The 222,844-nt window shown below is 36.5% G+C and overlaps 1 protein-coding gene across 21 annotated transcripts; it reads left to right on the top strand.

Annotated features, from left to right (window-relative positions):
- The first annotated feature begins 17,731 nt into the window (after positions 1-17,731).
- On the top strand, positions 17,732-218,303 carry MYCBP2 (MYC binding protein 2). 21 transcript variants are annotated; one of them, XM_056329571.1, is made up of 85 exons: positions 17,732-18,202; positions 46,005-46,080; positions 55,006-55,221; positions 58,906-59,059; positions 60,449-60,645; positions 60,875-61,117; positions 61,398-61,469; positions 64,260-64,356; positions 68,706-68,779; positions 69,952-70,090; positions 70,909-70,985; positions 72,553-72,757; positions 75,922-76,086; positions 76,809-76,967; positions 77,722-77,926; positions 78,642-78,787; positions 80,825-80,926; positions 88,736-88,843; positions 97,185-97,304; positions 97,772-97,853; positions 104,026-104,143; positions 106,162-106,366; positions 106,720-106,873; positions 109,313-109,485; positions 110,603-110,728; positions 110,835-110,962; positions 112,692-112,783; positions 113,817-113,951; positions 114,045-114,128; positions 115,329-115,425; positions 117,251-117,443; positions 118,062-118,336; positions 119,273-119,494; positions 121,162-121,353; positions 122,521-122,727; positions 123,498-123,629; positions 124,603-124,781; positions 127,680-127,822; positions 128,634-128,734; positions 130,154-130,372; positions 131,860-132,085; positions 132,287-132,405; positions 135,392-135,479; positions 139,128-139,177; positions 140,501-140,673; positions 141,013-141,157; positions 143,055-143,267; positions 145,972-146,027; positions 146,456-146,571; positions 148,725-148,822; positions 152,984-153,100; positions 153,881-154,021; positions 160,098-160,172; positions 162,307-162,531; positions 163,454-163,586; positions 166,400-166,525; positions 169,808-169,969; positions 179,769-181,412; positions 182,751-182,920; positions 183,766-184,010; positions 184,708-184,875; positions 186,546-186,703; positions 187,137-187,336; positions 188,557-188,706; positions 191,075-191,235; positions 191,855-192,011; positions 192,634-192,858; positions 193,466-193,531; positions 195,814-196,053; positions 196,186-196,275; positions 197,073-197,153; positions 198,406-198,672; positions 200,734-201,017; positions 201,322-201,418; positions 204,411-204,530; positions 206,305-206,406; positions 208,058-208,186; positions 210,652-210,784; positions 211,056-211,159; positions 212,251-212,439; positions 212,885-212,992; positions 213,980-214,189; positions 216,135-216,242; positions 216,446-216,611; positions 217,498-218,303. In XM_056329571.1, exons 1-85 carry the CDS (start codon positions 17,913-17,915, stop codon positions 217,611-217,613), a joined length of 14,253 nt encoding a protein of 4,750 aa, XP_056185546.1. In that variant the 5' UTR covers positions 17,732-17,912; the 3' UTR covers positions 217,614-218,303. The 21 variants fall into 21 exon arrangements, with proteins under 21 accessions (XP_056185546.1, XP_056185531.1, XP_056185525.1 ...); XM_056329556.1 differs by having other exon boundaries at positions 196,186-196,284; XM_056329550.1 differs by having other exon boundaries at positions 148,725-148,867; positions 169,784-169,969; positions 196,186-196,284.
- The last annotated feature ends 4,541 nt before the right edge of the window (positions 218,304-222,844 follow it).

Here is a 222,844-nt window from a genome sequence, read left to right as displayed (position 1 = left end):
TGAGCCCAGCTGAGTTCTCTAAGAGGCTGTTGGTGCTTACTTTCAAGTAAAAGCTTTCTCAGGCCCTCTGTGCTGCTCTGTAAGCTTTCAGTCTGCTAAATACATTTTGCTGCAAAAGGATAAGATGCTAAGATAATGGAAACCATAAAAGAAGCCATTATATATATATATATAATGTATTTGGCCTGGTCACTAACAGAAGAGCATTTAACACTGCTGTTAAAAACATTTAAATATATCTATTTAAACAATAACTTGGCCCATACTGTTAACCTATATAAAGGACCAGGAAGACAAGGGCAAAAGACACTAACCACCTCGAATCTGCACTGCTTGTTGCTTGCCCCTTGATGAACAGATATGTCTTGGATGGAGCTTGATGAACAGATATTTCTTGGATGGAGCTTGATGAACAGATATGTCTTGGATGGAGCTAATCCAACACAGAGACAGTGACCGAGCTAACATTTAAGCAGCGTGCTGAAGATCACTCTGTGGCCCTCTTTTATTTCACCACAGAGGTACAAGAACACAGATAAGTTAGTTCTTACGTTTTCTCAAATTTTTCAAAATCTTATAAAAGTTTCAAAAAATATTTGGTTAAGAGTTAAAGTTAGAAATTTCTTAGATTTTACTTTAACCTTTGTCCTTTTTTATTTTGAAACCAGCAGTCCTACCTGGAATAAACTCAGAGCATTGTGGTTCCCAGTCAAAGGATGACCTTGTAACTGTATACAGCTACACCAAAGACAGTATCAGTTCAAATGTTCCCACAATGACAAGCTGACGTACTAGAGATGTGAGCTTCAACCTTTCCTACTTTTGGCAGCTTAGCCATTTTTCAGTACCATAGAGAAAAATTTAAGCTCACTGACAAATAATCATCCTGCTTTTCTTAATTACCTGCTTTTTTATTCTTAAGAAGGAATTTACAGTCCCTAGAAGTCCAAGGTTAAAACCCATTATGGTAGGCAAACATCTCTACATCATCCTTCAGTCCTTTCCCGTGCACAATTTTCACTTGCCTTTCTGATGTAAATGAGAGTTCTGCTTGATGTGGTTTTTGGATTCAGTTGACCTCCTGTTTCCTATTTTTTTTTTTTTAATTGGAGAAGGTGCTTGCTCACAGCTTGTTTCCAGAGAGTGGCTGAATTCGTCTCTTCTTTCCAAGGCAAATACTTCCCTAAAGTCTGGAACAGGAAAGCCTACTGACAGATGCGTGTAAAAGCATTCTCCTCTCACAAACATAGCAAATCAAAATTATACAGGAACATATATTCACCTAGGTTCACTCCACCTTCAAAATATTCTGTTTTGCTTTTGATTTACTCTCAAGGTAACACAAAATTACAATTACATTTATCCTGAAAAGCAACTGAACAATGAGTCAGTGAACTAGACTGAACTGCCCCATGACATTTATTCCATGTTTTTCTCTAGTTTTAAATCTAATACAGTCTTCAGCACAACAATCTCTTCCCAGCCTTCTTTTAAGAGCAAAACCTGAGATTTTTCTATGGCTAAGGAATGTTACTTTCACAGGAAAAAAAAGTAATAGGCATAATAGAGCATGAAATTTACCTGACTGTTCTTTTAGGGAACAAAGTTGTCGAGAAATATTAAAAGTATGACCTGTTCTAAAAGAGAGAGAGAGAGAGAGAGAGGTTGCTTATTTGTCTTTCTAGGAGGTAATACCAGGGAATCCAGTCAAAAGGAAGATACACTCAGCAGCAGTGAGTTAATGAATCCCACAGGGAAACAGGAGACAGACAAACTCCAAAGAACCTACCATCCTGAGAAATTTGTCCTAAGTAAGTTTATCTCCCAAAGGATAAGGGAAACTTTTTTTAGAGACTTCCTCTTAACCTGTACACATAGGACATTTTTGTTGTCCTTTTTGATCACACACAGACTTTTTTATATATATACATTTATTACAAAGTATTAAGTTGTAAAAGTCCTTGCAAAGTTATTTGATTTCTGGATTTTAGACAATATCAGAAGTACAGAGTCAACATTTGACTCCTCACTACAGAAAGAAGACCCACCTACCAGTCTTCAACTCATAACCTGCACATACCCTCTAAATTAAATATCCAAGTTTAGGATCGGCTCCTGAATAGAGCTGAGGCCAAGCTAGAACCACAGACTGGACGCAAAAGATGCTTGCTTTCATAGACATTGACATAACCATCCTATTGATTCCTATTGACTTCTTATGAAGAAATAGCTATTTGCTCCCAGATAGCTTTCAGCTATCTGGTGTTAATTCTGCCTTCCAAGTGGGGCACACAGAATAAGGGCATTGCACAGTAGTTTTAGTGGTTTCCTATAGTGTCTCTGCTCTTAATGTTACATGTGGAGCCCAAACCATTCCTTGCCCTCCTGTTTGAAAAGCCCACAGTCTGACAGCTGTCTCTAATTGTATGTGCAATTGTATGTCCAAAACTTGGTATGCTTCCAGAAGCAGTCCTAATACCACCTATTGATCTGGTCATTAATGTCCTAATTGCATGTGGTCATTTCAGGAAAGGGAGAGGTGATTTTGGGTGAGAATTTACATCTTCTTCAGTAAAAAATATTTTATCAGTTTTGTTCCCATTTAATGCCTAAGCACTCCAGCAAATATTCTCCCATGGGAACAGCCTTTGACTCACAAAAAGTCCAGGTGCCCTTCTCCATTAGCCATCTGGGTTAACATGCTCTGTTCCCTATCTCTGAAGTGACTATCCGTAAGACAAACTCATCTGGAAAGCTATATACAGCTGTGGACAGAACAGCGTTTCAAAGGTTTCTAAGGCTTTGTTGCAGACTGCCTTCTGTATTACTTTCCTGTAGCCATCAAGGTCATTCAAAGAAGCAAGGATGTAAGTATAATAATTTCTCTTAAGAGGTTAGTTACGTACTTTTCAAGTCTTTCAGGATGTCCCTTAAGATATGAGTAGAATTAAAAAAGTCCAGTGGGATGGTTTGAACTTTACCCCTGAGCCGAGCTCCATGGGGTTTATCTGGGTTAGAGAGCAATGCAGATGGTGGCCAAGCCAGCAACAGTTGGCTTGCAGCAGTTGCAAGGTGCATGACGTGCCACTGAGCGCCCTGACTCAGCAGGCAAAGTAGTCGTGGGACATGCATCTACACGACCAAACTCAACCTAGGGTTTTGTGGGGATGTAGAGTGAGAAGTCAATGATTCCCTTTCTTTGCATTCCTGGACAACTGTTGCACAATTTGAGCTGTGGTGAAATTATCAGATTGACCTTTTCAGCCCGCTAAGTGGAATGAAGACCTTGAGTAAACTGCTGTCAGACTACTAAATCCCACCACTGAGCAATGCTGAGATGGCTGGTTTCAGACAGCCCCAGGCAGAGACTCAGAAACTCTGTGTTAAATTTGCATGGGACTAGACAGAGATTCCTTCCAGAGGACTGTCATGAGATCAATAGTATAAAAATAGTTTAACCTTTCAATTTTTACCTGAACAAAATCCATTAAAACAATCTGCTCTGGGACTTCATAGGCAAGTTGTGTTTTTCTCTCAGCTACAGAGCAACCTGCACAGTATACAGGCTCATAGATCCCCTTACAATATTAAGGCCTCTTAACTCACAGTCTGCTATCACCTTTGGGATGACGGTTGCAGGGAGAATCACCTGAAGCGTAGTTATTCCGATGCCAGCCACTCAGCCAGACTTCAGCTTCCCTGGTCTGCTGGCTCCAGAAAACATTTCAAGAGACGTTTCTGCTTATGACAGAAATCTGCTGTGGCAGCCCGCTGATTTGAGATCCATCCTGAACGTTTATTCATTGCAATGGTCAACATGAGTCTGATTCAGCTGCCTAAACAAAGGCACCAAAGGTACCTCCTTGCCTCCAGCTGCCACAGAAGAAAGGTGCAGGTCTCTCATGGGATGTGTGTCGTACCTGCCCGTCCTCTGTATAGGATACCAAAGGCATCCTGAATTCTCTAGTGCATCTCAAATGAGACTTATCAGTTATGTTTGGCCAACAGCTCTGTGTTTCTGCCATGAGACCATAGCTAATTTCACTTCTAGCAAATGCTGTCAGTTCTTTCAGCACTTTTGCAACAGAAGAGCTGGTCTCCCGTCAGATCTTGAGCCCATAGCATTTCAGGCTATCAGCTATTAAAATATCTAAATTAATATTAAAGATGAAACCATGACAAAATCCTGGAGAATATGTTACAAAAAGGATACAGGAGAATATATGGAGCCAAACACATCCATTGTTTTATGATTTTGCTGTGTCCTTTCATGTTTCTTTACAGAGGGGGCACAGTTAGATGAACTCATACCCTCCCCTCCAAATGGAGCATTGGGCACAAAAGGTAGTGCTGGGGAGAATCTGGTCTTTACACCTCTTTGTGGGACTACAGAGTCCAGATCACAAGACTTTTCAGTGCTGTAGATGAGTCCAGTTTATACAAGGTGTGAGAAGCTGTATCCAGTTGCAACAGTTATTGTTTCAGCAAGAATTCCCCATATGTATATCCTGTTTTGGAAAAGAAAATCATCATGCGGATTTCCTTATCAACTCAAACTCTGATTGGAAAGACAGGAAAAAGACTTCTTTCATGGGAAATAGTCCAGCAAGATGATTTTTGTTGTGATATGAATTGAAAGACCTCTCTTATCAGACTAAGATTTTATCTTCCTACCACTGAAACCTCAGAAACCTTATCATACTTTTAGAAGTTTGTGTATTCTGAATGACACCAGAAAAGGTCTGTGGATTGACCCTATCTAATACCAGACTTGTAATTTAGGTCATCATAGCCTTCATTTAAAGGCATGGGAGAAGAAACAGAAAATTCATGCATGTCCTCATGTACTCTCCATAGCACCTTCAGCTGGCAAACTAGCCCACCTATTATCTGAGTCATCCACTGACTTGAGAGTCAAAGGCAATTACATTCCCAATACTGGATCTTCAGTTATTTGCCTAAAATTAGTTTAGAAAATTCTGGACTCTAAAATGTTTCAACATGCTGGCTGGCTAAACTACTGTTGACTCTTACAGAATGAACTGCAATCTGCAGACCAGAAAGCAGAGCTGGAAAAAAACGAAATATGTCTATTTCTTCTGTATAAGTAAAGGAAATAGTCAGATGAAGCACTGTGTCAAGTTCAGCAGTCCTAAAAGAGTTTTCCTTTCTTGTAATCAAAATCAATCTTAAAAGGAGTACCTTAATTAGAATCTCAAAATATTTTTTTTTAACTAAATTGCTTTGGGTATTGCCCAAAGCAGTTGAGCTAATCTGGTTTGCAATTATATCTCTTTGGTTAATTTTATCAGACTGACTGGCTGATCTCTCTTTGATTTGTTAATACTTTTTAACATTTTAGTAATCCGTTTCTCTCTCTGTTCTTAATAATTGTTTCTTGTTGAGTATCCTTGTTTCTTATTATCTCTTGATCAGTTATGTTGCAAGGCATGTTTTCATGGTTTCTAAAAAAATGCCTGCATGTCAATGTTTGTGATCACTAGTTGTATGGTTGAAACACAAATACGTCACTTTGTGTTCCCTAAGATTTCATAAACAAGCAAGAGGGGGAAAGGGAGGGTGATGAAGGCTTGCTTTCCATCTGACATGAAGCTAGAATGCAGCTGGAGTTTGTAGCTGGACCCAGACTTTGGGACATACCCTCACATTCCACAGCTTATGTTGCCTTATATGCTATTTAGTATAGCAGAAAGGAAGTCCAATAAGAAAACAGTTTAAATTTGTTGTTCTTGTGAGGCTTTCTGTAACCTGCCTTTCCAAAGTGTAGCAATGGCTGATCCATCTTTTTCCAGAACTAATGTTTAAATCTCTAAAATTTTGGCTGTCAGTTCAAATTTTGCCTAGATAGGACTCAGTCAGCACTTGTTTCTTTTGCTGCATTCATCCTAGACTACTCACTTCAAGATTATTAAAGGAAGTTGCAAGTTTAATCTGGTAGAAATCAAGAGCAAGTTTAAATTTATTTAAATGCTAGAATCAAAGATCCAGCCTGGTTGGTTGTTTACCTCTAAAATGACCTGGCAAAAGTACAGCTTCATGTTAATAACCAGTTTATGGGGAAACATATTTCTTCAAATAAATAGGTTACTATTCTCTTCATACCTTTTAGACTTTGTAAATTACCCAACATATTAGTTTCAAAAGTATACTAAAACATTAGATTATCTACTGTTAGCTACACTCATTTAACCTGAATTTATATTAGCGTCTATTACCAAACCACCATAGCTAAGTTACTAATATAACTTTGAAATTATGCTTTCAGAAACAAATTACTAAGCATCCAAGACACTCCAAATTCATATAGTTTTCCTTTCCTTGCTAGACTTTAACTAAGTTTTTAAAATAGTAACTAGAGTCCTTCTGCTAGTAAGTTAACATCTATTTATGAGCATGTCCATAATTCAGTTCATTTTATCCAAATAAAGCAAACTTCTTAAACCTAAATTTTCCCTCACTGCATTTCTGCAAAGCAAAATAACCTTAGTAGCTTCATCAGAATTTTTATAGAGCTGTTGCTAAGTAAAAAAATTCTGAAGGTCTTGAATTTTTAACAGCTATTCCCAGGCTGTTCTTTAATATTAGGGGAAAGTCTGCTCCATGAGATGGATCACCCTGTCTTCACATATATCTAAAAATTGCATGGGGCTATATGGCCTACAGCCTAAGCATAAACATGTTAACTAATGTTCAGAAAAGAATAAGTAAGTCCCAGTTTTCTATTTTTCTCAGAACATAGCAGAAGTAAAATTCTAGAAATTCATGAAGTCAAAAAGTATATACAAAAGTATAAATTTTAGAAGCAAAGGAAATCTGTGGCATAACTTCCTAAAACTGGGACAAGTTATGGGATCAGCTGACCCAGCAACTTAAAACAGCAGCCAAAAGTAGTTCCTACATATATGTGTATATATATATATATATATATATATATATAAATCCTGGTGTAAGTGCAATGGAAAATTAGTAAGATAAGCTGCAACTAGGAGCTTTCTATTAAGGTCTGAGGACTACACTAGGATATAGCTTCAGCTAAAGGTGAACTGGTGAAAATAACAGAGGCTGGTTAGCAAGATTCTTTAACTTTGAAATACAACTTTTTCTATTGTGGAGGTCAAGGAATGAGGTTGGTAAGAGTTGCTGGAAGACCTTCAGTGAAAATGACTGTGTGAGAGTTTAAGGGCTAAGGAGAATGAGTATATTTGATTTTACTTGCTCTTTGTTCACCCATAATAGAAGTAAATGGCCTTCTAACAGCAGAAATCAAAAGCATGGCTCCATCACCCCACTGTAGACAGACTTAACACCATAAGCTATGTCTACTTTCATATTTCACTACTTTGCATTGCATCAGGATGAGTAAAGAAACTGGAAAAACATCGTAACTGCCTGATTAAAAGATGTCTAAAGCTTTTATATACTATTTATCCATTTCAAGCTCTAATTAAAATATGGTGGGCATCTCTGGAGGGCAATTCATTCCACCATAAGAACAGATGCTCAAGACAGGTGTGATGAATTACTCTTTGGAGATACTTGTCTCTTTTCATTTCCTATGGAAAGAGCTTGTCTAGTGTAGGCAACACAGCCAATACATACATTGGTGGTTGAAATGAGTGAGTCCTGCCTGAAGGATATTGATTATTAGCTGCTAGTGATAGACTGAGATATGGTATGTATTTGGTTAAACTTCAAGCCAGATTAGTCTGAGATGCCTAACCTTTAGATGACTAATATTAGATAAAATAAGCTTTCCCTTTTTACAAAAAGGGGTTGTAAGTAATCTTCTAGCTTACTCCAAGCGTGAATGTTGTGAGCAGGAACTACTTGAAAATTTCGTCAAAATGTAGCTGACTAAATTTACATTATACTTCATTACTTTAAAATCATTATTCCCGTAACTGTTTTGAATAGAGGGAGGTGCTAAGAGACTTGTCAGGTCATCCCAAATTCAACAGTTACACATGGCACTTCGAGATTATTTCTGAGCGCTAGGTTGCAAACAGTTCTAGTCTCACACCACCTGTAAGTGGCTCTGAAAGAAAGAAGTGGAGATAGTCCATCTGTATATGACTACTTATTTTGTATGGGGCTTCAAATACCTGTGTCTGTATGGCTTTACACAGACAAAAGGACATAGCATTCACAAAGCTGATGATTCATTTCTGGTAAAACTTCACTGAGTGTCGTTCTTGTATTTCTGTTCTTTGGGGGTTTTTTTAGTTAGTAATGGTGCTATAGCATTTTTTAAAAAGGAGAGCATCCAAAATTCAAAATTAAACTAATCGGCTAATAATCCATCTGCTCTATAGCTGCTCAGTAGTCAATAAATCATAAATTAAGAAGTTAGTTTAAAAAATATATAGAAATAGTATTTTTTCTGCTTGATGAACTGAATACTTTCTTTTTTTGTTTGTTTCCAAAACAAAGCCTATCTGTTGAATTGCAGTAGTTGTACAGGGCTGCAAGCTATCACATATATACACATATATACACTTACACATATATATATATATATAACACATATATACTTTTGTGGCTGTGTTTCTCATTAAAAAAAAGTGTAACAGATGTAATTATTAGGTTTTTAATATTGGTATTAGAAAGCATATTCTTTTAAGGAAAACAACTACTAAGTAACTTGATTGTAAAAATGAAAACAGGTAGCTTTCTGGGGGTGTTTTTGTTGTGTGGGGGTTTTTTTTGTACAGAACTAGTTTTTGAGTTACTATGTAGTATACGAATGGAATTGCAATCTGGTCAATGGTAGAAGCATTCCTTGTGGTAGAAGTAAATTCTATTAAAGGATAAAACATATACGGATACATCTTAAGAAGTACTTGTTAATCAGCTAGTTAATAACTTAGAGAAATAATATTTATTTAATGCGACCTACTTTTATATAAGAGCATAGCTAATCTACTTGATCTTTGGTTGCAGTCCTTTCTGTTACCTAAGGAGTGACATTAAAAAAATTGCAGAGTAATTATTGTTTTCATTGTGTTTGTACTTCTGATACTAGCACAAATTTAGCATTCTAGTTCTTTTCTTTTAAAAGCTCTCTAAGTACCAAGACAGTTGGGGGGGGGGGGGGTGGGGGGGGGGGGCGGAAATAATAAAAATCTTTGAATCTTGAGCCAGGGCTTTTAGAGTTCTTATTGGGATTTGTCTCTACGGTCAGTTAGTTTTAAAATGTTTAGTCCTGTAGTTCTTCCTAACATCTGTCATAAGTTCTGGAATGAAAAGCGTCTGGCTGCTTCAAGGTAATGTAAGTACTTCAAGAAAATAACTTTATGTAGGTGGGTCTGTGGCATTTGAGTCTTAAGTAAGAAATGTTGATGGATGCAGACATTTTTTTGAGTGTATGTATGTGTGTACCATTGTGCTTTGGTGTGAGCTTACTTTTCTTGTTTGTCATAGCTCCTTTTACTGTACTGTCATTTATTCCTTGTGATTTTTATCCATTTGCAGGAATTCTAGTTTTTACCTTCCTGAGCCACCCCTCTCTTGCAAAGGTTCTTGTTTATTCTGTCTTTGGGTGCTCCTCCCTCTAAAACAGAAGCTATTTTAAAAGAAATAGCAAAATCGAGGGCTGTTTAGTAGGTTGTAACTGGTGTTTGGGCACTTTCTCAAGAAGTCATATTTAGTTCAAAGACATCCAAATCAGTATGAATCTTTCCAAAGATTGATCATATTACCTCTCTCCTTTCATAATTATTCTTTATCTTAAACCTCTTAATGACACTTGAAAAACACATGAATATATACATTAGAACTGAGCATGTGTTCCATTCATACTCAGAGTAACATTTCAGTCACTTGCTATAGCTTTTCTTGAGCAAGTCACTTAAATTTTGCTATAGCTACGACTCTGGTCCAAAGAGGGTTTTATTATGTTCTAATAAGACAAATTGGTTTTTTAGGATATTGCCTAGATTTCTTCAATGTGGTTTTTGGTTCCCCCAAACAAAGCAGCTCTGTTCAAATGCAGAATGTTGCTTAGGTCTGCTTCTTCTCACACTATATGCTCTACTTCTTGCAAAGGTGTTTCTGTTTCTGTTTTTGACTCTTGGTGTATGAATTTCATTTAATCCCTGCATGTATCTTTGTACTTTGCTAGCTCAGTTTGCTGTGACATCATTTTATTTTCTTGTCAGAGCTTATAATCTAAGATACAGATGTGCTTGGGTAACTGAAGTCCACACTTTCCCTAAGTCTGATGGAGAAACCTGACAATTTTCTTCTGTTTATTAATTTCTGATTCATATTACAACCTGTTCCCAAATTAGAGATTTCACGGTCTTCCAAAAGCATATCTCTGACTGAACTCTCATTTATTTAGTAAACGCTCTAAAAAAATCTCCGTTAGGCTAATCATATGAATCTCGTAACTTTCAAAAGCAGCTTTCTTGAAAACATGACACTGTTCAAACAGGTTACCCTGTTCTTCTTCATGAGCAATTGAAGTTGAATGCTTCAGATCATACAATTTGACATTAAAAAAAAAAAATAATCCAACTGTTCTTTTGATCCTTGGGATTTGGGCTTTTTTTTGTTTGGGTTGGATGTTTTTAGTGTTTGTTTCTTTTTGTTTTATTAGTGTGTATGCAGGTGAATGGAACTAGATTATTGTTTGAATCTCTCCTGTTGTAATACCTTCAAGAATTCTAGCTAGAGAGGGCTCCTAAACTGCTGTCTTCTCATCCCTCCCCACTCTTTAAATATTTTTTCTCCAGCATTGCAGTATATATCCTTCATATCCTTGTGTTTCTTCCTTTTCTTATATCACCATAGAGAACTTTTTTTGAAGGAATTGATGAGAGAGATGTTTGGCAGGTTTTTGTGAGTGGGAAAGGGGAGGTAGTTTCTTTACTCATCTGTTGTTCTAAAGTCCTGTGGGGGTTGGATGGAGACAAACACATCTTCGTCTGTTAAGTTTACCTCTGCAAATATTTTCACTAGTCACACTAAAACAGGCTGATATACGGTATGCCTGGAATTAGCTCAGTGGATGTTCCTTCATTAGGGATCCACTATCCTAGTGATTATAGTCTTCTTCCAAATATGAAATACTGAAGGACTCTGATTCAAGTCCTCAATTTTAATAAAGAGTTTATATTTCTTATATTTCTTCAAATAAGTGAATAAAGAGGCTGTGGAGGTTTGATTTTGGTTGTGGGTTTTTTTTTTTACAAATTATTTTTTTAATCTGCTGCCCTCTTGTATCTCAGGTATGGCTATACATTTAAATAGTCCGTGAGAAACAGGAAAAAAAATGAGCAAGATATCAGAGGAAAAACCATACAAACATGAAGATAACTTTTCATTTAAGGTGACCAGAACAACTTACTGGGAAGTGTAAGATGTTGTATGGGATGCAGATGATTTGTTCTCAAGGTCATCCACAGGGAGCATGAGCATTAAACTAACCTGGTGAAGCTGTACCAGTCAGTTCTTTGTATGCTGCTACAATGATTGGATAACAGAACATTCTTTCTGAGTTGAGAACATACTTCCTGGCCACCTCCCCCCATGCCACCCCCAGAGGTGAGAGGTCTTCGAAAATCACCCCCACCTAATGGGAGTGGACTTTACTCTTGCACAGCTTCTGAACTACAGAGCCACATAGCTCCGCTTTGACCTGTGTCGTGCATGCACATGATGGAGGGAAGTGAAAGATCCTATATTTCACTCAGTACTTGGTCCCTTGATCGGGCCTAACAAGTCACACAGGTCAATTTGGTTATATTACCTAGGACTTACTTCCCAATGGAGAGGAGTTTTTCCTCAGTGGGCCTAAGCTGGTAGTAAAGAGAGAGAAGACACTTCAGCAGTGTGGGCTTTAAAGTTTATGTGTTATTAAATGTGACAGAAGTCTTAGTGGGGAGGATCTGTGCCCTGGTTTTTTTTTTATAAAAAGGTTAGCAAAGAAGATGAATAACGAATGCTGGAACTATGTTCCATATCAAAGACAAAGAAATAGAAGGAAATTGACTCAATGAAACAAAGATGACAGAAAGTAGCATGTTGTCATGCACTCAGACTACTAGCTTTGAAATGCACCTCTTGCAGACAGAAGGTGACTTTGCAGAGGCTTTCCTGATGTCCTCTGAGACATCATGTGCCACACTGGCTAGGAAAATACCCACATTTCTCCCCCCCCCCCCCCCCCCCCCCCCCCAGTTTTCCAACTAAAGGAAGTGATCCAGTGATCCTAATAATCTGTCCACAGCAAATGCTACATGTTATAAACAGTTCATGGATCATGGATCCTGCATCTGCAGATATCAAATTATGCTGAACTGTAAGATATGAGACTACAGAGTATCCAAAAGTGATGCCTCTATGTAAAACATGCTGAAGTTTTAAGAAAAAGCACATAAAAGGAAAGAAGGTAAAACATACAACAGCAATAGGACTTGGATTAATCTGCGGCAGATGCTGATCTGAGGGAAATTCTTCCAAAACAAGCCTTCCAAACTGTTGTAGGCACAGCTTTAGTGCTTCTACAGGTGATCAAAGCCACTGCTAGCACAAGAATTTCGGGGAGAAAAGAAAAGAATTAAATGGACTCCTAATTCTGAGTTAGGGGATTGGGAATGGAACGGAGAGCAAGGATTGAGGAAGCCAGTTGGGTAAGATCCATTCGCTGCCTTACCAGGCCAGTCACAAGCCTCTGGAACAAAGACTTAGTTCCCAATGTACTATAAGCACATTATTAAACTGTATGAGAAACTGCAGTACCTTATAGCAGAACTGGCAAAATCCATGCCTTCAGGTGTAGAGTCTAGCATGGAAGCAGACGGAGAATGTCCCACAAATAATGGCCAAGTAGGTTTTGTCCAAATGCTTTGAAAGATATCAAAATCTAAGCAGAATCTAAATAAATTGTGGGTTGCATGCTTGCCTCTTGGTTTAACTGTTTACAATACGCTCCTATAAATATGAGGAACAGTGCCTGTTCTCAGAACCAGTTGAAATGGGAAGTTTCTTCTGGCTGCCCTACTGATACATATTAGTAAGAAAATCATCAGTCAAGTGACTAATGTAGTAGTCCTTCATAACTATAAGTCTACAGGGGGAAAAAAAATAAAATCCCACAGGGAATAATGTGGCTAGTGTATCAACAGGTGTATGCATAGACCTTGGAGTTCAGTAAAATTCATTGTGATAATTCATGTGTAGAAAGTCTCTTTGTGTTTGAACTTATAGCTGAAAAAGTTCACTGAGCTATTAATTTAACTGAATCCCAGGACTCTGCATTTTAAAACCAGCCCGAAGCCTGAAAGAGCTTTATTTAATTTACAGCTGTTCAAGAAAATTGTTTTAAGTAACTTCCAGTTATTAAAAATGGGGTGGGTTTTGTTTGTTCATTTGTTTTCCTTTAGAGTGTCTCTATAAATAAGATAGGGAAAACTTGACTTGAAAAAAACACAACAAAGTGAATACATTTGGAGAGTTAAATTTTTTAATTTTATAAAAATATTTATTATTTAAATACATCAGCTTTGTTTTCCTTCATTTCTGCTGTATATAGAAATGAAATGTGAATAAATGTAAGTTGGTGCCATTATCTGACCTGGAAAGCAATTGGATAAGGAGGAACAAGCATCTCCATTACAGGAATGGAGAAGAAGCTCTTGTCTCTAATATGGAGGTGGTATAGTACCTGCCCTGTGCTTTTTATCATTAACGAATTCCTTACATTAGAAAAGCACAGGACAAGAATTATGTCGTAAAGCTTTGTGGTCTGTCATGTCTTATGTCTCCCCCCTCAACAGTAACGAAGTCTCAAAATAAATGCTGACAACTCAAAGATAGATGTACATTACAGAGTGAGAATGAGAAACCAGACTTTAGCTTTGTTCATAGAATCATAGAATGGTTTTGGTTAGAAGGGACCTTAAAGATCACCTAGTTCCAACTCCCTGCCATGGGCAGGGACATCTTCCACTACACCTGGTTGCACAAAGCCCCATCCAGCCTGGACTGTTGAAACTATGTTCCAAAATAGTTATCTACGTGATGAAAAACTGTCCCTTTAACTAATCATATCAACAGCCTCACAACATACCTTGACAGTGACAGAAGCTTAGTGACCAAGAGATTACACACATGCCCCCCCCCCCCCCCCCTTATTACTGGTTTAAGTCCTATTTGTGGAGAAAATTCGATGGTAAGAGCTTCAAGTGAACAAAGAACTCTAAATCACCTGGTTAGTAAATTTGTAAATTTCAAGTTCTATTGCAGAAGTACTGAATTCTGTGGTTTACAACTAACTGGCTGCAATTTGATATGTGAACTGTCTAGTTCACGTATTTTTGAAGTTATCTTATTCCAGACTCCCTGCCTGCTTGTGAAGAAATTACTGTATTGGGTTGTATCATATTTTTAAAGTTTTTTAAAAAAAGGCCTGGAAATATAATTGAAAGTAAAATCGTTAGTTTATGAAACCATGGAACTTTTTCCTTTATGTTCCATCATGCAGGGTATGGGAGCTTTCCAATTACCTGGTGGGAATTCTTGTTCTACTGTGTTGAAACTCACGTTTGTATAATCCTGGTCCATGTGAGCAGTGATAGCAGGACAGACTGTCAGATTCTGATTCTGGATGACTTCTGAACCATTTGTCCTGCTGACACTCATTTATAAAGGTGCCAAGCAAATGAATGCAACTGCTGAAAACCCCACCTTAACGGAAAAGGGAGAGGCTGACTGACAAAGTGCTTCGTTCTGTAACAGCAAGCAGATGTTAGCAAACGGGAAAAAGAGTTCAGTATTATCAGATGTAAGACACACTCTGGTTGCAAAGCACTTAATAGTAGCTTTCAGTTGACTGAATTTGTTTTAATGGTATAAAAAAATCATCTTTCAAATATACTGCTAGATCCAAAACTCCAGCTACATAAAGCAAAGGGCTAATCTGGTGCAGAGTCCCCAAAACTATAACTACCACTTTTAAAAAAACAAACAAACAACCCCCCCCCCCCAAAAAAAAAAAAAACCAAACCCAAAAAACACCACAGAAGACAAAAAAATTTGAACCTGTAATAATTTTATGCTAACTACAGGAGTATAGTCAATACCGGATCTAGCATAAGGCTGCTCTGGACAAATGTGTACTCCTGAATGTTCTTACATAGCACAGTACTGGTATTTATTGCTCAGAATCAGTCTCAGAGAAAGAATATGAAATATGAGTATCACAATCGTATTTTTAAAAGGATGAAAAAGAAAAGGTGACTTCCTCTGAGGACCAAACCACAAGCTAAAATATGGCTGTGAATGAGGACTGAACATCCAGCTCCCACCCAGCTGGTGCCATTAACAGCCTCACAAGTTGGACACTACTTCATATTTTGAGTGAAGAGAACTTGGAGGTAGACTATCTGAAGGTCCAGAATTATTTTTGCTGTGCAAATCCTAGTTACGTTGTCAAACACTGTTGCTCGTCACAGGCTAAAGTGTATGGAAGGTGGACTCTGTACTGTGTACACTTTGCAAGATTCTGCCCAAAAGCAAAAAGATTTCAGAAGAAGAGGGATGTGGAGTAGCAGCTGCAGCTTGCAAAGAATAATGCTTACCACACTGTGTTGGGTACAACACAAGCCCAGACAAATTCCAGAGTTTGGAGCAATATGCAAGAATTGCAATAAATTGCATCACTTTCATAAAAGTTTGCCAGCACTTAGCATTTATTGCACATACATTAAGATGGTTAAACAGCATTAGTGAAGAAGAAAAATTTTGAAATGTGACAGTGTTACACCATTTGTCAGGCTGTGTGTGTTTGGTGAAGGAAAAATTACTGTTTGCATATAGAGTAGCAGTTTACAGCCTAACACAAAAATGAGCTAAAAGGTGGGGGGAGTTATTGTTTTTCTTTTTATTTGTTTGGTTTGGTGGGGTTTTTTTTCTGGTTCTTTCCTGTAGGAATGATTTTAGGTAATCCCTAAAAAAGGAGCTACAAAGACATATTACTCTGATTCTCAGAGGGAATATGATTTGGTGGTGGTTAGCACCACAAGACATGGTCCTAGTTTTTTTGTGGCTCCTTTTATCAGTGATGGATTATCCCCCCCCCCCCCCCCTTAAGAATTATAGTTGAAAGCTTTTTATGTAGTTACTATTTTAAATACTTCTTGGATGGTCTCTGGTGTCTCTGACTTCATTCAGGGTGTAGCTTTTTCTTCAGTGATGGCAGTAATCCAGCTGTCATTGTGCAACCTGGACAGCTACCTTTGAGAAAACCTGTATGAATTTACTGGGTTTGACATCCCCAGTTCTCTGTAAAAAAACAAAAGTACTTGAAATTTGGCTTGAATGCTTAAGCATTGGTGGGCAACACACAAGCTTAAGAAAGATGGTTCTCTTATATTTGCTGTTATGCAGAATTGTTTGCAAAAATAATGTATCTGTATTCACAGTCAGTGGAATCCCAAGCTTTCTTTAGGCCCTCTTTTGGAGGGGAGAAGAAAAAAAAAAAAAATATGACAGCATGCACCTTCTTTGGATGACGGTTTTCGGCAGACTGCAACCCAGGCCACATTTGGTATGCTTGTTTGGGTTTGTTGGGGTTTTATGTTTGTGTTTTTGTTTGTTCGGTTGTTTGTTGGTTTGTTTTTTTTAGTAACAAGTACTCTGGCCTGTACACCTGCAGCTCCCAGCTGGGAAAAGTATTAGAAAATGTGGCAAAACCGCAGGGCCGCAATTCCACTGATAAAAGGTAACAATGTAACAGATGTGAAGAAAGTCAATTGGTTGAAAGGCAGTAATGTAACAACGTAACAAGATGAACTGTACTAGCACCTGCTGCCGCCTCCCCTGCCCTCTGCGAGCCGGTAAGGCATCCCGCAGCAAACCAGGCCAGCCTCAGGAAATCCCGGCCCAGCTTGGCAGCTGGAGTTAGTGACCTCTGCCTTAAGCAAGCGAGAGGCTATCGCTCCTGGAAGGATCCTGCCCAGCCAGCATTACACAGCGCAGGCACAGGGCATGCGGGCTCAGCCGCCGCGGTGGGTCGCAGCAGACCCCTGGCGCCCCCGCCGCAGGCCGGAGCGCGGGTGCGGGGCCTGACGCGACGCGGCGGGGCGGCCGCGGCTTCTCCTGGCCGAAACCGGCGGCTCCGGCGCCTCGTCCGAGCGGGGCGGGACGCCGGCACGCGCTGAGGCAGGCGGGCGCGCGCTCCCGGCAGGGCGCAGAGCGCGCCCCGAGCGAAACCTCGCGGGGCCGGCGGAGCTCGACCCCGGGCGGCCAGGACCGCGGAGCCCCTCGCTGGCATCGGCGGGCCCCGGGGCGGCCGCCGGCCCCTCGCCCGGCGCGGCAGGTGCGGGCGGCCGCTCGGCCCCGGATTTCCCGGGGGCCGCGCGGGGGGCGGGGCCGGGCGGCGCATGCGCCCGCCGGCCGGGCTGGCCGCCGGAGGGAGCTGGGGCGGCTGTGCGGAGAGAGGGCGGCGGCGCCGCCGAGGAGAAACTCCAGCGGGGAAGCGGCAGCCGCCGGCCTCCGCCCCCCCCTCTCCCCCACCCCCCGTAGCGGGAAGGGGGAAGCGAGCGGCCGCCCCCCTCTCTCCCCCCCACCCCCCGTCCCGGAGGCACACGGTCCTGCCCGGAGCTCGGCGTGCCCGCCGGAGGGAGGGAGCGGCGGCCGTCGCTGCGGCCGGGGCGGAAGGCGAGAGGGCCGGTAGCCGCGGCCCCAGAGCCGCCGCTTGAGAGGAGGAGAGCGGTGTTCCCGCACCTCCGGCCCCGGTCCGGGTGGATGAGCGGCCTCCAGGGCGGCGGCGGCGGCTTTTGCGGCCTCTCCATGGCTGGGCCCCGGCGGTGAAGGCAGCGGGAGCCGCCTGTGTCCGCGTCGCGCCGGGAGGCAGCGCAGCCACCAGGGGGCGGGCGGGGAGGGGGATGAGCGCCGCAGCCGCCGCCGCCTCTGCGGGAGCCGCCGTCGCTGCCTGTACCGGGGCCGAGGGCGGCTTCTTCTTCTTTTCCAGCGGCTCCGGTCCGGCGGGGCCCATGGGGCCCGAAGAGGGCTCAGGCGGCGGGCTGGGAGCCCTGCCCGGCGCCCTGGCGGCGCAGCCGCTGGGCTGCCGGAGCCGCTACCAGCTGCTGCTCTCCGGGAAGGCCCTAGCCGACAGATACCGGAAGATTTACACGGCGGCGCTGAGCGACCGGGAGCTGGGAAGCCACCCGGGCAGGTAACGCGCGCCGAGCTCTCTCCCAGGAGAGACGGGCAGCCGCCGGCTGGGAGCGGCCCTTCCCCCGGCCCCCTGCGTGCACCCTCCTCCTGGCAGCCGTATGCCGCCCCTCTCCCGGCCGCCGCCCTCCCGGCCCCCTTGTCAGGCAGCGCGGTTGCCCCGCTGCCTCTGCCATGTGGCCGCCGCCGGGCCTCCGGGGACCGAGAGGGCGGCGATGTAACCCGGCGGCTGCCCAGGTGCCACCCCCGCCCCGCCGCCCGGGCCCTGCCGCTAGCTTGGCCGGCGCTACCGTGCAGATGGCGCTGCCACCACGCTTTCCCCGGGCCCGGGGGGAGTTACCTGTGCACGCTCCCCTCCCCCAGCGCGGAGGCCGGGGGCTCCGTCACGCCCTTGTGGCGGACCGTATCGGTGTGAAGCCCCGCTCCGCGCGTCCTTCCGCGGCCGCCTGGGGGGATGGAGCGTTTCCTCACGGTGTCCATGTTGAGACCTCGGGTAGAGCTCGCTCTGGCCGGGGCCTGTCGTGCCACTGAACCGGGCCGGAGCCCGCGGTCTGTAGCGAGACACGCCGCTGCCTGCTGCGCAAGGCACCCGCGGACCTCGCTGGCGAGGTCGCCCGAGCGAGGGGCCCCGGGGCTTTGCCGCGTGCGGAGCAGCCGTTGGCTGCCATGCCTTATTTTTCCTCTCTCGGTAACCTGCCGCCTTGCAGGCGGCCTCGTGTCGGGAGGGAGGCTGCGTCCCCTAAGCAGCGATTCCCAGGGGGAGGCGGGGGTGTGTGCGAGGGGTGTGCCGCCCCCACCCGGCTCCTGAGCCCCCCACGGCGGACGGTGCCCCTCGGGGGCTTCCTTTCCCGCCGGCCGGCCCTCGGGCTCCGGTCCCGGGGCCGCAGCAGGGTGCCTGTTGCTCCTGCCGCTTTTCGCCCGGGACGCGTCGCCGCCCTCCCCTCAACCTGGCCGTGTGACAGGCGGGGCGGGGGCGCCGCGCGGTGCCGGCGGGGGAGGGAGGGGCGGCGGGCGGCGCGCGTGGCCGCCGCGGCCGTTACCCGCACCCCCCGCCCCGGGCCGGGCCGCCCCTCCCGCCGGCGGGGCCGAACGCCGGGGCCGGGGCCCGGAGCCCCGGCCTGGTGGCCGCTCTGCGTGAGGGGGGCGAGGGGCGGGTCCCCCCGCGGTGCCCGGGCGCTCCCCATTGTTTCCCACCGGAGGCCGCAGGGGATGCGGATGGCACGAAACCGGCACGTTCCTGTGTTCTCGGCCTCCGCTGGCCTTCAGCTGGGGTGTGGGTGGCCGGCTCGCGAGGAGAGCTTTGGGGCACCCTGGGTTTAAGTTTGTGAGCGGTTGTGAAGCGCTGGGTGGGTGGCCTCTTCGGTCTGGGCGGGGATTGTCAGTCGGACTGCAGCGGCAGGGCTGAATTCCGCCCGCCCCCCGCCCCAAAGGCTGTGCCCAGGACTGCAATTAACAGGAGAAGCTAAAAGAATAACATAACTTTCCCAATTTGTTCCCGCAAACGCGGGAAGCGTGGCCTGTTAACATTGGCGTTTGGTATCTTTGCAAATACCGAGCGATTTCAGTGTATGATAGGGAAATGGCAGTTCTTTCTTTCCCTGTGTAGAACTGTGTTTTCTTACCCCATATAGTCCTTGGTTCAGTGCTCGTGCCTTTTTCCTTCAAAGCTTCTCTTTCTACTTTTGAGCTTTCTATTACTTAATCCTGGGACTGCAAGTGCAAAGTGTAAGGAAACCACTAAATGTAAGGAAATCAGCCCCGCGATTGCCCCATGGTGTTCAGCTATTTGTCTGAACTTTGCCTTAATGTGTCTGTAGTTTTGAATTCGTTGTGTCCTCTGTGTTTTTTGGTTTCAGGATAATTCAATTGGTATCTCTTGTACTTAAAATTGTAGAAAATATTAGCTCTAGGTGGGTGTAAATGTTAATGTTTCTTTTAGTTGATGTTCTTACAATAATTACTTTTAAGATACCATAGGTTGCATTCTTTGGGGTTCTGTTTCTTATTAGCAGATTCTTATGAGAATGCCAGTTAAAAAGAACAGTGACATTTGCAGTTAGTGTATGTCTTCATTCTGGAAGGCTAGATTTAATCATATATCTTGGCTATGTTATGTCATCTTCGAGCAAATCAAAGAAGCCAGACTCCTTGTACAGAGGAAAGGAGTTATCTTAAGCTGTTAGCAAGTAAATGACAGCTAGTTAATGCTGGTGAATACAGCCAATGTGTGCTGTAGGACTTAGCAGTGAAGGAATATTTAATAATCAGATAGTTGTCTGTTACTTCTTGGTACTTACCCCCAGCATCTTACGTATCAGACTGATGGCAGCCAAGGTAAAGCTCATGATCTCCACTGTTTCTTTGTATTGGTGTCACGCTGTTGCAATCTAAGGTTTGAGAATTTCAGTTACCTGGTAGTCTTAAGTAGAAATGGTCAGAAATGCTTTTTTACAAGAAGGATGAAAATTCCAAACATTTTCTAAAGAGATGCTTTGAAGTGATTTCTGATTGCATCTGGTTGCTGCTTTTTTTTTAGTGCTGGTTTAGTGCCAGCTAAAATAATTGGAGGTTAAGGTAATATAGTTTATAACAAGGGTCTTAACTTGATTTTTATATGTATGGAAAATCTGAAGCCTCTCAATCCATCAGTGAGTGTTTGTCGCTAGAAAAATGTCTTCAAGTAGCTTAAACACCTAAACAAATTGGCTTATGAGCATTAATAAAATTCTTCCTGTGCTCCAAGAAGACTAATTTGAAGAATTATTTGCAGTATGTCGACACAGAATTTTTGCTTCAAGTCTGCAAAATTGTCCTCTGCACTGCACATGGTGTGACCAGTGACTGCCTCAGTGAATGCTTTTATTCAAAACCTGACTGTAATGTTTATGAAGAATTAAAAAGCAGCATGAAAATGCTTGTGCATAGACAAGGAAACTAAACTTGTGAAGACTATCTGAAAGTCACAAGTAAGATTAAGATCACATTTGCAAGGTGTTTGTGCTGGCTGTTATCTGAAAGTGATGAATATCATGTGTTGTGTAGGATGCAGTAATTGGCTTTGAAACAGAACTAGCAGCGCTTTGCATTTGCTCATGTGATACTGGCTGCGGTGTCATGAACGCTTCGTTCTCCAAAAGAGGCGGTTCGGTCAAGTGTGCTTGTTCCCCCTGCCACGTTGACATATTTATTTATATAGCCTCTTGCAGTAACAGATTAGAGACTTGCTCTGGGTTAAAATTAACTTGGCAAAAATGATTTGTTGTAATCCAGACTAATTCCCTGATCTGGCTCACCTTGTGATTGTGCTTGTGACAGCGTGAGGTGAAGGGTTGTGCAAAGATCTGTGTACAGAGGTAGCGAAGCACTGCTGTTTTGGTCGCTAACACCAGCCTGATATTTTTATGAAAGCTATCTAATCCTGGAATTTAACATACAACCATCTTTGCTCAGATAACTATTAAGACTCTGTTACAGTACTACTAGCAGTGGGAAATTTACTCATCAAGTCGAGATTGGTTTGGAAGATGAATCTACTCTGAGTGTGCCTAGTTTGTAGTCTCTGCTTTGTGGCTGAAATATATGAAAATTACTAGTAATGGCATAATGGCTGGTGTAGCCATGAAAGTCTGTAAAACACCAATAGGAAGCGTGAGCTTCTTCAAGAGGGCAAATACAAACTTCATGTTGCAGTGTTGTCTCATAGGCTGGGTTCTGAGTGGACGAAACTGGAAGTCTGCTCTCTGTTACTGTAGTCATGTAAGTTGTTAACAGGTTTCAATCCTGAAGCTTTGTGTTTGCAAAGTGAGGTATTTCTGATTTTCAGATTTTTGTTGTCTTCAAATATACATTTTTTTCTATTGTATAACTTAATCCTGACAAACATCCCTATCCAGCTGAACTGCTGCTGTTAGCTCTTGTGCATCTCCGGGTTTTCCCTGAACTGTCAGTCCCTTTAGTCTTCTTTTACCTATGTAGGTACTTAATACCAGAAGCATCAGTTAGGCTCAGTGTGTTCTGTGAAACTTTTTGTCAAATATGGATAGGTATACAAATCTGTAATGGCGCTAGTGTGACCTGTTTTTGTAATGCAAGTGTTCTCTACATAATTTCTACTAACTTGAGATTTTAAAATAAAAATGACAATGTACTCTAAAATGACAGTAATTTCATACTCAAAGATTTTTTTTCTCGTCTGTTACAGCTTATCAACTGATTTTTACTAAAAAGATAATTTTCTTTTTGTCTGTAGGACAACAATTAGTAACTCTAAGAGTAGTATCATGCAGATCCAAGAATCATTTCTGAATATGTTCTTCTTTGGTTCCATTTGCACTTTAAATTACTTGCGAGGACTGTATCTGGATTTCTGTGGTAACATTAGGTATCAGAATTGCAGCAGTATTTATTGAATAATATTTAATATTGAAAATTTTGTATGTTCCTTACTAAAGGAAGATATCCTACTGAGCTTGTCAGGTGTTTAATTTGTTTGCTGCATAAAGCTTAGTAGAAACATTCTTTTAACTATTTTAAAAGCATTAACCATTTGAAAATACAAATGCTTTTGGGGAGTTACTTTTTTTGTTCGTTACTTTATTGCTCAAGTTGTTTCTTTTAACTTAGATCCTTCAGAGTAGAAAAGCTTCTATTTGTATTGTGGGGACAAAAATACCAAACAAATACAGTGTTGTGAAGTGGCTTGATTGAGATCAAGGAAAATGTCAGTGATGACTGGAATGTAAGATTTCTGTTATTAACCAGAAATCAGATGGCTGGTTTTCCAGCTGTTTTGGATGAAGAAGAGGCAGCCAACTTTCTTTCATTTTACAGTGATTCTTTCTACTGGATGATAAATTTTTGGAGGTAGGCTAGCTCATCCACACTCATAGTTGTAAATTATATATCCTTTGGAGAAAATTGATCATTATGTTAGTCTTTAGACTTTTTGAAGTTGACACAAAGTCTTCCCTTATGCCCCTTCTTATGCTCAGTAATGCAATGCTTATTTGGCCCTGGGAATTTTTAAGTATGTATTTTTTCAAAATGTATTGGGGAAGCACTACTGAAACACTTTTGCAATGCCAAGTTATTTATAAAGTATTTATAGAAAACGTGTAGTAAAATTAGATATGTGAAATGTGTTAATTTTGATTGCTGCACATCAGAAAGCCTGAATTTCTGAAGTTCTAAAGCTTTCACAAAAGCTGTAGGCTGTTCTTTGGGACTTGATGCTTTTTAAAAATGAAATCATAATTGTAGAAAGTTTGGAAGTATTCCTTTGATTGAAAAAATAAAGGTTATGTACGGAAAGACTAACAAAATGATAGCAGTGTTTCTTGTGAGGTATTATGCATTACATATTACATTTTCCTGTTTATTCTTGGGGAAAAGTTTGCTCCGTAGGTCCCTTCCAACTGAAATATTCTGTTCTATTTTCCGCTCCTCTGTTTTTCAATTCTTAAATTTTGTAAATGTCATTAAAAAAAAAAAAAGTTTAAGTTCTTACATAAACTTAGTTTTATTTCATTGGAAAACTGATGTGCTGAGTCTTACATTAAGCTAATGTGCGCTAGCAAAGCTGGTAAGAGTTGCTGTCTGATGTAGGTTTTTTAGCTGCAATACAGTAATGTTTTAGTACTATATTGTGCTATTGGTTAATGGGGATTAACTAACAACTAAACCTGTGTATTTTTACTTACCTTCTTCACCTTATGTTCTGATAAGGAAAATGGTTTTTACATAGTAGTTCTTTTAAAAATCTGTAGTAGTTTAGTCTGACATGAATGTTAGTGTAGAAAACATAATAGAAGCTGGAAAGAAACTAACAATATTATGTTGAGAGACTTAAGATGATTGTTTTATTTGTGTGTATATATATAAATAATATATCATAATTGATATAAACAATTTGAAAATGTAAAAAAACCCAACCCTGTAATCCATAAGAATATTTAGGTTTTGTGAAATATTAGAAAAACATTTCCTTTTCACAAAAATAGAGGCTGAAGCAGCCTTAGAACTCTAGTGATGCTAAAAGTGACCTTTGTCTTTTGCATTTGTGTGTGTCCTGCTCCTTCATTTAGACGGAAAGGCTGTAGTTTGAAAAGGAGTTAGTGAATGTGATAGTATTGTGTTGTGTGTGTGTGGGTTCTCCTATGAATTGTTTTGGATTACATAATAATACTATGTGGAACCTTTTGCTCTTCAGTTAAAAGTTCAGTTATTGGCCAAACCAGAATTGAATAGAAGTTACAAAAAACTGTTAAGCTACTTTATTTTTTTTTAGCTATGAGAGTGTGCTTGTGTGACTGTGTGCCAAGTATCAGCAGCTTATGGTGTTTGTACTGTTAAATAGTGACATTCTGAATGTTCAGCTGTGGAGAAGATTGACGTATTCTCAGCATAATCAATTCGTTACTAAATTGTTTGTATGGGGTACCTAACTATCTAGCTGTAATACTTTGGTCATTATTGGTTAAGCCTGTTTTAGTGTTCGTATGGTAATTGTCTCAGGAAGTGTCTTTTTGCTGAGGTAAATAATAATGACAGCAGGTTATTGCCTCTTTCTCAATTCCTATTTTGGCATTCTTGTAGATACTTCTGAAGCATAGGCAAGAGTTTACATCATTTTCCTTTATTGTTAGGTTAGTCCTTGATGGTTGGTGGTCACTTGATAGCGTTGCCACCTTTAAGGATCTTGGCTGCTTATCCATGATCCAAAATACTGTATTTAATGTGCTGTAAACTTTTAAAATAATCTGTCCTTTCTGAATGTCAGCTTGGGGATTAACGAAGAGAGTATTTGTGGGAATGTGATTATAGGTGTTGGTATCTATACAGCGGCAAAGTTCTTAGCAGCAGCAATATGTCTGGCTCAAGTATTAAGTGTTATACTTTTAGGAATTAAATCCATGTGTGGTCATTGCATTAATTTTGTGTGGGGTTTTTTTCTGCGGATAATGAAATCTCTTCCACTTTAAACCAGCAAACATTGTCTGAATAGTCTGCTGAAGTTCACAAGAATTTGAAATTTTAATATGCAAACATAAGTGAGTAAGTCCTAAGTGGAACAGGAGAGGAATCAGCATATTAGATTTGCAATGATCGTGGTTTATTCTGCTTAATATTTTAACCAGTGACTGATTATTTTTTTCTCTAATTTATTTCAAAGTGGCTACAGCTAGCAATTAGAGAAATAATCAAAAAGTTATTTTTGCTAAATTGGAATTGGACTTTCATTTTTTAAAGATGCATTCTGTTGGAAATTTTCAGGTAAAATATGATTTACTGTGCTCCATAATCTTCAGAATTCCTAATCTGTATGTCCCTGGGATTCTTACACTTACTGATATGAAGCCATCTGTGTGTAACTTCTATATTTTTCTTTCCTTTTATGTTGTTGGTTTGTGGTGGGGGTTTTGGGTGTTCTTTTTTTTTTTGTTTTTAAACTGACAGGAAATGCCAGTTAAAGTTTCAGTTACACTGTCTGCTCTGGCATGTCTCTTAGGTGGCAAATATGAGCAGTTAAAGTTAGGCTGGAGCTGGAGCAATTTAAGAAGTTACCATTCCTCGCTGCTAGCTGTGTTAAATGTAGTAAATGTGCTTCCTGCATACTTAAAAAAATTGTGTTGAATTTGTGTTTCTGCTATGTTAACCATCAGTTATGGGGGGGTCATTTTGTTTTCCTCACATATTAGGATTTTCCTCCTGGTCAAAATATTTTAATGTTTCCTTAGTAAATTCTCCTGACATATGAGTATGTATGTTTCACCAAACCTGTAATTTAAAGACTATGTCTTTAAGGAAAATACATGTGATATATCAGTAATATTGTCTTTGGTACTGACATCCTTTTGTGCAAACTGTCTTCCACATCCTTAGTTTACTTTGAAAACTTGCTCCATTGCAGCACCTCTTAAATACATGGTTGCATTTTTGTCTTTTTCTTCCTTACCTTGCTTGCTACAAACATTGTTTCAGGTTGAGGTGCTGGTTGGAATAACAGTCTTATAATTAACTAAAGTTTTTGTATTGTATGTATACTCTTTCACAGCTAATCTTTCCTAGTGGGCTTTCACAGCCAGTTCTACCATTATGCATCTCCAAAGGTTGAATACTAGAAACTGGCACATGAGAATGGGCTCCTTGTGCCATAAGTGGCAGTATTAAGGTATATGGTTTCTGTACATCTAGATTTAATGTTTCATATGTTACAGAGTGTATTAATATGCTTTTTTCTCAGTAGCAAGTATTTCATAGTAGATAGCATGTTATTGCTCCCTGCTTCTCTTCAGACTGATGAAGGTGTTGATGGATTTAGTTTTTATTCTTAAACTGAATGATAGTTCTTTCTTTTCATCTAGTATGTCTGTGACTATGTTAGCCTGAGAATACTGTGAGGATTTTTCTTTTGTAACTCATTTAATAAACCTAAATCTATACCGTTTTTACACCTTAAAAAAGAAATAAACATTTTACTTCCTTGTCCCCTCATAAAACTGAAGCCCAATGGTTAGGTTAGTGCCATTCCTTTATTTTATTTTCTTCCTTTAACTTTCCTTGGTTTGTGTTCCTAAGTATCATTGTCCAAGGTAATGGTTTTTGAACTGAGGTTTTTAAACTCTTAGAAAATATTGATTCTGTGAAAGGGTGTTGTGGTTTAACCCCAGTAGGCAGCTAAGAACTGCACAGCTTCTCAGTCACACCCCCTGCAGTGGGATGGGGGATATAGTTGGAGGGATAAAAGTCCAAAAACTTGTGGGCTGAAGTAAAGACAGTTTAACAGGTAAAGCAAAAGCTGTGTGCACAAGCAAAGCAAAATAAGGAATTAATTCACTACTTTCTATCAGCAGGCAGGTGTTCAGCCATCTCCAGGAAAGCAGGGCTCCATCACATGTAATAGTTACTTGGGAAGACAAGCCCCTTAACTGTGAATGTTCCCCCCTTCCTCTTTTCAGGAAGGAAAGTTCCCCCCTGGCTCTTATTGTTGAGCATGACATTATATGGTAGAGAATATCCCTTCGGTCAGTTGGGGTCAGCTGTCCTGGCTGTGTCCCCTCCCAGCTTCTTGTGCACCCCCAGCCTGCCTGCTGGTGAGGCATCGTGAGAACAGAAGAGGCTTTGATGCTGTGCAAGTACTGTTCAGCTAAAGCATAGGTGTGTTACCAGCACTGTTTCCATCAAAAATCTGAAACATACAAGCACTATACAAGCTACTCTGAAGAAAAATAACTACCCTAGCCAAAGCCAAGAAAGGAGAATGTAAAATAAGGTAAAAAAAGTTCAAGTCTGTTGTTTGTGGTTTAAATTCTTAGGTGCCGTAGTATTTGATTATTTTGGTCATGATCTCTGTCAGTTTGGAAAAATGTCTAGGTAAAAGTTTTAACCTTAAAGGGGTCAAACCCTGAATTCTTCATTTTACTTCTCCACTGTTCTCATTGTTGCAGTTGATAACATCACTCATCTCTTCTATTGCTGAGCCTTTAAGCCAACGACTGTCTTTATCTGCAGCCAGTTATTTACATTACATCGAGTTGAGCTTGTTCTTAAATAAATGCCTTATTCTCTTGTTTTTATTATTTCAGCCTCTTCTTATTTTGATTGCTTCATCTTGACTTATGTGTATTGTTACTTATGGCTCACCTCTTATCTGGTTTTGCCTTTCCTTTCTTTCTAACATACATGCTCATTCGTCTTCATTATGCTTGTATGTTTTCAGAGCAGTCATATCTCTATTCCATTTGTCTGCAAACAAATCAATTCTCTATTCCATTTTATTTCTAGAATACAGTTATACAGGGTAGACCGTTGACAGCTGTGAACTGGTGAGTTTTCAGTTGCTTGCATTAGGTGGTTGTGCCTTCTGTTATTCATTGAAGACAATGTAAAATTTATTTGGTTTACTTGTAATAGTAATCACTCTAAGGATGTTGTACTGTCATTACCCAGTGGTAATGTGCTGCTTCTTAGTAAGTACAGTTCTTCCTAAACTTCATGGCACATCTTCCGTAAATTAAAATTATGCTGGTATGATTCTGTGTAAGATAGTTTTGTATGCACTTTGGTTTTGGTGGCTGCATTTAGATGAGAAGGTGGCCAAAGGTGCAGATATTGTCATCTTTTCTATGGTTGAATGACTTTTTTATATATTAAAAAAATAAGTGTCCTAAAAGTATTTATTAAGGGTAAGAGATATAGAAATACTTTCCTCTGCACTGAAAAACTTGAGATATTTTCCCTGTATGTTTTCTTACAGATCTAATTTCATAGATGACATTGCAGCATATAAAGAAAAATCAGATAATTACAGAAAAGAAACTACAACTGTCAATTGTTGTACTGAGAGACCATTCTCTTTGTGTGGATAACACTTTGCGGGGGTGCTTTCTTGTGGTTCTCTTTGTTTCTATGAGATTGATGCTTTTTCAGATTATAAAAGGTTATAGATAAAAAAGGGATCTAGATACTGTTTTGTATTTCTGCACCTTTGTAATGGTTAAATGAGAATCAGATACATTTTACTTGTGTGGCTGGTTTTTTATTTCATTTATAGAACCTGCAGTGTTTATGTTTCAGACTGTATTGGAGAAAGAAAAGATACTCCAGCAGCTGGGATAACCCCTTTCATTTTTAAGCCTCCATAATTTCGGTTTTTCAAAAAAAGCTAGTTGTTTAAAAAAGTTAATGTGATGGTAAAATAGTTCTGGGTTGTGAAATTAAAGTCATGATTAAAAAATGTGCAATTTCAGCTCACAAACAGTAGCACATTAAAGTCCCAACTGAACAATCGGATAGTAAAATGACCTTTTTCTTCTGGATCAGAGTGTGCAGGGAGGAGTTCCAGGCAATAGCTAATATGGCTGTTAGTCTTCCCCATCTTCCAGATGTTTATGTACCTCTGTGTTCCTCCTCGGGCAGTGTTCTTTCAAATCCGTCAGTCTCCTTTTGTTCTGAGTTTTTTTAACTTTTTCAGATGCCTTAGAAGCCAGATATAGCCAGTCCTACTAGTCTACCTCTTCCTCTAAGCCTGTCTTAATTGGATTGCAGTTGATGTTCCTTACCTTGATTTATGGATTTCGTTGGCAAGGATTTTAATAATTTTTCCATTTGTAGATGTACTGCTTAAGCCCTGACTTTACTTTTATATTGGCATGGATGAAAATTCATGTCAGGATGCTTGAGTAATTATTCAAAGAAGATAGCATATAAGCTGGTAATGGTTTGGAGTGCATGCATATGGCTGTTAGAATGACAGTTGAGCTATTGCCCACTTTTAGTAAAAATTTGAGTTCCTCAAGTGTTAGATCTTAGGCTTAATAAATGATTATATCAATAATTTTAAATATTTGAGGTCATCCAAGGATAATATTCTCATTGTTGACAATCAAAAAATACTGAGTTTATATTATTTGGGGGGAAAATTGATTGTGCTCTCTGGCATTGTTTTGAGATCTGCCTGTCAAGCTGAGCAGTTTTGCTCTTCAGTGATTCTCACTGCTGTGTTCCTTAAAAAATCTGTAGCCCTTGATGAAAAGTAATAGTACTCCCAGTAGTTTTCAGTAACAGTAGGTAATCTACAGATACCTTCAGGGAAGGAAGGGCAGTGGATGTTCTTTACCTCAACTTGAGTAAAGCTTTTCATACTGTCTCCCATAGCATCCCCAGGCTGACAAAGTACAGGTTAGATATGTGGACAGTGAAGTAGATTGAGAACTGGTTGAATAACTGGACCTAGAGGTTTCCAACCAGTGAAACAAAGTTCAGCTGGAGACAAGTCATCAGTAGCGTACCTTAGGAGCTGACACTAGGGCCAATACTGTTTAGCAACTTCATTAATGACCTAGAGGCTGGGACAGAGTGCACTCCCAGCAAGTTCATCGATGGTACAAAACTGGGAGGAGTTGCTCATATATCACATGGTTGTGTTTCCATTCAGAGGACTCTGGACAGGCTGGAGAATTGGGCTGAGAGGAATCTCATGAATGCAACAAGGGGAAATGAAGAATCCTGCATCAGGGGAGGAGTAACCTTGGGGGGGCTGGCTGAGCAGCTGTAAGACAGCTCTGCAGAGAAGTAGCTTGGCATACTGGTGGACAACAATCTGACCATGTGCCATAATACACCGCCATGACAAAGGCGGCAGGCGGCTTCCTGAGCTGGGTTAGGAAGAGTGTTGTCAGCTGGCTGAAGGAGGTGCTCTCCGCTCAGCACTGCTAAGGCTGCATCTGGAGTGTCCAGTTCTAGACTTTCCAGTACAGGAGAGAGGCACGTACTGGAGAGAGTCCAGTGCAGGGCCACAAAGGTGATTAAGGGTCTGGAGCATTTCTCTTACAAGGGAAGCTGAGCGAACTGGGACTGTGCAGCTTTGAGAAGAGGAGGCTCAGGGGGATCCTACCAGTGTATGGAGGGTATGAAGAAGAGGGAGCCAGACTTTTCTCAGTAGTGCCCACTGCCAGGACAAAAGGTAATGAGCAAAAATTAAAAAAAATGAAATTTCAGTGCATTTCAAGAATGCACTGGCACAAGTTGTCCAGAGAATTATAGTATCTTCTTGGAGATACTAAAAATCCAACTGTACATGGTACTGGGCAACCTACTCTGACCCTGTTTGAGCAGGAGGTTTCATAGAATCAGTCACAGAATGGTTGAGGTTGGAAGGGACCTCTGGAGTTCGTCTTGTCCACCGCACCCTGCTAAAGCAGGGCTACCTGGAGCCAGTTGTCCAGGACCACATCCAGACGGTTTTGAATATTGCCAAGGATAGAGACTCCACAACCTTGCTGGGCAACCTGTGCCAGTGCTCAGTCACCCTCACAGTAAAAACAGTGTTACCTCAAGAGGTCCTTTCTGACCTGAATGAGTCTGTGATTCTGTAATTCTTAGGAATAGACCACAAGGAGAAAGGATTGAGGTTTACCTGTGTGGGAACAAACACAGAGTGCTGAAAAATCAGTTCTTACAGCAAAGCTGTGTTGCAAGACGTGGTCCTCATGTTGCTGGAAACAGAATCATGGAATCATTTAGGTTTGAAAACACCTTTAAGATCATTGAGCCCAACTGTAAACCAAACACTGCCAAGTCTTTCACTAAACCATCTCTGCAAAGTGCCACATCTACATACCTTTTAAGCTTTTAAGTACCTCCAGGGATGGTGACTCCACCACTTCCCTGGGCAACTTGTTCCAATGCTTGATAATCCTTTCAGTGAAGAATTTTTTCCTAATATCCAACCTAAACCTCCCCATGTGCAACTTGAGGCCATTTCCTCTCATCCTATCACTTGTTACTTGGGATAAGAGACCAACACCTACCTCGCTACAACCTCGCTTCAGGTAGTTGTAGAGAGTGATAAGGTCCTCTGAGACTCCTTTTTTCCCAGGTTAAACAACCCCAGTTCTCTGTTTCCTCATAAGACTTGTGCTCTAGACCATTCTTTGGACATGGTCCAGTGCTTCAATGTCTGTCTTGTAATGAGGGGCCCAAAGGTTCAGCCTCAGCAGTGCTGAGTCCAGGGGGACAATCACTTCCCCAGTCCTGCTGGCCACACAGTTTCTGATACAAGCCAGGATGCTGTTGGCCTTCTTGGCCACCTGGGCACACTGCTGGCTCATGTTCAGCTGGCTGTCCACCAACACCCCCAGGTCCTTTTCTGCCGGGCAGCTTTCCAGCCACTCTTCCCCAAGCCTGTAGCATTGTGGGGGGGGTGTTGTGACCCAAGTGCAGGACCTGGCACTTCTCCCTGTAGAACCTCATACAACTGGCCCATTGATCCAGCCTGTCCCAGTCCCTCTGCAGAGCTTTCCTACCTTCAAGCGGATCATCACTCCTCCCCAGCTTGAAGTCATGTGCATACTTCCTCAGGTTGCACTCAATCCCCTTATCCATATCATTGATAAAGATGTTGAACAGAACTGGTCCCAATACAGAGCCCTGGAGAACACCACTTGTGACTGGCCACCAACTCCATTCACTTTGGGTTCAACCGTTCAGCCAGCTTTTAACCCAGCATAGAATACACCTGTCGAAGCCATGAGCAGCCAGTTTCTCCAGGAGAATGCTGTGTGAAACTGTGTCAAAGGCTTTACTAATGTCCAGGTAGACAATATCCACAGCCTCTCCCTTACCCTCTAAGCATGTCAGCTTGTCATTGAAGGAGATCTGGTTAATCAAGAAGGACCTGCCTTTCATAAAGCCATGCTGGCTGGGCCTGATCACCTGGCTGTCCTGTATGTGCTGCATGATGGCACTCAGGGTGATCTGCTCCATAACCTTCCCTGGCACTCAGGTCAGACTGGCAGGCCTCTAGTTCCCCAGACCCTCCATCAGGCCCTTCTTGTAGATGGGTGGCACATTTGCTAATCTCCAGTCTGGGTCCTCCCTGGTTAGCCAGGGCTGCTGATAAATGGTGGAGAGTGGCTCAGTGAGCTCTTCTGCCAGCTCCCTCAGTACCCTCGGGTGGATCCCATCTGGCCCCATAGACTTGTGTGTGTCTTAAGTGGAGCAGCAGGTGACTAACCATTTCCTCCTGGACTGTGGGGGCTTCATTCTGCTCCCTGCCCTTGTCTTCCAGCTCAGAGAGCTAGGTACGTGGACAACAACTGGTCTTACTATTGAAGATTCAGGCAGTACATACCTTAGCCTTTTCCTCATTCTTTGTCACTATGTTTCTTCCCACATCCAATAAAGGATGGAGATTCTCCTTAGCCCTCCTTTTGTTGTTAATATATTTATAGAAACGCGTTGGACCTCCATTCTGTGGGCCGATAGAAATGAAAGGAATATGAGAGGAACTGAAAAGGTAGCCAAAATTGCAGTTTTAGATAAGTTAATGCTACGTATTTGTCCTAACATTCTTGTTAGAAGAGCTGCATGGTAACAGCATTCAAATGTAATTAATTTATTACTTACTGTATTTGTAAGCTGTTTTAAGTCTTTTGGCCTTATGGATGAAGATTAGTCTTGCTGAGGTAATGGGTGGGTGTCTAGTGACAGTTAGTGTTCAGTGTTTGGGGTATTACTCAAAAAATCCTACTTTCTTCTTCTGCAACCTGTCTTCCACTTGTTTGGTTGGTTGGTTTTTGTTTTGCTAGCAAATATAATATTCAAACTTCTAATGTATCACAACAGGGAAAATACGTATTGTGAGCTAACTGCTATGCAACCGACTACTTTGGCTCTGATTTTGGCAGAAGCAGTTAACTTATTTTTCCTACCCTGACTGCAACAGTGTAAAGAGGAAGGGAAGGTCAAATGACAGCTTTACAGAGGTATTTTTCGTGAAGTATTTCATAGAGCAGTTGTTCCCTTGTCAGAGATATTCAAAAGCCCAGGGATACTAACTAGTGTTAGCAAAGGCATTTTTTCTGAAGAGTTCTGTAGATTTTGTTGCCCAGTTACAGTGAAAGGATTTAGATGAGTGTATTTATTTCTTCAGAAATGTACATTTTGGGATTTATTTTTTTTTTCTGTTTGTGCTTTGTAAGGTGCAATTTTGGGTCAGTTTATGATGAGAGTATATGGCATAATATATATTCTATATGTGCATGTGTATTTCATAAAGCTTGCTAATAATTGTGTTACACTGGGGGAGTTTATGTGTATTTGTATGGTATGGTATGCACTAGGTTTTGGTTTGTATATGTGTATTTTATTCCCTGTCAGCTATATTATGGCAAGATTATTTTGGAATCTTGATGGGTATTATTGTAGGTGGTACAAAAAAATGAAGCATTAAAAAGTTTTTTGAACGGTTGTTTGTAAGCAATTTTGTTTATTGAGACAAGGTCAGATTGGGGGTTTTGAGTGGTATTTATTTTCCTTCTTAAGTCTTGCAGTCTACTGACACTGTGGTTGAAGACACGTTAGATATTTCAGTAGCAGAAGGAATGATTACCTGTGGCTACTTAGTCAAAGGGAGGTATCTGCAAAGGAAAAAAGTAGAGCAAGGAAAGCCTTACGAAAGTTGAGTTGTAGGGTACTTTATGGCAACATCTAAACGTGATGGAACATTTGCTGGGTCCAGTTGACTTGAACTACTTTCTTACTAATTGGCATATTTGTGTTAATGGGAGTTAGATGGACTAAACCTCAAGTGAGCTGAGGACAGAATTAGGAGTTAAGTGGTATAGACTGGACCTAGTACTTGAGCCATTTCCTGAGCATCTCTCATTTTACAGTACAGATGCAATCTTAAAGCACCTACTCTTCAGTGACAGTCAGCGTGCCAACTTTGTAGAAGATAGACAACGTTTTGGTTATGCAAGTTGTTTACTTAAGAGTTGCTTTATGGGGTGTGTTGTAAGGTATTTTCTAATTGTAGATATTTAGGATTCTTGGCAGCTGAAATAACAGTAGTGCAGAGATCACACTGAGGTTGGAGAAATCAGAGGATTTCTTTTGGAAGGTCATGTAATGTGTAGCTAAATATGAGAGGTTTTGTTCATGGGGACTCTTTAAGAGAAGTAGTTGCTTGCAAGAAACAGTGTTCCTCCAGTTCATAAAAGTAAGGCTGCTGAACATTGTAGTTTTTGTAAATCCAGAGAGGTACCAAAACAGGGAGTGTGTAAGACAAGCAGCAACTTTGATGCATTTTACAATATTCAGTGTTTGCATTTTGTCACTGATACCTCTTCATCTCCTTGCCAACATCCAGACTCCACAATATTTTTGTTGCTATTAAGTTCTCTGGTCATAAAACAACTTCTTTAGCTATCGATCAGGCCATTAAAGCTTTGCCCATTTCCTTTGTTTCATTTCTTGTCATTGTTAACTTCCTCATGTGAGTCACTGCTTGTTTGTCCCAAACTTTTGTTGAACTTCATCTTTCTTTCTTTTGTTTTTCCTTTGGCTTTATGTTTTCCAGATGCTTTTCAGTTAACAGCAAGTCTGGATGCCCTGTAAAACAAGACTAAAAAAAGCAGCCTACAATTTTTAGATCACATCTTCTGATCAGCCTTGATAACCATTTTTTCTTTAATATTCCCTTTCCTGTATTTTCAAGCCCTTATAGTTGGACTTCTGTAGCAATGAAAGAGTTTGTAGTTAAGTTTTTTGCTGACAAGTGCACTGGTAATTATCAGCTGTGGTTCTCCTTTATTGTATTTGATATTAAGATGCCTTGAAGCTAGATTATAAATTAACAGCTGTTTTGGTGCGCTTTGGAGGATGGAGTAAATGGTGTGGGAGATAGGGAAGCCCAGCAGAGGCTGTGACTGTTTTATTGTCTCTCCGTAATGGCTCTGCCCTTCATCTCTGTGATCATGGGTCAGATAGATTACCGGCTTACAGAAGATAAGGAAAAAACCTCAAAATGCACATTGTTGTGGTTTACGAGAAAAGTACCTCCTGGTTTTCTGCATTGCTGAAAAGTCTGATGCAGATCTGAGAGAAAAAGTAGCTCTGCCTTATAGTAAGTTAAAACAGTTGCAATCAGTGATGAAGGCAAGAACAGAGAAAGAACAGGCTAGAAAGTAGTTAGGCATTTTCACAATTATGATGAAATTCCCCCTTTAGAGTGGTTGGAAAAACTGGCTGAGGCAATTTCAGAGCTATTAGGAACTATCTTGGAGAATTCATAGAAGATATGTAAGCTTCTAGAAGACTAATATAAAGCAAACTGATAAACAGTGACTGACTAAAACAGGTAAAGGACTCAGGGTAGTCTAGTATGGTTTCTGTTGACTACATTTCTGAAAATACTGGGAAATTACATGTTCTATAAATGAGGATGGTAAATTAGACACAAAATGGATTTATGATGAGCTCTAGGAAGTGTAATACTCGGCTATTAACAGTTGTCTAAAACTAATTTTTCAAAGATTATGGGAAATAATTAGCATTTCACCAAAAGAAATCTTAGTTTTAAGTGCTAAGTTTGTTCTAAAATCAGATGATGATTGAGTTTGGACCCAGTGCCGCTTAGTCTGTACTTCAACCCAGAGCTTGCTCCGAACTGAACTAAACCTTAGAATATCTTGTTATAGCAGGTCAGCTAGGAGTATGCCAGGGCTCTGCTTCTAACCTTGGGTCTGCGCCAAGAAGCATGGGATGATCTTCAAGTAGATGCAAGTGAGAAAAGCTGATGTTGCCCCTCTTGTCTCATTGGCTGGACTGTATCCTTCTGCAGGTGGCACTTTTGGGTGTGTTGCCTTTCACCTGTCAATTTGGCTACCCGTGCTCTAGCTGGAACTACTGTAAGGTGGATTTAAAACTACACAGAAGACCACCCTTGAGAGACTAGCTGTCCTGCTCAAGGGGGGTGCATGCGAAAAGGTGTAGTAGCTCTTGTTCTACACCTGGATCTGTCCTAGGTCCTGAACACTTCAGTCTCATCATTGACAGTTTCAACGTTAGGGTTGAGATTGTAGATTAAAAAATTCAGTGGATGCAAAACGGGGAATGATTACAGGTATACTGAAGATAATAACCTCAGCAAATACTTAGCTTCAGAAAACCTCAATCAGTAAGCACAAATGTAAAACCAACAGCGAATAAACAGTAAGGTAGAAGCTTCTAGTGACAGGTTCTACACATTGTATAGAATTATAAAGTGAATATGATTCAGGAGTGTCATGCTGTTGGAGTTTTTTCAGATTTTTTTTTCAAAATGTGTGAGATTATTTTGTGTAGGAAACCTGAAGTAATTCTTGACCTTTTCTTTGCACTTTAGGATTGTGGGGCTTATTCTCCCTCCACCCCACCCCCCAGCCTGCTCTCTTGTTTTGTTTTCTCAACAAGAAGGGCTAGTACAGAGTATGACAGAATACTGAAATTAGGTGTTAGCGATCTAAATGATTTGTGGTTTAGGCTAAAGGAACTGAGACTGCTTAATTGACAAGATTTATTTCTCCTTATACTCAAAATAAATTCAAAGTAACTGTGGAAAAAGAGGAAAATAAAGTGATTTTTCTACAATAAAAACATAAAAAAGTAGCATTTAATTGCTGTAAGGGTGATTTAGAAAAGACCTCACAAAGAGCTTTCTAGTAGGATTACTTACGACATGGTGGAAGTATGATCATTGGCAGTGTTTAGTATCTCCACAGAGAAAACATGTGTTAGGAATTAATTGAAATTTTACTATCCCCTGGACCAGGGAATAGAAAGACTGACCTTTCAGAGTTCTTTCCAGACACTGTTTTTAACAATTATAGAGTACCTTTCACTTGTCTGTATTTTAGATTGCCTGGGGGCATGCACAAGTTTTCTGTACCACTGAAGTTTGGGAAAGTCTTGTTAAAAATCCTGTACACAGTGTCCACATTAATTCATCTGCACAGGAAACTCTTGATTGTTGCATGTAAGCGTATTCTTTGTCATGCACTTCTCTAGTATACCCTTGGGCATCAGTTATATCCAAGAAAGTGTGGATTGATTCAAGTGGCTGGCCTGTCTTAATACAGGCATATATTTTAAGTGTGGTAGAGTGGTTTTCATCCCTTGTTCTCTTCATAGCTTTGCATAGTATTCTAGGTTTGATTATGCTGACTAATTCCCATAGAAGTCTGCTCTTATGCCTGAATTTGTTGTATGTTTGCTTATCCAGATGGTGAACAGCTGAAAAGCTCAGTATGTCTCTACTTGGAAGCGTAATCAGAAACATGGCTTGACACCAGGAAAAATGCTAAACTCCGAATAAGAAAAAAATGTACTCTTTCTCCAATGTACAACCACATTTATTGTGCAGTCAAATTTTCCTTTACTATGTAAACAAACAGTGAGGATCACAGGGTAGTTGAGATTATAAGGGATCTCTGGGGACTGTCTAGTCCAACCTTCCCGCTCAGAGCAGGATCATTCAGAGCAGGTTGCTCTGCATTTTGTCCAGTTGAATTTTGGATATATTCAAGGATGGAGAATCTATAGCCTCCCAGGGGCAATCAGTTCCAGTGTTTGGCCACTCTTACAGTTCTTATTTTTAAATGGAACTTCCTGTATTTCACTTTTTCCCCCCTTGTCTCTCAGCCTGTCACTGGATGTTGTTCAGAAGAGTCTGGCTCCACCATCTTTACTGTCTCCCATCAGGTGTATATCCACATTGAGAAAATTCCACCCTTGCTGGCCCAGATTTTCTCTTTTCCCAGTTAAACAATCTCTGCTTCCTCGGTTTCTCCTCATATGACAGACACTGTGTGGTCCCCTAAGCATTGTAGTGGTACTTCTCAGGAGTTGCTCCAGTAAGCGAGTCTCTCTTGTATTGGGGAGCCCCAAACTGGTCATGGTACTCCAGATGTGGTCTTGCCAGTACTGTGTAGAGCATAAAAGCCAATGTTGTCAACCTGCTGGCAACACTTTTCCAATCCCAGCCCAGGAGGCTGTGTGCAGCCTTTGCTTCAGGGGCATGTTACTGACTGATGTTCAGTATGTCCACCATGAGCACCCGTAGGTCTTTCTCTGTAAAGCTACTTTCCAGCCAGTTGGCTGACAGTGTCTACAGCTGAAAAGCTCAGTATGTCTCTACTTGGAAGCGTAATCAGAAACATGGCTTGACACCAGGAAAAATGCTAAACTCCGAATAAGAAAAAAATGTACTCTTTCTCCAATGTACAACCACATTTATTGTGCAGTCAGTTTTCCTGGGGTTGTTCCTCTCCAGATGTAGGACTTCGCATTTCCCCATGTTAAACTTGAGATAACTGGTGGCCCTCTTTTTCAGTCTGTTGAGGTCCCTTTGAATGGCAGCACAACCCTCTGGTTTATCGACGACTCCTCCGGGTGCCTCTGCAAACTGGTTTGAAGATGCACTCTGTCCCATCATTTGCAACCCTTTGACCGTAGCAACTTGGCCTGTTTTCAGTCCATGTTTTTCTAGCTTGTATTTCATTGGTTTGTGTATGGGGATGTTGTGACTGACAGTGTCAAAAGCCTTACTAAATTTGAAATAAATAATCCATTGCTCTCCAGTTACCCAGTAAGGCAGCTTTCTCATTGTAGGAGGCTACCAGGTTGGTCAAGCATGATTTCCTCTTTATAAATCCAAGCTGGCTATTTGCTGTCACAATCTTATTCTTTGTATGTTTGGATCCCTAGGTCTTCCCTCTTGCTCTTCGTGATAGGAGTACACATTTATTTTCTTCCAGTTCTCAGGACTGTGACTTTTCAAAGACGGAAGGTGACCTTGCATGTCATTGGCCACGTTCCTCAGCACTTGTGGGTGCATTCTGTCAGGTCCTGTTGACTTACTTAAATGTTTGCTAACCTGAATTTGAAGGTAAGACATCATTACTTGGACTTTTCCTCTGGTCTCAGGGACATGGCATATCTGAGGACTAGTTTTACTAGTAAACATGTAGATGACCAGTGTCCTTTGTGACTAGGCTCTTACTCATTCAGCATTGTGCTCACATTTTTCCCTAGTCTTCATTTTGCTACTGATACACCCATAGAAGCCAACCTTGTCTTTCACATCCCTTGCCAGATTGAACTCAAGTTGGCTTTGGCTTTTAGAACCCCATCCCTGGACACTCAGACAGTGTCTTTATGTTTCCCCTGGGTGATGTGACCCTGCTGCCACCACTTGTGTACTTCCTTTTTATGCCTGAGTGTTGTCAGGAGCTCCTTGTTCGTCCATGCAGGTCTCCTGTCTCCTATGTTTGAATTCCTGCATGTGTGAACAAACCATTCTTGAGCTTGGAAGTTATTCTTGAAAATCATCTAGCTCTTCTGCACCTTTTTCTCTCCAGGGGACTGTATGCCATCAGGTTCTTCAAAGTAGGTTGCTGAGCAGGCCAAAGTCTGTTCTGAAGTCTAGGGTTGTGATCCTGCTTTTGCCTTGCTCCCTTCTTTCAGGTCCTGAACTTCACCTGCATTGTCACTGCATCCGTGACTGCCCCTAGCCTTCATTCACCTGACTTGTTCTTCCTTGTTTCAAGTGTCAAGTCCAGCAAAGTGTCTGCCTTCCTTGACTCCTCAATCACCTGTGTCATGAAGTTATCATTCATGTGCTATGCAAACCTTCTGTATTGTTATGCCCTGCCGTGTTCCTTTCTAGCAGATATGGGGATAGTTAACTTCCCCTATAAGGACCAGGGCCTGTTAATGTGAGGTTTCTTACAGGCCTTATATACTTCTTTTTGACCAGACTGTGTGTAGCAGACACCCAAAACAATATCTGTCTGCTTTCTAATCCTAGTCATCTCAACTGGTTCACCATCAACTCTTTCATATTCTGTTTGAATCACAAAAAGGACAAGGACAATCCAGTTGGTGTTCTGCAACAACTATAATAAAGTTCTTCTAAAGTTTGGATGTGGGAAGGTAAAGGAAAACCATCAAACTGAATAGTAGAAAGTGAAAAGTACTGTGTTTGCTACTTTCTTTGAAGTGTATTTTGTACCTCCAGAGACTAAGCAGAGAGTAATGAAGTCATTGCATTTTCTGGGCAGTCATTCTGTGTTGATACTTTTTTTTACTCAAAATATTCTTTTATTCCCCACCTCTCTTCTGTAAGTTTGCAGTACTTCAGTTCTCTAGTGGTGACTTAGGAGTAGTGGTGCTTCTGTGTGCAATTAGGTGATAATAAAGAAAAGTCTTTGAAAAATTGTGTCTATCAGATGTTATAATGTGCTTATTAAAAAAGAAAATCACAAAGGTATATAGACTTTTGCAAGTCAGTCTTCTGACAGTTTGTTGGGCAGAACTTAAGGTGGGTGAGATAGGGCTCTGACATCTAACTGCTTTGGACCAGTTAGTCTTCCTGTAGTCCCACTGCTTTTATGGCAAACATGATACTTCATGGTGTAGTGACAACCACTGGATAACCTGATTTGTAATCTTTAGATCCTTTATGGCAGTAATAAATCTATACAAACAAAGCTGCCAAATGGCACTAGTTATTATGTGATTTCTGCACATAGAGATGAGTATTGCTGATCTTGCGCTGTTACTCAGTATGGGGCAGCTGAGGAAAAGTGGAGGAAACATCAGTTCGTTACTTTTCAACCAATGTCCACATGTCAGTACTTGTATTTCACTGACTTTGCGTGGAGTGCATTGGTAGGTTCAGAGCATTTTAAGGAACTCAGTGCTGTAATGAAAGACCCTGAGACATGATGGTGACTACATGAGTGATAATAGCTTGCAGATGTGGCCTACTTGATAGTTTCAGCTTGGGATTTCACTTCAGGCTATTCAGAAGCAAACACTTGCTGCTTCTTGTCCAACCAAATCGACCACCAGCAGCAATAATTCACCAAGAGCATGGAACAAAAGAATTCTTTGATATCACAAATCTGTTTCCATTTCAGTGTTGCTGAGTGTTTGCTGCCTCTTAAGAATATTTCCACTAGCCCTTGAATGCTTAAGCTAACTGTGCAGAGTAAGCAGCTATGGAAACAAAACAATACAGTCTATTTGTCTGGACACAGCATGACTTTGATAGACCTCTCCTGTCAACAGTATACTTCTTACCAAAGATGCTTAGCCATCAAATCAGAGCAAGCAAGTTTAGACAAATACAGTGAGTCAAAGTCAGTTAGAAGTGTAAAAATTTTTAGCATGTGTTAGCATGTGGCTTACTGAATTCACTCATTTTTCAAAAGTGTACTCAAAGATTTAATTAACAGGAGAACGACTGGGTTTTAATGTTGTTCTAGCTACCGCGACCTTTGGTAGCACATCTCAGATAGAAGCAAAGGTTTTAGGTCAGGCAGCAGTTGAATAACACTTTTGTTGTTCCTATTCTGCCTCAACAGCAGAGACAGAATAATAATTTTTTTTTCTACTTGTCAGTGACACCTTTAGTGTAACATACAGCCTAGGAGAGCTTATGCAGGTGTGACAGTATTAACATAAGGTTAACATAATGTTAACCCATATTGAGTAATTCAGTAACAACTTGCGGGGGGGGGGCAGCGCTAAACACATAAAGCTTCCTTCTCAAATTTCAACTTATGATTTGCAATTCAGGACTATTGAGACTTTGAGGTAAGATGCTCTGTTTGCATTTCCTCAGCTCTTTTGAACAGAGTAAGAGCAATGGTGTTGAGACAACTGAAGAGCACCCTCCTAATATTGCAGCAGATATTGCAAGTTCTAGCTAATGCTGCTTCTGGTTGGAAAACAAATAAACTAAGCATGCTTTTACTTCCTTATACAGTAGGTGCCATGAAGCCCAATAGAAGTTGCAAACATGTCATGTAACAGCTATGTTACCTACTTTAAACTGTCCACCAATCACTTGTTGCCCACCCTCACCTTTTTTTTTCTTTTCCCTTTGGTTTGAGATGGTTGTTCCATATTCCATGGTTTAACATTTTAGGTCTTTGCTTTTATTCTCAACAGATTTTTCTGTGAAGGCTATAATAGCACCATTCACTCTTTCTTTGGGTCCATTTGCCACAAGTATTTTCTTGTCAATGTATCTTCATGTTCTGCACTCATTTGACTTGCACTTCCTTTGTGGTCTAATTCAAAATTGCTAACTTAGTCTCAGATGTTACAACGGTTTGAAGTAGTCTGCAGAAAACCTGCCTAAGATTGGCTGATAATCAGTGTTTGGTTTGTGTGAACTGAATGGTATCAACAGCTGAGTTAAATGTTAAAGGCTAAAGACCACCTGCCACTGGAAGCAGATTGTCAGCATAGAGTTTCAGCGCTTTCACAAATAACAGTTTACAGCGTTTTACAATTGTTAACCAAAACCATAATTAATAATTTAGCTAAAGAATCCAACCGAGCCATATCAGGTCTTGTTAATCTTCAGGTAGTGGAAGAGTCAGGCTTATAATTAACACATGTGGTTTTCAACAGGAAATTACTCATAATCTGCTTAACATTTTTTTTCATGAATATACTTGCCTATATTTTATCCTTTCTACCTGAATATTAGAACCTCTTGGCATAATGGTATATAACAGTAGAACTGTGGACAATCATATATATCTTTATATGTTATATACAGATACTTTATAAACACATTAGTATTACACAAAATAATGATAGGTTGCTTAGAACTGTTTATAAAATTAGTGTTGATGAAAATTTTCTTTAATTTTTTTGATTAATCACTTACTAGTTCCAAAGTTTCATTTGGATATGGGGAAAAATATGCTTTCTAACAAACCCACGGGGATTTCAGTATCCTTGATGTTTTGTTTTAAGAAAAAATAGGGAAATAAGTGTGGGTTCTCAACATGGCATTTCTATACCAAGTTGTTTCCATGTAAAAAACTGTTCAAGCCTGAAAGCTGGTGAAGATAATGACTGCTACAGTGGAGCGACTAGGAAAGTTTATACTTGTAGCATCTTTAATGGCTGATGAATGAATGAGGGAGATCATAGCACCACCACTTGGAATCTGAAAGAGGAAGTAAGCCCATTGCTGATCTTTCCTGCTTGCTAATTGAAGAAGACATTGTCTAGGTATCATTGACAAATGAAGTTAGTGTGCAAAACAGTGGGGGTTTTTTCACTTTGGAAATGAGCCCAATCTTAGCAAGGGGGGGAAAAAAAGGCTTGATTTTGGGGGTTTCTAGTTATATATGTACACACAGAGAAATACATACAAAAATACAGGGGCTGGTCCTTTGATATATTTACAAGACGAAAAAGTATGTCTAATATTTGCACACTGTAACAAATTTGGAGAGTTTGCAAGAATTTTGGCAGGCAGAATTAAATTTGAAGTGTCTTGGCAAGTTGAGTTAATGTCCTTTTTTCAAAAGGAAAACCAAAAAGCAATGCTTATTGAGTCTCTGGAAAGCGCAAATTGTCGTGTGTTTAAAAGATGTAATTAATAGGGCAACTAGATGAAAAAGTATTGGAAACCCAGTTTGGAGGTTTGCAGGAAAATGTTTTCAAGTCAGTCTGGGTTACGTAGGTCTGCTATGTCATATTGCTGTGAAGCTGGCAGATAATGCCTGGAATACATACTTTGGAGGAATATGAGGCAGTACTTCTTCCTCTTCTCAATAGCAAATGTTAAGTAGTGTTTTCAGTTTTGGTCAGGGTGGTTTACTTGTGGTGTGGACTGAGAGAGCCCTGAAGCCACCCAAAATAAATCAGGACTTTTACGCTTAAAGTTAGGGTGAAAGTTTCGTAATAGGTTATTTGGTTCAGAGAGGAAGATTGAGTGGCTATAGAATGGAAAGGACTGCACTGTTCATGTTTGACAGCAGAATAAGAATTAACTTAAGTAAATTCTAATAAGGGAAAAAAACCTTATCTAATGTGAGAATAACTAAACAGTGAAACTGACTATAGAGTTTGATTATATAAATTTGGATGTTAAAGGTTGTATGAAATTTCTTCTCCCTGCTTCTTAAGTAGGTTGTATACTGTCATATATTGAAACTTTACTGTTGAAGGAACCTTAGGAGGTCATTTAGGTTCTCTTTATAAGCTTTAGTTCACTAGGTGGGTGAGTGGGGGTGTTTCCCCTCACTGAATCACTTCTTTTAATTCCAGGGTAATGGTGGTCATTCCTTATAAGAAAAGTGGTGAGCTGATTTGTTTCTGCAGGTAGTGTCTTGATAAGGAACATACCTTCTTCTTTGTTAACAGGTGAAGATGGAAAAGGTGATGAAATTACTAGCAGACAGCTTTCTTGGGATACTCTGTGGGGGCTCTTTGTTTGAGCTTGTTTTCTGACTGGTGGCCAGTCAGACTTTAGTTTGCAGCTTTTGACTGTTGGTCCATGAGACTTCTATACTCGTGCAGTCTGAATGCTGTACGTGACAGAATTGTAAGCAATACGTTTGTAGTCCCTCAGAATTTTTATTTAGAACAAAATTTTTTGAAAAAAATGCTGAGATTCTCCTGATTCTCAATCTCTTTCCAGTTTGTTACCTGAAAGTGTAACTTCTTACTGCCTGTGATTTTCAGATTCCATAGTTTTATTTTTCCAACTAGTCTGAACTATAAACTGTTTGAGTAATGTTTAAGTGGCACAGAGGAATGTTAGTTGCAGTTGCTTTAAGTCCTGTATAGGATGAGCTGTATGCTGCACAGATAACATCTGCCTTTTTTTTTTTTTTTTTTGCCAGAGGGTTTGTAATTGAACAGACCAGAGAAATGTAGAGTATGTTAAAAAGCATGCGTCTGGAACAAAGTAACCTCACTGATCTGATGATAACAAAATAGTTGTCTGCATATGTATGGACTCTCTTTTTTTTTTTTTTTTTTTTTCCCCCTCAACTGGGTAGTAATATGGAGGAGAAAAAGATTGTGATAGGAATGAGGTGTAGGCAGAAGAGGGTTAGAATACTGTGTGTTAGCCAGAGCTGTAAAGTAAAGGGATGGAAATGAAAAGTCTGTAAGATGAGGGTGGGAAAAGTCCACACAAAAGTTGAAAAAGCTGTTTGAGAAGTTGCAGTTTCTTCAACCAACTGAATTTTCTGCCAAATGATAAATTTTTTAAGCTTCCTTTTTTACTCGGAAGGCTTGAATTCTTATCTGGTAAAGACTTCAGAAAACATACATGTTCTTTACTAACTGAATATATTATTGAGAATTGTCAATAATTACTGCTTCTAACATTGGTGTAGCACTAATGGACTTGTAATAGAAACGGTAGAGTAAAACAGTATAAAATATAGGAATTTTTTTTTCTGTCCTAGCATATATTCTGCTTAAATCGCTGAAAGTAAAGAAACTTAATTCAGTGGAGCATTAAGAAAGCATAATTTTAAGTGCTTTATATTCTCTTCTATACTCGGAAATTCTGCCTCTGTTCGTTCCCTTTGCTTAGGAGAAAAAAATAAATAAAGAGGAGTTCTGACTTTTTTTATCCTCTGCTGGTGCTGCTGTTTACCATTGGGTGTGGAAGGGAGTTTGATTCTTTTGTTCTCATTTCTGCTCTTTTTCAGAAGTAAGAAACTTTTTAGCAAGAAAAAATTGAAAAGGAAACAGAAGACTAAATTGAAAGTAAAAACACGCAACAAGGTAAGTCTGTAACTGACAAATTTCTAACTAAAAAATGCAAGTAATTTCAACTGAGAAAAAAAATATATATATAAAAGTGTAACCAGCAATTTAATTCTTTAGAAAAATAAAAATAGGCCAGTATTGTTTCTTTGTTTACTGTGTTTTATATGACTATGATAATGATGTTAATCTTATTCAACTGTTTGCTACTAATGTTCAGCATGAAATACTATGAGCAGCATTTTTGATTCTCCAGTTCCTAAACTGTAAATGTAGCTAAACATAGTGGTCTTATAGTTAAATTTAGAGATGCATGTCTAGCCAACAGTTAGAGACTGCTCCTGCGAGGAGTTCTGTATACATTTCCTAAAGGAGAAAGGACGTGTTCAATATCTAAGGAATCCAAAGTTACCTCTGAAAATTCCTCCATAATGGAATAGATGATACTTACCTGTTTCTATTAATATTTTTGCCCCATGTAACCCCTGCCTCCATCACTTTAAATGCATAGGAGCAGTACAGTGAACTTCTTAAAAATGTTTACAAGTTTACTTGTTGCAGAGAAGAAATCTAGGCAGAAGCAACAGTATTTTAAAATACTGCTCTGCTGCATTCTGTATTGGAGATGTATTAATTTTATGTTCAAGCTAGAGCGTTGGAGGGATTTTCGTGAAGGCTCATTGCAGGCATGGAGGCTTCTTCCTGGGTTCTCACTGTAGTCAGTAAAGAAAAAGCAGATGATTCTGGACTGGTTCTGAAGGACAGAGCCACAGAAATATCCAGTGAAAACACTTTCTAGTCAGTTGAATGCTCTTACAATACAAATACACTGTAGATCAAATTTGCTGTCTTATCCCTGTTTGCCAAACCTTGTGTAGTTACTCTATCTCAAGACAGATGACTTTGGGAGGGTGAAGCAGGCCCTGTATCTCTTCATTTGGTATTGCCTTTTTTTGGATGCTTACCAGATTGTTCTGCTTATCTCAAGTAGTGCAGCTCCAGTCTTTGGTATAGAACGGGCTTATCTTCACTTCTGTTTTCAGTACTGTACAGTGAAATGTTTCTGGTCCAAACTGTTTTTTTCAGCCCTTCCTTCAGTTGCTATGATAACAGAAGTTTTAGCCCTGTTCCCTTCGTGATTTTTTTCAGATGCACTGTCAACACACAAAACCAGGTTAGAAATTTGAAGAAATTTTGCAAAAATCTAGTTAGTCTTTGTGTGTTCTGTCTGGTGACGGAAATTTGTGTTTTAAAGTAAGATAACTCTTCACCTTTGATCACTGAAAGGGAACCTTGTCTTTCTGAGTAGTGGTGCCCTAGCTGAACATTTGAGTAGGAAGCTGAATGCAGAACCACTGTTCTCCACAAGCTTGACAGTTAAATGTGCTTCTTGGATTTAGCGACACTGGATAACTGGATTGGCAGGATCCCTTCTGAATGGCCAAAGACATGAACATATTAAGGGCTGGTTCTTGTCAGTAGTTATAGATTTGGCACTGATTGATCATCTCTACACCTCATGCCTATGGAGGGTTGTTTCCAAGATTTTTCTTTGATTTGAAACAGCTTCTACTTTAAGCATTAAATAAGATGTATCTGCCTTTGAAAGGTATAATGGTTTTTTGCATGCCTTTTACTGATGCCTCTATTCTAGGAAGTCTTTGAGGCAGGCCAGGGTTGACCAGTAGAGCATTGATGTTTGTTCTGATTCACTGAGGTACAGAAAGGCACTCCAGCTTATTCTTGCATGACAGCAATAACTTCTGTATTTCCTGAAAAATGTAGATGAAAAGGGAGAGGTAAAATCAGATCCATAGCTTTACAAACTTCATTTACTGGCAAAGTGGGGTGGATTTGTTTTTTGGTTTTGGTTGTTTCCTTGGGGTTTTTTTTGATGGTTTGGGTGGGGGTTTTTTGCCCTATATGTTTTTCAATGCATTCCCATGCTTTGCAGTGCAGGATAAGCACAATGATAATTTTTGCACTGGAATGTCTGAAAACAGATTTGTGTATTGTCAGGAAAATGTGAGTTTTCATTTGAAGCCTTGTAATAGGGCAGATTGAAAAGCCCATCTCTACTGGACATTTTGAGCAGACTTGTGTGCATCTGTTAATTTCTTAAGAGCCAGGGTCTTTTAGTCTGAACAATGGGAGCTTTCTCTTGATATGCTTGGTAGAGGCACAGAGGGCCTTAAATTAAGAATAAGCTGAAGGAACCCAAAAATTTGTTCTTTATATCATGTGCTTACTAAAAATAATTGAGTAATTGAAGAGGAGGGCACACTAAAAAAAAAAAAGCCTTTGAGCAACTGGAGGAAAATAATTTCCACCATTTATGTATTAAGTGTTATAACATTTTAAGTATAAAACATTATTTTATATTTAATGCAGCCCAGTAGTTTGAGCCTTATTCTGTCTCTAAGCTGGGGTCATGTTATGATCATTTTGAGCTCCTGTTAACTTTTGGTTTTGTGGTTTAGTATCTTTATTTTAAACAGTGGTATAAAATTTTAACATGTGGATACAGTGTGTTTTGGCTTTAGAAATTCAGGGCTGAATATGTTGACTTTTAAATAGACAACAAATATGCCATTACTAGCCATCGGTGTAGCACCTTGGATTCTTGCTGCTGCCTCCTTTTTCTTTTCTTTTTTCTTTTTGGCAACAATTATCACTAGAAAATTGTAGGCTGTGTAACTTATGTTAACCCTATGAATACTGCTGCTTACTTCCCCCACCCCTCCCCCCCGCCTCCTTTCACCCCTTGGAGTTTTCCCACATAACTGTTAACTCAAAACTGCTGTTTAGAACAACTAGCTGAGAGACTGGATGGAAAGCTGTTCTCATAATGTTATTTGAAGAATACTGAAGAATTGGAGTCTGCCATAGACAAAGAACGTAATTCCAGTGATTGGCATCCACCTGCTTAAATTATGCAACTATGTCTTGTTTAGCTTTATACAAATAGAAGGAGTAAAAAAAATAGGAGGAGGAAAGGATAGTTCACGTAGCAGACAAATTTATTGTAAGCCAATGATTAGATGTATAACGTGGATCAACTGGGAGAAATATTTGTCTCAATAAAACCACATGGAGCTTCTTAAATAATTTAGCAGTGTTTTTAATGGCTTTTGTATTATTTGGTGTTTCAACCTCAAGAGGGCATCCCTTTCTAAGAGATGTTTTAACTGTTCAGAGAATTCGGTGAGGCTCTATGGGTCTGTGTTATGCACAGGTTAGATCAGATGGTTATTATAGCCTTACCTATTTTTAACAACAGATTAACTTTCCTCTCCTAGATTATAGTCTATTTCCATCACATCTGTGAATAAACGATTACTGCAGTCATCTGGTTCAAGAGGAAGGAAATAAATTGGTCAGAAAATAAGCTATGTATGGATTTCATCTTTTGAGAAAACAGTTTCCTTAGGTGTGAGACAAGCGTAAAGGAGACCAGAGGGTTTTGTTTTTCCCACTTCTTTCCTTGAGCGTACTGGAACATTACATAGGCTAACTGAGGAGAGCATTTGTGAGTCTGGTTGATTTGATTTATTTTATGAAACAAACCTGTGCCATTTAACCTTTCCTACATAATGCGTCCTTCCATTTACCAGGGTCTACATGTTTACAAGGACAAGTCACACATCAGAGTACAGGCATCTATGCTTCATTCTCTCTCATAAGATAGCTTCGTATCTTTTAGAAAGCAAGTAACACCCAAGAAATAAAACTTTACCTTCATATATTAAAACTGTGTTCATGATTCTTCATTTACATTGGCATTGCAGTTTCTCAGGCTTGCATTTAGACTTCAGTATTCAGTGGTTCTGGACTGAATTGTTCTTTCTTCAGTGTCTTCTAGAACTTCAAGAGAAAGACATTTCTAATTTTATCTTGAATGCTTGGAGAACATAATCAGCTTCTATTTTGTCTACCTAAAATACAGAAAACTTTTGTGAGGGTTTTAATTAGGTTTATCACCTTTACAGATTCTCTATCTTTTCTTCTGGAAAAGATGCCATAGTCCTACTGACCATTGAAATGACCTTTCATCACTGTTACCTCACCTTGTATGGTTTCTGTTGAGAATCTCCTTTTTGAAGTTTAATATTGCACATTTTTTAAGAATGACATCATATTTAAAAATTGGTTTTCCTTTCCACCAAAATTTAATTTTAGATGTTCTGTCTAGCACAAATTTTTCCAACTCTCAAGATAGCACATACCCAGTATTCATCACACCTAACTTTTACGATGTATGTTTCATCATGTATCTTGTTTTATGAAGGTGCATTTTCTATTTATGAGGATACCAAGTGAAACAACAAAGGTAAAGATTTCAGAATGTCCCACTTTCTTACAGTTCCTATGAAAACCACTGAATCAAAAAGGGTCATTCTTTTTTCCAGTCCTGAAGCTCCATTCTTTTTGAAAGTGATAGTGATTTCATATTCTGAGGAACCAAATGCTTTGGGAGAAATGTGAGGCCTATCACCTTGTCTTCTACTCAGACATCCTAGAAGCTGGGTTCTAGTCATTCTTATATTTAGGGAATGCTTTGGATTGCAATATTCCAGTAACCATTAAGAAAAGGACATTTAGAGGTGCAGAAAAAGCAATTGTTGCTCTTCACCTTATCCACAGCGTCGCAAAAAGTTTCATGCATCTGTGGATATGAATACACTTAACACCAAGAAAACAAGCTATAGGGTGGGTTTTTTCTTGAAATAATGTATCCCATAGCTCAAGAGCAGTCTGATTGGATTATTAATAATCCTAGGTCTGTGCAAAATTGGTAAATTGCTTCACTGAGTTGTTAGAAGTTGGTTAACATTTTCATTTAATGTTCCAGTGTTTTCCTTAACAGCGTACAAGTATTTTGTGTCAACATGAAACGCAGCATCATTAATGTAACTTAAATTAGACTTCATTGGTTTGATATAAGAATTACAAAGTGGGGTTTTGTAGGCATAGTTAGTGGTTAGATTTTCACAGTGATCTGTTCTACCTCAAAATCTATGAGCCAGTAGCAAGATTGTACAGATACTAGCACAAATCTCATACTGCTGGGGAGGTTTGTATGGCTGTGTAGAAGTGACCCAATGCGATGGCTGTCATTAGAAGCAGAAAATGAAACTTCCAGTGCATGATGGGATGAACTTACATCCCAGTTTCCTAACTTGATTGGTGCATCTGATGACCTCAGTGAAGTTAAGAATCTGTTATAATCTGGAAAGGAAAAATCTTACCTTAGATGGAAAAAACTTCTGATGTCTGTTTTGAATACTTTCCACTACCACTGTTGACAAAAAGAAAAGGGGTGTGGGAAGCTGCTCACTGAAAGAGACAGAACATTCTCCTGTTTGGTTGTGGGTTTTGTTTGTTTTATCAGATCCATCTCTGCCTTCTGTAAAAGAAATCTAAAATAAAGTTTATACAAACTACTCATATACCTCCACTTCTGAACAGATGTTTGTTTGAAGACCTGGAAACTATAAATATTATAGTTAAACTCCCACAGAGACTTGAGCAAATAAATCATGAAAAGTCAGTGGCTTCCACCTTGTAGTGAAGTTTGTGGGGGGAAGAGAGAGAAAGAACGACATGATAATTGGATATTCCCTTCCTACTCTCCAACCAGAAACAATGTGCCCTGTCATTCAGCACCTTTCTTCTGCCTTGAGGCATGTTAAGCATTTTTGTGCTTATACATGTAATGTTAATTCAGTTAAATTTTTTTCCCCTCGAGTGAAAGACAGTAAGCAGTGAAAGTTGTAATTATCCTTGAGTTTTAACCTGGTTTTGTGACAATTTACTACTGTTCAAAGGAGGATTTATTTAGTACAGTCATAAGACCAGTGTTTTTAAACTGACAAAACCAGGTAGTGAATTTAAAAAATATTCTTAAGGGACATTGTTAGCTTTTCTACTATATTTGTCAAGTGTATAACAGGATAGAGTATAAGATAGTTTCAAAATTTTACAGTTCTCAGAGATAAGGTGTTGTGAAGGGAAGGCAGAGGTATGAACTAAGAAATGTAAACAGTGGGTTAACATCACAGCTAGGAATTAAACTCTAGTTCTAAGTCATGTATTCTAGTGCTACACTGTTCAGATAGAGCAGGGTTTTCTGGAGAATGTGCTGTATTGAAGTCTGGATAGCAGATTATTGTATACACATATAGTTTGCACTGTTGTATAAGATTGAGACACTAAATAGAAATATAGACTATTTAAAATGCTTACTGTTTAAAAGTTAAAGCATTAGCTAAGGGACTTTTTAGTAGTTGTAGAGTATTGAGAATAAGGAAGGGGTTTATTTCTGAAAACTAGTCAACTTACTATTAATAAGCAAGAAAACATACATTGAAATTTATCTAGCACTGTAATGTCTAAAATTATCGGTGCTGGTTAAACAATTTGGCCAACTTATTTCAAAAGAGGCAATATGAGCTACAGAACTTAAGCTGTTCTGGAACAGAGACTGAGCTGAACCCCTGACAGGAAAGAACTGGAATGGGAGCTCTTCACAGAAGTTACGATTACAGTACATGACAATAATTAGATAAGTGAAATGTGAGATAGAGATATTTCGGAGGATTCAGATATTTTTCTCTTCCTGTAACTGTCATTAAACTGGGAAATGCATAGTAAATTTACTAAATATTTTTTTTAATCTGTGCAGTTCAACTCAATTAGCTTTAAAGCTGAAAGCTTATATTGTGTGTTTGCCTTAACAACAGCTGCAAAAACTGTTGGGGTATGTGTATGGATATTTGACATACAGAAGAGTCATATCATCAAACAGTTTAGTTTTCTGGTGCCAGATACATTTTAAAGTATGTAGCAGATCATTATCATTGGTATTAGTCCAAATCTATTTTGATGCAGTTTGATACTGGAATAACATGACATTGTATCTTGAGTTCTTGCACGGATTAATAATTGTGTTTTTTTAGCAGTAGCTTTATTATTTCAAAGATAGTCATGTTGAACAAGGACTAAACTTCTGTTGCATTTCAGTTCCTAATGGAAGAACTTCTGTTGTGCCAAAATAGAAAAAAAAACCCAAACTTTTTTGTTCTTCATTGTCTTTATTTTTTTGCGCTTACTGCTAGCACCAATATGGGTAAGAAAAATTAACGCAGTGTCTGTGTTGGATAAAATAGGCTACAGAGTAAACATGGCTTCTTAATGTTTCAGCTTGCAATAATTTTGTAGTAATAATGGAAAGGAAGGATATGCAAATATGTACCAGTACGGTTAGAATAATACTATAGTCAAAAATAAAGGGAAATATGTAAACTATGAAATATTTTTAAGTTCTTCTCATTATTTTTTTTTTGTGACATATGGTGTTAAATGGTCTAACTTAGAAGCCTGTATTATTTCTGGTAATAATAAAAAGATAAGTGGAGACAAAAACCTGTTGTGAACCATTGCTGTGTTTTGATGTACAAACTTGTGTCTACCATAGTGTAGAAAAATAAATCCCTCCATTAAAACATTATCCAGTTCACTGGTTCTCTTCTCTGCTTAAGTCCTCTTTCCCATCAGTGCTCTCACAGATGTGTATTTCCACTCTGAGCTGTTCCAGATCACTGTAATATAATTCACTATGTATTCTGCCAGATGAACATGGTCATTCACAATATCTATCCCTCTTAAATAAAAAGAAAAAAAGCCTCCATCCTCACTGCCCCCCAAGATAAAAGAAACAAACCAAAATAACCTTGTGAAGTTAGTCATGACCCTGAATCAGTGTGGCCTAATGCTCTTTCAAATTTTGCCTTGCAAGTTCAAGGAAATCTGTCTTGCACTCTTAACCTAGGTCTTCTCTCCTTACGTAGGCCCTGTGCCCTCTGTCTACACTGAAGTATTATAGGGAATTCCTTCCTCCCATATTCCTGAAGTCCAGTTTTTCATAGCCTGGGCTCAAACCAGCCTAGTCTTTGGTAGTACACAACCGAAGAGAAAGTATAACCCTGCTTAGGGATTATTTTGTTGTTGTGGGGTTTGGAGGTTTTTTTAGTTTAAGTCTATCATTCCTCCTGTCTTATCGTACTGTTGCAGAAAGGGGGAGTATGGGGCAGAGTTTAAAAGAGGTTTTGTAAAAAAATGTTTTTTCTTAATATTTTTTCAAGTCTGATGACAGCCTTCTGGAGGCTTTTCTGTGCCTTGGCAGTGGCTGACAGTAATACACTTATAATAGGTACCAAGGAAAGGGTAGGGCAGGGTAGTGGGTAGAGTAAGGGTGTGGATAGCAGTAGTTTCTCAGAACAGTTTCCAAACTTTGTGGTTCAGGGCTGTTGAAAACAGGATGGTGTCCTGTTATGTCATAGGTGTTGATACATTTTTGTATTCAGTAGTTTGTCCATTAGGTTTTCATTAGCCACAGCACCCTGCCGTGGGAGTTTTTGAATTGCCATCTGTTTTCATTTAATGACGAGACATCTAATGGCATTTTTAATTTCTAATATACATTTAGTAAACAGCTTGAATTTATTATTTACCATTAGATTAAAATTAACAACTAGAATAAAAAATGATGCATTTTAAAATTCAATAATAAATAAAAAATAATAACTGACTCCTGTTAGATAAATCCTGAATTCTGCTAGTCTTTTGCCTGTGACACAGGTTTGAACCTTGCCTGTGACACAGGTTTGAACCATTCTGTAGCCTGAGCTGCTTTCATTTTCTGTCCCAGTGTCCTCATCAAGTTATGAGAGGTAGAGACTAAACCCAGATGGAATATATTGAAATTTCTTCCTTTTCCTCCTTTCTTTCCTGCCTGAAATATAATTGCTACTTCAGCAAGAAAGTTCAGTCTCGAGTTTGAGAATCATTTTGCTTAGCCAAAATTATTGAGATGGTTGAGATTACTTTTATTTAGCAAAGCTTGAAACTTCTAATAAACTTAAAATTGATCTTGTTTTTCAGACTGAAAACCTAGAAAGTACAATAACTATACCAGATATCAGATTACATAGCAACCCTTCAGCTTTTAATGTTTACTGCAATGTCCGCCATTGTGTGTTGGAGTGGCAAAAAAAGGAAGCATCTGTATCTTTGGCTTCAAAGAACAGTGTACAGAGTGGGGATTCAGACAGTGATGAAGAAGAGGAATCCAAAGAGCCACCTATCAAACTTCCAAAGGCAAGTAACTGGATACTGTTTAAAGTGTGCCATGTATGTCATCTGAAGTTGGTATGTTCTTTGTGGTCAATAAAGAACAGCATTCTAAGCTAGCTGCTCAGAAAATAGCTATAGTTTTAGTTGTGGTCCATTTAGTCCAGAATCATCTGATCTGATGAATTAGGAAGATCTGTGTACCTGCCCAGTAATTATCTTCAAGTCAATTAAATGTCAGGTGAACATTCAACTTGCACTCCTTTAGAAGTACTGGTACTTGAAACTAACCTACAGCCTCAAAAATCTTCATAAACAAAATGCAAATATGGTAGCTCTTAATCTGTCAGGCTACTAGCCACTAGTGATAAAATGTGCTTTCTCTTGCTTTATCCCCAAAAAGGAATAAATCTTTCTACTATTAGAATTCAGTTGGTGGAGTGTTTCCTAAAGCCGTTTGCCAGGTTTATGTGTAATTGCAATAACTGTCAATTATTCTTAATACCTTAGTTTTTTAATTTTCCACTTTCTTGCCTTTAGTGACTTTTGGCACTATAAATATAGATAGTAATACACCTTAAGATTTTGGACACTATAGTTCAACAGTTAGGGTAGGTTTTTTACTATTTACTAGTTCTGTGCTTATAGTAGCATTAATGGTGGAAAGTCAGAAATCTGTATACAAGCTACTGGTTTTTTCCTTAATTTTTTTGATTTAATGATTCATTTTGTACTATGTAACTTCTGTGCATTCAGTTTGTTCATTGCTAGCTTATTAATGCTATAAATCCTGCTTCCTTTTTGTATTCTGAGTCTAAAAAGCACGTTCAGAGTCAATTTCCTTGTTTGTATTTGCTCTAAAAACAATAAAAATAATGAACTAAAAATGGTGTTGCAGCAATGTTCTAGTTGTTTAGAAAATTAGAAGTTTATAGAAGTTTATAGATGATTGTGTTTAGGTAGTATTATCTGAAGGGCAAGTTTGGCACTCTGGGAAGTACTGGAGAATTGCAGAGGAATATAACCAAGTCAGGTAACTGCAATTTGGTAACTGAAATTTCACAGTTGGTAGTTGCAAAGTTATGTGTGGTCAGTAGAAATAGTTAGCATAATTTATGAACTGCATCTGACTCCTTGTGGATTATATTGAATGAATCAGCAAGTGCTTGTAGATGCTGGATTTGGAATTTTAAGTAAAAAGCAATATAGCTATTAGCATTTATAAAGAACGTAATGGAGTTTTAAAGAGATTTTGAAATTAAAAGAGGTTCCAAGAAGGATAAGATTTACCAGTGGTATGGACAGAACACTTGTATATAGAAATGAAAACATTGGTATTGTTAAAGATGTTGTAGAGTTTATCAAAAAGAGACTTGGAAAAATGGTGCAGTTTTAAAAAGATGGTGGCTTAGAAAAAATGATAGGGAAGCTGTAGGTAGGAAGCTTTTATCAAAACAGAAAATCAGTGAGATATTTTGTTACATTTAATACAGAAAATTTAAATTGATTAAAATCAGTATGCCTTCAAACTGTTCATTTTTAGCAAAGAATCTACAAAATATCAAAGAATTCAAGAATTTTTACTGATTGAACGATGTCTTAGATGCTTGGTACAACCTCAGTGCTTTTAATAACATATCTAGCTAATACTTGGTTGTTTAGGTCACTCTGAAATAAGACACTTTTTAATACTAATTTCACTTGCATCCAAACACTTGGAAAAAGCATCAACTTGGAGCTGTCTCAGAGGCAGTAAAACTTTTGGAGGCTAAGTATGTAAATGTCTTTGTATGCTGAATATAGGTGTCTGTCTTATGCTTTGAGGATAGTGTGGTCTCATTCTTACGTATAATGAACAATATTGGGTAGGGCTTAATTTGCTAAATGTAAAGACACATTTCTGAAAGTAATTGTTAGCTTATTAAAAAGAATACTGATGTATTTTGAGTTTCAAGGTGAGGTGAAAGATTAAAAAAAAAGTTTAGCCAAGATTATTTCTTCTCAGATTCTCCAGAGTTAAACTGGTGAAGTTAGTCCTTGGTGTGGATTTTTTGGTATTGTGTGGGGTTTTTTGGTTCTTTTTTTAATTAAAATTCTTATATATGCATATAATTCTTTCATAAGTATTTTTTATATATATATATATGTATGTGTGTGTGTATGTATATGGTGAAGAGAACTATTTTAAGATGCCTACCTGGTCTTTTTATCTCAGATACTAAAAAAAACCAACCCGAAACCTGTGAAGATAAGGCAAAACCCCAGCACAGCTATCCATGGTTGATTTCTACTGTAGTGGAAGTTCACCAAATTGTTTCCTTCACTGTGTTAGGTTCTCTGCTTTCTCCAGCTGCCTCTGTCAGCTGGTAGATGAGGTGTTCTGTTTGAAGACTGAGAAGAATACGTTAAACTTCTCATTTTCTCTCAAAGATACTATCACTGAAAAAAGGGTATTTATGAAAATGTACTATAGTGTATTTTATTCATTAGCCTGCAAGATGATGCTGAGTTTTGGATCTTGAAAAAAACATCTGTGCTGTTATTTTGTTGACAGGTGGTTGTTTTTTTGCCTTATAGATTCCATGCATGTGTTTTCATATCTTCATTGGAGTGGGGGAAATGTAAGGTGCAATTTGCAGGAAAATTGCTGTTGCACTTTGAAAACTTGATTTGATTATGTTTCTATTTTTCCTTCAAAAAACAAACAGGTGGTAAAAAAACTTCTGAAAGACAGGAACCAAAATAAATTGAATGACAGCAAAGACAGTTGCAAGGCATCTAGTAGAACTTAGATCTATTCTGACAGTCAGCTCTCTTTTAAGCATGACTGTCAGTTCCATTAACAATTTTATTTATTTTCAGATTTCAGTCTTTCTCAGATTTCACTCAGGGGTGAATCTATATTAAACACTATAAACATTGCGTCTCTGCTTCTGACAGAAACAATGAAGTTTTGAAGATATGGTTGCTTATTTGTTATGAGTTAACCCCACATGTTTTTTTTCACCCTCCTCACCATTACATACCATGTTTGAGAAGGAAGTGAAAGGGAACAGTCAGTGGAGAGAAGCATAATTGTAATCTCAGAACATTCAGAAATCCTAAAAGGGAAAGTTAGGAGTGGCTGTAACAGCGCTTTAACAGATGATGTATTAGTTGGCATAATGCATGTCTGTGACGAGTTACATAAAGAGTTTTAGCAATAAGCCATTCATCTTTGTTTTTTATATTGTCACAAAAACAATCTCAGAGGCTTTGGAGGGGAAAGTACTAGTGCTACCCGTATCAGCTGTCAAGTATATTGTTACTCAAGTTGGGAAGTAAGGATGCAAGCCAATTCTACCTTGCTGTTTCACATTAATGAGCAAGGAGAAAGGAAAGAAGTCTGTCAAATAAAGTGTGAGCTTGATCGAAATTAGAAGGACTCAGGAGGCACAGTTTGTCTTATATTGTCCAAAAAATTTTAAGTTTCCTTATTTTTTCATGGAACTATTACTCTGCTTAGATACACACTTTCATATAATGACATTACTTCTGAGTAATATTTGCGAGTACAGTTGTGTAGGTGGGTACTTTTGATTCTCTTTTGAATTACTGTTTACATTTTTGTTCTTCAAATAATTGTCTTGTACTGTGAACATTAGGATATACTTTTATTGATGAAGATCCAAAAATATTAACAGATATTCTGAAATATCTGTACTTCTTTAGATCATTGAAGTTGGATTATGTGAAGTCTTTGAACTGATAAAGGAGACGAGATTTTCTCATCCATCCTTGTGTCTCAGGAGCCTACAAGCCTTGCTTAATGTGCTCCAGGGCCAGCAACCAGAAGGACTGCAATCAGAGCCTCCTGAAGTCCTAGGTAATACCTCATCTGTTACTGTATTTGTATTAATATATATCTATTATTGTGTTGGAGAGAAGAAAATGATTCCTAGGAAGTATTTATGAGATGGTAACTTGTTTGTTCTCAACTGATTGACTTTATTCTGGAGTGTAAACTCCTTGTGGTGTTGTAACCAGTGCTTTCTCAGCATTAATCTTTTGTAGAACAGAAATATTGGCATGTAAAGATGTATATATATACTTATAAAAAAAGTATCATGTTTTGTTGCTGTGTAATGCAGAGCTTCACTGAAGCACATAGTAAACCTTATAAATTGAGATTTGCTTGTCTTACCAAATTATAAAATGCTTGGTCTTATTAGAAGGAAGAAAGTTCTACGGTGAACTTCTCTTGTGATTTGCTGTTGTAATCTGTAGCTTAGCTATTTAATTAAAATTTATATAAAGCTGCTAAACAAAATGTCAGAATTACTGCTTTTATTTCCTCTGGCCATCCAAAAGCTTCCCTGAAAATTAATTTTGCTTTTAATGATATTGAAACTAAAAGTTGAACTGAAGGCTTTAAGTGTGTGATTGATTATGTCCTTGAAATTAAAATCTAGTTATCTTTTATTAATTTATAGTTTTTACTTATTTGTAGAACTGCAAAGAAGACTAAGCTATAGCATCTGTAGTTTAAAATCGAACAAAAATATGTATTTTCAGACTTTCTATATATGTTTTTCTGTGTTATGGCTCAACTGTACTCCATTTCCAAAGAGTATAATAATTTGCTACAGAAAGTTTTATTTTGTATTGATGCATAGATTATTAAAAAGCTACAAAGAAGGCTTTGTTTCGATTACTGCCTCAGTGGTTATTTGTATATACTACCAAAAAAAAATGAGGTGGATTTCTGTTCACACCTTGATTGTTAAAGATGTTCAGCTGCTAAACAGTGCTTATAAAGAGGGATAGGATCAAAATAATTTTCAAGCTTTGATTTGAAATGCTTGTTTCTGAGAAATGGGATGTGCTTCAACATGGGTAATTGTCATAAAGATTAGACAAGTTTGGTCAAGACCTACATATCATCTCAGTGATGAGGCAGACTGAATAGGCAGATAAAGTAATTCCTTCTCACCCGTTTTTTATAAATGTGTTCCACTGTAACAGAAGGACTTGGTTTTTCTTCTCTGGCCATTGTGGTTGTCGAGACTTAACATTTTCTGGCTAAAAAAGAGTGAAAAGGATGTTTTAGGCCTGTTTAAATGGGATGCTTTCTTTTCTGTCTGGAAATAGAGCTAAATTTAACAGCTGAGGAAAGATGTACCATGTATTTTGTAAGTTTAATTTCCCATTGACTGGCAAATTGCTTGATACGATTTGGTGACTCATCTGTGTAATTGCTGTGTTTTATTTGCAGAATCCCTGTTCCAGCTTCTTCTGGAGATAACTGTCCGTAGCACAGGAATGAATGACAGTACAGGACAGTCCTTGACAGCACTTTCCTGCGCTTGCCTCTTCAGTTTGGTAGCAGCATGGGGAGAGACAGGAAGAACATTGCAAGCAATCTCTGCTATCCTCACCAATAATGGCAGCCATGCTTGTCAGACTATTCAGGTCTTTCACTAAAACTTCTCTGTATCTGGGAATTAATGTAAATGATACATACATGAGTTCTGAGAAGATCTATTTTGTAAATTCAGTTAACTTTTTTCCCCCTCACTATTTTTGAGATAAGAATAGGTACTTCTTCATCTATCTTGAGTTAGACATGGAAGAACAAAAAATACAACACTTAAAAAATAGTAATGTTTTTCATTCACTCACTATTTCTTCTACTGTTTAGGTGCCAACCATTTTAAACTCTCTTCAGCGGAGTGTACAGGCAGTTTTGGTAGGCAAAATCCAAATCCAGGACTGGTTCAGTAATGGGATAAAGAAGGCAGCCTTGATGCACAAATGGCCATTGAAAGAAATATCGGTAGATGAAGACGACCAGTGTCTCCTTCAGAGTGATGGCTTTTTCCTGTATCTTTTGTGTAAAGATGGACTTTACAAAATTGGCTCTGGATATAGCGGCACAGTGAGGGTAATGTGATTTCTTCTTGTCTGACAAATGATAGTTAATATTTTAACATAACTTTTATGATGTCCTGTTTCCATTGAGAATCTTTTGTAGCTTACTAATGATCAGTTCTTTTAAATTTGTCTAACCTTTTTGTGATGATTTCTATGAAAATTTTACAGCATTTTCCTAAAATTTTCACTCTTCAATATGGTTGAATACATTGTTATTTAGATGGTAAATTATTTTGTGTAAAATTGTTGCTCTGATACTTGTTAAATGATTGGAGCTTTTTGCTTTTCAGGGCCATATATACAATTCTACATCCCGCATCAAAAACAGAAAGGAAAAAAAGTCTTGGTTAGGCTATGCTCAGGTAGGTGAATATTTAAAACATAAAATGTGTGCCCCATCCCCAGTCCCCCATGAGTAATTTAAATAGATCTTGGCTTAGAGTAAGATGCATGGGTATTGTATTGTTCCTTTGGCTTTAGTTATAAAAATAAATTTTTTGATACTGACTTTTAAATTGTGGAAAATGAGGAACATCTGATGGTATTGGCATGTAGAAAGGAGTAATGAAATTTGTCATTGATTTGTGCTGTCACTGTAAATACTTTCTCAAAATACAATGGTTTAACACATAAATTAATGACTTGTACAATCAATTGATGTATGCTTCTTCAATAAAGAAGTCAATGGATGCAAACTGTGCTGTTGCAACAAAATAGTTTAAAAATATACGCAAAATATCTAATTATGAAAATTAATTTTAAAATATTTGTAGTAAATGACTACTGCAGAGTTAACTATATTTGGTGGATGTTTTGTGTTTTTAGAATTAGTCGGTTTCTGGAATATCAACCACCTTTTTTTATACCTTTGCCATTCATCATAAAAATAGTGGATTTTTTTAGAATCCTATTATTACCACTGAGTGTGCACACTCTCATGCTCTCTCTCCCTGCTCCCAAACAAAAAAACCTAGAGCAAACCAAAAATTAAATTTCAGAGAACAATGAATTTACCTAATTTTTTTTTACCTAGAGCAATTTTTATTGTATATTTACTATCAACTGAGTGATCTCATTGTCCCAGTGTGAAATTAACTGTACTCCTTTCACGTTTTTGAAGTGAAATGGCTTATTATGAATATATATTCTATTATTACAGTTATATACACACACACACATGACGTGGTTTTGTTTAGTGTTAAAACAGATCACAGAAAGGTATATTGGTGCAATACAAATGTGTGTGGATGCATTCATTCAGGAGCCTGTTTTATCAGTTTGGAAGGGAATAGGATCCATACAGTTTCACTATATAGAGTTACACATCTGTACATAGCTATAAATATATTTGATGTTCTTTGAGTGCTTGTACAGGTGTATGCACTCACACAGTGACTGTACCCAAAGACATTGCTAGTTGGAAAAATGTCACTCTGGGGCTATATTTATAGGAAGATGTGTAAGTTGCACTTATTGCTAAGTATGTGTCCGTAAAAGAGGTAAGATAAACCCTCAGTCTCATTTCCCTTCAGGTGCTAGGTTAAGTCAGCTCAAATTCAAGTGATTTTTCTTGCTTCATCATATGTTATTTTAGACTGATTCTTTTCTGTCTACTTTAATGCTCTTAACTTACTTTTCATAGCTTTTGTGGGTTTGTTTTTCCTCGTTTCACAAAGATTTATCCAGAAAAATTCAAGTAGTTTAGATGGAAGGAAAAGGATTGGTTGGATTTTTCTGTTGTTGTTAGATGATTGTAATTAGGGTCTGTGACTCCTTGACAAATGAAGATATTCAGAGGTTAAGCCTTAGTGACCTCCATGTGAAATGGGTCCATATGTAGATGTGTAGAATCCCCACCTGAGGCCAGTCATGCTTCAAGCAAGTACAAGCCATTGTCATATCTCCTGCTATGACACTACTGTTGTCAGAATCATTACTTGGTTCACATTGGCCTCTACAGCTTTCCTGTAGGTGAATACTACCTTGCTTGAGTGAGAACGTTTGTTCCTTTCCTTTAGCTGCTTTTATAGCAGAAGTGCTTTGTAAGTGTAAATTCCACACGTGTGTTTCTACCCTGCTCTCTCAAAGCCTTTGAAAGGTTCACAGGCATTGTAGGATCTTAAAAGATGCAAGAGCAAAGTTGCCATGTTACTACTTCTGTGGATCTATGCACATTATGCAAACATGGGGGCTTATGCAATCTATCTAGTTCAAGTGTTTGTTTAAAAGTGCACTCAGAGTTAGAGGTACAAACAACAAACCTCAAATGTGAATTTCAGATAGGCAAATATTTTTACTGAGAAACCTTCTAAAATGGTGACTGAATCAAACCTTTAAAAAAGTATACATATGAACAGAGGGAAGACACTGTTTTGGTATACCAAAGGAGACTTCTTGACATGGGTTGCTGACCAGAGTAAGTAATTTTTCAGAAATGAAGGTATTCTGCATGTGGAGAAACAGAAAGAGGAAATCTTTAGTCCTGAGTATCCCTTCCCCTAGGTCTGGTTAGGAGCTGGAACGTAAGAAGTATAAGAACTCATTGTATGTAACCTTGTGTCATGGCTACTGTCACCAAAATCACGCTGTACTTTGCAGGAATTTCTTTGACGCAGAGCTCAGAAAGAATAAATACATGGTATCTTGTTAGTGTGGGAGTCAAAGTAGTTAATTAACATATTTGAAAATTTATCTAGTTTTTAATGTTTATATTAATATTTATTAATGATCGCTCTCTATATAGGGCTATATATGTATTTTCTGCCTGGAATTCCTGTGAGTCCTTTGTTGATTTGGATAGTGGGGACAGGAACATTGGTTTTTACTGTGGCTGTAGGTTTTAACTGTAATTGCATACACATGAAGAACAGCATTACTACGTGTGACTCCAAAAGCTGTATACAAGCTTTAGCACACTGGTCTACAGAATGTAGAAAGTGTGGAGGAAGGGGATCAAATTTCCATTTTTTATTACAGAATTTGATTAATGGAAAAAAGTTGATTATCAAAATTAAGCAGATTTGTGGTAAAAGGTTTCAAAAATGTTTAAACAATACCTAAAATGACTATTGCACTTTTAAACTTTTTGACAATATCCTTTGATGTATTTAAGAATATTTTCGTACCAATATATGTATTTTTACTCTTACCAGGGTTATTTATTATATAGAGATGCAAATAATCACAGTATGACAGCCATAAGAATAAACCCTGAAACTCTGGAACAAGATGGTACAGTTGCTTTGCCAGGTGAGATCCTCTGGATGTAAGATGGTTATAGTTTACTGTTTATATGATATGTATTTTCAGGTAAGCGGAAGAGAAATTGAGACAGGTTTTGAGATCACAGAGACACTGCTTTTTTTATGACTGATTTGCCTCATTAGACCAGCTGCAGTGTTTCATTCTTACTCCAACTACTGGAAGAATGCTGCCACATTTTAGAATGTATGGTCATCTTAATTTAAAGACTCCAAGAGCTTAACTTCCTTCTTAGAGAATTTTTATTTCTTCCTCATTTGAAGTTTGAGCATTTGGCTTGGATGTGACTTTGTTTCCAGTATCTCTTACATGTAGGTAGTTACAAACTCTGACCAAAATAATTTTTAAGTTTTTAATATCATAGAAATGTATCTAAAGAACAAAGGAGGCTAATGAACACTGATGGGCTATGCTTCTGATGTTTAAGTTGGTGGTGGGTTTTTGTTTATTTGTTTTGTAGGTTTTGTTTGTTTGTTTTGGGGTGGTGTTGTTGTTGTTGGGGTTTAGGTCTCTGTTTAGAAAATGAGGATGTTCCTGGAACACGCTTTAATTAGCTTCCTGGTGAAACATCTCTTCCTAACCACTCACGTAAACAGTAGAAGGGCACAAGAATATCTTTTGATCGAGCAATGACAGGCTTATTCTGTAGATCAGAAGAAAGATTTTATGTTGCATCCTGACATAAATAAGAAGACACTGACTGAAACCTCAGAAAAATTCTCTAGGCTTTTTGTACTTCAAACACAAGCAATCATTTTTAAGACAAACTATGAGTGTAGAATCTAGTTTATGCAGCTTTCTGCAAGTCCTTAGAATGTGGATGCATGTTTAAGCTGCTTGGTCCTTGTGGGGCTGTATGAAAAGTCTTGAGTGAGAGCACATTCCAAGGACCTGACAAATTGCCTTGTAGGGCTGTTTTTACACTGTCTTCACCTCAAGGCACCTTCTTCAAACAGTAGGGTTCATTGAGGTCCTCAATTATGTTACCATCGATAAACAAATCGGTGCTCCTCATGCAAGTCTCGAGGGACACTTGAGAACATGTAAAGTCTGTACCTCTAAGCTTTTAGCTTTCTTTTGCAAATCTGAGTGACAGGTGTCATTCTGCAAGACAGCCTTGTGTTTATACTATAAAAAGGTGCAAATTAAATGAGTGTGCCTTCTAAACAAAACTGTAGTAATCTTTCAGTGCAAAAGTAAGTCTTACAACTGTGGGAATACCCAGTCAGAAATCCCTGAAACTATTTCACACAGTTGCTTTCCGTATGGTTTGTGATGGTGTGAAAGTGGATGCCAGGTGTTCTTTGTAACTCCTACCGTTTGTATTTCAGGCCTTGAACTTTGCTGTTTTACTTTCTACACTTCTACACGTTTATCTTAATATTATAATGTGAGCAGATATGACCTAGTCTTTTGGCTAGCACAAAGTCAAAGGGGTTCACTTCTGGTTATTTCAGTTTCCCATTAGGACAAAAGAAATTAAGGGGGGGGGGGGTGGGGGGGGTGGAGTATGTGACCTATATGAGGATACCTGATAAGTAACTCCAAGCAGTAGTGGCTGCCCCACTGTAACCTCAATAATAACCTGTGGCATGTTGTAGTTCTGAAAAACCATACTGGAAAGAACTAGAAGACAGTAACCTTGCTAACAGCTGAACACTGATCTGACTCCCAACTATTTGTTCCTAATTGGTATGGTATTCAGACATGGCTGTTTGGAGTTAATCTCTTTCAAATGCCTGGGTTGGTGATTATGCATTTAAATAAGGTATTTGCATTTATTTGTACAGGGATGGGAGGAGATTAGGAGTTCATTAGGACATGTGATTAGGAGTTGATCCCAGCTAGAAGTCACATGACCTTAGAAAGCTCAGTGAACTATAGAATATTATCTTCTCCTTTTTCAGACAGTAGGATCCACCAGTTTCTTGAAACCGTAAACTTCTATTTCAAAGGGCAGTCTTTCCACTCTGATAGATGATCTAGCAGATCTGACAATGTATCTGGAACTGCCAGGCTGTGTCAACATTCTTGTATCTAACACCTTTGCTAAGCTTCATACAATGTAGTTGAGATGTGGTGCTGTCTTCCCAGTCCAAATATCATAAAAGAATCTCTGAATTCTATAAGATTTTCTAGGTGATTGGACCGGAATTTACAGGGGTTTTTTTCTAGATTGTTTCTTTAACAGTAATGCTTACTACATACCTGAGAGAAAGATTGCTGTGTTCATCTGAAGAAATTGAAGTTACATGGTATATGGTTTCATTGTTCTTTGAATTTACACATGAATATCTTGGAGCTCAGGACTATTCACTTAGTCAGAAAAGTACTGCTGAGGGTAGCCTAGACAAGCTCAAGAGTACTTAAACAGCAGGCACAGGATGCACTGTGTAAATATGGAAGGTGATGGTTGACAGTTATCTTCTCGGGAAGCCTCTGCAGAGGCAGTGCTTAACAGATGTTGGTAGTTATGACCTTTAAATAAAACATAAGCACTTTCTGTTATAGTAATCTCCAGACAGAAACCTTTGATATCTTCATCCCCAGAGTAATTTCCAGTCAGATTGAGTAAGACCACAATTGTAGATAAGAGCTCCTTGCTAGCTGAGACACTACACTACCCTACTTTTTGCAGATACTCCATTTGTTTTCCAGTTTCTAATCTCCCCATTGATTAGATATTTAATGCTGGGCCTGGGTGTTATCTAATCATGTGCTAATTTTTAGGAAGTCTTCTGAAGAACATATATTAAGAAAAAAAAAACCCCAACATCCCAGATATAAACATATAAACAACCTCCAAAAACATTTACCTGGGGGCTTTCCTCTTCTTGAAATGACTCAAGAAGTAGGCCAAAGAGTAATATGGACCAACTGGTGGCCAGAATATCTTGTTTCCTTGACGGTTACACTTATGTGAATACGTAATTTTCAACCATTCAGAGGATCTTAATACTTACCAACTTCCTGTAACCTTTCAGAAATGTCATTTAGATTCTTTTTGGAACTTTTCTTCAAGTTATTGATGACTCTTGTTTTATCACTAATATCACTTTGCAACATAGAGAATTAGTAACGTGAACTGACCTTGGTCATCAAATCAAGATTATATTTGAGAGAGCAGTATTTCAGACTTCAGTGTATCTGTGATTCTCCATCCTGCTTGCTGCTTACCCTCTTTGTGATTCATACCTGTATGTGCTCTACGGGGGAGGTTGTCTACTTTAGGACTGTTACTTCAAGATGTGAAAATTAGAGAAGGCCACCTAATGCATATTCTGTTCCGGATAAGATAGTGTATTAGACTGGGCAGTACAGCAGGAAAAACTAAACAAGCTTATTGGTTTGTGCATACTGTGGTGTTTTTTTCAGGTGTAATATTTTTACAAAATATTCCAACTAGCTAGCAAAAAATAGCAAACTTGCTAGTTATGACAGAAGGTTATTATGTGCTTCATTTAGCATTAAGTTTATTAGATAAAATTACTGATACGGGATCTTTGTTCAGGTTATGAAGCAGATATTTAGAGTGTAAAGTAGCTGTCCCAGAATATTTTTAGAAGAGGTGTATTTCCTGTGTGTAATCAGTGAAACAAACATCTTACAAGCCATATAATATCAATATCTTTGTTAGCAGCTCCTAGAGCAGAGCAGGAAGGGAAAAAGAGATGGTGTTAGGGACATACTCTTAAACTTGCAGAGGAAGTGGTCTTTTTATTTTTACCCTAATATGGGCAGAATTCTTTCCTTACCATTTTTTCTTGGAAATAGCTGACCCATTTTCAATAAATATGTGATGCATTCAAGTATATACTTTGTAGTTTTCAAAAAACCCCTAATTTTCAGTTAATAATTTGGCAAACTTTATAAACAATGGGAAAATGAGATGAATAATGAATTCTGTTTCATTTATTTCTCTTAAGTTTTATATGCTGGACTGAGGAAATTTCTTTAAAGATAATGGCCCTTTTTTTTAAAAAAAAAAAGGGGGGGGGGGGGGGGAAGATCTTTGGGGAAGGAGAAAGACAAACACTCCCAGAAAATTAGAATTTGTGTTATAGTTTAGAATACCCCTCACAGGTGAATACTAAATGCTCTTACAGTTAAATATTGAGGTAATCCCTTATGTTTCATACAATGGAAAGTGCTTTAATAACTCTTAAAGGAACAAAGGAGTATTATATACTTTGGGTGAGAGAGGAGATCATAGCATAAAATAACATGTTATCAGAACAGTCTAATCTCTCTTCAGGCAAACTAGAATTCTCATAGTGTGATTAACAGTGTGTGTTATGTATGTTAAACTGATGCAGTGCATTTCATCTTTCTCACAGATTGTCATACTGAAGGGCAGAATATCCTTTTCACTGATGGAGAATATATTAATCAAATAGCAGCATCTAGAGATGTAAGTGTTACATATGATGGGTAAACTTCTTTCAACTGAATTGTTTTATTTTACAATACTTATAGCATCCTTTTTGCTTAATGTTTGGCTTTTTCTTTGCTAAGGAAGAAATCCATGTAACTAGAGATAATGGGGAAACTACCATATTTGTGCATAAAGGAGCAATATTTTGGTATTTACCCACACAATTTTAATTTGTGATGGATTTTTCAGGGTTTTTTTTATTTTTCAGATAAATTTTAAGGAAAATGTTGTTGCTCTTTCTGAGGAAAAAAAATCTTATACGTGGAATAATTTTTTTTTAACATGTTGTTCTCCAGGATCTCTGTGGCATAAGCTTCTTAGAGCTTAATTATATATTTTTATTTTTCTAATTTAGTTTCTTGTAATTGCTTTGGTACATGTTAGGGAATTTCAGCGAGATTTAATAGAAGAGGTATGAAAGATACTACATTCGGATAGATTTTTATATGAAAATTGCCTATTGGCCAAAGTTATGGAAATGCAAGTAAGTGCTTCTACTAAGGGCAAAATAGTTCTAGCTGTTCTGTGTTGTGTTTGGCAGACAGTTATTACATTTTTGGATCTGGATGGATCACTGTGTTTTGACAGTGAGAAAGCTGTAAAACAGGGATAGGGCAGGGATGGGGTGATACAGGCTTGGCAAGAAGTGCCAAACTTGCACCTATAAGAGAACCAGGATTAATCCCTTTCCCTGCTAATAAAACAACGTTTAACATGGCCAGATGAAGATGCTTGATCTACACTTGTAAACAAAAACCTGTTTTAGCTACTCTTTAAAGCAGTTACTTTTAACTGCGATGCAGAATTTTGGGTTCTGGATCAGGAGGGCATAAAAGATAAATGTGAATAGTTATAAATATTTCTGTGGTGAGATTCAGAGTTAATTATAGTAATTCACCATTTTCATAGTGTTCATAGTGTTTTCATAGAATTCAAAGTATGTTTAAGGTCAGTCAGATGCTTATCTTCAGCTCGTCCTGTTTGACACTTTCTTCTGTTCTCCTGTATAATAATGTTACATTTATCAATGTGTCCTCTGATAACTTGCTCTGAAGTAGTATTATCCTGAGGCACCTAGGCCTTAAAAAGTAAATTAATGCATTTATTATACAGTATAAAGTAGGTTGTTTTTTATTTATTTATTGCAGGATGGCTTTGTAGTGCGAATATTTGCAACAAGTACTGAGCCAGTACTGCAACAAGAGCTGCAGCTTAAGCTTGCAAGAAAATGCCTACATGCCTGTGGCATCTCATTGTTTGATTTGGAGAAAGACTTGCACATTATCAGTAAGTTCTCTTCTGTGAAGTAAGTTCTCTTCTGTGAAGGTTAATAAAACCCTAGTAATTCAAATAATGAAACCAAAACACTGCCCTTCCTGTTGTTTGCCTTTATTACGTGCAAGAAGGTATAGGTCCATTATAAACAGGTGGAGAAGTACAAGGGTTTTGAAACTGCTTAAGCGTTATTTGACTCATAGTAATCCACATACACATTTTGAAACCACCTTTCTATCTGTAGCATGATCAATGGTTTTCCGGTATTTTCCTCTAGTTGTGCAATAAATATATAATTGTTTGAAGCTTGGACTTCATAATGGTGCTCATATAACACATAGATAAACTATAGAACTCCTTGTTGTTTTGGGTCAAATCTACAAAATTTAAAAGGACTGTTGGCTGGATTAATGGAACAGAAATGTATTGAAAGATATTAAATTACATGAAAAACACCTTTGCATTAGAGTCTGAGATGCAATAATGTTGGTTCCTACAAAGGCATTTTGGAGAGATATGACTTGGCCTTTGTTGTGGGTCTTTTTTTCTCCATTAGGTTTCTGCTTTTGGTGCTATCAGAACAAAAAGGCTACACGGACCTTTTCTCTGACCAAGCGCAGTAGCTCTTATGCTAGTGCTTTTTACCTCTTTGAACAACTCTGTCAAGTCTAGCCCTGTAAGCCTTCTTGTGGCAGCAAGACTTTGTTTCACTTGTAACTTTCTTAGAACTTATTGTTATGACAAACTGTCCCGGGCAGAGTTACGTTTGTAAACTTGTCTGTGAAACCGACTGGTTAAACTGTCTGGTTAACACAATCTTACTCACTCAGGTACAGGGTTTGATGAGGAATCAGCTGTCCTTGGTGCTGGAAGAGAGTTTGCACTAATGAAAACTGCTAGTGGAAAGGTACTGAACATGTTCTGTAGTAAATAACGAACTACACGTTATATCTACACGTCTTTTAATTTAATTACTGTTTTCCAAAATAGCTTCTTGCCTTTTTAGTATGTTAGAAAGACTTTATATGACACTATTTAAATACATTTTCAGAGCCTACTTTAAAGAGAAAAAGGAAAATGGTTATTTAAAACCACAGATGGTGTTGGAACCATTGAGAAATCTGTGGCTTGAAATTTACAGGAATTTCTACGGTCAGTCTTACTTAAAGATGGTGTGAGGCTTTGTTTTAGATTTGGGGGACAAAATTACCTTTTGTCTAAAATGATGTATTAGCACATAGCACATTTGCAAAATTTTTTGCCTCATAACTTTACGTAAGCACTCTGACCATAGTCATTTATTTAAATCCCAGCCTGATTTTTCCAATCCTTTTGAAAATTACTATCTTCCCTAGGCAAAGTTTTCAATTAATTTCTTTAAACCTGTTCTTAATGATTTGATATGTTGGTTCTGCTCAGTGGAGGCTGTTTTTCTGAGACATTTGCATATTCATTGACATTTAGAAATAATTTTGCTTACTGTGACTATGACTTTTTTACATTATTTACTGTGGTTCTGTTTTGGTTTGGGAAACTGATGTTATTTTACTTGTATAAGCATAGTTCCTTGTTTTTCTCTGTTCAGAATTGTGTTGCTTTTTTGGAATGAAGGCCTTGCTCTGCTGCTATCAAAACAGTGAGACTGGTGAAAATGTTCACAAATAAACTTAACTATGTTTTCCTAAAAAAATTTAATGTTATGAAACAGAATTTGATCAAGCAATACTCTTCAGACATTAGAGGACACAGGTTAATTTGAACTTGAGACTAACAAATGCCTCTTCAGTATAACATTAACAAATTTCCTAATTTTGATCTCTAAATTTGTGTGTTTAGGTAGGAAATACACTTTATAAGACAATGACAAATGGCTTTAGGTGCCCACATAGGTTAACACACCTATTTTATATTACTATTGAGTAGCATGGTTCTAGAGGAAACTTTTTAGTCCAAACCAGTAGTTTTGTGTTTGTTCATGTGAAATATTTTATTCTGTGTTATTTATGTACTCAATGGCCACTGTGCATTTACTGAAAAGAAGTTCTAAAAATGTGTCAAAGCATATGAAAATTTGTAGTAATTTGGTATTTTAAACTATTTTTATTGTGATAGTCCCATCTTGGTTTTACACTGAGTTAACTTTTAAGTGTTTTCAATGCTTGGTTTCCTCTGAGTAGTTTCTTCTGTACAGTTCTTTCTTGTGTGTTCAACTCATTTAGCCAAACAATTATATATGAAAACTAACTCTGTGGCACAGTAGAAAGCACAATTCAAAACAGTATCTAATCAGAATGTTTCCCCCATTAAGTCAAAATTCATGAATTTAGAATAGAGATATTGAAATACTGTAAACAATTTCAGGGAAAGTTCTGTATGGTTTGAAGTGATGGGATTTAAAAATAATGCAACTTCAAAAATTATGCATGTTTAAAGTGCTGTGGCATAACTAAAAATTGTGAACTGTTTTCTCCTAGATTTATTATACAGGCAAATATCAGAGCCTTGGAATCAAACAAGGTGGTCCTTCAGCAGGAAAATGGGTTGAACTCCCAATCACAAAATCTCCAAAGATTATTCAGTTCTCTGTTGGACATGATGGCTCACACGCCTTACTTGTTGCTGAGGATGGAAGCATATTCTTCACAGGTTCTGCTAGTAAGGGAGAGGATGGCGAATCAAGTATGTATTTACACTTGCTTGACCAATGGTTGATAAAAGCCTGTTAACCACCTTTTAATTTGAAGAGTTTAAATGTTTTCCAAGACCATGTAAGCATGCCATTGAGTTTGAGTTTTGCACCCTGACAACCAATTCCACCACCTCTCGCAGCTAGAGATGTTTATGATCTTTTACCACAGTTTGGATTGTATCATGGGAGTGCTATTTTAGAGTTGTCCTGAGGAAAGGCAGTCATAAGTTTGGTCAAGAGGCCATGCTGTCTGCGTGGAACTTTGTCTCAAAAACTGAAGAGCCAAACTTTAGCCTTTTCACTGTTGTTTTAGAGAACTTTGGAAATCGATGTTTTGCCAGCTAATGCCTCTCCATGATGCAGAGGTACATTGATTAGGAATTGTAGAAGCATGGTCTTCTGTGCTTGATCGAGCAGAACTCTTCAGACATTAGAGAAGACAGATTAATTTGGTCTTCAGACTAACAAACGCCTCTTCAATATAGAATTATCAGACTTCCTAGTTTTGATCTCTGAAGCTGTGTGTTTAGGTTGAAATACACTTTATAAGACAATGAAAGTTACCTTTAGATGACCTAAAGCTCTGATCTGCTCTGATGTTAAATACTTCACTTTAGAAAACAGACTATTCTGTTATGTTGTGTTAGATTAATATTTTTTTTTAAAAAAAAAAGTTTTGAAAAATGTCTAGCTCCTGAAGATCTTAAAACAAAGCTATTTGAGTTGTCAGCCTCACGTGTACATTTTAATAGGATAATATGTATATTTCTATACAAGCCTAACTCAATTTCAAATGAATCTCTCCATAATGTCCTTCTTTAATAATGTAACTTAATGTTACCATTGAAATTAATATATTTTTCAGAAGGTGAGTTTGTGGAAAACTTCAATCTGCTAGCCATAGATTTTAAACACAGATTTAATAAGACTGAAATATTTGTGCCTCAGTGCAGTCAATTAGAAATATTATGAATTTTATACCAACATTTGAGTACTGTTTAAGTCTTTGGATACTAGTAGATGGTTAGAATTTTAAAATTTATTTAAAATAGAATGTAAAAATAGATTTAAAGTCTTGATAAACAGCAATGGTAGAGTCCAGCTTTGTTTCAATCAACTGTGTAGGCATTTTACCTTTCAAGAAAGCTGTTAACAAAAACTCAGCAGGCTGCATATGTGACGTATGGCATAGCTCATGCAGAAAGAAAGCATAGTTAGCTTACTGTTCCTGTAAAAGATTAACTACACTGACAGTATTCTCCAAGACTGTGTTTTCTCATGTAATATAACTAAAATGCAGTCAAGAACATATTTTAAGGTTTGATAATGCATATGGTGTGGATTTTTGAATGTATTCAGAGTGAGGGGAATTTACTAGTAGTACTTTGGTATGTGCTTAGTATGTGCTGTAGTAACTTTTTAGAGTCTTCCTAAATGCAAATCTAATTAAAATTGTGTTGGACAAAATCATACTACTTTCTCCAGTAAATGTAAAGTAAATTTAAGAGATTCAAGCAAAAATATTTCAGGAAATATATTTAAAAGCATAAATTTCAAGATTTCTTTGCACAGTTATTGGGAAGTTATCCAGAATACAATTAAACTGACTGTTTTTGTTGTATAATTAATCTACAATTTCAGATGACACAGAAGTTTAGCACTGTGAAGTAAACTGCTGCTGCTACTTTTTTTTTTTTTTAAGTAGCAAAAATTAAATGAGAAGATTCAGTGCTTACCAGATCTTCTTACTGAAGAATCTGCTCAAGGACCTGATGATGGTCTTTCTATGTTCTTTTATAAATTCAGCTCTCTTCTGACTCATCTGGTTCTCTTCGCCTCTTTAATTTGGCTCAGAGTGGATATGCACAGGTTTTATTTTTTAGTCCCCTTATTTCTTTTAAACCTGGGCAGGGAGACTGGGTTTTTGTCAACAGTATGTGTACGTGTTCTTTGTAGGAAGTTGGTAACTGTCAGCACTGAAAGTAACTGGCAGTTCTTTGACTTGGGTGAGGAATCACCGACAGTAATGATAGCTATTAGTTCTTTTATCCAGTCTTTAGCTACGCTGTTACTGATTTGTTTGAGACCAGATTGGAAATAGTGATTTTGGGGTAGGGCTTTTTTAGCACTTTTTATTCCCTTTTTCTTCCTGTGGGAATCTGTTGTGACTCAGAGGTTTTCTAAACATTGTTGTCAGGGTTTAACCCCAGCCTGCAACTAAGTACTATGCAGCTGCTCGCTCACTCCCTCCCTGCCCCCCCGCAGTGGGATGGGGAGAAGAGTCAGGAAAAGGTAAAACCTGTGGGTTGAGATAAGAACACTATAATAATTGAAGTAATGTAAAAAATTGTCATAATAGTAATGACAATGGAGATATTAAAAAGAGAGGAATAAAACCCAAGAAAACCAAGTGAGGCACGACAGAGTTGCTCATCACTCACTGATGGGTGCCCAGCCAGTCCCCAAGCAGCGATCGGTCTGCACTGGCCAACTCCCCCCCCCAGTTCATATACTCAGCGTGATGTTCTAAGGTATGGAATATCCCTTGGACTAGTTCAGGTCAGCTGTCCTTTTTATGCTCTCTCCCAGCTTCTAGTGTACCTCCCTTATTGGCGCAGATGGGGAACTGTAAAGGCCTTGACTAACAGTAAGCACTACTTAGCAACAACTAAAACATCAGTGTGTCCTCAACATTATTGTCATGCTAAATTCAAAACACAGCACTGTACCAGCTACTAGGAAGAAAATTTGTTCTATCCCAGCTGAAACTGGGACAATGATTTTAATAGAGTTTAATATTTTTCTTGTAAAGAACTTGTGCAACATTTCCCTGTAAACTTATGCATATATTGTCATATATATTCTTCTCACATGGCAATGAGGACTCTTTTTTTACTATGCACTGCTTTGTAAAGTTCACAAAGTTAGTTCAGTCTATATATAAAAGAAAAACTTAAAGAATCATTCCTGGAAGATACCTATCTCATCATGACTTTGCCATTGAATTTTTTGAAAGAAACCGGTGTAATCCATTAAAAATCATACAGATGACAGTAGCAGTCTGAAAACTAACCCCTAACTATAAAACAAATGTTATTGTGCCTTTGAAAATGATTTTGGTAGAATGACTTGCAACTTATTTATTTATTTAAAGCTAAAAGCAGACGGCAGTCAAAACCATATAAGCCTAAAAAAATTATTAAAATGGAGGGAAAGATTGTCATATCTACAGCATGCAATAATGGAAGCAGTTCTGTAATTTCGAAAGATGGAGAACTCTACATGTTTGGAAAAGATGCCATTTACTCCGATAGTACAAGTAAGTTAATATTTTTCTTTTAAGTGATTTTTCAACTAGAGTAATTGAAATGAGTCTGGAAGCTTTTAACATGTGTAAATGATGTTTGTGTGTTTCCTACTCTCCTAATAAATTTCTGAATTTCTGCTGATTCAGCCAAATATGGCAGAAGGATAGAAAGAGAAGACAATTTCCTTAAGTTCTGTAAAAATGTATAGCAGCACTGGTGACAAATGCCCAAACAAATGCTTCCACTAAGGAGAAGAAAAAATAAATTATTTGTTGTATTAATCTGACACTAGAAGGCCACACAGGGAAAAGTCAACAGAAATGAGACATGTTTTGTCAGGAGCAAAGGCTGCAGGAAACCAGGCCTTATATGTTCCTTTGCTCAAAAGACAGCCTGTTTTGAATTTGCAGGTGATCCAGTGCATCTCAATTTAAATAAAATATTGAAGAAAAAAACTCCAGTGGCATTACAACTCCTTTAGAATTGTTTTTCAGAACAAGTGATTTGCAGCAGGGTTTGGTTTGGTTTTGGCTTTCCTTTCCTTGCAGGATAAATGGCCTAGACCTAATTCTCCTTTCACTTCTTATTCTAGAACTTGGTTTTTATATCTGCTTTTCTCCTTTGCTGTTAATTCAAAAATTGTCAGTATCCATTAGCAGTTTTGTTATGTCTCTGAAATTTCCTTCTCGGGTAGAAAGTACAATTTACCACTCAACTGTTTTATATCTTATAGGTTTAGTAACAGATTTGAAAGGCCATTTTGTGACTCAAGTAGCCATGGGCAAAGCTCACACCTGTGTGTTAATGAAGAATGGAGAAGTTTGGACATTTGGTGTAAATAATAAAGGACAGTGTGGGCGAGACACAGGCTCCATGAGCCAGGGAGGAAAAGGTGAAGGACCTAGATTTTTCCTTTTGTTTTGTGTGCTGGAAAATATTACAAGTGAAAACATAGCTAAGCATTTTATTATAAAATATAATTCCAATACTAAAGCTAAAGTACCTGCAACATGCTTAAAGAAACACACAGGTATGGATACTTTCACTTGAATGTCAGGTATTTGGTATTCTGCACATACTAATAAACTTAGTTATGTTAAAAAAAAAAATTAAATCTCAATTACTTTTGTCAGTGAAAAAGCTTTTCTTTAAAACAAATGAGTAAAATCAAACCTCATCACTCCTTGTCTTACTATGTGCCATTGTCTTAGTAAGAAAAAAATTTCTACCTTTCCTTGTTTTCATTCAGTCTTGAGGCTGTTGTTTGCCCAAACAGAGCATGACTGTAAGTCTATATCTTTCTCCAGAAAACCGAGCATTTCCGTTACTCCTAAATATAGGTATGAAAAGTCATACCTGTTCATCTTTGCTGGATTAGCATATGTTATATGTGATGAGTAAATGACCTGTTACTTGTATACTGAATATAAATGTTTCATTTCCATTTTCATTGTGAAACCATAGCTATGTACCCCAGCCTGTGCTCAGAGGGGTTTTACAGGCGTTGTTGTGCTGGCTGAGCATGCAAAGCAGGCATGCCTAGTCACTCCTTTTAAAACCTGATCTGCGTGTGTTCTTCAGAGCTTCTGCAGCAGCCACTGTTGGCCTCAGAAAACAGCTCTTTCTTGTTTCAATATCTTGACTAGGTTTTGGTGTGGAGAACATGGCAACAGCAATGGATGAAGACCTAGAAGAGGAACTGGATGAAAAAGATGAGAAGTCCATGATGTGTCCTCCAGGCATGCATAAATGGAAGCTGGAACAGTGTATGGTGTGCACTGTATGTGGAGATTGCACAGGCTATGGAGCTAGCTGTGTTAGTAGTGGGCGTCCTGACAGGGTGCCTGGAGGGTAAGCAAACATACGGAAATACACTTGCTATAGTGTGTTGAATGGCTAAAGCATGTGTTGAATACAAACTGAGTCGATGTGGTTTTAAACTTCCATTTAAGGTAACATTATATCTAAAAATAGTCTGCTTTTAAAATCAGAAGTAGGCTAAAATTTTTGTGTATGGCTTGTGATAGTTTCAAGTGATTTAGGTTTAAATTCATTTTTTAACATTTCTTTAGCATATAGTTCTTTACTAGAAGCTGTTGTATGTGAGCACCAATGTAATCTGTTTCTTGATAGAGCTGCTGGCTTTGGCATAACATTTCTTCATCCTATGATGGAAGTTTTTTTTATCTTGCTCTTCCAGTTGCTTTTATCTGTTACTTTGGGGTTGAGCTGCATAAAGGGCCACTGCTTTACATATTGCCATTACTGTTTATCCAGCATGGCCTGTGCTTGTTTTTAACTTGTTCATGTTTTCATGTTGTGTATGTTTAATTAAATGAAGAAAAGTTAATGCTGAGAAGTCAGTTCAGATATGCATGGTTAGTGTGTGCTCTCTGGCACCATGGAACAGCAGCTAGGATTTAAATTAGCTATATTTTCTGTTTATCTCAGGAAAAATTACATATCCAGAGGTAGAACAAATAAATAATGTATGCTTTAATTACCAAGGCATCAGTAAAGCACAAAAATAGAAGATAGTGATAAAGGAACTCTTTATTTGCTGCAGAATCTGTGGCTGTGGCTCAGGTGAGTCAGGCTGTGCTGTATGTGGCTGCTGCAAGGCATGTGCTAGAGAACTGGATGGCCAGGAAGCAAGGCAAAGAGGAATCCTTGATGCTGTAAAAGAGATGATACCTTTAGATCTCTTGTTGGGTAAGTGACATGAAATTAGCAAGATGGCTTTTAATTTTCTTTCTTGCTGCACCTTTTTTTTCCTCAGTAGATCTGTTTACGCTCTTTAATAAACTCAGTCCCACTGATGACTTTTGAAACTTGAATTGGAATAATAGGTTAGTTTAGAAATGGGTTTGTTCTTTTCAGTTAATATTTCAGTTAGTATTTTCATTCTTCTGTATGATAAAACTTTGTATCTTAAATAATGCAGTTCTTTCTTTCCAATCAAATTACTGAATTTTTAGATTTACAGAATAGTTTCAGCATTATATTTTTAAAATGGGTAAAATGTGGTTTATCATGTAGATTTAATTGGTGAAATAGAAAAGTGGAATCACATTGGTAAGTGAAATATTTTAAACTTGCCCTTACTATAGACCTGTGTCCATTTTGTCTTGTGTGGTTATGATACTGATACTAGAAAGTTGTTCTTGTTCTTTTTTGATAGCCTGAAACTTTTTCTATAATCTTTTTGTCAGGGTTTTTTGTAGTTACATAGAAGATGGGGAATATTGTTTCTTGAAAACTTTTTTATTTTTTCTCTTATAAATTTTCAGAGAAAAAGAGCTGCCAGGAATGTGGAATTTACTTTTCAAAAACCCCAAACACCTCCCACCCCAGCCCTCCTCCCCAAAAATACCCACCTTAGGGGAAAAAAAGCCAACTAGTATGATTATTGGAAAATACAGTTTGGAGTCTTTCCTTCTAAGATCTGTTATCCCAGCATTTTTAATATTATATTCTCTCTACTGGGCAATTACAGGTTTTTGGAGGTCAGGTTTTCCTTCCTTCTTGTTAATGCTTAGATTTATGTAGAGCCCTTAGTCCTGCATGGATATATGGATATAGTATTTGCTATAGAGAAGGAATAAAAAAAAAAAAATCAAATGCATGACTTAAATTGATGAGATGTATAAATATTTTATTGGGGGTAGGGAGTGGGGGTGGAATAGTAACAATAGAAAATTTATGCTGTACTTGGAGTGTGGGAGGTTTTTTTCCCCAAGCAAAAGTTAAATAGAAACTAGAAGTGGTCCTCTTGATAAATTAACAGTAAGAACCCCAAACAACCTCACTGTGCACTCCCGATTCCTCCAAACAGATATTTCTAAATATAATTTTCTTTTATATGGCTATCACAGAAGTAGGTTTATATTGATGGTGAATTGCAGCTTTGATTCACAGCCCTGTTCTCATGCATGACCAGGAAGAAGTTACAGTTTTTGTGCAAACCTCCACTTTGATAACTGCCCTCCCAGCAGGATAGGCAACAGCTCTTTGGTGCTGTGTTGGGCTTGGCATAGTTTGAGGTGAGGACTTGACCACATTTGTCTGTAGAAAAGTGACAGTACTTCCAGCTGGAGTTTTTGTTTGATTGTGGGGGCAAGGTGTATTTTATTTAGGTTCTTGCAGTTTGCTGAAGAAACGTTGGAAAAAGGTAGTGCTTCTAGTAATTTTGTTGTTGTGTTCATTCAAGTCATGCTTTCTGTTTTAAAAAGTGCTTTTCACTTTGTTTCAATTTTCTATTAAATTACCTATTTTGCTAAATAAGATTTACATACAGACTCTTAGTAAGCACAGAGCATACAGTGGTAAACCATTCTTAAAAATATCTAATCTATCTAAAACGTTTTTAAAATATAAGCTATTTTATGCTTGTTTTAGTAATAAACCTTTCTGAAACTTTTTTTGGGAAAATTGAGATAACAATGACAACACGTAACTATTTCCTTCTATTAGGCACATACAGATTTATAGTATGTGCTAAATACTGTTCAGTGATGCTGGAATTGTGGCAGATTCATGAAAACCAGGAAATTCAGAGATAAGGCCTAAAACTCTTTTCCAAATTTACTCAACTCCTTTCTTTATTTTTAAATACTGTGTGAGAGCAGTGTAAGATGCAGGTAGTAAGTAGGCTTCAGTTTTCCTTTACTTAACTTCTTCTAGGGTTTATTACCATCATAAAAATTTTTACAGATAGTTTTACATATTTTATTTTCTTAATCTATGTAGCTGTACCTGTTCCTGGAGTTAATATTGAAGAACACCTTCAGTTACGGCAAGAAGAAAAGCGGCAACGTGTAAATAGGAGACATAGATTGGAAGAAGGAAGAGGTAAGTGACTTTCCTATTGATAAGAGGCTTGAATACTTCAAGCAAACTTCTTAGTCTGTTTTCTAATGAAAATTAATTAGTTTTCCTCCAGTGAGCCAATACAGTAATGAAACAAGAATCAGAACCTAAATGGATAGCTTATGTTATTTAGCATGCTTCTGGAAAATTGTAAAAAATCTGTATGTTTAACAAAGTCTGCTCATAAGAATCAGCATTTTAATGGTGAACAGTAGCATTTTTTATTACTTTCATATAGTCAGTTTTCATTTTCTGTTGTTTCCTAGTTCAATAATAGTTTTTAAAAATGTAGATGCTAAAGCATATTTTTATATGCTTTTTTATATGAAGAATAGAAATGACTGCAAACCTGTCCAGTGCTAGTTACCTCTAATATGAATTGTTTAATTATTATTTTAAATGAATGAATCTATGTTGTACAATATGCAATCAGAATTTCTTGTTTCATACAATGAACTTTTCTACATTTGAATAGCATGAAAAAATTGACACACTGACTGAATTAAAAAACAAAACGCTGCGTAATTTCAAAATTTTCTTTCCTTGTGTATTATCTACCTCAGGAAGTATTGCTGATTATCTACCTCAGGAAGTATTGCTGATTTTCTACATAAACAATATGTACTTTAACAAATTTTTAGTACTGTTCTTGTTTTAAAATACCTCAGTGTCTTAATCTGGTAAATATTTAAAGTTGAGAGATTTAAACTGACATAAATTATAATATTTTATGAAGCATGATGATGTCATTGGTAAGATTATTGTGTGTTGTGAAGAGGAACAGCTCTGTTGGAATGCTATGCTCTTCATATATGTATGAATAATAAATATATAATACCATAAATACCATTTTGATTCTTCTTTTAGGAATTAGATACTGGTTTTACTCAGATACAAATTGCACACCATGATGAAACTTAGTTCCTAGACTCCATGCCAGTGAGCCTTGTGGGGCAAATTGTGGCTTTATTTCACTTGCAAGTAAGAAATCACTGGTTTTAACACAAATAAGGAGCAACAAGGAAGAGAAGGCTTATAGTTTGCTATACATGTGGAAGAGGATGGAATATTTATTTTTCTTTGAATCTTTATGGTTAATTTTAGCTGTGACATGGAGAGGGGAAGCCTTTTGTCTTCCTTAATCTAGGTCATGTTAGAGCTGCATTGCATACTGCTGGCAAATACTAGGTACAGCTAACAATTATTTTTTGTTAAATCTTCATTGAATTACCCAGGTATTATTGAAACCTGCTGCTGTTCAGCCCAGATAGGTAATGACGACAGAGCTGGGAGGTAAATTTCAGTTAGAAAAAGAAAAGAAAGGAAGACAATAAAAGAGCAGCAGAGAAACATTTCAGTTTGCTTCCATTTCTGTGGTTAGAAGTAGAACCAGAGCAGTTTATCCCTTTTGTATGCTATCTGTCTCTAAAGAAAATAAATCATATTTTGGATTTAATTAAGTCTCGGGTGATCAATATCAGGAATGTGTTGCTATTGTTGGGTTGATAGGTGTATAGGGACTGTAGCTAAAAAGATGTTGCTGGACAGCTTGTGGCACACATCATGTTGTATTCTCTATCAAAATAACATTGAAATGCTATACCTACGTGGCTGCTGGAGGTAGTGGGTATGTCTAGCTGGAAGGCTTGGAGATTAGTCTCCTCTTCCAGTTTGGAATGACTTATGTGATAAAGCTAGGAATAGTGTTTCGACAAATACTTAAAGATCCTGATTTACATAGTCAAGTATGAAAATTTGATTTGATAATCGATCTTGATTTACACAATTATATGAAAAAGTTGTTTTATTGCCTCTCCATCCAAATGCTACAATTTTCCGTGAGCTGGTGGAAAGAACAGCACCATTCTTGAGAACCCTTATAATCCTCTTTTCATGAGAGAGACCAAGAATATTTAAGTAATCAACTAGATTTTTGTATTGCTGTGCAAAATGTTTTGCAACCTGAAAAATAATTAATTATATTAATGTTAAAAAGAATAGGCAGACTGCTTAGTTTATTCAAAAAGTTCTAGTATTTGTGCATATGTAACTGAACAAATCCTTATTAATGAAATAGCTATTTAGAGATCCAAAGAAAGATTCCAACCTTTTACTTCTCTGAAAGCATTGCTCAGTCAGTTAAAGGCCAGACTAGCTCTGTTAGGGTCTTTCCTTCAGGTACACAGTGGGTTTTTTGTCAGGTTTATGATTTCTGGGTTGTAGTGTTTTAATGTGCGGCTTTTGTTCTTTTATGCCAGATCAGTAAGAAACAAAGCATGTATAGTTTTTGAGAGTCAAGAATCATAGAATGGTTTGATCCTTAAATATTTGATCCTTAGTTAGATCCATATTAGGATCAATATTAGATTCTTAAAATTAACTGTGGAAAATATTTTTCAGTTTGGGATAATAAATCTATTATTTCAAAGAACTTAAGAGTTTCTTGATATTGGTTATATTTCTTTACTCTTTCCAGTTCATAAAGTACAGTGTGTTCAGGTGACCAGTTTTGCTTCTTTTCTGTGGTAGTGGTAGAACTACTTCTTCCAGCTGCTCCTTTCTGCTTCTAGCTTAATGGCTTGACAAGAGCAGTGAAGAAGGCTCAAAATCAATTCCACATTTTTCAGTGTGGTGTATGACCTTTTGAGAAATAAAGCCAGCTGTATTCATCACAGCATCTATGCTATATCATAATACCTCTACATAATTATTGATGGATGTTTCACTTTAGAATTTAGAAGTAGTCAAATATTTTAACTTACTGCTTAAAGGTAAATTTTTTTTTCAGAAAGCTGCAAGAATTTGAAAATAGCTTTTTAAACAAAATACATTTACCTAATAAGCTAAAAAACCACAGACATAGCTCTTACTATGGTGATAATAAATGGTCTTGTGCTTCACTGGTATTTCACTACTTCCCTTTCTCAGCCTATGATGTAAAAACCTACTTTTAGATGATCATTACAGAGATAGAGATTTGGTGTGTAATTAACCAAGTTTTAGCTTTTGATGCCCTTAGAGAACAGGAAAATTATTTTCCATCAATCTTATTCTATTTTGAACAACAAAAGAACCCACAGGAGATTGATTGATTTTAGTGAAAGCTGCTGTGTTTTGAGACAATGTTATCTGAGTCTGCGTATATTTGGGCAATTTTTGATTTTTCTGAAGTGTAACTGATTCGGTTAGTTCAGTTTTACCATAGTAGGTTGAGTAATATATAAAAGTGTTTAACATCTGTCCAAGCCACTATGGGCTTGGAATCAGTTTGTCAGTAACACTATTCTTTGTTCGTTGCTGAACATATACCTAAATATACAGCAGAACTATCTATTCAAATACAGTATTTTTCATTAAATATTAGCACAGCTTCTTTTTATAGTTTAGTTACATATTTATTTTGTTGCTTTCAGGACCTGGAGGTTATATTTGTTTCAAAGTTCTTTAAACAAACCAAAAAAAATCAAATCTTTCTACTTGAAACAAAACAATCTCAGACCCATACATGACTTTCTGTTTAAGAATGCTTTCAAGAGAAGGCTGTAGGTTTTTGTCCTTAATGACCAGTAGGTATGGTTCTGTGAAATTACATTGTTGTACTTGAGTTTGTGATTATTGTCTGAAAGAGGTGATTATTGTTAATAAAATTGATTTTTAAAGTAGAGGTATTTATATTATAGTTTCAGAACTCAGATTTGCAGTAGACTCAATGAGAACAGTTCTGGTTTATAGTTACTGTTTTAAGTTACCTTATGTGTTTATATACAGAAATACATCTTTCACATTTATTTAACAATATAGAGAAAGTCAAGTATTCAGAAGGGAAGAGGTGTCAAAGTTAAGATTATCATAAATCATTATTTCCATCCCATTCTCTATCATCCCCAAATTGCCCTTTGGCTAGCCTGCATCTCCTTTTCCCCCTATAAGAAGCCCTAAAAATTTTTGTTTCATGTCTGATTTGTACAATTTTTAAGTGTCAATAGAAAAGAGTTTTAAAAACACAGGAAGAGGCATGTGTCCTGGTTTTATTTTCATTGTTTTGAACAAATTAAGCAAACTGCAATTAACCTTAGTGCCTGCACAGCACAGTGACATTGTCTGTGAATATTTCTTACAAGTATTCCAGAAGCCAAAAAGTAGGTTTTTACAACAGAAAGTACCATCCAACCTAGGACTTCCCTGTGCAACCTTAAGTTACGCTGCTCATGTGTGTTCTTCTTCATGATATGATCTTCAGTTTTGTGGTCGTGTACTATTTTTTCAGGTAGCCTGCTAAATTCAGTGCACTGATGTAGAAGTCACCATTTGAGATCATAGATTTCAGTATTCTGTAATCACAGCTTGCTGAATAGTGTTTATTTAGGGAAAGTTACTAGAAAAAATCAAAATGTCAAATCAAACAGTAAGCTCTTAGATAGTTTTGCCTAAGTGCTTAGACAGCCAAGAATGCAAAAGCAATGCATGCAGGATGATAGTAATTGTGTACATTTTCCTGTAGTCCACTGCATTATTTAATAAATCCATTGTAATTTTCTAGAATATTAAATTATTTTTGTAGGTAAGCATTTTTTTCCTTCATGCTCTTAATTCACTGCCAGACAAAGTCCATTTTAAAAGGCCTGGATCCTGCAGGACCGAGAAAAAAAAGCTAATCTTGACATTTCCTAGGCTATGGATGTTTAACCTCTCAGGTTAACTATGGGAAAGCATTCTATAAAGAATAAAGGGAGAGAGTGAATGTCATTTTACATTATATAGCAATTCCTTTAAAATAACAGCACTACAGTCTAACAGTGACTCTCCTTTGCTTATCTCTTTAACTTGAGCTACTAAAATAACTAAGAATAGCGATAGGTTGTTATTCCCCATGTAGATCTATGTTAGAGGCTTCTAGAAGAGTTTTTCAAATTATGCTCTTTAGGCATTTTTTAACAAAATAAAGGAAATGTCCAAAGCATGGCTGAGTTGTTCCACCAGAATAATTTATAGTACTTAAACTCTGCTCCCTTTATATAGGCAACCTCAGATGTAAGCAGAGAGCAGATATGGTCTATATGAGTTGTTCTAATGTGTTGTTTCCTGTGGTGGTATTTTGGAGAGAGAGGAGGTACTTTACATTTTCCCAGTGCATGACTAAACATGCATTGCAATGTAGTTGAATTGTAGATATTTATTACATTATGATCATGTTACAGATTTAGCATGTATAAAAAGCCAAAGAGAATGACAGACTTGTGTTACATGGATTGGATATAAATTACTATGAAATTGATATATATTGCATTAAGCTTTCTTTTGGATTCAGGTTCTTTCCATAATAGGTGGGAATGTAGCGTATATAGGAATATCCAGAGACAAAGATAAATCCTGCTTTGGTCAGAAAGTCAGATACTGCTACAGAAATGTCATCTAGACCAGGGGAGTGTAATTCATGACTGGCTTGACAACTAAAGGCATCTGTGTGCGAGCACAATGCTGGAGCTGGCAGCTGACAGCATTTCCTGCTTCCTAGATATTCTCTGTCTTCCAGATATCCTGTATTTCTTTTACTCACCCTGACGTACTTAATTTCCTTCTGTCCTCCTGAAATTCTCTTATGCTTTTGCCATCTTTGCTCTGAGCGCTAAAATGCCAAAGGCTGCTTTCAGAGCTGTCTCTCATCCCCTGATCTGTTTGTTGTGCAGGCATTTTCTATAACTTCTGAATTGTTTGCCTAAGTTATCTAGAGATCACTTCTTATGTTTGATCTCCCACAAATATCTTAGATCTACACACTTCATGCTGTACTCTTTGCAGTCCTTGCATCTGTCTTTACAACTTTTCTAATCTGAGTTTCACTTTTGCTTTTGTCATATTATCCTGTCCATTCTCTATTTCTCAGGCTTTTAATTTCAACAGGAACTTCTCAGTAAGCAAGTGTTTTCGTGGTTTTTTTTTTTTATTATTATTTATTTTTATTATTTTCTCCTGTTCTTCATCCAGCTTCCCTCTATATCTTTTGTCCTTCAAACATCTTTAGCTTTCATAATCTGCTTGTTATTTGTGTCTCTCTCCTTTCTTGCCTTTTCCTGGTCTGCCTCAGTATACTCCTTAGTATCTCTCCTCCAACTTGGAAAGAGGGAAAGTGTGGTATAATTTTTTGTGTAAGTCTAAACTCTGGGAAGTAGGATATTAAAAACAGCAAGTGGACAGGCAGAAAGTAGTCTTTACCAAAAATGTATCTATTAAATGGAAGCTTCAGCTGAGAGGAGGCTGAAAACTGGGAGCAATAGTAAAACAGCTAAAGGGAAAACCTGAAAGATGAAGATAAAGAAAAAGCAAATGATGATCCTTGATTGCCAGGAGTTCTTAATTAACAAGGGGACCTATATGGGATTAAGAGAGTCCAGAGAAATACAACAGAACCAAACAAAATATCTATGCTGTGTGTAGAAACATACATGATTAATGAGTTTTTGGGGCCATTTTTAATTTTGTTTTTTAAGTTAATGCTAAAATTTGTGAACTTCTGTGTGTGAAGGCAAGTTTCTTCATCTGAAGGCTCTAAAGCTAGGCAGAATTGGCCTGACTTCCACTTAAATTTCTTTCCATACTGTCTACTATAAGTTGAAGGAACTAGTGGTCTAAAGCTGACAGCAGGAAACCTAAGAGAATGGGCATTTATGAGAAGTAGCCTACATGAATTTGTTAATAAAGTTCAGCTGAGGAAATGGAGTATCAATAATGATTTTGGGGGAAGAGGAGGGATACTTGTTTTCAAGGTTTCAAAGCTGTTTATAACATGACATAAAGCCTAATTTGGGGTTTTGGGTTGTGGGAGTTTTTTGGGGTTTTATATTGGGTTTTCTGGTTGGTTTGGGCTTTTTTGTTTGTCTGTTTGTTTTTTGTTTTAATCCATGAAAGGACTGGGTCTGGGAACCCATGGAATAGCACTTGGCAGAAGTAGCTGCTCCTGGTTCATAGTTTCCATTGAAAGTGAGACTTCTTGAAGAAAGATGCCTCCGAAGAAATTCTTGGTGGCATGCTTAACCTTGAAAATGGAGGAAAAATACAGATTCAAGGAACAAATTGCTGGTCCATGATCTACATGTAATCAGCCTTAATTAAACTTGATACAGCACTGCTTGGTTCTAGATTTTAAATAGAAAAGGTAGCCTGGAGAAAATTTTAAATACATAAATCATTGCTTTCTTCAAATACAAATCTTCTCTTGAAGATCTTTACATAGATGGGAAATATTTAAAAAATAGATTTCAAAAAAGTCATATGATTTGCATAATTTTCCATGGAACAAGTGGTTTTGGGTAGCTGTTTTCTTTGTGAGAACTCGGCATTTTAATTATGGTAATTACAAACACTTGGATCGTTATGTTTTTTAAATTCAGCATTGATATGATGATACTGTTTCAAATTAGTATTTTGAATGTAATATTGTAGGATGTAAAGCTTGATAATTAATCTTTTTAACTATTAAAGACAGTAATGGATACTGACAATCAAATTTTACTCCAGTGCAAGCCTGTTCTGTTTCCATTGCTTGGAGTGTAGTTGCATACTTACAATTTTAGGTAAAACTGTCACTATGGGATATTTATTGTTTCTTTGCATAATATTTTGGTCTTATTATCAAGAAATGGCAACTTTCTTATTTAGGGTCTTTTGAATTTAGGAAAACAAAATTATATAATTATTATTATTTTTTTCATTGTTTTTAATTTGAATTTTGTTTAACACACTGTTTCCTTTTTTGTGAGCTTTCCTATGCATGTGCAAAATGTTTCTCCTCAGGCCCCCTTGTATTTCCTGGTCCTATTTTTATGAACCATCGAGAACAGGCTCTAGCCAGAATCAGACCCCATCCAGCACAGCTAAAGCATAAACGGGACAAGCACAAAGGTATTTGGTCTTCGTTATTGGCTAGGGTGGAAATAAGCCCATCTTCCCAGTCACTTCTTCCATGCACTGAATCTGTCTTTTCAAAGAACTGCACAAAATGGGTTCTGCCTTTCTTCTTGTTAGTATCTTGTTACCTGAGGAGAAAGAAAACACATTTAAATGTTAACCTTTTTTTTACAGTGTAAACGTTTGGTAGTCTGCATCATCTTTGTGTTTTTTGGGTTTTTTTTTTTATGAAACATGCATTGTCTTTCTGTATGTCTTTTCTCATTTCTAACACTGTCTCCTTCCTAAGGCTCTTTAATTTTACCCTAGGAAACTTTAACACCTTCCAGCAACTCAGACTGTTGCATTGCATTTGTGGGTTTTTTTTGAACCTTTGTGTTGTATATCTGGGGTGATTGCTTTAACATATCAATTCCAGACTTGTTAATTCTAGCATAAAAATTTTCATAGGTATGTTATCTTTTAACAAGGCTTTTTTAGAAATGAAATATTTAAACCAATGTAATCAACACCTCCTTTTTTACTAGCTTTGAATAGGGGAAATACAAATCAAAAGTACAGGTTTTATGCTGCAATATTCTTGAGTTAAACATTTTTTGCAGAATGTAAGTTAGGAGGTATCTTTGATATTTCTGATGGTTTTGTATGTCTGGAAAGCCAATTCATTATACCTTGAATTTCTAAATGTGTAATTTGTTCAGATATAAGTGATTTCTTTTTTCTAGGAAGAGATAGGGTATTACTAAAAATTTCAGCTAAATTTATTAAAATTGAGCTGTATCAAATCTGATCATAGATTCTATATATATCTTTATATAAATGTGTCTGTACATATGTATTTACCTATAAAAATATATAGAATGTAGATTACAGACCTGATCAAAGTAAGTAGAAAGCTCATAAAATGGTGAGGGCCCGGAACATTTCACCTATTTTCTAATGAATAGCTAAATATGAATTGTTAAAATGGCATTTAGGTTGAATTAATGGAAGTTAGTGATAGTATTTGGCATGTGTGCAAACAAATGGTATGACAGTTTGAAGCCTTTATGGATGCAATATCAGTGTGTGAGTGATAGGCCTACCTAGTTACGAACATGCTGGATCATGAAATCATCTTAAGTATTTTATGGAAATGAAAGCAGAATCTGGTCCTTTGTATTTGCGTAACATATATTCAATCTGTTTGGAAAAGATATTATCTGTGCTTTAAATCATGATAGATTAAATAGAATAACCTATCATAATCTCCCTGGGAGAGATTGCATGCTGAAAGACAAAACATACAGAACCTGAATGCTGTCAACGACAATACTCATTGGTGACCAGTATTCTTGAGCTGGATACTACTGCTAGTTGTACTGCTTGCAAGCCTTGACCTCATGGGCGAGTGCATAAAGGAGTATGATCATCCTGCCTACATCTGTACTTTTCCAGCATGTGGTAGTAGTTGGAGCTCACTTCAGCTCAAGTATCTCCTTACAAGAGGTATACTCATTAGTGTCAGTTTGAGGTTTACATGGCTTCTCAGAGTTGTAAGAACAGTGCGAAGGTCTGTATTTTGCTGAAAGATTTTGTCAGATATGCCCTGTAGAACTGAATATTTATTTTTCCTTGAGGAAGGGTATATGTGAAGAAACATTCAGTTTATTTTAGTTCTTTTGTGGCTCATGCTAAATAGCTAAGGAAGGTTGTAACATCTTTACAGTAAACTTTGAGGCCTGTCTCTGCCTCAGAAGATTGTTTCTCAAAAGACAACCATACATTCCACTAGAAACTAGAAATGCCCCTTAACTTCTGGAAGAGCTTCCAAGGGAAAACGGAAAACTGGTGAAGTGGGCTGTTATCAAAGTAGTAGGAAAGGTGGGAATCTTGAAAAAGATAAGTAGTATACCTCACCTTAAAAGGCATGCCTCTTTTACTATGCATAGAATGTAAAAGCAACAATCAGGCAATCTGAGGCAGGGATGTTGACTTCAGTAGAAGGACAGTAACATTGAGATCAGCACATTCTTTTGGTTTACCTTTGAATATGATGCTTTCCAAACTGGCATTCTTACTTCAGATCTTTCTGCTCAAGTAGTCTTGTAACTCTTCACACCAACCAGACCTTCAAGATCTTCAGGCAAGAAAACTTTATATCAAGTGGTCGTATTGATGAGGCCAGTACTAAACTTGCTGGTACCTGTTCCTGCTTCTCCATTTGCAGCTGAAGAACCTCTCTTGATAATGATATTTAAGCTTGAATGTGAACAGCTTCTTCAGAACTCACAATTATGACCTAATTTTAAAAGTGTATTTGATATGTACTTGTAGATATTATCAAATCAACATTGTTTTCCACTTGTGGAATTCTTCTGTTGAATTGTCCAATTGAAAACTCCTTCATCAAAATGCTCGTTTTCTGCAAAGCTTGCCATTGTAACCTATTCATTTCACATTTATAGGGTCTGTGTATCAAGATCCTTGTTATTACAAAAAATGCATATTAAGCATAATCATAATCTTTTTGGTCTATGTGTCTCTATCGCAAGTATAAATAGAAAAGAGTAGGTACCACCTTCTTGGCATTCATGGAATGCTTTGACACTAAGAAGAAAAATGAGCCTGTGCTTCATCCTCATTCTTTAATGAGGTACTGAGTTCCCAATCTGCATCTCCAGTCCCTGTGGACTTCGTCACTGGGAATCTGAGAAAAAAAAAAGATTATTGAAAGTCTAGAATTTTCACAACTCTAGAAATTAACTGAGTAGCAATAAAAACTAAGTTAATTGAGTCACTTAAGATTCTGCAAGCAAATGCCACTTGTTTCCTGTATTTGTGAATAGTGGCAACGAAAAAAATATTCCAAACTGTATGAAACCAAATATCCTCAAAAGGTCAAAGGCTAGATGGAGCTGAAGATGGAACAAGCTATATAACAACCGTTTTTCAAATTCTAATACAAAATTATCAGGTGTTCAAGAGAATTTACTTGTAACTTATTTTTTAACTGTAAAATAGTTGTCTGAAGGATAAAGTAGTTTAAAGCACTCATTGGAGAAAAACAGCTGACTGAAAAATCTACATCTAAGACATAATAGAAATGAATGATACTGGAGTCTTTATATGTTCCATATTGACATTTCTATAACCTGGTAGACTTGTTTTTGTGTGCTAAGTGTTCCTAAAGAAGTTCCAAACACGTGTTGCTTAAGACTTTTTGCACTTTGCTTAAGAAGATAAAAGTTGCACCAAAAATGTTTCAGAGCCACTTTTTCTTTGCAAGGTTTTTACATGCTGCCATCAATAAGGAGAAATTTAGATGAGAACTTTCTTGGAATTTGAGTCATATGTTATCATGACAAGAAATATTTATTTGTTAATAACAATTATTAATGAAAAACTTTACTTTCTTTGTAACTTTTCTGCTACTATTAGTTATGTCTCTCCATTCAGACTGCCTTATCATCTGTCATACCATACCAGAATAAGGTAACTCATAAATGTATGCCTTTTCGTCCGCCTGTGAATTAAAGCTGAATACCTAATCTGGGAAGACAACATTGAAAGCAGCTTTCCTGGTTTCTGTCCTCTGCTGGAAAAAGGAGACAGGCAGATCTTTCTACTCCTCCAAAACATACATTTCTATTTGGCAGCTATCTGGATCACAGAAAATAGCCAAGAACTCACATTCAGTCAAATACGCTTCTCTTTTTGTTGTATTCATATAGCATAGAAAAATAAGTACATGGAGAACATGGATGTGTTTTGCCATTGCTCAGTATTGCAGTTTTACTTGCATTCAGGTCAGATTATGGAATAATTTACTTGGCTGGTAAATTCCTGTTTGCATTTACTTTTTGGCTGAGCTGAACAGGTAAGCCAATACTGGTACAGAAATTCAGGACACAGTTATTACTGTTTGTAATAAGAATACAAGTTTTTGGTCACATTATCCTAAGTGTTACACACTTGTGATTCAGCATATCGAATGTCACCTATATGTCAAGTAAACTCTTTATTAACCTCTCAGTCATCCAACAGGCTTACTTTTTTTTCTGCCCTCATATGACAGATGATTTTCACAGCCAGAAGTAGGTTTCTGCAGCCATAGGCTGATTTGTTCAAGTAATAAACTGGTTTATAAATGTTTATAAAATGTTTATAAAGCCTATAGATGATACTAAAGGCATTCAGAAAATCCTGTGAGGGTTGAACGTCGCAAATACTAACCAGTAACTTGTCTGATACGCTTTATTTGGGTAATCACTGCTGAACTGAACGAAGATTTGTTGGCAAATGATGTGGTCTAAAAAGACAATTATTCTAAGAATTTTTGTCTACGGTCATACTGCATTAGGCTTTTCATCTGTGGGGAGAAGAAATGCATTTAATATCTTTAGAAACACCTTTCCCTCCTGCAGAGATGGTCAGTGACAAAAAAAAAAAAAAAAATCTCATCACAGAAAAAGAAGTTCATCACCAGCTGAGGAACACTAATAAAAGGTTTTTCCTCAAGTCTGCACCAAGGGTCCGAGATGCAATTCTGTAACAGTGTTGGTTTGGATTTGGGTTTTTTGCCAGCAGAACTCTCATTTGTAGCTTATGATTTCCTTTGCTGTTAGGATTGAAGGAGCTTTTTTCTTCATTTCTGGAAAGCGGCTTTTTTTGTGCTAGTAATATCAGCCAAGAGAACTTTTGACCATGTTCCACAGAAGGAAAAAATTGTCTTCAGGAGTTAAAGAATTTTCTAAGGAAAATGGAGTGGTGGGGAGCGGTTAATTGTTGTATTTCCAATTATTCCACTTTCCTTCCCCAACTGTACTAGATAACCAAGATGAAAACCCATGATTGTGAAGTGGTTCATGGAGACCAACCCCCAGTGTTGACAGCAGGAAACATTTTGGAGTTTTTGCTTGGTGCTGTCTTCTATCTCAGAGAGATGGAAGAGTCAAACTTTTTGATCAGTGGGAGTCCAGTTGGGTAACATTTGAAGTATTAACTTGCTCTGCTTACAAGATTCCATTCATTCAGCCAGAAAAGTTTCTGCTTCAGTAGTCTTTTTATGCTTCCGTTTTAGGAACAGCTGTTTTGACACTACTTTTAATGAAATGAATACGTTCACAATTGTTTGTAAGAAAAAAAAGCATGTATCTCCATAGTTCTGCAATTGTTCCTTGAGACACGTGCAAATAAGCTTTCTGCATCTACCTTTCACCCTCGTACCTAAAAAAATTTTGACTCTGGGAAAGTAGGGAAAGGAAAGGGGATGACCCAGTTTATTTGCAGCCTTATCTCTAATTGTAAGAGCTTGTAGAGCTTTGTTCTCCTGGCCAGTGCTGCTAGAAAAATGTGGTATGCATTGGCCATGTGATGGAGTATACAGATAAGCAGTATAGCCCATTAGTATTGCTGTAAAAGGAAGTAGTGATATTCTATTTAGCTTTGTATATTTTAGTCAAAAGAATTTTTTTCCCCCTAAACAATGCTAGCTGAATCTTACTTTTTTTAGTGACGAGGGTTTTACACTTCGCACACATAAATTAATTTAGAGTGTTTATCAAGTTGAAGATCCAGCTGATTCAAAACTCATGAGACCATTACTAACCATGAAAGAAGGCTGAGAGGAGTTCCATTTTGTTTGCAAATTTCACACTTAAGCAAGGATATGTATGAAAGACAGTTGCTTCCATTCCTGCATTCTTAAAAGCTTGAGAAGTTACTTTGAAATTTGAAAATGCCAACTCTGTAAATCTTTTTCATTTAAAATAGATTTATTTCTCAGATAAGGAATTGCAAAATGTATTTCATGTGAGTGTACTTGTCTTTACATCTTGCACAATAGTATTTTGTGTTTCCTTAAGGGTAATATGATGCTATGCTTTCATTTGCAACTTCAGAAAAAAAGGGGATATATCTAGAATAATCTTTTTTTAAAAAAACAGTATCACATATTTATCATTTGTGAAAACAGCAGTCCTCAACTATTTACTAGTAGTTGTTGAAGCACTTATGACCAGTATGTTTTTCTTATGATGAAGCAGGGAATGCACATGTACCTGTTCAGGTACCTGCAGATCACTTGATATGATGCCATTACGTGACCAGAATACAACTTCTGCTGTATTTTGTTAATATGATGGTGCATAGGTGACGTGGTTGCTGTGTGTTGAGTTCATTTCATTCTAGGAAGTGCATGCAGCCACCAGACATACTTAGCAGATGTGTGCATTCCTGGCAGATGACTGTTCAAGTGTGTTTGCACAGTGGGAGAGCTTACATTTTTCATTACAGTTCTCAATGACTGAGGCAGGAAGGGTGACAAGGGACCACAGGTAGACTTCCAGAACAATTAGCTTTTTTCTGCTTCTGTCCAAAAAGCTTATGTGAAAGAGGGAAGCAGTGAATAGGCTGCTTGCTGAGTAAATAATTCTAGTGGCAGTATTAGCCCTTAGAACTATCTCTTGATTCCTTTCGCTTGTAGAGATCAATGCAAATGTAGGCATAAAAAGTTCAAAGGTACTGCATTTGAGAAATAGCCAAATTGTTAACTAAAATACTAGAAGCCTGTTAAGGCAGAACTGTATTTTCAAGGGGTTTTGTTGTTGTTAAATAGTGGTTCTGTTGCTTTGATTTTGTTGTTAGTACAAAAAAAGCTGCAGACAGACCTTCAGAAACATTTCTTCTAATGTGTGTGTGGTCTCGTAGTACACACACATTAGAAAACCTAATGTCGGAAAACCCTCAAAAATCCCATGGCAGTTCTGAGAGCCAGACAATTCCTTTACCATGTCTCCATTTCACGCATATCCAACATGTAGTGCAAGTGTAATTCTTTTTGATGAAGGGCACCTACAGTTTGAAAGGGATACTCTACCTATGCTATTAAACCTAATTCTTCAAAAGCATTACTTAATACACAATGTTCCTTTACAGATGGAAACTACATGGAGATTCATATAATTACTGTACTCAGTCATCACTAGAAAACAGCTTTATTTCCAAAACAGGAAGATTTTTTTAAAACTGGTTTATAATAAAAATATTGAAATGACTTTATCAGCAGTTTCCATGCATTAAAAAGGAAAGGAAGTTTGAGTAATATGTATAAAGTCAGAATTATATTTTTAAAGTTTTTTAAGTCTCTTAAGTGCTATGCTGCAGATAGTGAATAATGAATGCTCAGAGTTCAGACTTCCACTAATGATTATTCACCATTACACTACAGGGAAACGTGTAGAAATTATAAATATAGATCTAAATTAACAGCACCTTGAATGCTTTGAGCAGCAATTGTTTCCCTGTATCAATTTTGTTAATAAACAGTAAGTGGTCAGAATTAGCACAAAATTAATGTGGAATCTACTTTGTGCAGTTATTTTTCACGTCATGTATTTTCACTTCTTTATGCAAGAGACAGTGTGACTGAAGTTATATATGAAATTTTTCATTGTGAAGATGCACTTTCTTTAGAGCTTTCATTGCCCCCTTTCTACACAAGTATAGGTGCTTTAATGGTGATGAGCATATTGTCTTTTTCTCTGTCATGTTGGTTTCCTGCTAAAGAAACCACCTTCCTTTGCAACCCTGTGACCACATAGTTTAATTACAGTGAAATTGTTAGATGACATAAATGTTCTAATTTCTGGAGAAGACAGTGGCTTTCAAGAAGTTTACTAATAATGCACTTATTTGACACTTCAGTGCTTTTCTCTGATGTGAGGGCAGTTTGACTTTAGGAACCAACAGTGCATGTCATACTAAAAGAAATGACAGAAAAAATGTCTCAAAATTCATCTTAAACAGAGAGAAAACAGACATCCTCGTAGTGAATATGTTGGCATTGATAGAAATGAGCTGCATAATTAATTGTAAGTTATGTAAAACAAGGGCTATATGGCCAAGTTGGAGTAAAGTAAAATCCTTAACAAGTAGTAATTGGAAAAAACAGACCAGGCTATGCCTATTGAGTTTAACTACAGTGCTTTCTGTCTACTTCATAATGCTACTTAATAAAGAACACAAGTGATGTTTATTAAGCTAAATTCTGCAGATATTTGAATTTCCTGTCTTGCTAGTCATTTTTGTCTGCCCTTTGAGAGACTCTGCTTTAAAGGATGTGATATTTTCCAGTGTGTAACTTTGTAGTAGGTGGTTTAGAAACAGAGTTTCTGTCATCTTTCACATCTACTTTGATGCCACGTTTTGAGCTGTCTGTCATACTATTCTGTGAGTTCTTTCTGTTGCCTTACAGATGGTGGGGTGGGGAGTTATTTACTATTCTTGTTCTATTCATTCTTCTAATATAACTCTTCTAGAAAACATGGGATGTAATTGTAAGTTTTGTTTATAGACGGAAGTGGAGAAAGAGGTGAGAAGGATGCCAGCAAAATCACAACCTATCCACCAGGGGCTGTCCGGTTTGACTGTGAACTGCGGGCTGTACAAGTCAGTTGTGGATTTCACCATTCAGGTAAAAACAAATAAATCAATGTTAATTATAGCATAGAATTTTTGTTGATGATTTTGGGGGGTTATTTTAATGTTGTCATATGTGTTTTCCCTGCTTTTTATTTAATTTTCTTTAAGGATGTAGATGGGAGTGTTCAAGGTTGAAAAGAGTGTGGTATTATTTTTGTAGCCTACTACACTGTCCTTCAATAGTGAAAAGGATTATCATGTATTCATAAAGTATCATCAAGTATCATATTGAGTTACAATAGAGCTTTTAAGCAATTTTTGTCATTTGAAAACATCTGCATGGCATGGCATAGCCCTGCGTAGAGATGCTGGCTGTGATGGGTTGTGGAATCCCACACAAATCTCTTAGTGTTTCAATAGGGACTAGTTAACTGTGCTGGTCAGAAAGGCTAACCAGTACTGGTGCAGTACCATGTTAACATGTGCATACGTCAGAAACATTTTTCATTTGTTTTTCAGTGGTTTTGATGGAGAATGGTGATGTTTACACATTTGGATATGGGCAGCATGGGCAACTTGGACATGGTGATGTTAATTCCAGGTGAGCTGGTAATTAAAGGATGTGATTGTGTATTGCTGTACTGCTGCATAAAAAGTGGCTAAATTTCTGTTTCTCTGTAGCTAGCAAGTGTGAAAACTTGGATATTGTCCAAATAAAGTTGATAAGCTCTTATCCCCCATAACCCATGTATATAGATACAGTAACAATACTGTTGTACTTTTTAAGTAATTTGTTTAATACATGAAGGCTTCTGTGCATAGTTATTAGCGTAGCTTTGAGAAGGTTTCGTTTCTTCAATTCTCCCTACATATATGAGAGAATGACATTGAAATCTCATTAAGATTTCATTATTTCTGTAATATACTACATAAGCAGTAATGCAAATAGTACGATGTTTAAACCTAGGTTAACCTGTTTCTGTTACATAATTGACAGTAGTTCAGTTACAATAAAATCTCATTTTTGTTTATTATTAATCTCCAAAATTAAGTCTTTAAATTTGGGTCTCAACTGCATTTTGTAGACATTTATTTTGGGTGTCAGCATGAGAGATATGTGCTTTCCTTGTGGTCAATGGAAATAGAGAAGTCAACAGTGTGGAAAGCTATTTAACTAACCACCCACTCCTTATTTACTTTAGGTATTCTCAGTAACTGTGTAAACTTCATGGGCTCGATCTCCACTGACTACAGTGAAAGCATAGATAATTAAATATAGGTGTCTTTAATGTGAAGCTCAATCTCACCCTTAGTGTCTCATTCTTAGTATCTTACATACTCACTAAAGTAAAAAATGGGTGTCCTGCCATAAAAGGAAATGTTATTCTTTGGGCACATACATATACCATATAACATGTAAGACAGGATATTGAATAGTAGGAATCGTTGAGGCTTTGTGTATGTTCAGTAATGCCCATTATCCTTATAAAAGGCACACAGTGTGAAGCATCCGTGACCTGTCTTCAGTTCTGTCATTTCTCTTGTAGCAGTAGATCAAAATTACTGAACCTCAATCCTTCTAATCCCTTTGGAGACTTCCAAATCATTTCTTTTGTCAAGTTTCTGAAGAAATCTTCATCATCTTAAAACTTTCATTGGATTCACTAAACAAAACGGGGAGAGGGAAGGAAGGAAGGAAGAAAATTTACTGGAAGTTTTACTTTGTATTGAAAATATTTGTGCCTAATGGTAGTCTCTAAACTGGAGATTACCTGTAGTCAGTTTGCATTGGACTAGTGAATGCAGTCTGCGTTTCTGCCTATGGTGGAGCCATATCGCGGATGAGTACTCTGTTTTTCATTCCTTGAAGTTCTTGGATACTTGTTCCAAGCTACAGCTGCTTTAGCTGGCAATTCAATCACTACTAGAATAAAGCAAATTTCTGTCTTAAAGGCTGAAGAGGTACAAACAGCAGTGGCATTTGTACTGGTAACTTACTGTCTCCTATTTTCAACTTTGATGAAGTTACTTGGCTTTTCTGAAGGCATCGGAGCTGTCCGCTGTATCTCTCAGAATTTCAGTCAGTAAACCCCACATCTGTTGCTTATTTGGACAGAAACTGGATGGAGACCAAATGTAGTTCCAAGTGAGATCCTAGAAGAGAACATGAAACATCCTGTGCCAAAGGATAATGCTTGACCGGGCCTAGAAGCTGAGGAGGTACAAGCAAATTGGCACTGACCTTTGTATCATTCTGCAACAGACCCTAGAGTATCTGAAAAAAGCCTTGAAGAAATTTGGACTATGTCCTGTGCATGAGAACTGGCTATAGTACTATATTGCTGTTTAGCACCATCATTCAAATTATAATTTCCTCATTGATGTACTTCTTTTTCCAGCTTTAAGTAGAGATCTCTCCTCTGTCCTCACAGTAAGGGATTCAGAGAAGGAAACAGGGAATCCTTATGCAGAGTTCCACCTCAGTTGGGACGCAGTGGTGCTCAGATGGCCAGCTCCAGCCAGGTCAGTGGTATGTCAGTCATGCAGTGTGTCACATTGCCTGTATTGACTTCAGGAAGACCATCATCTTCCGAATCCAGTAACGGATGCTTTACTGTGTTTCTGGGAGAGAAAGTAGAGAAGGAAAAAAAAAAAAAAAAAAAAAAAAGGAAGTAATATTTAGGCAGCCTAGCTAGTATGGGAGCCCATGAAAACAAAAACTGTCAGGGAAAATGCAGGAACTCTCATTTTCATCTGAGGGAGCCATCTTCATTGCCAGATGAAGCAATGATGGAAGTTCCTGGGCAGCAATTGATGACTTACCCTTTCAGAGACTTCTGTGTTGCAGTGTAAAGCTTTAGTAGTGAGACTATATTTTAAAACATCTTGAAAATGCTGAACTACTTTGAATTCTGCACACCTGACCAGACATGTCTTTCTCCTTGATTAAGGGGATTCTGGACTCCTCTATTACAGTATGGTAAACACCACAAATTCTTCCTCCTACTTCAGTAGGAGTGAGGCTTATTACATGCACTAGATGAACTTCGGGCTATTTTTTATGCAAACAAGCAAAAAAACCTCAGCAGTTGAGCGGGATGATGTGGTTCTCAATCAGTTAACAGAACTGAAATGGTCTGGAGGAACAAGGAATATGCACAAGGTGGTGTTATTTTATCCTTCAGCAAAGACTTCAGCCATTCACAGAAGGATCACTTAAAAATGCAAGTGATCTGGTTCCTGGAAGGCTGTTTTTTCCATATCAGTATGCTGGAGGCATTAAGCTAATCTGTATAGGCTTTCTGTTGTAAAATCCACAGTGGCAGATGCTGATGAGCTATTCATTACGTGAAGGATGTTGTCAGTCTCTGCTTACATTCTCAGATTAGATGCTGGTGGATAGAAATTCAGTGGAAGCAAGAAATGTTTTGCAGTATCTAGTCTTGGTGAAAAATAGCATGTCTTGTATTCAGGTAAGCAAAGGTCTGTTTGATACTGGTGCTCTCAAGCAGCTGGGACTTAAAACTGCAGGATCCTTCTGGTTTTGTTCAAAATTTGTCTACATTTCTTGTACAAACTGTTGACTTCAGCACAGTGTTAGCAAGGACCTGGTCTGGCAGTCAAGCTCCAAAAGTGGAACAAGTGAAGTAAGACAATCCTGGTGTGATTTTGCTTCCGAAGGTTCAACAATAACATTGAAGAAAATTGAGCAGACCTTCCGTGGACAGTCAGCTGTTCTATTTGAAGACAACATGTAGAGGCTGTATCCTATTAATATCACTAGGAGGGGAAAAAAAAAATAAAAATGTTCCATTGTCTCTGATAGGGTTGTGTTTCTAGGTGCATCGCCAGCCTATTTTACTTCAGTGGTGGAGTGCAGTTCTTGTTTACATCTTTTCACCAAACTTCCAGTTACGTCTAAAATCTAAAAATCGCCATCTTTTTTTTAAGTCCATACTGGCCTTCTCTGCCTGCAACTGATAGAAGTTACTACCGGTTTCCTTTTACCCACTACACAGTAACAGCCCCTGGCACCCGGACTGTACAGCACCGCGGTCAGCTACCCCCAGTGACATCGTGCGGGACCCGGCAGCCCGGGTGGGCTGGGCAAGGACCATGGACAGCGACCGTGCCAACCCTTACTGCAGGGCGAGCTCTGGAAGCCCACACCTGATTCCAGAAATGCTTATCCTTCAGGATGGAAAAGGGTTTCGGATTGGCCAGCCAAAAATGCATTTGGACCCCCTGCAGGATCCTGAGTTAGCTGATGCATGTGTATCTGCTGCTTTTCGTTCAGCAATCATACATTTTCCCAAGGGATCTCAGGTTACTTTCTGTATAGTTGAGGTTGGTCTTTTGCGATTGGCCTGTGTCAGGTACCTGTGTCATATCCCGAAGCCAAAGAATCTGTGAGTTTGAGGCCAATGTGTCCTTCAGTTCCATCCCAAAAGAATACTTCTTGCTTTCTGCCATTCAAATGGAGAAACCCTGGTTATCAAAACTTTGTCCAAAGAATCTCTCAGACTCTCAAGTGTCTATGCGGAGCTTTTCTGTGTTGAGCTTCAGAGGGATAGGGAAATACTTAAACAGGTTTTAGATTCCATTTACATCAGTCAAACTGGCTTACTGTATTTTTCCAAATCCCTCTTCCTTTTATGAAATGAAAACTATTTTTCTGTAATTTTACTTTAATCTTTTGATTTAGTTAAATGTATTAAGCTTTTTCCTCTTCATATTTTTAGCTGATACACTGTAGTTGGCCATTCCAAAAGCTGGATGATCTGAATAAAAGAGCTATTTAAGGGGATATTACCTCTCTCTACATAAGTTGCCTGTCCATTTTTGCTTTGATGCTGCCAAGGGAATATCATGTACAGCATTCAGATAACATTGCCGACAGATTCAATTGCCAAAACAGAAAGATAGATAGTTTTGGTGATAATAGCTTGCATTTATGCATCAAAGAGATGAAACATTCACCTTTTTTACAAGCATAGGATTGATAATTTCATGCCTGCAGCTATCATAATTTTGAGAGAGAGAAAAAAATGTAATAACAATATTTCCCTTTAACAGGAATGCTTTTGGATTAGTTCTTAACTATGTTCTGTTTCTGCTTTGGTGCCTTTTTGAGCTTCCTTAAAGTTAATGAGAGGCAAATGTAATATTTCTCTTGTTTTTAAAATATTTCATCATTGGTACAGCTGAACTTTGCTCTGTGTGTCTATGTATAATCTTACTGATGTCCAAACCTGTGTGCCTATAGACCAACAAAGGCTTCTAAATTTATGAATGCTATGTTGTGCATGCTCTACCAAATTTTATGCTGCCCTTCAGTCTCTCCATCTCCACTAGCATCACCTACTGGAAGCTACATTCGCCACAAAGCAGTAATTTCTTTCTGTATACCTGTGTTCCCTCTCCTTCAGGTCATTAAACTATCTTCATGCTGCATTCTTCTGTTCCACATTTACGTGTGTTCACACCTTCTCATCTACCCTTTCCCTGCTGAATACATGACGCCTCTTCTTCCTCCTGCTTTCTTGACTTCTGTTTTACCTGCAATTCAGCCAAAATCAGAACATGTATATAACCCATCTTTTTGCACATCAGCTGCTAAACAATCCCTAAGTAACCGTGGGTTGACACTTTTGTTCCCGTCTAAGACAACCTGTTCTTCTTTTACATTTACCTACTTTTGAAATTGCGTGTTAAAAAGTAAGTTTGAATAGTGCTGCTGTTCTCTGGGTCAACATTCTCAAACAGAGTTATTTGGGAATAAATTCTTCAACTTCACAGTCTTTCTAAGTCCACAATAAATTTGAAGTCTAGGTAGACATTCATTATGGGGTTTAAAGTCTGGTATAGTTCTTTTAGGTTCCTGTTCACTTTGTTGGGATTGAGATAAAAACTTTAGGGTTTTTTTAGTATCTCATACTTGTTCTTTTTATCTTTTCTGCTATTTCTATTCTAAATCATCACTTCAAGTTTTCTTTCTTTGCTTCTTGATCATGCTATTGGTTTGGATTTTTTCCATATTTTTTATTGGAATGGGAAATTTAATTTCTTACACCTGTCCATATTTGGGAGGCACATGGATTAGACTTTTTTTCAGGTCTTTCTGGAAGACAGTTAGGAGAGGTTTGTTCTGTGTTGAGTCTAGAACTTTGATGGAGAGTGGTTTTTTAATGCCTTATTCTCCGTTAGGAAGCTGATTGAGGTGGGTAGACCTCTTTCTGTAATAATTCTCTAGACAGTGATCTCAGGATGGCCTTATCAATATTGCTCCAGGTAATTGTATTAGGGTATCAACCACATAAGGCTTTAGTTGCTTCATAATGCAAAGAGGGGTTTTTAAGTGCTTAACCAGCATCCTCACGGTGGAGGTTTTTTACTGCTGCAGTTCATTGTGACACGTTTTATATGCATACATGTATACACACTGATATATATTAGTGTAACTACAGTCACATTAATGAATCCTACAATTATATTAAATTAACCATTTTTGTTCTATGCTGATTTCTGAGTTTAACTGAAGAAAGGGTACTTAATCTGGTTGCCTGTAACAAGAGGGCATAAACTTAAATATCTGGTACAGTCTTTCGAACCTCTGTTAATTTTATATGTGAGATGTTGCTTGAGTCTGCTTCCGTATAGTGTGTGAACATTGTGAATGTATTTTACAGTTACTGAAATCCTTATGTTACTAATGTATGTGTTAAATTTTTCATAAGCATATATTGATACAAAATTAATTTATTTTGATATAGGGGATGTCCCACATTGGTGCAGGCATTACCAGGTCCTAGTACACAAGTTACCGCTGGGAGCAACCATACAGCTATTCTCTTAATGGATGGCCAGGTTTTCACATTTGGAAGTTTCTCAGTAAGGAAACAGTAATATTTACTTATGGGAATAAGCTAGTAACTAATGTATTGTTCAGAGACCTTTCAAAACTGCTTATACTTGCTCTTATAGAACTACTCATGACTTCTGCATGTCTTTTGTGTCTGTTATGTCTAGAAATGTGGCATCTAATATTGTTGTGGTTAGAAAGTTATGATGCCAGAAATTCCTGTTGGTTTTCATATTTTAATGAAAGTGGTGATTTAGAACTGGCTTATTTTATAAGGTGCACTAGTTTTCTCAAACCCTTACTGTTGCAACCTTGGTTGCAAATAAGTATCTATTGCATATTCTGTTACCTGCCTGTCTGCATTCATTAGAAAAAACAAGTGTTCTGTTTTCTTTCATAGAAATGGCAGTAAGTTGCAGAAGTTATGCTTACACTTGAGGGGAGATTATTTCTCAGTATAAAACAGCATAACTCTGGTACTCTTCTTTCCGCATGGTGTATATGCTCCTGAGTCCACGTGGAATCTGTTCTTATATTCACTGAATGAGCACTTCAACATCATTTAGTTCTCCTTCATCTTGATTTTAGGCCTTTGTGCTTCCTTGTCTTTGCAAAACCTCCCTTACTGCAATCTTTCTAGAGTCATTTGTTGTTTGTGCTTTCCCACTAATGTCCTTTTGCCAAAAGCTAGAGTGTAGGTACTGAGCTATATTTATGTGTTTAAAAACTATGTACTGTCAAACACAACAGAAGAGAAACTGCACCTCTGAAATCTGCCTTTTTACAAAAAATAAACAAAGTGAAGACTGAAATTTTTCAAAGTGGAAAATCATGTTTTGAACTAAAAGTGTACCACAAGATGGCTCTTTGATTAGGTAATATTTTGTTGTTTTTCAGACTTTTTAAGTAAGAGCTTTCGTGTCCATGTTTTTTTGAAAAGGCACTTGGACACATAAAAGTTTAAGCTTTGTTGACTTGCAGTGAAACTTGGCCCCTGAAAAACCAAATTAATTTTCAGAAATGGGATTTAAAAGCCTGTCTGTTGACTGAGGGTTTTTTTCTTTTTCTGAAAGAAAAAATAAATTTAGACTACATTTAAACCACCTGTTCTGTGCATCTGGTTTTAATATTGTAATGCTTGAAAGTTTCTTGAAGACTTCATAAAGTCAAGACTAGCTCAAAAGCAAGCATGTTTCTTGAAAATGCCTTCACTAGTTTACTTACATACAGTGTTTTGTAGAAAGATGAGTAACATGCTGGACAGAGGGTATTTGCTGTACATGCGTGCTTCTTCTCCCTTACCATTTTAAATAAAAAGTTACCTTGACTTCATTAGCCTGCAATGAATTTCCTTTGCCTCAGGGAGGTAGATGGAGTCTCAACAGATTTATTGCCGCATCTCTTACTACATGCTTAAGTACAGCACAAGAACTGTTGGTCCACCTCTCAGTAACTAGTTGTACATAGAAGATAAGGCCCTAGATCTCCAGGTCAGGATGTTAAAGAGCATATGCAAAAGGGTTTGCTTAAGCATTTTATGCTCTTTTTCGCTCATTTAATGTGATAATTGATTCCTAGAGACCTCTAAGAGGTATTTGTTCAGTAAGATTTACAGTCCATATAAGTTCAGAATTGAGTGGGATATAGACTGAATCTGAATGTAGATTCCCACCCCCGCCCCCCATTAATTCATGCAGTTTGGCACTGAAGTTATTCAGGTATTAAATATTGAAGGAAAGTAATGCTTTTGTATTTGGTTCTGAAGATGGGAAGGAGGGTTATCCATCATGGAGAGTTAGTTACAGTAAAAAAAAAAAAATATTCACTCAAAAACCTAACTGAATAGAGAGGAAAATATCTGCCAGTAACTTGTTACTTGTATTTAAATGTGTAACACTTCACTTAGAGTAGCCATTGCCTTTTGACGGTAATTTTGTAGTAAACTAGCTCTTCCAGATTACTAATTTTGTATGTTGAAACTATCAAAGTAATTTATTCATCTTTGCAACTTCCTGTTACTTTAATAATTCTTACAATCTCTCTATAGAAAGGTCAGCTTGGTAGACCAATTCTGGATATGCCCTACTGGAATGCAAAACCAGCACCTATGCCTAACATAGGCTCTAAATATGGACGCAAAGCAACATGGATTGGAGCAAGTGGAGACCAGACTTTTCTCCGGATTGATGAAGCTCTCATTAATTCTCATGTGCTTGCTACATCAGAGATATTTGCAAGCAGGCATATAATAGGCAAGAACTCTTCTATAATATTTTAAATGCTTATAGAACTATTGGAGAAAAAATAGCTTTGGTCATGCAAACAGAATAGGAACAAGTCAAAAATGTCAATGGAGGGAATGAAAATATTTTGACTTTCTAATTATACTGCAGATGGTGATACTAGCTCCTTAAGAAATTAATTTTATTAAAAATAAGAATGTAAAAGTCTAAACTGTTCTCGCACTTAAATCTTCCTACAGTTTATTTTTTTGCCATAGGAGTGTATCTGTGCTTCCCTACTACATTAATGCCTCATGCATAGAAAAAGCCACGTAATGAGTGGAGTCTTCATGTCTTTCTGCTCCTTTTGCTTCCCGATCTAGGTTTGGTACCAGCTTCAATATCAGAACCTCCTCCTTTTAAATGTCTTCTGATAAACAAAGTAGATGGCAGTTGCAAAACATTCAATGATTCTGAGCAGGAAGACCTTCAAGGTTCTGGTGTGTGTCTGGATCCTGTCTATGATGTTATTTGGAGGCAAGTGTGGATTATAGCTATTAAACTCATAGTATGGAAATCTTTTAAAAATATTTTGGGAGGCTGGAGATTTGATTATGCTCATTTCCCTAGAAACAATTCTTAGTATTCTTTGTACCTTTTTTCACATTTTTTTTATTTGTTCAAGTAAGCCCCAAACAAACATCATCTTTTCCCTGATTTTTTTTTTTTAATTTCTTTTCTTTTTTGCATCATTCTTATTACATCTCATGATGGTTTGAGGTACCCCAATCTATTCTGCTTATTTACTGGTTTTATTCTTTCCTTACTTTCCTCCATCTACTTAACACTTCACTGAATAATTTTCTTGCCATACCCAGCTTCCACAACCTTTTGTCTTAAATCTTCATCCTTCTCTCAGGAATTAGTGGTTAAGACTTGATTAGAATGGATGAAGTAATAGTATTCTTTTCAGTTCGGACATTTTGGGAGGTCAAAATAAAGATGCTTATTTAGATGATATAGACGTTCAAATTACAATTGTATTTATTTCACAGTCTTTGGGGTGGTTGCTTTCAGTGGAGTCTTAGAGCAAGCTTTGATCATAAAACACTTGTTCCAAAATAGAATCATTACATTCAGTTCTTCTATAATGATGTAAAAGCTATGTTAGCCAGGATTTGGGAGATAAATTTGGACTGTCATCTGAGTGCAAGGTATGGATGATGTTTAAACTGTTTGAAGACCTAGAACAAGAATAATCACTTAAGGTAGAATAAAGCAGGGAACCAGCTAGTCTGTGTTCGTCTGGAAGAGACAGTATTATGTAGGATCGTATCTTTAAAAGATCATTGTGTCCAGAGGCTACTTGCGTCCTGCTTTGGGTGTCTTCATCCAAAATCAAGATGCAAGAACTTAATAGCCACTTAACATTGAAGCATGTGTATCTGCTAGGCGTGCTCTCTTATGACATCTGAAGTCCCTCGTATGGTTGTAGTTCTGCACTGTGCACATCCCTGGGATTGTTTGAATCTCCTTAGCTAGGTACCAGTTCTTACTTAAATTATGCCGAGATTTGAAATAAGGAAGAGTAGCACCTACATCCCTTAACTCTCTCAGTCGTTATATTATCAGCTTGATGAAACACACTGAAAGACTCAATTTATGAAAAATGCAGTTGTGAGTGGCCACAGAATAGCAGTGAGTTTCAGGGGAGAAAAGGTGAGGACGCTCAACTTGATGTAGCACACTGAAATGTTTATTCAGTTTGAGGAAGTTCAAAGTCTCATGTTAAAAATATTATCATGGGTGAATATGGGTTGAGGTGTTTTGTTGTATTGCAAAAATTTGGGGACTGTAAAATTATATCTAGAGCTTAAATACTTAACTGAAGAATGGATTATTGGAATCTGTGCAGTTTTATTTCCGTGTTATATCCCACGTTGTTTAATAGAAAATATTTTTAAAAGTCTAAAGAAGAGACATGTTAATGAATATGTCTATTAGTAGTGAAATATTTTGTATATCAAGTATTATTTCTGGGCATTTTTATTCATGCCTGTTTAAATGAAGGAGCAGTTTCTCTGTACAGGGTGACAGCATTCTTGATTACATAGAGCTTAAGGATTTTCTTCACAGCTTTGACTTTTTTGAGTAGTAGTGAAATTCAAGTGGTTAAATAGTGTTGTATGTATGTGTGTGTATAAACTTGCACATTGCTAACTCATTGAAATCCTGAATACATATGGTGTTCTATAATATTTTTAGTTAAAACTATTTCTCTGTTGGTTAGGCCATCTTTGCCCCATATGGATTTTTAGAACAGTGTACTAAGTGAAAATTCCTTTCGTGCTTACTTTGTCTTCTGTTTCTTCTTTCTACATAGTGATATCAAAGAGCACATTTTTTTACTTTTCTTGTTCTCCATGTTAACCTGTAGTATAGAAAGTCTTTGTATTCCCTTGTTTATGCTGCCCTTTTCTATAATCCCTTAAAAATTCATAAGGTGGTTTTACCCATTTTAAAAAGCCCAAACAAATTATGTTGGATTTCTCAAGATCTTTTTACTCTTATTTGAAGGTGAGTAACCCTTTTACTTTCACTTGGTATCTTTATCATTTTAGAGCACATCTGCCATTATATCTAGTACTTTTCTAGTTACTTCATGCTTCTTAGTAGTTTATACCAGTTTTACTATTTATTAGCTTTGAAAAGTATCAACATTTTCTGAATTTTTAAACCCATATTATGACTGTTTGGCAAGTATGATAAGAATGTTTTTGTGTCTTTCCATTTGCTAGTGTGTTAAGCTACTAAAGTTTGTATGGATTCGGTGTAATGATGTTCGATTTTAAGAGTTTGTACTTGCAGACCTACATTATACATTAAGTAGCTCATAAAATTTAATTATCAGTTAGATTGTTATATTTTTTAGTAGGTGAAATGTTTGGGTTTTTACTCTGTTTTGTCTTGCTCTAGGTTTCGACCAAACGCTAGGGAACTGTGGAGTTACAATGCAGTAGTTGCTGATTCCAGACTTCCCTCAGCTCCAGACATGCAATCCCGGTGTAGTATTTTGAGTCCAGAACTTGCTCTACCAACAGGTTCCAAAGCTCTAACCACCAGATCTCATGCAGCTTTGCACATTCTAGGTATACACTTGTAGCTGATAAGTCAGAAGCTTAAGTGAAATAAAGAAACATTACTTAATTATAAATGAATTGTAATCTAACAGCTTTCTGAATTTTTTGAGTTAAAATTTTACTTTGTAATCTTTCACCCTTGCTCTTAACGCTTATGATCTGGCTGATATGCATTAATTTTAATCAAAATAGTTTTCTTCTGTTATCTTAATGATGCTAGAGGATTTTAGAGTTCTGATGGAACCTGCTACTAGAGGTTAGCATAATAAAATAAGAGAGCACCTTAGATGATCTTTTTGGACAGTCTGCAGAATAAAGTCAGTACTGTTAACATTAATCTCGAGTCTCCAAAAAAAAGCAATCTTGAATAAGCTATTTTTATTTTAATGTAAATGCAGTATCTAAAATTAGAATTTACTCTTTTCAGTTTTGTATAATGGGGCACTAAGAATAATGTGATTTCCTTTTGTAGTCTAAAAAGCCTACCAAAACAAAAAATAATCCCACTGCGTTCATGTATAAACTGACCACATGCAACATACCCAATACCCCAAAGCACAGATTTGGAAGTTATTTTAGCTCACTTGCTCACTGATTATGATGAGTTCCTTGTCCTGCTCCCTTCACTGTGTGTTAGAGATGTGATAAATTTTAACTTGAACAGCACTTTTTTGTGTCTGAGTCAGAATAAGGCATGTCAGGTACCCATGTACATGAAACAAAATGCCTTTTACGAATGCTCTCAAATCTATCCATAATTCAGTTACTGCTTCAACTCTTTTTTGGTAATATGGGAAATGTAAAAAGGAAAAAAAAAAAGTCAAAATGAAGATGTTGCTCGCAATTTAGTTACCGTTGGAAAAGTTGCAAAACCGTTTCAATCTCTTTTCTTGGTTATTCTGTAAAATTAATAAATTAAATTAAATTCATCTTCAGTGCTGACCCTTGAGATTCTACAGCAGTGACCCTTGACCTAATCAAAGCTATAATGATATTGGGTAACATATGTGTCGTTTAGGGACAAAACAGGTTGCTTTGATCTTTTAAACTAGTATTCATTTCCATTTCATTGATTATAATCAACAGTAAGAAATTTTGAATTCTTCTTGGTTTTGCTTTCTTTTAGGTTGTCTTGATACTTTGGCTGCTATGCAGGACTTAAAAATGGGTGTTGCAAATACAGAAGAAGAGACTCAAGCAGTAATGAAAGTTTATTCTAAAGAAGACTACAGTGTTGTTAACAGATTTGAAAGTATGTACCTAGTAAAATTTTATAGGACAGGTTTTTCCAGCTTGCAGAATAAAAGACTAAAATAGATTAACTGTATTTTTGTTGGGGTTGGGTTTTTTTTTTGCAGGTCATGGAGGAGGCTGGGGTTATTCAGCCCACTCAGTAGAAGCAATCCGCTTCTGTGCTGATACAGATATTTTGTTAGGTGGTCTTGGTCTTTTTGGAGGTAGGGGTGAATACACTGCTAAAATAAAGGTAAGTTTTTTGGGTTTGTTTTAAACAATATTATGACTCAAAATCAGAACTTTAGAAATGCCGTCTAAACCCATGTTTATTTTTTCTTGATGAATGAGTGGTTTACTATAGATTAAATGCATTAGTAATAGAACTAGAAAAATAATTCTCAGTGAGAAAGCAGGTGAAGGTAAGGTAGGTGAAGTAGAGATCTGAGAATTACTATTCTTGTCAAAAATTGGCCCATTCTTACCTTCACTAAATGCAATGCCATCTGAAAGGTGTCTTGAACAGATATGGTAGTGGGTCAAATTGTTCTGTGACCCATTTACACAAAGCTCAGAGGTCCACCTGCAGAAAATTGGTGTTGTAGGCTTCAAGTTGGAATCGCGTCCTGTGTCAGGATACATGAGGCACTGCTGCTCAAAACCAGAAAAAGAATGCTTATCAGTAGCTGGAATTCCTTTGGTACCAGCTGAGTCATTGCTTCCCACTGACCGTACCACTTCTTTCTCAGACTGCTCTCATAGCTTCTCAGCTGGGATTCTTCAACTGAGAGTGAATGGCATCAAACATATGTTTATGCCAAACGTGAGGATGATTAGGGCTGGAGCTTATGTGCTGATTTAGAATAAATAAAAAAATAACCTCGCTTTGCCTAAAAAAGCTCACGTAAACACATAGTGTGGTAACAGAGCTCTGCTTTCAGATAATTAGCTTCTGTTCCTGCATTTAATAAGGATTTCAGAAACTCCCCTGAAGATGTTGTAAAGGAAGGATCTGTCTGAGATTTATATTAGATGTGTATGTTCAGAATGTGTTGTTGTTACTTGTCATTTAGTGGGTTTTATTGAGTTTTCTTCTGTTTCAGAGGAATAGATATTAAGGTTTCATTTAGGGAAATGGGTGGACTGTGCTTAACAGTAACATTTGCATAAAACAACAGGAGATCCAAAATAAAGTAGTTGTACTTTATTCTAGTTGACCACAGTGATCAAGGATTGCAAATAATTAAGGAAAGCCAAGAAACTAAAAAAAAAAACCACAAACAAAACTAATGTTCAAATACTAAAGGTAGTAACACTATGAGAGGACTCTAGTATTACTAATTTTTTCAATTTGTTTCCTGTTGTGTCTGGTTATCTTATAGCCAAGAAAAGATTTGCCAGTCCTATCATACATAGATAAACTGTGTATTAAATAGACATTTCAACAGAAGACCACATGTATTGTGGTCTTTTTTGAAACTCGTCAAACTGTAGAAATTATTTTTGACTAAGAAACCCACGTTCTTTTGAAAAAGTTCTTTATCGTCTTCTGTCCTAGTCACCAACTGTTTATGACACTATTGACTAGCTCTGCTAAACAGTCAAACTGTTCCTTTCCAGAGAAACTGAGTGCATCTTCACTGCATTTTCAGTCTATGACGGAAAGCCTGTGTCTTCTGCCCAACTTCAGATGCTCCGCATTTGTCTTGCTGCAAGATTTAGGGAGTTTCTCCACTTAAGAATATATCTGTGTATAAGGCTGGGAGGTCACTGTCAGCTGCTATTTTTTAACAGTTAATGATATTACAAAATCCTGATTTCCAGATGGGAATTTGCCTGTCAGTGATAGTAACTAGCAATTACTTTTGGGAAGGGGAGAGGTTAGTAGTAGACAGTTTCCAGAATGCCAGACAGGAAGAAGTGGTATTGTGAGGTTTCTAACACGTAAGACTTATTTTTTTCCTTTTTTCTTGCTCCACCAGTTGTTTGAATTGGGTCCAGATGGGGGAGACCATGAGACTGATGGAGACCTTCTTGCTGAAACAGATGTCTTAGCATACGATTGTGCTGCTAGGTAAGATGTTTTCCTTACCCACTTCTACCTACTTCTTGATGTTTATTTTTATTTTATTCATACACTTTTGAAACTCACTTTAAATATCAACAGAGATGACCTACATCAGTAGCAGTTTGTAGCAAGTTATGTAAAACTTACACTCAAAGTGCATTGGGTAAAGTAGTAAAACTCCTAAACATTATGCTGCTAAATTAAAAGAAGGAAAAATTATCACACGCTTCCCGTTGTATAGATCAAAGTCAAATCCCATATTCCTGTGGTAAGACAAAACAAAATGTTGCAGCAGCTCTTTTGAATACTTCTATCAAAAGGACGCTTTCAAGCACAAATGGGTATTTGCATTAAACAACTCATCATTAAACTTATTGCAGTATAAAATTATCATAGCCAAAAGAAGGGTTATTGTGCTTCAGCTCATTAGAATACAAGCAGTTACTGCTTGAAAGATATTGTGCATATGGATGGAGTTAGCCATGTTTTAGCTGCTTTTTCATTCCCTGTTATGAAATAATTTAACATTCAAATTATCCATGAATAATTATTTTAAGTTTAATTCTTATGTATCACTACTCCTAACTATATATTCTATTACTTTCTGAAATATTCATGTGTAATTCCTAAGAATTTGCCTATAAGCTCTTCTCATTTACAAAAATTTTCTGGAATTGAATTAAAATGATATAATTAATACTTTATAATTAATACTCTACTTGCAATATTATGTTTGAGATGTAATTGGGGTTTCTCTGTTAATTTAACTTAATCTCTCCTTACTCTATTTGGCATTTGGTATCTGTTTCAAAATGCAAGATCAGGCTAGGCTTAGGCATCTGTAGGTACTTCTGAATTATTTTTTTTTATTGCTACCTTATTTTTCAATGAAATATTTTTAAATGTTGAATATAAATAAATACCTGAAATTAATAATTTAATGCCATTAATTTTCTGTTTTCTAAGCAGGGTGTAATTCGTCAAAGATTAATCTAAAACCTAATTGACATACATCTTTTTTAAAATTTACTTTTACCAGAGAGAAGTACGCAATGATGTTTGATGAACCGGTACTCCTGCAAGCTGGCTGGTGGTATGTAGCTTGGGCAAGAGTGTCAGGACCTAGCAGTGACTGTGGATCTCATGGACAGGCCTCTATTACTACAGATGATGGGTACATGTTTTTTTTCTATATATTTTAATGCCAAATAAAAAACATAAGGGATCTAATATTACTTGAATAATTATTGGATTATTTCTCTTTCAGTGTTGTATTTCAGTTTAAAAGTTCCAAGAAATCAAATAATGGTACAGATGTTAATGCGGGGCAGATCCCACAGTTACTGTACAGGTAATATTTTGATCTCTATTTAGAACAATTTATTAACAAGTTTTTAAAAAGAAGCCCTGTTAAAGTAAGCGTATGTTTCATGAAATCATTATTGTATTAAGCTAAGGAGATCAGTATCTGAAAAATTTAGGGAATGCTTAGTGTCTTGGAAAAAAGCAATAAATCCATTATACTAAAATGTATTTCTTCTGTACAGTCTCATAATTTCATCTAAAATACTTCAGTTTTTTACTAGTTGGGAAGTAGTCTGTGTAGTAGGCCTCAGTTTAGGAGCAGTACACTGTCAAACAGGTGATTTTAAGGAAAAAAAGAAACAAACCCCAAGGAATTGTGCTTTAGAGTAAGTTACCATAAATTTATTATTTTCACGATAAATGGTATGTAACTTTTAAAAGCAAGAACCCTTTCACTGTATTGCTAATATATTTCAGATTTCCTCAGATATATGCAAGACCTAATCGTTATATATTGTGTGTATAAATACATAAATAATTATTCCCCTCTGCCTTCACATTGATTCTGAAACTTGGAATTTCTTCATACCAGTTCTCTTGCTGTGTCCTTTCTAAGCACGTCCTTTCCAGGGTCCCTTGTCAGAACAGCTGACTGATGCCAGTAAGCTTTGTGTCCATAGACCCATATCTCTCCAGAGGAAGGTTTTGTTTTGACTGATTCACATTAAAATCCTGGCATAACCTATTAATTGCTTGGGTGGTTTCTGTGGAGAGATGGCTGCAGCCAAAGACAAACAAGCCTTGGGGACCTCTGAGGGAGGGATATGGCTGAAAAGCCATGAGTAGCCCAAAAGGAAAGGTGCTGCAGTGACAGGTTCTGCCTGTATTTTTTACCTCCATTATGTTTTATCTCCACAAAACTAGTGTTCTTTAAGGATTAACACTTCTAGTCTTAAAAATGTCATCTGAAGAAATACAGTAAACACTTGTAAGAATTTAATATGTAATTAAATCTCAACTTTATTATCAATTGTCACAATTCTGCCAGCTGAACAGAATTCAAGATATTTGATTACTGGCCTAGAACAATTAGGAACTAGAGAAAGTTCTGCTGAAATTTAACGTTTTTTGGATAATTACCTTAAACTTTTCTTGCACTTTTGTTCCACTTGAATAATACAAGCTGTCAAAACTGCTAAAAGTAAAAAGTGCTGATTTCAAGTTAGTTCTTAATTTGTTCTTCCAGGCTGCCAACAAGTGATGGCAGTGCATCCAAAGGAAAACAGCAAACGAGTGAACCTGTGCATATTTTAAAGAGATCTTTTGCCAGAACTGTCTCAGTGGTGAGTATTATCAAGAATCTTGTGTGTTTCCTGTAGGCTCATTCATACTTAGAAAACAGAGATGTATATGTGGAAATAACTAATGATTTTTTTAGTGTCTGCTTTATCAAGCAGAAGTTATGTACACTGATGTATAAAACATTGTAATGATTTACTTTTTGTGAAGATTTCAGATGTAAACTTAAATCTAAGCTAAGCTTGGTATTGACCTAAGGATGAGAGCCTAGAAATGTATATGTTTACAAGGTTGAGTTACTTAGTTTTGGGGGGGTTTTTTGGGGGTGTGGGGTTGAGTTCATACTTACTGGTTGTACTGAATGTAGAACCCTTACTCCCTGCCAAGGAATTAATTTTAGCAGGCTCTTTAGAGTTTTGAGGGATCTTTAATACATGCTCTCTTCCATGGCTTTTAAATAACTGTCATTAATTAGTTGTTGGTGAGATTCATCTTCCTTTTGGATGCATTCCAATATACATTGAGAATCAGATGGCTTTTAATTAAACTTTGATAAATTGAGGTAAGGAGTATTTAATAGGCACAGTGAACTGCAACTATTAATAGAAGAGAGTCTGCAGTTATTCACATACAAGGAGGTTAGTCGAATTTTGAGGAATACTGCATGAAGTTGAAAAGCAGTATTGTCGTGCAGGTAAGGCCAATTCTGTCTTCATGTTTTTGAACTACAGTCCCTTCCTTATATGTTACAAGCAGTGATTATTTTATTTTTAGTTCCATCCTATTCTATGTTTTATACTGCATAGCAAGTACTCTTAGTATTCTCAGCTGATTGTTACATTGAAGTTACTGCCACCATACAAACACTTGCAGTCCAGTTTTCTTAACTGGTTTGCTTTCTCTCATTTATGTATTCTCTATTTCTTCAGTATTTCTTAATAATTAGGATGATCATCTGCTCAGGTTTCTTCTACACAATATGCATGTTTAGTAATCATATTATCAACATATTGATAGTTACTCTTACTGTATGTTTGCTTAAAAATATTTGCATTAAGTTATGGTCTCCTGTGGCTTTTAATACTTCACATTGTATCATCCCTCTTCATTATCTTGCTGCTGTTATCCCTCACCACAGAGGTGAACTGGGATAAGACTAAAGTTTTGACTTTCTGAATCATTAGTCGTAACTAACTTTGAACAATCAGTTCAATTGTTGCAGCTTGAAGGTATTCCATACCAAATACTTGTAGTTTGCCTTCTGAGGCACAACTTTATGAAACTATCAACCACATGTAATAATAGTAGGAACAAAGTTTTGGACAAATAAAACTTTTTAATTCCTCAGATTTCTCGTGTCCTATCATGTGCTTCTGTTGAATGTTCAAGTACTGTAAATGTGATATAGTTCCCATGCTCCTGCAGATCATAACTGTTTAAAAACAAAGTGAAGACAGCCCTGATAAGCCTTTACTGTTATGACAAGAATGTATTCTGTTAAAAGTAGGTATTAGACTATTCATACACAGATGAAACACGTATAATTTCCAGAAAATTCTGTATTACAGATGAATACAAACAGTTGTTAGTTCTTAAATAACTAAGAGACTTCCACACACATAATAATATGTGTTATAAATTGCTTTTAACATGTTATTATAGTGAAGTGTTCCTACATTCTCAGTGCTCTTTTGTTCTCAAGGACAATGGGATTTGTGTGTTGTGTGGTAGGTATGTATAGACATAAATACATTTTTATAACAAGAATGGACACAGATGTTGTTTACTTTTCATCTTATACTGATGCTGAAAGTTCACTTTTTTTTAACACAAAATCTGTCTTGTGTGTCTTTCATAACCCTGACATAGGAATGCTTTGAATCTTTATTGAGCATCCTTCACTGGAGCTGGACAACACTGGTGCTGGGAGTTGAAGAACTGCGTGGACTTAAAGGATTCCAATACACTGCTACTCTTTTGGATTTAGAAAGGTTGCGTTTTGTGGGCACTTGCTGCCTGAGGTTGCTGAGGGTCTACACCTGTGAAATATATCCAATATCGGGTATTGCTTTTAATCACTTGTTTGATATTTATCAGCAAATAATAATCCACAGGACATTCAATATTTCATCTAAGTATGCATGTAGGATTTGCTAGAAGATGAAGGTGGCCTACACAGATGGTTTTATTGGAATAGTTAAGAGACTGGATATCTGCGATTATCTGTATAACCAAGCATCCAACAGCACATGTTTACACTGTAACTTGTGTGTATTATTTACTAGTGTGTAAAGTTAATCTTCTGTTGGTCTTGACAGTTAAGTTCATTTGGGCTATACATTCTTTTTTGCCATTTCTGTACATAGTAGTTGCTTTGGTGGTGAGCACAATTTAAATTTGAAAGACAGTTTCTGTTTTTCATGCCTGTAGTTTAACAACACTCATATTAAAATTCAGTGTATATTATGAAAGACTGGAAAACTGGAAGTTTCTAATGTTCAGTTTTTGTTGATGTAGTTTAACCACTTTCACTGTTTTCCTTTTGAAATTAACTTCTCTGAATGTAGATTCATTAATTTTGCTAAATTCTTGTTGGTTTATTTGCATGTAAAATGTGCATCTAATATGAAAATGTTTTGTTTATTGTACATTTAACACTCCTCTTTGTGTAACCTTCTAGCTACGGCTAAGGCAGTTGTAGAAGAAACCAGCAAACTGGCAGATTGCATTGGAAAAACTAGGACCTTGCTGAGAAAAATTTTATCTGAAGGTGTTGACCATTGCATGGTGAAGCTGGACAATGATCCACAAGGATATCTAAGTCAGCCTCTCAGTCTTTTAGAAGCTGTTCTTCAGGAATGCCATAATACATTCACAGCTTGCTTTCATTCATTTTATCCAACACCAGCTCTCCAGTGGGCATGTCTTTGTGACTTGCTGAATTGTTTGGACCAGGTACATTAAAATGGCACAAGCAAATATTAGAACTGAGCTTGCCCTTTTTCTCAAAGAGAAGCCAAGCAGTATTTATCCTCGTTTGCAACTTGAATTCTGCTGTGGTTTGTTTGGGTTTTTTTAATAATTGGGGTTTGTTTTGATATTGGGGGTTTGTTTTGGTTTTTAAAGTGTCCAAGTTCAACAAGAGCCTAGGAACTTCTCTCTCTCTTAGCAGTAAGATTCTCTTACTGCTTTTTCTGAAGAAAATTTGTGGCGCTGATAACTCAACACCTGCTTCTTCAGTGTTGAGGCCATGCCTTATAGTGATTACTCGTGCTGCATGTTGTTCAGGAGCATACATGTGGCGTTTTTAATAGTCATCATTAGTACTTGAGTAATTTCTTATTAATAAATGTTACAACACTGTTGTGATCCAGCAAAGTATATGAGAAGATGGCAATATTATTCTATAATCAACAGCTTTCTTCTATCTTGCTTATTGTGAATTGAGCATCCCACATCGAAACAGTGTAGTCGTTTGCTTACAACAGTGAGCTCTAAACAATTTGATGTGTTGCATAAAAATGTATTTAGCATATAAAATTTGAGGAAGAATCAGTTCTTTAATATATTATTCGTATTAAATTTATCAATTATAATAAGTGCTTTGTCTTCCAAGGGTGCCATAATTTCAAAACTAAATTTAAATGGGTTTATTATTTTAAAACATACCAACCAACTCATTTTAATTACTCCAGTTTGAAAGATCTAAATGGAAGCTCATGAGAGAAAATAACGTAAAATTCACAGGAAAGCTAACAATATATGAAATTCTTTCTCTAAATTATTTTTATAATTGCTATAAAACTGGAAATTTCCTTTCAAAAGCAGTTTCTCCCTCATTTACTTTGAATGAATGGTGCCAATTCTATTAATTTCTTTCTGTGTTTTTAGGACATTCAAGAAGCAAACTTCAAAACCTCCAGTAGCCGGCTTCTTGCTGCTGTTATGTCAGCTCTCTGCCATACATCAGTAAAACTGACCTCTATCTTTCCAATTGCTTATGATGGAGAGGCGTTGTTGCGATCAATGGTTAAACAAGTCAGCACTGAGAATGACTCTGCTCTGGCCCATCGTTTTCCTCTTTTGGTTGCACACATGGAAAAACTTAGTCAGGTTAGGATGTATTCTAAAAAGTTAACAATGTGTTTGTTTTACTTTGCAACAAAAACCACTCCATGTAAGTTCAAGTTTTAGCTTTATAAGGATGTAGCTGAATTTGCCTGAGTGTTTTCTTTCTAGAACACTTGTTTCAGAAACTTACTGTTTTGTCCAGTTTTCATCTTTTGGTCTGAAATATTCCAATTATCTCTTTTTCAGACAATGAGCAAAAATTATTCTTATATAGTTTGGAATATTAAATCTGCAGAAATATAGTTTGGAGTTGTCTTCCATTGCATAGTGTTTTCTGGAACAGTCTTTCGCTTTTCCACATGATCACAAGAATGAACATGTGCATAGATTCAGTGTTTTGAGCAAGAGTCAACACAGTTTCGGTAATAAAAGGTCACGTCTCAAGCTGGAGTTTTTAAAGGACTCAACACGCAGTGGACAGGGGAAGCCCAGTTCATCTAGTTCTATCAAAGGCTGCTAGACAATTTTGTATTCAAGGGCTCTCAAATGCTGTATTTTTGCAGTTCTGTTATTCCAGAATATATTTATGGGAATTAAAAAGGTAAAGATGATAAACAAAGATATAGGACTACTAAATAGTATTCTTCACTTTAGAAGACGAGAGGTAGGATCTTATGAAATTATGAATCATGCATGAAAGGTAAATACAGGATAATTGTTGAGTCTTGCAATACCAAAAGTTTTGAGCCACCAGAGACTTTAGCAAAAGGTAAGTTCTTCATAAAATACACAGCTAAGTTGTGGAACATATTCCCGTAGGCCATTATTATATTAAAAGTTTTCACAGACTTAGAAAGTACCTGCATAAATTAATGAAGAAGAAAATCACCAAAAGCTATTAAATGCAAAGATAGTATTTCTGTCTTGGGTACAGTTGCCTCTTTAAAAGTTAAAGGTAGAAAGAGTTGTGTGCATGTATCTGTGCAAGTTTGCTTGACCTGATTGTCTTCCCTGTCTGTTCACTACTTGGGTGTCTTTGGGAGACGCAGTGTTGAGAGAGACAAACCTTTGACTTCTATCAGTACAGCTGATTTTAATTTTCCTTATTGGAAATGATTTTCAGTATGGATAAATGTTTTTGAAAAACTTTGGAAGTCACTGCTAGGTAGAAGATACAGCAGATCCCTAAGCCTAGATTTGTTTCATAGTCTTCATTCAGTAAACAACAATTGTTTTTATAAGCATCCCACTACTGGTTTTATCTTACCTATTTGCATAGAAGATTCTCTTTACCAATATCAAAGCCAAAAAGCTTCTGAGTTTCTTTTTAGACAATGGGGAAGACAATGATATGAAGAATTCCATAGGTAGCTGTATATGTGTCGTATTCTAGTGTATGCTTATAGATAGTATGGCAAAGAGGGCTGTAAGAAAAGCTCTCTCCTGAAAAGGACACCTATATCTTTCCAATGCAATAAGAAAAGGTTGAGACCGCCTCATTCTGAAAGTTTAAGAATATTAATCTTTTTTTTGACAAAGGACTACATACTATGATAGCTTTGAGAATTATTTTTTTTTACTCTCTAGACATTTCTTATTAAGAAGTCACAGGCTTTTTAGTTACATAGTGCTTATAATATGTGAAAATCCGTGTGTTTTTTTTTAAAGTAAGAGCAATATCATTTGTCATTTTTCTCTTCATAATGCAGAGTGAAGAAAATGTTTCAGGGATGACAAGCTTTCGGGAAGTTCTGGAAAAGATGTTGGTCATTGTTGTTTTACCAGTACGGAACAGCCTTAGAAGAGAGAATGAACTTTTCTCTTCACATCTGGTTTCTAATACTTGTGGGTTGCTTGCTAGTATTGTGAGTGAGCTTACAGCATCAGCATTAGGATCTGAGGTAAAGCTTCTATAAAATCATTAGTAGAAGACTTTCAGAACAAGTATATTATGAATGTGTGATTCAGGCTGTGGTAAGAACTTGATAGGTGTGCAGATGTTTCACAGATGGTGGAATTCTCAGTTCTTGGTAGCTTTCAGATATTTAACATAAATTTAAAAGCCTGTATTTGGTGTACTAAGGAAGTACTGGTGATAATTAGCTACTGCATTATAACTGCAGAATACTGCAGATTGTTTATACAACAGCAAATTTTTTGAGTACTTCTCTTTTTACATGCATATCTCTGCATGTATACACTCAAAATATATTTTGTTCAGTACTCACTAGAGCCAGTGCCACATACCTGAGCATCTTTGTTCCCTTCATGGTATCATGGGTGCCTCAAGTTCTAATCCTATCTGCTTTTAATTATGGGTCAGAATTTATAATGTGTTTTGTTTATGCATTGTGTCTTCCTCCTTTATATACAAGATACTCCTTACACGTATCTTCCTTTATATATTCAATATTATGTATTATGCATATTATATTTGTCTATATCATTAGACTTTTTCCAGTTTATTTGCTTTGTATTCAAAATTGAGAGTGGTACTGATTTCAACTTCTTAAAATCCAGAGATTTATAATTACACACGGAAGTTCCTTTTCATGAGGCTATAAAGTCATTAAATGATGGAATCTTACTTGATTTTATTAAAGGGATGTCACTGTCTCTGTACAGTCAGCAGACTTTTCACAGAAAGAACCAAGCCTTTGATAACATCTTGATTAAAGATGTATTTACTATTATATACAATCTGTATATGTCCTCTCTTAATATTGACCTAAGGCAAAAATACCCACCTTTTCTTGAAGCACAGTTAAGCTGTATTTTGTGCTAATTCATCCTATAAAATATATTTTTAAATACTTGAAAAAAATAAGAATCAGATTCCTAATTACTCCTAGTTAATTTCCAATTACCATAAATTATATTTTATTTTTTCTTTTTAGTTGATATTGAATAGAAGCTGCAGTAGTGCCATCTTTTGTGTTTCATCAGTTGACTTTTAAAATTTGCCTAGTTGAAAATCTGGTTATTTAATTCACTTCAATTTGCTTTATTAGAGTTGTCTAGCGTTTAGTGATTCATTTTTTCTGGTGCTTGTATTTCATTTTCTACAGGTTGATGGGCTGAACTCTCTCCATTCTGTCAAATCCACTCCAAACCGATTCACTAAAACAAGTCAGGGAAGAAGCTGGAATACTGGGAATGGATCCCCTGATGCAATATGTTTCTCTGTTGACAAACCTGGTGTAGTTGTAGTAGGATTTTCTGTTTATGGTGGAGGAGGAATTCATGAGTATGAGTTGGAGGTATTAGTTGATGATGTAAGTGCTGCATTTGAAAAAACATATTTGACCAAAAGTAACCTCAGAGTTCTTTATAATATGTTTTACAAAGTAATATTGTAATATTCTTATACGGTCTGGGCTACTAGTAAAACAGTGCACTGGTAGTAGGGGGGTTTGTGCTTCTGATGGTGATTTTTATGGTATTGCAAACTACATACCATATTCAGTGGTGTCCTTACTTTGGCTGTGGTCTTGAAATCTTACTTTATTAAAAATAATATTTCAAGTATAGTGGGCTTTTCACTTCCTGGAGCTAAATTTTAAATAGTACTAGTTATCTTTTTTCAGACTGTGAAGGAAAATAAGAAATAAAGGACACAAAGTTAAAATGTTTTAAACCAAAACTTAAAGAAAGGGGTGGCCTACCAGCATGCTCAGACTGTAGGTACAAATGTTTCATGTATTGTTGTAGTCCCTTAGAAGAAGCATAAAACTGTATTGTGTACTTGTAATGAAGAAAAACCTGTTCTTTTACACCCGGTTGTCCACTTTGACTGTTCTAATCTCTTGTATAGGACAAGCATAGGTGGCTATGGGAAATCAACCTCTCTGCTCAGTAATTGCCTTTTTAGCAGAAAGGCTTCACTGTTGACTCCTGAACCGGTTTTCCAGCCTTTTTTTTTTTTTTGTTGGTAATGCTGTGTATAATAATTTATGCAGGGAAACATAACTTGCACAATTGCATGAATGAATGTCATGTATTTACATTATAAATGTATTTAGATGACTTTGTTTCTTTGAATCAGAGTGATCATACTGGAGATTCAACTCATTCTCATAGATGGACATCTTTAGAGTTGGTTAAAGGAACTTACACCACAGATGATTCTCCCAGTGACATAGCTGAAATCAGACTTGACAAAATTGTGCCACTGAAGGTAAATAAAAGATGTATGCATCTGTAGGTTTCATATGACTTTAGACAATAAAATCAGAATGTTCAATGTAAATTGGTTTGTGTACATATTTGCAACTAGATGTTTACATGTTTGCTTTATAAAGTCCCAATGCAACCCTGTAACTGAAAAGTTCAAACCCTGGCAGCAAAAAGAAATTAAATCTTAATTTTTATAATAGCATAAGGTAAATTGTAATTGCTTAGTCATTTCAGAACATTCTCCAATGTGGAACTTTTGCATGCAATTTGGTAGCTGATTTCATTGGGTACCTGGTTACTCTTCAAGTACTTAGTAATATTTTCTGTAAGTTATGTTCCAAATTTTGAGAACACAGAACAGCTTTGACTTTTGTTAAATGCTGGATCTTTTTCATTTAGTTTAATTTGTGGAGTGCTTTGAAGGACTTTCCAGGCTCTCCAGTATTAAGATACAATCATAGAATCATAGAATGATTTGGATTCAAAGGGGCCTTAAAGATCACCTAGTTCCAACCCCCCTGCCATGGACAGGACACCTTCCACCAGACCAGGTTGCTCAAAGCCCCATCCAGCCTGGCTTTGAACAATTCCAGGGATGGGGCAGCCACAGCTTCTCTGGACAGTCTGTGCCAGTGTCTCACCACCCTCACAGCAAAAAATTTCTTTCTAATATCTAATCTGAATCTACCCAATTTCAGTTTAAAACCGCTACCTCTTCTATCACTACAGGCCCTACTACAAAGTGTCCTCATCTTTCTTATAAGGCCCCTTTAGGTATTGTAAGGTTACTATAAGGTCTCCCTGGAGCCCTTTCTTCTTCATGCTGAACAGCTCCAACTCTCTCAGCCTGTCTTCATAGGAGAGGTGCTCCAGCCCTCTGATCATCTTCGTATATAATAGCTTTCATAATACTGTGAACCCTAACTTATATACTTGTTTTCTACTGTGTACTATATTTGGCTCTTGTTTTTAAGGAAAATGTGAAATACGCAGTTCGTTTGAGGAATTATGGAAGCCGGACTGCCAATGGAGATGGAGGAATGACCACAGTTCAGTGTCCAGATGGTGTAACGTTTACATTTAGTACATGTAGTCTGAGCAGTAATGGCACAAACCAAACACGAGGACAAATTCCACAGATTCTTTATTACAGGTTTGTGTGTTGTCATGATCCATTTCTAAGAAAAAACAGTAAAACCATTGTATTGCTATTATACCCCATCTATTTTTGAGAAGTAACAGAAATAAATATATCTGGAGTGTGTTTGAGGAAAGAGCCTCTTTAACAGTATTACTCTGTTCTTCCAGTGTAGTTTCAGACTTCAGTTATTTAGTGAACACACCAGTTGTACTGGTGCCTCTTCCAGTCTTGTTTTAGGTTCTCTTTTTTTTGACTTGGCAACTAATTTGATGGTTGACCTCTTTTACAAGGTCTGTTGTCTGTTGCTTTAAAGCTATAATATGGGGGACTGGTAAGATGCACTACTTCAATCCCTTTTTTTTTTCTTTAACTTAAGAGATTTTTGAGACACTGCTCACTGGAATGCTTATCTCTCTGACTTCATTCAGTTCCTTCCTCTGTTGCTGGAAAGGATTGCATTATGTAGCGAAACAAAGTCTGTTTCTATAGGAACTGTATTCTCTCTTCTGTAGAGTTCAAAGGTATAAAAAGAGAAATTGCAACTGCCTGAAGAAAATGAACTGAAACATCTGACTGTCCTGCAGGGAAGCTTTATTTTAGCCTTTCAGGATGATAGTAGGAATACACTTAAGGTTATGCTTTTGCAGAAGGCATTGATTTAATTTTTGAGGTACTTGCCCTGATATGTACGAAGACATGATTTTTCAAAAAGTGTCAGCACCTGACTATATGAATTACTACCATAGTCTGTATAGCAAATAAATGTGTCGTGCCTTTTACTCAGTTCTCAATTTTTGTCGTAAAAGGCCAATCAACAGGAGGTCAAAGGAATAAAAGGAGCAAGGAATAGTAATTTACTTCAATATTTAATTATGTGTGAGGTGTACCTACCTACTAAAAGATGAGGAGGATAAAATAAGTAGCGCTACAAGTGACATATTTTGGACTAACAATCACAAGAACATGTTGCTCTTAAGAAAGTTTTGAAGGAGCTAAAATACAAAGAAATAAAGTTGCCAGCAAAATTATAGTAACAGTATATTTTAATGTAGAGTAATTCTGAACTCTTTTAAAACATGACATTAGATGTTCGCAGAGACTCACAAATCCAGCTTGTCAGTAATGACAGAAATTGCTTATTAAAGAATGAAAATAAGTGGTGCACATCATGATACTTTCATTGATTTAGTCTCCTGGAATCTTGGACATCTGTGTTTAGGCAATTCCTCCAGCATTTGGAGGAATCTTATTTTGAAGTATCATAATTATGAAGTATATTACATAAGAAACAGGAAAGAAGACAAAGACAATATTTATTCCTTGTCCTGGATTTTCCACTTTTATATAAGCAAAAGCAGGGATAAAGAAGAAATAACCATTTCTTTGATTTCAGAAAAGCTAAGGACATAAAACCAGTAAAAGGAAGCTTCAAGGCATTTTAACTTAAGTTAGCATATGGCAAAGTGCTGTCTTCTGATCAGAGCAATCTTTGGGGTTTTTTTTTCAGCTGTGATAAAATTCTAGGAAGCTTTTGAAGAACTGTAATGTCACAACTCAGAACTATTACAGGATAAATTAAGTTTTGTTTGGAAAATTTGAAGACTGCTGCCTGTAATCACAATGTCTGTTGAAGTTTGCTTGGACAACACAAACTTAAATGTTATCTGATGGATGGCTAGTTACAGACTTAGCTTGAGGATTCCAGTTTAATAATGACTCGAGGTGTTGAATTGTCTACAGCAAAGGAACAAATGTTCAGTGAACTATTATAGAACAGAACTCGTAAGGTTCACATTCGATTTTGTTTGAAGGATGGGCAAATACAAATAAAATTGTTGCTTATGCAAATGCCAGGAAAGGTCATACCAAAAGTAATATGTTAATGTACTTCTGATAAAGGCAGAAATGCTGTGGAAGGTTTTATTGGAAAAGTACCCAGTTGGAATCAAACCCACTGTCAGTCACTAATAAAATAAAATTAAAAATGCTTGAGGCTGACAGCAAAACTACTGTTCTAGGAGGACACATTGACAAAAAAAAACCCCCCACCAAATCAGCATTTTTTTGAAAGAGTGGTTAAGTCAAGTCATAGAGAAGGCTAGGTATCCTTGTTGCACACTGAACTGCTCCAAGTAAAGTTTTTGAGCATTCTCAGGTGCCAGGCCTGGAATCTTAATGTTCTCAAATGATATTTTGAAAAATCAAGTCTTTTTGGACAAACATAAGATAGCTGAAAGAGAATGGGAAGTTTTTACATGTTAAGTGATTTTTGTTGTCTATGCCAAGGCTTGACCACTGTCATTTTGAGGGCTTTGAATTATCATTCAGCTGCTTTGAAAAAGTGAATCAAACCAAATCTTTTATATACCTTATTTGACATAGTTTGATGCATAACGTTGTTTAAGAGAACCTAGTTTTACATACAGGGTGGATTTCAAGGAAAAAACTATTTTTTAAGGGTAGCCATCAAATTGTATTTCAAAACCAAAATTAATCTTTAGAATAGGAAGGGAGAATCTTTTTCCCCTGTTTTACAATATTGCAGAAATATCCACTGAGTTTTACTCATTTTTGTGATGCATTTAGTATTATTCTGTTTTTATCAAGATAGATGGTTGGGCTTGGAAGAGCATAGCTATTAATACATTTTTGTGGTTTGAAAGGCATCTAGTCAAAAGAAACGTTTCAGAAAAATGCTTTTCATATTTTCTGCCAAATAAAAATAAAATTATTGCAAAGGGCTAACACTGAGGCATTGCCTCCAAAATATCCTCTGTGGTTTCTTTGATTGTTTCCTTTATTGTTTTATCATAAATTTATTTATTCTGTGCCAAAAGTCAGTCAGTCATGTTCTTTTTTTAATATAATTTTGTATTTTGTGAACTTACTTTAATTTAATCCACCATCCAGGAGTGAGTATGATGGAGATCTGCAATCACAGCTTTTGAACAAAGCTAATGAAGAAGATAAAAATTGTAGCAGGGCTCTTTCTGTCGTGAGTGCTGTTGTACGGGCAGCCAAAGACCTGTTGCACAGGGCTCTTGCTGTAGATGGTAAGGCTTTTGAAAACTGACTTTAAAAATTCACTTCTCAAAACTTCTTTCCTTGATAGCAAGAGATAATAGTAGAACATCAGTAATAGAAAAATTGTGATATTTCTCTTTTGCTTTCCAAAGAGTACTCTTCTAATCTTTCATTCCTGTAGGTATCAAACTGTGAGTAACTTTCTAAGTCATTGGAGTTGCACTTGAGGTATTGTAGGCAGATACCTTGTATAAATTTGCTCATCAATTTAGTAGGTATCGTACTAAAGCTGGTAAGATTCTTTATTTCTAAAAAAGACACGGTGATAGGTCAGTTCCAAAATTTATTGCACATTTTGCACAGTGATGATCAGGAAGACTGGTGAATGTAAAATGCAGTTAAAAGGACTTAAACATCCATTTTTGAGAAATGTAAACATTAGCCTTAAAACTGAATGGTTTTAAGCTACCATCTTCATATCTAGAATATTACATAGTGCTGTAGAAATTGATTTGGAGGGCCAGGAGGAGTTTGTTTTCCTGGCTTTTGTGGCATAGAAAGTATGAACACAGCTTCACAATTTGGCAAAGAATGTAATAAAATTATGCTCTAAGAGGAGGAAATTTTTTAACAGAGATCTGTGTATAATGGCTTGTTTATCTTGGTTGAACTTTGCGGGTTTAGAATTTGACAATATTTAGATAATGAAAATAATGTGAAGTAAAACCTAGTGTAGAAACTAGAAGTTTAACTTGTAACAAGCAAACTAGAAAAATAAAATGTGTTTTGAACTATGGTACATTTATTAATAATACCTGTATTGTATTTATCTTTGTTTAGCTGAAGACATTCCAGAACTACTCAGCTCTTCCAGTCTGTTTTCAATGCTGCTTCCCCTCATAATAGCCTACATAGGACCAGTAGCAGCAGCTATTCCCAAGGTATGCTCCTCAACAGAAATTATTGAAGAAATTTGTGTTATACATTAAAAGGTTTACTTTGGAAATGTAAACATCTTGATTTCTTAAGTTTTTGTGAATATAATGGTTTGTATTTGACCATGTGACTCATTATGAATTTTCCAAGAGTCAGGAATTTTAAAAACAAATCACCTTTTCAAAATGCCCGTTTTCTTTTTAACTTAAATTGAAGACATTATGAAAAAAATACCTTAAAGAAGCAGAGAGAAAAATCATAGAATCTTAAAATGGTTTGGGTTGTAAGGGGCGTTAAAGATCACCTAGTTCCAACCCCCTGCCATGGACAGGACACCTTCCACCAGACCAGGTTGCTCAAAGCCCCATCCAGCCTGACCTTGAGCACTGCCAGGGATGGGGCAGCCACAGCTTCTCTGGGCAGCCTGTGCCAGTGCTTCACCACCCTCATGGTATGAAAGGCTTTAACAGTAGGAAAAGACAATAAGTTAGAATACTCTTCATTTCAGAGTCATTGATGAATATTAGTTGGAAGAATTTTTAAAAGATATTATGTAAATTCTACTTTTACAGTGAAAATCCAAAGCAGCGGTACCTGCTCATTAAATTAAGATTATTTATAGCAAATTTAGAGATGGGAAGATGTCAGCTGTAAATAAAAATAATCTTACTTTTCAGTCACATAGCATTCTTCCATGTCCCTGGGTTGAAACACTCTTGAAATTGGTTATTAGATTTACAAATGTCATTAATCCTTCACTAGTAGACACGATTGCCTTTTATTGCTTTGTCATGAACAATGAACATGAACAGGTTAAACTCTTTTCTGTCTTCTCATTAAAGTGGGGAGGAAAGACATCTGGCCACTAAAAATCTAGCAGGTTAATTTCATCAAAAATAGTTTCAAATTTTAATTAACTTGTTACTGTGATGAACTGGTGTTTAGAACAAAGTGTTTTGCTTTAGAAGTATTCTCCTTGGAAGGTGTCAAAAATTACAGAGATAAGTGCGATGCTTAACACTAAATGCATTAAAAGATATTAAATATTTGAAAAAACAGTGTTGTTATAGAACAAAATATAACTGGACTAGGACTTCAGTATGGTATTTGCTTTCTGTCAACTCATGCATATTTGTAAATATTACAGCTTTTTAGTAGGAGCCGGTTTAGTGAAAGTATCTTGCAGTTGTGTACAGATTTTTGTTTCAGCTTTGACAAGTCTGCAAGGGAAGTGTTTGAGATGAATGTAGTGGTTCTTTTTTTATCAAGATTGTGTAGATGCAGAATTGGAAAGTGACTGGATGAATTGTAGTAGTGATATTCTGAAAACATCCAAACCATCTCTGTAGAGAAATGTAAGTTTGTGAGTATTGTTTTCACTCAGTCATAGGTAATACTTTATTGCATGTGGTGTTATGTTACAGGTTGCTGTTGAGGTCTTTGGCCTAGTACAACAGTTACTTCCTTCTGTGGCAGTTCTGAATCAGAAATATGCCCCTCCAGCTTTTAACCCAAATCAGTCTACAGACAGCACCACTGGAAACCAACCGGAGCAAGGGCTTTCAGCTTGTACTACCTCCAATCACTATGCTGTTGTAGAAAGTGAGCATCCCTATAAACCTGCCTGTGTTACGCACTATAAGGTAAGCACCATTTCTAAGTGCATACGCAGTTTCTTCAAAGCTTTTGACACAGGGCTTTCGTTTCGTTAACATTTACTGTCTGAAAAATTGTTGCCATGGGTGATAATTCATATTGTCTAATATAGGAGACATTTTCCTATCTTATTACTGTAGTGCTTTCTGGACAAAACTCTGTTTGTCCAGTAAGTATAGTGGAAGCTATAGTGGAAACTAGTGTGGTTTTAACCCCAGTTATCTACTGTATATACAGTTATCTGCTGTAAGTCCTAAATTTGCTCTGTCATAGATTTTCCTACTGTCACGCGCAGTTTCTCTGCTCGAACTGTCTTGATTGTAGAAGTTGGAAGTCTTTATCCATACATTTTCTATTCAGATCTCAGACTTTCTTACCTAATGCTAAAGCAATGTTTTGTAAAAATACCAAATGCCAATTTTAGTCAAATTAATATGCATTATAGTAAAGATGTCCCTATGGTGGCTGTCACTGTCTGACAATTTAAATTCTTCATTAATTACTTCCACTTGGGGCATTATTTAACATTGCAGAAGTCTCTGAAGTCCTCTTTAAATGGGTTAAATCACTCTGCATGGGATTCATTCTGCCTTACATGCATGACTATTACAATAAAACTACATTTTCCTCTATGTCAATAAAGGGTGTTTTTTCTAGTTCAGTAAAGGGCTGAGGTATAAATTACATGCCTGAGAGTTAAATCCCATGTTTCAGTTCTTGAAATAGTGAGTTCTGCAGTTGCATTGATTCCATGACTGTAAATACAGAGGCTGCAAACCTGGAATTGAGTAAGAGCTGGAGGAGGTCATTAATTATTATTCTACTATTCTGCTTGCTTGTCCTGTGGGGCAGCAAGACATCCACTGCAGAAAATGTAGTTGTTATATGATCTTCCTGATGCAATGATGCTAATTGTTGTTCTAAACGTTTATGGAGCTCATCTGAAGACTTAAACTTAGTTGCTACTGCATTTGATTTTCTGTAGCTATATGCTGTCATACTGCAGGCCATGTTCACAAGTGTGATTCAGCTGCTGTGTACTTTTCTAGGATTGCCCAAAAGAAATATTGAATATGTTTTTTGAAGTTTGCATTTAAAAAGGTATTTGAGAGCTACATGTTTATAGTAGTTTGTGGTTGTTTTGTTTAATGATCCTGTGCAGAGTTCTTAAAAACAATCACGAATAGTATCATAAGTGCAAATACTTAATCTGAACAGAAGTTATAATACATGATTGTAATTCAGTAAGGTATTTCAGGTATATCTGAATTTCAAAGAATAAATCAGGTTAATGTTAATCAAAAGCATGTCAAAACAACTGTACAGAATTACATAACTGAATCACTTTCATAGTCTAAAGAGTTAAAACTAAATGGAAATGAAAAAATGTAAAAAACAACCACCCCCCAAGCCCACTTATCCTCTCCCCCTGGCCCCAAAACTTGTACATAATTAGGCTATTGTTTTGTTGTAGGTGACTTTTCCTGAATGTGTCAGGTGGATAACAATAGAGTTTGACATTCAGTGTGGCACTGCTCAATCAGAGGATGTTCTTCGTTTACTAATTCCTGTCAGAATTGCACAGAGTCTGGGATTTGGACCAAAGCATGCTTCTGTTCATGAAAACCTTAATTCATGGATAGAACTGAAAAAATTCTCTGGATCTTCAGGATGGCCCACCATGGTATTAGTATTGCCAGGTAATAAATAGATACTGCAGTAATTTCTAGTCATTTGATATTAGGTTTCTTGTTTCAAGTGGTGATCTGTGTGTTATTCATGGTTTTACTTTACATTTAAAGCCTGGTTTTCATATATGGTCATGTAGAAAAAACATCAAAAAGAGGAGAAATATTAGTATCTTTATAATGTATTTTATGTATCCTTTTACTTCCTATAAGGAAATGAAGCTCTTTTTTCTCTGGAGACTGCATCAGACTATGTGAAGGATGAAAAGGCTTGTTTTTATGGTTTCAAATGTTATGCAATTGGATATGAATTTAGTCCAGGATCTGATGAGGTAAGGAAAAAGTGAAATGGCTAAAATTGCTGCACCTATTAATTGTCTTCTGTAAGGCCAGGGTTTTTTAGTGAAAATATTTGCATTTCCACTTCTGACTAAATAACATTAGCAAAATACTTTTAAATTAATTTCATACTATTTGTTTGGAATTCTTTGAATATTGTTGGAGTGGCTTTTTGTATGGTTTGGATTTTTTAATAACTCTGACAGTCTGCAAATACGTACCATGATTTTTGTCTAGTATGTCAATGGGATATTAAATTTCCTAAAATTCTGACCTAGTTTTCCATCAGAAATCCAAAGGATTGGGCGTTTCAGATATACAGTGATTAGTGTTCTGCTGTCACTGCCAATTATGGGATGAAACTTACATTATTTTTCCAGTGTTCACCCATACCAGAACTTTCAGACTCCCTGGAAATGCTGTGCTCAGTTAGGCTACCTGAGATTTTGCACAGCGGTCACCTCATCTTGCCTTTAAGGTTGAATCACTTCTACCACTGTTTCCTTGCTGCAAAGGGAAGATAAAATTTCTTCATGTCCTTGAGCCAATGCTTTATTTTGTCTTTTTAAGCGATTACTGAAAATAGTTAATGTGCTTTATAATAATTCCAGAAAAATGGCCCTTCCCTGATCTTGGGAGTCTTTGGGCCTATTGCTTCATGTGAACTTCACAAGGTTTGCATCTTGCTTTACACCAAAACCTTCCAGAAGATTTACCTGATCTTATTCCTGGATTCTGCTCAAGCTAAATAATGTCTTCAGGTTTTCAGAACATGAGATTGTTTGGAATTCCAAACATGCCAGATAAGAAAACATACCATAAGATTATTAGCTATGATAGTCTCATTGGCTTGCTGCAAATCAGGTTTATAAATCCTATAGATAATCTAACTAGTTTGTGTTTGAGTAATAATAATGATTTTTGCTTAAGCAGAAAAAAAGATGCAGATTTGTATATGTCATGAATTTTTTAGAAGCAGTGGCAAACAAAGCTGCTGGCATGCTTTTAACACTCCATGCTGAAACTTGCTAGCCAATGTTAACTGTATCATCTAAGGAAAAGTTGCAAATAGTTGTTTTCAAGCATACATTTTTATAGACTGAACACTCTAATTTAAATTCTAGGAATAGAAAATCAAGTTTTTCAGTGTTTAAGCTACCATGCATCTCAGGACTAAAGCATCTATAAGTAACTTTAAGTAACTGGACACACAATGTAAGTTTCTCCTTCTTTTGGGAGCTTTGTGATTACAATTTTCTGAAGTGTTACCAGTGGTAGAAAAAGAAGCCTATGTTCTGGTGACCACTGTTTTCTCTAGCTTAAAGTAACAAAGTATCAGTCAGACCTAACTCAAGTCAGTGGGATTAATTTTTGCACCATCTGATTCTTTCTCCTCCTAAAGGACAAGCTTCTGGTACCATTACATAACTATGGTACATCGAATGACATTTCATTGTTAGGGAAGTCTTTGCAAAAACTGACATGTCATTGAGTGTGAGCAAGTGCATCAAAGGAATCGGCTGTAGTTGAACTATTAATTTAAACCTAGGATTTTTGCAAAAATTTTAGATTTATGCTTTGATAAATGAAAAGGAAGACTTTTTGCTGGTCAATATTGAATCTACAAATATATATGCAAAATCTGCCTTTTGCATAAAGGGTGTTCACATAAGCAGAGACCTTGCAGTGAGTGGATCGACGTTTCAGATCTTCACTTGCTTTCTATTTCATAACCTGCTGTTTTGAGTCCTAAAGATGCAGTTTATCAAGGATTTAGTCTAAAATGCATTTTGGAGATTTTTTTGGTCTGCTTGGGAGTCTGGAGAATACAAGGCAAGTCTAGGGTTACTGATTTTGAAGACTCTTTCCAAAAGGATTTTTTAATCTACTTTTTATATTGCTGCTTTCTCTAAGTCTGCAAGAAGATCCATCAGATGGAGGTTTCCATCTCCCCTGCTAGTTTTTGGTGGTGGGTCGGTGGGGGTTTTTTCTTCCATGAGAGGTATTTGTCAGAGGTGTACTGAATCACTCATGCATTTCTTTAAAATTTAAAATTGGTGTTAGTGTCAATATCTTTTTTTGTGAGCAGTTAAAGAGTTTGTGCCTGCATGTAACTGAGACAAGTTGAAGGGAAACTATCAGATACATTTCTTTGTGTTTTAAAAAGTAGCAGCAGCCTTCTTAGCCGTACTAGTCTCCCCCCATTCCTTGCATCCAACCTCCTTCCCTCCATGTATTTGAAACCCATGTGCATGGTCTGTTCTTTTTTTTTTGCGAACAAGGTTGAAAGGTACTGATTGAGAAGCTCTCATGTTTTCAGTGACAAGTCGGGGGGGAGGCAGGGAGTCTTCTCATTCCCTAGAACAGCAGTGTCAACGGGAAGAAATGTTCCCAGTGCAAACAGAAGGGAAAAACTGCCAAGGGCGTCTCCCACGATCTATAATGGAGAAAGGGAAATAATGGAATCTTTTTCCCATCCTTGCCTTTCAACTAGAGAAGGGGAAGAGGAAAAAAGTTATGAACAGTACTACCTTTAAGCAAGGTGGCAAGGTGAGCTTCTGTGGAATGTATATATGTACAACGTAGAAGATGCATTGCTTTGCAATCTGTATATGTATTGGTAAGGTGTTATTTTGGGGTTTGTTTTGTTGGGTTTTTTTTATTAGGAAGTTTCCTTTCTTTTTAACATTACAGACAAAAGACAATTATCTTCTTCAGATGTTTTTACTAGGCTACCAGAAGCATGGTAACCCATTTATTAATACTCTTACCTAGTTGAAATTGTTCCAGAATTTTTGGTACGCTAGCCCATGTCACAGCAAAACATGACAGTAGATGTATGGCAAGAAGCGTTTCACAGAAACTTGAAATGGAACATAAAATTAGTATCTTTTAGAATAAAGCAGTGTCAGGGAAAAATACTCATTGTCCTATTTTCTGAGACACTATTTTTGTTTCTAAATTGGTTTCAATTTTAAGGGTATTATTCAGCTGGAGAAAGAACTGGCAAATTTAGGAGGATCATGTGCAGCAGCTTTGATGAAGAAAGATCTAGCTCTTCCTATTGGTAAGTCCTACTCAAAGAACATACTTTGTTATTTCATCATTTGAGGTTTTCTGAATTAATACTATCTTTAAATCTTAATGTTACTCTTAGAGATAATCACACCAAACTGATTCTTAAAACTGAATTAATCAAACAAGATAATAAAGTAGTGAAGTTTTCTGCCTACACTGTTCCCTTCATGTGTGTATGGGGGGAGGGAAATGTGGTCATTTAAATCTGAATGAACTCACCCCATCCACAGGTAGTGTATCAGTGTATGAGCTATGTCCTACAGTTTCCTCGTGGTACTTCACAAATGTGCAGGTATCTTATTTGTGTTTCTCTTTCACTGTTTCTTCTCCCTGCACTCCACACCTTTCTGAATGAAAAATACCTGCAGCTTTGAATTGCGAAATGTAAAATTAGTTGTTCAAAATTGAAAATGACTATTACGTATGTAGACCTTATACCCTAAAATATCTACTGTAGGGTTTGGGGTTTTTTACAATTGCAAAAATAGCTACATACTTTTAGAGCAGATGAAGTACATAAAAGTTTACAGTAACCCAAATGCAATTTAAAATGTTGCAATTTATAATGTAAGGAAAACTATGAGTTTATGAAAATCAATGGATATGGAGATTGAATTAGAACTTCTAATGATGCAACCATGTTCTGTGTAATAGAATTTCTCCTAATTAACATTAGTGTATAGGAAAAACAGACTTATAATATATAATAGGATATCTTTTTGATCATTTTAATTTAGGAGCAAAAATGAGAGCTCAAATATTGTTAATGAGACTGGAAATGTGTATTAATGAGCAGGAGGGCATTGAATAGTGTGCAGTTATAACCACAAAACCTAATTTGGAATTTTTAACCTGGTATTTTGCTTGAGTATTAGATGTTCAAATTTCTTACTTTGTTTTAAATAGGCACCTCAATTGCACTGGTAGATCTCACTTCTCTCTCAAAAGTACAGGCAATTCTATAGTTTAAATAGTGCCCTCTTATCCTTCAAACAGCCTCATTAAATCCTTAGTTGTATTGACTTCCCTAGCACTCATTTATCCTGTTGTTGTCCTATGCAAAAAAAAAAAAAAAAAGCTAACATTGAAAGCTTCTAACTTAATTTCCTAGGTTTTCTAATATTTTCTACTTCTCCATAATTTTTTTTTTGTTTTGTTCTGATTTTGAATGTCTAAACAAGAAGGGAGAGTAGGTGGTACATAGACCAGCTTTAAATGCTTTCAGAGAGAAGGAATTTGAAATAAAACATGCTTTTATGATACGTATGCAGTCTCAGCCACCTATAAAAGTGGTTGTCTATGATCTGCAAGAGAGGAGGGATAAGTGCATTGCCTGTAAAGAGGCCTCCTGATTACTGATGTAATTGCAATTTAATCAGCTCACTCTTTACCTAACACCAACTTAAGGACTTTAGCCAAGTCTGTTAGTGTTGCTGACAATATTACAATGCAAATTACACACGGTTGTATTATTTCTCTACAAGATCACTGTACCCTGTGATAAACAAAATAAACAAAACTGATGAAGTATACGCAGCAGTGGTAGTAACTTGTGAATGGAAACTACTGTGCAACCTTTTTAAGATGCTTTCAGTTGTCTGTAATTTTGCTCTAAGTGTTTTGCTTGGTGTCTCAGAAAAACACTATGGCAGAAAAAGAGGTTAAAATGGGATTTTCTAGAGCAACATTTAAATGTCTTAGTATTAGACTGGTAGTTTTTTTCTTTTTCTGTGTTCTAAATTATGTATCTTCTACCTTTTGCTGCAAGTGAAATAGTGTTTTTAAAAATACTGTATTAGTGCCATTGCTCACCGGCAGAGCAGTGTTGTATTTGTGGAATGAAGTGTCCTTTAAGAAAAACCTATATAATCATATAAAAGACTGTCTTGTAATGCATACATACAGGAAAGCCCTTTTTGTTAGACTTCCCATACTTTATAATTTCTACAATTTTACCTCTGTTTTGTGTGTGGATGTATAGGCTAAACGAAGTAACCTAAAAGGCTTACTCCACAAAGTAATTAGCAACTTAACTTAAAATTCCTGAACTTTGGGATTTAGAAGTTAGGCATCTATATCTAAGGTAGTAGCTCTGACCTTCTATTAGAGTTAATTTAGATATCTTCAGAGGATGGTTCATGTCATCCTTAGATGAAGATGTAAGAAAAATTAAACTAATCACCCAAAGGAGGAGCCTGTTTCTCCTTCATTTATTTTAAAGGTATCTTTCAAGCCTGTATCTATACCTAAGTCTGAGCTTATTTCATGCTTCGCTGCCCAAAACTAGGTAAAGTAATCCTGTTCCATTTCCCGGAAACTAAGTGTTCTTAAAACCTGGTAATATTAATGAAGACAATAAGAAACTTCATGAACTTTCTCTCAGTGAAAATAGGATGATTGAACTGACTTGAAATCAGTTTTTACTGGTATCCTTGTAGGACCTTTCTATCTTCAGCTTTATTTGCATGATTTATCTTGATGTATTGACTTTAAGGAGGTTGTCCTTCACAAAGACGTACTTGGCTTTTTAGTAATTGCTGTAAGTGGCTATATTCTGTATACAAGTAACCAAATACCTGTCAAGTATTCCTCTAGAACCATTAGGGAAAAAAGTGTTTTGAAAGAACATTAAGAAGGTCTAGCATCCTCGCTCTAGAGGAAGATGAACCAGACAGTGATTCCTTCCTGTATTAGGAAAACTTTATCTTTGAGATACATGCAAATACTATTTGAGTTCCCGTGTTCAAAAGGTCACAATTCCTCCTTGCCAGTTCTCCAAGACTTTAAGATACTTCCTCCCAAGAGAGAGATCTGGTCTGTGACAAGGACTAACTTATACAGCAATGTGGAATTGATTGATGTTTTTAACATTGTTACTTACTTGTTTGATTTGATAGAAGTTATTTCTGAGAGCAGATTTTTTATATATCTTTATTTCTTTGGATTTTAAAAATGCCTTAGGACTTCATTCTTCTCACTTCTCTTTCTCTCTTCTGACTAGTAGAATTGCCTGACATGTTTTTGAGAGAAGGTAGAAATATGGTAACCTTACCTGTTTTACTTTTCTGTTAAAAGACTGTGTTTGGCAATTCTGGTCACCCTGGAAATCAGACTTTTTTGAGTTGTATTTGTAAGAAAGAAATATTGTGTAATAGAATGTATTCAAGTTTTATGTTTTAGGGGGAATGGTAATTTGCAAAATTGTGCAGAGTTTATCAGGTTTTTGAATACTGGTACTAGGGTAGTAAGCTCTTGAAAGGGAGCAGCTGGTGCATACTCACAAGTACTGCTTCCCAGAAACCATCTTGACCTCCTAAAATGTTTTTCTGAAAATACCTAGTCACATCCAAAGATTTGCCATACATACTGTCTTGGAGATAAGAAAAGTACCAAATTTTGTTTTGTGTAATGGATATTGTGTATTTGCTTGTGCACTGAACTACACTATACTGCATGTTTACTACGTTACTTGAGAATACTAATCTTTCAACTGCTGGTTAAACAATATTACACATCATTTTGTAATTTTGTAATATACAAAGCTTCACTAAACAGAATTGAATTTCACATTCTATAATATGTAGATAAATGTCAATACTATTGTTATGAGAAATATATGATTATATTTTTACAGCAGGTAATGAATTTGAAGAAGATCTTGAGATACTTGAAGAGGCTGCCTTACAGGTATACTGTGGCTTTTTATCCATATCAGCGTACTTAAGCACATAATTGCATTTCAACTTTTTGACTGCTACAGAAGAAAATCACATGTAAGGTTTTTATAGTAGAAGGGAATCCGGCTTGTTATAAAACAGTTTAAGAAAGTATTGTGGAAGTTTAGTATTTATATTATATCTTCTAATAATAAATCTTATTAAAAATGCATAAAATATCACATAGAAGGTTAGATGACCAAGTATAATTCAAAATATCTGTTTGGCTTAAGTTGTACTATTCAGCAAATTTTAAAAGTTACCAAAATTAATCCTTCGCATGTCTTTGTAATTGCAGAAATAAAATAATCTTTTCAGTTGAGCACTAACATTTATCAAGTCCTAAATAATATGATTGCAGTTGTTCTGGTTTGATGGTGCTATGTTGTTTGTTGTGATGGTAGCTAACGGTGGTCAGTAAGTCCCTATTTATAGCCCCTAGCTGATGATGAACAGTGGAAAAATTTTCAATGTTCTTTCTCTTTCCTAATTATCTTAAGGGCAACTGTTTTGAAATTCAGTTGTCACAGTACTTGCTGAAAAAACTCATCAGTGCTACAGTATGACACCAATGCATAGGTCTTAGGTGACAGAACAGTAAACAGAAACCGTCTAGGAGGAATCAGATGTTCCTTGGAAGAAATATTTTTTCAGCAATCTGTTCTTGGACCCACTGTGTTCTAATTCAAAATGTGAGCTAGGAGTGTGCATGCAAGTTATGGATTCCCCTTTGCTTTTAGTCCTGTCTCTTCAGTGGTTTATGCATCTTTCCATCTTCCTTCCTTGCAAAGAAGGGATTTCTTTTACTTTGTCTCACCCCAAAAATATCTTTCTTAAGAGATCTGCCTTTCTACAAGTTGTACCTCTAGCCTTTTATTTTCTTTTGGAACACGCTCATTGATCACATTTTCAGAATGGATTTTCAGATTTTTCAGTTTTTCAGAATTTTAAGAATGCATTTTCTTTCTTCTCCTGTCAGCAGTTTAGAATACTCTAACATGAAAGTCCATGTTACCTTATTCTTTCCTCCAGAAATTCTCCCTCAACTCAAGCTCATTTAATTTCTTTTGACATACATTGTTGTTTTATAGACTGAGCTGACTTTTTCTTAAACTTTAATCAAAGTAAAGTTTATCCAGTTTTTATTCCATTTATTCTCCTCCATGAATGGTTTTCAGTACCCAAACTGCCTATACCAATTGTGTCATATCATGGGAAAGTGTCTGCATGTAAGATACTGAAAAGCACTTTTATGTCTCCAACCTTTCACCTCAACCTCTGCCAAAAAAAAAAGGTCTGCAAATCTCACTCCGGCATTCTTGGGAAAGGCTTGGCACTATCTCACTCACCAACCATTTTGGAAGCTCTCGAAGGAAATCTTCCACTGCAGGTACAGAGCAATGAGCAGTCATTTCTGGAGGATTTCATTGCTTGTGTACCAGGATCCAGTGGTGGACGACTTGCAAGGTAAAAGTTTGTATGCTGCATGAATAAACCCATTACTTCATAGTTTAATGTCTAAGTTTTGAGGCAAAGTAGAAAATGTTTAGTTATCTGCTAAACTTTAACACCTGTGCGCTGTTGCTTGTCTATACAAATAGCTATAGATCTTTAATAGTTATATCAAATATTAGTTAAATAAAATTACTTGGCCGTATTGTTTCTGTTAATATATTAGTTCAAAGTATTGTGTATTATAGAGCTTCTGCACCCTTTCTTATCTGGAAGTCATGTTTATACAGAGTAAGGATTTATATTTGGGGGGCTATAAAAGATATTAATGGTAGGGTTTTTTCTTTTTTGTAGGTGGCTTCAGCCAGATTCATATGCTGATCCTCAAAAAACTTCATTGATTTTGAATAAGGATGACATTCGGTGTGGCTGGCCAACTGTTATTACAGTACAAACAAAAGACCAGTATGGGGATGTTGTTCATGTTCCTAATATGAAGGTAATTATTTGAATCTTGGTTGTTCCTATAATTCGTTGTGTCATCTCTTAGTATTTGTTTTAAATGTTCCACAGAATACTCTTTTATTGGACAGAAAGTGGCATTCATAAGTTCAATGTAGTCACACTTTCTTACCTATAAATCCACAAAATTATCAGAATCTGTATTACGCAAACACCATTTCATGCAGTTTATATTTTTTCTGTAATGAGCTACACATGCATAGTTCTGGAAATAACCAGTTGTAGGTGATGTTTGATAGTAATGATCTGTATGGTGACAGAATCCATTTTTTTTAACTTGTAAGCCAGGAAACAGTATAAATCATAGACTGAATAAATGTGATGGAAAAAAAGAATCAGAAGCACATTGATGGACCATTTTATAGTCACTTTATTTTAGACCAGAACAGCACTTCCCCCTTTTCTGTTTCTAATATCTGGAAGTTCTGTAGCTATTGAAATTAATAAAATAAGTGGCAAGGTCTGAGATTCTTGGGTTTTGCTTCAGCCTCTTCAGTTAATCACTGTTCTTTTTTTTAATGGTTCTTTTTTCAGTTGTTGAAGTACTGGAAAGGAAGTGTTTATGACAGCCTCAGGTAGAATTAGAAAATCTTTGCACACTTCAGAGAAAACCTATGTGATATGTGTAAAAGTTGGCTGCTTGAAGTGGCGAAGAACACAAACAAAACAAATTGAACACAAAATGGTTTTCATGTAGCTCTAATAAATCAGGTTATATCGATGTTTTAAATCCCACTGTTATTGTGGGGTAGTTGGTTTTGTTCAAACCCAAAAGTAGATGAAATACCTTTTACAGAGGCATGGTTCCTGCGATAAGAGCTCTCATATCTATTCTTTGTCTAGGATGTAATAATTGAAAGTTACCTTACAGTGAGCTGTAAACTCATTAATGAACAGTGAGTCTACAACAGTAACACAAGAATCAGCTTAGTCACAAACACAGCTTGAGTGACATTTATACATGTGGTTACTGACTTAAATCTGTGACAGAGGAAGTGGAAAAGTCTTGAAGGTAGTGATTTTATCTATCAATCAGGAAAAGGGTATGTCAAAATATCATCAAAATTACAAATTATGGCTGGATATTTTTTTCCACATATGTATTAAAGTAATAAATCTTGATTCAATTTAATCATTCTGTTGGATTCATTCAGTGTGCAATGCAGTGGTACAACTTCCATAAATTAAGTCAAATTTTGATAAAATGTTGTGTGAAATCTGCAATATTTAATGTACTTTATTGCAGATTTAGGATGAATAATGTATAAACTTATTTTCCAGATTGTCTGTTCTGCCTCAGAAAACTGTACTGCTGACTATATTGCCTGCATTGATGGAGATGTGGTACCTCTGGGGAAAAAAAAAAGTCAATTAAAATATGCATTAAAGAACACAGTATAAACGTAACAGTACTGATGTAGTAGGATGGCAGAGCCAGCCAGGATCCAATCTGGCCACCACTGATGCAGATCTAGCAAGCCCTGATGATTCACTCTGAAACCTGTGTGCTCATTTGGAAGGCTCTCTTCCTACTTCGTAGCATTTTCTGTTGTGGGAAAACTTAGCTAGGCATACCGGGCTATGTGCTGCTCCCCAGTGAGTGCTCTGGGACTGGCAGAGTCGACACTGGCCCTTACTGATCATGTGCCAAGTCAGTTGGGTGCGTCTCTCCTGTACATTTACATTTTTCAGAGATGCAGTGCTTGGCTTTCCAAATTGTTGCTAAGTGTAGACACAGGTTTTTGCTACAGCTGGATTCATAGTAAGCACTCTAAGCACTTTGTCACTGTACCTTACCACATCTAAAAGATTATGTGTGTGTGTGTGTGTTTTCTCTCTCTAAATCATCTTATGTTTCCCATGTCTTATTGTAGGTAGAAGTCAAAGCTATTCCTGTTTCTCAGAAAAAAACATCTTTGCAACAAGAACAAGTTAAAAAGGTGCAACGAATACCAGGGAGTCCTGCAACAGCTGCTTCCCCTAGCAGTGATATGACCTTTGGAGGACTTCCTTCACCAAAGCTTGATTCTTCCTATGAGCCAATGATAGTAAAAGAAGCTCGATATATTGCAATTACAATGATGAAGGTAAATGACTGTCATTTAAGCAATATAACTATAAAATTCAGTATTCGAAGTGCTTAAAGTATGCAAAAGAGAAGGAAAAAACTGTATTTCATTTTGGTCACAATCTAAAAATACATTGATTCCAAATTATTTTGGTTATGTTTAAGTTCAGTGTAAAACTAGATGCATCAAAAAGGCCAATTTCCTGAACTGTAAAGCAGTTACAGACTGGATTAGCATTTAAAAAGAAAAGTTCTGTTTCATTGTGATTACACTTATTAACAAACTAGTCCGAGTTACTCAGGAGAAATTAAAACAGCTATTGAAATGGTGGAGGGGAAGTCAAACCAATGTATCCGTATAGAGTTGGAGTGTTGCAGTGGATCTGTATTAAAACTGTAAGTGGTGAACATAGGAAAAAAATCTGAGCTCAGCATAATAGAAAGGTCACATAAATAATTCAAATTTTTGCAAAATTACAAAATCGCAAAAAAAGTTTGCAAAAAAAGCAAAAAAATGTAAATTGAGTTCAATTATGCAAATGATTCATAAATATTAAACACAATTTGTTGAAATTAGCCATTGTCAAATGGATCAGCTCAGAGACTTTGCCAGGAACAGTTTTTAAAAAGGTACAAATGGAAGAGTTAGTATTGAATAAGTGTATTTTAACACCTGCGATAAATTTACATGTAAGTCACATTGACTCAGTTAAGAGATGTGACATGATGAGTATAATTAGCAGTTGGACATCTTTACAAGACATGATTAATCAGGAATCAGAGAAGGATAATACTTAGTATAATCAGTATGGATTTATGGAGGGGAAAAATCAGCAAAGTAGCATCTTTTAGAGGGCACAAGTTGTTTTCTGCATAGCGCTACAGTTGCTATGTGTAAATAGTGCAACTGGCTACTAAGTCATGTCTTAATGGATCAGTGAAAGGACTAAAAAATCAATATGGAGTACAACAAATGTTTTAAAAACTTGTTAAATCAAATGTCTGAAAAGATATTTGCATCAGGGAGTGTATATCAAGGAGACAAGTGTGTTTGGCTTGTTTGGGTTTTTTTATTTGGAGTACTGCAAAGATCACTTCTTGGCTTGATGCTACTTGGTAATTTTATCAGTGACTTGAGGTGGGGAAAAAAATACATTATTTATTCAATGTTGGAACCCAGATGGGATTTCTGATAGCCATTTTCCACAGGTACCTGCTGCTTCTTTTCCAGTACCAGGTGGCAAATCTGGTCCCACAACTGTTATGGTGGCACATCTAGCAATGTGTTAGATACTGTGGAGTAAATGATAGTGGAATGAGTGTAGGGTGTCTAGAAATTAATTTCTAGATCTGATGGACCCTTTGAGTGAGGAATGCTTGATGTTAGCTTGTTAACTTGTCGTCTTTTTTTAACTGAGTCAGGCTAAGATAAAATGAAAATAAAAGTATTTGGTTAAAGTTATCTTAGTAGATAATAGCAGTAGAAGTCTTGGTAAAGATAAAAGTAAAACAGTACAAGTACACACCAAGGTAAAATACAAAAAGTGTTTCTCTCTTCTTGTTGAAACATGCTTGACTTCCATATTTAACACCTTGCTGGGGAATCTTCCAGAAATTCCTTTTAGGTTAAGTCTTTTCTGTCCAACACCTTAACATTTTTTTGTTTTGTTCAGAAGAGAGCTGATATTTTGCTGCTTAAATTAAGGACTGTCTTGACATACTGGGAAATGCAAATATGTTGCCTGCTGTACTTGATTAGCTTATTAACAACTTTACTGATTCAAGAAAGTGTAAATAATTGTCTTCTACTTTCCTCCCCATGTTACTGAGTACACTCATTTCAGTGCAGAATGCCAATGTCCCCTGACTTTTTAATTTTATACCAGCCTGCATGTTATATCAGTACTCAATAGAAACATCCAAATATGATTAGAAACTCTAACTTCTTACTTCATGACAATAAATTATTACATGTTTGGGGGACTGATAGCCTAAACTCTCCTTGTATAGAGATCTGAAATGGCTGATCTGCATGTGTTTTCAAACATTCTTATCTACCTCTTCCCTGCCTGTTGTTTTTGATTTAACATGGGAATCTGATAACTTGGCAACCACTGCAGCCTAGAGATTCTTGCTGAGGGACTTTGTGCAGTTCTGGGACTACCATTATTTACTTATTATGGGGCTTTTCAGTGCAGTTGTTTCACAAGAAACTGTGAAAGTGAATCAGCTCTTTTTTGTAGTGAGAATCAGTGGAAATATCACCTCAGTATAGAGGGAATTTCTTCACTGTGAGTAGAAAGAGAGAGGATCCGAAATTCCATTGATAAACCCACTGGTCTGGTTTGCAGTTTTTGACCTGCAGCATGCTTGCTTTCTTATCTTCACATGGTCTTCAATGCACTACCTGTGTTCAATGGCTTTTTGTACAAGTGAGATTAGAAGACTTGACTGTGAACAAATGTTTTTGTTAGCAATAGGTATCTTTGTTACCTAAATAATGGTTATTTAAAGTGAAGATACTTTTTTCACGTATGTATTTATAATATAGCTGTGTTTATGTGTTTTGGAATTTGTTTCTGGTTTCCTGATCCATACTTGTGGTGAGTGTAAAGTTAGATTAGTGTGATCTTTGAGAACATACCCTTGCTTTTATTTATTCTTGACCATAGTATAACTGATAACTGTTGATTTTATGTTTGTTGAATTTAACCTGTTTATAGGCATATGAAAATTATTCTTTTGAAGAACTACGCTTTGCTTCACCAACACCAAAGAGGTAAACATAAAAAATTACTTTTTAGTAGGGGCTTAAATTAACATGTCTTGTCACTTCTGCTTACACCCAGACTCACAAGCTTTGACTGCCAGGTAATCTTTGTCTAAGGGTAGAAACACAAAAATCATGTATTATTATATTTTTTTCTTAGATTTAGAGATTTTGCTCCTTAATTCTTAATTGTTCTAATGTTGATTCCTTATTTGTGTTATCTACTCTCTGAATGTGTTGTTTCATCATTTGCTATTAAATGTGGCATAGAGGGTTATATGTTGATAATAAATAATATGAGGTTAATACATTGGACAGGGAAAAACGGTATTTAGATGATCTGTTAGAAAAAAAGTAGAATAGTTTCAAACTGTTGCAGGTTAATTCCAAGAAGACAGTAATTGTTTAATGATTTCCATTGTTTTGTTTATGCCTAGACCCAGTGAAAACATGTTGATCAGAGTCAATAATGATGGTACATACTGTGCAAACTGGACTCCAGGAGCTGTTGGTCTCTATACCATTCATGTTACTATAGATGGCATTGAAATAGGTACTCAATTTTCACTATACTTCAGCATAAATTTATATTCTATCCGTTTTGTATACCGATAAATGTATGTCTTGGTGCTTGCCCACAAGATTTATTATTACAGTTGACAGCAAAACGTAGCACCCAAGTTTTTGTTTAGAAGTGTTCTATCTAATTCCTTCTTCCTTCTGAAAAGGAAAAAAATACCACAGCTATTCTCTCATAGAAAAGGGATGTATGTGGCATATCATGTATTTATAATGTGGTTATATAACTGCCAGATTAATAGAGTATCTTACTTTACAGTCTCAATGTTCCAAGAGAAATGTCTTGTTTCAGCTGAGAATGACAGACATGTACACTTAAAGGAGAAAAATAAAAAACAACAACCAAAAACCAACACTGAAGAACCTAAGGAAAGGGGATATTGTTTCTGACCATGTAGGAGTAAATAATGCCATTTCTTCTGTGGAAAATTGAGAAAGTGTGGTCTTGGTCTTAACTGAGACTCCACCTTAAGTCTCAATCATTTGTAGTAATTTTTAAATGCCTTAGGTTTCTTCCTTGCTGAAAATCTTTTAGTTCTCTTGTTAGGCCTAGGGACTACACTATGTGATACTATAGCATGCAGTGGAAAGATTGCCGCTCCAAAAAAAAGTTGGTATCTTGAATACTCTCTTGTTAGTCTTACTGGTGCTATGGTGAAGATGGATATTGAAGGCATTGTAGTTAGGCCCAGATCTGATAGGGTTTCCGTGAGTTCACCAGCACCAGCAATTCCTTTTTCCTAATGCTGCGCAGCAGCTTTTGTAAATACATACAGTGATACTCATAAATATGAATGCACATAATTCACATAGAATTGGAATGGGATATGTTAACTACAGAAGATAAGATTTGTACGCTATCATTATTAATGTTTATCTTTGTTCCTTAAACAGGAACATTTTCCTTCATAGGAGTCTCCAGTGCACTCAATTGTATTTTTCCAGTCTGCTATTCCTGGAGACAAACTTTATACTGTAGTTTAAATCAGCTGTTGTTACACTTTTTCGTGTATTCTACCATCCTCAATTTGTGTAGTGTTAATTTTTAGAAATGCTAGAATACAGTTGTTAACCTTGGTTATTAAACAGGTGTGAGTATACTTCTATACCTATGCCATTTTTCTTCAGTGTAACTTCAGTCTTGGTTCAATCATAGTATCTTACTATCCCCTCTCAAGTTTTCATGTACTCATGCTTGACCCCATAGTTCTGTCAATTTTTCACTGCTTTAGTTAAGTCTCTTAAGGTAGCACTTAGTTTCTTCTCTGTCTCAAACTTCAGTGTTCTTGATACTTCTGGATTCCCTCCGTTACTTCCATGCTTGGTTAAAAGAATTACTGAAACTAACAGTTTTATTGCTAGGTCTGGCTGCTTCTTTTCAAGTTGTTGCTCTTCAAAGGATCACCTTCTACAATGAAACAACAAAAAAACCCTGGAAAGATCTACTGAGGCCATTAATTTGCAGTTTGGCTTTAACAGTGATTGCTGAGACAATTTCTTTTAAGATTATTACTCAAGGTTACTTAAGTTTGAACTGTTTCTTTACATTTATTTTTCTTCACAATCTGAGAATGTTACTGTGTTGAAATATTTTCCAGTACCTTCTGGTCTTACAACAATGTTGGTAATTAAAGATGCTGGCAGTTTACATTACTGGCCTTTTCTGGTTGTGCAACTTGGATTTTAAGGCGCTTATCTGTTTTTCACATTTTGCAATTAACATCTGCAGCAGTACAGCATGCATAAGCTATTGCTTCTCCAGAAGCTTTCACTTGCACCCTTCAAACATTAATCTCTTCTGTGTTTGCTAGTCCTTGAAACATACCCCTTAAGCCACTATTATGATACAAAATTCCTAATAGTGTTGTGTGCACAAGGTGTGACAGGTACCTAATAATAGTATGAAATTATAGACCTGTAAATTTCCACATATGAAGATACAGGTATTGAGAAAGTAATACTTTGCACCATGAAGCAACTGCAAGTGTTGTTTATGGCAGACAGATAAGCAAATGGTTATTTTGCCTACTCTGAATTGTAGCACAGATAAACTGTAATTCCTGTTTGACTGATATATCCTGTAATATTTTATTGTTTTTTTAAAAACTTAGTCTTGTTTGCTTACAGATGCTGGGCTAGAAGTGAAAGTAAAAGATCCTCCAAAAGGAATGATACCTCCAGGAACACAACTTATTAAACCAAAAGCAGAGCCTCAGCCAAACAAGGTTTGGAGAATGGGAGAAAAACCCCAACCATACAGTAATATTTGGGTGGGATTCTAGTGTTCTTTAATACGTACTTTATCATGTTATATTGGTGCAGGACTTAAGGATATTTGCAAATGTCTTTAGTGTGCTGAATGCAGTGAAATTAATATATGGGGTAAAATGAAGGATGAAAGTCTGTTTCCTTTCAGTCTATCCATTAATAAAACAGTTAGAAGCTCTGCAGAAATGGCCTTAGTCTTGGCTTGTCACACAAACGTTGTGGGACTATTGTGAAAGCCACAGACTGCATTCTGCACTATTATTTCTTTTTCTTTGATATTGTACTATGAAATTAATTGTGCAAAGGTCTTCAAAAAGGTTATGGTGGTTTTTTTTGTGAAAAGGATCTTCTTCAGTCAATATAAAAACCAAAATTAGTTTATTAATATCTTCCTTAGAATATCATTATTTTATTTTTAAAAGTTATCCTTTCTGAAGCTTTTGACTTCCCCATTTCACCTTACCTTTCCACCCTGAAGGACTAAAGTAGATGCAAATAACAGAGCTTTCCTCTGAAAGCTGGTGTGGCAGTGATATAAGGAATATGCCCAGATGAAGGAATCATCTTCCACTTCCCCTTATATGCAAACGAAGGGATATTAAATGAGCCACTGAATATTTTTTTTCATGAAATAAACATGTATTAAAAGATGCAGAATTCTGAACTACTACAACGTTATCCTTTCCTGTCTTATTACAACTGCAAAGGTGGCTAAGAAATAGGTGGTTACAAAAATAATCAAGTGTTAGCCAGCTTCTTACCTATACAGTGTGTCCTGACCTAGTTGTTTTCCAACTTTCTGAATAATCTAGAGACAGTAACTTTATTGTGTAGTTTCCCAGTCTGTAAATGCATCCAGCGTCTTCTTTTGCCACTAACAAGATTCTTTTCCCTGCACCCACACTTCAAAATAGAAATAATAAATTAGCTTTCGTTTCCACACAATTTTTTATCTTTCATTGCGTAATATTTTTTTTGCCCTGAGAAATACTTCTAGGCTTTCTCCTTCCTCTTGGAAGGAAGACTTCCTGGTTACTTCATTATCTTAATTAAAATTCCCAATTCCTACTGGGTGAGATTCATCTCACAGAACTTAATTATCTCCATCCAAGCTGATCATCATACGTGTTGTTTGTTATCACTAAAGACATCTGATCTAAGACGAGATAAATTGCTGAATGAAAGTGATGTCTGTCTTTTTAGTTATTGCAGTGGAAATGGAGTTGACTGGTTCATATGTAACAGCTACATTTTTTTCATGGTTAAAAATACTATACAGAAGTTAGGCCTCTGGTGTTCTGAGGCATTGCCTAGTGTTTAATCATCTCCCTGGGGTGTTCTGTTTGCATGTCTTGTTTGTTGTTCCAATTTGTAGTCTCTTTGAAAGAGAAGACTTTCTGTCCTGTATATAGTGTCAGTAGAGCCTGCTGCAAAAATACACTACCTTTTATGGTAAATAATTTTGTCAGTCTTCTTTCTTCTGTGTTGTAACAAATCACACAACAAACCAGGTTAGAATAATTCTTTGTGTATGAACAGCAGTATTATAAATGATACAGAAAGGTAATTATTGCACTGTACTCCAAGCTTCTGAAGTCAAGAATGCAGATTAGATATGTGTCAGTCAGAGACAGTCCAATCTACCAAATCATGTTTCCCTGAGAAAAAGGGCTTAGCTGAGCTCTAGAAGCTTCTTCCTCTTCTTTGTCAGCCTGAAATTTCAGATAGTTATAACCAGAGGACACTAACACTGCATTCTCAGTGGTGATCTGTTCTCAGGTAGAATCACCAAATTATTTTCATCGAGGCAGTGAAACATTCCAGTTTAGTAGTCATACCTTACTTGAATCACAAGTTGAAAATGGATACTATATTATGATTTTATTATTGATGTCTTCATGCTCTGTTATTTGAAATCAAATGAAGATCTGGTTTCCCTGTCCATCCAAGTTGGTAAAGATTATCCCAGCGATCTGTATTTAGCCTGGAGTATATGACCCATAAGAACTGCTGCCTCCTCATTCATTGACTGTGAACCTTAGATTAACTAATTTGCAGGAAATTCCATTCTACATCCTATTGAGGGAAACATCATTTTTCAAGCTATGTAATGTAATTCAGGGTAGTTGGAACCAACTAGAAGAAAGCAGTCTGAATTTAGCTGAGTTGGAATGGGCAAGACTGGTGTCAGAATGATTGGTCACTAATATGTTTTGACTGTTTTGACTGTCCTCACATGACTGAACAAGTAGCTAGCATCAATTGCAAAAAAACTACCAAACCCAAAAACTCTGGGCAAGAGGTGGTGTTTTGCATCCCTTCATAGAATGTTAAGTCCCTTGTTAAGTTTGCTTTATCCTATGCAACACACCTGTCTGTGCTGCAAGGTGTACCACATTTTCAGATTAATTAAATAAGAAGACACAGCAACAAAGCTCTTAAAAACTGCTGTCCACTGTAAGGGACAAGTTCATCTTAATTGCTAAGCCTTTCTGCATTAGCCACTTCTTTCAGTAAGAATCAGTTTGTGTGTACTCCATGGAAGAACTGACTATTGGGGTGTTACAGGACAGATACTGAAGCATTGTGCCATAGAGAAATATTCCAAGTAAAGAGGGGCTAAGTCAGAAAGAAGACTCAGACAATTAAGTTTTTCATGATGGTCAGAAATGAGCATAAGAGAACTTTTAGTCTGTTTTTTGTTGTATTGTCTGTCAGTGGATCTGATCCCTGAACAGTTTGCAGTTACAGCTTGAACTTTCTTCAACTTAGTTAGCTCCTGCAAAGGGGAAAAATGCTCTTTCCAGGCCTGTGCATATCCAAATCTTGTGATTTTTGTGAGTTTTCTTCCTCTAAATTCAAGGTTTTTAAATCCAATTTCTAGCCAACCCATCATATGGTTTTCTAAAGTAACATTTTGGCATAACAATGCAGCGACCTTTAATTTGCACGGCTTTGTTTATAGGCTTGTCTCTGTTGAGAACGCTGTCAGCAGTGATTCAGCCTTACATTTTCATAAGGACCTTGGAAGTCTTAGTCTTGTCTGTTGAGAGAAATCTAAATCCTTGGAGTAACAGGATTGTTAGTAAACAAAACCTTGCACAATTTGGAGTATGCTATATTTGAAATTCTTCACATGCTTCTGGGTTGTTGTTGGGTTTTTTTTAATTAGCCTTAAATAAATACCATTTCTTAAAACAATTTCTTTAGGGGGGAAGAAATGAATTAATGCACTTAGTTGTTACCTTTCATTACCTTTTCCTGAGTTTACTTTTTCCATATCATTCTGTGCTTTATGTTAAGTTAAAGATTGAGTCCATACTTCAGTTGATAGTTTTTTTTTTTGCTTTACATGTGGAGTTTGAAAATAAAGGTTTTATACCACATGCATAGAATACATGCACTTCTCAAAACCAGAGACCAAAAGGATGGCTTACATTTGTTTTTTATGGGACAGGTGCCTGATAAGGTCTTTGAATGGTGAAATAATGATAGTGAATAACAACTGTGAGATTTTGGGGACCGTAGTAAATCAAAATTGTAACAAGGAGCATCTGATCTTCCTGTGAAAAAGGGAGAAACTATTGAAATAGCTATTATTGAAAGATAAAATAAAGAAGTAGAAAGATCTGTTCTTTTTCTATTTTAAATGGCTATTTCAACTCTTTAGCTAAGGAAAATATCCAAATTTTGGCCAAAAAGTTGACTAAACAGTATCTTACAGTAGCACGAATGAGAACTGGTAATCCCAGGTTGATCAGTTACTGGAAATACTAAGTTTGAAAGGGCAAAAGCCTTGAAACTTGCAAGAATTAATAAAATGGGGAGTAGCAGGGCAGTTGAAAGACGTGGAAGCTTGTATTGAATATTGGATATTGTGTGGTACAACAGATCTTTCCAAGACTGAGTCAATGTACTTTTAGGTCTTTTTGAACGTTACGATTGGTTGTAGTAAAAAAACTTATACACAGCAGCCATGGGAAACTAGCAACAAACTGTAACTCTAAGACTGCCATCTCATCACTAGCATTTCAGAATCTGTTAAGCCTATTTCTTTTTACTCTTGAGAACTCTGTTCTGATTTTTTCTTCCTTACTGTCTTCCTTTGCTTCTCTTAGGTTCGCAAATTTGTGGCCAAGGACAGTGCAGGGCTTCGTATCCGTAGCCACCCTTCCCTTCAGAGTGAGCAAATAGGCATAGTGAAAGTCAATGGATCCATCACTTTCATTGACGAGGTAATTCATAAGACATTTCTGTTGAAAATTGGGCTAAGATGTAAAGTTAATTCATGCAAATAATGGGTTTTTTATGTTTAGATGTTGACATATACAGCTTAAGAACGTAAAAGTATAAATTGCAAAAATCTAAATATTTACTAATTTAGTTTTTCGAGCTGTCATTTCCTTTTAATTTGCTTAATTGAAAAACTGTGTAACAAACTTTTGAGACTGGTATGTGGAAACAAAATTCCTAGACTTCATCTCACAATAATATCTCTAAGGAATTAGCTGTTCATGACTTATTATTTCAACTCTACACAAAAATTCAGATGTAGGTGTAATTTTCATTACATCTTTCACTTACACTTCTTAAAGATCATTAGTGTGTTAGACTACTATGCACGTATAATTCTTACAATAAACTTCATATACAAGGAATATTTTTGCAATTTACTGAGTTATATCCGCAGTGTAAAAATGGAAAGTGGGGAATTTATGAAGCTTATGAAGGCTTGGCTTGCTTTCCTCTTTTTTTCTCAGAGCAACTCTTATTATTGCATGATCCAATTTAAATTTAATCTTCGTACCTTGCCTTCTAAAAAGATACGCCTCCCACTCCTTTGAAATTCTGATTTTGTTGATATTCCTCTTCACCTCTTCTTACATTCTATCAGCTTAGTGAAGATCATTACTTTCTTGCTACTATTGTCTGTTTGTCTGAAGTCTGTTAATCCTACCAAGGTATGGAACAGTTACAGGAGGGCATGGCTCGTTTTTGTTGCTTGTTTCCCATAGATCCACAATGATGATGGTGTTTGGCTGAGGCTGAATGATGAGACAATAAAGAAGTATGTTCCTAACATGAATGGTTACACTGAAGCCTGGTGTCTCTCTTTTAACCAACATCTTGGCAAGAGCCTTCTGGTACCTGTTGACGTAAGTAAAAGGTGCCTTTGAAAAATATCCAAAAGTACACTCTATCCTCATTACAAGACTTTCTTTAATTAAGGCTGCAAATGAGTCCTGAGGTAAACAATATTTTAATTACCAAATGCTATCTTATATGTGTGTGCATTTTTGAGGGCTATTGTGTAATGAGGGTGGAGTGTAGAAAGGTACAAGGCTTTTTATGTTAAATCCTCTTCCCCTAGAAGAGAAACAAAAGTGCAAGGACTGTTGTAACAGGGTACAAAAGTGTACTCATACTAGGTTGTGGTCTGCACCAGGTGTTTCTGTTGCAAGATGTGTATAAAGTGATCCACTGACGTTACGATTTCAGAAGAGGCTTGCAGCCTGCAGTGAAGCAATGTAATTGAGGCTTTTTGAAAAAAACCTGAAAGTTCTTTAGGCTCTGTTGGGTTTTGTGTATATTTTTTGTGAGTTCTACACCTCAATCCTTGAGTTATCAATTTATTAGCTAATCATAGAATCGCAGAGCTTCAAGACTGAGTACAAAATTGAATTTACAGTAAGAGTAAGCATGATTTATCTGCATAACTTTAATGGTGGTCATCACTGGAGTTCAAAGGTTACACCTTTTCTGGAACAAGATACAGTTTGAAAAAAAATGTAAAAGGCAAGAACGTATTTTAGCCAAACCAATGTTTCTCAAAAAAATTATGAAAGTGCAGGCCATTCTGGCTCATCTGGTTTTGTGCATTCCCCAGAGTGGGCAGTACCTTGGTTTCTTCAGTGCAGAATGTAAGAACCAGATCTAATCATAAATACTGTTATTTAGATTTTATTTGTCATCTTATATGAGTGAGCTGCTGCTGCAGTTGAAGACAGTTAACAAATATCTGGCCACATTAAATACCTGCAGCCAGCAATGTCATCCTGGTCATGTTTTCCAATCATGGAAGAACGGAGATATTCCCAGTTTCAGTGAAACTGGGCTGTTTGCTAGTAGCCACATCTGGCAATTAATAAACCCCTGCAGCCTGTGTTTTGACAAGCACTGTTACATGATGTGAGTAGATCTTTCTGTTCACCTTCTTGTTTATAAACTATTTGCTGATATAATTCTATTGGAGATTTCTCTCAATAAAATTCTTATTTTGGAAATTAATATTGCATTTGGGAAACATTTCTGTAATGGGAATAATTTCTGTATTCAACCATCAGTCATTGAAACACTGTGATGATAGACTAGTTTATGTGAGATACATGAAAACATGGGAAAAATTTAAGCGTTGCTTAAAATCTTGCTTGTATTTTTGGCCTTATAAATGGATACTCATTAGAAAATTGCTATATTATACTTTTACAAAATATTAAAATTTGTATACAGCAGTTGAATTTTACCTGTTCACACGTGATAAAAGTGAATTGACCTTGACTAACTAGTTAACTTCAGGAAATATTTTCTGAATGGGTATTATAGTCTGTTGGGGGGGGGGGGGAGGTGTTTGGGGTTTTTGTTTCTTTTGGTTTTTAAGTTTAACTATTTCTAATACTTTTTTACTTGCTGAAGGGAATAGTTTTGAGCTCAGCAGTCACATAGGTGATTAGCAAGAACTTACTGGCTGGTGTATTTCAGATGACTCTAGAACATAACCTGCGCTTCCTGAGAAAAGCCTGAAAGGAAATGGCTGTCATTAATAAATAACTGAACATTCAATCTTGACAATCTAATCTTGAGAATTCAAATGACATTTGAATAAGTAGGTCAGGCACAATCACATGTGAAAAACGGCATTTTATTATCATACGTTTCACTCTGCTTCTGTAAAGTTCAGATAAAATACTGTCTATTTTTTTTAAACAGTATCGGTTCTGATACCATTTAGACTGTTAGAAGCTGGTAGATATGTCTAATTATCTTTTATGTAACCAGTTACGTTGCATTTTTAATGTCGTGAGGTTAAAGCCACATGCTTTCTTGGCTTCTGATCAGTAAGCAGGCCCTGGCCAACATAGCAGAAGTCTTACAAAAGCAACTATTATAGCAATGTAGTTATGTATAATAAGAAATGTCTTTTGAACTAGTTTCAAATGGAAGGTTTCTTTGCATCTCTCTCATATTTTCAAATTTTAAAAGGAGTCAGTGTGTCCTGAAACTATTTAATTTCATTATGACAGTATTTAGGCATAAAGATTTGTTGGTTTGATTCATAATAATAAGAGGAAGAAGGAAAAAATATTACCTAACATTTTCTCTTTCTTTCTTAAAGGCCACGAAACAGAAGTCACGATTCAGTGACTTGCTTTTGAATGCTTTAGTCTTCAGTGCATGCCATTTTAGCATTATGCACCACATAACTTGATGAAATTCAATAAACTCTTTTGTAAGCTCCTGATTTTGTAGCTCAGCTTAAAACTTTTTTTTTCCTGCTAAATCTTGATCACATTAAGTGATAATGCTTTCTTGATAGGAAGTTTTAAAATCTCTTTTTATTAGTGATTACTAAGTTGAGAATATTCAAAAATCTTTATTTCTCTGAATTGTCCAAGAAAAGAACTGTATTTGTAAGTTGTCAAACTTGATCAGTGCAGTCCTCTAGAGGTGAATGGCTCATGACAAAAGATATTCAATTAAGTAATACATGCTAAAGGTTCTTTAGATTAAATTTTGAAATAATCCATATCTGCTTATCCTGGTTTATACAAGGGGTTTGGAATCCAAAGCTGTTCTACCAGTATTGGTTTCAGAAGAAGGAAATAGACTGGAAAAAGTCTCTTGTGACTAAATATACAACTGGAATATCAAGTGGCTGAATTAGTCATTGTATTCCCTGTTCAAATTAATGTCACATTACTTTTATTAGGCTCCATTTTTATTCAGCTCAGGAGTTTATGCAGACTTGTAACTCCAGTTACGTTACTTTGTCACATTTAAATATACAGGCTTTTTGTAATCATCTCATATGTAAATAAAATCTCTTACTACCTTTTGTAAAATATGTAAAAAATATAATTTAAAAAAAAAGCTTTAGTTATTCTGTTTCATCACTGTATTAATTGAACAGTGAACAAAGAAAAAGCAGTAGAGTTTTTCAGCAGTGCTAATTTTGGCCTTTTATCATCTTGACATCTATATTGTATCTACATTTTAAGTTTTTTATGGACATTAACTAGATATTTATGAGAAAGCAAACACTGAATATCTTAGAACTCCTAAACAGACTGTTTCTATATATTTTGATCAAAATTACTATATTTAAAGGTAAATGATCATAGGAAGGCAGAGATCCATTGTAGTTATGAGACTTATTTATTGGAGCTGTGGTCATTTACCTTCTTAGAAAATCTGTGTCGTCAAATCTTCCTTATGTTGCTCATGTCCTTTCACAAGGAACTGCTATGTAGCCATTGATTTAAAACTGCACATGCAATCCATTGTAGGTAATATGATTATAAGACTATGAATTTAATAGAGGTGATTTTGGATAGGAGTATAAGTCTTAACTGATTGCAATTTTGGAGAAGCTGAATCCAATCCCAGTAGTTGTTTTTCCTTCTGTTTGTTTGACATCCAGTTAACTGTTTTTGAGAAAATACTTAAGTTCCTTACACGGACAGTGATTTATTATATATGCTTATGCACAGTACTTAGAAGAAAGGTGCATACAATGTAAAACAGTACACACTAGGAAGAAATAGAATTTTACCTTGGTTAAGCTTTGGAACTTTATTTTAAAAATCTTATTCTAAATATGTATTTATTACTTCATATTACATGTAAAAATTTATTATTAGGAATATTGTACCCTGCTGCCCAGTTATATTATTACATTCCCCAACCACCATAGACAAGCAGGATTGAGAAACTGCAAGTTTTTGAAACCATTATCGCAGTGGAAGCAAAGAACCAAAATTAGTATGTAGGCTGCAGTGTTGAATCACAGGACCTCAGAAAGCTGAATGTTCTGTGGAAATGTTGAAGGACTTTCACAAGAGACAACTGCTGTTGTTCTAGGCACAATGGAAGGCAACTGGGGAGTAGGACTATGTTGGGTAAAATAACAAAATGGTTGTTTAAGATAAACCCTTAGCTTTGAAAAGTAATATCAATTGACATTTTAAATATTTTTAAAAGATCTAATTTTTGGTGGTGAAACAAAGTCATTTATATTTAATTTTTTTTATTTCTGAAACTTACACTTCATTGGAAAAAAGAATGAATTCCTCAAATTATTTGTAGTTTTAGTAGGGGAAAGCTTGTAAGGAAAAAATGAACAAAATCTACAGAAAGTAGCATAAGGACTAAAAATAAAGCTTCTAGCTAGTAGTTTCTTCAGAATGAAAACTTAATTCTGAAATACATGCCAGTTAACCTAAACTAGCATAGACTATGCTAACAGCCTGGAAGCCCTGAAGCTCCCACAGCGAAGGGCAGCTTCTGGTTTCATTGTCTCATTGTTGCTAAGCCAACATGGTCCCACTTCACTGCTGTTCATTTCTTTTGTATGTTTTACACATGTAGCTTTATAATGTACAAAACATATCTTTGAAATTACACTTGCATATTTTAGGTATAATTATTCCATGTTTCTCTTACAGTAGAGGTCCATCACAAACTGAGATACTCTGCCAAGTAGCACAATGAGTCAGTTAAACTGTGTTGGATGCCTATGAAGTACAGTCTCACTAGACTAATATAGGCTTTTTATAGTTGCCATAGTTTTATGCCAAATTGATAAGACTATATTCTGCTAATCACCCTGTCTGAAACCCTCCCCACCTTCCCTAATGCTCCAAAATTTATCTCACTAGTGCATTGGTACCTCTTTCACTTTTGAGTAGATAGAGGTACTTTCACTGTTTTTGTAAAAATTGCAAATTGTTTGTATTACTGAAACTTGATGTAAGCAGTTTTGTCAACAGTATATAGCTATTACCATGAGACAAAAGCATGGGTTTAGTTACTTTTAATGTGTCAATGTTTTTTCAAGGAATGGAGAGAAGGCATGCTAAGAGTTTATTGTACTTGTTTCTGCTTAAAGGGATTCATTGCCTTTACTATTAAATTTTAATGTGACTGCTGTCCAGGGATTTCGCTTGGTTCCCCTAATCAGGATGGGGATGGTAAATAAGATTTTCACACCTCTGTTCATATAGATAAAATGATTGCTTTGCCAAAAAGATTTTGTCATAAATACCAATTATTAGTACTGATATATATACTATTAATTCTTTCATTTGACAGGAACAGTGAAAATTTTCAAAGAAATTAGTAGAAACCAATTAATGGTGAAAGGATAACTTCTTTTTCATATTTTTCAGTGATTAAAAAACACTATCCTAGCTGTTCTGTGGGAGAAAAAAGTATGCAGAACAGCAGTGCTTATTTATGTAGTACAGGCAATTGGTTATAAAATTAGTGAAGTCTCTCTGGCAGCTCTATTTGGTTGATGATAATTCATAATAAACTAGTAAATGCATTGTATATTTTATAAAACTAATTAAATCATAGCAATTGTTTTTCCTGCAGCACTCTGTGAAATTTTTGGCACTGGTAAAGAGTGCGATTTTGGTGTGCAAACTGGTGAAATCATTCTGTGCAAGTGAATTGCTTTCAACAGTGAGTTTAGCCTTCCTGCATCTTTTTAGTTCTGACTTGGTGACTAGAAGTCCATATTGCACTTGTCTTGCAATAGTTGAAATTATCTTTCAGAACAGCAGACTGTCTTGCTGTAAAACTGTGATTTGTGGTAGGACCAGCTACTGTTTCGTTGTAACAAAGTGTGGGATTTTCTGTGCACGAAAGTCTCAAGCTTTATGAGAAATGTCTGGCTCTTAATTTCAGTAAATGGCATGACACACTACATCCATTTTGAGCTTTTGACATACTAAACTGTTCTTGTTTAATGGATGATTTGCCATGGTGAGCAATGGACTCAGGTGACTTGATTAGGAAAACAAAACTTTCCCTTTTGCAAAACATTCTACCAGTAAATTTACTTGTGGGGAAAGTTTGCATTAACAGAACCTTGAGCTTCTTCCTCCAATGTTTCTTTGTTCCCATTTCTTTGTTGATATATGTCTTTTTTTTTTAAACTTTGTTGCTCAGAATGTCTTTAATGCTAGCCAAGGAGTAAGGGATTTGGACTTTTTTTCATGGACTTCCAAAGCTTTACCCCCTAAGGTGAGTTAAATGACAGGTGCAGTCATGCTGTGTATCTCATGTTTTCAGATTGTACCTTGTGACTCAACTTTATGCTAAATATTCTTTGATTTTTACAGGAAATAGCAAATTCGCACAGAATGCTGTATCTGTGTCTCTTCCTTTAGGATGAGGAAAAAAAATACCAGAGCAGATTATTGAATTTTCATTAATTCATAAGCAGCACTCTCCTTTTTTTATGAACTGCATTAGAAATTCAGAGATGGCCTAGTAACATAATAAAGACTTTCATTCTCTTTTGATGCAGAATGTACTAGTAATTTTTTTGTGTTATTGGAGGATACACATGAAGTTGCAGCATCTAATAAAATGGTATTTGTATGAGTAAAGACACAAATATTTAATCAATACTCAGCCCATTCTTAATCGAATTTTTTTTAATTATACAACTACTGGAACAACATGTTATGTACAGTTAAGCAGTTTAAGTTATCTATAGAAGTGCTTGTCTAAATCTCTTTACAGCCCTGTAGTGATTTTGAGATTGAGGTTTTTTCATAGGAACTTTGTAATGAAGATGATACTCAGTGTTGTACATACTGGTTTAGAGTTTTAAAGACTTGGTTTTCCATTGAATCTTTTTCCCCTAAATAGCAACCCTTTTTATTATTATATCAAGATCTAGGCACTGTTTAAACTGTCTTTAAAACATATGATTATTTTTTTCCTTGAACCAGTTTACCTCAGGTTGCATAAACCTGCTTCTAAAGTTGTGTTTACAGAACAGGATTCATTTTTGTATAAGGGCTTCTTTGAATTAGTCTGGACATAGTGCACAGACTTCCATACCAAAAAGCTGAAAATATGATAATTAAAGAGATCAGAGGAAATTATATTAATTAAAAAGGAAATAACATAAGGAGAAGTTTGGTTTAAAACTGATAAAAGGAAGTATTCTTTTACACAGCAAGAAGTGAACTCCTGGAAGGTGTTGTTACAGGAGATCGTGGTGGCAGAAACTATCAGCACATTCAGATGAAATTAAACATATTTACAGAAATCAGATTCATAAATAAACACTAAAGAAAATGGGTATACTCTCTAACATTCATAATAAAAATATTTTAAATGCTGTTGCTATATAAGGGACAGACCACTAACAAAGACTTGTATGCTACTTCTAAAAGAGCATCTCTTGTTGCCATTGCTGAAAACAGTATACCGGATTAGGTGAACCATTGGCTTCATCCCGTAGGGCATTGCTTAGTTCTTTACTTTCAGGTGTTCTTTTAAAAGCACCTATGACTTGCACCATAAGCATAATAGAGCTTGTTCCTGCTTCTCACTTGCTTTCTTCTGATATAAATATGCATTACGTTACTCCCATCCCTCATATTTTTCTGTACAATAGCCTTTTTATTAAGCTATGGCTAGCTGAAAAATCTATGCTAATATTTCTCTTCTTTTAGTAGTTACCAATTTTTCTTGTTAGGAGATTCAAAAAGTGTTTTCTCATGTCAGATTCAAGTATATATATCATCTGTAATTGGTGCCAGGGGAAATAAATTTGCGGGCCATTTTTATTGTCATAGTATTAGTGCACATTTATTATTTTCACTTACATGTGCGTTTTGGAATGTATGGTGTTGCTTTTACTTAGTCAGAACTTTACCTTTAAATTAACAAGTATTCTAAATATGAAATCAAAAAAGCAGCTTATCATTTGGAAAGAGAGAATATTCAAAATCCCTTTACATAGCCCCAGGCTTTTCAGAAAATTTCACAAGTACAGCAGGAGGAATGAGTGTGTCTCCTGCTAAATGTCAGCATGAAGCAAGGTTTAGTGAAAGCGGTTAGAGTAGATAATTTGTCTCCAATGGTAGATATGAGATACTCCTTTTACATAAATGGTTTCATTTATACCACTGTTGTTTCAAGAGTAATATGGTGACTTTTCAATTAATGTGCAATTTACTAATAGTGGTTTATCATTGCACACTAAAATTAGCAATGTAACTAGTGTCTCTTTTAGCTTTGAAATTTAGCTATTGTCTTGAAATAAGTATTTCTTATCTAAAAGTTCAAAGGTATTATTAATAGGTTTTATTCTGTTCTGTTTTGTTTTGCCTTTTTTTTTTTTTTTTTAATTTCTCAGGAATCTAGGTCTAATACTGATGATTTTTTCAAAGACCTAAATTCACACTGCCCACAGGAAGCAGTGATGCAAGAACAAGATATGCCATTCCTTCGAGGTGGACCTGGAGTGTACAAGGTAGTGAAGACTGGCCCGTCAGGTCACAACATCAGAAGCTGCCCTAACCTTAGAGGTATCCCAATTGGAATGTTAGTTCTGGGAAACAAAGTCAAGGCAGTGGGCGAGGTATGGATCCTTGTAGCTTCAGTTAATGTCTTCATAGATACCAGTATATAACAGTAGTAAACACAGCAAAAGAATCTGCCCCTTTACAGGTTTGCTTTTCCAACCCTCATGATAAATACTAACATTTGAACATGGTTTATGTTATAAATACCAATGCAATTATGTCTTTTGCCTTTTAGATGTGTGCATTGATTGAAATAATGTTAAAATTGTACTGCAGTTACCTATGCTTGCTTATATGTTTCTGTTACAGTATTCCTTACTTCCTTAGGAAATTGTTTCTTGTTTTACATTTTTGTCATATTCTTTGAAAAAAAAATGGTTTCATTGAAAAAATGTTTTTCTAGGACCTAACCAATTAACGAATTATTCTGTTTCTCTGTATTGATTGTATTCATTTGTTTAGTTGCTGAACTGTTGTTACTGTTCCCAGTTGTCCAGCTGTGGTGTTTTATGGTTAAGAAGGGCTTAAGGATGAAGTGTGTCATGCTATTTCCTAAATATAATGACAGGAACAAAATTAGTATTCATACAAACTTTTCACATATAACATGGTATTATAAATCTACTGTTGCAGCCATCAATAAAAAGGCATATTTTGGTGAATATCTCCACATTTTTATCTAGGCTTGTTTGGATGTTCTAAAGTTGTGGTGTCGGTGTTTTGCTTCTTCTAAACATAAACAGGTGTAAAATTTTTGGAAACAGTCCTAACTGAAAATGTGCCATAAATAGATTTGGTACTTCAGTCTGCCTCAGCCTGTGGCCTTAATTTAAGAAACTGGGTTTTTTTCACATTTGCTTTGCGATATGTAGAGATTGGAATGAGTGTGTTTTTCAGGTACTATAATAAGTTGCTGAATCATGCTACTGAATTATCTGAAGAGTTAACAAATTGTGCTTTTTTGTGTGTGTGCATCAGGTGACTAATTCAGAAGGTACGTGGGTGCAGATGGATAAGAACAGCATGGTAGAGTTCTGTGAAAGTGATGAAGGCGAGGCATGGTCATTAGCTAGAGACAGAGGTGGAAACCAGTACCTCCGACATGAAGATGGCAAGTTGTTGTTTTGTTTGTTTTTCAAATTAACTTAGAAAAAATTAAGCAATCTGAGCAAGACAAATAAAGAAGAAACTGAGTTTTAAACAGGTGTAACATTAATTTATGCTTTTTCATTTGAGTTTCTTTACACAGTTGGACTTCAGAGGTTTTTAGAAGAACAATTGAAATATTTCCTTGTGTTTGCTTTTGTACCAGTTACAGATCACAATTTTAACCATCCTCCTTTTAGCTATGGGGATCATTTTTAAATAAGAAATTGTGTGGTTTTGTTAACTTTCTTTGGTCTACTAATTGTTTTTTCCTTAACAGTCACAGCCAATCTAGATGAATTCTCCTATGCATGATTATGGGCTACTTATATTTCCTTAAAAGATGAGGCAGGGAATAATCTGTCGGTATTTATATTTCTGGAGGGGATCATCTACCCAGCCTCCCTGTCGGTGCAGATTCAGCTAGATCAGGTTGCTCAGGCCCTTTGTCTTCTATCTCCAGCCTTTCTGGACAACCTGTACCAGTATTTGACTCACCTTCATGGTGAAAAATTTTCCTAATACCTAATCACAGTTTCCAATGCTGCAACTTGTTTGTTGCCTCTTTCCTGAACCCTTCAATTAAGTAGTCAAAGGGAGCAATAAGGTTTCAGCGTTCTCTTTTTAATACTAAACAAACCCAGATCTCTCAGCCTCTCTTTAGATGATGTGTGCCCTGCTGCCCTGACAGTCATGGTGGCCTCTGCTGAACTCATTTCAGTCTGTCTTCTGGTGGGGGGAGTCTGAAAGTAGACTCAGCGTCCCAGCTGTCCAGTGTGTCCCTCTTGTCTTTCCAATGTTCAGTAAAAATTACTATGGATCTTCATTAGCATGATTTTGTTACGAGTGTGCTCAGAGAGAAACATTTAAGGTCCATCTGTTGATAGTAACATTTTGGTAGACTTTCCTAGAGGGTGGTTAACTCACTTGAAGATTTAGTTTCTTCAAGCCTTCTTTTTTTTTTTTTTTTTTTTTTTTCCCAACATATATATCTCTGTTTTCTGAATAAAACGGGACATTTTCAATTTATAATCTTCCCACTCCATTTATGGGATCTAATGCTTCCATCTTCCAAAGATCTCTTCATGAAAAACTTCTGCCTCAGCAGTCAAATTCTGCTTGTGTTCTTAGGTGATACTTATTGGCAGCCTCTTATTTGCTCATCATAACAGACTCTTTGCCCTTTTTCTGGTTTTGGCATTTTATTTCTGAAAACTGTTCCACACCTAGACACACATAATTAGCATCATGTTACCATATTAAAACAAAGTAATTCCTTGCTAATACATAAGTATCTCTTACAGCCTGTTGGTTTTTGGCTTTGAGGTATAAAACGTTCTGTGAAGAATGGGAATAACTAATGGTTTTTCATAAAATGCATAAATTGTGGGGGAAGAAAAGTTTATTTAATACTTAGCACAGTATTAATATTTTTTTTTGTCATAGATCCTCCATTTTTAGTTATTTCTGATAATGTCAAATTCTGAGGTGCTTGAAGAGCCCAAGTAGCTTCTAGAAACCAAGTATTTGTGCTTTGGAACAGTACCTTACTTTTAAAAACAGGCGGATTTGATAATAGGGTTGTTAACTTCATCATTTTCTATCCTAATATGAGGCTATTTGCTTTTTCAGTAGAAAATAATTTCGCTGAAATAATAGGTTTTTATCCATAAATAATACCATCTTCCAGATTACTTTTGTAATTTCATTATTTAATAAAATGATAATGAAATTTTAAAAAAGAAGTAGGATTTCTGTCAGAGACAAAAGTCATACTGAATGCTCAAGTCTGTAGACAGGTATCCAGATACTTTAGCTGAAACGCTATAGCAAGATCTAGAATTGCCTCTAATTGAGAAAATTCTAGATCCTTCCTTTTTTAAACCAAGTTTAAATTACCAGCCTTCTCCCCGATATATATATTTTTTTTAAAGTTGAATATGTGTGTTATGTAAAAGTTTGTACTATGTGGTTTTGGTCTGAAATGCAATTTTTTAAAAAAATGTCTCTTAGAACAGTTGGGGGTTTTGGTTTTTTTACTTGAATCCACATTAAGTTTAGCATGTTTACAGGACAAAAAGTTGTCTGAGGTGCCAACTTGAGCGTTTAACCTGCATTTGGGAGATTTCTTGTGAATATTTTGTTATAGATAATCACTTCAAACTATTTCTGACCACATTAAGTCTGTCTCTCATTTGTCTTGGCTCTTGTGTTGCTATGGATGTTCTGAAAGACCCCAGGTTGAGTTTTGTTGGAGATTTTTTTAGTATCATACAGAAAGCAAAACTGTAGTACTCAGTAACAGATATGAATAAATCTGTCAGGTGAAAAAATATCTTATGTCCTGTGAACTATTAGCGGGTAGCCAGGGTTAAAAGTTTATTGGGTCTGAGTTTGCCACAGAAAACTATCCTTTCTCTACCACGCTTTGTCAAATGAATGTAACAATAGCTGTCCAAAGAATAAATACTGAATGGTGCGATGCTAACTGAAAAATGAAATGTTAAGCCTGTTCCTAAGTGGCATATGACGGCGAAGCAGGCAGCAACTCAGTCAGACATAAAAACAGTCTGCATGGTATTAAGTCCTCCATCTTTATATTTTTAGAGCATGAGGTCTAAAGAAGAGAGACGTGCTTTTCTTTTTGAAGAGAATTGAGTGGAGTGGAAGAGTGCTCTCTGGAAAAAGAATATCGTTCTTTTGCCATGTGACTCATCTTTCCAATGTAAATTGGTTACTGAGGTGGTCTAATTCTGAAGTGATGTGTCTTTTTTACAGAGCAAGTCCTTCTAGATCAAAACGTTCAGACTCCTCCTCCAAGTCCTTTTTCAATACAAGCTTTCAGTAAGGGGACAAGCTGTAGTAACGGACAAGGGTTTGATTATGGCCTTGGAAATAACAAAGGTATGTTTTTACACTCACGTTTTAGAAACTGATATTTTTCTTAACTTTGCTTAAATTTTTATTACTCATTTCCTACTCTTTCAGGCACCATCAGACGTTCTCCAAAAGGTATAAGCAGTAGTGCAATGAATTGCAAGGTGTTTTACATGTAGTTAATGTTATAACTTTAATTTCACTCAGTCTAAGTACACTGTATAAAAAGGATCATTAGAGTTTTGTAAATTACAGCTGAGGCTTTCTATAGCGGTAGGCACAAAATTATAACGCAGGAATGAAAAATACGTACTTGTAAAATAAGGTATGAAAATTACTGGATTTAGAAAGCATGTGCTTCAAAATTATCAGAAACATTTGTAAACACTTCTGACCTATCTTGACATTTTTAAAGTGCCTTCAATGGAATAACAAGGTAAAAGATACCATTTGAGATTTTTAAGGTGTAAAACTGAAGTTACCTTTAAATCACATAGATACCAGTTACAAATGCTGGGAAATAAATAAAATCTGTTTAATTTTACTGACATAATAATTACAACCATGGTTTATTTCATTGGCCAGATGTAAATATATATAAGCCATCACAATAAACTCAAACTGGGTTGAATAGATCTAGAAGATTTAATAATAAAGAAGGGACTTTTGCTGAGGCAGATGTCCTTGAGAAATATTACTGAAGCAAGGAGCTCTGTGATTCTGCTCTGACATCACTATACTGTGTCCATGTCACTATAAACTTGGGTCTAAGGTGTGCTGTGTGTTTTTGACACCAGCATATATTCTTAGTGGTCTCCTAAATAAAATATCTTGTTTTACAGGAGAAGACATAGGGGGAAAAAATATTCCTAAATGTTCTACTCTGTTATTTTCATAACATGAAATAGTTTTATATCATTTCATAGTGTTTTACTGCAGAAAGAAGCAGTTCATACTTGTCCGTGCATTGCTACGGGAAACCCTTTTTTTGGACAAAGACTGGAAAAGTTGAAGTGTTTTCCTTTTGTTTTAATAGGGCCTTTTATACAGAACTGTTTTTCCCAGTTTAGTCATACTCATTTCAAAGTAATGGTTGAATTACAAAAGTGGAAGTGTTTAAGATGTTTGGTGTCTGAGGCAGTATTAAAGCTTGTCTCTTGTCAACTGTGTAATAGTGCAAAAGTATTATCTTTTTTTTTTCTGCAGAAGCATATTAGGAAAGGATTTATTTTTTTCCTGTGTTGTCCAAAGATAAAATCTTGGAGTTCAGTATGCTATATTAACAAGCATTCTAATTTTTCGAAGATATTGTGATTCTTTTTACTGTATTCTATCTTAAATATTTTCTGAGGTGTTATTTTGTATATTGCAGTTACAGAAAGTTTGGAAGCTAGTCCTGGCATTGAATTCTGTATCATTTTATATCCATTATTGTCTTGACAATACCCTCAAACTGTGATGTTTAGTGTGAGCGAGCAGCTCATCTAGCTGACTTTATTCCTTGTGTGTACTGTAATTCCTTCAGAACTGCCCAAGAGTAGAGTTGTTGGCAACTATACTGAAATAATAATGATATTACTTTCCCAAAAACAGAATTCTTCAGCTGTATCGTTACTTCATATGTAGTCTTTTTGCATTCTCAGGTCTAAGAAACATTGAGTTTTGTGGAAAATAAAAAACTGAAGGCATAACCATGATCTCTTAGGGAAATTTCTGAATGAAGCAGTTCTTTTGGAGGTGCTTGTTTGTTAAAAGGAATTCTGTAGAGATGCACTAGCTTCAATGAAAATTCAGTCACTGTATATGAATGTTTCAAACTGCTGGTCAAATATAAAGACCTCTATGTAATAGGTCTGTGTTTACAGTATGACCTGTGAGGAAGAAGACATAACTCCCACAATCCTTCTGTTTGATTTATCTATGTCTTTTCTATTCCAGCTGTCTGCGTTGCAGGCAAGTCTTTAATATTCCTCATGAATAACCCTACCCACCTCCATATTTAATTATTGTGGGCAGATGACTTTCAACCTCTTCTCGGATGTTCTTCCATTTAAAATAATTATTTGGTTTAGGAAATAGGCCTGTCATATTTGAGAATAATAGTTGTTGTCAAACATGTCAATCACTTCTGGGTTATTAAGGTAGGAATGATTGCTGTCCAAGTACTGATTCTAGTATTTTTTAGTTATACTACTTCCAAAACAGTGGAATAAAATTGGTCTTTTTGATATGTGTAGATGATTATTTAGAAAGGTGTTCCAGGTGGTTTTAGGTATTTTTGTTTTCTGAATTTTGAAATCAAAATATCAAGAAAATAGGTGCAAATTTAAATTTTAGAATTCTTAGGTAATACAGGGTTCCATACACCCACTAGTCTTTCTGTAATTCCATGAAAAGATGATTGATAATCATCCAAAAATGTTGTAAATTCAGTGAGTTGTAAATACCATATTAGTTTCTGAGGGTTTCTAGAACGCTGTCAATGATACGAATTTGCAGAATAAAGTGTTGCTGTAGGATTTGTGTGGTGATGGTTCAAATCTGAGACTCAAACTCTTTGTGTCTCCCAGCTGATATTACTAAGTATACTTCAAATTATGACATGGTGTGATAAACTGCCTTCTTCCTGTAGGCTTCATGTATTTCTAATGCTCACACAGAATTTTTTGAGAATTGGCATTGAGAAATTAAAATTATTTTTAACTTGCTAGTTTTTTGAAGGCCTTCGTTTGCCTCACAACAAATTAACGTAGTTCTTCAGAAAACCAGTTCCAGTTCCAAAGTGGTACTTATTTTTTAAAAAAATTAACTTAAATCTGATCTTTAAAAACAGCATGACAGAATATTTTTGAAGATATTTGCAAAAACGAGCAAATATTTACCAAAGCCTTGGCACAGAAATACACTTGCCAAAGCCTAATTACATGTTATCTTTCCCTTCTCATCAGTTTTTCTAGTCTTTTTTTGCATGTTCTGTTGCATGTGTGGATTATTGTAAATGCTAGGGATTTCTGTTTTCTTTGGCTGCTCTTCATTTTTTAGCAAGGCGAATATAAATCTCTGTTTTGAAATGTTTTTAAAAATTGCAATAAAATATCCATGATCCTTAAAAACCCTGCTTGTACTTTTTAGTGATTTTATTGCCATGCATGCAGTGAGATTTTTATGTTTAGCCACAACCAGGGTTGTATGTGGCTAAATAAGATTTATGACCTTTTTCTGTTACCACCATTTAAACTTTGAGCACCATTTTACTCTGCCTTTCTGGAGAATGACAGGTTGTAGTTTTGACTGTTTTGCCCACTACAGGTGACCAACTGAGTGCCATACTGAATTCCATTCAGTCACGGCCAAATCTCCCAGCTCCTTCCATCTTTGATCAAGCTGCAAAACCTCCCTCTTCCCTAGTCCACAGTCCATTTGTGTTCGGACAGCCCCTTTCCTTCCAGCAGCCTCAGCCACAGCTTCAGAGTAAGTTTGTCAGCCTTACCTGCCTCATCAGTCCATTTTTCCAGCTTCAACATTGCTGTTCTCAGTTGCTTACCAGCTACTAATCATCCCTCAGTGCACCTCACTGGTTTTGTTTTTTTTAAGTTTTCCATGATTCAGAAGCATGTGAGATAATGGTCCTCAAGAAGTATACTTGTTCAACTTTAATTGCTATATTGAAAATATTTTGCTTTCGTATGTGTTCTGCAGTGTAGAGAAGTTATTAAAGTGCATTTCCAATACTGTGTGCAACTCTAGGTTTATAATTAAGATAAATATTTTGTATGGTACAAAATGTTGATAATTCTTTTAACATCAAAAATAGACTGCAGTAAATTCATAGGTATTACAATTTCTGACCTCCTGAATTCCTGGTTCATCTCTCCTAACTTCAGGGATGTAGCTGGAAGGTGGGAACAACTTGGCACTGCTCATAAGAAAGGCTTTGGTACCAGTGTTTTGTTGGGTACTCGTAGGTTTGGCATGGATGTGAATGTTTGCACCTTGAGGTGAATAGCAGTTAACCTGGTTACTGATGGGAGGACAGGAAACTGTTTGGTTTTTCACTAGTGAGAAATCAAAGCTCAGTATTTATGATGGATAGCAGATATTGCAGTAAATTCTTCCTTATATACAGAACAGGTATGGCATGGGTCACAGGAATAGTCTTCTTTTGTCTCCCATACTGTCCTTCAGAAGTGCCTCAGTTCTTTCTTGTTGGGACCCTGTCAGTCAGTTCAGCCTCTATGTCTGTGCAGTCCTGGATCTATCCAGCTCAGCTTATTGACGTGACATTGCAATGCTTCATGTGAGAACTAGATTAAAATCTCTAATTCACTTTTGTAAAGACTATCAGAAATATTCTGACAGTGATCTTCTGTACTTATGCTGGATTTAAAACAACACCCTGAATGCAGAATATTCTAAAACCTACTCAGAAGAGAGGTGATTGCCAGTGGTATCAGTGGACTGTCAGTGAGAACTTGTCAATTGTATATTCTTTCCCATCGCTTTCAGTTTTCTTCTCTTGTTCAGAGCAGTAAAGTCAGTTTCTTATCCAATTTTGCATCAAAAATAACGCTAATTGTTTTATTTCAAATTTCAGATTATTTGTCTTTTAGTGTTTAGACGTATATTGTATGAAAAGAAAAGCTGTCAGCATTTTTTGTTGGCTGCCCAGGAAGATGTTGCTCAATGGATTTGCCTATCCAATGGATATAGGTAACTGTATTCAGTAAGCTGCATCCATGGTTTGTGTTTTATAACACAAACCTGATATATATCCCTGATTTAATAGCAAGCCTTTTTTGTCAGATAGGGGGGGGCATGGGTAGTCTACCAAATAAAGTAATAATGAAACTAGGAAAATTTTTCAAGTTTGTGTCTCATTTGGGATCTTAGCTTAGTACAAGATCTCAAACGATATGTTCTTTTGGCCTTCCAGCAGGGCAAAAATCATCAGCCAGAACTGTTGCACTAACTGTGGTTTGATACAAGGACTTTCTTCCAAATTGTTTATTATCTAATACAGGATTTGATGCAGATAATATAAATTATGCATAAAGGATAGAAATAATAAGATTTTTGTTTTCACTGCCAAAGTTTTAGAATAATATGGAGGAAAGTTTCCTGTTTGAACTTCCTTAGTTTTTTGCAAATTTGTTAATTCTCCATTTACAAGTTCATCCAAATTCCAAATATTGTCAGGGAGGCCTGTAAGACTATATTCACATACTTGTTCATTTAATAGTCAAGGAAATTATGAAGGATATATGACTTTAGATTAAACATTTTGTTTTAAGCAGTTATTCTATTATTACTGTATTTCTTGAAACTTTAAATATTAGAAAGTAATGGATGACTTTGCAATATAATAATAATTAGAATAGCGAGCATATATGCAATAAAATTATTTAGACAGAAAAGTTTTATTTGGTTCAGATTCTGCTGTGTGACTTTTAATGCTTTCAATACTGATGCAGCTATAATAGAACTGTAACAGAAATGCTTTTTAAGTGTGCGATTTTCATTTGTTATTTCCAAAGAACTTCATAGCCTTCTGTTATCAAACATGTAATTCAAAGTTAAACATTTTAAACAACATATCCCAAGGCTTTGTGTGAAGTCACTTGGATTTTTTGCCCTAGGCAAGTTTACTTTTAGTTTCAAATTGTGTTCTGTCCTTAAGTGCTTCTTGAAGTTAGATCTAAATATTAAAATAAATGTTTATAGTCAATAACTGCTATATTAAAGGGACTAATGATAGTCTAATAGTTGAAAGAAGTTGTGCCAGCCTAGATTTCCATGGCCTCAGAAGTTATATACCAAATACTGGTCTTGACTGAAAGTCTGCCTGCATAGTTTAGCCTACCACTTAAATTTTCTGTTCTTCCTAAGGACAGATACCTTTCCTCCTGAGGAGAAATTTTATTTGTAAGCATGATTGTGAGGAAAGTTAGGATCATTTGAATGTCCTCTAGAATTATTTCCTTAATTCAGATTTTTACAGTAGAAAGAAAAATGTTGGTCTGAGTATAAAACATACTCTGTGCCAGTGACCGTTTGTAGTTTTCCTTTAGAAGAGTTTGTAGCTTGCTGTTCTTTCTGAAGAATGGTTTCTGTGCTTGGGGTTTGGTTTGGTTTCCCAATACATTTAAGGAAGAGGTAAAGGGCTTGTCACAACCTTTTATCTTCCAGTACAGTGTCTGGTTATTTTTTTTGTGGAAATACTACAGTTTTGGACAACCACTTCCTCAGATACAGTGCATGAAATAATAAGTAATGTCTCTGTTTTTCTTTTCACATCATAAACAGGTAAACTAACAAGAGTCTTGTGTGTTTTGTCAAAGAATTTTTTATAGAAGGGTTATTATAAAGAGAGAGGAACTGTGTTATTCAGTTTTGTGTTATTTGGTAGAACTCCATGAAGGGCTGCTTGTTCTGTTCTGCTTCATTCCTTTGCTAATTTACACACATGGTCACACAAGGGAAAAAAACAAACAAGCTTAAGATGCTCTTGTGATGTGTTTTAATTCCTTGTCAGTTCTTTATGCAGCTAAAAGTAAAAAAAACTAGAAGATATGGCATAACCTAACTGGAGTTCAGGAACAGCTGTATTGACCTGGAATCTTAGCAAGGATTTTTTTCCAGAAAGAGCACAAGTTTATATATATTTCTTCTTTGATTATTTCAACAAATCAATCTGTAATTGCTCCAGCCTGTCTATGCCAGCTTCTGAGAAGTTTGCAAAATCATCAGTAACAATTTGCTCAGGACTGCAACCTCCCATAGCTGCAAGATTATTAGTGGTTACTGGGTTGATTTGGCTCTGAACTTTGTGAAGAGCACCAGTGACTCAGATTCCTTCTGGAAATCTGGCTATAGGTGAAGTGTGGAGGCCTAGAGGGTCAAGGAAGATCTTGTTTCCTTCAGCAGTGTGTATGGGGTCATAAAACTCCTCAGAGGCGACAAGTCAGGGAAATAGGATTTTGCCATGCTGTCCAGCATCAATTATCAGAATTTCAATTGGCTGTTGAACTCTCAACTTGGGGAAGGAAATGTGAGACCTTGCGGTCACCAGTGTTAGACCTTTATGCCATGTCTCCTCACATCTGAGTTGTTACTGCAAATGAGGAGTGGATTTATAGGCTGAAGAGGCTGTGGACCCTGCCTCATCTGTCACATTCTTCCTCTTCCACGGCAGCCCCGGCAGCTCACTGAGCTGCTGCGCAGCACGGCTACTGCTTCCTGACTCATCTCAGTCCAGCAGAAGCTGCAGTGGTGGGCTGCTGCTCCGTACCTTCACAGTGTCCTGACGGGCAGCTTCCTCGCCAGTCCAGCATGTGGTCCCACCGTATCTGATCAACCCCTACCATTCATGTTAGGAGTTTCTTGATACATCCCTTCAGTGCTGTGCTACCACTTCCTTTTTGGTTTTGGTCTCTTCCTTTCTAGGTGCTAGTTACAATGCATTTAGAACCACTGGCTTTGCCTGCAGTGCTTCTGTCCATGTTTCCTAAACTGTAGAGGGGATGCAAAAGACCAGCACACATATGGAGCACATAACTCGTCTTGGTAGTGTTTGAGTAAAATGAGCCAAGCACACTGATCTTTTCTGTATCATGCTGAAATGACTTAATTTTCATGTGAAGCAGCCAGAGAGTTTGGTTTAACTGCTTTTTCAGATGCTGAGTATTGCCAAAGCTTTGTTCCTGAAAACCTGAGCTAATAAGTTAAACAGTTTCATACCCTAGGCTTTACAGATTTGTTAATCAAAGAGCTATATGAAGCATACATTTGTCTAGATCAATCTAAAGCCATCCCTGGGGGACTGGTATAGTAAAGTTTGGAGGTAGAGCACAAGTAGTGTCAAGCTTTATTTAAGAAATATATTCAGTGTATCATATCTTCAAAAATCATAGTTACAGATTATAAGATTATAGATTCATTTTTATTCACCTTTCTAGCACAGGAATGCTTTTTTCAGTTAATAAACTTAGTGGCTCAAGTGTTAGTGCTCCAAACGCTACCTGTTGGTCAAGTACACTGCTAATATTTTTCTAATGATACTGTGTTCCAGCTTTTACTTCCATTTGCTGACTCATTCCACTCCTATAACAGTACCTAGTACTTTTCTCCCTTTTTTATATTTAATATTCAAACATTTGTTGACTTCAGTATATTCTTTTACTCATGAAAAAAGAAAGAGTCCTTGTCCAACTGTCACTATGACATTTGGCATTTTCAGGATTGAAAAAAGATACATTGATTGCAGTGTTTCAGGAAATTCGGCTAACAGCCATATCATAGCTTCCACGCCAGTAACAGGGAGCTAAATTTTTGAAGAGTCATCCATTGCTTAGGTGAAGGGGCAAAAGCAGGGCAGTGATTTCCTTCATCATCATGCAAAAAAGCAGTGGCATTTCAGAAGAAACGTCAACTTATCTCCACTCTCCAGAGACATTTTACCAGTTTGTTGTAGAGTTTGTTTAAAAAAGACTGATGTGGACCAGTTGGTGGCATGTCATGCCTCCTGGATCGGTTTACCAGGGTTTCCGCAGAGGAAGCAGGCATAGCTGTTAGAAGACTACATCCTGCCATAAGAATTGAACCACTTCTTATGTCTCCATATTGTGTAGCTTTTCAAGCTGGAGCTATTTCCACATTGAAGGAAAGAGTGTGACTAAAGATACGCTGTCACATTCGAATGTTATGTGAGACAGACCTTGCCTACCTTGTATTTCAGGTCTTTGTAGCCTTTGAGGGTGATTCAAAGAGAAGGAATCCTGACAAAAAAGCTGGTCCCTGTGGCTGACCAGTTATCCTGGATAGGCATATATTGTTTTCCAAGGCAGCAAGGAGATTATGTGGGAAATGTATTCTCTTCGACCCACAGTCCCCTTGGAATGATTGAGTAGTAGTAAATTGTTCAACATAAACTATATTACAACATTATAAAATATAAGTATTCTTAGACATAGAATGAAAGAATGAAGTGTAAACGTGCATTCATGAAAGTGAGCTTAGAAAATATTTTAATTTATTATTCATAGAGTGGAATGCTAGTGTATCAAATTGATGTTTTTAGTATTGCCTCTACTGCTACTTTGTGCTCCTGACATGTCTTTCTGCATTTTACATTTGAAAATCAGTGAAGTGACATCCTGTTACTCAGAAGCTGTATAGTTAGTATTGGATCTCTACATTTGTAGGCATCAGAGTAGGTAATACTGTTCTTAAATCTGTGCTAATACTGGATTGAGAAAATAATAGCTTATTTTCTTGTTTTCAAGAATTAATTCAAACATGTGAATGCCTTTTCATTGTACAGTCTATAGAACTGTAGGTCATTGCATAAGGTTGGGGGTTTAGTATATTTATGTCTACAAGTTAGTAAATGTAGTACCAGACAAAAAGATGTCTTTAAAAGTGTAGGAATTGAAATCACTTATTTTCCATACACTTACCTTATCCCATTTGTGTGAAAGCATCTCTCTAAAACAGAGTATCTTCTAACATAAAAATTCTCTTTTAAATTGTTAATGCAGTACTAATTTGAGGTTTGTTTGGGTTTTCTTCTAAAGGAAGGAATAGGAAATTGAATTAGAAGTAAAAGCAACATTACAGGAAAGGAAAATGATAGATTTGAAACTTAAAGTCTCTGCTGTTACATCACTCCAAGTTTCATTTGGAGCTGTACCTCTAACAGATTTTATCTCATTAGACTCTACTGAAACTATCTTGGATTACATCAGAATTTAACTTCTTGTGGTTTTTTTCTTAAGGCAAAATTTTTTGAAGGGTTGATACACATTTGTTTTCATGTCTATACTGTTTGATAGAAACTCTTCTACTGCTGGTTATGTCTCTTGATAATATTGAGAAACTACAGTTCACATTACATATATAAGTCTTTCGAAACATTTCATTGTTGAGCTGCATTCAGATTTGAAAATAGATATTTTGATGTGTTTAATACATTTTTCTTCATTCTTCCCAGTGATCAGTGAGACTTTCCAACACAAACATCTAGATGTTCTCTATTTTTGTCAAAAGAACGTGAAAATTGGTCATCTAGAAGACCATATTGCAGGTTTAAATAATTCATCTCTGAATTTACAGATTAAAAGTTAACATTTGAACATTTCAGTTCAAAACTAGATACTGCTGAGGTTTATACCATAAATCTCATTGGCTAGTCTACACATATTACATTCTTAGATCCTAGAAACTAATACTGAAATCACAGAACTTTTTTATTCTTTTAAAATTTAGATCAGGGAAAACATTTGGAAGTAACTTTCTCATTTAAAACTAATGTAGGAGTCTAAACAATTAATTCAGAATACTTAACAAAGGAGATAACCTATCATTTGAAATGCTTGTTTTTATTTCTGCTGCTTTTTCCATTGAATCTGTGCTGCTTCTGTGCAACTGTTTTCCACTGTAGAAACTCCATCCTGCTGCCTTGCTTCTCGTGAGCGTATTTACAAAACTAGTGATGTAGCTGGGCCTGCCTCTGCTATTTCATCTCTCTCTCACAAACTGAAGGGTGGGTATGCATGCCAACATAGCAAGGTTATTCAGATTTTTACATTCAAAATGTGGGGGGGGCTTTTTTTCCTCCTTCCATTCATTTTCATTTCATTCGCTTAATAAAATAATGTTTTGAAATTAAACATTCAAGTTTGGTATTTGTTGGGAGCTTAATATAGCCAATTCAGTGTTGCCTTCCTGAGTTGCAGCAACTTCATGGTATGCGATCTAGCTATCTCTTTCTGCTTCGTAAAGACAAAGGTGACTTAATCTAATCTCATAACCCTTGTTTTCAACCAACTAGGCAAATGAAATATAGAAGAAAGGAGAAAAAATGCAGGGGGGTGTGGTTTTAAAAATAAAGCAGTTTGCTATATGATTATGCAGTTTTTAATTTTGGGGAAATGTTTTTGTGCTGATATAGTCTAGAATGCTAATTAGGATTGTTTACCTGTATACGTACAAATCCAAACCTTTGTTTTTAAAAAATATAAAATATCTTTTATTGCTGGAAGCTACTGTTAAGCCATGCCTTTCATAAGCAGTTTTGTCCTAGAATGTTTTCCTGTTTGATATTCACGCATATACTTGAATTTGATACATTGCTGAACGGCTTGCAGCATCTTCTGTCCTCTAAGCAGACTATTGTTGTCTTTTTGCTTTTTTTTCCATTATGAGTAATTCTGGAAAAGGTTCTATCTAGAGCATTTTCTCATCTGGCAGACCTTAAATTCATCTTTTTATTTGTTTCTGGGAAAAGTGTGTATAAAGTAATCATGATTTACATTTCTGAATTCATATATCACAAATTAGAGATCTCAAAATAGATCATCAGTAGAACTGGTGAATAACTGAGCGGGCATGAGCAAAATGCTTGGTCTGATATTTAAGAAAATGTTTGGTTTTTTCTTTCAGCAAGAACAATCATTTTATAAACCATGATGTACCATGCTATTTCTTAACTTTCCTCTTCCCCCACTCTTCCCCCCCCAAAAAATTACTATAGAACTTACAAGAAAAAATAAAGACAGATTAGACTGTCAGAATTTACTATAATGATGTTTGAGATGTTCTCATTATATTCTGCTGTTTACATTTGGCATACTGTTCCTGAATAAAGACAAAATATTTCTTCTCTGCCTGGAGAGGTATGAACTCCTACCATGTTTTATGTCCTGGGAAGCCAGGAGAGTACCCTAAACTTCAAGCTTGTTAAATATTCTGATATAGGTACCCTTCACTTTTTCCTGTTTGTTTTATTATAAGCTACTTAAATATGGAGGTAGCAAAAAAGTAAGAATTGTTTGTAACCTGAAGAAGCATCTGGGTTGCTAGACTTTGCTTAATTTTTTATTTGTGTGTGTGTTGTGAGAGGTAACAGTAGGAAAAAGTGCTTGTATATATTTTCTAGCATAGGGATAAGGCTTTATGATTGAGAACTGGAAGAAATTGGTTCAGATCCATTCATGCAGGAGGAAGTAAACACAGATTTCCTACCTTCTAAGTAAATACAGAAGGTCTTGAATAAAAGATGACTGCCTGTCCTCTCTGTTCCCATTAGACATCAAGGTCCAAATTTGAAGATATTCTTTGATTAACCTAAACCTTATTTTTTAACAAATAAGTGTTTCCCAAAAAATGTGCCCAGATAGTAAAAATAACCTTTTCGTATCTAGAAAAGTAAAATAATCCAAAGTACTGTGACCTAATTCTACAAGCTTTACTAGAGAAACTCTACCATGTTTCACTAATGAACACCCATTCATATCAGGACGTAACTAATACGTTCAAGACTTTGCAGTGCTTTGCAATGCTTTGTGGAGAGAGTTATATTTAATTTGCAACAACTGCTGCATTGCTTATCTTATTTTTCAAAATAGAATTCTTCAAGAGAGAATGAGCGTTCACAGAATTGTTAGGATCAGATTGCTTTACTAAGCTACTTATTTGCATATACTTGTTTTGTATGCATTTATATTAAACTACCCATAGTTTTTATAGTTCTGTAGATTAATATATGTACAAAGTCACTGCGCACAGGAACAATAAATTAGTGCATCAAAATAAAAGGACATCATAGCTAAATCATCAACTCTGGTCTTAGTGACTGAAAAAGGTGGATGTTTTTTTTTAGTAGGTTGTGTTCTGGTAGGAGAACATTGACAGTCTGTGGTTTTAAAAAGGTAGATACCTCAGAATATTAACATGAATCATTTTAAGCATGTTTGTAAGCCTCTTACCCAATTTGTCTTATAGCTGTATTTACTTCCTACGTTTCCTGACTGTTGAGCATTAATGAAAATAGATCCGGTAACAGGCTTGATCTTTCTGCAAGTCTTTTTTTGCACTCAGACTGACACACATAGAGATAATAAATAAGTAATCCCTGGTTTCTGTTGCAACTGTGGTAAACTTAGTTAACTCTTGGCATTTTGCCCAAGGATGTAAATTGTGCTTCCTTTACTAGTGTTTTGTGGAAATAGTTAACTGTGCCTTTTGGTACCGCCACAGTAGTGTTTTCTCTGTGAATATTTCCTAACACTTGTTTGTATGTACCTTTGGGAGAAGAAATGTGTTGAAAATAATCTAGGGGGAAAAAAATCCCATTATATTTCCATTCATTTTGATGTGAACAGAAGCATGTGTTTGATTTTTGTCTTGTGTTCGGGTCTTTAATCCTTGTTTTGTACTATTAAAGGTATCACTGTCAAAATATAGTAATTTAATTATAAAATACACTAAACAGGTGACCGAATGAATTTCACAGGAGCTGCTAGACCGATTTCTCCAGCAGGAAAATCAGACATGTCATCAAAACACAGAGCTGACAGCAGGTCACCCAAGCTCGATGTGCGAATGAATAGAGCTGCTGCTGACCAGAAGAAACCTAGGAATACAGAAGGCTTGTCTGCCAGTGAGTCTCTTATGCTGAAATCAGATGCTGCAAAATTGCGGTCAGACTCTCACAGCAGATCTTTGTCTCCAAATCATAACACTTTGCAAACACTAAAATCTGATGGAAGAACAACTACTGGTCTGAGAGCTGAATCACCAGGGCCAGGAAACCGGTCATCTTCTCCAAAGACAAAGACACTTACAGCTGTTAGATCTGGTGCTAGTTCTCCACGATCCTCATCACCCCATGACAAAACTCTACCTCAGAAAGCTCCTTCCCCTGTAAAAACAAAGCTTGATCCTCCTCGAGAACGCTCCAAATCAGATTCTTACACATTAGATCCAGACACCCTTCGTAAAAAGAAAGTACCACTAACAGAACCCTTAAGGGGGAGGTCCACTTCACCCAAACCAAAAATCATTGCAAAAGATGGAAAACCTGTTACAGAAACTGAAAATAGAGCTCCTTCCCCTCATGTGGTACAAGAAAATCTTCACAGTGAGGTAGTTGAAGTATGTACTTCAAGTACTTTAAAGACTGACAGCATTACAGATAGCACCTGTGAAGACAACACAGAATTCAGAAGTCTGGATGATGGTTCTAATAAAGTTCATTTCAGCATAGGAAAAGCACCGCTGAAAGATGAGCAAGACATGAGAGCATCTCCAAAAGTGAGCCGTAAATGTGCTGGTAGGCACACAAGACCCAAAAAGGAAAAATCCAGCTTTCTTTTCAAAGGCGATGGCTCCAAGCCCGTAGAGCCTGCCAAGCAAGCAATGTCACCTTCCGTTGCAGAATGTGCTAGAGCTGTATTTGCTGCATTTCTCTGGCATGAAGGAATAGTTCATGATGCTATGGCTTGTTCATCTTTTTTGAAGTTCAATCCAGAACTGTCCAAAGAGCACGCACCAATACGAAGCAGTCTTACTCAACAACCTGCAGAGGAAAAAGAAAACAAGTTGAAAAATAGACATTCGTTGGAAATATCATCTGCTCTTAACATGTTCAACATCTCACCTCATGGACCAGATATATCTAAAATGGGTAGCATAAATAAAAACAAAGTCCTCTCAATGTTAAAAGAACCACCTCTGCATGAAAAGTGTGAGGATGGAAAAACTGAAACTACCTCCTTTGAAACGTCAAGTCATCACACAACGAAATCCAAGTCTCCTCTTCCATTAACACTGCAGCACTTGGTAGCTTTTTGGGAAGATATTTCTTTAGCGACTATTAAAGCAGCTTCCCAAAACATGATTTTTCCAAGTCCTGGTTCTTGTGCAGTGTTAAAGAAGAAGGAAAGTGACAAAGATAACAAGAAAACCAAAAAAGAGAAAAAGAAAAAAGAAAAGGTTGAAACTAGGCCAAGGGGAAATCTTTTCGGTGAGATGGCCCAGCTTGCAGTGGGAGGACCTGAAAAAGATACCATCTGTGAGTTGTGTGGAGAATCCCATCCATATCCAGTGACTTACCACATGAGACAAGCTCATCCAGGTAAGATTACACATTTACCTATGTAATTCCCATGTCTATCTGTAAAATATATTGCACACACACGTTTTGGTACTAATTATTGTTATGAAAGTGTGTCAGGCTGTCTTGTCTAACATTTTAACACGGTTCAGTATGTAAGATAAATCAAAACTTATACATGCTAACTTATAAATTACATGGTTTTGTACGTAATTTTAGGTACTTACGGTCTAGGCTTTCAAAGATGCTGAATAAAGTTGTTTGAAAGAAGGCCAAAATAATGAGCTGACTTTACAGTAGACCTTCAGAAGCATGCCATTTGTTACGCTTTACGACTGGAAAGTGTGCTGAGAAAACTGGAAATAAAATAAAAAATATGAGATTGGTTAATTTGAGTTTCAATGTTGCCAAAAGTTTTCTGTTAGTATTCTACTGTGAATAGTAGAAAACTTTCATGTATCCACTGTGTCAGCACTGGGTATCAGTGACTTATTTTTTTTTGGTTTAAAATGTATCTTTTAAAAGAAACCGTACAATCCAGTTCAAGTCTCTAGTCAATATGTACTTGCAAAATACAACCTGAGTCTGCTATTTTGTCTCTTTCTATGGGTGTCTGAATTTTTTTCAGGAGTTAGTTTATTTTAGGAAAACAAGGTAAATCAGTGCTAGCTAAGCATTACCTTAGCTAGTCAACTGAGCTCAAAAGGTACGTAAGTTGTACTTTTGTTAGCTAATCCCTTCTAAATCATTTTCTACAATTTAGCTAGTAAAAAGTAGCCTTATTAAAGACAAAAATACTTCTGTCTTTTCTAGCTTGTAAATATCACTAATTATTTTGGCAGTTAAGAGAAGTTCAGGCTGATGTATGTGCTTATTTTAGCACTGTATGCAAAGTTAAAGCAAAATTAAGGAGCCTTATTATTCAGCAATTATCGGTGCCTTGAATCTTTCCAAGAAACAGTAATTGGCAAAGGAATGCACTTTGTTTCCTTTTAAGCTTTCTTAGACAGGGGGTAGGGGTTTTATGTTTGTTAAATCATAAATAATGTTGGCTAACATACAGTACTGACCTTACCATCACTCAGCTGTCTGAATTAGGGATCTGTCGATGCTTTGGACAAGTTCGTAATAACAACTGGAAAACTACAATGGGTTTGGATTCTTTGGATACCAGTGGGACACATGGTCATGCACCTTGTTTGTCAGTTACTTCAGATATATGGAAAAGGAGAAAATTAGGCCAAGAGAAGACAAGTGTCTTCTTTCCCTCTCTCCGTTCCTCTTTTACAGTAATAAATAATGTAATAATAATCATTCTTTTGATATAATGGGGTTTTTAAATCTTTTTCTCCAATGTAGGTTGTGGCCGTTATGCAGGTGGCCAAGGTTATAATAGCATTGGGCACTTTTGTGGAGGATGGGCTGGTAATTGTGGTGATGGTGGTATTGGAGGAAGCACTTGGTATTTGGTTTGTGATCGATGCAGAGAAAAATATCTCCGTGAAAAGCAAGCAGCAGCAAGAGAGAAGGTATTTACATCTGTTTCTTACATGTTTAGCTCTCTATCTGTTTAATAGTACTTGTTCACAACTTGAAAATAAGGTAGGGCCATTTAAAAAAAAATGGTAATTCAGAATTCTGGAAGGTTTTAGAATATTCACTTATGTCATTGATGGCTTAAAATAATAAGGTAGAACCTTTGTTGGTTACTTGTGACCAAATTTCTTCCCTTCAGATAGTAGTGCTTTCAAATTTGTAATTTTATTTTTTTATCCCAATAGAACTACAGCACTGAATGTAGTGCCTAATTTTTTAAAAGTACGTGTCATGTTACTTAACTTTGAATTCTGTTTTATTTGTTAACTGAAATGAGTACTGTTTTAACTTTATGTTTGTAGTTTCTTTAATGATCTTATTCATCCAAATCATTGGATACAGATGCCAAATACTGAGCAATTTTTAATGGGAAAAGTACAAAAACTGTTGTTCTTACATTGGTTTTCCACAACCAATTTCAAATTCTTGCTTAAAGTATACAAATATACTTTGAGGTTTTAAGATAAGCAGAACAATGCTAATTTAACTTTCTTTTTAAACTAAATTTGTTGAAACTTTTTGCACACAAAATTCGTCTTAAGGAAAACATCAAAATTTTCAGCTGTTTATTAAAAGTTTGCACAGTTATGAAAATGATAAAGTGTCATTAATAGAATAATAGAAATACATAATAGTAATAGAAATATAGTAATAGAAATATATATATGAAGTAATAGAAACATTTTAGAACAGGAAGGATCAAGCAACTTTATTATAACTGACATTGTCAGCTTTTCCTGTGATGAAGTATAAACATACCAGTTTTAAATTTCTCTAGATTAAACAATCTAGGAGAAAACCAATGCAAGTTAAGACTCCTCGTGCCTTGCCAACTATGGAAGCTCATCAAGTGATTAAAGCCAATGCACTGTATTTACTGTCACTGAGTAGTGCTGCTGAGCCCAGTATCCTCTGCTACCACCCTGCAAAAGCATTCCAATCTCAACTTCCCAGTCTCAAAGAAGGAATTTCTGAAGACTTTCCCATTAAAATGCCATGTCTCTATCTACAGACTTTAGCAAGGTAATTAAAGGAAGTTTATGAATATTGATTTCAACACTCATATCTATTTATGGAGTTGGATAAATATTTGTGTAGAAACACAAATGTAGAACATCCATAGAAAAATACATATTTTCCTAGTTCTTAATTATTTTTTGTTCTTCTTTTACATTTCAATGATCTTGCTCAATTTCTTAGATTGTATTTGCTCCAAGAGTTAAATATACCCTGAGTAGCTTTTGGATGCTAAATATTTTTTAATGACAGCTTAGTTTCTGTCCAAAAAATCTAGAATTTCCTGAAGAATTTAACTTTATATGTTAGTAGCAGACATATGTGCTACTTCCCTCTCTTCACAGTTAAAAATACTAGGAAGGAAACCAGAAGATTTGTGTTTACTTGGTATTGCTATGTAGATTTCACTGTAGTGTCTCATGTTTATGAAGGATAGACATTTGGACCTAAAGTACATAATGGAAATACCTAGTGAAAATACTGAAAGATAGCAAAGGGTGATCCCCTCTCCCTGTATGTTGAAAATGCCATTATATTTTCCACTAACACTTGTAAGTCACAACCAGCATAAATGCATTAGGTGAGGGGTAAATGAATAGCACTGGCTGGCTAAATAGATTGGCAAACGACTTTTGTGTATGTGTGTGTGTGTTTCAGGAATTTGTAATCCTTAATCCTAATTTTAAAATCTATTTTGATGTAGGCATCATCATGAAAATTTTGTTGGGTACCAGGATGACAACCTTTTCCAGGATGAGATGAGATACCTGCGCTCAACTTCAGTACCTGCACCGTACATCTCAGTTACTCCTGATGCAAGTCCTAATGTCTTTGAAGAGCCAGAGAGTAACATGAAATCTATGCCCCCAAGGTACTTCCTTGTAATTCTAGGTACTACATACAAATAGTAAAGCATTAGCATAACACCAATTAAGGGGAAAAAAAAAAAAAAAAAAAGAGGAAAACATTGCTGTAGTTAAGTAACTAAAGGATCAGATCAGCCCAGATCAGTCTCTGGAATGTTAGCAAAAACGCCAAAAACATATGAAGCTGTAGTTAGAAAAGGATCTTCAGTGAATCATAGCATATCAGGTATATTTTCAACCATTAGCAATGCAAGTTTGCAAATTGGATTTGAAACTTTTACCTGTAATGCAAACCAGTTGCTTCCCTCTAGAAAGATCTTGGGTTTACAACATAAATATGAAAAAATGTTCTTCAGTAATTGATAATGACTCTTAGTATACCTCAGGGAAATTTTTATTTCCCCATAGAGACAAATACAATTTCTCAAGAATCTCCAGAACTGAAGAAAGGGTCCAAGGACCAATCAACCAGCTGTTGCGAACTCCTTGAAAATGTAGCAGGTCTTTTTCCCCTGTATTTCTATTCTTTAACGCCTCTGACTATAGCGCAGATTAGTGGCCTTTTTGAAAGGCAGTGCCTATTATTCTCCTTTCAGGATTTCATTCTGAAGGGAAGTTTGAACAGGAGGGAATTTCATTGCCTTACATTTTTCAAAGCAAGTGTTGCTGCTTCTTTCTGTGGAAAGTTAGAATGTCACTGAATGACAGCTTAATGCTATCTAAGACCAAGAGTGCTAGATGGTTTCTGTCAAGTTAAGCCAGTTTCTTACCTTATTAAGTTTACTGTGATCTAATTCAGGCAATAACAGAATTTTTTGTTTTGCCAGGGAAAAAAAAGGCTTTTACTGTTACTTAATAATAGTCCAGAATCAACTTAGATGCTTGGTATTTTGAGATGTTAAACAGTGATTCCTCATATTACAATGAGGATGTAATGAAGACAAAACTTGCTTTTAGTCTGTATTTATTTCAATCTGTTATATTTTATACTGACAGCAAAAACAGCTCATTGCAATACTGCAATCTACAATGTAGTCTTTTCAGAAATAGAACTTTTGTAACAAAACTCCTTAGGAGTGCATCGTATTGCTATATTCCTTTATTAAAACTGTGGACACCATGGTCTCCTGAGGCCTATAGGGACAGCATAAACTGGGAATTCTTCTGCAGACTGTAAGAAGTCCACTGAAGGTAAGGGGTAAAACATGTCAGAGGCGTAGCCATAGCAATTGAAAATTGGCTTTAAAGCTAATGATACTAGAAACTTTTACTTCATGTAAAGTTCTAAATTTCAGTTTGCTTGCAATTAAAAGTTCACTCCATAGGTGTTTTCACGAGCATTCTCAGGGAAAATTTGGTCTGAAACTTCAATTCAGGCACAATCTGAACGTTTGTAGTCTCTCTAAAAAAATACCTAAATTCTTGGGACTTGCCATGTACACCATTACACTTGTTTATAAAGCACTTGCATGCTTTTTCACCATGTGTAATTCTAAAACATGTTCCTTCTTTTCCAGCCTTTAAACAGTTATTAGGTACATAAGACAAAGTTTCATGCAGTAGCAGCATTTTCATTATTACGAAACGCATGTGTCTTTATTTAATATTTATGTATAATTCAAGTATATTCTATATATTCATTAATGAGTCTGTAACTTCACTGTTTTCTTTGTAGTTTGGAAACCAGTCCAATAACAGATACAGATCTTGCAAAGCGTACAGTCTTTCAAAGGTCATATTCAGTTGTTGCATCAGAATATGACAAACAGCACTCGATTTTGCCAGCCCGTGTAAAGGCAATCCCTAGGAGACGAGTCAACAGTGGAGATGCAGGTAAGAGCACAGACATGAGAAGCAGTGGAAAAAGTATTCAAAGATATATGGCACTGGGTTTGCAGTTCTTGGAAACTGTAGACAAATATAATTATGTATAAATAGATGTAATGGCTTTCATTTCTGGTTTTTAATAAACATTAGCTGTTTCTTAATCTGCACAGGGTTAGTCTAAGAACAGCTCAGGAATTACTGAGGTTCTGAAATTTGTGATGCATCTTTTGTCCTTGATTTCAAAGTTAAAGTGGTATTTTCTTTCTCTGTTGAAGCATCATTTTTCCATAGTGCTTTTTTTAAATGCATTTTTCGTGTAGAAGAAATGAAAAAAAATATTAATTCTAAAATGGCTCCATTGCTTTTTATTTTTACTGTGGCTATAAAATTAAAATGCACAAATAACCTGATGTATGCATATTTTTATGCTTTTGAATAGAAGTGGGGTCCTCCCTCCTGAGACATCCATCTCCTGAACTTTCTCGGTTAATCTCCGCCCACAGCTCTCTTTCCAAAGGAGAGAGAAATTTCCAGTGGCCAGTATTGGCATTTGTAATCCAGCATCATGATCTGGAAGGACTTGAAATAGCAATGAAACAAGCCTTACGGAAATCTGCTTGCCGAGTCTTTGCCATGGAGGTATTAATGTACTAATAGATCTTGTATGATTAAAATAAGACATTTTTAAATTCTATCTTAATTTTTCTTTCAGAATTTTTAAATATTTTTTTTACAAAAAAGCGATGTGCAGTAAACCTATATTAAAAGTTCAGTTACCTGTATTATTAACTCTAAAAGTTATGAATACAGAAGTATTGTTTGTAAACCTTCCTCAATATTATATCTGTTGTGTAGAAAATCTCTGACAAAAGAATATTATTAAGGCTGCAAAAATCAACTATAAAAAGACTGCTTTCTCCTCATTTGCCCAGCATCTTCCAGGTCTTATTTGCCATTCCTTTTTCAAATCTGAGACTGAGTATTCTTTCTTTAGAATTGTTTTGGTGCTGGTAATAGCTAGATATTTCACAACTTCCTTCTGAGATGGACGAATGCTACCCCTGTTATGTAGATAATGAATGAGCGACCAAAAGATCCATTAAAGATCAGTTGCTTCAATAAAAGCTACAAGAGACAGCCTCATTGAGGGCTTTTTTTGTTGTTGTTTTGTATTTATTTTAGCTAAGCTTTAATAATGTTTCTTCTGAACTTGTATACAGCATGGGTATTTTCCAAATATTTTTAATGTGTGAAAATATAGATGGATTTTCTCAGATGAAGTAAAAACCACACCTCTACTGTTAAGCAACTGTCAAATTTCCAAACATCAGTGTGAAAAGTGTTGCAGCTTTTAGAAGAATTTAAGAATATTATAGTTTTAAAAAACTTTTTTTCCCCATTATGTTGACTTTTTGGAAGTGGCTTAATTGTTTTGATTAATTCAGTCAATGGCAGAGACCAAACAGGGAAACCACATCTCAGCCTACAGAGTTCTAAATTAAGAAGGATCTTTACTTGTTTAACCGATTTAAATAGTAAGGAGTGCTGCCACCTTATCCTGTAATAATCTCTGAATATACTTCAGAACTTTGCTTTTTCATCCTAAAAGCTTTTTTCAAAGAACTTATTTTGGTGTACGGTGTTTGTGAATTACTTTGCTATATCCTGTGTAATATAGTTGTCATTTTAATAAACTGTTGTAGCTACAGAACAATGTGTCTTACTTGAAGACCTTTGCATTATTGTTTGTCTGTCCAAAAGCATCAGTGCACCTCCTTAAATACATGGTTTAAGGAATGGTTTTTACTGCAGGTTTGATTAAGCAATTATAGTAACTCCATGCGTGTGTGTTATTTTAGGCTTTCAACTGGCTGCTTTGTAATGTCATTCAAACAACTTCTCTTCATGATATTTTGTGGCATTTTGTGGCTTCCCTGACCCCTGCACCTGTAGAGCCTGAAGAAGAGGAGGATGAAGAAAATAAATCAAATAAAGAAAATGCAGAACAGGTAGGTAAGGTTTAGTGTTCCCTTCATAAATGCAGCATCTCTGTTGATTTAGTAGTCAGTTTAGAAATATTTTTATTGTATGTAAAAAAACAAAACAGAACAAAAATAAATAGACCCTTAATCCTCTCAGTAAAAACAGTATCTTAATGATGGAATAAAAATTCTTAGTCTTAAATTGTATTTGATCTCCTTTGGTAGTCATAGATAAATTATTTTTTCTTCTCAAATCACCAGATTTTGTGTGCTGATGCATTATTTTTGTGAGTATTCAGAGGAAGGAAGGAGAAAAAAAAAAGCATAAGCACATTGCTAATCTAGTAACAAAAAAAATGAACTGTTTGCTTTTTATTCTTCCTTTGCCCCCCAATAAGAAGAAAGAAAAGAGAAAATATTTTTTAGAGAAGCTTTGTTGTTTGGTCTGCTGTGTCTTTCAGTGCTTTAAGAAAAGTCTGTAGATAATTCTGAAAATCTGTAGTTAATTTAAGTAATTCTAAGTATAGAGAGAAGTATATATTAAAACAAATTATATGTACACTAAATGTAGTTAATTTAGTGATTTTAAAAAAATTTACAGTTCTGAAAATGTAGCATGTAAAATGGTATAGTCTAACATAGCACTCTTCCAAAAGGTAGGCAGTAGCTCTCTGCATTATATTGTGAATATTGTTTCTGTGCACGGCTCCAACTTTCTGCCTTCCAATAGTAACTGCACATCAAAAGCACTGCTAGAGTGAGGGAAATGTGTTCTTGCTGGTCAGCCTACAGAATAAGAACCTTTACTATATAAAAGAATAAACAAATATTGTCTTAGCTGTAGTTTGGATAATTAATAATTGAAAGTTAAAGGACATTAGAAAGGAATGTTAAAATATGCCATTTCTGCTCTGGTGGGAATGCTGCTTCTCCTTGATACAATGAAGAGGGGGGACTTAAAAAATTCTCCTTGATCACTTGGGTAGGATGAATAATTTAATGGCATACAGAAACTGGCAACAGTTTTCAGCTAATTGTTAAATATTGTTCAGGTGATGTATATTCAAATCAGATCTTCCTTTAGTAGTCTGATCATATGATAAAAAATACCCATGTAATCTATGTACCTAATGTAATTAATCCAAGGCAGTTTGGTGCTTTTCCACAAATGGGATTCACTTCCTTATGTGAAATATTTTTACTTATTCTTTTAACATACAGGGAGAGGGTGAGAAAGCCCAGGGATGAATTCTGTAAAAATAGGAGATGGAGATCTAAAACCATAAATGATTTAACACATAAAATGTAGGTTCAAGGTCAATGTCCTTCCTAAAGCAAAACAAAATGCCAGAATTACCAAGCTCCAGAGGAGGCAGGGGGAGCAAGATGTTATAAGGTGAATGCTTAGGCTTTGAACTTTTTCTGAATAATTGGTTTTATTTAGTGTAGAGTTCAATCTCATGCTTCTTACTTGGTACGCTGAGCACACTTTACCACATTAGGCCCTCCAGGAAAACAGAGAGAAATGTCTGGTTTGATGGTTCTTGGCTAGGTAAGCATGTGCCTAAAATTTATTTCGAGTAATACCATAGCATTTCTAGGCATTCAAGCAATTGAGATGTGTGGGAAATGTACTTGCAAGAATATACATAGACAATTTAATGGGTTTAAAATAGTAAGTTTTAATCTGGATTTGGATGTCAGTAGGTTGGGGGCATGCAGCTGGGTTCCATGGTTCAAGCAGTATCAGATTCTCTCTTAAGAAGCAAAGAGTCTGTATCCTTCGTAAATGAGTCTTTCTCTGCCTTCTGACATAGGGTATCATGATCAGAACCTCCTTCTCTTTCTCTGCTACTCCTCCCCATAACAAACCTTGCTGGCCCCCACCCTCTTTGGCCCTCTGCTGCTGTCTTCATACCCACTGCCCAGTGGAACGTGGCTCCCAATGCACAGCCATTCCGATACTAGCACACCATTACTAAGAATCATTATTTTCACAGCTCTAATGAAATAAAGCAGCTGATAACCCTAGCTTAATTAGCAAGTTTGTTATGGCTGGTTTTTGCTGCTCATAAAAGTTGTTATTAACAGCTAGAATATGTCATTTTTCCTAGTTTGTTTCTTTGTTTTCAAATTATTGCAATGTTATCTTTTGCCTATGTAAATCATGAGAAACATGTGGTAGTATACAGTATACTTCCCAAATTCCTTGTTTAGTGTTCATGTATAACTTGTTACTGTAAAAATTCTCTGGAAGTAACTGCTTTGAAGTTCACATTCATTGCAGGATTGTTGTAGTTATTCTTAAACCAAATATCATTAATGTTTTTGTTTCTATTTATTTTTTTTTTCTCTGAAAGTCTGTTAACAACATACAAATTGCTTTGCATCTTAGGAAAAAGACACAAGAGTGTGCGAACATCCTCTGTCAGATATAGTGATTGCTGGTGAAGCAGCTCACCCATTACCCCACACTTTTCATCGCCTTCTCCAGACAATCTCTGATCTCATGATGTCTCTTCCCAGTGGTAGTGCATTACAGCAAATGGCCTTAAGGTAAGCACAAATTAAGACAATTCTTAAAAGGCTGGAAATGTTGTAACATTATACATGAAAAGATTTTGCAATGTAGATAGGAAGTCTGAAATGACTTTATGTGCCCATGTGAAAAGGAACATATCTATCCTTATGCATAGGAAAGATACATGTAAAAGATGCATTTATGTGTTTCTACATATAAATAACAGTATAAAAGACTTTATAGAGAAAAATATATTTGCTTGTAAATTCTGTACTATATCCACTATGGAAAAAAACCATATCATCAAATAATACGGTGGTATCTGTGTGTGTATGTGCATGGTAGCATGATACCTTTTACTCAGAAATCCATCATCTGAATAGTGTCCTTAAACGGTTTGAAATTTTTCCTGTGTATCTGTCTCAAATATACAATTTGAATAATAATGATACTACTCACTGTTAAAATTCTAAGAAACGTTTATTCTTGCCTTCCTCAAAATGATGCATAGAAACACTTAAGATCCTGCAATAATTTGAAGTTAAAGTTTTATAGAAAATACTTTGAGAAGCAAAAATGTAATTAAGTTTCACTGATAGGTTATGTCTTTTAAACAATATTCAAAATTTCGAAGTCCACTAAATGTGTTTTCAGGTGCTGGAGTCTCAAATTCAAACAATCTGATCACCAGTTCCTGCACCAGAGCAATGTTTTTCATCATATCAACAATATTTTGTCTAAATCTGATGATGGAGATAGTGAAGAGAGTTTTAGTATCAGCGTTCAGTCTGGTTTTGAAGTGATGAATCAGGCAAGTATTACATTTCTCTCTCAGAAGCAGAGATTGATTGTGAACAGCCTGTACTTTCTACGATCATTCTGTTTGAATTAAAACATTTTTTATTGCAATATCGTATTTCCTTTAATATATCTCAGTTTGGGATCTTGTTGCTGATATTCAGGTTCTCATATTTAACTTCAAAGGTACAAGTATTGAGCCTTAGCTCATCTATCCTAAATTTTGGAGCAGTGCCTGTAAGTGCCTCTTTGCAAGTAAAGTGTTTGGGGGTCTCTTGTAGTTCATTCAGTTAATTCATTTCCTTTATTTAGTCCATTTTTTAAATGCTTTATACTCCAGTTATTACTTGCTTATATCTTTTTTTTATTTCTGTTATTCTGAGGATTAGAAATTAGTACTCCTGATGAATATCTTTAAAGTGCTTTCTTCCATTTATTAATAAATTTAGGCATTTCCTAATATATTCAGCTGTTAGCTAGAAGTAATTTGAACCAATAAATGACAAATTTCTTCTTTAATTCAGAGTGCAGATTCTTCAGAACAAAAAAGCCTGTATGGTTTAAAAAAATGTAAATAATGCCTGTATTTGGGGTTATTTTCAGATATTATTAAATATTCTCATTTGTTTTCACAGGAACTGTGTATAGTGGTTTGTCTAAAAGACCTAACCAGCATTGTTGACATTAAAACATCAAGCCGACCGGCTATGATTGGTAGTTTAACAGATGGATCTACAGAAACGTTCTGGGAGTCAGGAGATGAAGATAAAAACAAAACTAAAAACATTACAATTAACTGTGTAAAAGGAATCAATGCACGTTATGTGTGTGTTCACGTAGACAATTCCAGAGATCTTGGGGTAAGAGGAAAACGAAATTAAATGTCTCTCATTGCAGTTGCATATCAAAGTTGATTGTATTTATCAGTCAAGAACACAGTTTTCTTTGTCCAGTTCAGTTCTAATTCTGAAGCTCACATTTCAAAGTAAAGTTTCTGATTCTTGTGGTTTTGAAAGCAGTAGCTGATGTGATCAGACCAATCCAATTAAATGTGCAGTTTGCATGAACTAACGTGTTCAATTTCAGATGCATTTTGAAGCATTTGATTATTTCCTAAGTTACTTTTCCGTCTCATGATTTCTGTCAAAGCATTCAAGTAAGGAGTTTTCATAAAATCCAGACTATCTTCTAGACTTACTGCATTCAGGTTTATTCTGTACAGTAATATTAGAAATATATCTTTATTTCAACTCCAACTTTTAATACAAGGAGCAATTTTTTTCTTTTTTTTTTTTTGAGAGCTGTGCTTTGGAATCCTTTGTCCTTGGTTTTGATCACTTTTTAATTTTTTTTTTTTAATGAAACAAATTGCCACTCTTTTATGTACATTCTCTCTTAACAGAGAAGGAATAGTCAGAATGGTCCTCAGTTGAAGTGTTGTGTTCTTACTTTGCTTGTCTTTTGCAGAATAAAGTGACTTCAATGACCTTCCTAACTGGCAAGGCGGTAGAAGATCTCTGCAGAATAAAGCAGGTAAACATTTTAACAGCTGACATTGAAAAATTGATGTCATTTTGCCTGCATAGAGCAGAGATTTTCTAAGCAAATAGTTTCAATTTATTATAGTAGATAAATTATTTTACAAACATCAGGTATCATAATATTATTGGAAAATACTGTATTATTAATGACAGAATTCAGTTATATAAACTGAATATTGATCAAGCTTTTACTCTTTTACTGAAACAGAACAGGGTAATATGAAATGTTCCGTAGATATTTTTTTTTTTTTTGGTTTTTAATTGCTGAAGCTGAAAGTGTAAGTGTCCATGTAGGAAGTTTCCAAAAAAGAGTGTTTAGGTTGTGTTTTATAAGGTCCAACAAGCTGATTGATTTCTTTTACAGTACTTACATCTGAATATACCTGAAATAATTGCATTAATTAGTATAACACATTGTTACATATTCCGATGCCTGTCTTCTTGGTGTTGCACCTTTACCTGCTTCATGGAATCATTTTTCATTAAAGAAATGCAGCTTAAGAGTTAGCAGAAGTAGAACACCATGAGAAAGGAGAAAATAAATCATTTACCCTTAAGACAAGTTTTTCTAGTTACATGGTCTAATATACATTTATAGCATGCATTTTACCCTGCTATTTTAGTTCTCAGCTTCAGGTGGCTGAAGACTTCTGTCCAGAGACTCGAGTTCAGAATGGTATTCAGTCTTTATACTTCTGTTGCGAAGCCAAATGATAGACACGTGTGTTTTGTACAGAGAATAATGTTTTTTATTTTGACATTGGTGTGACCCGACAAAGATATTTAAGGTTTCAAGCAGGCAGTTACCATTTTGGGCTCAAAACTTTATTTGGATTATTGACAATCAGTGGTAAAATTCTTCAAGAAGCAGCATTGTCTTACTGCAAAGAGATGGCTTGCTTTTCTCTACCTGTTATCCTCAGAGAGCATTTACAGCAAAGATACAGCTCCAAAAGTTGTTACAAACCTGAAGAAAAAAAACTTTGGTACAGTGGGCTCATACTAAATGGTGAAGTGTGAGCGTGTGTATATATGTAGAGAGATATAAAGTGTGTGTGTGTGTGTATATTCCTCTGTGAGTCTATATATGTAGATAGAAAATATAGATGGAAACACACGCACCCCTCTTGGATAATTCTTTTTTTGTGAGAAGACTGACTTGGTATGCCTGGCTGTCCAGCTAAATAAAAGAATGCTACAGCACAGCTCAGGTGCTGGACTTGCTATCATTGACACAGCTTGTTAGCTTGGTGCCTGGCCTTGTTTGTGTCTGCTGAAACAGTGCCCTGGCATTTCTTCAGGGATGGTTCAGTCCCAGGAGACAGGCAGGACTTGATTCAGCTTTGCTCCCTCTGCTGAACAGTCCTCTGACACTTCATCAACAGCTTTTCATCTTCAAACACACATACTACACCCTAACTCATGCATACCCTGTCTCATGGTATTAAAACAAAAAAAAAGCCAGTCTTGTCTGCTGCAGCACAGTTCAATGCAGACACTGAGAATTAGCATAGAAATGGGAAAGAACAAATATTAGCTTGGTTATAATTGAGCCTATGGATATGAGAGAGGGCTGGCTTGGCTCAGGGCCAAGTGCAGTTTAGGCTGCTTGGGCTGCTCGGAGCTGTGATGTGAGGCACGGCACCCTAGCGGGTTTTGGCTTCCAGTAGTGACATCACAGTTTAAATCTTAAAACATTATTCACATTCTTTAAAAAAAAAAAAATATTTGTTTTAAAATCATTTGATACAGTTCATCTGTCTTTTTTACAACTGTTAAGTCCTGCATCTCTTGATAAGACTATCAGACATTGACTTCCACACAGTTACAATTTCTTTGACAGGTGTTTATGTGCATAGGGATGAAATAACTACTGATAATTGTGTGTTACATTTTCAGTTAATTTTCAGGCTGCTTTTTTTTGTTGTTTGTTAAAAGTAGTGAGCAAATATTAGATCAAAGTGTTTTTTTGAATATGTGAACTGTTGCTTAGAGGATGAAAGGGATAGATAAGCCACTATTTCTAATAGGCTTTAAAGACCAAAAATAAATATCTATATTTAATTCTTTTTAAGTTTGAGAATTTTTTTAATCAGAATTAATGATGTTGAATGTTTTTATAATTAAACATCTTAGTCTTACTGCTCAGGATGAAAATTTCATAGCAAACAGTGTTTTGGTTCCTGCAGTATATGACAGGTTTGGTTTAGAAGTAGCTGACTTTTTGTTTGATGTAATAATGTCAGTTCCTCTCTTTATATTCCTGTTTAATAGGTAGACTTGGATTCAAGACATATTGGCTGGGTAACCAGTGAACTTCCTGGGGGTGACAATCACATCATCAAAATTGAATTGAAGGGTCCAGAGAACACACTAAGAGTTCGACAAGTGAAAATTCTTGGATGGAAAGATGGTGAAAGCATTAAGATAGCAGGCCAGATTTCTGCAAGTGTAGCTCAACAAAGAAACTGTGAATCTGAGACGCTGCGAGTGTTCCGACTTATTACATCCCAGGTGGGATTTTAATGTGTTATACAGTGAAAGTTAATACAAGTTGTAGACTTTTGGTGCTTCATCTTTTAACGTGAAATGTCACATCTGCACAAAATCTCTGAGATAAGATAATTGTCACTTTCTTCCTTCCAGGTATTTGGAAAACTCATCTCTGGAGATGCTGAGCCAACCCCAGAACAAGAAGAAAAAGCGCTGTTGTCTTCCCCAGAAGGAGAAGAAAAAGTACACAATGTATTTATTTGTATTCTATCAATAATACTTTGCTGAAAAAATGATCCAGGATGATTTTCAATATTTATCCTATGTCTTATGATATGTAATCTTCAGATCAAAACAGAAGTAAAATGTCGCAATTGTTATTTTTAAAATAATATCATTAAGAAACTACACTAGTATCCTTTTACCTAGTATACTGTCCTGTTTTCTAGCAAGGATTTGTTCAAGTTTTCCTGAAAAGGTCACTGTATCTGGACTGTCATGTTTAATAGCCAAAATAGGACTGTCCTCAATGAAAGTAATTTCATTTTTCAGGTGACATATATAGTTCTGCTCTACCCAGTACCTAAGGGCAATAAGTTTCGTGACTGAATTATGCATTTATAGAAGTGTATTTTTCTCACACCTGCTGTGTGGTAACTCAATTGTATGTTCCCTGTTTCTTCTACTGTGAAATATATAAACTGAATAGTATATTCCATGCACTGCTTTACAAAGACTTAAATCAGTCATTGTATTAAGCTACGAAAAGATGCTAAATCTCAGACTCAGGTAATTGTACTTTGGTTTGCTTATGTTATTTTGTTTCATGCTCAAGTTGCCTCTTATAAAGAAAAAGTAAATCCAGCTAAGAGGCATTAACCATAGTTAAATTGATCTTGCCTATATATCTTATTTCTCTGTAACAAAAAGCTACAAACTTCTAAAACAAAGTTCATTGATATATTCCATGTTAATTGCTACAGTAATTAGGAAATGTAATTGAAAGTCTTGACCTAATATTTAATATGCTTTTTACGAAGGCAACATCAGATGCAGACCTGAAGGAGCACATGGTAGGGATCATATTCAGCCGGAGCAAACTGACAAATTTGCAGAAGCAGGTTTGTTCATTCTGAAATGCTTTGAGGAATAAATATTTGTGTGTTGTAATAAATATGCTCATTTTCAGTGACTATAGAACTTTTTATTTGACACTTGCAGTTCTTCTGTTGTTCTGTATAATCAAATTTTGGCTTACATTTTAAATAGTGTGTGTGTGTGTGATATGAAAAATCTGCTGAAACTGACACTGAAAAGATTCACTTTGATAGGATAAAAACCTCTATCCTATTAGACTCAATTTAAAAAGTTTTAAAATTGAGTTCTAAATGGTACTTATTCGTGTTTGATGGTAATAATAGCGTAATAGTAGAGCCTCTCAAGTTTCTAGGAGAGGTTCAGCGACAGAGTTTAGATTTTAGTTTGCACAGTTTTTCCCCATTTGTGTTATCAAAAAATATTTAGGTTCAACAAAATTTAATCCTAAAAAGGTAATCAGTGCATAGATTCTATAATTATTTTTTCCTGCAGTCAATGAATGTTTGGGTTTGTGGTTTTCTTCCTTATCTTTGTTTTTCTTAGCATAAAGCAGTAGAGTATGTTTTTACTTTTTGTTTTGAATACTTATTTTTTTAAAAAATAGACCAATTAAAGCATCCTTTATATTATCTTTATTACAACTATCATGAGACAAACATTGCTGTAAAGATTTTCATGGTAATACAAGAACTATTAGATAAGTTCTGAAGTTTGTTAGAATAATAAATCATGCAGGATCTACTTTTTTGTCACCCATCTCAGCAAACTTTAAAATCTCCTAAAAATGCTTTTTAACATGCTATCAGTAAGACAAAAACATGGTTCTAAAAATTTTTAAGCTTTCTGAATGGTAAACTAAACAAGAGACTAAGTATGTTAATAAGTCCTTTTGTGGGTGTTGAGTAAATGTATTTCTTTGGGGGGTTATTTTGTGTGTGGTTTTTTAAACCTGCATTCTACATAAAAAGCAAATTAAAAGGCAGGAACTACAGTAAAAAAAAGATTTATTCCAATGAAATTTTCCAGAATGGAGATAAACAAATCCAGTATTAAATCTAAATCTTCATTCTAAAGAATTTTATCTGATCTTTACTCTTAGATTTAAATCCAAGTTTTATTCTTCATTTGAATTTATGTTGGAAAGTAAGTCAAGCACAGGCCAAATTTCACAGGCTTTCCTTTTTAGTCATAGTTGTGAAGGTACATAAACCACAGTCGTCTTCATTTTCTAAAAGTTTTGAAGAGCTGTTATGTACTTGTATTCTTTCTGGATAGGTGTGTGCTCATATAGTCCAGGCCATACGAATGGAAGCAACCCGTGTGCGTGAAGAATGGGAGCATGCTATCTCTAGCAAAGAGAACGCCAACTCGCAGCCGAACGATGAAGATGCTTCTTCTGATGCTTATTGCTTTGAGCTGCTCTCAATGGTGCTGGCGCTGAGCGGTTCCAATGTAGGCCGGCAGTACCTGGCTCAGCAGCTGACTCTGCTGCAGGATCTCTTCTCATTACTACATACTGCTTCGCCCAGAGTGCAGAGACAGGTGAGTGCTAACTAGTTACTACTCCTCTGTCTTGGTATTCCTAGAAAAAAGTCTTTAGAATCCTATAATTGTGTGCATGATAATAGAATATGTATTTTAACTTACTTTTTTGTGAAATGTAATTTCATGTGTTCTCTTCAAAACTGTTTTCTCAATCTTACTCAGATCATCCCTATATTCCACCTAGGGAATAACTGTAAATAAAGCAATTCATTTTGTTATTGCAGTCATGAGGAGGGGCAAATAGAAATATAGGAACATTTAAAAACCAACTACAGAACCTCTTTTTGAAATTGAAGTGTTAGGTTTGGGGTTTTTTTTTCCCCCAGCTTTTGAGTTGCAAAATTAGAACAATCTCACTTTTGAATGTTTGTAATGTTTTGTCTCCAGGAGGTAGAACAGGTGTAGGAACCCAAAATTGCTTAATTAACGCTTAAGTCATCATGACCTAAATCAGCAAACCGTTCTGAAATGCCTTTGAGTAATACCGTTCTTCACCTTTCTTGTCCTTAATTTCCCATTTCTCAAATGTATGAAGTTTGAAAGCTGGTTTATTTATTAAAATAAGAATTTTGTATAAAAAGCAGTTAAGTTCTCACATGTGGAAGGAAGCCAGCGAGGTGACTGCTGCTTATTTTTTTAGTAAGAACTCATGCCACTTTACTGTGGGGAAGGGGTTTGGGAGCTACAGGTACCCCCATTTATATGTGCTGTATATGCTCCAAATGTTGGTAAATATTTGTATAATTTCAGGAGGCTGTAGTTAATTCTTGCCCTTTTAGTATCATATTTGACCTCAAGGCATAGTGACAGCTAGAATTATGGGATAACTAATGACTGTCTTGCGAAAACATTGTAACAGATGAAGCAGAGGTTTCTCTGGTTGAGATAAGACATTGAATGAGTAGGGCATGGTTGAAATGTCTGTCAAATAGGATCTGTAAAATCCAGTGTTGTTTGGGGTATATATATTCTGCATATATAATGCCTGTATAAGGAAGATGAGAGGTTTTTAAATTAGCGGTGTCTGTTACTGATCTGATGAGTCCTTAGCATGTTTGTCACATACTCCAGGCTAAAAGTAGTGTGGAACTAGACAGTTCCTTTCTACTTTTGCTATCCTCAGGTAGAGCTTTAATACCTCTTTTTCTGAACTTGAATGTTGTCTGTCTGAGTATATGTGTAGTTATATGCACATAATATAACATAAACATAGATATAAAAGATTTGGTTTTGTACGGTTAATGTGCTAGCTTGTTGTTGCTAGCTGGTATGCCTTCTCTAGGTGGATTTTTAGTTCCTGTTTCAGAATTTTTAATGTCTCATACTCGCTACTCTTCCTTTTTCCAGTTTTCTAAACTGTTACAACATCACATCTCAACTTGCCTGGAGGCAGGCAATGCCCCGCATAGTAGTATCGATATATTGCAGATACGCAAAATACTGCTTTTTTTTCTTAAATATAAACGGTTTTTCAAAAGAACATTGAAGGCTTAAGAAACCAGATATGAAATGTTAACTCCTTAAGCTTTCAAACATCCTGATTTGGACCAAACTTTGCATGACAGAGCCAATTTCAACCCCAGTTCCACCAAGTGTTGAGGTTGAAGCATGTAATTTCAAGTACTTTATTTTCAAAAGTCTAAAGTGTCTCTAACAGTTCTACCATAGAGTTTCTGGCATCTAAAGATTATATGCAAAGTGGGTAACATGTCTGTAACATGCAACGTGCAACCAAATCAGAGTTGTACAAACATCTCTATCGCTATTATTGTAAGTCCAGTACTAAGTATATTTTTGTTATGATATGAAGGCTACGTATTGTTCGAGTGAGATTGGTTCTGGACCCTTCAGCCTTGTCTCACTGGGTATATTAATAAACACTTCAAAACAAGACAGAAACCTTCACAGAATTTCTTCTAGGTGTGACTCAAGTACAGAAAGTAGATTCAGTCCTTCTTACTGAAATAACTTGTGAAGAAGAAGAAAGACTTTATTTGATTTTGCTTGAAAACTCCAGCTGTCTTGGTAAGAATTGTGATGTTCTCATTTTTTCTCCAGGTAACATCATTACTAAGACGTGTTTTGCCCGAGGTAACCCCTAGTCGTCTGGCTAGTATCATAGGAGTGAAGTCTCTTCCACCAGCGGATATAAGTGATATCATTCACTCAACAGAAAAAGGAGATTGGAATAAACTAGGTATCTTAGACATGTTTTTGGGATGCATTGCCAAAGCTCTCACTGTACAGCTAAAAGCCAAAGGAACTACTATAACAGGGACAGCTGGCACTACTGCAGGCAAAGGAGTTACTACAGTCACACTTCCAATGATCTTCAATTCCAGGTTTGTTTAAAACCACCTATATATTCTCAAGCTAAAAGCACAAAATAATTACAGTCTTTGAAGTTAGCATGTTGTCTCTTACAATCTTTGTTTATGAATTGAAAAAATTGTGTAACATTTACAGTATGAGTCATGTTATTAGTGAGTTTGATTTAAAAAAAAATAAAATAAATAAAATAAAAGAAACCCACAACCTACCATATGCTGAATATGTGCAGTGTTTCTTTGTGCTGGATTTTGACAAATAGTGATTTCTCTCAATTACTTGATTTTTATTTCACGTATTACCGTATGTCCTTGGCAGCTATATTCGGCGAGGTGAAAGCCACTGGTGGATGAAGGGTTCAACACCTACACAGATTTCAGAGATCATTATTAAACTCATTAAAGACATGGCAGCAGTAAGTTTCTGTCCTTTATATGTGTGGAGGGTATTCAAATATTTCTGATAATGAAAAGTACATTTTTTCATTACTTTCTATTACAGTTAGTATTGGGTTGAGCTGTTAAATGTGAGTTGGTCTCAAGAACAAAAAGATAAGAGTCTTCTGGGTAGAGTCTAGGCCTAGGAGCCGGAGGAGCTGGGTTCTGATTCCACTAAACAGAAATCCAGTTTTGAAATGAGCTTTTAAATAAGTCGCTTGTACCAGAAATTTAAGTAGTAAACAATAATTGTGTGCCATTTTCTACATTATTAACATGGAGGCCTAATTTTTTAAAGTCTTGAGCACTCAGAACTCCACTTGAAAAGTAAAAAGTATCTGTGGAGTAAGATAATAGTGTTGTAGGTAGATCTTATATGTGGAGTTTCTGGTTAAGACTGCATGTTAAGACTGACTTCTTTCAGTTTTGCTGAAATCTACATTTATAGTTGTTTATTACTTATTACATCTGGGCTGGAATTTTCCATAGTTGTATCTGCTTCAGGCAAGCTTTTTGGCAGAAGAATTTGATGAAAAGTTATTCAGGTATTTCCCAGAAACAATATTGGCAAAAAATAAATAGGGTTTGTATATCTTTAGGGGAGAGGAGTTCAGCTGGGAGGTTTCTGTTTGTTTTCCTTAATTCTGTACCTATTTCAGCAAGATGCTCTAAATGACATGGATTTTCCTCTGTGATTACCCTTTGAAAGCTGTTTCAGTATATTCAGCTTTGGAGTCCTATTTTCTAAACCATTCACTACACTTAGATTAAGGAGATCCATTCTCAAAGTGGCTGAAGCTGGATGGGAATTCTATGCACAAGATTTCAGAATCTCACAATTATCTTTAGCTAAGAGTTACAATTAAAGTGTGTCTTGTCCCTCAGCAGTACTGGTCCATGCATAAAATGATCACTTTGTCTTTGCTTCCGTTGTTCCACTGGCTAGAGGGAAAGGTCTGTGATTCCACATGATGGATTTTTGGTTTTGCTTACTTTATCAACGTTTTAGGAAATTGCATATAAATACTAGGACCAAAAAAAAATAGCAGTTGGAAAGACAAGTACTCACAAGATAGCAAATGCCAGAATGATTAACATGGTGCCCCTTGTTACGTATATGTCTGTATGTTTTCCTCGGGCACCCCACTTCTTTCAGTGTATAAGATGCAACATATATTGGGAATGAATTGGAGAGGTGGGGGGTAATTTGTTCAAGATATTTTTTTTTTTAACCGTTGTTGCCAGTATCATTTGTAGCCATTGTTGGTAGGTATGCTTTGAGTAAGTGGGAAAACATTAGGGAAATAGTGGATTTTCTTCTGCAGCATTTTTAAATAGTACTGGTCAAGCCTTTTGAAGCAACTCGGTGGTCCTTGTTTTATGAGATTGTGGCTCCCATGATGATGGGAAAGCCTGTCCCTAAATGGACAGCTGATTAAAACTAAGCTGATCAGAGACCTTCGCCTGGAATAAAGAGATTAGTAGAAATAGAAAATGGCTGGCTGACTGGAATCAGATGTTTATATTTTCGTCTAAGCAGCAACTCTACCCATTCAAGACCTTCGCCCATGAAACTTGCATTTGCTAATATCTGGTTCTCCAAAATCATTGCAGAAATCAGTAGGAAAGTTCTTAAAGCTCTGGCGTTAGATAAGTCAACTTGCATGTACGTCCGAGTATGCTAGGCTCCACCTCCCACGTACCTGATAGTTTTCCACTAGTGCTGGCTGTTGGGCACACTGGTGGGGTCTTGAATTCTCTTGTTTAAACCATTCTACTTGGAATGAATATATAACTATTTATTACAAAAAAAATAAAGGGATCAAGTCAGTCAGATAAAGTGTAGTCCTCTCAAATGTGGACATAAATCCCTCTTTCAGTAGATACTGAATTGCTTACTTGAACTGTAGCAGCTCCTAAAGGCATGATTGGGACTGATTTTACTCTAATGTATTCAGTAGGCAAACAGTAAGGACCCCCCTCTCTTGTATGAGGAAGAGACCTGAACTTTTTCCCTTTCATTCGAGATCACGGAGACTGGACTGAGGCCATTCAAGAGAGGAGTAGTTTCTTGAGTTTTTCTTGAATACATTTTGTAGGAAGCTTCTGTGCTTTAGGCATGCTCAAAACCTCTTCGGGGGTTGAGCCCTGTTACCCAAAGGAGGATGGAGGAACAGAGGGGTCCTGGTTTAAAAACCTTTCTTTGAGGCTCTTTAGAGCTGCTAATTATCAGCAGGGTGACATCAGTCATACTAGCCACTTCCTAAGAGTTACAGATGTGATTCACTTTTTCAACATTTGCGGTATGTAGGTACCTGCATCCCGGCTAGTCACTATACCTTCCTTTTTAGAGTCCAGTGAGTCTCAATTATTTCTGTCACCTTTAGCATCAAGTTCAGAAATCTGGAGATTACATTAAGGACTTAAGAATTCAGCAGTCTCTGAGTCAGGAATTTAGGGTATGAGTCAGTGCTGCAGGCTCAGAATCATTGAGGTTGGTTTGGAAAGTATGCTATGGTGCTGATGTTTCTTTCAAATACAGAAACTGTGGAGAGTATTCAGGAAGGCCAAGCTAGAGGCGAGTGAAGCTGATTTCTCTAGGGATCCACTGTAATCTTTGTGTTGTTTGTAGTCGCTTATTTGTGCTCCAGCTTCTTTCTCAGAGTCGGGCGGAGGGAGCTTCAGGAATATGTTCTTTCATTCTTCAAATCATATTCCTTCTACCTATTCCAAGTTAGTTATTCCAGTAGCTGCTTAGAGACTACCTCAGTCAGTCACCTGAGTATTTGAGGGCTGACTTTCACCAGATCTCTCTGATTTAAAAACACTGGATTTCTCAAAGTCTTCCCTGACTTCCTCTTTTTCTATTCTAACTTGAGATCCTAACGTGATACAGCTTGTAGCAGCTCAAATTACAGTTTTAGTTGTTCTTAATAAAAGCTGTAATAAACTGAGTTTCCTCTTTAACAGGGTCATCTGTCGGAAGCTTGGTCCCGTGTGACGAAGAATGCTATTGCTGAAACCATCATAGCTCTGACCAAAATGGAAGAAGAATACAGATCACCAGTGCGGTGCATTGCAACAACCAGAGTAAGAACTTTACTAAACTTAACATTAGTTCTTTGTAAATGTGCAGTAGGAGCCCATCCAAGAGCCTTCCTATATTTTAGAAGAAACGTCCTTGTACAGGTTGCTTCAGGAAACAATGCCTACAGTACACAGTTTATATTCTCCAAATCTAGCTGTGTGCATAATGGACAGGTATCCTAACTAAGGCAATCGCTGTCCTATTAAAAGTCTTGGATCTCTGTGTCACAGCAGCTTGAGTTTTCTTCTTTGCGGCAGAAATACACCAGGAAAAGCTGAATTGTGATTAAATATGCATCTTGGGCACCTCCCAAATAATGAAGAATACATGTTAGGCTTATACATTTGGGGTTTTATCCTTCAGGTGATTCTGCTTTGTTTATGATACTTGCCTTTTACTAAATCTATGAAATCATCTGTGTGGAAAATGGCACAATATGTATCAGCTGTCTTTTTCCAGCTCTCTACACGATTAAGTGGTTTGACTTCTAGGTCATCAGCTGCCACATCTCAAGGCTATTATGAAAACACTCGGTAACAAGCATTCTGTAGAACAATTAACCTAAGCTTCACTTGTGGTTTAGTCTCAAAATGAAAAGTCATTTGCTGAACCCTTCATTATTTACCTGGGGTGGGTTTTTTATCTTGTCTTTACTTCTTCCATGAATCTTTTATAGAAACTGGAACTAACTTAACCTTAATATATTGCTTGAAATACCATAAAAGGCATACTTGTAAATAATGACATTGCTGTTGCTTAGGGAGTTCAGATTTTGGCTTTGAAGCATAATAATTACATGTGAAAGAAGAGATTTGCAATGGTTACAAGCCGTTGACACTCACGTTGTTTTGCATCCTAGAAGGCTGTGCCAGTTGTCCTTTTCATCCTGTCACTTACATACTCTCTGCTGTTTGGAAGACATGGTCTCAGAGCACCACCAGCTCCTGCTGTCCCTGTGTTAGTTTAATCAGGTCCTGCGGGAGTGCTGACGGTCAGCCTAGCTCTCCTCGTGAACGCACCTAGCTCTGTCAGGGAGCTGTGCTCTTCTGGGGGGAGTCCAATAGAGTTTTTTCAACAAAAGCCATTCTGTTCAAACCAAACCTCTGATCAAAAACTATTGCAAAATGCAGCTGCCAAGTGCGATTCAGTTTGGCTTGCAGGCTCACTGACAAATTCTCCTCATGTAGCTCATCTCTTCAGGATTTCACTGTAGTCAATGGAGAGGAAGAGAGAAAAGCTTCCTCAGAAGAACAGTTAGCTCAGAACCCTTTTCTAGGTAATCTCAAATGCCCCCTGCAGTGAGGAGAGAACATTGGGAAACCAATTTCATTGAGCTAAAGTTTTGTTGGTTTGGGTGGTGGCTTTTTTGTTGGGTTTTTAGGGTTTTTTCATTAGTCTGTGTCCTTGAATTTCTTCTTCTCCCCCAAAGCCTGCAATGTTTGGGAGTGATATGCAAGTCTGTATTTGCCATATTTCTCTAAAATGTACGCTGGTTGACCTTTCTTTACTGTTTCTCTCTTGTGTGCTAACTACTTGTATTGATGATCATAAAGTGACATACCTGACAGAAGCCAAAGTTCAATAAGTTTTATTGTGTGCTTGACTTCTTCTGGAAAATAAAAACTTGCTTTGTATAAGCAGGCTTCAGCGAATGATGACACGGTTTCTAGGTGGCAGTCTTATCTGCCAAAGTTTATATTTCTAGTATTTGTGATTATTTTTTTAAAAAAAATATTTTTCATCTAAAACATTTAATTCTACCTTGCCTTTCAATAGTTATGGCTGGCCTTAGCATCCCTCTGTGTACTTGATCAGGACCATGTTGATAGACTGTCCTCAGGAAGGTGGATGGGAAAGGACGGACAACAGAAACAGATGGTGAGACAGAAAATGGTATCTTTTTGTGTTTATTGTGATTTATGCAGTAGTCAAAGAATTTAGAATAATGGTAGGGGAAGGCAGACTTGGCCTAACCTTATTCCTCCCTTTTGTCCCCAGTGGATATTGTATGTACGTGTTTGTAGTATCTGTGTTCTAGACAAGCACTGCTCAGAAAACAAAAATTCCAACTTTAAACAATAAGGTAGCAAATCTGCTGGTATTTGGGATGGAGCAAGGCCTTCCTAACACCTGTAGAACAGCTTTTCGAAGGTAGATTGACTCAGTTAGTATGACACCCTCTATCAGAGCTTTTTTTCTTTCTGTCTGGATCTCTGTTATAAAATACAGTCAATTATTTTGTGTTCCTCAGTAACTTCTTCTCTGTAATTTAGCTTCCTCTTCCCCATCTCAGCAGAGAATGATTACCCCAAAGAGAAAGAAACTCTTTCTAACTGAATTTAGCAAAGCCACCATTTACCCAGAGGATTTATAAATTTAATATGGAATGTGATGGATTTATGGAGTTTGTATTTTTCAGTATCATAAAACGCTTATGATTTCTTTAACACCAACCTGGAAAGAGCTAAATAATGAAGCTGCTTTCTTTATAACTTGGTTAGGTGGATCCCAGTGGGAGGCAAGGGAAGATTGTGCCTTCCCGCTAGAGACTGAGGATGCTTAGAGCAAAGCCTCCAAAGCAGTTTAGCACAGGTAGGAAGGAATACAGTAGACGCAGGGCTGCAGCAGCAGCAAAGACTAAAACTGCTGAGAAGGAACCAGACACAAAGGTTTCTGAGGTGATTAAGAAAGTCAAAGGACTTCTGCAGAGCTTTGGAAATGTCAGAGGAGCAGCCAAGACACCGTCAAGCAGGAATACAAGCTGCTAAACCCAGCCCCAAATTCCCCGGTCCTATTTTATACCAGAATATTTAAATGTTGAGGTGAGCTGTGTGTCCCTCCAACAGGACTTCTGTCGAAAGGATTCTGTTCTAAGTCGCATGGAAACAACATGGTCTGGGAGTACAATGGAAACTTTTTCTGACATATGCATAGGCATAATCAAAGTCAGTTGGTGAACTTTATTTGTACAGGTCTTTTGAACTGCAAAGCAGAACTGTGTTAAATTTCAAAAAATTGTATCAATAGAGCAACTTAATTTTATGATGGAGTTTTGAAGTTTGTTGCTCCAGCTGTATTCTGAGTTATAGATGACTACAGCCTTGATTAGTTGTTTGAACAGAGTAAACATACCATATCAAAGGAATGAAGGGTAAACATCGTGCCTATTGACTGACCTGAGCATTCTTATCTCTGAACTTTTCTGTTAACGCGCCCACAAGCCATTGCAGCCACATAAATCTTTTCCCAGACTAGTTGAAAACGATGTGTCAGCTATGTTGTTGAAAAACACGTTTTTGCTACATCACGCAAAATATGAGATGAAGAATAGCCGAAGAGCTGATGTAGTAAATGGGGACTTTTTGTGTCCAGGAGTAATTGTTTAGATACTGATTATTCTAAAGATACAATTAATTATATAAACAAGCTCTTTATCCCCCTTTATTCATTTGAGGTGAAGGACTGGGGGGAGAAATGCTGAAAGGAAATGAGGGATTTAAGAAAGAAAGAATTATTATTTTTTTTCCAGCCAATGTGTGATAACCATGATGATGGTGAAACTGCTGCAATCATTTTATGTAATGTCTGTGGGAATTTATGTACAGATTGTGACAGATTCCTTCATCTCCATCGGCGAACAAAGACTCATCAGAGACAGGTAGAGTATACGTGACATCACGTTGTATGCACTGCATACATTGTGTGCATTTCCCCAATTAATACATAAGAAAAAGGCAGTAGTAAGTATCAAAGCTGAAAGTGGTGTTTTCTTTTATTTTGGAGATGAGATAGATAAGTTTCCGTTTAACACTTTTTAGTTGGTTTTAGTTAAATTCTTTTGTCCTTTATCTTTCGAAGAACATTAGAAAATCATGTCCCTAATTCTAACTCTCATGCTACATCAGCTTTTTTCTCTCTCATTCTAACATTGATTAGAACATTTTTTAGGAGAACCTAGGAACTGCATAGATTTTCTTAATTGTATCTCCTGTACTACTTCTATCATGTGATTCAATGCTTGTCAATCCCTTCATTTTTAATGTATATACATTTTTTAATATCCAAGAAAACCACTTGACAGCAAATATTCCTGCTGGTTTTCTTATGTCAGTCTTCTCTTATTTTTCAGCATTCCTCCAGCTCTCACTTTCACAGATAAATATGTTGTCAAATCCATAAGCCTGAAAATTTCCCAGCTTCTTTTACTTTTGTTTTTAGGATTGAAACATCTTTCTTCTTTGACTTAATGAGTTTTTTTTACAAATTGCTGTGTACTCTGCTAATTAGTGTTTTGTGTTATTCTTTTATCCTTTTCATTACTAAACTTGAAACTACATTCTCCTTGGAATATTTATTTTTCTCATGGAAACTGATGTTGAAGATGCCTTTACTTCTGAAACTACTGAACCTTTCCTCTTTCTTGACATTATTTCTCGTTTGTGTTTTTTGTGGTCCTTTATTCCCCCTTTCCCTCTGACTACTTATATTTGCATAAAGCTTAAAGTAATAAACCTCATTAATAAGTTAATTCAATGGAAGTAATTTCTCTTCTTCCTTTCCTAGAGTGCACCTACATTAGCTTTTTAGTTAAGGTCAGGAATAGGCTTTTGAAACAGATACGATCATTTCCCCTCAACGCATTTTGATTTGTGCTGTAGAGTAGCCTTGGAGGGCATGAACTCGATTCCTTTCAGCTGGAACTAAAAGCAACAAAAAAAGATGGATGCAGGGACACACTGCTAGTGGCCATTCATGCAAAGCATCGGCTGGTCTAGAGCATGTGTGATGTAAACATCAGATCATTGGCACTGAGTTTTGCTCCACAGACCTCCTTGGTGCCTCAGTATTCACAGTTCAGACTCAGCCTGGGAGTTCCATGCGGATCTGTTAACTTCTGTTTTTCTTAGCCAGAATCTTTGCAATCCCCTTTGAAATTTTCCTGGTTTGTCATCCTAAGAAGGTGATTTTGTATGTCTACTCTCCTGTCATGGCACAGCACAGTCTAGTCTCATTTACTTTTCTCATTTCTCCTATATAGCCTGTTCAGATTACAGTTGATAAAAAGTAAGTTCTTATCTCATAGAAGTCCTCTCATCTCTCCTTTAGTCTGTCCAAAATGGCTACTTATCAGATTTTCCTATTTACTTCTGAAAGCATGTTGAAACTGTTACTCTTTATTCACCAACTTCACCTTTACATCTCTCATGTTAAGCCCCTCAATTTAAATTTTAAATTCTTTCGTGTTCCCTGTGTCCTGTTTCTCTTGGCTTCCTGTTCTTTGTCCACCTTCTGTCATACGTACCTCTTTAATGTATTTTTTCTCCCTGCAAGAAAGGACAGTCTGTAAGTTACTATGACCTGCTTATCTGATTCCTTTGTGAAACAGTTAGTTTGGGGTTTTTTTTCCCTGATACTAATAAGATTTTTTTAAAAGTTCAAATTGAGTGCATATATCTATACCCAGGAAAACTCTAACTTTTATTGCCCTGCAGGTGAAATGAATGAAAACAGAACTGCCTTCAAAACTTAGGAAAGGAGAAAAAGAAGAGACTGTATAAAGTTCACTAAGAATCTCATGCAGTTTTTTGATTTTGCAAAAATTTTGTATTTTCCTCATTGTAGCCAAAAGTATCAATTGTGTATTTATGTGAAAGTCAAAAAATATTACTATTCCATGCTTATATAATTGGTATTGTATAGTACATATTATTAAGACCATAATTACCAATGTTGCTTTAATAAACTGCCAGCAGGGTTATGTGAAGCTATTTCTAATGTTATCTTGTGCTTTTAATATACTGTGGCCTACTGGATGAGCTGTGTAAGTCCAAGCTCCATATTTTTTAAATTAGAAAAATGGTGTGCAGCTTTCTTCTTAGCATTGCTGCGCTATTCTTTCCCAGCCATGTTAGCTCAAGCATTAACGTTACGTATTTTTACTTCTAGAAACACAAATCCTTTATCCATTCTGCAATATATACAAATTATGGAATGCATAAAAGAAAAATAGCTTGCAGTAGACAAACTCCTCAGAATCTATAAAACATCTGATGAAAATCCTGAGAGACAGTGACAAAAATAACATAGACATGCTATTTAATATCTGTTTGGTTAATCTGACAGGTTTTCAAAGAAGAAGAAGAAGCTATCAAAGTTGATCTCCACGAGGGTTGTGGTAGGACCAAACTTTTCTGGCTGATGGCATTAGCAGATTCTAAAACTATGAAAGCGATGGTGGAGTTTAGAGAACAGACAGGTAAAACACAACTGTTATTACTTGCTCTTTATCCTGATTATTTTTACCTTTTAAACGAGCATTTGTTGAGGGGAAAAAAATAACGAGCAGTTGAGGTTTTCACCTGCTTTGTGGCAATGCTTTTAATTGTTTGTTAATAAAAATACAATAATGTAAGTATTGCTGTTTTTCTGGTTGTTTTCTGTGATTGTTGTTTAGATGTCTGTTAGAATATCAGTCCCTTATGTTTCATTACAACAATTTTTGGTTTTCTTTACTCTTGTGGACCCAGGCAAGCCGACCACCAGCAGTTCTGAAGCATGTCGTTTCTGTGGATGTAGGAGTGGAACAGAATTATCAGCAGTGGGAAGCGTTTGTTCTGATACAGATTGCCAGGTACGTATTAACACGTCAGTCATTGTTAATTATGTAAATAGAAAGGACTGTAGGATTAAATTGATTTCTTATTTTGTGTAAACCTTGCTCTCATCTTTGTGGTTGATAGTAAATCAGATCTCTTCTATGAAAATGTCTGAAGACTGATTATTATAATTCAAATACTTCCGAGTTTGTAAATGTTCCGTTTAATTACAGGCTACAAACACCAACAGTCAACCAAAATACAGGGCAGTTTCATCATTATCTTCAAAAGTATCTCAAGTTTTCACAAAAGCGTTCCAATTACAAAGTAAAATATCCACTGTCAGCATAAAGTGTAGTGTACTGGAAAGCTTGATAAAAGTAGTTTGTGTAACAGCCTGTTTGCTGTGTGAGCGTGGAACATGCAGGACTTGGCCAGGTTTGTTAGCTGTATCCACATATCCTGAGCGTTTTTGTGCCCTACGGTACAGGTACAATTGGCAGAGGGCCAAATCCTAACTAATTTCTTATCCCGCCCTATATACTTCTCTTTACATGTAGCAAATTTGTCGTCTTTTTTTCTCTCTCAGCCTATAATAATATATTATTGTTATATTAATTCCATTCAGTCTGTTGTTAGCTTCTGGGTAACTTTTATAGTTTTCTATTAGAGGTGATTGAAATGCCATTTCCATACAAAAGTGCTTTTATGCTGATTAATGATTAGCTCATACTGTGTTCTGAAGAGTGGGTTACTTCCTATCCTTCCTGAAACACCAAAATCTGTAGATATCGTAAAAGCTATTAATACAGGGCAAGCAATGTTTATGCAGGAAGCACTTAATATACAAAATACACATGGAGGATTAAAGAATATTTCACTTTATATTAATGGTTTCATTATGCCATTGCTATTCGGGAGTAACATAAGTAAATGAAAGTATCACTTTTACTTCAAGTACACAAAATGGGCAGTTTTTCCCAAGTACCTGCTGTAGCAGTAGACAACATGAATCACGATTCTTTCATCTTAGTTTATTGCCTGAACCAGCAGTCCTTCAAAAAGCAAGACTACATCAAACCATTCAGTGGCGGGGGAAAAGAGATTATTTATTTACTTTTCATAGGAGTACGCTAAAATTGCCTGCAGCAAGACACACGCCTGCGGACATCCCTGTGGAGGCGTTAAGAATGAAGAGCACTGCTTGCCATGCTTGCATGGCTGTGATAAGAATGCTACAACTCTGAAACAAGATGCTGATGACATGTGCATGATCTGCTTTACTGAAGCACTTTCAGCAGCACCAGCTATCCAGGTTTATCCTTGATTGATTTTTTTTCCCAGAAAAATCCTTCAGATGACACTCTTAAATAGGCACCATAACAACACGGAAGCTATTTAAAAAGCTTTCTTTTTGTCTGGCATTACTGCTAGTTCAACAAAGCAGATTGTATCAGTTGAGTTTGCTGTGTCTACTTTATTAAAATATATGGTATTTTATAAATGAGAAAAACAGCTGAAGTAATTAAAGAATATATTTCATATATCCACTGGTCATTTTGGAATGGAAAGGTTATGATTTTAACAAAAAAAAAACCCAACTTTTTTCTTTCTCTTTGTTAAGAAAACAGGGATCTTCTAGGATTTTTAATAAATTAATTTTGGAATTGATATATATTGCCTCTTAAAAGCAAATAACTACTTCTGTTTTAGTGGTCAATGTAACCTCAGTGTTCACATACATGTATTCTTTTCCAAAGCTGGACTGCAGCCACGTTTTCCATTTGCAATGCTGTCAACGAGTACTAGAAAACAGATGGCTTGGGCCAAGGATAACTTTTGGGTTTATGTCCTGTCCTATTTGCAAGGTAAATGAACTACGTGTTTACTGCCTAGATCAAACAGGTTACCGAATACTGTCTTTGCTCTTCCTTTTTTTTTTTTTAATAATACTTCTCTTACAATATAAATTAGTTATATGTCACTTCCCTTATTTTCTCATGTCACTAAAGAAAAGGGTATCATTGATGCATCTTTTTACCTTCCCCTACTGTTCCCCGAAGAGTCCTCTTAAAAAAAAAAAAGCATAATGCAGACATCTTAATGCTAGTTTATTCTTAGCGCCGTCTGCTTGTGAATTCCCAGTTTGGGGACAGCAGGGAGAGGAAAAAGTAATCTTAATGCACATTATCTGAAGCAGGAAACTTGGCTTCTCTTATTTTACTAACCCCTTTTAAAGCTGCTTTGCTTTTCAGTATGAGGACAGAGCTGAAGAATGTATGTACAAAGTTCAGCTTAAATTACTAAAAAATCCTCTTGTACTCTACAAACTCATAATTGCTGTAAGGAAAAGCATATGATAGCTGCTGGGAAGGAGAGCACATTAACACCCTAGGAACATGAAACTTATGAATAGCCAGCCATTCTGCATGCCATGTTTTGGTAACTTATGGCAATAGCTTGTGATCATTAAATGATGAAGAGCTGGCAAAGGCGGCTGTCAGTCATTCTTGATTGCTGAGCAGTAAGTCAAAAGGGACCAAAATTAGAGAAGACATACAATCAGAATATTCCGGTGCTGTGATGAGTATTTCATGTACCCTTTACCATCCCTCTGGTTGTTACAGTCTGTTGTAAGGGCTGGTGGCTTCTTATAACAAAAGACCATACAAAAAGAATTCCTGGTTACTGCTTTTGCAGCAAATAAAGTAGCAGCCATTTTTTGAAATGTCCGTTGCCTGAGCTTTTAGGGTTTTATGACATCCATTACACTATTTGTGTTTGACCATAATACAAATAATCACAGCTGTTGTTATAAAGATGCAAGATATTTTAATCAGTTTTTTTTATTTCAGAACAAAATCAATCATACAGTATTAAAAGACTTGCTTGATCCAATCAAAGAACTCTATGAAGATGTAAGGAGAAAAGCTCTAATGAGATTGGAGTATGAAGGGTTGCACAAGAGTGAGGCCATCACAACACCAGGTGTTAGATTTTATAATGACCCAGCTGGCTATGCTATGAACAGATATGCTTATTATGTTTGCTACAAGTGCAAAAAGGTATGACAACTAGTATTTTCTCAAATTAAATATACGTTATAGTTTCAAAAGTAATTTCTTAAAGAATGGAACATATTTAATATATTGTATATGGAATAGGAAAGCAGAAAAATAAATCATTGTTAAATCATAAAGTGTTGAGTAAATTAGATGTACATAGTGTCTTATCTTGTAAAGCTCGAAAGTATATACAAAGCAGTTCAGAAACCAAACACATGTTGAAGTGATGCCCTTCTTAGAAGAATGTGGAGATGATACTGTGGTTAAACCACCAGCAATCCCTTTGTCCCACTTCCAGCTCATACTTCATGTGAACGTTAAAACAGTAGAAACATAGGTTTCATTCTAACTCTTCGATATGGAAAGCTCCCCACTAAGATTCAACCTAAATACTACTTTTACCCAAGTTGAAGTTCATTGCAACTGCAGGAAACTGACTTCGGGGCAGAAGTATTAGAAGAATGAAAAAAAAGTAGGAAAAGGAAATATGTGGTCTAGCCTGATGGACTGGTCATATAAGTACATATAAGTACAGTTTTCTTCAAGTAGAGAATATGAAATTTATCCAGAAGACAAAAATCATATACAAACAGCCATAGTTTCCCCATAAGCACTGGCCCCCCTCCCATGGATTCTTTCATCTGAAGCCAGTTTTAGTGCCCATCTTGATCTCATCTTCTTCCTTTTTCCCTTAGGAATGAATGAAATAAGACAATTTCATAACAACATTTTCAGGGGACACTCTAATAACTTTTTTGTTAAATGGAAATGCAAAATTTTGAAATAAGAGGAGAAAGAATTAACATCCATTTGCTAGAGAAGAGCAGTAATGAATCCCTTTAACTCATTACCATGCAGTTACTCAGTTCACTTTTGTTCCTGCCTCTCACAATTAATCAATTTTCACTCCTCATCCTTTAGCAACTTGCCTACTGCCTTTTTTGTTCCCTACAAAAATAATTCTTCTTTTAATCTTACTTTCTCCAGTTTTTAGTCCAGTCCCCATTTTTCATTACACTTTTCCCAGCATTTAATACTCAGTGATTCAGGGGGTTTTATTGCCCTCTTTTTCTGTCCCTTGTACCTCGTTACTCCCTTTTGCACTATGTCCATATGTCTGAGCAGCTAATTCAACTATCTAATTTCTGACTTCTCTCCTTCCTTCAGCACCTCTTCACCCCAAACTACTACAGAATTCCCTGACAGACATTCCATAGGACTCTCCCTTTTCCTTTTAGTCTGTGGAGTTTGGGGGAAGGTGGGCTGCTTAAATTTTTCCTTCCTCATAGTTGCTTTGAGACTACTTTCCCTATCCTTTCACAATCACAGCAAAAAGGCAAGAATTGCTGAGAGCAAGAATTTTGTGCATTGTCTAATTAGTTAATAAGATGGTGATAAAGTTACTCATTGCCGCATCTCGCTACTCCATGTGAAAACGCTGTAGTATATGAGGAAATTCATCAGAGCTGACGGTTTTGGTGCATTTTTGTGCCTAGTGTGTCCTGGTAAAATAAGATGAGAAAGTAGAATGAATTTGTAGCAAATAGCAAAATTCTAATTATAAGGGATCCCACATGAGCATAAAAACCAATACTCCCTTCAGCTAGTAAAAAGCCCTCCTGGTAGACTCTTTCTCCGCTGTCTTCAGCCTCAGTGCTGTCTTTCTTACATACAGTTCATAGAGCATCCAAATACTGTTTCAAAAGCCTTCCAATCACTTGCATAGAGCACAGTATGTTGCACAATTTTTGGTCTCATTTATCCTGAGATTGAAAGACATTGTCTTAGTGCCTCAAAAACATCTAGATAGAGACAGTCAAGAGAGATCAGATCAGTGGAGACTACTGGAACTGCTTTTGCTCATCAGTTTTCCCTTACAAAGTTAATCTGTTAAAATAGTAGTTGACTCTGGTTTAATGTCCAATTGTTTCTATATAAAATTAAGGCATATTTTGGTGGCGAAGCTCGTTGTGATGCTGAGGCTGGACAAGGAGATGACTATGATCCAAGAGAGCTAATCTGTGGCGCATGCTCTGATGTTTCAAGGGCTCAGGTAAGTAAAGAACTTGTATTCATGTTCTTATTCATTCTGAATCGCCAAGTACCTAAGCTGTACAATAATTCACAGTAATATGTAACTGTATGTGTTGTATAATATTGCATATATTAATATATACTACAGAATGTAGAAATCTGTTGTTCAGATTGTTACAGCATGGGTACTTCATTTATCAGTGTTTGTTTTCTTTTGTTTAGATGTGTCCCAAACACGGTACAGATTTCTTAGAGTACAAATGCCGCTACTGCTGTTCAGTTGCTGTTTTTTTTTGTTTTGGGACGACGCATTTTTGCAATGCTTGCCATGACGATTTCCAAAGAATGACAAGCATCCCTAAAGAAGAACTCCCACACTGTCCTGCAGGTAGTATTTTTGCAAAGCAAATTTACCACACTGAATTCTCAGATAAGTAATTAGTACTAATTGATATTCTTATATTTTCTTACTGATAATTTTTAGGAAAACCCCAGGGTCAGTCACACAAATTTTAAATTCAGTGTCTTGAATGATATTAGAATGGATTTGTTCTATGTGTGCTTTTGATTTATTTTTTTTCTGGCAATAATACAGGTGATGTCATCACACTGATCCTTTAAACATTAGGTGCTTTGATACAGAAAGACATTTCAATTTCCCTACGCCAGTTCATGGTGACATGATGTGTTAAAATTATATCGAAAAAATTAACCCTGATCTCAATAAATCATATCATTTCCCTTGCTGTTGAAAAAGTGAGGCTTTAAGATATTTAAGTGAAGAAGTAAACATGCCAGGAATTGCAATTTCTTTTTGTTTAACCTTAGAATTATTGTTTACTGCAGAGTGTAATTTTTGTTCATAATTATCAATTTTGCTTTTAGATTGTAGAAATTTCTTCTACAGTATTAATGAAACAAAACTTCAGTGATTCTAAAATCTTTTTGCTTTTTTTACTTTGAGTTTGATTGATTTTAAATTCCAAGGTTTATCACTCTTTTTCTTCAAATACCAATTCAACATTTGACTGTTTTAAGGAGCTAAGAGTTTTTCATCCTGTTTTGTCAGATCTAATTTATGTTTTTTCTCTTGGCCTATTAAGCCTTTATTTTTGATGCCTTATAAATCCATATTATAGATGTATTGCCTTCACTTAGCATGGTTTCTGAGAAAATGTGATAGATGTTTATTGATACTGTCTGCAAGCATTAACCTTTTTTTTTTCTTCTTCTTTTTTTCCCTTCCCTCCCCCTCACAATTAAATTTGCTGTAGGTCCCAAAGGTAAACAACTTGAAGGAACAGAATGTCCACTTCATGTTGTCCATCCACCCACTGGTGAAGAATTTGCTCTGGGTTGCGGGGTTTGCAGAAATGCTCACACTTTTTAGACTAGCATTTTTTTTTTTACCAGAGCAAAACAGGTGCCCTCATCCCTGAAATGTCATGAAAATAAAGTCCAGCTGGGATGAAGACGGGACCATTTCATAACCCAGGTAAAAGGAACAATTTACAGTGCAAGAAGGATGCCAAATACCATGTATATAATTCTTGCTGTGAGATATTGACATTTTTTGAACTGAGACATCAAAACTTGTGAGGTGTTTGCATGTGGCCATTACAGTCATTGGCTAGGAAACATTGGACATTTACAAATAAATAATTGCTATTAAAGGATCTGTGTGTCTGTGGACTATGAATGATGCTGGCTTTCAGGAGAAAGAAAAAATATTAATTATTGTATACTGACTTTTTGTAATCTTGTACAATTGTAACGCATCACAAGTGGGGATGGGAAAGAGGAATATTCTGGTTTATTTCCTAGACTGTTATAAAAAAAAATTGTGTTAGGAAGGCATAAATGTAACAAGTATCATGCTGTATATAAAGGTATCAATGTTTGTCCTGTATAAGGATTATTAAATTACAACAGCAGTTTCATTTAAACTTCTGGGTTATGTTTGAGCCTGAAATTTTAATGAAGTGCAATACTGAGTGTGCCTCATATCTTGCAGCTGTAAACATAATGGAATGTACATGTCAATAAAGCCACTGTACATTTTTATACAGTGAAAGTCTAATTAATGTGTAAGCCTCCATTTTCAGAATTTTTTTTTAAATGGTGGTGGGAAGCGTCATATAGAGCAGGCTTTTTAAAAAAGTAAGGAAGTTTATTGGTTGAACTGGTGGTTATGGAAGTACTTAAGATATATAAAGCACTGCTCAAATCTTCCAACAGAAAAGCTGGATAAATGCGCTAGCATTCATATGAAGTATTGTAATAATGTTTTAAAACACAGAAGAAGATTTTTTTATCAGTTATGTTTTACTGAAGTCTTAGTTACCCCTACTTTTAGGACAAATAGCTTTTTGCCATGAATCACAAAATGTTGATGTAATGGAGTTCCAATTCCTCTGCTCCTTTATAGTGAAAACAAAATATAACTTCACATAAAGGCTTTTTACTGTATGTTTTTTTCTTCAGATTCTCTGTTATATATGTTCAACACCTTTTCTAGTATTTCTGTCTTGAAGTTGATGAAATGTGTGTTACTGGTGAACATGAACAAGTGCTCTTACATTGAAGATATTGGTGGATGGCATCCATGTCAAACAACATCAATCTAACCTAACTTCAGACATCTGTAATTTAGAATACCTGGAGAAAAAAACACACACCTCTGAAGTACAATGTATCTTACAGTAGCTCTGCAGAGGGATTGGGACAGGCTGGACTAATGGGCTGAGGGCAATTGTATGAGGTTCAATAAGCAAAAGTGCCAGGTCCTGTGCTTGTGTCACAACAGCCCCATGCAGCACTACGGGCTTGGGGCAGAGCGGCTGGGAAGCTGCCTGGCAGAAGAGGGCCTGGGGGTGCTGGTCAACAGATGGCTGAACATGAGCCAGCAGTGCATGCAGGTAGCCAAGAAGGCCAACAGCATCCTGGCTTGTGTCAGAAACAGTGCGGCCAGCAGGACAACAGCAGTGATCATCCCTCTGCAGTCCACACTGGTGGGGGCACACCTTGAATACTGTGGTCAGTTTTGGGCCTCTCACTACAAGAGAGATGTTGAGGTGCTGGAGCGTGTCCAGAGAAGGGCAACGAAGCTGGTGAGGGGTCTGGAGCACAAGTCTTATAAGGAGCAGCTGAGGGAACTGGCATTGTTTAGCCTGGGAAAAAGGGAGGCTCAGGGGAGATCTTACCCCTCTCTACAGCTACCTGAAAGGTGGTTGTAGCGAGGTGGGTGTCAGTTTCTCCTCTTGTCCTATTGCTTACTTGGGAGAAAACTGCCTCAATTTGTACCAGAGGAAGTTTAAATAGGTGTTAGAAAAAATTTAGTCACAGGAAAGGTCATCGAGCACTAGAACAGGCTGCCCAGGGAAGTGGCGGGGTCACCATCCCTGAGGGTATTTAAAAGACTTGTAGCTATAGCACTTAGGGACATGGTTTAGTGGCAAACTTGGCAGTGCTAAGGTTAATGGTTGGACTCAATGATCTCAAAGGTCTTTTCCAACCTAAAGGATTCTATGATGCAATGAATGTGAGGGATGAGAGTGGTTGCAGACAGAGACAAAGATTGTCACACACAGGGCTTGCATTAGACTTGCAAAGAAATATGCCACTTTTTTTTAACAAAGTTGTCCAAACAACTGAATTTGTGATAGGAGAGAGGCTGCTTGGTAAGTTCTTGGAATATATTTAAAATAAATGTCATATGAAGTAGAGAAAGTAACTAAAAGGTGGCCTTACTAGATTCGATTATGATTGAAAGTCAGTTTAGAGGAAAACAATCATGAAGCAACAACATTCATTATTCTGAAAAGAGAGAGAAAAGATGATAAAATATATTCAGTAAATTGATGGAAATCATAGGTAAGATCTTGTAGGAATCAAATGTAAAGAAAAAGTTATCTAGGAGTGTTGACATTTTCTTTAGTATAGTTGGTTGTTCTAAGATCACAGCCAGGGCTATCCTACTGCAAACAAAGGATATAACTTGTACTAATCAGTCAGCTTGGCCCAGTCTGGAATTATATATTTAAAAAAAAGGAAATAAAATCAAATTGCTACAGATAAATAGCAGGGGGGGAACGTACAAGATAAAACGGAATTTGTAATTGACATAAAGAATAACAAGTAGGCAAGAGAAAAAAATTGGTCCTGTACCTGCAATGATGAAGCCCTTCATTCCATAAAAAAAAAGTCACTAAATTTCAAACCATGTTAAACCCTCTATTTGAATATCAGGAGGAAGTCAAGGTGGTGTTTCTGTTCAGCATCTTGAAGAGTCAAGATTCTTCTTACGTTAAACTTCATATATAATCAGAGAATACAAGTCACTTGTCCAAATTATGCCCATACCATAAGTGTTTAACTCAGTCATAGTCTCTTCAGTCAGGAGGGGCAGGTACTGCTGGGATATGGTTGATTTCATCTCAGTATAAAGTGGAAGCCACCTGAATAGCTCAGATGTAGTTGACTACAATGTGCATTTTTAAAGCTAAGTTACCACAACCTACTCTGCAGCCTGAGGCAGAAGCAATGTTTTGGACCCATGACACCACAGCCTTTAGCACCAAGGCAGATTATTTTTTTTGAGAGAGATGTCAAGATACAAAGAGTGAAAGGTCAAAATCTGAAGTGTTCTTCCACGTTTGTGGCTCTGTGTTCCCTGGTTATTTTTTATTTTTTTTTCATGAACAGATCATCAAGCTTTCTTCTGGCACAGCACTCAGCACATTCTGGCAGGTGAAGGGTAAACATTGTGGCCCGAGATTGGACAGCTGGTGTTTTCACATTGCCAGATACTTCCTGGAGAGCTACCTACTGTGGACCTTAAAAAAGATTCAGTGTCTTTATTTGAAAGTTCCTTACTCAATACTCGATAATCTTTTATCTGACACCTGTGAACTACTGAATGCACCCTGAGTCACTTCAGAATGGTAGATGTAGAGTAAAAAATGCAAAATGATGTGCTAAGGACTCTTCTACTTCTCATAGAAGAAATGTGCTGTAGGATTACCAGAACTAATATGCCTATTAGTTGGGAGGTGCTGCAGTAAATTTGGATTATACCAGTGGTATGCAGGACAGAAGGTGGAAGAAAGCAGAGTGTTTATTAAGAATCTCCCTATCACACTATTCAGATGTCTCTCACAACCCAGTACCCTCCTCATTCACTACTTCTCATCTACACTCAAACCCTCATGTCATTTCCCCCCTGCCCTTCACTAGGACTCTCAGGTGCCGTTTTCCATCCTAATCCACCACAGACAACAAACCCCTTTTCTCCTTTCATTGCTTTCTGGCTACTGTTTCTCCATTTTAGGAGCCTCCTCCTGCACCCCAGCGTGCAGGAACAGAGCTGCCACATGGAGGGGTAGCAGGTGGAGCAGTGCCCACGTCAGGCTGCCCACACTGCTGCTTTTCCTGGCTGACCACATACAGCCAAGGAGACACAGCAGAACCTGGAGCTGCCAAATACACTCTGCAGCATATGCTGTACCATTTTAAAGCCAATATAAGATGTTACAAAAAGGCAGAATTATTTTTTTTGCCTGTGTTAAGCATCACACAAAGAGGAACCTTGTTCATAATGCAGGTATTAACCAGTACATAAAAGATAGAGCTGCATTTACACTTCTCTATTCCCCATATCGTGGATTAGATGTCTGTAAATTGAAACTCCATTGAGAGGGCATTTGGTTTAGAAAAGTCATTTTTCTAATTGTAAGCTGATTTGATGAGGAAAAATTAAAAGAAAATACAAAAAGAAAATTTTTGCCTAAAAAGGATATTGGAGAAAGACAAATTAACTACAGTGGAAGATTAACGCATGTAATTTGAAGTGGTTTGTATCTTTATGCATAGGTTCTTGACATAGGTCCCTGTGGGTCTAAAATTGCAGAAAAATGAGTTATAGTGAGCAGACAAATCTGAGGTGTCTGACCCACTATCCTTTTTGGAAAATTTCTGAGTGTAGCTCCATAGTTACAAATTAATTTTTTGATTTTCCAGCCTTTTCTTTGATTTTAGACTAGTAAAATTATTAATTTAGGAAATTGAGTTTACAGTTGGAAAAGGATTTGACACTGTTACATTCAGTTTATTAAACAGACTGAGTGAGGGATAGGCAGTGTCAGGAAAACTTCTCACACACACGACTGACCATCCCAGATTACTACTGCAGGGAGATGGCACAGCCAAATGTGAGCAACAGGCTCTTGAGTAGAGCTCACTGCCCACCCATTAGGCCACACCTTGGCCACTCCGCTACTATGCTCTCAGACAGACATCCACGTCACCACATCTTCCCCTGCACCAATCCCTACTGCTGATTACAGCCAGATGCCAGCACAGAGCACTAATCAGATCAGCCCACAATAAGATTGCTGTATGCCTTCCAGCAGTCTCACATGCTTTTCTGTCAGCTGTTGATCCACAGCCCACGCAATGGAAATACTCAGTTCTTGTTTGTGCTGCTGTGTTTGCCACAGCTCGCCACACTCAGCTAATTCATACCCAACTCAGCTCCTGGCCAAGGCGAAGCCATAGTACTCCCACTCAGACCATACATCATTAGTTTACAAATAGCCTAAACTTTCACAGGTGTATCCACCC

The sequence above is a fragment of the Falco biarmicus genome, chromosome 2, assembly GCF_023638135.1.
Source record: "Falco biarmicus isolate bFalBia1 chromosome 2, bFalBia1.pri, whole genome shotgun sequence".
Classification (NCBI taxonomy): Eukaryota; Metazoa; Chordata; class Aves; order Falconiformes; family Falconidae; genus Falco; species Falco biarmicus.
The sequence above is the reverse complement of the archived record's forward strand: the minus strand, read 5'-3'. Positions and strand labels throughout refer to the sequence as shown.

Excerpts from the sequence above, each read along its gene's own strand:
- MYCBP2 (XM_056329549.1), top strand. The coding sequence starts at position 17,913 with ATGAGCGCCGCAGCCGCCGCCGCCTCTGCGGGAGCCGCCGTCGCTGCC. Across the intron at positions 72,758-75,921 it reads GGGAGAGGATGGCGAATCAA|CTAAAAGCAGACGGCAGTCA; the intron begins GTATGTATTTAC and ends ATTTATTTAAAG. Across the intron at positions 143,268-145,971 it reads TTGCAATTACAATGATGAAG|GCATATGAAAATTATTCTTT; the intron begins GTAAATGACTGT and ends ACCTGTTTATAG.